Genomic DNA, 248,772 nt, shown 5'->3' on the forward strand with positions numbered 1-248,772 from the left:
GGCCTCAAGATTAAAATGTGAATTCTTTTAAACTATATGAACATGTTAAATGGACAGCAAAACTTTGCAAAGCAAACTCAACAAGTATGTGACAGTGAAGTTACCTGCATGTGATGAAAATAAATTCAGAAATCTTCGGTGTTATTACATAAGTCATTAAGCCTCATATGTTAAACAAATGCACATGCAAGACAGTAAACAAAGTGGCAAACATTTTTAAATAACATCTTTAATTAAAGTTTTTGCAAAGGCAAAATATTAAACTTAAAATAGGTCTTAGTACATCAAAATACTAAGTTCTCTAATCGTATTCCAAGCATGGCCTTTGAAACATAATATCCTGTATATCACAGAGGAGCAACCTTGATCTGCAATTGTACAGAATGAATTTTACAAACATAATAAATATATTTACCCCCTTACACATAACAGTATATGTACAACAGCAGTTGACAATAGTAGCTCAGAACAGCAAAAAAGGATATTCCCCCACTCCGTAATCTATTGGTACCCCACGCACTCTGGAACGTGTCTCACTGGATGACTGTACATATAGCTAACCCAAGGTAGTTCTTCCTGTTAAAAAAAGCTCCTTTTGTTCCACAATGTCTAATCCACTAAGTAATAATTAAAAGACACACTGCATGAACTGCCTGAAAAAAGCAGACAACACAGAAACCAGTGGACTGGTTTTTACACATTTCCCAACCAATCACAGCAATGGGAAAACTAGACTGTAAATGCCAGACACCGACACATCGCGATATGCACGTTTCTTCATCTTGTATAGTCACTAATCTCAAAGTCTGCAAAGAACTCCAGTTGCAGCTGGGGGTGTGGGTGGGGTGGGACAGGCCACCCCACACCGCTGTGTAAGGCAGCCCAGTATCAACCCAGTGTGCGTTACCCTAAACCCACTGCTCACTTTCTTCTTATTTCATTCTATTAGGAAGCTTTTGCTTTGGGGGAAGTTTGGGGGGAGGTTTATTGTTTTTAAAGGAGCTTTTACAACTTAAAGAGATTGAATCAAAATGAACTTTAGTTAACCAGGTCTCTAACTCCTTCACTGGAATTAAAAAAAATTTTACTCTGGTAGTGCTATGTGGTGACATAATTGCTGCTCTAACTGTCAAGCAGTGGAATTGTTTTCACAGACTCAATGACGTTTATTTTAACACTCCTAATTGTGCAGCAGAAATAGAGAAAACATTTATATAAAAAGAAACCTGTTACAAGACACAACATGTTCTTTGCTCTTTTCTAGAAACTGTGCTTCAGAATCACGTATCAATGCTTGGAAACAAACCTGGACCACAATTATCACTTTAAATTATGTTTAGGCAACTGAATGATGTTTCAAATGCAACTTGTGAGTACAATGCAGGAACAAGGAGTATGAAGCCTCAAAGAAATCTTGTCACTAACCAGCAAATGAGGGGGAATAAAAACATATTTTATTTAAATAGTCCAATATAAAGTTCCTTATGTGACTAAATTCTCTATTAATTCCTTAAAAGAAAACGTATTTCAATTTGTTTTCAACTTAGATGTTTTAAAATGATTGCACACACTAAAACCAAACAGAATTAGAGCAAAAAAAATGCTTTTCTGATTGAAGCACTGCAGGAAATTTACTCTCTCAGGAATCAAGAAAAAGTCTTGTCATACTGGCAAAACAGGTATTCAGCAAACTGAAAAGGCACGAGACTCCCAGTTTTGCCCAGTTGCTCTACAAGTTTCCATCAGCCATCATGGTTATAATTATGAAGTTATATTTCCCCATTTTTTCCATCATAAAAAGGTGCTCCATTATCTGTGCAAATTTTAATATAAGCCCTCTTGAAATTATTGTTTCCGTAATACTGAACTATTTAAATGGGAGGAAAAAAACAACAACGACAAACAAACCACAACTAAAAAAGGGGGGGGGGAGTGTGGAAAAATCATTTATGATCTATGAACATGGGAATCCTTTGCCCTCTGAAAGGAATGGTTTCTTTGGAAACTAATGAAATGGTCTGTTCAGTTACATTGTTAAAACCATGATTAAAAATTCAAGTACAATAATAAAATTAAGCAAACTACATTCTTACAGCAAGCTGCTACAATAAAATGAAATTAAACATGCTTTTTGATTTAAAAAAAGGAACACTTGATGTAGCAATAAGAGCACAGTTTGGTATGTTCACGTTTGACTGGCTTTCTGAAAACTTCACAGGTTATTTGTAGACAAAACTTCTTATCTGAAAAGCATATCATACAATAAGCTTGCAAGAGACCGTGCAAGTTCAGAAAGCTTTGAACATCCTTCAGAACAGTCTAAGCTTAAGTTACTTTTAAAGTTCTGCTATCCCTTAAAAATAAATAAAAGGCTATGCAGCTTCTAGTATATGTATGAGGGTGAAAAAAAAAAAAAATCGCTACGATGTATGAAAACAAAGTGTCGTACAAATAATCTGGATTCCAGTAGTATAAACAGGAATCTACAGCTAAAGGGATTTCTCTTCCTTTTATTGGTTTGGTTGTGCAGCATTATGGGAATTTTTCTGAAGTCCATTACTTAAGACCTACTGGTAACAGATCTGGAAAAGGTAAGGGAAGGAATTAGTTTGTACATTATTGATTTCACTGCAGTTGTACATAGAAGTGTCAACAGTGGTAAAAAATTAAAATATCTGCTTTGTTCAGAAGAAAGCAAACACCAATCACTTTGAGATACCTTGAAGCCAAAAATGCACTCTAAATGACGATTCCCTGGAGGCAAGGAAATTGAAGAGAATGAGTAGTCGTTCCACAATGCTAAAATACATTTGTGTCCTTGTTAAATCATGTTTAAAAATTTTCATTCTCAAGGAAAAAAGGTCAAAAAACCTTGTTCAAATGCCTCCTTCTGAAGGTCTTCCCCAATTTAGTTATCTGCGCTGTCCTTTTTCCACCATCTTTCAAAGCACTTGATGAAACAAAAAATGTTTTTGAAACGGCGAGCCATATGAACATTCCTTCCTCAACAGTTCTTAAGTATAATGCCCATTCCCTCTCCACATTCAAAAGCAACTGCAGTTCTGAAAGCAGGGTTTGCAAGAATAACATATGCATGAAGAAAAGGTCTTTGCTTCTCAGGAGAGGAAAGGAAGGAGCAGGAACCAACCTTGCTGCTTTTCACAAAAGAAAAAAAAAAAAAAAAGCCACAAAACCACCCCTCTGGAAAAGGCAAGTGAAGAAGTGACTACACAAGGTTTAGTGCATCCAACTGCTCGACCTCCTGTTACCAAGACAGTCTAAAGATACTCTGACAAAATCTGTGTTCTCAAAGCTGTGCAGTTCTCTTCAGGAAACTACATGCCACCTGGAAACTTTAGAGAGATTAACTGCTGCAGGTCATTTATGGCTATACTTTTTAGTAAAGCAGATCTTTGATTAACAGAGTTGTAGCCAGGATGTTAAAATTTTTATGTGATTTTCTATTTTTAAATTTAGTATTCTTGTGGCCTGTTGAATTATTTGTGAAAGTCTGGACTACATATGTAGTAAGCAGGTGAAGGAATGCATCTGTTATGCCATTACCCACACATTTGATTCAAAAGGTCTCTGAAGCCTTTAAAAAAAAAAAAAAATCAGTAGAAATTGATTCAGTGATGCTAAACCACCACCGAACGGCAAGAATATAATTAACAGGTTAAGCAATCTGATTTTCGTGGGGGGGAGCTACAGGTGCTTAGTATTGAAAAAATACAACCCTAAATAAAAGGTATCACTTACATGAAATTAAAATAATTTTGAAATATAAATGATCATTTTACCATTTTGTAACTGCTAGGAACAACAACCTGTTCATGGGGAACTGAACTGAAAACAACAAATAGATATAATAATTAATGAGCATATCAGAATTAAAAATATTTTCCTTATACAAGTTATTTAAAATTTAACACCTTAATTCTTACCCTTCTGTACAAAGCTTGCACGCAGTTTAAGTAACATTCTGACCATCCTCACTACCAAAAGGAAGTGTTCAAAGCAAAGATTTGTACACACAATAAGCATTTTCAGATTAATAATCTATCAAAGGGAACAGTTCCTTCAATCAGTGGAAGAAGTATTTTAAAATCTTAAGGGAAGAAGGGGGGAGAACAAAGCCTTACATGCTAAATACCAGCTGTAGGTACCTGTATGTAGAACTGATAATTAAGGTATTCCTAACACACAAAACCAGCTCCCAGACAATGCTATAGCTGCTACAGTCCATGGCTTGCTCGTTTGAAGTAGTGTCTTTGTTGCCACATTTTACCTTTGTTCCAATACTTTTGTTTATCGTTTATTTCTGATGTGCAGATACACTTTTTGATTGGAGTATATGTCCAAGTCTCAACCTTTCCTGCTTTTGATTTTTTTTCCTTTTATGGGGAGTTTTTTTGTTTTGTCTTTTAAAACTTCACCATTCTGCGTCCCCAATGGCTTTGGAAAATACATAATCTCTTCCGTTAAGATTCATGATGCCATCTTTGAGATGAAATTTCCATTTGTTTTTACTTCTATGAATCTGAAAACAGGGAAGAAAGTTGAACTATTACTCTGCATCAAAAACAGGTATTAATGTGCAAGTATATTATGGCAATAAAAATGAAAATAACTACTAGACATACATTACTGAATTGCTACCGATATCCTGAAAATCAATTCTGCATTCAGATATGAAAAATGAAAAATAATTATGCACATACCAGTATTTTGTGTTTTCATTTTTAAACCAAGGACAGTAACCGTCACAAAACCATGCAAGCACACAGGCACTCGAAAATCCAAAGCATATAGCACATTTTTAGAGATGGTTGGAAAGGGAGAAGAGAGATATATCCACCAGTGCTGCTTTAATTTGATTAAATTATCTCTGATTACAACAGCCACAAAACTCCACTTGAAAGTCAGAAATCTCAATTTCTACCGCCGTAACAGAAAAACTAATGTTTTAAACCAGCCATGACAGGGTCAAGCACTAAGCTTCATTATTTGTAGCTCACGTCTAAACTCCATTCTGCATGAAAACTAGTCTGATTATGTTACCCATAGATAGACAGCAGGTCTATCCAACTGGCTACTTCTGATATTAGAGTGTGACTTTGGGTTTCCGAAAGTTAAGTTTTGGTTAAAAGGCAAGGGGATTATTTGCAATCTTTTCAGTCTGAAAAGCTCTCTGGTACAAAATGCACAAACTGTATAGAATATATGTACCAGAATTACATCCCACAATTTCTCCTCAACAGTGAGTAACTGTATATTATTTATATTCCAATTCTCATCGTAAAATGCCAAGAGAGAAAAGTAGTATCTCCAGTATTGGGGATGACGGCATGAAGCTTCAACTTCAACCTATTGTCTTCCCAATTACATTACTGGTCCTTTTAAGGCTTTGTTAAAAGAAATCTGTAAGATTAAGCTGGGAGATCAGTCCAGCTATTTGCAATAACCCAAGACATGCTAGGACAGAAGAAAAGAAATTTTTAAATTAAGACATTCGTTCCATTCTTCCTCCCCAGGGAGTCCATATTACGGCTGCCTGTGACATAATGAATCTTCAGGTTATAATGGATATTCCTGTTGACACAGGATAATACAAAGAATAAAACAACAACTTTATTAATATGCTCTCAACAAAAATATTCCATACAGAAGTAACTCCTCATGCCTACTCCCAAACAAATACAACCCGACTACAGGAAGCAGGTTGATCGATGTGGTGAAGAATATCAGAGAAGATACAAGGGCAAGAAATAGTTGTAGTTTTAGAAGACTTTGATTATCTTATGTCTGCTGAAGAAACATCAATGTGCAGCATCGAGGTGGTTTTAGATACTATACAGTCAAGTCATGAAGACTTGATTCATGTCAATTCATGAAGAAGTAAAGTCAGGAACCACAAAACACACAATCCTTTTCTTCATTCAAGACAGTGTGCAGGACTTAAGCTAGACAACATCACCAGAACTAACAGCAACTACATTTCCCAGGAGTATTAAGTCAATAAATCCACTGGAAGAGTGTTTAACTAAATTTATGTTCTTATGTTTCATTTAAAATGAAAGGAAATTAGATAAAATTCAGTCTAAAGGTAGAAGAGTAAATTTGGAAAAGCAACAACAACAAAATAAAACAAACAAACAAACAAACAAAAACACACAAAAAGAACCACACACAAAAAACCCACACACAACCCCACATACTGTAAGCACAGAGCAAATACCTGCCACCTAGCAAAAAAGGGCATCAGAAAGAGTAAAACACCACCAATGCAATTAAGCAGCTGGACAAGAAGATATAATCATAAACATTTGCAGATAAAACATAAAAAAGTAATTCTGTGATCTCAAAAAGTTGAGAAAGTTTTTCAAAAGGCATACAAACAAGGAAACCCCATTGCAATTTTTCAATTTCCATCAAGGACTGGAAGTGTCATCACGTACAATTAGTGCTGCAGAAACAAACAGGAAAGTAGTACCAGAACGGATATGACCGTAGCACTCAATCACTTATTAGTACTATTGTTTGGTCTGTGCTCACTTTTAAGCTAAAAAGTCAGTGGCAACAGCAAATAAATGAAAAAGGAAAGGTCTGGATTATATACTCTACTTGCCCTTCTAAATGGCATTCAGCAAAAATCCCTCATCAGAAGCATGTGAGCTGCCATGAGGCATGAAGGAAGGCCCTCAGATGAATAAATAACTGAATAAAGATGGGAAAACAAGGGTAAGAACACAGTTTTCACAGAGAAATGAGATAATTCCAGATGAGATTTGTGCTGGCTAGAGTCTGCAAGGTTTAAGAATTCACTAATCATCTGGCAAAGGACAAAATATCACTGATGATACGAAAGAATAGTTATTGAAGAGCTGTAGAATGATCTTACTGCCCTAACTCATTGTGTAATAAAACAATGGTGGCATTCAATGTATATGAAGGCAGTAATGATGGAAAAAACCAATTCCAGTTTACATGGATAGAAAAAACTGAAGGCTTTGAGTTGACAATTACAAGTCAAGAACGAGATACCAATGTTCTAAGACTTTTCCACAAGAACATCAGCTCTGTGCTCAGTGGGGTCAAAAGCAGACGTGAACTGTCGCCAAACATTTCTACAACACTTAATAAACTGAAGGTTCACACCTGTGTTATGAACAGCTCTGAGCCTCCATCAACCTTATCTACCTGAATCAAATAAGAGAGAGAAAAATTCTCCAGATCTATTTTGTTTAAGTAAAAATTAACAAATGTTTGGAAAGCTGTACAAGTATCAACCAAGCAAAGTGTAGCTCTGATTTCAAAGAGATGACTGAGGACAGTTATTATGGTCTGCAATATCATAACAGGCCCCAAAAAAGCAGAGAGGAAACAATCTTCTAAATAAAGAACTAGGAGGTATCATATGAAACTAATGGGTTAAAAATTAGGTAATTCTCCACACTTAACATTATTAATTTATGAAATTTCTTGTCATAAGATAAAGTCTACAAAGATTCAAAAATAACTCAGTTAATTTCTCACAAATTAATGAAAAAACCCTCTGCTGGCCATTGATACAAAGTCACTCTCCCTCAAGAGGCGGTTCACGGAAGGATGGTAAAATGCTCTACATGAGCATCAATACCTGTTTGCCCTTGTCTCATTGTTCCAGAGGCACCCACCACCAGCTGGTGCAGGACACTGTGCAAGAGGGAACTTTGCTCACAACTGAGCTGATCCTGTGCATTTAGAGCCAACATGAACAATTGTTTAACAACTCAAGTCATCCTTTCAGGGCACATGGCACTAGAGGTTAAGGATGGACACTGTTCCCCTACTGAGTTCACATTCTTAATTTTTAAGAGGGTTAGGATTTCAGAGCAGTTCCTGTTGCTCAGCTTTAGCAGCTGCCAACAAGCTTTTCTGACTGCTGTTCTGAGGTCCCTCACTGTCCTCACAAACTGCCTAGAAAGGAACAGGTTTGGATTACAGTCTGAAGGAGACAGATGGCTGAGATGTAGATACACTTTTCTCTCTATTAAATTCTCTGTCAAATCTGATGACAAGTCTAAGCAAAGTCTGGGCATAACTGAAGATTTTCTAACCAAGCCATTCTTTGCAACATAGGAGCTTTTATTCAGCAAGCTTACAGCTTTCTTGTGTTTTAAAAAGGACCCTTATTCATCGCAATCCAATTAATCTAGCCTAGGAAAAGAAAGAAAATACGCACTGAATGATATTTCTGCATACTACCTCAGTAGAAAGGCCTCTGATATCCTCTGGACACATTTAAAACAATTCCAGACACGAATGAATCCTTGCATATTCCAGTGCAAACGTGCAAAAAGAAACCAGTCATTATAGCGGAGGCAAGACAGTCCAGCAGAATTTAAAGCAAAGTAAGCAAAAGCATTCCACGCTGCCATTTCAGTAAAAAATGCATAGCACAGAAAGAACCTTCTCTTCTGATAACTATTCTATCATCAAGAAGATATATTTTTAGTAATCAAGGAACCGTTTTCCAAAAGTCTAAATCATAATGACTACTTCTTCCATCCACGGCAAATGTACAAACTTACTTACAATAGCTCACTTCTTCTGAGCCCAGAGGACTGACCTTTTGTTAAAGGTCACAGGAAAACATGATGAAGAAAAAAACATGCAGCCAGTTTTCCTTAGCTTTACTCATTACCAAGTTTACTACAAACATGCCACACAAGCCTGTTTTAAAAACAAACAACAGCTAATTTTTATATTACCATTCACATTATAATCTTTACAGATCTACCTGTACTTAACAGTCACAAAGATATTACTGAAAAATTATTACGTGATAGGAAGAAGAACAGAGACAGCACAATTCTTGGATTCTGTTCTGTAGAGATTACCTTGTCATACTGGCACACAACAACATTTTCTGTATCAAATAGTTCTTGTCCTTCCTCATCACTCACATCATCTTCACTGTTAAGAGGTTCCTGAAAGAAACACATGCTAAAAGTTATACTGTTTAGTAAAATCAGAGCTGTTACTTTGATTAGTCACATGAGGCTTGTCTATGAACTACAACACCTAAAATCCATTTGTGGTGGGGAATACCAGGCTTTTCAGCAGATGGCTGATGTACATACGTTTCCATCCTGCCATCCATCCTGAGCAGACATCCGTACCAATTTTAGTCTGGAACTTCAGTGTCCAGGCCAGATTCTGGGCACTGCAGCCTTTTGTCACTACAAACATTCTTTTTCTTTTACTGTAGATGTTCTGGTGTTTACAATTTGTCTTTACAAAAAAAAAAAAAAATCATTACACAGACTTTCATTTTTCTAAAGCATCCAAGCAGTAGGAGAGATGGCATCACTCACACCACTCCCAATGTGTAAAAATAGAAACTCCATGACTTATTCACACTTGGTATAACACAAACAGAAACAGACCTCTACAAGCAGAAAGCAGTGGGGAAAAAAAAAGATGCTTTAGGATGTTCTTGCACAGATTCATATAAAATAACTTCTAAAATTAATTTTCATGTCACTTAAAACTTACTTTCAGTTCTTCCTCTTTCTGCTAACACTTTGTTCCAGCAAAAATTTGGGGGTTTTCAGGTCTTGTAAATAATAAACATTTCAAAAGCTCAAACAACTTCTAATAAATGCAAAACAACTTTTCTGAAGTCTGCTTTATAATCCTCATCTTCCAACCTACCTCCAAATATATAAGCTAAATTGAGGAGATGCTAGTGAGAGGAAAAAAAAGTGTACTAGAGGTCCTAATTCCCTCCAAAGTAATGCTATGTTTAAGTGACTTCAAAAGCTTTAAGGAACTCGTCCACTTGCTAAGTAACTGCTGATGAGCAAAGGTAGCAAAAAATTACAGACCTCTGGCATGCTGATAATGAAGTCTCAGCAAGAATGCTAGCATTAAGGCACTATTAAAGAATACTTAATACTGAAGCATGATGATCTATATTTAATAAGGCACCTTCAGTTTATTATATACTGCCAAGAATGCTGATTGATTTTGCAGATTACACTCCCCCTCCTTCCATGCCCACTTGCATTGGTTTCTGTCATTTGGTTTCAGTTTTGCTTCTGAATTCAAGTGGGTTTAAGCTTATTATTTGCTGGGAGTCATTTTGGGGTGCCTTCGTGACAGTTGCCAACCTTAAAGCTGAATGAGCCAGTGAGTACAAGAGCCTTGGTCAGGGCTGGGGTATTAGGCAGGCAAAGGGGTCCATGCTTATATCCAAAGGTACCTGTGAGTATGGGGTGCCTGCCAGACGAGTGTGAATACTACACGCTTGCTGGCAAGCACCAGCCTGGATGACCCAGTGAATAGGGGACACATTCAAGGAGGGTAAAAGGGGCAGAATCTGGGTAGGGGCACTGGAGGGACATACAAACTTGTGTGTGCTTGGGAACCAAGAGAGAATTGTGCATGTGCCTGTATTAACAACCCGTCTCTGCCAGATGAAGAGGAGGAAGCGGATACGGCTGCCCGTGCTTGTTTTACATGGGTCCTGTACATAAATGCAGTCGAAGGTATGGCTTGTCTGTGGCAGTCTGTGACCAGCCATGTCAGCACTATTAAAACACTCAAAGTGACAGCAGTGCTGATCAACATAAAAGTGATGAGAACCTAACCTCTAAGATGTAACGGAAAAATACTGTTAGACACTGCTGCAGATGTACGACAGAAAACATGATTTAATTCCTTGATAAAAATCAGAAGTTTCACCTACATGTACTGCATGGGTGACACAGAGTGAGATTTAGGGATTACCAAGTTTCCTACTAGAGACTGAAATAACAGTACTTTTAGTTTATTAGTATCCTCCTTTAAAAGAAAAATAATAATTATTCTTGTGGGGCTTTTTGGTACAACACACCAAAACTTAGTACGAACCATTGGTTCAAGTCCAAAACCAAGCAAATTCAAAGTCTAAATCAAGCACACATTGTTAAGAATGCAACAAGTTGCAAAGAATTTTACTCTTGATTTCACTAAATCAAGGTCAGATGTCAAAAGCATTGGAACAGTTAATGAGATACAGGTCAGACACATTGACTGATGCCCTCAGTGAACTAAATATATGCTCTCCTTGTCAGTCTTCCTAACACCTTGCTTTTGTGTGCACTTGGTCCCAAACAGAGTTAACAATTTCTGTTTACTTACTAGTGTTTCATAACTTCATGGCTGACCTCTCAACATCAGAAATATTACTGCTGAAGTTTTTAAAACAGCATTCATGACAATTAACAGTTTTTGATGTGCCCCTCCCCTTCCTCAGCTGCATTTCAAGGTACTTTGCTAATACACAGTTGCCACAACTTCAATATGGGAAATAAAAAACTTGAAATGCAAGGATAAAAGTTATATTCTCAAAATTACTGGAATATATTCTTTAAATAATATAGTTTTCTTTCAAATACTGAAAAAAAAAAAAATGAAACACAAGTACACTCTAGTCTCCTGAAACAGTTTACCTCTTCAACTTGGCCATCTTCACCCCCATCTTTTTCTTTGTCTTCCTCTTCATCATCATCATAGTCTTCTTCCTCATCTTCTTCTTCTTCAGATGACGTGTCCCCTGCTCCATCAACTTGGAGAACAAGTGGTGCTTGTGGTTGTGCCTGTTGTTGTTGTGGTTGCTGCTGACCAGCTGCAGGAATCTGTGCTTGAGCTGGTGTCGGTGCAGCCACTGTTGTAGGTATGACTTGTGTTTTATTTCCTGTAAACAGGATCTGCTGAGGCTGAATAATCACTCCTGTCTGCTGGGAAATCCCTCCAGGGATAGGAGCCAAAACCTGATGGAACATCATTGTAAGTACTGTGGCTGCTAACATAACAGACTACCATATCACTTATTCACATAAAAGAATTAAAGCATATAAATCTGATTTGCACTAATTAGAAAAACAATAATTACAGATACATAATTTCACCTTCAATAACATACCTTCTTTCACTACTTGGTATTCATTTTCTGCATTTTGTGTTGCTACATCTAAGAAAACCTACTGTCTTTCCATTCTAAAACACACCTGAGTCTCAACTATAGCAGAAGAATATTTAAATTCAACCAAAAGATTACTTTTAAATGTTCCCTATAAAACATTTAACTTTAAATTCCCTATAAATTGTTCCTCATGCTTAAATTGCAAAACTGTGACACAATGCTTATTCAATGCTTACACAGTCGGGACACACAGTTGACCTTGCGCCTGAACAAAAATCCTCATAAAATATACTGTATTCACTACTAAAATAACCAAGAGGGGTGTGTTTGTTTTAGGTATTTTATTCTATGTGTTATATGACACTGAATCATTTTAACTGATAAACACATTTTTTAAAAGTATGTAGAGTAGGATTACCCACATAATATAACTGTCATCAGGGGACACAAATTCTAAACTGCAGAGAGTCAGAATTTGGCAAGAATAAAAGTGACATTGAAAACAACATTTCAAAATTGTTTATTTTTAAAAAACACACTTAAGGCAATTACCTTTTTTTAAAATATACCATTTCTGACTTCGTGTTCTATTTCAATTTGCTCACAAAAAGCAAGCCTCTTTATTAATTACTGTAATTTTTTTTCTTTCAAGAGTACCTACTTAAATTCTTTCTTTACCTGCTGTATAACAGGTGCTTGTACTCCACCAGGCTGCATTTGTGGTATGACCTGCTGCTGTAAAACAACTTGCTGCTGTGGCTGAATGATATACTGAGCTCCATTTGCAGTTCTAACTACTTGGAGGATCTGGCCTGTAATAAAATAAGTATCAAATTAATCAAACATAGAAATTTACTTTTTAAATTAGTTCACAAGTTTACAAGCTTGTTTTGCAGAAGAACACTAATGGCAATTAAAGGAGAGCACTTAAGTTTCACTTTCACTGGTAAAAAGATACTATGCTACAGCAGCTGTGTCAGAACCAAAGAATGAATACCGTTGTTTACCATCTAAATACGATCATGAGGTATGCAATCAGAAAAAAAAAAAATTACATATGCAAGCCAGAGTTTAATCCTTTAATGCAGCACAGTGTTTTAAATATTAGCTCCCACTTACAAACATACCACATGTTTCAAAAGGTAGATTTCACTAAAGGAAAAACAAAAGAACATATACCAAAATAGGAATACAGGTATTCACACCACAAAAACTATATCCAATGCTAACACTGGTACTTTTCCAGGGTCTTGTCAGATGATACCCCTTCCTCAGGTTCTTTTCCCTAACACTACCACATTACAAGAAATTCTTCTATGCATAACTCTGCAATATTACTGTAAAGTTGCCTTCTTGAAAAAAAATCTATCCTTGCACTTATCCACCTCTCCTTTCTGTCTACCATGATGCCTGTACTTAATTTTGTTTTATTATCCTACAACTTTATCATTTTATACCTTTCCTCATTTCACAAAATACATCTAAAACTCATGCACCTTTGGAGATGGCCTCCAAATCTGACAAGCAAGAGCTAAAATATATTCCAACATTAGTTTTCCATATTTTTAAACAGAAAGATGGAGAAGAAATTAAATCAGATAATCCTGAACTTCATACATTTCCCTCAAACACTGATTTTTTTACTTCCTGATAGAACCATAGAATCATTTAGGTTGCAAAAAACCTTTAAGTTCATCAAGTTGAACCCTTACCTAGCACTGCCAAGTCCACCACTTAACAACGTCTCCAAGCACCATGTCTACACGTCTTTTAAACACCTCCAGGGGTGGTGACTCCACCACTTCCCTGGGCAGCATGTTCCAATGCTTCACAACCCTTTCCGTGAAGAAATTTTTCCCAATATCCAATCTAAATCTCCCTTGGTGCAAATTGAAGCCATTTCCTCTTATCACTTGTCACCTGGGAGAAGAGACCAACACTAATCTCAATACAAACTCCTTTCAGGTAGTTGTGGACAGCAATAAGGTCTCCCCTCAGCCTCCTTTCCTCCAGGCTAAACAACTTCCCTCAGCTGCTCCTCAGCCTTGTGCTCCAGACCCTTCATCAGTTTCATTACCCTTCTCTGAACTCTCTCCAGCACCTCAATGTCTTTCCTGTAGTGAGGGGCCCAAAACTGAACACAGTATTCAAGGTACAGGCTCACCAGTGCTGAGCACAGTGGGACAATCACTTCTCTAGTCCTGCTGACCACACTATTCCTGATACAACCCAGGATGCTGTTGGCCTTCTTGGCCACCTGGGCACACCGCTGGCTCATGTTCAGCTGCTGTTGACCAATACCCCCAGGTCCTCTTCCACCAGGCAGCTTTCCAGTCACTCTTCCCCAACCCTGTAGCACTGCCTGGGGTTGTTGTGATTCAAGTGCAGGACTTGGCCTTGTAAACTTCAGACAATTGGCATGAGCCCATTGATCCAGCTGGTCCAGATCCCTCTGTAGAGCCTTCCTACCCTCAAGCAGATCAACACTTCCACCCAACCTGCTGTCACCTGCAAACTTGCTGCAAATTCAATCCCCTTGTCCAGATCACCAACAAAGGACATTAAAAAGAAGTGGCCCGAATACTGAGCCCTGGGGAACACCACTTGTGAACGGTCACCAACTGGATTTGATTCCATTCACCACAACTCTTCATGCCCGGCCATCCAGCCAGTTCTTTACCCAGTGAAGACTACACCCATCCAACTCACAAGCTGTCAGTTTCTACAGGATGCTGTGGGAAACAGTGTCAGAGGCTTTACTGAAGTCCAGGTAGACAATATCCTCATCCACTAAGTAGGTCACCTTGTCACAGGAGATTGGGTTGGCCAAGCAGGAGCTGCCCATGCTGACTGGGCTTGATCACCTGGTTGTCCTGTATGTGCCATGTGATGGCAGGATGATCTATTCCATGACTTTCCCTGGCATCGAGGTCAGACTGACAGGTCTGTAGTTCCACCGGATCCTCCTTCCGGCCCTTCTTGTAGATGGGCATCGCATTTGTTAACCTCCACTGAACTGGGACCTTCCCAGTTAGCCAGAACTGCTGATAAATGATGGAAAGTGGTTTGGTAAGCACCTCCATCAGCTCCCTCAGTAGCCCTGGCTGGATCCCATCTGGCCCCATAGATTTGTGCACATCTAAGTGGTGTAGCAGGTCACTAACCAATTCCCCTTGGATTATGGGCACTGCATTCTCCCCATCACTGACTTCCATCTCAGGGGGCTAGATACCACAAGACAATTGGTCCTACTATTAAAGACTGAGGTAAAAAAGGCATTAAGTACCTCAGCCTTTTCCTCAACATTTGTTACTAAGTTTCTCCCTACATCCAATAAAGGATAGAGATTCTCCTAGCTCTCCTTTTGTTGCTGATGTATTTATCAAAACATTTTTATGGTCTTCTAATTTTCTACCTGCAAAACCTCATGACATCCTTGTAGTCCTCCTGAGTTGCCTGCCTCTTCTTCCAAAGGTCATAAACTAATTTTTTTTTTTTTTGCTGAGTTCCAGCCAAAGCTCTCTGTTCAGGCAGGCTGGTTTTCTTCCCTGCCAGCTTGTCTTTCAGCACATGGGAATGAGTTGCTCCTGTGCCTTTAAGACTTGCTTCTTGAAGAATGTCCAGCCTTCCTCCTTCCACAGCTGTTCTCCCTCCACAGCAAAATGCACAGCCTCATCTACTGAAATAACTAAGGATATCTGAAAGAAGGGACTAACCTCGCTCCTTGTTGAAGAAAACATACCATAAATATTTCTAACTGAACAAAAAAAATTATGACCACAACAAAAGTAACAAATATGAGCCACAAATTATTCTATGCTATGACAAACATAATGTGCTTCCTTAAAAACTGCAAATATTTTAATTTCTAGAACAACTACATATTTAAATTTTATTTCAACTAAATATCCATTAAACATTCAAATGATTAAAGTAGGAAGATTAAGTCCCAGGTGATTCTGAGCAGACTAGATGAATTACTCTGGTAAAACCAGCAACTGATTCTATAAAATAAGCTTTTTCAGATATTTCTTTACCCTCCATGCAGAACAGATCTAGAATCAAGCTTATAAAATCAGAACAATACAAAAGGACATGAAGCATCAGATACACTGTTCATAAAAGTAACATTTAATAATATTCTAAATGTACCACACAAGAGTATTTTAAAATGGTAAATCTAAAATAAAACTAGCATTGCCAGCAAAATTAGAAATTCCGCTCTGTATGCTTAGCAGGTATGAGAAACCTCAAGACATTCCTCACCTGAAGCCACAGATAAAGTGACCCTGCTCTTTTACAGCCAGTCTAGTATCTGTGTTCACATCACACATCACCAAGCTCAGAAATACGCAAAGGCGAAAGGCAGCAACACCTGCCTTCTCACTTCATGTGCTTCTCTAAAAAGCGGGGAATCTAACCCACACCACTGTTAGGTCAGAATCACAAGGTTCGTAAGACTAGCAAGTCAGTGAGGAAACAGTCCAGGAGTCTAGTCGAAGGACTGCACTTTTTTGTAACTGTGGATTCCCAGGTTCTGCTTCTTAACAGTACACAGCAGGGAATAAAACCCAGAATTTCTCCCTCCCGAGCACCCTCAAAATAATTGCTTGATCTCCATATTAAGACAGTTACCTGAATTTGTAAGTATCTGCTGAACAGGAGTAACACCAGCAGGGAGAGCCAACGTAGCTGCAGTGGCTGCAGCACTCTGAAATACAAGAAAAGCTTTTCAACCACAGACATTATCACCAGTGTTTCATCTCACAACACACTGCCTGAAAATATGTAACTTTTTATTGCTGTTTACAACGTTTGCACACTGTTTTCTGCAGGTATTTAAATGCAAACATTAATCAACTGTACATTATACTACATATAAAAATTATTTTCCTTCCTCCTTAATAGGAAGATGACTGGAGCAACAATCACTAAGCATCACACCTTAACGCAGCTCCATGTGGTTTCTTGGTTTATCTGCAAGCTCAGCAGACTTTTTTCTCTTCTGTCTTCTCTGTTGATCTACTAATAGAGTACAACACTGCATTGCTCATATGGCAACTTTACTTACACTTTTTCAAAGCGGCTAAAGACAGGGCCCTGTGAATCTGAAGAAACATAAGGTACTGAACCAACCAGGTTTGCACTTTTCTTCGTTCTGTAAATTATTTGCATTTCAAGTCCCACATAACACAGCTCTTTTGAGTGAATATATGCACACAGCGTACTGACTGTTCAGAGAATGACTATCTTTTTCTCTCAAGTCAGCTGGTTAGAAGAGAAAGCTGAAGACTGTCAATGGGTAATGATTTGAACTTGCAAGGAAATTGAATTCCAACACAATTATGGGAGCTCCAAACACAAAAATCTGCTTTAAGTCCTCAACTCTCCCTTAAGGGAAATGGATTTCTCCGGAGACCTCTCCATTTCAAAGGTTTGACTTAAGCTGCCTATGGGAAAGCCTCCCTTTCCTACTATAAAGGAACCATGGCTCTTTGCTACTGAAAGGAGTTAAACTTTATTACTGAGTAGAGCACATACTTCCTGTTTATAAGATAAATGATCTCCCCATATCAGCTGGTCAATCTATTAGTTACAACTGCCAAAATTAGAGATCACCACACAAAACTGGAAAGTGTTTGCATCCTCACATCCCAAAGGCAGATGAGTAACTCTCCTTACTCTCTGCCTTCCAAGGTATTCAAGGTCAGATACATTCTTTAGTACCAACTTAAATGCTTCTAATAAACACATACAGTAATTCCAAATCAATTCTGTAACTATTTGCTGAACAGCAGTCTTCTGCAGTATGCAATTCATCTACATTTTGACAGCAGCAGAGTTTTAAAAGCATGGCATACTCATTTTTGCAATACTCACTAACAAGATGTAAGTCAATAAGACAGAAAAAAATGTTTAACTGTTGGACTTACGAAGTCACAAATCACATTGAAATGTGATATAAGAAAGCATATAAGAAAAAGGTATTGTCAATGTGTTCTCAGCCTCTGGGTAAATCATGCTATTTGAGCAACCAAGTTCAGTGTGTTTTTCTATAATAAGGTCAGCAGGTAATGGAGAAGTGAAGGCTAAGCAAGCTGTTGCAGCTTTGACTAATCATTAAACTTTGTTTCATGTGCTTTTACCATAAAAGTGGTAAAAATGTAATAAATTCTGGTCTTAATAAATGTATTTAACTTGTATTAGCTGTTGTTATCATTGCTTTGCAAGCACTTTTTTAATTGAGTCAAGGCATTTAAAGCAAGATCAGATAACTAGAATTAACCTCTGGAGATAAAAAACTGCAACAAAAGGGTAAATGACCAGGCTCAGTTTTATATGCTATTACTAAAATAGTCAATCAAAATAATGTGACCAGTAAAGATCGATGTGAATTGCTAAATAATCTCTCATTTTATATAAGCTTAAGTTTCAGAGTAGTTAATGTTTCTTCCGGCAGCCAGCAAATACAATAGGCTTGCATCAGTTAATAGTGTTGTGCAGATTCATATCAACAGTACTCCAATTTCTGATTAGAAAAAAAAGTTTTGGTTAAATACATTTAAAGCAGAGAATTAAGGTAAATCCTAGATTAGTTATCAAAACTGAAGCCCTGGATAACTGTTCCTAGATTGTCAGTGCAACAGCAAAACTCAGAGAAATGGCTGACAGCTTTATCAGTGTCTCCTAAATTATTTTTAAGCATCTGGTGACTAATACAAGATTTGTGTTTACTATTTAATCAAATCAACCTACATAATGACAGTGTATGCATGTATAAACTGCTTTTCTTACCATGCCCGATGCATTCATGTGCGGTATCAGCTTGGAATCTGGCACAATAACCTGCTGCTGAGGTGCTAGAAACAAACAAACAAACAAAAGCATTTCATGGAAACTACATAGTCTGCCCAAAATAATATCCAAGCCAGAAAAACTTATAAAGAACACCACCCAAATATCAGATGAGCTTCACAACAAAGCCAGCTACTGAGCAGTCTCTGATCTTATTAAGTATTACCTTCAAGACAATCTACAACAGCAGCTCTGAGATGATAGGCTATTTTAGCTTTATTGCAAGGGCTCCAGTCACCTTTCCTGACCCAAGGTAAATCAAGAATTAAAATATATTTCTGAAATCAAAGGTATTAGTGTATTGTTGATAAACTTGCTGATGTCCAGTATCAAAGTTCTCCAAAAGCACCGACAGTGGTTAACTCCTAAAACAGACTTAAGCAAGGATTGTTGCAAGATGAAGAGTATGTTTACAGGATGCAGCAGTTAGCTTGAGTTAGGTCTAGTTAGCACAGCTGTCAGCATAAGCTCACTATCTTCACTGTCTTTCTAACACAGTAGCAGCAGACAAAATATCATCAACCACCTGTCCCAAACAATAAAATAGTTTTGGTGGGCTAAAGGAAATAGGTAGCTTAACTGTGAAAGCAACCTGTTGATCATATAGAAATACAAAAGTGTCCAACTCTATGGAACAAACAGGTTGCCAGTATTAATACCAGTGACAGCAAACTGGAAAACGACAGAGCAATTTGAACAAACTAATCACAGACAAGGTATCCTCCATGCAATCCTGTAACCAAGGACACTTAAGAATACTGCGGATAATTCAGTTTCTGGAAAAGATTCTGGGGAGGGAAGCACCACAACCTTGCACCATGATCTGAGGCTACCTCTCCAACCCTTAGGGAACCCGCAGAGGGCAAAAGAGCCCAAGAAAATCTTGTGACCCAGTGTGGCAGATGCACTTGACCCCCCTCCAGCCAAACCAGGAGCAGTTTGGTTCAGGTTCTAGAGGAGGCAAAAGCCTGAGCCGTAGCCAGGCCAAGAACTCCTTTTGGGAAACCTGCAAGGAAGCAGAACGGCACACTGAACACAGACACCAGGAATCACGGTGCTGACCATCTTGATCTCCTTCTGGGACCACACCAGGCCATGCAAGGAACTACTACATCATCTCTCCCATGGAGCAGGAAGCTAAGTAATTCATAAAACTGCATGTCTGTGATTAAAGTGGTTTGATATCCTAATTTCATTTAGCCTCCACACCATCATTTGGTCGTAAGCCACAACACTGGGCAACAATAAATCAGTTTTCATTGTATTACTATAGGTAGGAACTTAGTGCACCCTAAGACACAAGCAGGAGGGCAGGGACAACCTCCATTTAGTGGAGGGAAACCTGGTCAGTAGAGTCACAGCTATTCAGCTAAGGAGCCACTAGATGTCTTGATGAGCAGACTTCCCAGGCTCTGCTAACTGCCACTTAAACTGAGGCACTCAGATCATTTAAAGCCACGTGTATTTAGGGGTCTTAATCTCAAAATCAGTTCTACCCCAACAGTTCAAACCAATTTACATCCCACCAAAATACAAAGTACTCTAAGAAAACAAACAAACAAAACAACAAAGACACACACACAAAAGTCCCAACAACAGGTTTTTGTTACACTAGTTCTCTTCTGTTTTAAATATACAGCAGTTGGGTTTGGTGGCTTTTTTGGGTGGTGTGGAGGAAATCAAGTCATAGCTATCTTTTGTGTCTATGACAACATAGGTTATGATCTATGAAATCTGATAAAAAACGTGAAGTCTGTGACTGACTACCACAGATAAATATTTTATGCTATAATAGCACGCTGAAAACTCAACCATTTAACAGGTGGCAGATTTGTTTACACAGCATATACGCAGTAAAATCCAGTAGTATTTACCTCAGTTTTCAAACGATATTTTAATTGGCAAAAATATTTCCCCTAAATTATTAATGAAGAATACCCAAGAAAGTAATTACAAGACACAATACTGCTATGGCTAGCTAAAATATACCTCGAACATCCACACCTACACAGTGTGCCATCTTTCAAGACCACAAAAATACCTAGGCATTAGGTTATTCACTTGAAACATATTCTAACCTGAAAAACCATCTCCTACATAGACCGTTACGGAAGTATTTTTTCACATCCTAGCATCCACTTAAATTAAAAAAAAACATATTATTATTTAGCATATTTGCTCACTACCTCATGACTAAATTGTCAACTGTATATGTATATTGCCTTGGAATTAGAGCTGCTAATGAATTTTTGATAGAATCTGAAAGTCGTGTATTCTGAAAATATAAGTTACATAGTAGAAGACCAAGAGATGAATTCAGCTTTTCCAGAATCATCTGAATAATATGCTAACACAAATACCAAGATTTTTTTTGCCAAGACAATTCTCTTGACCCATTAAATAGAGGCAAATAGAGACAAAGTTTAACATGAAGACACAAAGTTATTTCTCAGGTAAACATCCTGCCCTAAATTTAGAATATGTTTAGTGGTTGGTCTAACTTGGGAGTCTTTTGCCAGAGAGGTAAGAGAGTAGGTCTGACCTTGCTGAGACGCTGGAATAAGGACCTGTTGTGGCTGAGACTGCTGCTGCACAGTCTGCTGCGGCTGAGCCTGTGTGTGATGGTGGTGGTGGTGATGCTGCTGTTGCTGCTGCTGCTGTTGCTGCTGTTGCACCTGCAATAAAAGCTGCTGCTCTTCTGAATGGAAGCCATCTACAGCCTTGGACTGCATCAGCTTGTTCTCCCACAGCTAGTTTGGAAAAGGAAAGAGAAAGTTCTGTGTATGATTTTTACTCATCAGGATTTGTAACAATACAGAGACGGTACTCCAAAATCAAATTTGTTTTCGTTGCTTATCTTGTATAGTCTACTCAGCCAAAAAGCCCTTAGGCAACTACAGACTGAAGAGAGAACTCCAGAGACGTCATGTTTTAAGGAGTTAAATATCCCCTAAGAATTGTCAGTCTGAATTTAAGCTTTAACTTTTTCTTTCTTCCAAGTGTGGAAGATTCATAACAACCCTAATAGAAGCATTAATAGAGATAAAATTGTAACTTTAAATTAGCCTTCAAGTTTTCACTTCTCTACCTTCTTGCTTTCTTACCTCTTTAATCAGAAAACAATCCTTTATTACAGCTTTCCTCAAGCCATTTCTTCTTAGAACTCCTCAGTTAAACTTGCTTGAAGACTACTGCTTCATAACACACAGAAACTACCTGTACACCTCGGAGAATGCCTCTGTACAAGCATTTACCCAGTTTCTACCACAATATCGAATTCAGCTTCTCCAGGCCTTCAGTTCTTGGTGTCAGCTGACATGCCTCCCAAAAAAAAGCCATAGATACAAAAAGAGCAGCTCTTGCAAAAAGACAACAATGCAAGCATTCTGTAATTTAGAGTCAAAAAGGCTACAGGCACCCAGGACTCCTGATTTCAAATCCTGCTTAGAGCTCCCTAAGCCTTCCTCTTCAATACTTTGTTTTCCTTCTTGCCTTTTTCTTCATTCAGTCTTTTCCGGCATCATTTGCAGAATAAGTCTGTGACACAAACACCAAGGTGCTTCTCTTATAGTGCTCACTCCATTTCCACCAAGACAGGTCATGGTTTCATGGAAAAAAGGCTTCACCTGTTTCTGTCTATCCAAACTCAAAATTCCTTTCCCCCTCCATCCATTTTTTAATACTTAAAAAATACTGAGAGCATGGGACATCCTGCATTCTGAAGAGTCCATATTCAACATCTAAGATAAGCAAGCACGTACTTTCCCAGTTTCCTTTTAGTTTATTTCTTCTTGGTTTCACCACCTGCCTTTTCTCTTCCCTTTTGAAGGGCTACTATACTCAGGAAGAATCTGAAGAAAGTCACAGCAGACCTATTAGAGCTCAGGTCAACACGCTGCCTTTCTTTTCGACCCTTGGTGACGGTTCAAACCCACTGTATGTAAAACAATTCTGAATCTAAGAGCTTCAGAAAAGTGCGATGCGCACATTGCTGCAAACCACAAACCATACATGCGAAAATTTGACAATGCATCCGACAATGCAACTCCTCTTCTTCAGAAAGACAAAAAAAAAAAAAATCAATCAGAGCAGGCATTTTATTTTTCCTGTAGAGAAATCTTAGGAACTGTCTTCCTCTAAAATAAACACATTCTCCCCCTTCTTTTTTAAATACATAAAGTTTTGGGGACTAAAATAACACTGTGAATTCAGATGCCTGCTGTTAGCTTATGTCAAGTTTGACATGCCAGGTTATGGAAAGTAAACAAGGTGAGTAGATCTCTATACAGCAGTGTAGTTCAAATGGTATCGGGCTACAGATATGCAAATTAATACAATGCTTAGCTAACTAAAAATTAGTATTTTTATTGTGTACAAAAGTAAGCAGATCCCAAAACAAATTGCTGTATTGGTCTATTCAAAAAACCTTTTCAGTTGCAACTTACTGTTTTGAGTTCCATAAGAACTTGTTCATCCACTCCTTCATCCAGAAAAACTTCTCTGACATCATTGATGACATCTTCAATTACAGACCTGTACAATTTAGGCTTAAAAAAAAAAAAAAAAAATAACCTAGTCAGCATTGTTTAGAAACAAACTTATAACTTTAATGTTAAAATAAGCTTTCTCCCCACAAAAAAAATCTGTGAAAACTGCATTACAGAATACAGTGCATGTTTCTGAGTGACTAAAATATCCAAGAAGTATAAGTCAGCAAGAACAGCTCAAATAAGATGAAAAGGGAAAGGGACTGTAGAGTGCCTCTTGTGACATAACTATGGCCCTGGAGTTTTCAAGCCATGAGGAATGTAATTCAAAACAGAGAAAAGGAGATTGTTTTCTATTCAGTAAATTTGTTTCCTGCTTGCCAGTGTACATACTGAATATGTAAAAGTATTCGCATGTGTACAAAACATTCATGTCAAACAATGTTAAAAGTTCAAAAGGATATTAGATAAATACAGAGAAAAGAAACTTGTTAGTACTTGTTAGTTCAACAGAAAACAAGCATAGCTGAAAATGACCTAGAGCTGAAAAATGTTGAAGGCTCAGAAAACTGGAAGCATTCATGTAAATGTCCTGTTCTTCCCTACACATCTGTTTACAGAAACTACTGAAGACAGGATATTAGGCTAGACAGACTTCTGTTTTCAATCAGTACTTATGTTTTTACACTGGAAATTCTTCATGGCGAAATACTACAAATACATTATTTATTATGCTGATTTCATGCCTAAATTGTCAATGATCAAGTGAATTGCCAATTCACTTTAGGTTGCCAAAACAAGCTGTGGAGTCTCCATCCTTGGAGATACTCAAAAGCTGCCTGGACATGGTGCTGGGCAACCAGCTGTAGGTGGCCCTGCTTGTGCAGGGGGGTTGCAAGGTGGCCTCCAGAGGTCCCTTCCAGCCTCAACCACCTTGTGAATTTCAAAATGCAGGTATAGTTTAAAAAAAAAAAAAAAAAAAAAACCTTAACCTTATCAATTAAAGCACAACATTTAATTCATAGGACCACAAGATAATTGTACTACGCACATACTGTATCTTTTAAACGGTACAGGTTACACCTCTCCACATACCTGTAAACCTCAATGGTATTTAGGTTGGGTTTAAATATCTGTGCTATCTAATTGTAAGGTAGTACCTACAAGCTCTAAATTAGGGTTAATCAATCTGGAACCTGTGAAACGTATCTACTTCACTGACCAAGACTGTTCATTGGGCTGGGGTAGACCATTTTTAAACCAACCTGAAAGCAGCTGTAACTTCTGTAAGCTGACATCTTTCTCTACCCATTCCGTAACTTGCTTAAGCAGTAAATCCCCAATGACGCCACACACATCAGATATGTTGTACATATGCAAAACAATCATTCTGTCCTGGTGCAGTGGGTTTGGCACCCCAGGAGGGCTGTACCTCCAACACACACACACAGAAAACCTGCACCAAGCACATGCTGTTAAGTCCAGCAGTGCAGGAGCTACACAAATTTACTACACACACTTGAAACATTTATTTTATGTCTACACCATTGTTTGATGCATCCCAGAAGTGCTGAATTTGTTACAGATATGCTAAAGATTATATTGCACACCTTATGGAATTGTTATGCCTATGTTATGGAATAACGGAGGGGAAATAGCAGCACATGATTTACTAGTCCAGGAAAATGCTGTGTCGCCAACAGACAAAAAGAAGTTGAATATCTTTGCTTTTAAATGTTTGGGGTTTTGAGGGTTTTTTTTTTTTTTTTTTTTTTTTTTTTCCCTTTAAAAAAAAAAAACAAACGGGGGGACAAACAAACAAACAAACACACACACTTAGAATTTCATTGATATTACAAGGGGAGAGAAGAACCTATTTGGAAGCCAGTAACTAAGGACCAAGCAGTCTGATGGCTGCTTAGTGCACTATGTCCTTAGCGTTTAAAACACGTTTCACATCAGTGCATACTCAAGTGATTTTTCTTCCAAAAAACAAACCACACCACAAGTGGGGAAAAAAGAAAAAAAAAAAAAACCAAACACAACAGGAAGGGGGGGGGGAAAAATAAAAACAAACAACCACAAAACATATCACTGTGTTACTGACCACACATCAATATTTCAGTAAATGGCACACTGTCAGCAACCTATTATTTCCTTCATTTTACATTTCATCAGTTTGCTACTTTTCGGCTCTAAAACATGTTGCTGCAAATGAAGTAGCTGAAACATTAGAATTCATCCGTTACTTGTTTCTCCAAAAAAATTTCTAGCCTCAAGTAACGGTAAGTTTGCCATCTTTGAAAGCTACATTTATAGCACCTATGTCTAAAACTTCTCCAGAAGAAACAAAACATACCAGACTACTTGCAGATTCTTGTCTTTCAAAACAATACCACATGCTCACCTACCCAGGTTTCAAGTTCAGCATTAATTGTGCTTATAGAGACATTTAAAACAGACTTTCAAAGCCAGATGACTCTTGAGCACTAATATTTTAAATCTGCATACTGCGTAACTTAGAAATACCAAGCATCATTTACAGGATTATTTTTCAATTTAGATTAATTCATAGCAGATGCAAAAAGGCATTCTACTTAATAACATTAAGTCCTATTATTTCTATAATTAAACAAATTGCATAAAGCTTGTACAATTCAACTAGCATAGAAATGCCACTTAACCTGCTCCATACATTGTTCCTCATTGTATTAAAAGCATCTGTTTCTTAATGCCAAAACCACATTCTGCAAATAAACAAGTTTAACCTCAGGCATGTGAATTGCTGTACTTAAATCAAGAGAACTACCCGGATGTCAGAAATTGCCATCAAAATTCCTGCAGGATGGCAATTGCATTTTCTCCTTAAATCCTCCTCTCCTTAAATCATCTATTAGGTCTACTTTTCTAATAAAACAGATTTTACACAAACAAGTCCTAGTAATTTCCACCAGCAGTTACCATCTCCTGTCTCCAGAGTCAGGCACATTTGTTAGGTTTATTTACGAAGCATCCTCAATCTATAAAGTCCTAGGAAAAGAATACCAACATTCAGACACCAAAAACTGACAGATACAACCTACAGACAAACAGTCTGCTTGGGAATGTTGCCTTTTTCCCCTGTGTAGTGAGGGAAAAAACAAATTCGAAGAGCAGGATGCTGGTTTCTAGTGTCCAGCATTAGTTCAGCAAGAGCAGAAAGGCGGGTTAAGAGCACAGATGTTCACTCTCATACAGCCTCCTTCTGCACACCTTCCAACAGCCCCAGCTGAGGGGCTGAGCCCCCCAAAACACAAGAGCACCACACAGGTGCAGTAAGCTAAGCGCAAGACAGGTTACAGAACCCCCAAGCACTCTGTGTGTGCATGTATGAGCCACACAGTGCACTGGACCTAAAGATGGGTCAGAATTTTTGGACACTATTCTAATCACACAGTATCACAATATATGAAATGCCCACAGCTGTACCATTACAAGAAAGGGAACAGTGAAGACAGTATCTGCACACTTATAATGAAACAGTGTCTGTCTGATTTCTCCTATACATGTTTACGTAACACTCAGAAAAATCCTGTCTGGATGAAACCTCTCTTGTGTACATTCCTACAGAGCATCCAGCCCAGGCTGATGTAACAACATCCACAGAGGGAGCAGCAATGCCTTCAAGAGCCACCCACAGTGGAATATTGAAGAATCACACAATGCTCTTCTACCTCAACAGACGCAAATCCAGTAAAATTACAAAACAGCCTAAAGCCCTGGTCTCTAAAAGGAAGCATACTGTATTGTTTCAGATACACGCCAAGTGTTGGCTTTAAGCATTATTTATATGATGCTCAAGCTGTTTATACAAGCCATCTAAGGCTCTGGAGTTGAATGACAAAATTATTTTCATTCACTGCTTACTCAAAAAATACATGTGGGAATACCTTCACTGAACAAGACTAAAGATGGGATGGCAGGTGAGTTAAGCATTCCAATAAATTTCTGCATTCAGTCAGAGAAAGCAATGAGAACATAATGGAAACTTTAAAAGACTGCTATTAAAATTATCATGCTTTCATCTGGTTTATATTAAAGTGTCTCCCTCATAAAGAGTACATTGCTGTAAACTTCAAGCTCTTTTAAGAGCAAAATACTCAAATCACTCTTCAATAAACACTACTCCAAACACTTACTATAGATTAAAGACAACAATTAAAATTCCTGATTTATTAGATACAACCGCAAACACATAGAGAAGACTTGAAATCTGGTACTTTCCCCTCTGGGAACATGAGGAAATGATTATATTTCACTTTCTCTGTGCATCTTGTAAAGAAAACTCTGAGTATGCTGAGACTGCTACACACGCACACACTCCAAATCCAAGGAGCAACCATTAAGCTATTTTAAGAAATGCCACATGCCTTTAGGGGCTTACACTTCCTACATTCCTTCAGTTTTAAGTCTACAAAAACTGTATCTCTCTGTAATGATTATCACAACACTTGGGATTTTAGCAGTTTGGGCTTCCAACAATCAACACATTATGGAGAGATACATCACAGCATGCTTTGTGCATTTGGCAGCAGTTGGTTCCTGGTTGCTTCTGCAGTTCTCCCTGAAACATCACTCATCTTCCTCCTGCCTGTGCAGTTACAGTTGGAAGCGAGTTGTAAGACAGCTGGAAGAACACACTGCAAAGGTAAGTAGTTTGGGTCACAATTACACCAACGGTGTGTGTAAAAGAGAAGTAATACACAAAATCTATATCGTAAGCATTAAAATCTGAGCTTTTTTATGTCGTCATGGACTTGTACAAATAAATTATCTTCGTCATTTACAAAATTCTATACTGCATGTAACTGCTAACATCTTGTATTTGTCCTTTATTAGGAAGAACAGATTTCTAGCCATTCAGATTTGACTGGATGCTGACATGATACTGTTGACATATTAGACCCAAAGGCCAGCTTCCTGAAGTATTTAGAAATGTTCCTATTAATCTTTGGTAACCCTATGGTAAGCATCATGATCCTTGCTATTGAATGACACCTGAATTTGACAAAGTTGACCACGCACTGTTGCAAAGTTTTACTACTTAACTGAAAATTAGCCTAAAGCATACCTATGTGAAGCAGGCTCATTTTAAGCTTGGCTTTTACCATTCCAAACACAATATTTAAACACAGACACTTTCCAAGAGAACTTTACAGAAGTTATGCCAGTACAGAAACACAGCAGCAAGAAAGCAAGTCTTAGTAAATTGCTGAATCAAAGATATTTACAAGTACTCTGGAGATTGCTCAATACATACATATTTTGGTGTTCAGCAAAAACTCAATCAGAAAAACCTCTAATTTACTGTACAGAAATCAATCCTTTTCTTGCAATTAAAAAACAAAGCCAGAAATTCATAAACAGAAGGATAACTAACAGATTCTGTTCATACACGTTTTGATACGCATCCTACTGAGTAAATGCCCTGCATGTAACAGCTTACTACCTTCCCTAAAATTTTGTGATACAAAACCTGACAAAATGTGAAAGCAACAATGCTATTTTGCAATTGCACAACCCTATCTCCCAGGCAGGTCTGTAAAATTTCTGATTTGGAAAGGAAAACTAGGATGTTTTTCTTTTGTATACTGGTGTGCAGTATACCAAATATTGTAGTTAAACCAAATATTACTGAAAATTCTAAAACCTTTGCTCTGTCTGGACTGTAATAAAATATTTCCACACTTTAGTCACCAGAAACACAGAGAAATCACTGACTAGCACCTGCAGTCCCATGAACCATGGACAAAACTTTAATATTACTTTTAGGGTGACAGCTGTAGCCAGACCGTGGCAAAGCACCATAAAATAAGCACCGCATTTCTCTCCTTGATGTACTAGGTAAGAACGCTTTAAACCCTACTTTCCCCACCCAGCAGAACTACTTCTAAGACCTTATGGGAGCACAGGAACATTCGCTAGCTGTATGCGAGGGGCACGAAAGAAATAATACAAAAGAAAAAAGGCAGAAAAAGGTAGAGTTTCAAACGCAGGAGAGGACGAAAACCGCCTTTGTGCAATGCGTAAAAGCAAGGGCAAGTCCATTTACACCGGCTGGTGGACACCCCCCGCCCCCGGCAGCAAGCACCACCGCTCCGCAAGCCGCCGGGGCGCGGAGGGAACGGACCCCGGCAAAAGCCCTGCCGGGCTCGGAGGACAAGCCGCCCGGCTTGCAGCCTCCGCCGCATGCACCTCCCAGCCCGCGCTCCGCGGCTCGCTCCCTATTTAAAGGCTGATGTGGTGTTTAAATGGAGAGGCGGTGACGTGGGGCTGGAAAGCACCTTCCCATCCTCGCAGAGTCTATATTAGAGAGCGGCAATAGCTCTATATAAACAGGGCAGCCACAGGGAGGAGGAACACAAGGAGCAGGGAAGCCATGATGGATCTGAGAGCCACAAACAAGGGGGCCGAGCCCGCCGCCGGGACGCCGGGTTTGTCTCCTCCAGCGCTTCGGGGCGGGGGTCGCGGCCGGGGGGCGCGCAAGGGGAACAGGAGCGGAGAGGAGAGCGGCAGCCGGTGGGGGCTCGGTGGCTGCGCAGGTCTGTGTGACTGCTTGTTGCAAACCTCTGTGAGTACAAGTGCAGCAGCCAGCCACCCGCCACGGTGCGGAAAGCACGAGAAAGGAATGGGGGTGGGGGGGACAGGGTATATTATTTTTTTTTAATCTCTTTTTAAAATAAATACTGCCTCGCTCGCCGGAGAGGAGTTGAGGGCTTTCGCCCGGCTTAGCCGATCCGGCCAGACTGGGATAAGTGCTTTTCAACCATCGTCTCCTTCTTAAAAAGCAACATAAAATGGCTCCAGCAGAGCCCGGGCGGACTTCGCCGCGACCGACACCACAAAACGAAACCTGGCTCGGGCGCCGCTTCCCCTCGCCCCGGGACGGCGGCGGGGCTGGCGGCAGCGTTTCCCCCGCCGCTGACTCCGGCTCTCGCCCCTTCCCCGGGCGGCTCCCTCCGGCGGCGCCCCCCGCCCGCCAGCCGGCCAGCCCTTCCCCTCCCCGCCGGACCCCCAGCCCGCGGGCGGCGGCGCGGCCTCGGCCTCCCCCGCGGGGCTCCACCGCCCGCCGGGCCGCCCCGCCGCCCCCGGGCCGCCGCCCCGCGCCCCCGCTCCCACCGCCCCACTCCCGCCACCACCGGCTCCGCTCTCTTCCCCGCCGCCAAGGCGGCCGGCGCCGGGCGCCACAAGTTGGCTGCCGGCCGCGGGGGGAGGCTGCGCCGAGCCCCCCACCGCCCCTTCCCGCCGGGGGCCGGGGGGAGGGGGCCGGGACCGCTCGAGGCGGGCGGCGGGAGGGAAGGCAGAACGGGGGAGGGGGCGGCGGGCCCCGCCGGCCCCCTCCGCCCGCGCTGCCCCCGGGGCCCCCCTCACCCCCCGACCCGGTCCTTACCACGGGGTTTGTGTTAGTCGAGCTCGCCATGTCCCGAGCCCCCCGGGACGCCCCCAACCGCGGTGGGGGGAGTCGCCCCTAAAACAATAAACCTGCCCGGCTGCGTCCCCCCAGAGCCCGCGCGTCCCGCCCCGGCTCACGGGCAGCCCCGCGGCCTGGCCCGGCCTCTTTCGCCGGCCCTGGGGCTGCAGCCGCCGCCGCCAGCCGCCCGCTCTGCCCGCTTCGTCCCTTTATATAGCGAGAGCCGAGCAGCTGCGCGAGCGGCCAGGGCGAGAGGGGGACGCGGGCGGGGGGGCGGCCCAGACACCGCGAGAGCTGCTGCGAGACCGCGCCGGGCTGGGTGCCGTCACGTGAGGGGCCCACCCCGCCGCCATGACACCTACCGAGGCGGAAGTGGTTGCGCGAAGTCGCACACTTAGCTGCCGCGCAGCCGGGCCTACCGAGGCGGAAGTCTCCGCGTAGCCTCGGCAGGCGGCGCCGTAGCCCCGCCTCTCTCCGCGCGTGGCATCATGGCGCCAGCGAGGCGGTGGCGCCGGGCGCAGCCGCGGCCCGATGGCGCCAGGCGGTCCCCGGGCTCTGGCGGGACGGGCCCGAGCAGAACGGGCCCGAGCAGAACGCGGGATCGCAAGGGCCCCAGCCTTTACGGGCGAGACGGCCGGGACTGAGGCGGCTCGTACTGCCGGTCACGGCCGGTGTCAGGCTGGGGAAGACACGAACGCGCCTCAGCTTGGCCCATGGCGTTGGAAAACCGCTGCACCGGGCTGTTCCCGGCCCACGAGAAGGGGCTGTGCAGCTCTGCGGGCCCGCCGGGCGCTGCTGCCTCCCTCGCGGGTGGGTAAAGCCCCAATCTGCCGAGGAGCCCCAGGGTGCTGCTGGGCTCTGAGGCATCACCTGGGCTGGGAGCTGAGCCCAGAGCTGGTCAGGGGGAGGGTGGCAGCAAAATTTAAGAAATTACCAATATCCTCCATCACTGTGGGCCATTTGCACTTCCCAGTGTGCAACACTGATACTTTCAGCAGTTCCTCATAGAATCTGCAATAGGATGTCCCAGCTGTGCAAGAAGTTGTTCAGGCCCTGCCAGCTGACTTGACTCCCATTTTCCCCTCTGTTGCCATCTCTTCCACTCTCTCTCTTTATACCCTTTCTCTATAGCAACTTGTGAGATGCACATAATTACAGGAAAATCTTCTCAACTGTGAGTATTCTTCCATCAAACGTAATTTCACCCCGCCACCTTGGCTCAGTCTTTAGCACAACTTCTGAGCTCCGCTCATCCCTTAGACCTCCACTAGTAAGTCGCCTGTGCAAGTCCCACTCAAGCATAACTGAAAAATAAGATTGAATCCAGATCCAGCATACACAAGGCATAGCAGGTTACATCCCTTCAACAAATACTGTGGTACAGATTACATTTGTTATATTACCTTCAGCCTATTAACTAGCCCAAGTAACAAGCTCAGGAACTCCTGTATGGTATCTCATAATGGGAAGGAGTTTGTTTATGGGTACAGGACACCTTCCCCTCCCATTCCTCTAAATCCTTCATTTCTATAGTCATGAACACTTTCCTCCCTTCTGGAGTGCAGAATTCCTATAGGGACATGAGTGATTTACAGTGGGCCAGCTAGTGAAGCTGCTGTTCACTGCTAGAGCCCTTGCCAAAAAAAAAAAAAAAAAAAAAAAAAAAAATAGTTTGCAAAACTTTACCATTCTCGGCTGTCGAACTCCACCTTTTTGCTGGAGTTTTCTACCTGCACAGCACAGCAACAGAACTGAAGAGGGTCTGCCCCCTCAGAAGCCATGATTCGTGGTCTGATGAATGAACTCTGGGGATTGATTGAGGTGCTAGTGTTACTTGACTTCTGATGCCTCTGATAAGAAGGTAGTGATCTCTCGCAGAGGGTTTGTACTTCACTATGAAGTGACTGGCATGCCACCAGGAAGGAATCAGATTGCTGTTCATACCTTCCCTCTTTTTGACAGGAGGTACTGGATAGCAAGAGTTCCCTTCCCTGGAACCCCCTCACTGTTTTTCAGAGTGATTTACCAAATAATTAAAAACAAATTAACATATGGGCATGGTAGCAGTAATGGCTCAGTCTGGTATCATGCTCCTTTCCATAGTTCAGACGACTGTCTTCCCAGAAAGCAAGATCTGTCTGCATAGTCCTGTCGCAGTTTCTTAGACACCAATATCAAGTTGCAGTGCAGCACTGCAAACCCCGAGTGACTCTGAAGAATATTACTGTGAACAAAATCAAGCACTCATGAGAAATGCCCCATTGAGTCAGACTAATGGTCCATCTAATCCATGGCAATTCAGCTGCTGCTTGGGGAGAGGAAGCAAGTTAGCTGCTTGCTGAAGTCTGTTCACGTTGGGTTTTCCCCAGCATCATAGCTGCCTGCTGTATCAATATTAGGAGATTCTGCTTCATTTAGCATTTTGTTAGACTGGAATAGTGTACGTGTTTATGTACAGTGCAGTAGCAACACTGTTTATTTGGGTAGCATCAGTAGGCAGAAGCTACGTAACATTACTTTTATAGTTAACTGTATTTATCTGCCAGCATTCTCTTTCATTTGTCCATCAGGCACCAATTATATTAAGTTTGTGTGTTATCGTGTCTGTCTGCTTTCTCCCTAAGGTTTCTACCACTGACAACTCAGGGTGGTTTCACCAGGTTTGGCAATAATGTCAACTTTATTGCTGGCTGGACACTTCTGTTTTAGCCATTGTACCGTCTAGACTTGAACTCCACAGTGATAATGGACATTACATCCAGAGCAAATACAATGACATTTTGGTAAACTTCCTCCTTCACTGCAAAAATCCTGCCAAGTATAGGATAGTGTACGGAAAAACACATTTGTGAGCAAGATAAAAAGCTGATCCTTGGTGTGCTAGAGGAGGAAATAAAAAAAAAGATGCCTCTCAGTCCTAGCCACTATCATATTTCTTTTTCTACCAAATGCTTAAGACAAAGATAAGTCATCTTTTATAGCCAACACTTTGCACTCAAAGGCACATGGTCCACATTGAGTGCCTGGGATGATTCTGACTTGTTACCAGAAGCATCCCTTGCTTCTCCTCAGCAGAGCAAGTGACTTACTACTGCAACAGGAGCTCGATAAGTTAATATAAAGCGTCTTGGATATGGAGATGTTTTTAGTTAATCTCCTTTGTGGTCCATCAGAGAACTACATATTTTAGAAGAGAGATTTTTGATTAGGAAGCAGCAGGGTCAGAGAAGAAATTTTCTTTAGTATGATTTGTGGGTTGATTGCACTTCTAAAGTTTTTGGCAAGTACTAATAGGCTGTTCTTCACAGCATATCTTTCAATAAGATATTTTGCAAAGGGATAACCGATGTATAAGTATTTGCTAATGAGGGGAGGGAGGTGGGACACTTGCATCTAGAAACTCAAAGGTGCTAAGTACCTGTGATTGCCACTGAAAGCCCCCAGCTAACAATTCAGCTGAAAACAAAAACCACAAGAAATCTTGATGCTAAATCAAAACATATTAAATTTGTGGTCTTCAGTTTGTTTGTGTGTTTTGTGTTTTAAATGAAGAGGTTTTTTGTTCGTCTGAAAAAGGCAAAAATAATCATTAATAATAATCTGAAGCTACTCTTCTGTCTTCCAAGAGCAGACCATGAGTACTTCTGATCTCCTACACCTGGAGAGATGATCAATATCAGTGTGTCCTCATTGCTCTTTGAAAACATGTCTGATCATACAGCAAAGCATGGAGTACTGAGTATGAGGTGTTGCTGACACAGTGGTTTATAATGTCTTAGTTCTTGAAAAAACAGAAAAGCTCGTTAAGTCCGATTAACACGGACTGGCTCCCCTCCCCACCCTGGGGGTGGTTAGGCAAGGAAAACAAAAATTGGTCTTAACTATATTACAGGAGTGCAAATCTTAACATAGAGAACAGAATGAGGCTTACCACCAACACGCCGTTCAGATTTGCCATTCTAAATTGTGTCCACATTGACAGTCTGCTGTTGTACTTGGGCTGGCAGACTCTCCCACTGTGGGCATGAAGACAACATACAATTTTCACTCAGCATATTACACTCTTTCCTTGTAAACAAGCTAAGCCACTGAACACTTTTCAGAAGGCTTTGGTGACATGGAATTATTATTAGTCATGGAAGTAAACATTCTGACCCAATCTCTAAAATGACAGTTTTCCAGATGAATGAGTAGATACATATTTAACTTTAAATTGCAACAGCATGTGTTAAAAACATAAAACAGGAGCACATACAGAACAAAGCCAGTCTAGCAAATGTTAACAGGTGGAAAAAGCTGCTTGAAATTACACTCACACACTGTGAGTTTAGAGCTTATGTTCACCTCTGTGTTGAACTCGCTCTTGCTGCTTCCACTTGCTGTACCAAAGAGACTATAACCTTAAATAAGATTTGAGAAAATGAAGTATGGGGTTTGTTTTGTTTTTAAGTGTACCTACAGAGCTCAAAAATAACCCAGTAAGCAGCCCAAACCACAATCCAAAACTTCGGGCACAGGCAGAAGTTAACAACAGACACATCATACCAAAGCTTTTCTGAATGCAACCAGCCCTCAAGAGTCATAAAAGATGCTGACACATAATAGAACTTATGTGATATTAGTTTCAGGCAGTGTTCAGGTGGTGTATAAACATTCTTTAATTAAAAGGTATAAAATACATATATAGAGAGTGATGTTCTCCTTCTAACAGCCTGCTCACCACAATCTAGTAGCTGGAAACAAAAAAGAGTAAACTTATCTCTCTTGTCTTGGGCACAAGATTCTCCCCTAAGGCAGAAATGGAATGAAATAGCTCCCCTCATCCTTATTCCAAGGCATCTCTATTTTTCTAGATGGATTTACATCTAGAGCTTGAAACACTGCAATATGCTTTACCAAAGCACATTAACATCAGTTTTAATGATCTAACATACAATTCACATGCTCTCCCCACAGAGAACCAAACCTTGTCATCTGTGTGGTTTGTCTCTAGTGACCTTTCAGAAGGCAAAAATTAACGTTTCAGCAAGTTCTCAGCTTGAAGTGCTAAAGCTGGCAAGGGCTTCAGAGAAGCTTAGTGCATATTAAGCTTTTATTTCATGATTAGACTTTTAGAGTCTCAGGCTTGCTGTGCTCTTACTAAGTGCTTAATCAAAGTAGGAAGCACAGATAATTTTTCTTTAATATGGACTAAGATCCTTTAGTGCTAGAATACCTATAGTTGTTTGAAGGCAACTTACGCAATACACCTTTCTCATCAGGGCATGTCTAAATAGGACAATAAAACTTAGTTATACAGTCAAAATCACATAGCTACCAACCTTAGAAAGCCATCTTCCCACCTCTGAACAAAACACATAAGTTGCATCTTCACAGAAGATTACGTTAGCAGGTGACCAGCTACTATTGTTGTTTCATTGCTGTAACTCCTTCTGTCCCCATGTGTCTCCAGTAGACCTCTCAGGCCTTTGAAGACTGAGGGACAACACCACAAAACTCAGAGGCCTGAACACCCATCAGAAGATTTTCTTCTAAATCTGCCACTAACTGCCAGACCTTTTCCTCTCAACACCATGACTTCTCCTGTAGCAGAATTACAATTCACTCTCTGTTTTATACACAAATTCCATAACACGTTTTGCAAAACTGTTCCTTTTCTAGGACCACTCGTACCTCCTCCGCTTAAAGAATTAACCTCCCTCAGCCAATCCCTCAAAAAATCACTTCCCACAGCTGCACCAGGGTCTTTGTAACAGCTGTTTCTAGTAAAGGATCGGTCACAGCTGGAGGAGGCAACAAGTGCTTTTCCAGGCTGTTGCTTTGTGCACCATTCATTTACACCTTAGCAGAGGTTTCTACTGCTGTAGATTTGTGGATCAGAGATTGTTTCTTTCATGTCTCTGGTTGACAAAACTACACATAGCTCATAAAGGCAAAACTTAATTGAGACACTGACCCTGTCGTTCCCACGCCCCCCAAGCATTCAGCGATAATGAGGATTTCAGGCATTCGGATTTCCTTCCCATACCACTGCGCGCTCCTTCCCTCCCTGTGCCACCGCGTTCTGCTTTTGCAGTTGTGCCAGTTCCTTGTCGTGCCTTTTTTTTTTTTCCTGTGCTGGCTGATTTTTAACCTGGATCAGTTTCCTGATGTGGTTCATAGGCCAGCCCTACAAAAGACGTGTTAGTGGGACTGAAAGAGCTGACAGGAGTAGAAATAAGTGACCAGAGGAGGAAATGCTTCAAAACAACATTGTTGCCAAATGCTTTGTTATGTAGAAAAGTCTCCAGGCTTCCCTTTATTGAAGAAGAATTGGCCATTACTAAAATGCAGACCCCACTTGCTGTAAGTAAGCTATAAGGCTTGTAGTAGGAAGATTACTGGTCTTTGGGCAGACACCACCCCTTTATTTTTCATGTGTGTATTCATGTTTGTCCCAATGCTTAGGTCTCTACAGACTGACTGAATCATAATTTGAATACAGTACTGATTCTCAAATAGCTAAAAAACAAAAAGCCCCTAAAATTCTGAAGGCTTGAGTTCTTCGCAAGGGCATGAGCAAAAGGAGTACCTTCAAGTTACACATTCTGTCAGGACTACCTTGCCTAAGTGCTTTTTAAGTAGTAACATTAATCACTTGGGCTGCAACTGTAATGAATCACAGCTGCTCAGCTGTGATGAGGTTCTGACAATAGCCAAAATATTGCTGGCTCTGATTCATGGGTAACAAAAAATCTGCATTTAAAATATCAGTTATATTTTCTCTGTATGCGATGTGCTACATTATGGATCTAATGCAAAGCTTAGTAAAGCTGGTAAATGCTTTTACTGATTACTGCCATATATTCTAGCCAGAAGCTATGATGTACAAACATCCACAGAAAAACTGAATTGACTTCAGGAAAGTTATTCCTGATTTATATGGGCATCAGAGACTGAAATACAGAGAAGAATTTGCACAGCGTGATCTATAGTGTGACTTTGCAAGCCTTACATACCTCAGGCTGAACATGGTGACTTCGGATAAAGTAATCACCCTTGAGTGTGCCAGAATACAAACAGGCAGCATATAGCTACAGCATGGTGCTTGTCTGTGTGCCTGAGAACCCTGTGATTCCTTTGGGAGCGCGTGGGTGGCTGTGTAGCCCCTGTGTCCCTCACAGAGCTGGCAGGGTTGGAGGCTGCACACCAGCAGCCACGGCCAGGCAGGGATGTGCTGTGCTGGATTTTACTCAGTAATTTGTCCCGTGGCCACACATTCACATGTCCACAAAGTAAAAATGCTTTTGTGCAAGGCAGGTTGGCTCCACTTCGAATGCTCACTGCCTCACACTTGGTATGTCTGTTTCTCAGGGCCCAAGAGAGTGGCCTTGCAAACCTTGCAAGCTTCTGCCTCGCTGAGGATCATGGAGAGCAGGCGTGTCAAACTCCTTTTCACCGGGGGCAAAGAGGCTACAGGTTTATGGAAAACCATGGGTGTGCCCTACACGTTACAACCTATTCAGAGGTGATCTTGTGTCCCCTCTGGGATCCAGCGCGAGAGGCATCAGGCAGTCAAGACCAGACTTTTTTTTTTTTTCCTTTTCCCCATAGATGAGTTGAAGGGTTGTTTTTCACAGGACTGGGTGGAATTTGCAGGAAACAGCTCCAGTTCAGTTTTGGCGGTGATCAGCCTTCTCAGCAAGGAGCAGTGAACATGAATTCAGTTGTAGCCAACCTATGGCTTATGAGCAGTTAACATGCAGTTCCCGTGCTGAGGTGAATTATCTAACTGACAGAGCTGTGCTATTCTGAGGACTGCTGGGCAATCAGTGTCCCTGGCTTTGAGAGAAAGGAAAACAGCAGGAATGAGCCAGCCCAACTCATCCTGTAGTACAGCTATCGGACCCCAGGTATTTATTGCCATTTCTAACCTGTGACCCATTTCCAGAGTTCCTCTCCGCTAGAGTCTTCATGCTAAATGATGTGTAACCTGTGAGTCTTGGGCATACCAAGATTTTGACAGCTGCAAATGTAAAAAAATGTGAAGCTGTGCTTACAGGCTGGAGCTCACACTTTCCCTCAGCTGCTTGTTCCTACTCCCTGACTTACTGCTTTAAATGAAACATCGTTTTTCCATCTAAGCATCATCTTCCACTAGAAGTATTCCTAGCTTTGCCATATGACCTACTGTGATCGTCTCATTTCTCCCACAGGCTGACTCCAGGCAGACTAGTAGTCGGCACATCTATGTCTCTGTTGCAAGAAGACATCAGTAGTGAGGCATCCTATTGCATCCGCTATACCTGCAATTTTCCTTGCACCCTGTTTTATAGTATGGGCAGAGCACGTGTAGAGCAGAAAACAGCACTTCCAGTTTATGGAGTTTTTAGACAGATGCATTTGTGCTGGAAGGACTGGTCCATCTTCTGACCCAGCTGGCCAGATGCAGATGTATCTGGGCAGGGGCCCAACGTTGCCTTTATTGCATATGGTCTGTAGGCACCAGGGGTGTTCTATTCCAAGAAGTCCTGGCTGTTGCTGCATCCAGCCCCTGGCAGAGTCTGCATGGGGCTGGGCTCAGCTCCCATGAACGTTTTCACTGGTCACCTGCCAAGGAGGTGCTGATGGCTATCAAATAACATGAAGCAGATGAAAGTACCTGCAAAGCTAAAGTGATAATTTCTCTGTCCTCATCACCTGGACAGTTACATAAATGTATGTTTACGGTTGACGCTGTCTCTCACAATATCCTCATAGGCAAGCTCAAGAAGTGCAGGCTGGATGAATGCATGGTGAGATAGAACATGAACTGTCTGGATGGCAGAGCTCAGAGGGTTGTGATCAATGGTGCAAAGTCTGGTTGAAGGCCTGTAGTTGGTGGAGTTCCCCAGGGGTCAGTACTGGGTCCAGTCTTGTTTAACCTGTTCATCAGTGGCATTGATGAAGAGACTGAGTACACCCTCAGCAAGTTTGCTGATGATACCAAACTAGGAGGGAGGGCTGACGCACCAGAAGGCTGTGCTGCCATTCAGCAAGACCTGGACAGACTGGAGGACTGCGCAGAGAAGAACCTAATGAAGTTCAACAAGGGCAAGTGTAGGGTCTTGCATCTGGGGAGGAATAATGCCAGGCACCAGTACAGGTTAGGGGTGGACCTACTGGAAAGCAGCACTGCAGAGAAGGACTTGGGAGTTGTGGTTGACAACAGGTTGACCATGAGTCAATGATGTGCCCTTGTGGCCAAGAAGGCCAATGGTATCCAGGGGTGCATTAGGAAAAGTGTGACCAGCGGGTCGAGGGAGGTTCTCCTCCCCCTCTACTCTGCCCTGGTGAGGCCACATCTGGAGTACTGTGTCCAGTTCTGGGCTCTCCAGTTTAAGAAGGACAAGGAACAACTGGAGGGAGTCCAACAGCAGGCTAGGAAGATGATTAGGAGCCTAGGGCAGCAAGAGACTGAGAGAGCTAGGTCTGTTCAACCTGGACAAGTCTGAGAGGGGATCTCATCAATGTTTATTAATATCTCAAGGGTGGGTGTGAAGAATATGGCACCAGACTCCTTTCATTGATGCCCAACAATAGGATGAGGGGCAACAGGAAGAGACAGAAGCATAGGAGGCTTCATCTGAATATGAGGAGAAACTTCTTTTCTCCTTTGAGGGTGACAGAACACTGGAACAGGCTGCCCAGAGAAGTTGTAGAGTCTTCTCTTTCCAGCCTGGAAACATTCCTGTGTAATCTACTCTGGGTGAAGCTCCTCTAGCAGATGGGTTGGACTAGATGATCTCCAGAGGTCCCTTCAAACCCAAACCATTCTGTGATTCTTTGCTTCTGTATGAGTGGTCAAAGCAAGTCCCTTGCTTGCTGAAATTGGAGATGAAGCTGGAGGATGTGACCAAGTAACGGTGCAGAACAAGAGTTAACTTTCTTTTGGACCTAACAAAGCCAGAAGACTGGCAGTAGTGTTTAAGCTGTTCAGCTTATTCTCTTTCCATTACTGTAGACCTCTGCTATAAATTTCCAGGTCCCTCTTGCCCAGTTTTCAGTTATGGCTTTCAAGACACAATTCATATGTCTGCTGAATGTTGTGGCAGGCAATGTGCTATATTGATATCGGTGTAAATTGCTAAGGAATGAACAGTACAAGGGCATAGTGCAGAAACATACAAGGTAAATCATGTTACAAATGCTGTAAGTCTGCTAAGGACCTTGAAGGGAGAAGACATTCTTCTGGGTTAGGGAGACAACAGAGGGACATTAGATCTGCATTCAGCTGGGGCTCTGTCATTCCAAGTCAGCAAATTAAAGCTATCTTAGCTTTCTTATCATCTCAGAGGTACAGTCTTCTATTTCACTTAGCTCTTCAGATAGCTTAATTTCTTAATGTTTGAAAAGGACTATGTGATTTTTAAATACAAGGTGATAAGAGAGGACAAAGTGATATCCTAAAATGTATAGGCCATGAGTTTTTTGAGGTTCATGGTATCAAAGCAGTTGACTCCAAAGTTAATTGCCTAGATTTTCCTGCACTGATTGAAAATATCACATCGTCTGGAATGTATCTTAAATACTCCTAGGTGGAGCTTGTACATTTGGCTGACTTGAATCTGAACATTCAGAGTCAATTACAAAAAGTAACCAGCATGAATTACCACTGATTTTATCAAACATGTTCTGTTGATCCCACAGGAGTGTGAGAAATAATCCCTTAGGCAGAGGAGTTTTATCTGTGAAATTCCCAACATAAGGGGGATTTTCTAGCAAACTTGAGGAGGAGGCTTATATCAGGAAGGTGGATGTCATGAACTCTGTGAGTGCACCATGAATCTTTCTTTTCCAAGTTGGAAATAAAAGATGTAGCCACAAGAGGGAGGCAGAACTCCTATACCAGTGTAGTAATCCCAGCAGAAAACAAAACAAATCAGATAAATACATTTTCAAAATTTCTCTTTGTGCTAAATTAATCCAGTAGCACTCTCATTGAGAGCAATGACTGTTACCTGTAACTTCTATAGAAGTCAGTTCAGAATGCATAGTAAACATGAAATAATTAACATAAGCTGGAAATTAGTAATTAGCACGTATTTTTCTTAAACCTAAAAATTAGGTAAGGAATTACTTCAGGACAGATTGAAACTGATTTCCATGTGCTTTTTGTGCTTGCTGGGAAGACTGTCCGTATGCTGTAAGGGATTAATTTCAAAGGCATATAGTTGGGTTATCGCCAGGCTCTAATACAGAAGGATCTTTTTGTTTTTGGAAGGAGACATTTTGTAACAAATTACTTCTTAGAAAATACAGCACCAGGATGTATTTAAACAGTTCTATTTCCGTAGCACCTCAGGAAGCAGATAAAGCACTCTCCTCAAATGGCGCTATTACCTCCCCTATAAAGTACTTTTCCCTGGGCAGCAGGCCTTCTAGGTTCAGTGAGCTCAGCAGAGGAAGAGATTCATCTGGAGGGAGATGACAGGTCTGGTGTCTAATTCCTACTCCAAGGACTATTTCCGTAATTTATTCAACAGCATTTCAGAAACTGCAGTCAAGGAATGACAAACCTGATCATTATTCCAAACCCTTGAAGTCTTCAGTCCCGCTTTTCAGTCTTGAACTGTCTCCACCTCTGTCCCAGCTCCCTAGGTAGCCTCAAACAAGGAGGAGAAAGGGAGACAAAGCTGTTCACTTGCCTGCAGTGCCGTGCTGCCTGCTGAGCTGGTTCACAGCACACAATGCTCATTCCGAGCACGGCAGCAGAGTAGAATCCTCGAGACAGGGAGGGCAGGAGAACACTTAGCTTGAAAGCCGCTTAGGACTGGGATAGTTTGATGCATGTACAGGAACAGTAGGTGTATGGAGACATATTCCATGCAAATTAATGAGACCTTCTGGGAATTTTGGTGCTTCCAAAATGAGGCAGCAGCTGTATGGGGGTTTATCAGGTGGGACTAGTGGGCTTGGCTTCTCAGACTTGGACTTAGCCCCACCAGTGTATCTCGGGGTGGTGCAGGGTATCCGTCTGCTAAAGAGTGGCCAGAAAATAAAAAGTCAAACTACTGTTCTTTCCATCATACAATGCTTAATTGTATAGGCCTATGCATGCCTATACAACACACATGTATGCTTTTATTTTTAAGTAGACAGTAGTTAAAAGTTATCCTCTTACTGCATTTTCTGTTAGAGGTATTTAAAGTGCTTTATGGATGTAAATTTAAACTGATTCTGTGCATGACTGTGCAGACAGGTAAGGACTGCTTCGGGTAAAAGAGCAGTCAACAGTACTGAAAAATTTTGTTTGTTCACCTGTTCTCAGCTAGACATTGAATCAGTTGAGGTAGTCAACTCTTATACCAGTTTTGAGATCTAACTGGTTTTCAGTGTGTCAACAACAGGTCAAATTCTGCATGGGGTTTACAGTCCAGAAACTAGGGAGACTTGTGTCTCCTTGGGTCTGCTGGATGGAACAGGTCCGTGGTCCAGGCAAAAAGCTGCAGTGACCGCTAGAGAGCAACAGTCCCTCAGCTCCTGCAGCCTCGGGGAGCCTGAGCAGCTCAGCACACCCACCGCCCTGAGTTCCTCTTTGCAGGTCACTTCTCTAGGTGGGACTCATAGCACAAACCACAACTTACCAGGCAGAAATGTCACTGTCAACTCACACTTTCATCATCCCGTGTCTTTTAGGTCCTGTGGCCCTGTACAAGTTGAGAGCTGATTTGCCAATGTCGTTCAGTTCCAAGTCCAATTCTATTTGTTTACATAATAGTCATGCTAAATTTTTACTATTTTTTTATTTGTACCCAGGATCAGTGTTCGCAGAGTGGGACTCCCCAGGTCACATTTTTTGCATAGCTCCTGACCTCTCATGGGACCTCATAAGGTATTAGCACACATTTTTCTCTATAGTGTATCCTGTTTTGCCACCTGCATTCCCCTGGTTGCTCCTCTCATGCCAACTGTCACTTGGTGCCTGCCAGGGACATTTCTTCCTCCTGGGCAAAGGGGACCTAATACAGCTTGGGAAAAACAAAACCAAAAAGCACCTGCTGACTGATGCAGTGCACTTTAGACAATATTTTGATCAAAAGGAAGTGGGGATGGAGGATACCATAGTGGGTGAGCTCTTAGTTTAAACCAGTTTGCGATTTTGCTTTTGTTTTCCTTGACCAGAAGCCAGAGCTCCACTATGGTTCTGCCTGCATCTGTGCGCTGATATGGGCTTTTCCCATTTTCTTCCCTTTGAATCTCCATAGTCTCTGTATTAATACAATTGCTGAGCTGACCATGCCCTAAATTTCTTTGCTTCCACACAGAGGAGTAGAGCTCTCAGTTTCTGTTCTGCGTAAGTGAAAGCTTTACAAAAGAGGCTCTCACACTAGGAAATTACTTCCAGCTGTATTCTTCCTACCCCTTCAGAAGCCACTCAGGCCAAGCTGATTGCTCCCAGTTTATCTACAGCCCCATAGGCAGTAACAACTAGGAGGTTGCAGAAGGCTCCTGACCCAGGAAGGACCAGTCTGCCCACATCCCTGAGCCCCAGCATGTGTTGCCACTTGTTGCACTCCGCTGCAGACAGTGGTATCATCATCCCTCTGCATCAGGCTTTGCTGTCCCATGGTTTGGGGTTGAGAAAGACACCTTCCATAGCTGGTGTTTAAAATACAGGCTGTTTCAAAAGACGCACCCCATTGTGTTCTTCAATTGCTTTGAAATTGGGTACGTCTTTTTGAAACACCCTGTTCTATTCCAACTACTTTTTTTATACATGGCAGTTGCTGTTAGGCTTCTGGGACTGGTGTGCTTCATGTTCCAGACACATCTGCTGTGACACAGACCTGCACCTAAGTTCTCTATTTTTTGCTTTGCCTCAGCTGACCTTCAGCAGCTTTTGTCCTATTCGTAAATTTACAACGTACGTCGATTAGATGGTAAGGGCAACCACAGCAGCTAAGAGCACTGAAAGAAAACTGTGGTGTTTTTTCTGTCCAAATTGTGCTATCTCACTCTAGTGATGTCTTTTGTTTGGGTACATGTTGCACTGGCATTATAACTTCTCCATCTCTTGCAGGGTGTTATTTTGGCTTGTCTCCAAGGACTGCACTGTTGCCGAGGAACTTTGAGCTCCCCGGTTTCAAACTTTCAGCTTTTTCTAACACTATATTTTTAAAACCATTTCACATATTATCAAGCTATCATGGTTAATATAATCCTACCTTCCCAATTTGGTACTATTATTTCCAAATGTCACTGAATATCTGAATTACAGTAAATAAACTGCTATTACTAACAGCCACTGAATCTATGTAACTTTCCTTCTTTCTTCTGGCTGACCTGATTTACTCTTGAATAATGAACATCAGGCATCGTTACCTGTGAACCTCCACTTTTTATACTGTAAAGTGATTGACTTACTGTCAGTTGTACAGAGGCATACCATGGACAATGTGCTGAGCTCAGAGCAATGATCTGAGCAGCCGTTATGATGGGTATCTGATTTTGTCAGTGAGACTGCACAGTTCTTCAGTTTGATTCTGGGAGTGCTTTTGAGAAAGCCAATAGACTGCAACTGGTCTCAGTGAATGTGAGAGAAGCGGAAAAATGTACAAAATGACACACGGCTTACTCAAGTTCGAAAGAACACAGAGAATCATAACAGAGGACTCTCTAAATAGTTCAGACCTTATCCTTACACTTGCTTTGCAAATGGATGTTCTGATCACAGAAGACTCTTCCACATTCTTCTGCCTTTAGCGGTAACAGAGCAGCAGAGGCCCACCAAGCAGAAGCTTCAGTTCTCAATTACTGTTTCAGGATGGTTTCTTCAAATGTTGGATCCTCTTCTATGAAGTTACCTTAGCACTGTTCTACAGGCTTGTTATGTGGCTCAAGCTCTAGGCCTGCTCCATTTCCTTTGCAGACTGTCACTCAGCCTGGATGATCAAATGAAATAATACATTTTCTGTATATAGTCCCATTACTTCTAATTTATGTCCTTTATGCCATTCAAAGCACTCCCTTTTCCTCTTCTGAATTCACAAATTCTAACTTACCAGAATCTACAGCACATATAGCTTCAATTTCACAGTGAAAATGTGGATATGCTGTTTCATCTTAACATTTATTGAAGTTTTCCCACAGTTCAAACAAAACATGACATCCCATTTCAACCGATAAAACAAAGAAAAAAAATAAACCACTTCTACAAAGTTAACCAGTGTATAGACTTTCTTATTTTACAAAACAAAAAGGTAGGAACATGTTACAAAATAATTATCAAAGCAATCAATGTCAATAGTGCAAAGAATGAACTGCAAGTATACAGTGGGAGAGGGAGGACGGATGGATGTGTGGGTGGGTGGGTGGGTGGCTGAACAGAACAGGAACGCTGCGAACAGCTGTGCCTGGTACCACACAAAATTTCCCATCTCAGACAACTCATGATGCAGATTTAACTTCAGTGGCAGGAGAGGCTAAGTACTTCACTGGTAAGCAACCTCTGTGTGCTGCAGATGTTGCACTGGCCAGTTCTGGAGGTCAATACAGCTATGAACAAGAGCTGCTAAGGTCACAGGGAGGAATTTTTCACCGTCTGGGACAGAGGTAAACTATCAAGGGCTTGATTAGTTTGTGTGCATTCAAAGGCCAAGGAAATTGTTGAGAATTTCATGCCAGCAACAGAGTAGGTACCTCCAGGCTGAACGTTGTGTACCTCTTCCTCAGGCTTTCCCCCTTGCTTTGATGCTCTTTTGCATGGAATTGCTCTCTGTCCTGAGAGGTGACTGATCAAGTGGGAGTTTTCGCAGCTACTAAGTGCTGTGGGCAGGTAGACCAACAGGTCTTGGATCTCCAGTCAAGCAAATATGTCAGCCAGCAACCCACCAGAAAAGGTAAATTATTTCTGCAATGTTTCTTATGATACTGCTACAATGAAGAACCTAAAATCTGTCTCCTTCATAGGATGACTAAATTTGAGTCTAAATAAAATAAAGGACAAAACGAACATGTCAGTTACTGTATTTCTCACCTGAATTTGCCTATTTTCCTTTTCTAGTAGAGTCTCCACAGTTAATAAACGTAAGAGGCATTCACTAAAATAAGCTCAGCTGCCTGGAGATGTTGTTAATCTTTACTCCTTGTGATCAAAGACTGCTTATTTTTCTAGGTAATACCTCAAGTCTTACCACAGTACAAAAACGAAACAAAACCATAATGAGAAATAGAAAGAAGGCTGAAAGTGAGAATAGCTTCAGGAAATAAATGTATACTCACCTTGAAGGCACACTTCCTGCATGGAGTGTTTTGGGTACTACAAAGCTTTCAAATAAACCAAAGGACAAGTGATTACATGTTTCTCAAACGGAGTATTCAACTGAAGCTATTCAAAGAGATTTTTCCCCAAGGTAAAAAAAAAAAATAATAATAATCCCCACTACAGGCATAGCTTGTACCTAAATCATTTCTGCTACTCTAAAACTGACAAAACTCTCAGCTCCTTTCCCCTCACCCCCATCAACAGTTTGGCCAAATTATGACTGTACCCCTATGGATGAAGAGTATATGATTCATGTACATAAAGGTCATACAGTGACAGTATCTAACACTGAGAAATTGGCACTGTTTAATCAAAGAAGAACAGTGGAAGCTTCAAAAAGGGCACTTAGGATCCCAGTGTTCAAATGCTCAGCACTCGTAATGGCGCTGGACTAAAAAATTAATTCAGTGGTACTGAATTAATGATACCAACACGAGATTTTCTCAAGATTTTAGTTGTTAATGCTCTTTTGAGAAATCAAACTGCTTACTTCAGTGCTTCAATAGAAAATAAGATCTTCTGAAACTTTGGCCAAGGTATTAATCCTAAACTCTTAAAAACTCAGTGGCGTGTAGATCAGAAAAATATTGTCCAGAGATCAGAAAGGATTAAAATAGCTTTTTTTATAAACCAGAACACTTTTCTAGTTTTGCCTGCACAACTCCATGAGGACTGGAAGATATACTTCTGTCACACAACTAACTACATAAGACTGATCAGAGTCAGGCCCGTGCTCTTTCTTTCTTTCAGTAACTTTGACTAAAAAAAAGAATCAGTGATGAAGAGGCAGAGAAATTAAATAAATACAGAAACCTCCAATATGTTCATCTTGCAATTCTGGGGGCATGAAATATTCTGTGTCTGGAGTATGACAGAGACTGAATAGTTTAAGAATTCAACAGAGATAGAAAATGATATTCCTCTAAATTTCTCCCCTCTTTAAGGAGTACAACATAATTTTGCTTATTTGCTATTACTTATTTGTGTTTTCAAGGGCTGGGGGGGCAACAGACAAAAAATTCAGACACTGGGCCTCCAGATCAGAGTAGGAAATCTCCCAACTTTCTTTCATTAAACATCCTCACATTTCCTCAGCAAAACTCAGCACTCCTTCAGAATGGCTTTGTTGGATTTCTTGCTGGTCCTTTTCAGAAACTGTACACTAGGAGCTGCAGTGAAAAACAGGAAAAACACTCATAAGTTCTTTGAATGCCTTTGAAAAAAGGAGTGAATTTTGTAGAGGAGTTGCCATGCAACTAATCACAGCCAGTCTGTAGCAGAGCTGGGAATCAGTCATGAATTCAGCTCCATGCTCTCACATATTTCATAATGTATACAAGTTATCATTTAATAAAGAATAATTCTTTGCACTTTACCAGTAATTTTAATCCACTAATCTCAGAGTGCTTTGTAAAAGTTAATAGCATTTTTGGATGTACAGAGATGTTGCAAATGCTTAGTACTAATTGGTGTGCTCCAAGGAGCTCCCTGGGCTTCAGCAGGACTACTTGCAACAGAATATTAAACGCTTATTAAGGAGTCCTAGAAGGACTGAGACTTTACATATTTTCAGAGGTGAACCTGTGTAAATATAAATCACTAGTCTGACCTAGGCTTGAAAATTAGGTGCATATAAAAAGGCATTCAGAAGTTCCCTATAATTTGTTTAAAATTCTACCACTACCAGTTTTAGACTCCGTGTAATTAATCTCAGGTTTTATTTGGGATTTTAACACTGTAGTGATTTTTATAGGAGTCACAGTGAAAGTAGTAAAATGAAAGTGTATTAATCTTCTGTTAGATGAAATGTAAAATAAAATAAATTTATAAATTTATAAAAAAGCTTTTGTTTTAATTATCATTTTAAATTACATTGCCAAGGCTTTCCAAATGTGTGACTTTAAAGTCAGCAGTAACCTTTCAAAAGATAAATGATTTAATAAATTACTTTTCTTACATTAAAAATTACCATGAGACAAAACATTATGCAAGTCATGGAAAGAACTACAAAAAATGGGTACTTTGAACACAGTTTTCTCTGAAAATATATATGAATAAGTTATTTTTGCTTTCTGAATTTTTAGAAAGAAGTTTTAAGAATTGCTGTTAAATTCAGCTAAGTGAAGATTAAAAAATCTCCATGATGGAAGCTTGTTTTTAACTTTTGAAAAGAGATTTTGCCTCCCAGTTAGTGGGGGATTTTATAAAGATACAAGTTACTTATATTGTAGGTTCAAGATAGAACATGAAAGTAATATTGTGCTGGATAGACTTCAAAGGAGTTTCAGGAAGGCAAACAACATTGTTAATCATGTCCTGACATTTTCAATAAGCACCCACCTTGCCCATCCAAGAAAACATAAAAAAAGAACCCAAACCACAGTGTTTTTCCCTTAAATATCTTTCTAGGCAGGAATGATCTAAGCAACATACCTCCTGTATCACCTCTATTATAACACACATTCCCTGTCACTAGCAGCTATAACCATGTTCTGTCAAGATAACAGAACAGTCCAGACTAACAAATACACATTTCAAGAAACTTTCTTGTAACTTGTACAGACACCATGAAAATGTGCACAATGACATGCTGTCATTCAGAAGATGAGGCAGAAGAGGATGAACAGAAGAACAGCTCCATGATTAACTGTCCCGTCTGTCGTTCATCTGCTTGACCATTTACTATGTTTAAGATGCAGAGTTTGCTGATTCTCCAGAATGATGCTCAGGGTTTTCACTCTGTTGACTGCTTCAGAAATGAGACTTTGTATTTCTCCTTCGATGCTCCCTTGCTGATGACCAGATCAACAGACATAAAAAAAAATGCTTAAAGTAGGAGGGCAAGATTGTGAGATAAAGGCTGCTTTCTGGTTTGGCTGCGACAGTGGCCAGGCCACACTTCGGTGCAGAACCTAAACAGTGAAGAGGCAGAAAAGGCAGGCTGGACTGTAATATGAGTCATTCTGTCTATACCTCAACTGTACTTAAATCATTCCAGCAAAAGCCCATCAGTCTGCTCCAAACAAACCACTGGCAAGCTTCTTCTCAGAGTATGGATCATCACAAGGAGAAATAATACTCTTCAGAGCATTATTTCAAAAGTAGTACTCCATACTTCCTAACGAAAAATACCAAAACCCTGCAAGTCCTTTCTTACAGGTCGTTAATTTGACCACCCCTCTTGGGACTTGCAGACCGAGCTTCATTCACTGTGTAGCACATTCATTGACATTTGCAGTATCTTCTCCCGTCAGATCCTCATTCAAGCTTTTTTTCTGCTCTATTTCAACCTAGCAGAGGAAAAAGAGGGAGAACATTTGTAATGAGAAAGCAAACCAAAAGATTCAAAAATCTTCCATAGTAGTGATTTGTGTCCTGCCCAGGTAAAGAAACTGTCAGTAAACTGAGAGAGTTGTGAAGAGAAATAGACTGATGAAGGAAAGCTGGATTTGATTTACTAGAAGTGTTTTCAGTCTAATCTGAACAGTTTTATGATTCAACGGTGTCACGACATCATTTCCAGAAGAGATAATGTCATTCAGAAAATGCATCTCACATGATTTTATATTATCATCCCCAGCTGTACTCTGAATCCAAACCCAGAACCAAATCTGCAGAGGACAGGTGGCTTCTGAAGTGACTGAAGTGGCTTCTGCAAAGACTGATGTATAAAACAAAGAGATTAATTTACAAAATGCACATCTACATTTGTGTTCTAAATTTCAACACCTCCGAAAACTCAGGAAAAATCCAATGTTTAATTCCTAAAAGGGATATTTAGGAAGATCAAATACTATCTCCAGGGAATTTAGGAGACTACTAAAATGTAATTACAATGACCATTAAAAATATTTACCATGACAATCTTTTCAGTTTGTCTCATCACTGCTCTTAAGGAAAGCAGGTAGGATGCCAATTTCTCTGCTGAGTGATCAGCTAAAGTGCAAATTTTGGGATACTGAGATTCTTGGCAGGTATATACAAAGTGTATTTTCCCATCTGCTCCTCTCCTTGGGGCAGGCAGGAGGAAGAAATATTTAAGCACAGAAATAATGTGATCCTTTTGTCTGCTGTAGCACTGCCACTGTACCTGCTGTGCAAAACTCCCTGTCCATACTCTTACCGCATCAGCCAATCCCCAGTAGCTGGCTGTGTGTATGCTCTTCCACAAAGCAACTGCAAGCAAGTTTATTCCGTCTTTGCTGAGGGATAATCCATGGCTTGATTGCCACGAATCAATGCACAGAGCCTGGCATGTGCCAAATTCCCACATCATCTGCCTATGTTTTTTTATCATCTGCCCACACTTTTCAAGACAATGAAGCATGCAAAGTAACCATGGTGATTGGCACATCCTAATTTTTACCTTGTAACTGTAGTGTGCTGAATAGTTGACCCACTTCCTCACATCGGTCTTGTCCTCAACAGAGATGGACCGAATGGTGGCTTTGGACGCAGAAGTGGTGGGCATGTCAAATTCCACATCTACATAGCGGACAAAACTGGAAGGCACTTCCCGGTCAGAGCCAAGCTCCAGGTGACAGAAGAAGCAGTGAGGATGCCCAGAAGCTGGGAAAAGAGAGCAAACAGACATGAAAGTTGTATTAGATAGATCAAAAAAGACATTGAGGATGAAGCAACATCACAAAACTGTGAGATACCCAGAATCTGCCTGGGTGAACTAGTTTGTAGCAAGTGACAGTATCTTACTTGTCTTAATATCACCAGAGTTTCCAGAGGAATTAAGCAAAATAAACTGCAAAAAGGAATGTCATTCACTTTGGTTTGCTTTTAGTGGGTGAAAATACAAGATGTAAATCAAGCACTATAGGGTAAAAAGTTATTTCCCCTCTTCTGATTCCCTCGGTGTATATAACACACTAAGTACATTGTGGCACATCCTTCTGAAACATCATGTATTGATAGTAAGAGTAAAGGTGGCATTTGGCAGATAGTTCACATTTATTTGAAATTTTAATCCCCATTTTTAGCAAAAGAAAATATATTGGATAATGGTAAATAATTTTTCTGGTTTCAAGAAGCAGATTTGTGCACAGCTTGGAAATAACTGTTTATTCCTTGCTCTAACCCATGACAAGGTGGCTAGTTATTATGGATGGCAAAGTGAGGAAGTAATCATGTTTAGCTCTGTCATCTGTAAGTGATAACCTTTGTTGTTATTTTTCCTCTTTGTTTTGCTGGACAGGAGTGATATTTAAAAATTAAAGTAGGGACTGTGAGGCAGGCTAGGCTGGTTTTATTTCTGACTGCTGCCAACTCCCTAAGCTCTTCAGCAAGTCATTTAAGGTCTGTGCCTCAGTTTCTCTATCTGCAAAATGAGGATGAGAGCCTTCAAAGCCACTGTGGGTTTCTGACTGAGGGGATCCTATTATGCAAGTATGTGTAAATGAAAAAAATGTATTAACCAATGAAAGGGATCCTTGTCTGCCACTGTTACAGGCTTTAGGATTTCTGACTACTTGTTCATTGGGCAAGTCCTTCTCCACACGGCTCAGCAAGGCATCCAGGACAGAGATGAGGAAGGAGGAAGGCAGGAGGAGTGAAGAGAACTGGGTGGGGAAAGCCCAGCAGCTCTCCCTGGGAGGAGGAGGGAAACACGGCCTGTGCAGGGCCTGCAAGCCTGGGCGTTGCAAAGAAAGTAATTCCTCATCCAGAGCTTAGCCCAAAAGCCAGCCTTGTTGAGCTGAAGCTTGAAAAGCAAGATGTGGGATTTTGAGGTATTACTTGTCCCAACAGGATGAAGCTGAGCACTGAGGGCTTAAGCATTGCAACATCCCACTGTACCTCTGCAACAGAGTTGGAAAAAAATATCAGCCTGGTGTTAGTCTGATTAAAAATTCAACTAGAGTCAGCCTCATAATTCCAAACAGCCTAATCAGAGTTTCCTCACAACTGGAAGGCTTATAAACTTATGTCTGTGCGAAAAATCCAACAAGAGGCTATCCAGTTCAGCAGAGACTGCAGAGATATGCAGCACCACAGCCAAATTGTGAATAAGTGGCTGCAGTATCAAGCAGATATAAAAGCTCAAGTTCTGCAAGCATTAAAACACATCACTTGCTTTTCATCAGCATGAATTATCCCAACCAGAGTGCTGACTTAGCTCCCCTGGTTCTAGAGTCAGCTGGGCCCTGTCTTGGCCAATGCTTCCTGGCTTTTCATACCTGGAGCACACTCTTCTTCTCCATAAAAAGCAATGGCATACAGTAGACCTTCAGGATGATCCCACTGACCATGGGCTAGCAGCAGCCCCACGTACTTGCAGGGAGATCGCTGTGCCCTGCAGCACCGCAGCGCTTTTACTTCTGCCCAGTCCTTGAGCTTGGCCATGGTGGGCACACCTGTGGCAGCAATGCGCCTCTGCCCTGGGTGCTGCTGCACCTGCCTGGGTATCACTGCACTCTGGTACTGCCTTATGTAGATGCCTAAAAATGAGTCACTCCTGGCTCATAAGTCCCATGTTCAGCACTCGATACTGGCAGCCAACTCCCAGTCTCAGGGTCCCCATCTGTTTGTATCTCTTTCCTCACTCTGTACCAGTCTCAGCAGACTCATTACTCTAATCCTTCCTGCTCATCGGCTTTGCTGTGCTTTTCCTCTCCCCTAGTTTTGCTCCCTCTTTCAGGCTGCCTGGGTTGCAGAGGAGGCCCCACAGCAGCCCTGGAGCAGGCAACCCTGTGCTCTGGCATAAGCCCCATCCACAGCTAGAAAACATCCAGCTCGTGCCGCTGCACTCGGGAGCCAGCGTGTGCTCGGTTGATTTTGGGACGGACACATGAGGGTGTTTAACTGGGCTTGAGCACACCTCATGACAGCAGGTTCTTTGAAGAGCTGAGCTACTAAACTTTTCATAATTTCAAGTGGACACATGTAACGAACAGTTGCTCTTCTAACACACTTGAATGTTGGTAGATATTCACACGCTCATAAAACAAAGAAAGAAACAAACCAAAACCAAACCAACCAAACAAAAAAGGAATTAAAAAACGCAATGCAAATAACAAACCATTTTTTCAATAATTTCATTTCTTCTAGTAGAAGAAAAGACTATGCACAACACTTGAAAAAATATGGAAGTTATTAATTTAAGCCAGCTCAGCATGGTAGGCAGCCAAGTGAAATGATTACGAAAGCAACTTCCCCACTGAAGCTATAGCAGAACTACTGAGCACGTCAGTATTCATTAGTGCCTCAAGTGCGAGGCACACAAGGCACAACTTCTATAGACTTTGTTTGTTCAAGAGGCTCATCCAGTGCTTTTTCTCTAGTGGCCAGGTACACTTTTCTAGTAAAATCTGGAAGAAATCAACACACTGCTTTTGTTTTGCATCTCTTGCTTCCCTGAGCTACTAATATTCCATTCTGAAAATCAAGGATCTGATCATTAACATACATGCATGGATTACTGTGATTAGAGGGAATCTGTTCCAAATTACTCTGATGTCTCAACATATTTTGATTAAATGATTTAATTTACTTCAGAAAGTATATCAGGCAGCATGCCTGGGATCCACAGCCAACCGAGACCAAAGTTCAAATATCCAGATCCAAGGCTCTGCTTAGAGGCTACATCCCTGCTTCACTGGAAGAGCGTTTTCCCACGATCTAAAACTGAGTGGATGTTTTCCTAACATTCTGCTGGTGGATTAAAAAACAAACATGTGGAGCCCAGCCAGCTGCAACCGAAGCTCTGCAGAGCATGTAAATAGGCTTTATCAACTGCTTTGATCATATTAATTGTGAATATGAGAAGGGCAATAAAGTCGAACCAGCTATTTTGGAAAGGATTTCAGCAATGTGCTCAGTAGAATCCAGTTCATAGTTTTTTCTTAGGTCAAATAATAGGGTACACACAGTCCTTCATTTGTCACATACTTTTCGATGTCCAGTCATCAGCAGATGCTTTGGCTACAAAATAATACAGACAGTGCTGATAACACGTTCTTATATTAAGGGTCTCATCCCGTTAGAAAGCATGAAGAGAAAACACTTGGATAAGACAGTGAAGCTGCTGAAATAATTCTTCACAATTCAGGTGCTAAGGCAGTACAACCTGGATGCAAGCAGTGAGCTCTGGGAGGGACAGGCTGTCCTCCTCCCCTACAGGCTGTGGCACTGGCTACAGAGCTGACCACGGACAGGACTGATGGTCTCACACCCCTCATGCCTACACAGAGCCTGCAGCAGTCTGCACTCAGGGAATGGAGCGAAGCACATCAGGTTCAAGTGACTACCTGGAGACCATGTAGCTCCTGGGATCGCATTTGCAAGGGACCGATGTGTCAGAGCACAAAGGGTCCCATAGTGTGTGCCTGCACATGTGCTCCTTTGATAGGCACACGGGTCTGGCAGATGGGGATGTGTGCTGGAGGGAGCCATGCAGTGCATATGCCCCAGGTCATGTGGACATCTTGTGTGGCCTTTGGAGGCACGGTGGAGCTGGAGACTGTGGCCACCCAAAGCATTTCCCCCCAGCTGCAGTGAAATGCACCCACCACCTCCCTCCTGCTCTGGAGTCCCAGGCACCAGAACAGTTCATTATCAGAGCAGACATTTACAGAGGACCCAGAGTGCTCTTAGGGGTGAGCTGCAGATGCCACAGTAAGAACGCACCAAGTAAGAGTCAAGGGAATATTTTTATACTTAGTGCTTGAGAACTGCATCATTTATAGGGACTTTGGCAAATAGGAGGAGGTGAGTTATTATATGGCCCGTGGGTAGGGCTGGATACAGCCAAGCATGCACAGGGTTGGGAGCAGACCACATATCAGTAGCATGTGGTCAGAAGTGCATGTGGTTCACCAGTCAAATCTAAGTCAATCTAAGAAGAAGTGGGAATCAACACTTTTGAGTACCATTTATATCCCTCTCTGTTTGCCATATACTTTGAGTAAGAAAAAACTTGGGATGAGTACTGTCAAGATAGGTATGTATCAATAAATAGTCCCTGAGAGGCAAGGGCAGATTTAAAATACACTTGGCCTGCTCTATCATCACTTTGGGATTCCCTCCCTCCCACATACCTCATGTGTCCCGGCCAAGACAGTGCTTGCAAGGCCCTTCCTTTCCCTGAAATTACATCTGACCTGACCGGAGGGGTGAGGACACTCTCTTCCTCTCAGGATGTAAACAAATCGTAACTGCCCTGTGTTCTGCACAGTGACACTGATAGATAGATGCTCTGTGGCAGGGCTCCAACAGCAGTGCCAAGTGTGTGATGCATTTCCCGTTGACACAGGGCATATATAATAAAGCCTCACACTAGCAGAGATAAGATCAAGGAAATAAGAGACATAGATCAACATGTCCCTCAAAGTAGGGATGGATAAGGGAGTATCACCTCTCAGGAGGCAGTAGAAGCACGAGTTTTGCCTCTTCTGGTCTGCTACCAGCATGTTCTGCGATTACTGTAAAGTCTGGAGGGCTTTTATTTCCCCAGCAGTAATGTCTATAAGATATACTGAGATCTTCAGAGAGAAGATGCCACAGAAGGCCCAGTTTCACAGCATCTCATTCCCAGAGCTCATGCAGATGGCATAGTGAGATTTTCCTAACAAGCATGTTATTGCTCATAAACAGCCTGAGGTTGATTTTTCACTGTGATATTTCTCTTGAGTTCGCAAGCTCTCTCTTCTTATGTCCCACATCACAGAAAATGTGGAGCCTTCACTTTTGTCAGTGATATCCCTCTGAATCCGTAACCTGTGGTGTAAGCTGGCATCCCTGGGCTGAAATGTGATCCAAAAGATTAAAAGACTGGGATCACTGTTTTACTGACACAACAGCTTAAACTCAGGAATAACATATGTCCTTAGAAAGTGCCCAATCTGGTACAACACTGAACTTTCCTTCAGGGAACACTGAACACAGAAACCCTCCCAGTCACTCAGCTGCATTACTACAGCATTAATACTGAAAAGTCCATCTCATTTGTAAAAAGCTAATCTAGATCAGAGAAATCAAGAAGTAGAATTCACTATCAATAAAAATAAACAGAAGTTGTCTAGATTTATTGCACACTATGGGTGAAAAGCAGGAAGTGGAAGGACTGGCAACAATGGCCAAAAGGAACAGTGGCTTGCCCATATTATTTGAATGTTTAATTATGAACATGTTACTAGAAACACAAAGACTTGTGGATTTTATTTTTTATGTCTCTCTTCAGGTTTAAGCTGTATTTACCTGTCTGCACTGATTAGGGAAACATAGCCACAAACTGGTGTTTGGATTTTTTTTTTTTTTTTTGTGGTTGACATCTTACAATCTCCATTCCAGATACTTTATAGGTGTTAGTTGTGGTATGCACACTGAAATTTGTAGCACTGGCCCAATCTGCTTAGCAATGTATGGAAAAGAAAGCATATGGGCTGGAGCTACAACAGTTTATCTGGTCCTGTCATTCAGCCCCATGGCATAGTATCTTGCCTTTGCAAGTTACCTGAAAAAGCCCTGCTTCCACTAACACTGCTGAGCACACAGAGATATGCGATGCCCAAGTCCCACAGTGTACTTATGGAAGCAGAGACAGAAGGCATATTTTTGCATCTGGAAAGCTTAAACCATTTTTTATCATTAACAATGTTTGTAAGATACAGAAAACTACTGCAATGAAGGGTCAGATAAATCCTTCATGCAACTAACTCATGTCTTTTGGTATACTAAAGAGGATAATCTATCCCTCATCATGTAAGCCCAGTATTCCCTATCTTTCAAAATACCTAACTCCTTTTAGTTTACTCCTGCAGAGATGCTATGCACCACTCACCTGAGTTTTTGTCAGGCAGTCGGTTTATCCTCCATACAATGGAATTAAAGGCATGCTCATATTTGGCAGTTCCCAAAGTTACTCTCATTACTGGCTCAGAACCAGACACACTGGTTGATCCAAAAGTGGCCCCCTTGTTCACCTTGGCTTTCAAAGATTTCTCCCCCAGGACGCTCTCCCTGCGGAAGTTCTTCACCCACTCGTTAGGCACTGGGTATCGGATCATCACATTTTCACAAGGGACCTGAGTTAAAGGGTCACGGTTGGACGAGAACCCAGTGGACATCATCAGCCAGCTCTGCACCTCCACCTCAGCACCATTGATGCTGGCAGCTGTCCTCAGAGTAAAAGGCAACGTTTTCTCAGCAAAGACGGTTCTGAATCGCATAAGTTCAAACCGGCAGGCATCCAAGGGGTTGAACAGGATAATACGGGAGTTATTAAACATATCCTCATCCACACACGAATGGAACCGACAGCTGTATAATTTAATCCACTTAGTGGTAGTAGTGGGCATAATATCCTGCCTTGCAACTATCTCATTCCCTTTGATCAGGATATCATTAAGGCCCAGTCTGCATTCCGCCAGGCCAGAAAGGAAGCTGAGAACATAGATATGGGTCAGCACACTGTGCTGGAGAATCACGCTGTCTCCTTTGGCCAAGATGCCATGAAACTCATCCCTGACATCAACCGTGATTTCTTCTTCTTGATAGTTTAGTCCCACTGTGCTCAGATCTGTCGATGAGGCTGGCAAGTTCATCAGTGTGTCTTGCACAGCACTGATGAAGCTGAGGAAGTCTTCATAGTCTGTAGTCCCAAGCTTGATAATTTGCTCTCTCTCTGCTGTGTGGGCAATGGCTGGCTTAGGCTGATACTTCTTTTTCTCCTTGTAGGTTGTGCGGTCCAACCGTACACTGTGTATCCTTCCATTCTCATCGTAGTTCTGGAGTTTACGCTCTGAAATCTCATGATTGATTTCAAGTTTGAATTCCCGGAAAGGTTTCTCCAGTCCTTTCTCATAAAAAAGCTGTATATATCCACCGTCAGTCAGCTTGACATATATTGGTCCCCAGTGCCTGGATGACATAATATTCTTCTTCTCTGGGATCCTGAGCATCATTGGCCATCCATCCTTTGGCTGAGCTGGTGCCAGGTTAAATAAGGCTGCATCCAGATCATACGGCATCATGGGGTCATCATCAGGCAAAGTAGGGCTGCTCACACGATCTGGGTCTCCAATCTGGAGTTGTTTGAGCTGCTCTACAGCATCTGTGTGGGTTACACTTTTGTTTGCCTCAAGAAAATTGATGGTATCAGGTTCTTGATGGAGAATAATGAGAGAGTCTCTTTGGCTTTTGCCTGGTGCACTGGAGACAGAACTTTTGGAACGCCTGTCTCGTTCCTCAAAGAATGAGCTGAATGGATTGATGGGTGAGGGCTGGACATCTCGCAGAGATTCATCCAGGAAGGGGTTAGTGGCACTCCACGGTGGCATTTCAACAGAAGGCAACCTGGTTAGGGAGGAGAGATCTAGCTTTTGAATTTTGGAGAGGTCCCCCAGTGTGCTTTTAGGACGTTCTCTTTTCTTGAAGGATGTAGTGAGGTTAAAATTAACATCTGGAGTCTGTGTTTCAGCAGGTGGGGTGTCTGTTTTCAAGGGAGAATGGTTCTGCGGTGAAAAGCTGATTTCATTGTCATCAAAAGTCACCCAGCTGGGAAAGCGAACTGTGGTTGGCATAGATGAATGCCCATTCATGGAGGTGTTGTTCAGCTGCCAGTTGACAGCCTCCATATCTATCTCTTCATCTTCCTGGAGAGATGATGAATTATCTTTAAAAAAAAGAAGGGAGGGAAGGAAATTTCAGCTAATTATTCTGAAGTTATCCAGTCCTCTCCATGAAAAGAAAAATAATCTGCACAATAGTTTGCATGCTCAAGAAAGACCTATTAATACGCTGGGCAGGAAAGACAGTCAAAATACATGGCTAAAGTGCTGAAGTCTGACAAGAATTAATGAAGAAATAGAAAGCTGAAGACAGAAAAGGAATGCAGGAAGAAATACAAAAGGAATGACAGCAATGATGGCATTGCTTTCATTCCAACATAATGACCTAAAAAAAATCTAGCCCATATGTTGTAGTGATCTTTCAAAACTTCCCACTCTAAATTTTCAGGGTGCATTTCTTCTCTCCCCTTATCTTCTGTCATTTACCTGTCTTGTTCCCTCTACTCTTGTTTTCATTTTTTCCCTTTCTGTCCCCATACCGTTTGGTCTAGAGAAGAATCCAGTAGGGAAAGGGAATGGACATCGAGGAAGAGCATTTCTCTGCTCTGTCCTCACATACTTGTCTGCGCATTCGCTATTATCACAAAAGCACATGGACGTCTGGCGAATGCAACATAAAAGGTGCCAAGGTGGCATTTTTGCCCGGCACGTGTTCAGCAAAGGGACTCTGGCTCACCCAGTAGGAAGGAGTCTGACAGACCCTGGTTGTCTCTAATGAAAAATATCTCAGAGAAGCTGTGATCTAGGGATGTACATTAGGACAAGGAAAAACATTTTTTGGACTTGTATTGTGGAAGCTGTCCTCATCCTCTGTGAGGACATGGCTCCTTTGATGGCTATTTTCCTAGTCTCAGGCTCTGCCAAGACACTTCCCCGAAGCCTGCACCATAAAGTGCTATTTCCATCCCAGCTCTTTCTGGAGGAGATAGCTGGCAGTGCTAATAAGGTGTTTTCCAAAACAAGCATAAATTCCCAGAGTTCAGAAATTAAAGGGTTTTCCTCCCATTTTCTTCCCACTGGGCTAATGAATCAGAGTGCCCCTAAAAATAAGCAGCCAGCAAGAAATTATACTCCGCGGCTGCACCACGGGTCTGCTCTATGTACAATACAGTAGTGCTGGCATTTGTGCCTTTTGCTTCTGATAGATACACAGATCACATGTTTTACAGAAGTCACTGTTCATCAGTATAAGCAGAAAAGTGAGTGTAAAATGGAGCACTTTGGTATGGTTGTACACCTGTGATTTGAGCATATTTTACAGTATTAATAACAGCAACAACAACAAACTATTTAAGCCATTATTTCAATTGCCGCCAGTTCCCAAAAGAAGATGATCTTCATTTCCATTCTGCTTCAACCATAATAGACAATTTGCATTTTTATTTCAGTTATCATTTAGAATATGAAATAGAAAATATTCATGTTAGCCAAAGCCCTGCCATTAGCTTATTATAATGTCTTGGGTGACTTGATTTTCTGGGCCTCTCATCCCAGCTGAATGGGAGTTCATCCACCCTTTTGATCTAAGGACAGAACACATCATGCAAATTCTAAGGGGTATTATAACTGAGAATTATCTATAAGCAGAATGATACCAATTTGTTTTTCAAGCCACAATAATAACAAAGCAATAAAAATAACAGATAGCTTTTAAAGACTATCCCTGCACTTTAAAGTGTATTTGGAAAGAAGTGGCACTACCTCAATTTCTCTGATTTTCCTCTCTATGCTGCCATTTCGCTCCCAGCTTTGCACAATGCCTCTCTGTAGCTTCCTGCTACTGGTTGCACCACTGGGCACAGTGGTGAGTCCTTTATCTATTAAGTTTTGCTACAAGACTATAAATAGGTTTGTGGGGATAAAAACCAACAAGCCAACTGATTATCATCCATAACCACATCTTAAGCGAGAAACCAATAAAAAAAACCCATCAAGAATAATCCGGCGTTGTTCTAATCCTCAGGTCCACACCAATACTTTCTATGTTCTTAAGAGTGGACAACCTCTTCCCTGCCTGCAATTATAATTTTCCGCTTTCCTGAATCTTAGCTCTTGAATTGCAGAAACCAAATGTGATTCGACAAATAAATATTAACACTTCTGACAAGTGTGAGAAGGGCAGATGAGAAGACCACCTTGAGAGTCCATGTGAAAAACACACAGAAATCACCTGAAGAAGTTTATTTCTAAACTGAACAAGTTTTATAAAATTAATAGCTTTTTTTAATCCAGATTCCCAGAAATACTGCAGAAGCACTAAGAGAAGATGGTTTCATATTTGTAATAATTTGTGTAATTTTATTTTCTAGGAAAAAAAACAATAAACTCTTACTTGATTTGTGGAAGTGTCAAATCTGAGAAGCTAAATAGTCTTTCTTTCACAAACTAGAATAAAAAGTACATTCTTCTGTCAACAAAGAATCCTATAGTTGGGTTTACAAATATTTGACGAATACAGAGATGGTTTTAGAAAAGACAGGTTTTTAGCTTTGTCTGTAAGAGAAATATGCTAATGCAGCTAAGCATTCAAAGAAAGTTCCTGAGATCTAGATGAAATAGTGTGCGTATCCCAAGAGAAATACTGGAACCTCTGCTGCAAAGACAAATACAACATGGTGAAAAATCTTGACACTGCTAGAGGATGGCTTGGGCAATTCAGATTTTTCCCTTCTTGACTTTTGATGAGTTCCTAAACATGGGTGATAAAGTTTAAAATGCGAATGTCCTTCAATTTGGCAGCACCCCAGTTGGGCTGGGAGCGGACACTTAAGAAATCGATTCCCCAACTAATGTTTTGGTTTTGTACCTGTTTTCAAAATTACTTCCTACAAAATAAGACGAGAGCTTGCTGATGGGATGCAGTCTTCAACCTAGAGGGACTCCTGACTGAGGAACACTAGATCTGCATAAGAAAGGGAATAAGTGATCAAACAAAACACTGGCTTTTTCCTTCTTGACCATCTGACTTTGCTTTCCTAAGCAAATTACTTTGATAGGTGCCTACTTTGCAAGTTTAAAATTTTTTATTGCCTGACTTTGCCAGATTCCAACCTGACAGGTTGCTCCAGCCAGCTACAAACACAGGAGCAGATTTACCAAGGAGGTGAAGGGGACAGCAGCTCTGTCTCAGTGACAGCAGCAACATGTAAGCACTGGGGCAAGCAGTCTCAGGATGCCCATGCAGCTGTGCATCTCTGCATTCATTTTGCCATGGATGTGGTGCCTGCAACCAGCACTGGCCATACCTTACTACATACTTGCCTGAACATCATTACCTAGCCATTAAATAACTTGGAATCTCAAGTCCCCAGAGAACAATAAAATGCCAACCTGCACTGTAAGATTTTTTTTCATCCGTAGGCCTCTTAATGTTTTGTTGGCTTTGGAAGTGTTCAGTATCTAAATGGTTAATCATTTCAGTATGATAAACTGAAAACAGCATTGTTATAATAGATGTAGAACATCTCACCGTGAGTGGCCTCTTGTGACCCTCTACAAGGAAAGGCACCTTTGGTTCTCTCTATTGTAACATCTTTTCGTTTTTCTATTTAAACTACTTTGGCCAAAACTCCTAGATAGTATCATGCTACTTATGCCTGGGGGAAGGCTGCCATCCGGCTGCTGAAGGACATTGATATTGCAAACAGATCATGACCAAAACTGTGCCAAGGAAGTAGTAAGAAGATCTGTGAGTGTTACACACCTTTCAAAAAGAAAAGCAAACAACGACTCTAAGAAATGGATCTGAGCAAAAGCCTGGATTTTCAGATTTCTGAGTACTTGTCTATTTTGCCTCTTCAGAGAAACTACCTCAGAGCTTCATGGCATGACCGTTTCTGTTACCTGAAGATATTAAATTTAATTCAGATAGCTGTACTTTACACTTCAGTTGGTAGTAGAGGTATATCCTTAACATGGGTCACACCTTCCCATGAGGTACTCTCTTCCTTGCTGCAGCCAACACCAGTTTCTCAGACAACGTAAGCACTGCTAAGCTTTCTGTTGACATAGCTGGATCTATTCTAGGGCTCTTGCTGGGAAAGTAATCTACATAAACTCCACCAGACACTGATATACAGGCAGGTAGTCCTTCAGACTTGGCTTTTAAAGATCAGCCAGGTTGAGAGGACGCCAGGTATAAAACCTGTAGTGTCTCTCTATAAGCAATGATGGAAAAGCTGACAGACAAAATCCGGAAGAAATCATGGACTAGGCTTTTGTGCAGTTATCTCTCCATGACAAAGGTTGTACTTTCACACACTTTCTGTGACATGCATATCTGATCATTTCCTTGCATTCCTTTTCCATCCAAGTCACAACTGTGTCTGTATACTTTTTTTTGGACTGTCATGTTTCTGATTCTCCCAAGACAGACAGTGTAATTTAAAATATATTTAACATGAGTGGGCTATTGCCCTGAAGTGATACAACTGGACTCCTATCTCCAGCCTTGCCACTGACCTGCTACATGGCTCTGGGAAAACGCTTCATTACTATCACAGCTTCTGGTTCTCTTTCCACTTCTTGTAATTGTTGACTATTAGAGTGTTAAATGTGGAATGGTTATTGTTCCTCTGCACTGCAGTACCCAGCACATTTCTAGGACTCTCACTGAACACAGACCATGTGTGTAAATGTCACAGAGTTGGATAGAAACCTATGAACTGCTGAAATGAATTTTTGTTGTATGTATCCACTTGCAAATAGTTTGAAGCTTGGTATAAGCTATGATGCCAGACCTGTTTTTGTAAGCTTTCCTGTTTACCGCAGCTCTGTTAATGGTGGAAGGTCAAATCTGTTACTGCTGCAGATATCAGCATAACTTTCTCTAGCTCAATAAAGCTACAGCAGAAAAGTGCCAAGGAATCTGCAGGTATCTTAAAGCACAGAAAATTTCTTGTCAATGGGAAGTTACTGCCTGCTTATTTTGCACAGAGGATATCCCTCTGATGATAACTGTTATTACCTCCATGGGTTTCCTGGGTATCTATGCTATGAATCAGCATATGGTAACATTATAGGAATAACTACAAATGTACTCTCCCAACCTGCAGGACACTTTCTTCCTGGAAAACTGGAAAACTCCAAGCCTCTTGACCACCAACACCAGACAGGCCGGAACACGGGTTTGTAAGCATTCCTGAAAATTGTGAGTGTCTCTGCAAGATGTGACGTGTGGAAAAGATGACTGGTCACAGAGTCCTTGCCTTCTAGCCCTGCTGCTGAACATACCACATGCAAACATTTAACAGCAATCTAGTGCTCCAGTGTGTAGAACTGTTAATACAAAAGTTATGTTTAACTTCATACTTTATGGCACAACTAAGAAACATTTCAAAATCACAACAGACCAAGTAACCAGCATGAGAATGTGCAAGACGAAAGACTGAAGTCACAGACCTGATCTCTATAGTTCCCTTTCTTACTCCTCCTCCCACTTGACAGGCTTCTCAGATCACGTTGAATGGATTAATCCTTAGCTAACTTTTCAGTTCATCATACTCTGTCACATTCTATCACTACATCTCTTTGAACTTGGGTGTCTAAATTTAGGCCATGTAAATCAGTGGCCTGATTAAACCTAGTGTAGTTTTATCCCACATCTGCAGTACTACATAGTCTGTTCCTAGCAGTGGGTTAATCACTACTTAAATGTGATGCCTGTTGCTTGGATAACCATTGCAAATTCATCACAAGTCCCAAAAGAAGTTTAATCATCATCAGAAGTTAAATCATCTGAAGTTACAAAGAAGTCGTATCACAGAGCTTCCAGCTCTATTTAAAACACGAGTTTCATCTATGTTCAACTAGTTTATCTATCCCCATGAGTGTCTATAAGAACTGCTATATTTCATTTTAAACGTAACCCGTCATGCAGATATTAAATTGAAGATGAAATGAAAACAAATTATGACTCAGCCTCTCACAGCTAGATTGCAGCTGCTCTCATACTGCAAGAAAACTGTTGAAAAGGACCGTCCTCCATGTACTATCTTAAAGGACCCTGTAAGTTTTTGTGGACTTCATTTGTTGATGTTTTGACATTTTCTTATTATTCCATACCTACGCAAATGTATGTATTTATGGGAAGGTAAGACTACTGCATTTTGTGCTTACGGTGCTTCACTACCCTGAATTATTTGCCCCATGTCTCCATTCTTCATGCTGCCTCTTGCTGCTTGGAAAAGGGAGAGAACATCTTCCCAACAACCGAGCTTGACCCAACCATTAAGAAATTGATCTCAGACTACCTGTAAGAACGGTGGTAACTGCAGCTGGAAGTCTCATTGCAACCAGCTATGTATGATAATATTTGAGTGCCTTTTTCTGTCTCCCATGTTCTCCTCTCCTCTGTTTATCTTCATTCAACTGGAGAAACTAATTAAACAAAGACTGAAATTCAATCAGAGCCCTGTCATTATTCCTTGAGTAAAGAAAACGTTGAAGATAACAAAATTAGTTTGCAGTTCAGAACTTTACTGCATGATTTAATTGAAAAATACTCAATATTTTTATTGTGTTATGTTTATTGAGTAGCTAAAACGCTGGCTCCTGTTGTCAGTAAAGAAGAAAAGAAGGCTAATTTAAAAACAAATTGAAGCAAATACATTTTGTTCTTGTAACACACTTACAAAAAGTGGAGTTATTCTCTTACGTGTTAAACAATGGTAGCGAATGGGTCTCAAAACTATTACAGAAAAGAAGGCTTTTTGATTTAAACCCATCTGAGAGTCTCAGATCTAGGAAGCACTTGTTTTTTCCTCAAGATCACCTCGTGTATTTCCACTAGCTGGCCAGAAGGGGGTACATTCAGACTGATATAATTAGAAAAAGTCTTCAAGATTTTTACAAGTTTTAGACAAGACTATGCCTGTTCAAAGAATTCACAATATATATGTGACATAATACTGTTGTTCTGTAATGTGGTGGTGTGCGCCTCCCTGCCCAAGCAACAGCTACAGGGGTGGTCGTGACAGTTGCAGCCTGCTTCAGCCGGACTTTGGGGAGACGGATGCCCACACAGTAGCCAAGGGCAGGGACCCAGACTTCTTGCTGGTATGCAAATATGACTATAAATCAATCACCTTATTCCTTAAGCAGTGGACAGCCCAGAGCTCGTTGAGCTCTCCCGCTCTGCAGCAGGCTGCACAACAGCATCTCCGCTTAGGGCGGGATGGCTCTCAAGGTTATGCCTGCTGCAGAGTTCCTTCACTCTGCAACACTCAGAGATTCTTTGCTGCAATACACCCTCAGTAAGTGGCTAAGGGCTTGTTAAACTTTGTGAGCTTTGCTAAGATCATAGCTTAGACTGACTGTGCTCATATAATCCTTTAGACATGAACCATTGACCAAGTGTGAGATGAGGACTGGATCCAGCTGCACCTCCACTCCGCTCAGTAAGAGTTCAGAAACCAAAGGAGTCCGCTCTGAATCTTGTGACTCCCTCGTGGAGGGCCTCCCCAGTGTGCCTGACTTACCCTGTCCTCTATGCAGTAAATAATCGAATGTACCTTGCCATAGAATCTTGCATTTACCATTGAACTTTGTTAAGTCACTGGTTTATTTCAAAATATATTGTTGCTTCTCTCTTGTGACTGAAGTGCATCGCTCCATCACATATAATTCACAAATTTTAGCCAAGTTGTGAACAGGTCTCGTATAAGTGGTGGTGCAAGCATTAAAATCTGCTTGTTTTTCCTTAGAACTCATTTCTATTAAACAAACATAATATACTCATGAAGTAAACATCTTAGCAACTAAGCACACCTACATGATTCATTACAAAGCAACTTCATTTCCATCCCTGAAGACACAGTATAGATAAAACTGACATATTTTTACCACTATGTCATCTAGCTTTGTTTTCAGCAAGGTGTGCTCAGTCCAGAGGTTACTGAGTCTACAAGCACACCCCAGCCTTAGCCATTATTACTACCACTGGAGCAGTTAAGGTCCAAGTTTGGCCAGGCTGGACAAAGCCTGTGCGTGAGGGGACAGAGCAGAACTAGGAAACACAAAGCTGAACCTGTTTCAGCAGAGGGATCAATAAGAGAATGACTGATTCCTTGGAGAAGAATGAATCCTACTGCTTCATCTTTCGTCCAAAAGGAGAACAAGGAGCAAAGGAGAACAATGGAACACACACACGTCATTTTTCAAAAGCAGTTCCTTTCAAAGTACGTTGTCGAAGATAAGCAAAATCAGTTTGCCCCTGAATGTACTTTGGACTTTACTTCTATCCACAGCGGTCTGCTTCCCTCTCTGATATTAATAATTAGTACATACAGCATATCCTTCAATAGTGGAACTGCCACTGAGACGAAACCATGTAGCTCATGAAGAAATAGTCTGAGAGTGAATAAGGTCTGCCAGCCCCGGACATTTCAGGAAGTTAATGATATTTGGCAAGCAGAATAAATCTGTAGCCAAGCCTACAAAGGCAAAGATGATGTCACTTCATCTTGGAGGACCTGATACTAACATCCACTGAGCAAACTCTGTTTTGCAAAAGGCAGTTACACAACTCTCTCATACACAGACAATACGCTACTTCATTATGCCATAATTTTACAAGTAATATATGATGGAATGGTAACAAAATACAGAGGTTTGCAGACCTCTTAAGTTTTGTCTTCAGTGCTTGAGACAGCACCATGTGGAATAAGTCTGACATTTGCAGTGCCAGACCACAGGTGGAAATGTGCCAGCTACTGGATCCTCTCAGAATTTGGGGTCCCATTAAGCAGCGTAACCTTTCACTGCAAAGCAACACACTGTGGTCTCATGCATCAAGTTATGGATCCAAAGGCAGCTGCAGTATTGCATAAGCATGGGGGTCTGACTCTGTTGAATGAATGCAAGAAATGTTCTCATAGTAACAGGAAAACTGAAGGCAGGAGACCATCATGTGCATGAGATCTCTGAAACACCCTGGTTTTGCTATCGCCAGCCCATCAGTTCAGAAACTGTACTGATAGTGACCAGAAATGGTAATACCAGCTGATGACAACTTGGTAGTTGGTGCAAAGTAACTGGCTGATCTCTAATTCCTAGCTGGGCAGGTCCTGCATGACTGGAGCCAACATCACTCCAATTATCTGCTCAGTCTTGTGCTGATTCTGTAGCAAAAAAGGACAAGTCAGTACACAGGGATGTTCAGTAAGACTGCACCAGTGTTCAGTTCACTGCTTACAAAAATAAACACTGATGTCCATCTCTGCACATCATTTAGAAAGAAGCAAAACAAGGTATAGGTATATCAGGGAAAGAAGGAATGTATTTTGCTTGACGACAGACAAAAAAAGGTACAAAATTAAAATGTACATTGATAGACAAAGATTTAAACCTATCTACTGTACAGAAAAAAGTGATGGAGGGTAGAGGAGAAAAAACAGGTGTTTGTCATTTTACATCTTCAAAATGCACTATTGCTAACACTTGTGGCTCCCCACAACATTTAAAAATAGTAGCACTAACTTCCTCATTCCTGCACCCAAGGCATTTCCCAGGATCAAGTTTTATATCATATCAAGTCAGCAGCTCACATCCTGTCTGCCAGACTTGTCTGCATATCTCCGGTTATCCAGGCAAGAGGTAATCTCATATTTATAGACCACCTTTATCCTGACCAATATCAAAATGATTTACAAGTTATGCCACTGCTGTTATTTCAAAAAACCTAAAGACTTATTTCCCAATTTCTAATGTAAGGCTCTGTGGAAATTTCAGCTACATATTTTAATAATTTAGTTACCCGATTAACTGTAAAGACAGATTTATTCCATAGACAACACAGCTGATACATACTTACATATATAATGGAACAGTTAACACTTTTGCCTGAAGTTTACGCTAATATTTTTTTCTTTCCTGTAACCTGTCATGCAAAAATTTTCTGTTTAAAGTGCAGAGAAGACCTTGTAACTATGCGAGGGCAGCCAGTTTGGCTAGTTCTTCTTGACTCAAAGCTTGTGGGAGATCCCGGCCTCAACCAAGTTTTATGAATTAACAGGGGAGGTGCTCAGTGCGAAGGTGAGAAGAGCTATAGCAAAGCCATGTGTAGGCAAAGTTCTTTTTTTTTTTCCCCAGTTCCTGAAGGGATTTTTGACACATAACACAAAGGGCTGAAGGAGACTAGCTGCAAATAGTGTGAGGAAACAGAAAGGACAGCCTGATCTCTGTGTAATGCCTGACCCATGTAGATGTGGCTGAGGATGCACCTGTCAAAGCAACACCCCCACCTTCAACAAATAATGATAATTACAGGTGCTTGACAAGCAGCATGATGCAAAGGATATGACATAGGAATGAGCTGCAAAAGGCTTAGGTGCTAATCTGAACTATGTGATTGTCTAAGTGACCTTCAGCCAGCAGTTAATGCCCTCTGCTCTGCAAGCTTTCTCTCTGTAGCAAAGCAAAAATACTGATGTAATGGGAAGTGTTAATGGCATTTGATGAGTAGGCTACCATAAGTCATGTGAAAGTTTGTGGGCTTTCTAGGGACCATGCAGGATAAATGGAATAAACAAGGGAGCTCCTAGGGAATAAAATAACTGAAGACAGTAGAAGCTGTGGCCTTTGGCTGAGCAAAATTTAACTCATGCATGCCAAGGAATTTCCTTGTGCACTGGCTGCTTGCAAGCCAGTATATCTGGATGAGAACAAATAGAAACATGGAGAAACTGCAGTGAACAGCCAAGACTGGATGCTTAAATACAGGACTGGTTGTGAACTGCAAGGATGAATGCTGAGCATTTGCTTCTTACCGTTTTGTTCCTCCCATACACTGAAAAACAGAGCACTGTCCACATAGTTTAGAAACAAGAAGGATTCCATCAAAAATACTGGAGGTAAATCAGAAAGGCCTCTAGTACCAGTCAGCAATACTCTTGCCTGAGATCTCAGTATGACAAATACTGATTTTTCCAAAGTGAACAAGTGCATGGCATGGTTCCCTCTGCTAAGACTGATCTAATATTAACTGGGGGCAAAACTGATGATAGATAGAATATATCTCCCCAGCTTTCAATAGAAACTATCATATGAATTAATGATTTAAAATGCAGTTATTTTTAATGCACTAGCCTTGCACAATGTTGGAATACTAAAAATTATCATCTGGGAGACATGTTCTTACACAAAATCAGAATACAGAAAAGATCCCTATTATTTTGTAAAAAAACCCCACAAAGTATTTCATGTCTGATTTTCCTTCAAATAAATTGCATGGACTGGGACAAATAAAACCCTGAGACATCAAGATAAAGCAGTAAGGTGGGCTGGAGAACATTTCTAAAATGGAAAGAGACTTGGGAGTTTTTCCAGGAGCCTAAGGTGAGCATGGGGCTGCTCCTCACCCTGGGACTCTAAGAGTGTGAAGACTACATATACTCACTCTTTTAAACTGTGCACCCAAAAGACCTAAATATTTGCTTAGCTAGAGACAGGGGTGATAAAAGTAGGTTGCTCAGAGATTCCAAAAAAAATTTTAACCAAGTGAAAATACCAAGAGAAACCCACTAGTTTCCAAACAGTTGCCAAGACCCTGGAAAGCAAAGTCTTGCTGCAATGGATACTGAAACATGCTTATTCCTAACTTCACCCTCCTTTATGGTGACACTTCAAGACTGTTCTCAGTTTTTGCCATCCAGGAAAACTACATTGATGTTACAAGGGCTGTCTTGGAGAGTGTTTCTAAAAGCCCAGCTGTATCTGCAGAGCTTGTGCCTGCCCTGCCAGTCTGACTAGCTCAACTACACTGTCAACAACTTCAGCCAACTTCACAAACTAATGGAGCTGACCCAGCTCACCCTCCATATGCACATAACGAAAGGCTTCCCAAGGGTAGTGGAAGATAGAAAACTTGTCAGCATGTTCATCCAAATATATTTGAGTTAACTGCTCTTGCTACACAGCCTTCTGACCCAGACTGAGTGTTGTTAACATCCCATGGTTCTATCAGCACCTCATCTCCAACCTCAAGGCAGCGGCTGACCAGCCCACGAGGCTGTTATGAGGGAATGGCTTGTCTTACAACGTATTGCTCTGATTAATGAGGCCATTCCCTGCTTTCCACACTCATCCGTTCCAGGTCTGGGACCTGCTTAGCACAGCCTTTTCCTTTGGCCCAGGCTCCCACCATAAAAGCCCAGCTGTTGTGCAGCTACCCACAATTACAGGAAATCAACAGAACCAAATACTGGGCTGTTATCTTCCTTATGTCATTTGGAGTTTTGTTCTTCTTTTTTGTATATGTGTGTGGAGCCACTATAGTACATGGGATTATTCAGGGTAAGCAGTCAAACAGAAATGATCCAAGAAGCTGTTTCTTCCTCTCTCCCTCGGGCCATGCTGGTATGATTACAGCGAGCAGAAAGGCTTGGGCCTCACTGTTAAATGTGAGAGTTTGACCAAAAGAGACCCACGTGTGAAGAATGGGAAGAAGTAGCCCATGATGTTACCACAGCACTCTGTGGCGAGAAGTGAAGAAGAAACCCCATGCTTCCTTCCTCTCTGCACAAATTGTAACTTCCCATCTTCCCATCTCTAGCAGGCACCTTCCCTCCCTGCTATGGCTCTGCTCGGGGGCAAAACACAGGGCCCAAATTACAGTATCACAGTATCACACAGTATGTTTGGGATTGGAAGGGACCTCAAAAGATCATCTAGTCCAATCCCCCTGCTGGAGCAGGAACGCCTAGGTGAGGTCGCACAGGAAGGTGTCCAGGCGGGCTTTGAATGTCTCCAGGGAAGGAGACTCCACAACCTCCCTGGGCAGCCTGTTCCAGTGCTCTGTTACCCTCACTGAGAAGAAGTTCTTTCTCAAATTTAAGTGGAACCTCTTGTGTTCCAGCTTGATCCCATTGCCCCTTGTCCTATCATTGTTTGCCACTGAGAAGAGCCTGGCTCCATCCTCGTGGCACTCACCCTTTATATATTTATAAACATTAATAAGGTCACCCCTCAGTCTCCTCTCCTCCAAACTAAAGAGCCCCAGCTCCCTCAGCCTTTCTTCATAAGGGAGATGCTCCACTCCCTTAATCATCTTTGTTGCCCTACGCTGGACCCTCTCCAGGAGTTCCCTGTCCTTCTTGAACTGAGGGGCCCAGAACTGGACACAATATTCCAGATGGGGTCTCACCAGGGCAGAGTAGAGGGGAAGGAGGACCTCTCTCGATCTACTGACCACCCCCCTTGTAATACACCCAAGGATGCCATTGGCCTTCCTGGCCACAAAGGCACAGTGCTGGCTCATGGTCATCCTGTTGTCCACCAGGACCCCCAGGTCCCTTTCCCCTACACTGCTCTCTAACAGGTCATTCCCCAACCTATACTGGAACTTGGGATTGTTCCTGCCCAGATGCAGGACTCTACACTTTCCCTTGTTAAATTCCATCAGGTTATCCCCCGCCCAACTCTCCAGCCTGTCCGGGTCCCGCTGGATGGCAGCACAGCCTTCTGGCGCGTCAGCCACTCCTCCCAGCTTAGTGTCATCAGCAAACTTGCTGATAGTACACTCAATTCCCTCGTCTAAATCATTAATCAATATATTGAATAATATTGGCCCCAGCAGTGACCCCTGAGGCACTCCACTAGATACTGGCCTCCAACTGGACTCCCTTATGCTTGTCCTGCAAAACTTCGCAGCGACGCTAACTCCTTTCTTCCTGTTAAGTCTCAGCTCTCCTGAACTGCCTAGTCTTAGCTGTGTGTCCTCTTTCTTTCCCAAATGATGCTCCCCATTTTTTTGATGCAGGTACAGATGGGGAGGAATTCAGCTAGTGGCTTTGCCATGTCATCTCTTTTTCTTTGTAAGAAGACAGAGAGCAGAAAATACTAAAATAATCCTGTGGAGAAGTAAACAAGAGACCCTAAATGTCAGCCATCTCAGTCACTGAGCCCCTTGCCATATATGTGTACATACACACATCATACATGAGAGAATAAGATATCAGCTTTGAAGGCGATGAACAAAGAATCCTGAAAATGTCTGTCCTGGGACAGCAGTTACTAGGAATCAGGCAGGGTACACAGGGTAGACGGGACTGGGCTCTGATATTGTCAGGGCAATGCCTGTATTAAACACAACACAGAATGCAAAGTAGAAATAAACTTCTGCATTCTTGAAATCTGGATGACACTTCGCAGGTCCTCAGGGCACAGGATAAGATTAGGGGAAAAAAAAAAAAAAAAAGATGGACGATACAATGAGAAAGCTTACAGCCTGTATCACCAAACTGTGTAGCTGGTTTGGTGGCAGCTCAGCGACAAGAGCTGAGCACTGAATGTGACTGATGCGAAGGAAAACAACAGGGGCCCCACAGCTGCTGTGCCCTGTAAACAAAGCACAGCTTTCTGAAGGGCCATGTGAGATTTTGAGAAGAGGCCTGAAAGAACCGAGGTCTATCCGAAGGTAACAAGAGGGATTACAGAAGCGAGGAACATGGGATAATAAGATGAGGACTTTATTGAGCTTGAAAAGAAAGGTACCCAAACTATACAATGAAAAATAATTACTAATATATTCCTATAAACGGATCAAATGGACATTGAAGAAATGAATGGGCAACAAACACTTAACAGTTTTTACACTTAACAGGTAACGGAAGTATCCTAAAGCAATATCTTCTTATGTTGTAGCACTGACTGTTGCATGAGATTTGAGAAGAGTTGCTGTGGCAGATGCATTCAACCCCTCCCCCCGCCAGCCAAACCAGCAGCAGTTCCCTACAGACTCCAAAGAAAAGCTTTGAATATAACATCTCATGTGAAATGGCATTTCTTGTAGGATTTGTTAAGGAACATGCATATGAGCGTTTGAAGTCATGAAGGAGAATTCTGCCCTTGCTTTGACTTAATGAAAGCATGTTTCTGCTTGGGACAAGGAAAGAGATTGCATTTGAAGGGAGTGTGTTTATCTGAACCAGAATTTTAATGCTCTAGAAACGCTGACAGCTTGGAAGATTAAATCCTGTATTTACTAACTCAGCAGTATTCTCCTCCATAAATTTCCCCATAATCTGTGCACCGCAAGGTAAGGGGGAAACCTTAGGAAACAAGGTATCTACTTGACACGTGGAGAAATCTGTGTGTGAGCTCTGAGCTGGTCATGAACAAAAGTGCTCCTTGGGGTCAATGCTGCTGTTGATTTTGGCTATGAAAATTGGTTCACCCATAGAGCCAATTGAAATCCAACTCTTTCATTATAGGATCTGAGCAGCTGTCAGAAGGGAGCAGCCTGACCATGCTGGGGTGAAAAACTGTGCCACAGAGTCCTGTGGGTGAGCCAGGCTCCTTATGAGGCATCAGGAAGCAATTGCTGAATCCCAGCAAAACCTAATTATGTCTCCTCTCCTCCTTCATGGGCTATCATTTAGGATAAGCCAGAATTCTTATTCTTATTCTTCTCTTCTCTCTCCTACAGTTAAAACAAAAACTAAGGGGCTTGTGCTCCGTCGTTAAACTTTCAGCCCTGTTTGGTCCCTTCTTTGTGTCGGGCCTTTTGTCTTCGGGGAAGAGGCTGCTTCGCTGGAAGCTGACGGACAGACAACCGTCAGTCCGGCAGACAATGAAGCTGTCTGCAAACCAGACATTGGGGAATGGCGGCAGGGATGGCGAGGCAGAGGCATTCCTGGCCTGTTGCCATGGCAGCGGGGTGAGCGCGCAGGACAGTCCCGGGGCTGCCCCCGCTATGGGGCTGCCCTACCGCCCAGCCAGGGGCTGTGGGGGGACAGCAACGAGTGGGAAGAACTGTTAACCCCTGCCTGGCCGCCCCCAGCAAGGGGAAGGAGGCAGCAGTGCTGTGCTGGGGGCAAGTGGTGTCTCCTCTCGACGGGGAAAGCGGCAGCAGCGGATGGGAGGTGTGCCGCTGGCGCAGGTTCGCTCTCGGGAAAGACGTTCCTCCGGAGGATTTGCTTGCCCAGACAAGCCTTGGCGCTAACTACAGAATTCGAAATAAATCAAAATAACAGGCACCAAACAGATTAAAAACACAGCATGCCTGGAACTGGCATCCTTCTGGGTCCACCAGAAAGAATAAAACATGAGCAGAGCAAGGCACAATGTCCTTGGTTGTGGTCACCTCCCAGGAAGCCCTGGCTGATCCGGGATGCCGAGTGGTGGTTTTACAACTTCAGCATCCAGCAAGCATTAATCCTGCATATTTTATCTCTTTCTCCTGGCAGCATGCTAGGCTGTGAACCATTAGTAAGTCATTTAATGGAAGTGGCAAACGCTTCCTGAGCACAAAGGATAAATAGAGATAGCTCTGGCAGCATTAGCCTCTGTAAAATCAGGGCAGAGTTTAATAGGAGGGCAGGTACTGGAATTCTGCATGCTTCAACTTATTTCTGGCTCTCGGCATCGAGGCTGTGTATGTGCACGCAGCTCTTGTGCATGAAGAATTATAAACTCCAGAGCAAAGACTCTCTGTCCAAATGGAAAACTTCTGGTTACTTTTGTGAAAAGCAAGACATTTTTTATATTTGATGAAAAAAAATGATAAAAAATCATAAATGTTATCCTCTAATTTCCCCTTTTCACTGTAACACCTGGGTACAGGAATGGAGGAAACAATGTCCAGCAAAGTCAAAGCAATTCCCTTTGCAGCCAAGAGCAGCCTTATTTTTGGTTTGGTTGGAGGAACAAGGATCTTGGCTGCAGCAGCTCTCTACTCCAACAGCCTGTAACTACATTCATGTAAGTACACTGAAGTTTGAGTGTTTCTTCATCATCCTTATGACCTACAAAGCAGACTGAAAATCTCTTGAGAACAGGAGCTCCCATGAGAGGATCTGAACTTCAGGTCAGGACAGAAAGTCTCCTGGATCAGCATTCCCAAAAACATTTCAGTGATTATATATTGGTCCCAGCTGGAACCTGTACATGCTGATGCAGCTGAAAAACAGACAATAAGCTAAGTTCAACTGAATGGCTTCCAGCTTTGGAAAATGTTTGGAGTTTGGCTTAAATTTGGGAAGGAGAAAGTTCAGGTTGATTCTTTTCATCTACATTATTTCATTCACTTCCTAGCAAGGGACCACCTAGAAAAGGGATTGCCTTCTCTGCCCGTGGATGGCCAGACACCAAGCAGATTTCACAACTCACTGAAGATGCTCCTTGGCTGGTTAGGCTGTCTGCAAGATGTAGCCAATAAAAGACATGTAAAGCAGAACTCCTGTATTCTACAAGCGCCAATTTTACTAAAGAGATAAAATGGAGCACCTCTTGCTACATTGAGCCACCAGTAGGACCCACTTTTAGATGGAAATAATTCTGTACATCTCATTTACTGACATCTGTAGAAGTGTTTTATTGCGAATGGTCTGTTCAGTAGTATGCACTTAGAGATAACGTGCATGGATTTCACTCAGATAAGGAAGGTCAGAGTGAAGTACGGTAACATGGGATAGAGGACACCTTTAGAAGCAGTGATTCTGGAAAAGATTTGGATTATTATCACTTCTGGTGCAAACCTGAGGCTAAAAGAACTCATGTAATATTAGGATTTAGGAAAAGAGAAAGGTGAAGCAGTATGTAGCACGGCCTGGTTCCTGGTGGACCACTATGACCCAATGATTCGTCCAGAATTCAGGGATGTAGAAAAACTGAGAAGGGCTCATAAAAGATCCACAACTATAAAGGAATAAAAGTCCTACCACACAACAAAAGACAAAAGCTCAATCTATTTAATTTGCTCCACAGGAGATTCAGGAACAATCAATCTGGAAGCACCTACACAGAAAATTCTAAAAGAAGAATTCCTGGGATCTAATAAGCGATATGTGATAGCTAGAAAGCAACATAGAGAAATTGAGATTAGAAATCATGCAAAATTTTAATAGCTAAAGCAACTAACCAATGAACTGATTTACCCAAAACTCTGTCCAGTGAAGTCACATATGGGAGTGCTTTAAACAGGTAAGATTTTTCTTTTCTCACAGGAACTAAGTCAGGGATGTGCTATGGTTTGTGATATGCAGAAGTTGCAGGCACATGATCACTTTAAAGCTTTTTGACCTTTTAATTTGCATGGGAAAAAATACAGCAACAGTTATTTAAGTAGCTCCATCTCACTTCCCTGTTGCATGATGCATTCAGAAAATTGATAAATTAATTTTAGTGCTGCTCTCTCAGAGAAAAACATTAATGTAACCAGACTAAGTATGGAGAGCTCATAGTGAACCAAGCACTTCGGAATTGGCTATAAGGAATGTAAAAGTTACAAAGAAAGTATTCAGGAGACCAAACCTATCTGCAAGGAAGTCCCCACACAACTCAATCTCAAAAGTGCTCAGACATACACGCTCCTACACATGATGACACTGCAGTACAAACCGCTGTTTAAAAATAACAGAGGAAGAAAAAAAATGAGTTGCATCAAATTCTCTTTTCTTATAGATCACAACATAGCTGGATTTTGTTTTTTGCACTTGAGAACTCGGTTCCAAATGTATGCTTATTTGTAAATGCAGCTGCTTTTTCCTGCATACACGAGGGCAACACATTTCTTGTGTTTTCAACAAATACCAAAACACTCAAGTCCCCTAACAATGCCGTGCTTGACAAATCTGAATTGCTCACTCACCCACTGAAATTCTATACAGACCAGCTCAGAGCTGTTAATCTCCCAGCAAAACCTGCTTCCAAACCTTCTCTTTCTTGAACACCTCAGTGGGCACAGACACAGATTTCCATTATCCTTTCAGCAATATTTGGAGAAAATTAATATAGCTCTTTTTGTATGTTTCAGTTTATCTTCTTATACCACAGAGAAGCTTTTATCAGCAAGGAAACAGTCTACTTTTCCTCTGGCTGATCATAAGAGAAATAACCTCCCATGAAGGTTCATGAACCAAACTGCCCTCCTCCCCCACATCCTCCTCGGCTCTAAAACACGGTGCGTTTCTGCCAGTGCAGCAGGCAGCACGAATAAGGCACAGGAATTTAGTTGTATACATATACGATGTACAATCCACTTTTTAAACACTTGTTCCCGGAGGACCAAAAGTCAGCCCTCTGCCTCATCCTACCGGAGTTCACAGCATCAACCTCGTCCAGCAAATAAAACTTTCCCAAGTCAGCGGTATCGTGTTAGAAGTTCCCTTAGACATCATGGGCTGAGACGTTTCCTTCAGTCTTCTCTCTCTGTAGTTCCTCCATCAGCCATCCTTCCTTCTACTCACTCGCCCACCCAGGCGCTTATCGGCCCCTTCTTCTAAATTAAGTTGATATGCTCCTCCTCCCACCGATATAAAAAAATAAATCCAGACCACTTGGATGAATGGATTCTCTCCTTGCTGCACTTACCCAGGGCTCAGATAACTCGTTTCGGGGTGCCATCCGCCAGCAGGTCGATCGGGCTGCCCGCGGTGCAGCACGGAGGCAGCGCCCGGCGTGCCGGAGCAGGGCCCGGGGCCCGCCCGCCAGCCCGCCCGCCCCGGCGCCGGGCGGGGGAAGGTGCAGGTTACTTGTGCGGGTCTGGCACACCCGGAGGAGCAGGAGTGGGAGGCGGACAGAAGCGCTGCGAAACTCCCTGTTAAACTCTGACAAACAAAGAAACTTAAGTCTTGGGTTTTTTCCTATAAAAGCTACCTTTTGCTGCGGGGGGGGGGGGGAACTAAACCCAAACAAACTCCATTTCAGCTGATCACTTTGCAAGAAATGCAGCAGACTGCTCCCTGGCTCAGCAGCTGAATCGCTGTCTCCAGTTAACTCTTCATACACCAGGTGGTTTTAGGACTGGGATCTTCTTCTGACCTCTCAGCTGAACTGTTTTGGATTTATTCCAGGTTGGGTAAATACAGAGATAACTTTTAAATGCAAAGCACTTACCATGTTTTAAAGAAGTCACTCAGTCATTTTTAATCTCTACTTTTGCACCTCCTTGGAGATGTTTTGCTATGTCTCAAAATAAAGGACAGAAATTGGAGGACAGTTTCTGATCACTGGAAGTATATCAGAATCTAGTGCAGTGTCACACAAGGAAAATGAAGGGCATAAAAATGCTATTTTTAAAAACCAAACAAGACAAATTTATGAGAGAGATAATAGGAAACATCCATTTGTGATAGCTGGGAATTAGACTTCACAGTCCAGAACTTCTTCCCGGTTCTTCTCATAAAAGCCAAATGAAAGAAGGAAACCTACCCTCTACACCAAACAGCCTGGTTCACTAACACAGATCATTCCACCTGCCAAATAAACAGTGGGGTCTTCCCAAATCTCCCAGTTTAGCCTACATCGTCTGTCCTCGCCCCCGCCCCCACCCCTACCCCATGCAGTTCGGATGTAAGACTGAAATCCATGGGGACAATCTGTCAGTGCCTCTGAGCAACAGCCAGCATCCTTGTGCTCTGTTGTGACATTTCTAGGGTTACCCAGGTTCTTTTCATTTCCCCTTAGTGGTTACTATGGAGAAACAAAATGTATTTGGGATTTTGACACACAAAAGAAAACAAACAGATTGTCTGAAGGCAGGGTTATCTGGATAATTTGGAAATCATGCCAGAAAGTATTCGGCTTACAAACAAATTACTGATTTTACGTTTAAGCATTAAAATAATTCAGTATAGAAATTATTTTAAGTACGCTGAATTAACCGCACAAGGTAAACGGCTCTATGGTTTGAATAATGAATGTAGCAACAAGGAGAGACTAACCTACAACTTTTGGGTTTTGGTCTAATGGTGTGAAAGAAATGATGAAGGGTGGACTAGATGACAGAATGAATGACTATGTGATCAGGTACTGTAGGGACAAGCATGTTGTACAGGAGTCCTTCAGGAGGGAAGGGTCCAGAACAGCACGCAGCAAAGCTGGTGCCTGCCAGCCTACAGAAGAGACACGACTACCTTACTAAGGGGACAGAATCAGTGGTTAGATGCCTCTTCTTAGTTATAAAAACAAATTAAGAGTGGCCACATACTGTCTCACCTTGTGCCAGCCTCTCCATTTAGGCTTTTGCAAATTTGAATCCATAATACTACTCATCTGAAATTATATAATTAATGGCAGAGCTGGAACATTTATTTTCTAATACCTCTAGGTCTGCCAACCATGAAGCTGTCCCTTATGCAACACTGTCACTGCTCACTTCCCTCCTGCCTCTCATTGCAACAGCTTTATGCAGCAGATAGGGCCTTCTTGATCAGTGTAAGAAAAGGCACGTTTTGTTTCACAGAGGCTAAAAATGCCCAGGCTTGTAGCAAGTTGAGGCTAAGGCAGAATGAGATGGAGAAATTAGCCCAAGGACAAACCGCTTGAACAGAAACTTCTAAAGGTGTGAGGCTTAAACTAACATGCTCATGCTGGCTGGAAAGATGAAAACTCAGACCTGCACTTGTGACTTTCCAGATAAACAATGATCCTTTTCTCATTTTATCCTTCTCCTCAGCCAAGGGAAACCTTTCTGTAGATAATTTTGTCTGCTGTTCTGTCTGTTGCCTCGATCTTTTTGTGTGAAATAGCAATGTAAGACGAGCAGGGAGATGAAGTCATCTTCCCCTAGACTCCCTCTTTTGTTTCTTGTTCCCAATTAAAGTCCATAATTAATCTGGCCACCACAACGGAGCACTACATGGGGTGCTGGGATGTTATGGACATACTGAAGCAGACTTGTTTCTCAGGAAACAGTTTTCTTCCTCACGTGGTATTAGTCCATTGACCCTTTGTCTGATGAAAACACTTTTTAAATGTGCACAGCAATTAGCTCAAATTAGAAGTAGAATCAGAACCAGATTTGTGGGAAAAAAAATCTGCTTTCCAAAAAATACATGCACTAAACTGCCATTGTTATCACTAAGCTGAATACCTCAAAGACTCACATCAGCCTTTGTGAAAAATCAGGATAAATTCACTCAAAAATCCCTGTTAGGCTGGTGACTCAGGCTTTATGCTTGGCTGTGGGAAACCTAGGTTCAACTCTATTCTCATTTACACAAGAGCTCAACTTGAGCTTTATGTCCTTCATTTGAGAGAAGGACCTTATCTGCCCTCCTATTGCCAGTCTGGGTCCAGAATATCAAAACTCTACCTTGGACCTTGGTGGAAGTTCTGTCAGAACCCGTTAGGTTGGGAAACTTTTCCAACAGCCCCTGCAGAAAAAGTAAAACCAGCTGATCAATATCAGGTGTCTAGTTCACCCCTTCCAAGATTGTTCTTTTGATGTCTGACGTTTCTTTGGCAGATATTGCTGTAGATAGCTAACCAGTGGAGTTTTACTCTTACTGCTGGGGCCTGTTTGACAGCAGAATGGATCTCATTGCAGAACAAATCGCCAGAGAGTCCGTAAGCTCCCCCAGCTACCCACGCTCAAATATACTTCTTCACACCTCACCAGGCTTTATTAATATTCATCCTTACAAAATGTGAAACCAGGATGAAAGTCTGTTTCAACTCTGTTTCCTGAGGCATTTGAAGTATAGATAACAGATAAGGACTTGCTGTTAAGCAGTGTTCTTGTCACTGCTGGCCTGTGTTCATCCTGCAGCAGCTGAGAAAGAAAGAACCAAGTCCAGCCTGTACAGTTCAGCTGAACAGCATCCCATGAGTCGTGTTTGGCTTGTGTTTATAATTTATCTTGCAACGACTGCCTTCTGAACAGGAGCCATCCCAAGATCCTTTTCTTGGGAGGAAAAGATGGCAAAATTAAAGCTCAGTGGCTCAGAATGGGTTTCTGGAGTACCATCCTGGCAGGACAAGATGGTTTAGGCCAGGATATACTCAGAGAAAAAAAAAACAAAAACATAAGGAAAGAAAAGCATCAAGGTACATTGGGACGAAAGATTAACTGAAAGCCAGATAATCCTCAGCTATATAAAACATGTCTCGATCCAGGCACTAGTCAGAGCTAAATATGACTTCTTATGACTGAAAATATGAATAGCCAAGCCCATTAATATCCAGGAGCTATATGAGACATAGTCTCAGATGGGTTTCTGCTTGTTACATGTCTTCACATGGTTGAAGCAGGGTTTTGTCAGTAAGCATTTATGGTATGTGAGAACAAGAGTGTGTAGAGAAGTTCACAGGCCACAGATCACTGCCCAGCTGGTCTAGTTCTCATGCTGAGACCTCTCCGAGATGCCTCCTTCACCCCCAACGGTGCCCTAACCATGCCTGCCATTCAAATCATAAAATCATTTCGGCTGGAAGAGACCCTCAAGATCATCGAGTCCAACCATGACCTAACTCTAGCACTAAACCATGTCCCTAAGAACGTCCTCTAAACACCTTTTAAACACCGACAGGGATGGTGACTCCACCACATCCCTGGGCAACCTGTTCCAATGCCTGACAACCCTTTCCATGAAGAATTTTTTCTTAATATCCAATCTAAACCTGCCCTGGTGCAACTTGAAGCCATTTCCGCTTGAACTATTGTTTGCTACTTGGGAGAAGAGACCAACACTCTCCATGTTACAACCTCCTTTCAGGTAGTTGTAGACAGCAATAAAGTCTACCCTCAGCCTCCTTTTCTCCAGGCTAAACAGCCTCAGATCCCTCAGCTGCTCCTCATCAGACTTGTGCTCCAGACCTCTCACCAGCTTTGTTGCCCTTCTCTGAACTCTCTCTAGTACCTCCATGTCCTTCTTATGTTGAGGGGCCCAAAACTGAACACAGTATTTAAGGTGGGGCCTCACCAGCACTGAGCACAGTGGCACAATCACTCCCCCTAGTCCTGCTGGTCACACTATTCCTGATACAAGCCAGGACGCTGTTGGCCTTTTTGGCCACCTGGGCACACTGCTGGCTCATATATAGCCAACCCTGCTGTGGCTAGAAATGGATCTCTCTGGATGCACCTCCTATCATATTTTACCAATCCTTTCTCCACCTACAAGCTGCAGGCAGGAGCCTGTCCCCCTCAAAGATGAGGCTGGTTCAGAAGGGTCAGAAAATGTTATTTTCCTCACAAACTGGGTGGATGCCACCTGACAGAAATTGGTCCTTCTGGTGCTGCAAAGCAATCTGTGCTGTGGGCTGACGAAACCTGGACCTGTGTGTGTGGAGACTGACGAAGGTGGGCCAGAAAGCCAGGGGTGGGACAGGGTATTATTGTTGCACTGTTGAGACCTGTCTGATTCAACATTCATTTGGTTGGGTTTGTCTGATGCTCACCCCTCCCTTCCAACAGAAAACGTGACTTAAATTTTGTTTGATGTCATGAAGAATTTACAAATAAGAGCATGTATACATGCACGCACACAAGCATACATAGAAATATATATAATTATACACACAGACACGAAGAAAGAGGGAGCGCCCTGGCTCACCTGCTGCATGCTTCCAGTGCCTTGTGACTTTAAGGCACAGAAAAGGGAAAGGCTTAAATGATGCATGAGCCAGCGCCTGGGGGAAGAAACCTGAAATCTTACCTCCTGCCCATAATGAATGGAAATCATACCACTCCCTCCAGTGCAGTAACATGGAACAGAACAGAGACCTCATTTGAAGAAGTACCAAAACCAGTGCCAAAGTAAATGCATCATCCTCAGGATTGATGACGATGAAATACAATTTAAAACCCTTTCATTTTTCTGGAGCAAAGCAAACTCCGACATGTTCAAGGGATTACATACTTGTGAAACAACTCCTAAGGCTTTAATGACTATTACAAAAAGCTGTCTGCTTTATTTGGTATTCTTTGTAATAACCTTACCTTCAAGTGGAAGGTGATTTTTAATCAGAGATTTGTGTGAAGTCTGCCATGATACACAGAAGTCACATGTATTGTAACTTACTCCTCGTTTGAAAAAGGAGGCGGTGAACATCTGGACCACAGTGTTTGGAAGTGGAGAAAAGCCTCAGTCACCCTAATGGCAGACATATTGCTTAACTGAGTTTCTTTACACCAGTTTAGAGGAAATTTCAGTTGATTATGCTTCCTAGCAGGTTGCCAGCACAGACAGTACGGAGTGACTATAACACATGGGTATAACCAGCTTTATCCTCATCTGCCACTCATTTCTATGGGACTGGGATTTACTGGCTAAAATCACGTGCTACTGAATCACTCAAGGGGTACTCCAAGTGAGTTACCTTGAGAGCAGCAATTACACCAAGAGACAGCATGACCCTACCTTGCCCAAGGATGCAAGCTGCAGGGCTACTAATTGTGTTAAGAATGGGAGAAGCCAAACAAAGCCTTTTCACATCCAAGGCATCACGGGTGATTTGTCCAGGTCATGCCCTGAACAGATGATGGGGCCAAATAAATTCTCCAGCCCCGCAACATAAAGTTTAATGAAGACTTGTTCAGTCAGCCTTATTAGCAAAGAACTCTGCATTGCCTAAGGAGGAGGGGCTGGTCTGCTTTCAATAGGACACAAAGGGAGCCAATTTCTAATCTCTGCTCCATTTGATGCTCTTTAAAATTCACAGCCAAATTATAAACTATGAGAAGCTGAGGAAAATAAACATGCAATTGATAAAGGCATCCTTTGTATTCAAACTTCTGCCAAAGAAACCACAGAGTAGAAAATTATGTTGGAGGATCTTCTTCGTTCCCACCACCTTACCTCTCATCACAGGAACTAAAAATTATTTTATCCTTATAGTGTTAGCAATAAAGAGAACTATCAACAGTCCTGTTATTTATCACAGAGGACAGTGAGATAGCAAGGAATTTACTGTGGCTGTTGGGAGTCAAGGTTCATTGCCTTAGTGATTCTAATTCCAACAGAATTTGTATTTTCACCATTTTATAAAGGCATTAACTTGCAATTTTCTTTAAAATAAGCTATACTGGCAGATTTGACATACAGTGGAGACTTTTTTAAACATTTCTGTATATTCACCATTATTATTTCCTTTTTTAAAAACATCTTGCTTTTTGCACATAGCTAATGTGGAAACTGACTTTGTTAAACACATCACAAAGCCGACTCCATTTATACGAAAAAGTACAGAATATGGCATTTTCCAAATAGAGCTGTGATTTTCTGAGCTGAAGGCTTTAAAAAACAGACCCAAACAACAAAAACCCCAATAAACAAACAAAAAAGGAAACCAAAACAAAAAACCCAAACAAAACCATTAAAGAAATACAAAGGGACCCTTAGGTTCTTAAAATTTCAAAGAAAATTAGTGAGGAATATTTACCTCTTGACAACTGCTCTTCAGTTAGATTAAAAGTGGCACAAGGGCTTACTTTACACTTTCATTTTGTTTATAGGACAGGTTTGATGTGACTCCAGCAAATTTGCCTGTATTATGTGGATCTCAAGTTACGTAACAAAATAAGTCCTTGACAACACTAGAAATCTGGATGAAGCCCACACAGGCATAAGTTTTACTTGACTGCGGTAAGATGGTGTTTCAGTACAGTTTGTAGAAGAGACAGGTTGTTGGGCTGTTCAGAAGATGCATTAGAGTGCTCTGTTAAAACCTAGTAAATGTGTGAGGCTGGCAATTCTGGAGAAAAAGAATGACCTCACGATCTTATCTACATACAGCATGGCAGTTTCCAACCAAAATTATCCCAGAGCACTGCACAGACTTCACAAATTGAAGTATAAATTTTGTATCCTGAAGTTAGAGTCACCTCTGAGAAAGAATATGAAGTATTTTTAGAAGTGTACAAAGATCAGCAAGCGAAAATAGCTTTTTCTCCTTAAAATTGCAAGAACATGTAAGGAGGCAGTATCATTTACAATTATCATATCTGAAACAGAGCTGCCTTTCACAAGCAAGCCTCTGTTGGCTCACGTTTCAGAAAGTACTGGCAGCCAGGAGGCTCAAGAACCACTTTGAAACTCTTCTGTAAAGCAAGGGATGGGCTGAAGCATGGGGATTAAAGCTGCTTGCTACTTAATGTAGTATGAAAGAATTCAAATACGTAAAAGGTATAGCCCAGCCATCTGTCCTCATATTTCCTTCCTCCTCAATTCTTCCATGGAAAAAAGAAATTCACAAGGCCTCTGAGCTGGATTTCCAGGTCCAGGAGGAGAAGCCTGCTGGGACCTGGTCCCATGCTGTTTGACTTGAGATCTCCTTGGAAGTGAGCTCCAGCAGGTAACAGGTTAATCTTGAGTGCCTTTGCTCTCTGAAGAGCAACTCCTCTCCCTGCCATCTGATGAGGGATGTGTTGATTCCTACTGACCTGATTTTCCCTTTATCCAGCAGACAAGGAGCTACTTGCTCAGGCAAAACCCTTCTCCCTTCACACCTGTTTGCTTCATTAGTTCAGGTTTGGGTTGGTCAGACATGCGAGACAAACTGGTTTTGTTCCATGGACACAGCTGGACTTTCAATCTTGGCAGAGCACAGTTAACCCTTTTGCCCCAGCAGCACCCCAGCCCCTGCCCAGCCAGGGGCAGCTTGCAGCAGCCAGCTGGGCACAGGTACAGGGAGCCTGGCAGGGGAGGGGCATGGCTGTGAGTGTGCCCACAGCTCTGTGATACAGCCCCTTGAAACCCTCTGCGCCCTGCATCTGTCACTGCAAAACGCACACAGCCTTAATACGAGCACACAGAAGGAACTGCATGGTTCTTCAGCATCGGAGTCTCTTGCTAACTAAACCGCCTGTTGTAAGCAGATCACACGCAAGACACCTCCTCTGTATTTCCTTAACCCCCTTGCCCTTCCAATAGTCCCCCATTACCACCAGCATCACTCTCACGGGAATGCTCACGTGCCTTGCCTCTGACTTGGCTCTGTTATCGAGATGCCATCTGGTGTTGAGGCCTTAATTACTGGTGCTCTGACCTCCCTTAGCTAACCTGTCTTGACCTTTATGAAAGATCAGTTCATCTGACACTGCCCATCTTTGGACACATACATGACTAATCAGGAAATCAAGTGCTTTTCACAGTGTTTTAACTATGCTGTGACAAATAGGCTGGTCCCTGCAAGTCCAGGACACAAAAGAGCCAAAGGAGCTGAAGCAGATTTCTGAGGAAAATCATTGAGTGCTGTAATTTCAAACTGAAAAGAGATGAAAAACGTAGCTACAGGGTTTGACCACATCGTGAGGAGGCTATCCTAACCCTAAAGAATTTGCAGAGGCACAGGTTTTAACAGAGATATATGATCTTAGAAGAGCCCTGAGTACATACCCATGTTGTTACTCTATGTCACTGCTTCTGTAGTCATGCTAAATCAAGCAGAAAGCTGCTAATGAATGACACAATCTGTATTTACCTTAAGGCTGGACATACCCAAAAAGCCTGAAGTCTACCATGAGCAAGGACAGAGATAACAAACACACAGCCCTGCTGAAGCCTTCTCAGCTAAGCATAGTAGACTGCCTGGTTTCAAATACAGCCTTTAAAGCAGGGCAGCTTGGTGGCTTTACAAATAAAAGTATATTCTACTGTCTGAGACAAAAAAGCCAGATGAAGACTGTGGAGTCCAGTTACAGCATTAGCTGAAGAGACACACCAGCATTCAAAGGGGAACAATGTACATGCAACTGCATCAACAGAGTGGAATGCTTTTGTGCCTCTCCCTCCCTGGAGATGAAGAACTCAAAAGATTTGCAGGGAATCCTGCAGGTCTCCCAGGATACACCATAGTTCCCGCTAATAATGTGTTGCTGGAGGCAACCAAGTCTGAACAAACAATCTAGGGTAGGAGGAGTGATGGGTTCATAAAGCAAAGCCTCTAGTAAAGCCCCCCTACTTCATTTGTGTAAGCTTTCCCACCCAGATCCCAATTCTATCTGGCTGGCAAAGGGTCTGCCACAGAGGAGACACAGCGAAGCACCCTGAGCCAACCTCATGTCCCGCTTCCAGAGCCAGCCCGCTGTGCTGGAAATGGGGCACTACTGCTCGACCGAGCATCAAAGGAACGAAGCTGGCGCGCTGGCTGGGTGTCAATACCCTGGCACAATCCAGCTCCCTGCTCTGCCAGATGGACCACGTGCCTTTTTGTACCCTGCGTGCTGGCATGTGCTCCCCTTCCATCCTGATCCCTCCCCAAAGACTCATGCCTACCACACAGCATATAAATGCACAATTAGGTGGAGGCAGAACATAAAAGGCACAAACATGCAGAATTGCAGAATCACAGAATCATAGAATATCAGATTGGAAGGGACCACAAGAATCACTTGGTCCAACCTTTCCTGGCAAAAGCACAGTCTAGACAAGATGGCTCAGAACCTTGTCCAGTTGAATCTTAAAAGTGTCTAATATTGGGGAATCCACCACTTCCCTGGGGAGATCATTCCAATAGGTGATTGTTCTCATAGTGAAAAAAATTTCCTTTTTGTGTCCAATAGGAATCTCCCCGGGAGTAATTCATACCCATTACCTCTCATCTTTTCCATGTAAAAATGGAGTCTCTATCTCCTTTGTTGCCACCCTTCAAATACTGGAGCATAGTGATGAGCTGTCCTCTAAGCCTTCTTTTCTCAAGGCTGAACAAGCCCTGTTCTCTCCGCCTTTCCTCATATGGTGGCTTCCCAGTCCTTTTATCATGTTTGTCGCCCTTCTCTGGACCCTCTCCAGCCTGTCCAACAGAAATCCTTCTGGTTTTTGTGCTGAATGAATGCTTCTGTTGGGCATCTCAGGAGAAGAACCAGGCTATATGTTTTGATTAAGAAAATCAGGAATCTTAGTGCTTACGCAAGAACATGAATTTATTTCACTGCATTCAAACCTGACACACTTCTTACCACACATTTCTTGTAAGAACATGTGTATCTCAGCACCATACTCACCATTATGCAACCACATTAAAAAAAAATCTGAAAGAGAGGATTCATTTCAAATTGGGGACATACTTAAAAAAGCATATGGAAAATGGCCTAAAGCTTGGCAGCTGCCTGTACTAGGTACCCATTCTTTGTGCAGAGTTGTACAGATTATTTTAACTACTATCAGTTGTCTGCAACTAATTACAGTATAGCATATACCCCATCTTTTCAAACACTTGCAGGTCTACCAGGTCAGTCCGAATACAGACTCAGAGTTACTCTGCTCCCTCCAGCCATACCAGTGCTGCTGTGGAGAGCCATCATCTTCATGTCACCAGGAAAGCACAATTTCTAAAGATCTGTTTCAACATAAACTGAAACCTGGGAAACTGGCAAGTCTAAGCTTACACATTATCTGCATTCCAGATAATAATCAAACCAGCTACTTGCTGAAACACCTACTTCAACATTCCCATTTTATAGTATAAGTTACCCTTTGTTACTAACCACTGATCTCTTATCCTACACTTCTCACTTTTGGTGTAGAGCACTGAAGACACCTAAGTGTTTATTTCATGTGTTTATGCTGCTCATACATTAAATTATTCCATTGCTGCAAAATCTACGTTAGGATGTTTCAGGAAGCAGTGCACTTTGTAATTACTATGTTTGCAAAAACGAGCTACAAGCCCTAGGGCTGGAACCAAAAGGTGTCTATTACAGGCACCTACCTTCTCAAATGCTTTGCACACCAAGATCTCAACCAGCGAGGAGATTCCTGCAGGCAGCTGCACCCACAGAGGTCACAAGCTCAGTCTACACTCAGCAAGTTCATGCCTCTTCCCAGAGCCAGTGCGCATATTCATGTCTGCACAGGCAAAGCCAGCTCAAAGCGAAAAGCACACTCTAAAATGTTAGTTATGCATGTACTAATCAGCATGTAAACCTGACAGAAAGGGAACCTGCCCTAATATTTTGGTTTTCCAGGCAGGTTTAGCTTAATCCCTGGTCTAATGTTTAAACCACCAAAATGAGGGATATTTTTATTTCTTGCAGAGGTGAGTTATTTTGTCAGTATCACTGTTTAATTCTCTCCTACAACTAAAACTCTTATTGAAGATAAAGCTCAATAAAGGTGACACAGGACTAGTCAACCTGTAAAGCTGGGTCTCCTGAGCCCCACCTTTCTCAGAAATAATCTTTGGTGGTCATGTTACATACTACAGCTAAAGCAAACCACATATATGCATATATAAAAAGCAAGGAAGTGGGGCTGTGGTGATAATTAAACCTAAACGTGTGTAGACATTGTGCCAAAGCTAATGAATACTTTGCCACTTCTCTTTAATAAGAGTGATGATGCAGAACATGGTGTAAAGGGCACAGGAGGCAGGCTAGACAACCAGAAGGAGGGAGTGGAAATGGAAATTAACCTTAGTGAGGTAAGAAAACATTCTGGAGATGTTATTGTGCTCTGCTCAGCACGTCTGATAAGCTCCATTCCTAAACTCTGACAGCACTGACATATATAAGTACAGCTTTCATCACAAGGATTTTAGAAGAATTTGTTCAAATGGGGATGGTACTATACAACTGAAGAATAGTAAATAGAGTAACTATAAGGGATAAAACTGACTTCGGAAAATACGAGCTGAAATTCTGACTGCAATAGTATGCAAGACTTTAGAAGCAAGAAGTGAAACACAGAAGATGAAAACGGGGATGGAAGCTAGCTTTAAAATATTTAGTTTGTTCCAGCCAAACCTAACAGATTTATTTGACAACTGATTTTCTAAAGAAAAAATAGATTTGTCTGTATTAGAAAAAACATTTAATGTGGTGTCACCTGAGAAGGAGTTAAAATGGATACTGATACCAGCGTTAAGACAGAACCAAAAACCAAGCTAAAAGGGAAGACAGCTGTTGAGTTTTGATAGAAATATTAGGTTAGAGCACTTACAAGTAGGGTTTATTGATTATGAGTACATGACTAAAACTGTGTTTATTCATATTTTAAAACAATGAGCATGGCACAGAAACTAACATGGTATTTCCTGAATGCACACAATTAGGAGGAACTGGGTATGTAAAGGAAGCGCTGAACATCATAATGAAACTTGTGGTTCATCGTGAGGACTGAGGTAACAGAAATGAGATGAAATGTAATAATATCAAGTTCACAATCAGGTATTTAAGGACAGATACATTTGTTATAATGAAGAAACTCATCAATTATGTATGAGAGACAGTGATCTAGGATGTAGACAGTCAATCTGAATATAGTGTAAGGCTACTTGCCTGATACACTACTACAAAAGGAAAAAAGATCCTGAAATGTATCAAGGAGAGAATTCCAGAAGACGTGGAAACAATAATATCTAGATATTAGGCTATGGTGAGACCTTAGTCTGTGCAAAGTTTTGGTCACCACATCCAAGGAAGATTAATTCAAACAGTAACACAAGCTGAGAAGGGCTTGCTAGGATGAGGAGGAGAATGAAGAACAAGAATACTAAAGACCCTGTCTCATTTAGTTTAGCAAATGAAAACAGAGAGGGTTATAATTACACCGTATAAATATATTTAAGGGCTTGCACTAGAGAGGGCAAAAAGCTATTTGAAAGACAATATTGGCACAGGAACATGTGGATAGGAAATGGTCATGAATACATTTACAGCAGTGTCCTGCGAAATAGCTTCCATTCCCATGGTCTCAAGTGGATCATGTTTAAAGCTGTCTGAAATGTCTACATGTGAAAATACATCGGTTTCAATAAACTGGTGACCAAAGTCTGCACTTAAATGGCATAATTTCTACAAAGCTTGCCATGTGCATGAGGGCACAGAGCTACAGGACGTAGGTTGAAAAGAACTTTGACTAAACTAAATTATTAGATTTGGAGAGGAACACACAGAGCTGCAGCTACTTGAAAATTCTGCTGCACCATAACAGGAATAGCTGGGACCTGAGTATTTTGGAAGCAGTTTGAGGTGCCAAACCCAGATCTGGACTACTTCACGATAGATGCTGAGCACTTGAAGTTTTTTTATAAAAAACAAATCCTAAATCATAGTTCAAATCAGTCTCTTTGAGATTTAGAGCAACATCATTAGGAAGTCTACAGGTAAACTGGACTGGCATCCACGTCACAAAATCCAGGACCACTCTTGGTAACCAAGACCAACCCAAAGGAAGTAGCATGAAGTCTCCTCTTCCTCTCGTGTAATGGACACGGTCATAATGCAAATACCAGTTATATCTGTCCTAAGATTAGGCAGAGGATTTTTGTCTCACCTGTCAAACATAAGGACAAATTCCTTCTGATAACTGATGAACAAGCTCATTATGCAAAATTCGTGTCATATCTGTGCTCCAGCATTATTTGTTTTGATCAAGGGTATATCAGCTAGAAAACGGAGATGTTGAAGTAAAGACATACATTGATCTCCCTACAGTACTCTCATCCAACTCTGCTCATTTCTGACTTGAAAGAGCAGAAAGTGTTACATTTTTTCTGTAACATTGGGCCCAAATAAAAGGATAAAGGAGGCACATGTTCCGATAAAAACGGACATTAAAAATAATCACAAAAAGTTTCTACGTGGGGACAAAAAAAAAAAATTGTCGACATAGAAGCTGGAGGTTTTGCTTAAATGATTCCTACATTCTTCTTGTTTTTAACAAACCTTCCTCCCATTTCATCCCACGCTGTTCTTTGAGCAGGTGACTCTATAACTGACCCCCTAAAGGTGTTCGTCAGCACTTTTCCAATTCCTGTGCTGTGTAGTCCAGTGATCCTCTGAGCCTTTCTTAGGTTTCAGATGATATCAGAGTGAGGGAGAAACAAGCAAATGCATGCATTTGGGCATCATGAAAGTTCTCATTCTTACTTGCTATCTGCTCCTGCTGGCTTTTCCACCTGCTGTTTCACACTGCCAGTTCTATTTAGCCCCTTCATATTCAGACAGGAAATTCCACACAGAACTGGGATCTCTAATTAAGAGCACATGAAATTACTTACAGTTCCTGTTAATTAGCACTACTGTGGAAACCTTGCTTGCTTCTCTGCCTCACAGAATTAACAGTGGAAAACATGAATTCTTAGGCAGGTAATTTCTCCAAGTGGCGAAGCTCGCTGCTGCATGAGAGTTGCAAAATGGGACTCCCCAGGGTGCAGCCAGCTCCCCAGGGCACCGGCTATGTCACCCCCACAGCACACAGCTGGGACAGTGCCACACCACTGCCACTCCATCACTACAGTGCCCTTGTCACCTCCTGCCAGTGGTACAGCAGCGTGCTGCCACGAACTGAATGCAAAAGGTGAGCTAACACTGCTGAAGATTGACACTCGTGTTTTCCACTTCCAAAGAGCTGGATGTCAGGAGGTGCCTTGGTGCTCTTCCCTCCCAGCAGCTTTCAGTTCACAAGTTATTTAGCATCCTGCAGAACTGCTCCAAACAAACTTAGACTTTCCTCTTTCAACACAGCAATCACAGATAGCCAGTACACATAAGTGTTCCATTTCCAATTAAGCTTCAAACTGAAATGTCCTGCCCAGCTGCAAAATCTCCTACTGAAGTCCTCTGGCTTATCATGTTGGCATGTGGCTTTCTGCACTGCATTAGAGAGCAAATGCAGCCAATGTAAACACTGTGGTTGAAGAATCACAGCCTGACAAACACAAATAAAGAAAGGGCTTCGTACCACCTAGTCTGCCTCACTGGCATGAGATAAACTACAAAGCATCTACCCACATCTATTCTCTTGGGACATTGCCTACACAAAGGGATATCGGCAGGTCAGTCCCATGACTGGGGCTAGAATTCTGGCCGCTTTGCTTTCAGCTGCTCTGACTATATAAAACCACCAGTGAGTAGGAGTGGAACGAGTGAAATTCAGTAAGAACACCATGTAGGTTCAGCACTTAGCTCTTTATAACAAAGTACAAGCCTGCTACAAATCTGTGTGCCTGCAGTTCAGAACAGCCATGAGGAGAAAACTCAGCACCTGAACTAAGAGATGCTCCTTTAGCCAGGGCCAATGACATGGATGAGATCAGAACTGATTCTACGCTGACATGCAGGCAAGAAAACACACGGAAAAAATCCTATATTTTTATACATACATATTTTTAATAAAAATGTTTTTAATTAAAATATTTTTTAAGCAATACTAAAAATCAGAGCCAGTTCTTTCATGTTGCCACTTCCTCCTCTCACACTTTGCCTCTTCCCTGTCTTAGACCTGGTGTTTTCACAGATGTGGAATAGCAAGGGAGGCCTGATTAATTCACAGGAGCAGAATAAGACTCAGCCTAGTAGGAATTAGGAAGAGCAGACCCTTTTGAGCTTTCTTCTAACACCTTTCTTGCTGTGACAGCAATACTATATCCTCTCATCCTTGCACCCTGGAATTCCTCATCGTTTCTGAAGAAAAAGCAAGTATCTGATAGTCCTAGCAGCTTCAACCACTCTTCTTTGGTTGGCAGGGTAATACTTTGAATACTTTGAAAATAACAACACTCTCGGAATTAATTCCTTGTGCTATTTATTAACTTTCTGGATTTTGAACAGCTGGGGTCACGCATGCAAATGTTTATCTCCAAACATGCAGATGTTCTCAGAAAACAACAACATAGCAATTCCCTCAGTATCCCACTAGTCCCAGAGCTTCAGGAAAATGCCAAACAGAACAACTGGTCAGCAAACTGAACCGCCAACATACCCAGCATAGCTGCAGCTCTCCTAAGATACAAATCAGAACAACAAAAGAACTAGCAATACAACCCACCCAAAATAACTATTAGAGAATTCATGTCTACAAGGCTAATCAGATAGATATATATATATGTATATATACACACACAGCATTATTATCTCACATAGATTTTATTATATATTCTATTAAATTTACAACAGAGTTTATGAATGATGCAAATATATATCTATTATATGTAATTATCACATATAATTTTTTGTATACAAGTCAATATTTATTTTTAATTTATATAAATAAAATTATTTTAGAGATGAATGGCAAAAATGCAGAAATCCAAATCAGCTATGAGGTATTTGTGCTTAACCTCAGAACAGACCCCAGTGCTTCCAGATCCGTAATCCTAACTACAAGATGGCCTCTTCCTCGCTCCTCTGACATGTAGATATTTGTCCTTTTTTGAAAGCTGAGACAGGCATCTGCTTCAGAATGAATCAATACTTGTATTGTATCAGTAACAGAGATGTCCTGTGTTACTTATCTTGCCGAGTACAGCACAAACGCCAAAAGTTTCTCTGTCTTTCCGTGCTCATTGATCCAAGCTGAGCGACACAGCGATGCATGGTAGAAAGCTCTGCAGCAATGGCCCACTTTACCAGCACCAAATACAGCTTCATACACCCTGTGAAACCCTAGCTGCTGTAAAGTGCTTGTTGTTATAATCATATAAACATGCCCACATTAAATGGGCAGTTTGCTATCACTTGACCCAAATTTATTGGCTAGCTGCTGCAGGCTAAAATAGCCTCCTCATACTGACAAAGATGAAAATAATATAAAAGGCCGGAGTTCTTGGTGCCAGAGTTCTAACTAGAAGAGACAATGAAGTGCGGCATATTCTAGCTGCACTTTGATTGAAGGCAAATCTTTTTCAGCTCTGCTTGTGCAGTATTTACCTTCACTGCTGTGCAGTCTACTGCCTTTACAGGATGTCACTGAGCTTATCCTGACACCATCAGGCTTTCTGCAGTGCTCCCATAGTGAGCGTGAACTCTCAGGCTGGGATCGTTCAGGTCTCTAGCATCTTTCTCACATATCTGCCTAGGTCACATCTTACATAAACAGAGGCACTAGATAAAGCTCAAGCCCATGGAATTGTGTTGCACTCAAATCTTGTGTCAGTTGTGAGAAAGTTGATTCCCAGCCAATTTTACCTGCTTGGAGCCTACCAGCCCTGGACACCAGGATGTGCATTCTCACTGCTGGTACTCAGCTCTGGGTACACCCCCAGTCAGACCTACCTCAGGCTTCCATCTGCTCCCACATGAAACCCCATGCCCCAATCTCCTTCAGGCAGCTGATGCTTAGGTATTTTTCAGGCAGCCTGAAGTCAAGACAGATAGTGGTATTATGGCACAGACTATCCTGGATGCTTTTCTGTGCTGTTCAGGCAATAAAAATTCACCATGGCTAAAATAGTTATTTTACCCAGTGTCTGACCATTGAGTAGAATTTTTCACACTTTCGTTATTAACAGGTTTTTCTTGCTTGAAACAATATTAAACCCGAGCTACTCTTATTGTCCTGATTCTCTATCATCACTAAGCAGATCAAAAATTTCTTTCTTATTTTTGTTGGGGTTTTAGCAGTGAAAGGAATCTGATTTTTTTTCGCTCCATCAAGCTTGACCTTGGAGTCAACATATTGGCTAACAGTCAACGTGACTTCACCACCACACAGAGCATGAGGATGTCTCGCTTTTCTTTCATCAAAATAAAAGAAGTTATTTCATTGCCTTGATGGAGCCTTCCACCTCCCCTGCAGACTCAGGCAGCCAGCTTTTTGAGAAGAGAAATGGAAATCAAATGCTTAGATCAAGTCAGGTTTGAATGACTGAATTTCTGGAGAGGGGCAGAGAGGAGGGAGAGGAAAAAAAGCCATAATGCATTTTTGTTCATTTATGCACTGTGAGGGTGAGATGAAGGTGGAGCGAACAACAGAAAAGCAGCCAGAACTGTACAACAGCTGCATGGCCACCAGGTCCTCAGCTACCTCACCTCCACAAACCGTGCTTGATGCCAGCAGACATCTTGGGGGGAGGGTTGTGAGCCATCCCACCAACAGAAACAAACAGATGCGCTTTGTTCATGCTGTCCTTTGCAAACTCCACGCCTGGTGGTACAAAGAGTCAATGTATTTCTTACTCCAGTTCCAGTACCACTAAGGTAGTGTATCTTACAAGTTTTAGTTAATGACACAGCCTTGCCTATGTTACCTACTTGTTTACTTTTAAAAATTTATAGGTGGTTGGAATGATTTTTTGTACCTGTTTTGATAATAAATATGCCAGTTTGTGACTGACTGGGAAAGCAGGAAGAGTAAGAAGGTTGCATACAAAGCTTTTACTGAAGTATCAACTTTTGGCAGTATATAGCAAATGACTCCATATGCATGCCAGTGTTATACACCACCACTTTTGCTTTTACTTTCTCTATATGATGCAAGGTATATATGAACCAGGCATCCTTTATTTCCCTTGATCACATGCAGACAGTCACAGTGACAAACGCTGCCCTTTGGCAACCTATACCAAATCAACAAACCAGCAATATCCAGCACATAGGTCAGATGAAAACCCTTACAATTCTCCTTAACAGACACGAGCTCATCAGAACAGAACTGATGACCACACCAGCATCCAAACAGCTGGCACATGATCCAGCTTGCCTGTTCTACCTTTCTACCAGTGGTTTCCAGACTTAGAAGCACACCAAGCAGAGGATTCTAAAATAAAAAGAGTTTGAGAGACTTGTGGTAGCTGTTATTTGAAGGAAGAAAGGCCTCTACTCATCCAAAGTAAATACTACTTCCCCACAAATCCTTTGTCTTAAGCGCTCAGCTAGCACCTACCGTGCTGCTGTTTATGAACCTTCCTTGATGTCCAAGCCAGTTTCACTGAACCATCAAACAACACCCTTTTCAGGTAATGCATGTATGTGCTCTTTATGAAAGGGACATATGACCTCAGTGGGGCTTAGGAAGTCTAAGGAAGTCCACTCTCCCCAAATAGATCTTATTTCACACACACTGTTACATTCACCACCTGACAGAAATACATTAAATACCTCACATGACTGAGCTATCATGACACTAGCAAAACAACCTTCATCACCAAACTGGATAGCCACTGACCTTCCTCAACCTGAGATTGAACAGCTTCCAACATACTGCAGAATGCTTCCTCCTGCAGCTGTGAACTTCTAACCTTTTTGTGTCCTGACATGCCAGCTCTTTCTATGCTCTGTGAAAGTCTGCTTTGTCACACAGGAGTTCTCATTAGCCCAACTCTGGGATGACACAGGTGGCACCACTCTGCTTCATTTCTCCAGCGTCTGAGATTATATAGAGTACAACTGAGCAGCAAGGACCTACAGTATCATACAGCACATCTTTCCAGAGTCAGGATACCACCTGAATTGATCCCTACAATGTCAGACAAAGGATCCTTAAATGATCAAAATCCGCTGCTGAACCATACTCTGTCGTCTCCTACATTCTCTCTGCATTACTGTACAGCAACAGTGCAAAGCACAGTGCAAGGAACATATCCAGCAGCCTGGATCTGTGTCTTGGCACTCACTGAAACAGAGCGCCATGCAGAGCTGGCCCTGCCTCAGCTGAACACACTGATGAGTTAAGAAAATATCTGGATAAAAGTTCTGGAAGGGCAGCCAGCTTCTCCCACAACAGACTGAGAGCGAGCTCCCAGATCAGCTTAAGCTGATGTGGTATGCAAAAACCAGAAATGCTCCAACATTTAACTCAGACAAATCTACCAAAAAGTACATAGTTGCATTTGGCTCTTGCTTTAGGAGCCTGCACATATCAGGTGTGTGTCAAATCCAGGTGTGATCTTTTGGGAACTGGACTAGAACAAAATGTTAGTCTGCCTAATCCTTGAGCTTGTTCTGCTCTAGATCCATTCCCTGTAGCTCACTTCTGAGCAGTGAGTTTGAGTAGCATCAAAAAGATCAAGATGGAAGCTTGGAGGCTTCCCTCTTACCAGGTGAGTCTGCGGCAGATGTTCCACCACTGGTCAGGTCCTCAGTGTTAACTGACTGCAGATCTGTGTAGGAGGGAGCAATGCTTGGGCTGCTGGTGTCTTCTGAGTTGGTTGTCCAGCTGCTCTCTGAGGCACGGGCTCGCCTCTCAGAAGAGTTGGAGGAGGGGGAGGTCCAGCTGGGTGCTTTTGATGAAGACACTGGAGGTAGATAACACACAGGTATCGGTTAGAAACTTACAGGGCCATCTTCCAGAAGATCACCACTACTCCAAAGACACATCACATCAGTTTACTAAGACTCTGTAAATATAAATTTCAACATCCACAGGAATGCAGTTGTTTTGTAACACACACACAGCAACTTCAGTAGTGCCTGGCACTGTTGCCCTCCAGCACTGCTCAGCTGTCTGCCTTATATCCCATACTGCTGGCACCTGAATGTTTCCACGCTGTTCAAGTTTTGTAGAAGCTGTGACTTTTCAGAGTAGGCAGATTTCATGTTTCTGCCACCGCAGACAAGATCTGAATATGTGTTGTGAAATGCAGAGAAGTTTTTATAGTACCACAGATTTTTACGAAGTGGTTTTCTGATATTTAATTAAGCATTCCCTATCTGTGACACCCACTCAAATGCAGTAATCATCTTAGGAATTCTCCACATGGGAGGAGGAATATAAAAATAAACTGAAAATGACCTACTGATGTGGATTAGAAATGGCTTTTGTTTCTGAACATGCAGGACAGAGTGCCCCAGTCTGAATATACTGCATAAGATTACTGCTCAGTTTAGGCCAAAAATCCTGTTCTACTCACTTGCTAGACTTGCATGTCAAACAGTAAGTCCTGCCCAACCATCATCCAAAGTTCAGAACACAATCTTATACATCTACTGCTATGAATGTGTAGTCTATACTCTGTGCATTGCATACTCTTTGCCCTAACGAATGTTAGGAACAATGAGCGACTCTAGTGAGGAAATAAAAAACCAAAGATGCAGTAAAGAAATCTTCCTGGACTAAGGAAAGGCATATTGGTAGAACCTAATTCTAATTTAACATGAGCATTGTAACTGTTTTTTTAAGTTAGTACATCTATGTTTATCTTTTAAACCAACAAAGATCTCAGTGCACCCCAAATCTTGCAGTTACAGAACAACCAGTGACAGAGGTTCTCTTCTCCCCATGTACTACATAAACAACCCTTATTAGATTGACAGACATTTGGAAAAAATGGTGAGTTAATGTTAAAGAGGATTTCTCTCTCTCTACTCTATCAAAGCGGTACAATGGGACACCATTTCACTAAGGTAACTTTGCTGTGTGCATAGAGGGACCATCCAAACAGTGCTCCCTACCTTGCCAGTTCAGAAGTGCAAATTTATTTTATATAGCTGCACTTCTACCTCAGGTAAGCAGGCAATAATATATTTATATTTGTACAGCTGTGAGCCTATGTACTGAGTTGCTTCTGAGTAGAGTCATCCCTAAGGACGAGGAGCAGAAAGTCAGGAGATGTGTCTCCTTCCTGCACATGTTGACAACTGCTGTGCTGAGAGTGTTGTGACCACAAAACCCCACTTCTCCCTCCAGTAATTGTGCACTGTGTTGTGCTTGACACCTGTAGAGAAAGGACAAGTGTGTGATTATAACGTCAGTCCCTCTCTCAGCCATTTTGCTAAACAAGGCATAAAGCACCTGAAAAGCCACCTTTAAAACTTCACCTGAAATCACTTGACAGACAGAATTATTTATTTGGACACAGAGGACAAGCTGAAAAGCTGAGCTCCATACATGAACCAGGAGCAAGAACAAAGGGCTTTTTTAAAGTGTTTTATATCTGGAATTCTTCTGGAATTATTTTATAAAAAATATCCTAGATTTGCAATGTTTCTTTTTTTGCTTAAAGCCAGTCACAGCAATATGAAAAACATAAGTTAATTTAGAAACACAGAAGATTTAATAATTCATATACTGTCAACTAGTTTTGTACTTTGCAAAACCAGCTTTTGTCAAAGAGGGAAACTGACTGGAATAGTGTTGCAGAATACTTCTATATAAGTGCAAATTAATTTTATTCCAAATAAGTTGTGCCACTTCAGAAGAATATAATTTTTTTTTTTTTCTAAAGAAAGAGACTTGTATTTTGGAAAACCGTAACCATACAGAGCTTTTTCTGAAACAGATATTCTTTAAAGTCTTACTATAATCGACTAACACCTACCACTGCTTCAGGTTCCCCAACACTAACCCCTAGAAGTAGTCAAAGTGCATTTTTCCCTATGTTGAGTCAAACAACAATCTAATCAATCACACACACACACACACAAAAAGAAAAAAACCAACACACACACACACACAAACACAAAAACACAACAAAACAAAACAAAACAGGAAAAAAAAAAAAAAAGAAGTACAAATCTACACATTTTAGGTCCCTCTTCAGATGCTCCTGCTGCTCTCCAGATTCCTGGAAGTCCTGAAACTAAGTTTGTAAATAAGCTAGTGTTTTTCTCCTGTAAATTTGGAATTTGGTGTCTGATGTCAGTAGATGCACAGTAACAGTCTTTCAGCTACAGGAATTCTCAGAAATCTGTTTATGTTGAAAGTCCAGTGCTAGAACTATCCCTAACATGCAAACTCTCTAGCATGCGTAGGACACTGAAAATCAACTCATTGTTTCCCAAACTGAAAAATGTTTCCTTCCACGTGGATTTTATGTTTCTTAACATGTTTGTTCCTAATATAATGGATTGCTTTTAATATGCAGATTTACCTTTAAGCATTCATTCCTCTTTGATGTTTTGAGGACACATCCTACACCGTATTACAATCAACTTTGTCAGCACCAACACTGTTTCCTTTCCTATCACACAGGACCTCAGATTTTTCTGATTTTAGGACAGCACCACAATTAGCCTGGCTTTCAGCTGCTGATCTCGTGTTGCATGTATTTCCTATTTTCAGACAGAACTGCACAAAATGGTTAAATTGAGATTTACCTTATTGTGGAAAACCTCTCAAGGGACATGGTAGGAGTCCAAGTTACTTGAGCCATTAAAAATTAGACAAAGCTCTTGGGAAGAAGCGGCAGGGGGGTGCGGGTGGTGTGCGAGGGGTGGGTGTTGTGTGGAACAGATGATGTAACAGATCTTGCTGTGCTCTAATTTTGGTGCTTTGCTGAATACCTCATTGAATTCAAGAGTGCACCTAACACCGATAGAATATGAGATTGCCCATTGTGTAACAAATGCAAATGTTATGTCACCAGCTGGCTGTGATCATTTAGAGATTATGTAATGTTTGTGATAGGAACATCTAAGTGAGCCCAAAAGTCTCATTTTTCACTTTTGCAGTACCAGTTTGACTAGCCTGATAGTAACTATGAGAATAATGTTTATAGTGCCACAGACTTTTATAGAGTGGTTTTATCATAATTAATTACGCATTCCCTGTCTGTGCATTCTCCAGCAAAAAGAAAATGAGGAAGAGGGTACCACCATGCATCATTTTTGCGACTAAGTATTTCTGTGCCCGTGCTCAAGAGTTACTGCTTCCAGGGAGAAATCCACATCCTTTGGCAGCTGTCAGTTAAGAATGCATAAACCTAAAAAGTGGAAATATTTTGAAAGGAAGATTTTTGCCTAGCATTTACTTTGTCTGTACCAGGTAGAATGAAGGGTTTACAAAAATGTCCTAAATAAATACCATTTCCGCTATGATGCTCACAATGCGTGCTTTTCTTTGCCTACTACTCAGGTCTTGACTTATCACATTCAAAATTTGTTGCCTGTGTTTTCAGCCCTGTTTCTTACTATCAGTCCCCCTAATTTCTGCTCTGTCTTCCCTTTTCCCAGGACAAGGGTTCAACATTAGGCTCATTTTTCTTTTAAACATGTTTCCTATAGGATAACCACTACATGATGGTTGTCTTTAAAGTATTCTTTTTTCTTGACTGTGAGTACTTTGAGACAAAGATCTCCTTCCAGGGGAACCTGTGCAAAAATACTGTAGGCACTATGGTTGGAGTAAGACAGCATCTCTCTCTCCTAGGACCCGTCTTCCCTGCTCTCACAGCACTCTGGAAATGCCAATTTACAAGCCATTTTCAAAACCTGTTTCCAGGCAGCCTGGCCATCAGCCTGGGGAATGATCTAGTGAGCTGTGCAGCTGCTTCAGCATGGACAGACAGACAGATGATTTCCAACAGTGCTGGAGCCCTGACAGGAATGTGGTCAGGGTGCTGAACCTTCAGGACATTGCTCTTCACAGCTGCCTGCACAGGAAACAGATTTCAAACATCTCCATCCCTCTCACACCAATCCATCTGTCTGTAGTTGCCCTTTATCCACTTCCCCCTGGCCCGTATCTGGCTATTTGTGCTATTGTTCTTATGCTGGCTGTTTGCTACTGGAAATGAATAATTGCTGTCACCACAGGCTTTCCCCTAAGCGTGTCAGTGTGTCGTGGTTATAACATAAAGCCCTCAGCTTTGCTGCCGCTCGTAGAAAAAAAGACATGACCTGCAAGTTAATTGAGAACAACAAGGCTGAAGTTTATCCTGCTTCATGCTGTCAATGTCCTCCTCAGAGTAGAGGGCCAGAAACAAAGAGTTGTCATCTCTATTGCCCCACGACCTTCCCTTTAGAGGCTGTCAGATGTACTGGTCTTGCCATTTTTAAGATGGAGTCCAGGAAGGAGTGAAGCTAGCTCATAAATGAGCATTTTAAAATATTCACATCACCTCCTTAGACTTCCCACATAGTTACAGAAAAACAGCCTCCCATACAAGAATTACATGGAGTGAGAAAGCAAGAGCCCTGATCTGACTGCCAGGGGAACCATCTTCCTCCATGAATTTCAGTCAGATGCTAAAAGTTAGTGTATGAATACTCCCCCAGTAGCATGGATCACTTGGGACAAGCCTCTACAGCAGCACAAATGGGTGCCTTCTTCAAAACAGCAATGCTTTGGAAAGTGTTCTCTGGGATATCCTAGAGCTCTGCCTACAACCTAGTGTCCCCTGTGACTGAAAACACAAACCAAGAGGCAGTGATTTTGCTAAGCACAGACCTTAAGATTGGGCTACATCCCTTTAAGGATGGGAAATCAAGTAATGTGCCATTAAATTAGCTTTATGGAAGTGTCGTCGTTATGGCTAGCTTTGTTTAGGCAAATAAGTTTTTCTAACAAGATTGTGCACTCAAAGAGTTTTGCAGTCAACAAGGGCATCACAACATTAGGAAGGAAATACGGTGTCAGAGCAACCAACAGCTCCATTTGAAAAAGTATGTGGCTGTATGAACTTGTATGGGCAAGAGTAAGGATCACTTAACCATGCAATTAAATAATAGAGGTAGAACATCTCAGTTTTACAGGTTTACAGTTATGGGTTTTCTTACTTTTCTGCTTATCGCCAGGATCAGGATCAGTAAGTATTTACAACTAAGAAGAATAACCAACACATAAATCTAAAGATAAGACGGGTCTTAGGCAGAGCTTCAGAGAAATTTATTTTTGCATGAAGACTCACCCACATCTGCACAAAGGTCTACCCACTGTCTCAGACTAGTCTATAGCACGCATAAAAAGAGCAGATGGAAAACTGTTGGATTTTATCCAAAGTTGCCAACCCAAGGTTTCTGACAGAAGTATTATTCATGTCACAGGGAGTATCTGATGGACTCGGTAAGCACAGGAAAGCTATAACTCTTTAAATGGCTTTCATAACTAGAAGTAACAAAGTGGAATTACAAAGACAGAATCTCAATTCAAACATTAAGAAGTAAACAAATGTTTTCTTGGGCTATTACTCCACAGTCTCCTGTGAGGAGGGACAGAAGTCTGTTTGCCCAGAAAAGCTAGAAGCTCATGTAGCCATATCAGTTAGCATAAGCTGAGGAGGAAAGACAGAGGCTTTGCATGCTTGTTTAAAGTATGTCAGAAAGAACTTCTACATTCAAAGTAAAGTGCATGCAGTCCTGGAATCAGAGTCAACTTTGGTTGCTTTTGTAATTCTCCAGCTGCTAATTCATAGCATCAAAAGACAGCACAAAGTACTGATGGTCATTGGTATACCAGTTGTTGGACTCACTAAGTTTCTGGCAAAAACCATATGGGGACTATGAGCAGATAAAGACAATAACCACAGAGGACAGTTATTGTCATTCTTTCAGTTCCAGATGACAGAGGTAAACACAGCTCAGACTTTTTAGATGGCTGTTCATACCTGTACAGAAGAAATGTCACTACTGAAAACACCAATATGCTGTTTCCCTATGAGGACACTTTGGTAGTCTCCAGGGTCAAGACATAGGTGGAATAAGGCACAGAAGTCTTTTATCTTTTTTAGAAAAAGAAAACATGTTTGGTTTATACTGCTAGTTCAACCCAAAATTAAATTATGAGCCCTTTTGAAAACTCCGCTAACATTAATTCTGTTAAAATACAGTAAAAGCTAGTCAAAGGTCAACCTCTGACAAATCAAAGAGCAAGGAAAAAATCCTGCAGGCTCTCACTGTATTCTGTCAGCTACTGGAATGGACCTTTTCAGGCACTTGCCTCACCTGCTTGTGGGTGGGTCAATGAAGCACTTGTCCATGGTGCATCTTCAAACTGCACCCAAGCACTGATGGATGCCGACAAATCAGCGCTGGGACACACATGGTTCTCAAGCACAGCAGAGTCCACCTTGGGTTTGTCAGCTACATCATCCAGCTGTGTGTGGGAGAGGTCCTGAAATTCTCTGTCCACATTGGGGTTCTCTTCTGAAGAGGTATCTGAGGAAGAAAAACGTTTCTCCAGAGGCTCCTCAGTGCTACCTAAAATAGAGAAAACAATAAAAAGATTGGTAGGACTCAGCATTACTTCATTTTTTAAATTGAAATCTCTAAAATTTGCCATTAAATGTAGGAAGAAAATTTTCCTTCACATAATGTAGTTTTTCATCTAAAACTGGGCATAGTTTTGCATTAGATTATAATAAGTGAGTCTTCCTCCACAGTCAGTTGGATACTCTCTTGAATTTCAAAGGACAGATCCAAACCCTGCATTAGATCTATGCTAAGAAAATGTCACATTAGGAGAGTATTTTTACATTTTTGGCCCAAATTCTTCTATTACATAGGTGCAGCAGGACATAATTCAACCTTTGCACATACTGCTTCCACTCAGAAGGTATGATCTGCCATCAGTGATAGGTGACAGTAGTTGGTCTAATGCAAACACAGAAAGTCTCAGAAGGTTCTAAGAACATCAGAGATAGCTTACCTCGTGGGTTAACAGGGAGGAGCAGATCATCAGTGAAGGACACCCACTCAGACTGGTGGGAGGCAATGACACTAGTCAGAGACGTCATGTTCGCAGCAGGCTACTCATCTTCACTTGGGGATTACAAGGAGGAAGCAGAATGGGAGAGAGGCGTAGTGAAGGTGAGCCAGAGGGAAGCACGTCCTATGCGCTTTCTTTTCAAATGATCTTAAGACAAGAAAGGAGTAAATAATGTCTTTTAGAAAATTAAATAGGAGAAGTGATTCTGTGATGCTGTGAAATGAGTGCTGCCATTTTAATAACACAGAATGTCAAACCAATCTATGTACCACACACACACAGCACTCCTAAAAGTGCTGCCACCTTTGAGACAGGAATGTCACCTGTGCCTAGAGGAGGGCTACACTGGAGCAACTCCTTGATTAAAGCATCTTCAAACATCCTCATGTTAAAACAGTCAATCACCAAACCCAATATTTTATTCCTTACTCACAGAGCCATGCCCCTCATAACCCCCGCAAGAGAGGTGATGAGGGGATTCTCCCAGGTTCAACAAATTCTGATTATGTTGTAAGTTAATCCCAGTTCCAAGATGTCATCAAGTCCTTGCTCATCTTGCTACTTAAAATGTCTGATCCCTCTCCACAGCAAGCAACAAGCTGCACGTTCATTATCAGTAACATTTACGTAACTGGTTCTGGGATTGGGATGGGTTGCCCATGATTCTCACCACAGTCTGGGTACCAAGGGATGCCCTCTTAGCTAGTGGCACTTTCAAGGCCTGACTGGAACTTCACATTTTAATTTTTAAAAAATAACATCTTAAATCTTCTCTGGAGTTAAGCATGATTTTGCTGTAGCCCAGTAAATGTTTTCACAGACACAATAACTTCAATTAGAATACACTCCAGTGGGATGTACCCCACACAGACCTGGGAATCTGCTCTGGTTGTTGGTTAGTAACCGAGAAGGTCAGCTCTTCAGAGAGAAATTCTCTTCAATGAGCTCCCACCACTGCCTCAGGCTGCAGACCTCTGACAACTCTCAGAGGACTACTGCCTCCTCCTAGGGAAGTTTGTGAATTCTGTCCACAATTATCTGAAGCACTGGAGCTCTTGTTGCCATGGTATTCAAGCACTTGAAAATACTAGAACTCAGACTTGGTTATTTTAAAGAGCTTTAAGTAGAATGTCTTGGCCTGCTGTCTCTCACCTAAGTAAAAGGGTTTTGGGGGTGAAACTTCAGGCTAGTGTACAAGAAGAGATACTTTACTGAGAGTTTTCTTTACCCAACATTAACAACATTTAGGTCCGAAGAGTAGACTGATATAGAAATGCTTTCATTCCTTAAGCATTTTCTGCAGGAAGTATATAATTAAATGGCTCTAACATGATTATTCTCTTCATAGCCACAAAGTTACCAGTCTGCTGAAGGCAGGTCAGCAAGTAGGGGCAGTGTGAAAGAGCTTAAAACTTAAAGTTTGGAAGTTGCAAACCAGCCTGACACTCAGAGAGAATTTGTAGGTCCGTGTTCATTGTCTGAAGATGAACCTTTTCAAACAGAATTGAACACAAAATGCATGGTTCCCGGCAAACACAATAAAGGATTCCTGGAGACAATCCTGATGGTTAAGTGCAATTTGCCAGGAGACAGATTCCCTCTTTGCAGTCTTTCCAGAGCCTATGGCCACCCCACAGGCAGTTGCACTACATATCTTTCCCTTGTCACACAACCAGTTCCCTAATGCTGGACAAACAGCTGCACTTGAGCCCCAAGCTCTTTTCTTCCACCCCCATGGCAGGACATCAGCCCTCACACAGTGTGGGGAGATACCTTTGCCTGCCTCGCACAGCATCCATTTTGAGTGCTATTAACAGAAAATACAAAGCTAAACATAGAGGCAAGCAAAGGGAAAACGAATAATCAAATGTTTAGGGTCACAGGGATGCCACATGAGGGAAGCAGGGGATGACCATGGTATCTTGCTTTCCTCATGTGACCAATTAAGCTGCTTGGTTTGGGCTTGTTTAAATATCTGTAACCAAGTCTTCTTTTCCTAAACAACTGAAGACTGACCTCTCTTTTCTTCCTGATGGAAGCATGAAATGACAGGAAATGAAAAAAGAAAACTGTTTATCTTGCTCTTAATGCATAGAGACTCCAGTAGAGCTCATTTTTTCCCCTTCTTTTTTAATGTCAAGGGAAAAAAAAGCCATGAAAGAAGGTTAGGAAAAGTACTGTTTCAGCTGTGAAGACATGTGGGAGAATTACATCATTATTTTAGGATGGACTTTCTCTTTTACCCTACTGCCCTGGGACAAGTATACTTTTCTAAAGTCACTAAGTACCAGACAGCAAAGCTTAAACACCTTAAAATAGCTAGGGAGCTCCATGAGCCCAGAAAAGCATCCAAGTACTGTGCAGTGCAGCATAAAACTCTAACTATGAAACTTCCCCACGGCTGACATTTTCTAGAGCCTTCCCAGTTTGGTAGATGAAAGAGACTGTGTTGACTTATCAAGGTTATTACAACTTTTAGATAAGCAGCCCAAAAGAGAGGAAAGTCAGCCTCTGTATATCATAGTGTTAAAGATTCTCATAACAGAAGCACTCTGAGGATGCACGTGTTAGAATGAAAAGAAAACCATTCAAAAGACAGAATTTTGCATTCTCTCAGCTTTCACAAGAAAGCATTAATCGTACCTTGACCCAAATGCCTGTGCAGAATTATGAATTATGTACAGCTAACTCCTGTGTGGTCTACGTGGAAAGGATACAACTTCATCACCAAATTATTTTTCACCTCTTTGCAGTTTCTTCCTTAGAAAAAACACCCAAGCCAGCCCTACTGTGGAAAAAACACCTGGCCAGCACACCACCAATACCACTGTGCATTCAACCTAACACAACAATTGCTGCTATTTGCAAAACTTCTACAGAGATACATGTTGCCAGGGGAACCATTTGACACTGTGGAAAAAACCGAATCCTCTCTGTAGCAAAGCAATTGGCACCCACTATTTAAAACATGCAGCAAAGTTTTTCTCTCTGTCTTCAGACTTCTCAAACATCTATAGCTATTTCTAGATAAATAGATTTTGGAGACTTGAAGGACTAAGGGAACAAATAGTCCCTCTACACTCCAAGTGAGCTACAGTTAAGCAAAAGTTTATGCTGTACGGGCCAAGCAAAAAGAGATGGAAACACATTTACTGGAACAAGGTAGAATCACAGAACAGTTTGGGTTGGAAGGGATCCTCAAAGGTCATGTAGTCCAACCCCCTGCAATGAGCAGGGACATCTTCGACTAAATCAGGTTGCTCAGAGCCCTGTCCAGCCTGGCCTTCAATGTTTCCAAGCATGAGGCATCTACCATCTCTCTGGGAAACCTGGGCCCATGTTTCACCACCCTCATCATAAAATATTTCTTCCTTACATCTAGTCTAAATCTCCCCTCTTTTAGTTTAAAACCATTACTCCCCTTTCTGTTGCAACAGGCCCTGATAAAAAGTCTGTCCTCATCTTTCTTATACTGAAAGGCTCCAATAAGGTCTCCCCAGAGCCTTCTCTTCTTCAGGCTGAACAACCCCAACTCTCAGCCTGTCCTCACAGCAGAACTGTTCTATCCTTCTGATCATTTTTGTGGACTCCTCCAGACCCTCTCCAACAGGTCCATGTCTTTTCTGTGCTCAGGGCTCCTAGGTATTCCCAGGCCAGGCCAGTATTACACCTCTCTACATGAATGGGATTTGTATCAGTTTAGATTTTGTTACATCCGGATTTGTGTTATTATGTGCATTAAGCTTTTGGTGTTAAATTAGGCAAAAAAAAAAAAAAAAAAAATGAACTAATTTATCAGATCTCTGGTAAAAAAATTGTGAATCAAAAGTTTGTTTGTTACTATTACACAGTAAATACAAGGTAAAGCAGATGTTATGCATGTTGACCCAAATGATCTTCACCATCAATTCCAGTGTAGTGATTCGACCATGAGGCAACAAAACCCTAAGAAGCTGAAATTTCTGCTTGAGGTGTCTCACGTTTACATTCATTTCACATGTAAATCTGAGTGAAAAATGGGTGACAGTTATTTCTAGTTCTCCAAAGGGCACAGATCACAGGGCCAGAACAAAAACTCCTCCTAATGTTTTGATAACCACATTACATAAACCTTTCCTAAAACTAGTGAAGGTTCATTCTAAAATGACAACACTACTTTAATAACCAGAAAACTTGTCTCATCTCAAATCTATGTAAATTCAGTTTACAGCCATTTCTTGTGACATGCTTACCTGCCTATCTCCCCTTTTGTACAACTCCACTCTAGCAAAATATCATCATCCCTCTCCCTTTATTTTGCTAAGCAAAAAACATATATTTGAGCAAGTGACATAATATTCTGCTGCCAGAAATCTCATACCCAGCACCCTGTACAATGACCCCTCACGTTAGGTTGGACTTCTACACGCCACGTGAGTACAAACACCAACAGTAGTAATGGTTCATAGCACTACTGACACTTTAGAAATAATGGTAATGGAATGGTGTTTTTGTAAACATATCATTCCAAGTATTTAATTACTCATATGTTTGGACAGCAAATTTGAACATTGTTTCTCAGGACATTTCAACTCTGCTCAAAAGAAACAGCTTAGCACAATTAATCATTTTAAGCACTATGGGGCATTTCTCCAATTGCTTCAAGTTACATACATATGATGCATGCTGCGGTATGCTTTATAACCACTAGCCACAGCTACCAGATTACAGTTACATGGAAAAAAAAAAGGAGAATAAAAACTTAGAGGATTAAATTCAGGTTTTGTTTTGCAAAGGTAACATCCATACCAAGTTTGTGCTAAATGAATAGACTCTCTAAGTATATTGCCTCACATGGCAGCATCACTGAAAAAAATCCCATAATCTATACAGTGATACTGTTTTTCTTGCTTATACATTCCCTTACAATCCCAGGGACCTAAACATTAATGTGTTACTGTACTTTGCATTTGGTTATTGTAGCAGATCATGGAAGGGAAAAGGATGAGACAAGCTGTTAAGTTCCATGTATCAGAAAAAGAAGCTAAGCCAAAGGGACATTAAAAATGGAAAGACTCTGACCGTGGCTTTTGTTGTAACAATCAAGTTTCACTAACACCAGGAAAGTCTCAAGGAAAAATATGTAATTTTATCTTGACCACGTGTTTGGCAAACCTGTACAGACGAAACAATTCTAGTAGCTCAAACTGAGGAACGATTGCTGCCTTGGGCAAATTTCCAAGTGAGAGAGAGCTCGCAGCTCTTTCTCTCAACTTGGCCTGTAACAAGCACTGACCATCAGCACATCATGACCTGAATAATAAACAAACTCCAAACTGGAAATCTGCTCTCAAGCATCAAAAGTCCCAAGTACTTCAGGATGCCACAGCAAAACCAAAACCCAGTCATAAACAACGGGGAAAAAAAAAAATCAAACCAAATGAAAACACAAAACAAAAAACCCCATGAAAAATGCAAAACACAGAAATAAAACCATAACAAAAACCCCACAAAAAATCCAAAACCAACAACAAAAACAAAACAAAACCAAGAAAAAACCACAAAACTTGAGAAAACCAAGGAAACAAAGGAATTTGATTTGTATTTTATTACTTGAAAAAAATCACTGCACCAGCCTCTGCCTATGTGCCTGAGGAAAGATTACCTTAGGAATGACCCAGATGATGACAGGAATAAAGTCATATTTGATTATTCAATTATTGCATTCCTAATATTGAAAATCCTATTTTCTCTATGTAAACAACTCCTCCGTCTTATAAACTGCCCTGAGAAAATCTCAGATTACAGCAGGTTTTAGAACTTACATCGGTTTTATTTACTCTGTTTCATATGTGCTATTACATGAGCTCCATGACTTCAGATTTAGCTTAAGAAGCTCAGTCACTCGCATGTATGAAAGCTCTCAACATGTATGGAAGAATCAGGGCTCAAAGGGAGCCAAAGTGAAACACCTTTGTGAAACTCCGGAAGCCTCTCTGGAAGGAGCAATGGCTTTGCCCATTACAAATTACACCCAAGTGAAGGATAACAACAGCCTTGGTAGCACATTGTCCTCAGAGCCTGGCCAAATCCACTCCATGGAGCTGTAAGGTAGGTTGTTACTACTGTCCCCTGGCAATTCTAGGCAGAGATGAAGTAAGGCAAAGTGTGGTTCTGAAGATCAATATAACCATCTGGCACACTGGACAACAGTAAAGTGGTGGGGGTCTCCTTGAGCACAGGACCCAGTGCAGCCACTCTAATTAACAGCCATACGCAATTACTGCAACAGATATGAAGCGATCTGTCTAAATCCACAGAAGTCAGTGATAGAACTGGTGTTAAAGCTGAGGTGACCCAAGATGCCCTTATTTTCTCTAGGCCACACAAACCTGACCACTACACACAAAACCATGTCTCACAATCAGCTCAGCTTTGCTGGAAGCTCACATTGTGTGACAGTCAGAAGAGAGGCTGTAGGGGACGTGTTGGTAAGAAAGTCATAGGCATCTCCCTCAGGAATACTTGCATCAAGGCTAATATCTGAAAGGTCAACAGCTGCTGTTTTCTCTACACTGCAACTCATCTGCCGCAGAAGCTTTTCCGTTTTCCAGAGAGATATAGAGAACACCTAAGCTGCTCTCCTGCAGGCAATACCAGGCTGCTCAGAAGGCAATGGTCCCTCTCCCTCTGCTGAGACCATGCCTTAGAAATACTTCATGGGTTCCAGATGCCCCATAATGACAGCTAATCAGACAAGAGACTATTCAGAGCAATTAAAAACCTGATACTGAAGGAAAATTGTACATCCTCTTTCTTCTCTTGCTTGTACTCCCAAGAGCTTGAGAAATCTAGAAAGGCACTGTAGAAGAGCAGCAATAAAGAAAAATAATGGGATTTTTTTTTTTTCCTTACAATTAGAAGTAATGTATAACAGGCAGAAACTAAGGGAGCATGCCAGACAAAATGTTTGGCAGTGATAGGTCACATCCCAGTCACACTGGGAAAGCAGAAGTGCTATATTTCTGGACTCCAAATATAGCTTGCTGTGGGTCCACGATGCATTCACAGTGTAACTGAAGCCTCCAGTCATGTAATTGCATTAAAACTTGAAGGATATTTTCCCAAACTGCCAGCCTTCCAGTGCAAACTAGAATCTGAAGTAAAGATCAGACAAATACTTCTCTTACCACACTGCTTTAAAACCAAACTGGGAAAAGATCACAGGAAATAGGCAACAGGCCAATTTATTTAGTAGATCATTTGCACCTCTAAAATATTTTTGTGTGTGTGTGTGTGTGGGGGGTTTTTTTGTTTGTTTGTTTGTTTGTTTTTCCTCCAGTCAGTATTGCACAAGTAGGAGAAAAATAAGCAAAATGCTAATAAAAGGGTTTGACTATCCAAGGGTTAGGTTAATTCAGAATCTCTTTATAGACCGTGTTTTCATTTGTTCAATGAAATTCTGTGGGTAACAGCAGTAGGCAATAAGAAATATAAGCACAGTAAGGGGCGATTGGTAGCATCCCCTTAGGAGAGCGTAGGTGCATGGCCCTTACTGCTCTGCCTTGTCTTCTGAAGGCCTCCAGCAGGCAAAACCCCAGAACAGCACCCTGATCCCAGAGCCTCCACACCCAATCATTACATGTCACAGACTTTCTCTGCTTCAGGATGGTGAATCTGCAATAGTTGCAACTATTGCACAGTGTAATGCTACAACAAGTGATGGTCCAAATCCATAGTACAGGGAGGGAACTGGGTTTAAAAACTGGTTTCTTCTTTTCAGTCTGAAAAAGTGAATCATACAAGAAACATGTTTTTCAGAAGAAAGTTCCCACTGAGCACCCTGGTTTACACATCTGATATCAATGCTTTCATATGTTCTTGCCTAAACCGTGCATAGACAAACTAGCCAGATGTATTCAATTCACCAAACCCTCCAAAAGCCATCGTACTTTATTTGCTCTTGTGAGGATTATCAAGGCATCGTCTTCAAGTTACCTCGCTGATGTAAAAAACATAATGTTCTATTATTAATCACCCTTGAACCAACTATGTCATTGCAGCCCAACATCACTGAAGGCAGCAGCATTCAAGAGGCAAACACAGATCACAAAGCCCTGCCTGTACCTATCCTTCTTCCAAACTGGGACTAGTGACAAGTAGAACAGGGAAGTGAGTAAGTAATTGTAAATTTACTGGAATATTGTGCTGGATAAGAAACATTCTTCTGGTAAATGCACATCCTGACTTGTATGAAACGCCATCCTGTTCTGCCAGGTACTAACATTCCAGCATTGCCTATATACCTTGCAACAAATTACTGCTTTACCAGTACTCACTGTTAAACTCAAAAACTGATCCATTAGTAAAAGGAGAGCCACCATAATTCTTCCTGCACCTCAGGGCTGGTTTCAATTTCACAAAGAAAGTCAGGACTTTATCTTCTGAATTACAACTGAATTCATGCTACGGTTTGTGCTAAGTTAGGTGAAAAAAAGTAATTGAAAACAGCGAGTATAATTACTTGCCACCAATCAGTATTGGTTTATCTCATTTTGGACTATGAAAGCTAGGGTGGGGGGGGAAGCAGTGAAGCCTCAAACACTAGCCACATTCAAGACCAGGCAGAAACTGGATTCTGCAGAGATGCTTCACTGTAGGCTGTACGCCTACAGAGAGGATGGGCATTCATCTAGCTGAGCTGTGAGTGTGCACAGAATGGGAGAACAGATACAGGCTGAGGGAAAAACATAGAATCCAACTGTGAAAGCATCAGGAGACAAGGACCATTGAAGAACTGATGCAGTCCTGAAAGAAAGCAAAGAAGTTTTCCTGTGCTGACTGTTGGCTTGAAAGGGAAATAGGAACACTGAGCAAGAAAGCCATCTTCTGTTCAAGCCTCCTCTGTATTTCCATATAGCTAAAAACTATATGCATAAATAACTTCTATATAACTATACTGCTATGTAACATCTTTTATAACTTCTAAGCTGTATCAGCATCACCTTTCCAAAGAACAGAGTTTAAAATAAGATTTTCACTATAAGGGAAATCCTGGTTGACAGTTATATATAAAAGCAGTCCTAAAACCTGAGGCTGTCTCCCGGTTTAAAGAATTCCTGCTTGATTCTTTAAAGCGAGACAAAAAACAATACTCTGGAAGAGGTATCCCAGGGTACAAGTCTGTCCTGTCAGAAAATTCCTTGGATGATCCAACTGGTCTTTCCTCATTTCTAGTATCTGGAGAGACAATTAAGATTATGCAACTTAGTGTGATGTCAGGACACTGTAGCCCTTCAGGGCAACCCACAAATATCACATTTGCTGTCACTCTCTTATTTTAGACACTCTAAATATAGGCCCATTAGACTCGATGGTGCTGTTTATCTAGTGTGACTACCCCTGTTTCAAGAGAATGAAAATCAATTCTGGAAAAAAAGTTGCTTGAGCAAAGGCTGAATTTAAAGGCACTCATTATTTTATATACTATTACAAAAAAATCCTATATATAAAGTAGAAACAAAGATTTTGACAGGTCAAATTCACACATAGTACAAAGTACTGTTTACATCACTACTGCCTAATAAAATTTATGTTTAATTGTATTTTTCTAATTGTCAAAACACGAAATAATACATGGTATACTAGAATGATGTAGAACAGAGGGTATGAGAAAATCCTGCAATTTTTTATGTTGCTTGGGTTTGGGTTTATTGGGTTTTTGGTTTGTTTTTACCAACACAAACTAATAAGCAGTGTTAGTAAAAATAAAACATGTTTCAGGGGAGAAAAAAAGCTGCCGTTTTGTAGTATCTCTGTCAGCAGGTCCATACTTAGACAGTAGGGTCCATTAGGTGACAGCACAGGTATCACTCATTCCTTGGTGTTGCTTACTCACCTCTGGAAGTTGGCAGGGAACAGAGCACAAGAGGTGGATTTCCTCTAGTGCAAAAGAGTAGAGCCTTTTGCTGAAAAGGAAGTTGAGAGTACTCTGTGCTCTGATTTCTAACTACTGATGCTTTGGCATCATCTGGTTTGGTGAGCAGCGGCTGCTCATCCTTAAGGCACTGCCCCTTTGATTGGCAGCTGTGCCCGTGTGACAGCAGGTGACCTGCTGCCTGCCAGAAGGGGAAGCCAAGACACAGTGCCATCTATCTGCATGAGATCATGTAAGTGCTGCAGGAGCACACGGTGAGAGGTGGATCCCTGTGGCACATGGAGGCAGCAAACCACTCATATTTTATTAGACTCGGTATTTTGCTGGGGAAACTACAAGCGGATCCACTGCGAGTCTGAATACCAACAGAGGGAAGAAGGACCAGCTGCACCTCCTGCTCAATAGCATCAAATGTTTAATACCAGCCTTCTTGTATGGCTTCCGTGAGATGCTCATCTTTTAATCTGACCATGAAGTCCAGTAACAAAGCATTCAGGGTGTTGACAAATACATGCTATTATACACTGAAATTCATAGGAATCAGCTCCCAAAGTGTGGCACAGTCCCTGGCTTCACGGTGCTTAGAACGGCTCAAACAGTCTTTGCACTGATGCATTTGTGAGGCTATCAGCCAGATCATAAACCAGGATGCCTGGCTTAAGCCAGTGGTACACAAATGCGGTAGGTGTATGTACTTCTACGTGGTATACACAGCAACTAAACAAACCGCTATTTATAGGCACATGAAAAAATCTCCATCTTTCACACAGAAATAGGAACGTGATTTGATCTTTCAAAATTCCATGTTTTGAGGATATAGAATAATTCACATGGCTACATCAAATCAGTACTTTAAAAAAGAAAACAAAACAAAACCAAACCAACCAACCAACCAAACAAAACCTACAGTGAGACATTTAACTATTCTTTCCTTCTCAGACAACTGACTCCTCAGTTTCAAATACCAGACATTTGTTTTATCATTAAACCACGTAAAGGTTAGCTGCATTAGGTGACCAGCTGTTCTATATATCTAGTATGTTCTACTTACCTACACTTCCAAATTCTGCATGCAGGAGCTAAAAGATGAAAGTCACATGGTAATACAAGTGAAGTCACCAACACACTCGGCTCTCTACTGGACTTCGGTAACACAGTATCTTGCTTTGCAAATATTTGGGCAAGAATTTCATTCATGTTACATTCCTGGGTGCTGTCTGACATTATGTAACCCAAAGGTAATTTTCTTTAAAGGAAGGCATAGGGTCTGATTTATGCATGACCTGGTTTGTGTTATTTGAGTGCTTTAGTAGAGCAACAGTGTGAAAAAAAAAAAAAAAAAAAAAGTACGTAAGAATATATAAAACCAACCCCCAAACTCTGTCTCCACCCAAATCCCTAGAAGTGACAGGATTACTGTTGCCTTGAAGACTCCGGGTTCTGGTCAGGAAAACAAAGCAGAATAATCTTAATGAAGACTTCACTCACTTCATCAAGAAATCACTATAAAGCACTCCAGACATGGAGGTGGATGCTGGGCACTCAGATAATACCAGCAAGGCCTTTATTCACTAAAAGGTTTGGAATCTGCATGTTCTCCTCTATGCAGTCCCTCTTAGGTGCCACCGCCGGCACTGCGGGGTGTCTGGCAGCCCGGCTGCTTGCTGACCTTGCTCTGTTGTGGCCATGGAGGTAATGCAGCCAGATCCCCCCCACCTCCCCTCCCAACCTCCCACAGCCACCAGCAACCGTGGGCATTCCGCTCCTCGGCCCACGACACGTCTCGGCTGCACAGCACTATGATATGTGGAAATACCAGTTCCAGGCAACATCAACACAGCGCTGCAGCTCTCTTGCCAGCTCTGAGGAAGCTGAGTCCAGCCAACTTTTGGCAAAGACTGCCCCACCCAGTGGACCAGTTTTGAAAGTGGGATGCAGGCATGTAGATTTTAGAATATTTGAGATATTTACCTTCCTCTTTTATTGAGACACAGACCCTCAAAGGGATGAGGAGACTCTGTTTCTGTCACCAGGATTGGCAGTGACTCACTGTGGCAGAACTGTAAATCTGACACCAGCATAAATCACAAAGACACAAACAAAAGCTTGTTACAAGCTACTGAAAATTAACAGAATTAGAAAAACTTCATTTTTTTAGGACAAAGTTCCTCGAAAAAAGGGATTAAAACTTGAAAGCTAGTGGCTGTTTCAGTGTCACAGAAGAGCCTCATGTGGCAGTTTGGAGCTGCAGTTCCCAAACGTCTGCAGCCACCCTCCATCAGTCTTAGCTCCAAGCATTTTCATATTGGTTTGAATATAGGGAGCACTCACAATCTTTTCTGGTAAAGGGCGAATGCTGGTGCCAAATTCCGAGTGTACATGAAGTGTGGTAAACTAATACAGCTGCCTCCATTCAGAGAGACCTGAACAATGAAACTGCAGAGGCTGGAGATGACTGACTGAGGAGGGGAAAGCCCAGATCTGCCCAATCTATTCTACCTCCATTTTACTCCCTTTCAGATTCTGGCAGTGAATATCCCCCCAAATTTCATACACCTATCAGCTGAGAACTTATTTCTTATGCTGAACTCATGTACCTTATAATTTGAGAACACACACTTCATGTTGCCACCATATATAATTTTTATATATGGGATGTAATTTTTAGCCAGGTAAGTATCTGAACTCTGGTGAACTGGAAACAACAGGAGCATTTCTGGTGGCAATTTTCTGTCCTCAGAAGCAGCTAGCAATTAAACAGCAACTAATCATTAAACTTCATATGCCAAATTCTTCCCCACAGCTGTTCCATTGAAACTACTTCATAAGAAAATAAGCTGGCCTTGTGCTGTGGAGCTTGACCAGCTCAAGTTTCAGTTATGCAGCTAGCAATACTTTTTATCTTCAAAAATGCTTAGTGGTGCTTTTTCCACGTGTTTCCATCACCCGAACAACCACAAAACCAGCACGCAGTTCTGCAAAATGGTACGTTCTGTTCACAAGAGGCCTCTGATTTTGAGGGAAAGAGGATTAAATTACTATATCTTATACCCACTGCCACACCATCCCCATTTTCAAAAGTAAATTAAAGATAATTCATTACATTTCACAGCTGGCAAATCCAAGACCCCACAGACAGAATTAGTTTCTATAAATATTCATATTTATAAACGCCAACTAAAACTTGGTCTAAAAGAGTGTAACAAAACAAGAAGCACAGCTCAGCAAGAAGTCACTGTTTCTCTCCAACTCACCAAGCAGGTCTGCTGCCCATGGACCAGGAGCTCCGCTTTCCATCTCAGCCCCAGAGCACACTGCCTGCTCCTTGAATATCAGGATAGTTTTGTACTACTAGAGCACTTTCATGGGAACCTGAAGCATTCAGAGTTTTGTCCTCTGTTTCCAGTCAAAGGAACTGCGCTGAGACAGTTAAGTTACCTTAAATGCAATCTGATTCATCTTGCTTTATTAACTCTGGTCGCCCAGAGTTAGGCATGTGAGATAGTCACCTGATGCTCTGTTTACAGCCAACAGAAGGAACACAACACCTCCAGAGGATCCTTCCTCTGATCTATTTTAAAACGAGGTGAATCCCCTTCTAGAAAGCCTGTGGCAACTAACTTAGGCCTGCATGTCTTTTTCACGCCTAAATTAGGGCAACTGAATCATGGCCAAAAATAATATTGTACCAATACTCAGTTTCCCCTTTCACTGATATACTGTCTTTGTGTAGATCAGTCCTGATCCCATGCGCACACACACACATTCACTTCCAAGACACTTTCCCAAGCTGCTTTTTGGCTCCCTCCTTCATCACTTCTAAGGCTGCTATTTGTTTCTTTCCAGGACTCCTTCCTAGGAGTTTCACCGAGTTTGTCTTTGGAGAGGGATATGTCTGCAACAAAGCTTAAAAGCCACATTTAATATCCAAGATAAATTACTTTCTACAATAAAGCACATAAGTAGGGCCACAGTTTGTCTATCTCACCTTCTCTGTCAGTATCAAACACAAAACTGCCTCACCCTGTAAAGAATTAATAAGAGGCACTTCAGCAGTGGTTTGATGCTCAGAGACTTATTTCTAATTTTGTATGAATGTGCTTGAGCGATATGAGATGAAACCACTAAGCACTGATTTTAAAGTAAGGGCACAACTCATCAAGATGTTCATGTAGCACGACCGCTTCAGTAAATACAAGTGTAAAATTCAAGAAAGTGTTGTACTTATTTCTAGACATGTCACTGCAGTGGACTGATAAACTTCAGTATATCACTGCTGAGAAAGTATTTTCAACATTTTAGGAAATAATTTACTATCAGAAAATTACCTATTGAAGGATTTTCAGGATGGGTGAGGGCAAAAGCTCTTTAATTTTAAGGCTCCCTTTCACCAACTGTATATCTACTGAATTGATGTTTGAGAAACCTACACATTTCAGTAACCATCTTCCAACAACACTATTTTCTACTAATAAAGCACTATTTGTTTCTATAGCTATCTAAGGGACACATGCATTGATGTCTTCTCTTAACTTTTTTAACATTAGGCTATCACGTTTGTATTTTCCCTCATATTTTTCTGTAAATACATACTTAGGATTATGTTATATTTAATTAACTGAAAACAAGTTGCTCCAGATGCTATATCCTAAGTTTAGACTATCAAGCACTGTAAAGCCTCATCAATAGGAGCAGAGCCATAGACTGAAATACTTGGCATTAAGGGCACAGCTTTCACACTACTTTTTTGTGGCTTTTTACTTCCAATTATCTCTAATCTGACCCTGTGGACTTAATTTGCATTAGCACTTGGAGCACATTCAATGAGTGCCTGGAGGTCTGGCTCAAAGAAACCAAACAAAACCAGTTTATGTGCTCTGCCATGCAAACTGAAGTGCAATAATTGCAGACGATCAGGACATTCATTTCAAAAGCGCATTCCTGTCCTAACTAATCCGCTAACATATTTGCAGACGTAGTTTTTCAGAAAAGAAGGGAACACCAATGCTTGCCCCTGGTGTCTCCACAGGACCGCACTTTCCCAGGTTTTTTCAGTCTCGATCTCTGAAATTTTATGCCCTTAAATTATGGAAGAAATAGGACCTTCCGCACTCGTCACCTTATTTGTACATTTAAAAGACAAACAGTGAAAACTGACCACAGAAGTCAATAGGGCATTTGTAACCCCTACCTGAGAAGCAATCTTACCCATACAGACACCTTCAGATGGATCTCTGGCCCTACTTGAGATCCTGTCAAAACTTTCACTCTCTACAAGAAGCAAATATTTAACCCCTAATGACTGCAGATGTATGAGCTGAGCTATAAGGCTTCTAGTTGTACTTCAAAGGACTCAAATTCATCTGATCACTAGTAGAGCCATAATCCTGAAGACAACACATGCTCATACCCAACGCATACAGAGATAGTCATTCCTTCCTTGAGGTTAACCACTTGGAAGTTATTACATTCACTAGCAGAACTTGCAACTCTTTAAGAAACCATTCAGCATGGTTAGACTCCTAAGAAAATGCATTAAGAAATCAGAGGACAAAAAAAGAAATCTGGTTTTGCCATTAAGCACTTTACAGATTTTCATTTTTATAATGCAACTAATAGTGCAGACAGAGATTGCCCAAGGATTGCCTTCTGAAGGCTCTCTTTCCTTGCTGACTGCAGAGGCAGCTTAAGCAATTAGATTAGATACACCCAACTTTTGGATAGCCAAGATCACATTAGAAGATTGCTTCTATCACATAAATCCTTATAGATCTATAGCTTATTTCCTGTTTTTTTTTTTTTCCTTCTACTATCAAAGAGAAAGCTAACATGCTGTTGAAAAGCTTCTGACTGAGGCCAAAACCATTACTTTCTGCCTGCCCTTAGGAACAGGGCTTTTCAACAATTTAAAATTCTCTTATTTTGTTAGCTGATTGGCAAAAAAGCATTGACAGGTGCTCTGCACAAAGCCTAAGTGCAATACTTGGGTTAAAAGCTGCAGGAGGACACGTTACTAACAGAAGCAGTGTATCAGAGCAGGAGATCTACAAGCTGTGATCTTGTAGCTGCTGCCACCTCGGCAACTGCCTCACTGACTGGAAAAGCCATCTCTTCTACAAGGGCAACAGAAGCCTTGCAGAGCACAACATCTTGAGAGACTTGTAACATGCATAAATACCATTTCTCATCTTCATTTGCTGATGCCAGACTTGAGACAGCTGAAAATCAAGAACTCTATAAACATAATGTATTTAGCCCACTCACAATATGGTTTTAACCCCCACACAGTCTGGGTTTCTCAACCAGGCAACTGTACCAGCTGCCAGTTCTCAACAAGAAAGCTGGGAAGGCAGCAAACCAAGGGCTCAAGATGGGGAGCTGGCCACTGCTGAGATGTAGCTGTTGCTTTTTAACCTTGTGTCCCTTGGGCTGTTGCCTAAACCAACCTCAGAGCAGGGTACTAATTATGCAACTGACGTAATGGGGTATCAAAGCAGCTCATGTAAAGGAGAGACCTGCAGTTAAAGACCAAACTATGTTGCTAACTCATGAATCATAAGAGAGGATAACTAGTCAAAACTGTAATATAGTGCAACTTGTGAGAGAAAACAAAAATCTGAGCTTTTCTCTTATTGAGAAGTTTAATGGTCATGCTCTTGACAGTATTAATATTTTAAAAATAATTTAAAAGCTACAATTACAAAAGAACAGCCATCACTAAAGTTGCCAGCTGTATTCCTATATCTGTGGAAAAAGGTAGGTTAGGTCTGCTTGGGAGTTATTGCTACTTGCTTTGTGCTTGAGATCTCCATAGGAATATAATGAAAAGCCTTTAATGTTATACAGAAATGTATACCTGAAAAAAGCATGATATAATAGATTAAATGTAATTCATAGCAAATACCACTTTATGTTATAATCAATCAAAAACTTATTGGAGAAGAGGGAACCTAGCCATTTGGAAACTACAGGCTTAGGAAAGTCCTATGCATTGCATAAACCCATATAATACATCTCACTGGAGACCAGGAAACTGCTCTTCAGGCTTATTTGTGATAACAGAAACTTCATTAGATAATATAAACCTGTTCATCTGGAAAATCGCAAGGCAAAGTCCAGATCTCACTCGTCTGTGTAACACAAGGTATGTTTCAGTCATCTTGGCAGAGAAAACAAAAAAAAGAAATCAGTCACATGCCACAATGAGTGAACATAAGCATTTTGCAATCAACTGGTTGTTTGAAATTTACTTGCCCAAACGAGTAAGTTTATAAAACACACGTTTCACAGAAGACAAGAATGGTTCATAGCTGATTCACAAGTAAGAAAGAAAATGTTTGCCAAATTTCTGCCTTGACAATACTAAAAATACCCTCAAGCCAATAACGTGAGGTTGTTCTAAGGCTAATTCTCAGCGAAAGGCCCAACTAAGTACAGGAAGATGTGAGCTGTAAAGCATCACCTGCTTTAGTCAAGCAATCGTGCATTTTTTTAAACTTGTTTCTCTCTGAAAAACTGAAGTCTCAAAAAGGATTAAAACATGGGACAAGAATCAGAAAAAATTATTATGGCCAATTAGTCAACACAACATCTAACGAGAAGTGGAGGTACAGTACAGAAAGGATATTAAACACATGAGCTACACAAATGTGCAGGGAAGGGGCTGTGTGGTCATACATCAACACAGAAAATCCGCACTGCATGGAAATAGATAATTTGAGTTTTTTTAACCTATAATTTATGTAGTGTATTCAAGTGAGACGACAGAAAGATGAGTGGTGATTTCTCTTTGCCTTTCAGTATCTTAACCACAGAAAAACATTTCAAAACCAGCACAATTCGGCAGACTCAAGAAAGGAAAAATCCAAAACATGAGTAATTGCACAGAGCAGCTGAGGGGTAGGTGGATACAAGCAGCTTCCACATGCTGTTAATGACTCATTAACCCTTCCGCAGCCGCTGGTGCTCGCACGGGAACACAGCGTGCATTATCCCAGCTAACAGAGGAGCGCACTCATTTGGGAGGAGATGGCTGGGGGGTTGCTAGGATGCCTGTCACAACCAACCGTCATGATAAACAGCCAGCAAGAAGGGTGTAAGGACCAAGGAGGGCCAGTTTGAAACACGGTCCCGGTGGTTCCGGCTGGGAGTGGTGCCAAGAGCCCCGGCCAGGGACTGGGGCTGGAGGACGGAGGGGAAACTTCAGCCCCGCCGGGGCTGCACCTGGGGACGACCCCTCGGGCCGAGCCGCAGAGAAGGAAAAGCTGCAGCGAACGTACCGAGGGGAAGGCAGCAGCTCCAGCTCCGCCAGCAGGACCACCTGCCTTGGGCTCCAGTTTCCCCGGCTCCTGTTTCTGGGTATCCTCAGCCCGCCGCTGCGGTAGCGCTGCCCGCAGACGCGCTGCCCTTCCCCAGCCGCCAGCGAGAGTGCGGGGACACGCACCCTCCTCCCCGCGGCGGCCGGCCGGCTCCGGGCACGCAGCTGGCCCCGGCCCGCGCTCGCTGCCGGCTCCGCGGCCGCCCCCCGGCCCCCGTCAGCTCTCGGACATACCTGCCGCCGGCGGCCCGAGCGCTCCGCGGGGCAACGGTGCCGCCGCCCGCGCTGGCGGACAGCGCGCTGAGGGGAGGGGAGGCGGCGGGGCGGCCCGGGCCCGCCCCCCCGGGGCAGCGGCAGCGCGGGGCCGCCGCCATTGGGCGCTCCCCGGCGGCGCGAGGGATCGCGGCGCCGCATTGGCCGGGGGCGCCCGGGCCGGGCCCGCCCCGCGGGGCCGCGCTGCTCCCGGTGCGAGCGGAGCCGGCGGGGGCAGCTGCCGGTGCGGCCGCAGAGGGAACGCGGGCGAAGAGCTGAAACACGCGGTTGTTTCTCCTTTCCCGGAATTAACGCATTTAAATATTTTCATGGCCTGTTTTTAAATACGATTCAAAATCAACGCTCAACGCGGTTACCTACTTGAGGGGTAACCTCCTCTTACAGAAACGCAAAAATAAATGTAAACGTGTAGATAAAAAATGTAATACAATAAATCATTCTGATCAGGGTCAGTCAGCTGGCATTCTTAAATGCGTAGATGTGATGAGTTATTTGTAACTGATGATTCTGATACAAATTAATAAGTGTCCCAATGTTTTTGTTAGACAGTGATGAATTTCAAAGATCAGCAAATAACCCCCTTCCCCCGTTATGTATTAATCAGGACTGATAAAGCTAAATGCAATACCAATGAACAGACTTTCTTTTAAGCTGTTAAGTTGTAGTCGTATTACAGACCTAATAATATAAACATTAATCTTACTTCTGCCTTTAAAGATTTCAGATCGCAATTTGCATATTCAAATGTATTTATGAAGGCTTTAATTTCTAGCTCTATACCACAACTCCAAGGCTGCTAATGAAAGGCAAGTTATGGAAAAGGAGGAGGCGCCCAACACCCAGCAAGGTGAGTGCCCTGGGTACCTGTGCACCCAGCAGCAGAGTCAGGGCTCTGCAGAGCTGAGGAACTGACAAGACACCAAAATGCTTCCCAGAAAATGGAACCTTGCAAACCGAGAAATGTTAATAACCTTAACATTTGCAATAAACGTTATCATAATGGCCGTAACTACCATTTGGGACTGGCTAAATATATATATATATAAATATATATATTGTATAAATATAAATATAAGTATAAATATAAATAAAAACCACAAGTTTAACTCTTTTCCAGGTGAACTAACAGTTTTTAAAGTGCTCTTGTGAAACACAGGGCAAATCTCAACTAAAAAGTGCAAGATAACCAGGCAATCATGAGAACTTAGGTTACACTTGGTAGTTTGGTATATCTGGGTCACCTGATTTTGCCTTGAAGGAGCTTTCAAAGCAGTTTGGAGGTTTACCATGGGCACACACTAGTCTGCGGACATGCATTAAAACGTATATCGCCTCTCAAAAAAAACAAAGCCCCTGAGCTGCAGGGCTGGGGGCGGGGAACGTCTTCGGGCACAAAGCGTTGACACGAGTGCCGGCTAGAGGTGGTGGGGAGAAAATAACACGGAAAACAACACACAACGCGAACATTTCCAAACAGCATTTGCCGATCATGCCTGGTCTTCTCCAGCAGTATAAAATACCGATTTCCCAAACAAAACTAGCCATGAAAAATATGTTTAGTTGCACATACTGCCCGTGGACCGAGGCGGATTTAGGCTGGTAGCCACACTCATGTACATGTGTGAAGGTTAATCACAACAAGGACACTGGCTAGTTCTGCTCAGGTACAACTGGTGTCTTTGTTTCTTCTCATAATTAATTTTTGAGCCTGAAGAACTACAGATTAGTTTTCTAATTATTTCCCTATGTTCAATAAATACAGGATCCAGACATCATTGACCTCTGATGTACTGACCTGGGAGAGGCCCTGATTAGAAAAAGACTCCAAGGCCATCAATCCTTTCCTGGTTTTGGTCAAGTCCTGAGCACCCTTTTTTTTTTCTCTTTTTCTTTTCCTCCTTTGTTTTCTGAACAACAGCATCAGGCTCAGCCATTAGTGAGCAAGTTTTCACAGCTGTACTATGAGCCCGTAGTCAAAAAGGCAGCTACAAATGCAAACAAGAAGAGTCCAACAGTGGCTAGTGATTGCCATGTCTTGCATTGCTCAAGTCCACAGCATGAATTCCTTCAATCAGGTTGTAATGAAGACTCAGCACCAGAAATATGTTTCCCTCTTTGCTGTCCTTTACTGATAGCCTTTAGAAGGTTTAAAGGTTGATGAAAAGGATGTTTCTTCATTTAAAACTTAGTTAAAGGAAAAAGGCTTGTATATAAAGTATTGCTTTTTTTAGCACCTTTCCCTCTTAAATGTAGATGGATTAACAGGCCTAAACTGACTCTAGTACCAATTACTTTTTCAGATATTAAGTCAATTGAAGTTCCTGTATTCAATATCCTTTTAAAATAAAGGGGGGAGGGGAAAAGATTATTTAGAACATTTGATCCTCTTAAACTACTTATTCCATCAAAGTTACTACAGCATCACAACAGCAATAGACAGCTCTGTTTATTACTGCTATTCTATTTGGGTTTGTAAGAGATTTTACTGTTTTGTTTCCAATCTACTTTTACTAATAAGGTCTCAAACGGAAGGACTGGCAGGTAACATACCTGTTACAGGTTCTTATGTTTTCCTAAGTGGGGGGACACTTTTGGTCGGTCCTGAAGTGGTCGCACAGCTGCACTAGATGGCCCCTTGCAACTGGATCTATTACATCAGAAAATAAATGACTCCATTTGAATAATTATACATTACATTTTTGTTTGAAAACTGCTATTCATACAATAGAAACAGAACTTCTCTCTAAATCAGGAGGAAAAAAAAATAAAGTCAAACATACTCCAGAGAGTCTGTTTTTTCTATTTCAAATAGTTTGGGTTTGAGGAACAAAGATCATGTCCTTCCATTTTCTAGAATATGACATAGTGTTGCACACTAACCATGAAAATACAGCATTCTATTGCTGATATTACGACGTCTGTTGCAAATGTATTTATGATGAGATTCTACAGGGTTAGAACATGTGACATCATAACTATAAACACATGTAGTGAATAACTAAAGCTAGAATGATCCCAATTCTAATTTATTTTGAATATACATATCACCTGATTTTTTGTTCTTTCAACTTGGGAAATAATTAGTTTTTAATGCCAGAAAATATTAAATATTAATATATTAATGATTATTCATAATATTAATATTATGAAAAAAATCTACATGGAAAGGGTTGTTGGGCATTGGAACAGGCTGCCCAGGGAAGTGGTGGAGTCACCATTCCTGCAGGTGTTTAAAAGGTGTTTAGATGAGGCTCTTAGGGACATGGTTTAGTGCTAGAGTTAGGTTATGGTTGGACTTGATGATCCCGAGAGTCTCTTCTAACTTAAATTATTCTATTATTCTAATATTTCATTATAAAGATTATAATAATACACTACATCTTGGAAAACTCTTAATTATGCTATTTTATTCCAATATAAACCAACAATGAGTCTCACGCAAGCTTTACTGCAGATTTAACTGAATTACACCAGGTAACAGAGCGAAATATATTTCATTGTATTGATGAAGTGAGGAAGTGCCAGTGCAGCCTCTGGAGAGTGATTTTTAATCCTTAGTGGTATCTCAACAGAGGCCCAAATCAGAAGTGTACTGACACACTTTCAGGATTTTTTACCTATCCGGACTTGCTTCCATAACTAAGTCTGTATTTCACATTTCTTTGTACTGTATGACAGAGAGTGTGGCCTCAGAGGAGTGTTTGTTCATACGTACTGCTCAGCCCACGGGCTGATATTGTCACTACACAAAGAGCTGTAAGAGAAAATAAATGGGTTGTGCCAAAGCTTGTTTGCTTCCCTACCTTGTGTACACGTGGATGCACAGGAGCAGTTTCTGCTCCAGCTGATACAGGCAGGCTGGGAAGATTGTAGTGCAGGAAAAGTTTGGGTATTTGTACCTCTCAGCTATGGCAAGATTAGTTTAAAGCCAACTGCTCTGGCTCAGAGGTGCTGTTTCCAGCATGGCAGGCCATCACCTTCCTTTCCCATCCACAAACAGGGCATTTACTCCAAGGAAAGAAATTGCTCAGCTGTCCAGGAACCTTTGTTTTGGCGCGTAACAGAGAACCCAAGTAATCGGTAGCTGCAAAGCACGTTCTGCCTGCCATTCGAGCAAGTGAAGAGTTTGCAGAATAGCAGTGTAAAGAGTGTTATGGCTACTGGAGGAACTTGGAAGCATCAAATGCTTAATGTGAGAAGCAAAGGGAGAGTTACAGACTTAGCATTCATGTTCATTCACATAATGTGAAAAATTTCTTTCCTGTAGATGGAAGAAAGGCTTTCTGATTTGGCATCTAAAAATCCTGAGGAAACAGTGGAAATGAGTATTTTATTTTTTGTGTTTAGATAAGGAATAGTAGATTAAATTGACATAGTCTATCTTGTGTTCTAGCACATCCCACAGTACCAAAGAGAGAACTAACGAGGCACTAGAGTTGAAATGTTAAAAATGGGGATTTGTTTATACTTTATTTTTTCCTGCCAATTTTCAGTATTTACCATAGAGCTTTTCAGTTTTCAGCCAACGGATTATTTGCCAACTGTTTACTCTGAAAGCTATGTTTTATGATACTGAAGTGGTATCACCAGAAACATTTAAAAGTATTTCCTATCAGTGTATCTTTTGGAACTGAACTAAGAATGACAGATGTAGCAAAGAGCAAACTTTTTGAGGCCTGTAAACTGAAAAATAATAATTAGGTCTCAAAACAGTAACAGAAAGAAATTTTACACATGCAAAAAATTTAAATATTTTTTTGTATCTCTATGGAGCTTTTCAGTGAGTATTCAAGATACCAGAGTAGGCAAACATGGTTAATATACAGCATTTACTAAAACGTTTATCTGTTGAGAGATAATACATTAATGAAGAAACCCTTCTCTCTTGCTCTATTTAGGGAAGTTCCTACCTACTTGCACCCTGTGCCTTCTGTGGAGTAGAAGATCAGATTCCTGGTAGGAAACTCAGTAAGGTTGTTTGTTTAGCAAAGGGGCAGGAAAAGCCAACACAGCTGCGTGCAGTGAGATCACCACATTTATCTCACTGGGTCTGAATTCTCTTACTCCAGTCACCTCCCTTCTGTGCAATGTTTCCCAGATTTCAACAGTCATGTCAGACTCAAAAGTATTTGCAAAATATATTAAAACCTTGAGTTATCCAATTATAGATGAACATTTGACTTTACACTTCAGATTCCACAATAAAATGTATACATATTTTGGTGTGGCTGTTTATCCTAATGGACTGTCCATCCCTATAATCAATTTGATGGATGGATGGTTGTCCAAGAAGTATCCTTTTTAAAATCCAAAGTTACAAGCTGTAAACTGGAACATGCCAGTTTTGCTTTAGCTGATGTTAAAACTACCATAATAATGACTTTGAAGTATATGAAGTGTCTTTGATTTTTTCCATATATCAATTTTTAATACTAATAATGCAAGCAAGCTTCTCCTTTAAAATCGTTGTTTAGGTCTGGGGAAACTTTACAAAAAAAATCCTAGGTAAAAGCATCTAAAATGACATTAACAGAATTTCAGTATATAGCAGAACCCAGAACCTGTTAAACTTTAGAGGGAGATTGGACAGAAATACTGTAAAATACAGATTTCAAATTATTTGCATAACTCAAATATTTAATCAGATGGTGTCACTACTGAAAAAGTGATTTTAGGAGAGATCTTTATCACCTGTTGCTGAACATTTGTATTTGCTTTAGTGGGAAAGAATTTGTACTTTAAAGAAAACTTGGATTTACCTTCGCTAAAGTAGCCACTCTCCTGGAAGCTCTGCCTGACTCGTCCACATTTTATCTGTACACAATATTTCAAAAGAAATTGCAAGACAGAGCAGCATGATTAGCAATTAAAAACTTGCTTTACAGGAAGCAGTTCAACTGTTTAAGGTTTTCTGTTCTGTGAACGAGTTTATGCATGGACCAGTTCCTTCAGCCTCTGTCTGGCTTTTGGTCTTCCCGATTTTTCTGAAATCAGCAGAAGCATTACAAAGAAACTATCTGTCTGGCACAGTGTGATGCAAATACATACTGCCCAGAATATTTAGTAAAACACTACCTTTCACACCAGCGTTCCTGTACAGTGCTTACATGAAAATGCAATGACAAGCACAAGTTCTGACAGAAAGCAAAGAGAGTGAAGATTAGAGGAAGTATTTATTGAAAAAGAGGAAACAATTAGAGAAGCTGAAGCAGTACACAAACTAAGTTAAAATGCAAAAATCGAGCCTTAGATATACTTCATTTAGATTAAATTTGATTAGAGGAACATCAGTCTCAAAGTTTGTTAGTTATAAATGTGCATAAAGATTTCTATAGGGATACCTGTTCTAGGGCATTCTGCTCTTTGTGAGTTTACTTTTTTTTTTTTTTTTGGTGATAGGAACGTGGAAACATGCTATATGAAAGAACTGCATTAAAAATAATTAGAGGACACAGTATGGTTACAGATTATTCATTGTTTTGTGCTTTCTCCTCCACCACTAGGACTATCAAGTGCAGTTTTAACACTAAGAAAAGAGCTGAAATAACTCTTAATATCAGACAGAACAAGTGCCTCATCTGTGAGGAGAATCAACTCCTGACATTGTTAGCATCTGACCTTCGTGTGGGTAGGTAAAGGCAGCTGAGTATTTGGATTTTTAGTGGAGTTGCTAGCAGAGAGTCAAGCTACACTCCAGTCACAAAAATCAGAGGCACAACAGGCAAATAAGAAGAGGGCAATGGTGGGAGAACCAACTGAAGTAAGATTTTTGTACAAAAATCTAAGGAAGAAAAAATTAGATCAAGATGAGACAGATAAGAGCAGTAAGAGACAATTTTTGGCTTATCTCTGGATGAGAAGCAAATAGGAATAAAATATTTTCTAGAGTTAGAACAGTTCCACGGTTAACAGACCTAAGAAGCAACAAAGGTTTGATTGGATTATAAATCTATCCAGACAAGCCCCTGGGTGTTTTTGAAAAGCTTCTGCACTTCTTTTTTAATAGGTGCCTTTTCATTAGGACAGACAAGACAACTGCAAAAATATTTTGAGTTTTTTCTCCCCTCCCCCTTCAAGCACAACATGGAAAACACGTTATTTTGATTTAATCCTGTAGGAGAGTGACACGGCAGAGCTGGATGTGAGGGGCAAACAGCTGGATGCAAATAGTCCAGATGCACCACTTTTACCAGCAGGTTGATGGATATATTATACATATTACAAAAGCTTTAACAGTTCAGGGAAGGTAATTCTTTACCAGGTCTTTTCAAAAGCTACAGTGATACTTAATTTTGGACTTTTGCTCTACAAATATGAGAGAAATTAGAGTACTGAATTACTGCATTTTGATAAGTATTTCTGAAGCTCCTGCAACCAAACACTTAACTCCTTTCCCTTTCAATATTCTTATGTGTATGGAAGTATACTGATATACACACATACACAGGTATGTGTAGGTATGCACACACATGCACAAACAAACCCTCCCATAATGTGACAATGACTGCAAGTGTAGAAGTTACTTCTTTCCTTATCTTTGACACCTGAAACATTTTTGCACAAGTTTAAGTCAGTATCTGATTCCCCCTTGTGTCTGAAAACACGCACCCCAGGTACAAAGGCGCTTTTTTTGCAGCAAAAGCAATTAATCAGAAGCAATAAAAAAATTTAGTATGAATCTTGTACAGAAATTGAGGCACATTCATAAATAACAGATGCAAACTGGAACATCTCATTTTACAGCACAGTTTATGCCTGTAATGAGGAAGGTTATGAATATGAAAACAAACAAACAAACAAAAATGCATAGAAAAAATAAGGAAGGAAATATGGAAAATGACTGACAGTAGAATTGGAGAAATAAAATTTAACTGTTTTGCGAAACAAAAAATTAATATTTTTCCAAGTTATTTTCAAGAACCTAGAATTGCAACCAGTGTTATGTGGAAAGCCCCAAAAGCTGGGTGACAAAGAAGTAAAAATGTGAGCAACCTATCCCTTAAGTGGAGACCTGCCTGAAATGCTGCTGCGCTCAGAAAAGCTTATTACCAGAATACCTGACAGTGGAAGTGATACCTTTTGAGGTAAAAACATTCTCTCTGAGACTCACTACAGAATTCAGTTACTGGGCTGTGGAAGTTAAATCACCTTTACCTCTTGCCACCCGAAATGTAACTACAGCGGTGCTCCATCTCCACTTATTTTTCCTTTCTGAAAATGAAAATTAAGACTAGATGTTAAAGTATTCGTTATCTGGATAGATGGTACACTGCCCTCTGTCAACTTCTGTGTATAACTTAGCTTTGAAAGGAGTAATTTGCAGTCTTCTGATTTTTTTTTTTTTTTTTTGCATGAGGTAGACTAGAGTGACTTTTTTCCTGAATAATTCTCTATAAAAATATAGGAATTAAAGTCAGGCTTCAGAAATGCCATTAAGCTCATGATCCTTTAAATATGAGGAAGAACATTTTGGCTTTATACCAAGTAACTCTCTCTGATGAAACAGGTATTGCGAGTTTGCAAACAATATTTTCTATTAACATTTGAATTTTAAATGAAGTGTTTTAGTCTAAGATTGAGGAGAATAAGGCAATATAAACACCAAAGAAAACCAAACAAGTTAGGAAACCAAAACAAATATACTAGTTTTCAAGGAACATTATAAGAAAGAGCCACTGAATGAACAAAAACCACCCGCAAAACCACCCCCTAAACCCCACAATCAGTTATTTACGTGGTACTCTATTCCCACCACAGAAAACAACTCTCTGTTGAATATAGGCTAGAAGTAGAGTGAGGTATCTACACCTCTGACCCCACCTCCCTTGAGCAGATCAGCAATCGCTTCTCAAGTCCCAGGCTCCAGTGGAAGGTAAGGGATGACCTCACTAAGCTCAGACTATGTCAGTCAGACCCAAACTGGTTTTAGTACCAGCAGTTAGTTCTGTTTCCTACCTGCAACAAGGGCTATTGGCAGCAGCAGACAACGTGGGAAGCCTCTAAATACTTCAGAAAACTACGTAACTTGGGCTGATGCCTGAGACAGTTCACCTTTCATAGCTGTTATCATTGCTCCCTCGCTCCTTACTTTCCTTCCCCCTAATTGCTTCCTTCCAAATAAACAAGCACATTGTAAAGCAAACCAACATAATACAAGGTGTTTCAAAAAGACAGACCTAATTTGAAGTCACTAGAGCTTTGAAATGGGGCCCATCTTCTACAAACATGCTGTAAATTTCTGAGGGAGGACTTGGAGTCCCAACAGGCAGAGTCTGAAGGTATGAGTGGGTAGAAAAAGGCCTGAAAAGCGAGCAAACCTCTTAGCATGGAGTAGTCCCTCCCCCAGCATCTGTTTCTAGTCATTGTATTATTCATGTGTTAGAATTGAAAATGCAATAGTAATCCCAAAGTTACTGGTCACTGTTCTCAAATCACACAGCAGATGCTGTATACACTGAAGAAATACACATACACACACACTCTCAGGGCAAGTCTCTAGCACAGCTGAAGATACAACGCATAATTTTCTATTCCCCTTTCTATGCCCCTCCAAAATTAAGAGATTTATTTTTTGAGAAGCAATAAAAGTGAAAGAAGTGTGAGTATCATTATAGGAAGGAACACATTTAGCAGTGGCACATATCAGTGCATACAACTAACAGCTGACATCCTCTGTTGTCATAACCACTGTGAACACTGAGCGTAACCACATACGTGGTATCTTTATTTCACAAGATTAAAGATACAGTACAAAATGAATCTGTACATCTTTCTATTAACAGAATTTGTTTACACAGTTATATTACATTTGACCAGCCTTTATACTGATTTTAAATACAAAATAAATTTACAAACTCCTACAAGACCCTTTAAAGAACTGCAGCTGATAAAAACAAAGGGTTTCCCCCAATAGCTCCTATTTGCCATATGCATTTGCAGTAGTTCAAATCAAACTAAATCTTTTTAGTTTAATATTATCTGAAACAAAAATAGAATTTCAGTTCATTGTTGCCTTTCTAAAAAGGAAGCAACTTGCAAAGGTGAGTGTGATCCCCCTTTACAGGCCAAAACTAGCATATAATAGTGGAAACTAGATAATGCATAGTCTTAAAAGTCCTTTCACAACCCATGTTTTAACAAGTAACATTTGATAAGTTTTTTCTTTTTTCTTTGATAAGAGCAGCTGACTTATTATGGAAGGTGACTAAAAGGTAAAACTGTCTCATAAGAGTCTCCTTGGGATGTTTATATCAAAGGTCTTATCTCTATTACGTTGTCCCATCATGGACAATATAAGGCAAGGAAAATTATTTTAACAGACAGCTCTGGGACAAGTTTCACCAGCGTGATGAACAAGAATCCTGTTTTCTCAACAGCTTGGTGTTTCTTTCAACCAGCAAGAACAGCTAACGGGTTTGATTAATAATTTGAGATGCAGAACAATGTTTTCCCCCATATCTTTCCACAGTTTTCTTACAGATAAAACTCCCACTGACACCACTTGCTGCTGTGTAGTCCCACTCCCCGTGCAGGGAGAGAAAAGCATGTGTCTGGGAAGGTTAAACAGGCAGGCTCTGGCCTATGGCAAACAAAGAATACAATTTTTCCATTCAAAGCAGGCTGAACACACCCAGAAAGGCTTCTCTTAAATCAAGTTTCCCTTCTAAAACACTCCTGTGTATAAGCTGTAAGACAACCTGTGTGCTACCAAAAGGGAACAGTACTTCACTGCAGTAAACTGAGCAATCCAGCTCCTTTAGGAAATAAGCTGCTTGATAAGCTGAGTGTACAAGAAGAAACATATTGCTAGTAAGAGTTAAATATACTTCCCTTAAAATAAGTGTTCCAGAACAGAGTAGCAAGGGATTGTCACAAAAAACTTAAGTCATGTTGTAGACAACTGATTTATAAAACATATTTGTTTCTTTAATCCCTGAGTTAACTCGCCATTACTAATGGTAAGTACCTTTTTACTACTACCACTTCATTCAAATGAATGTCATCTGAAAAAGTTAGTGGTAGTAATTTGGTGGAAGGGAAGAAAGCAGGAGAAAGACTTCCTCTTATTGCTTCTTCAAAAAGCAGTTCTTTAAAGTGAAATTACTTGCTGATCTTCAATCATTTTCTTCTGATTTCTTGGATGTAAAAATGCATCAGGTTCAGTGAAAGTCAGCTATAAGACTGTCACATAGCAGCAATGATGAGAGATTCTCATGCAAATAGGATAGAGCTTTTAGAATTTAGTTCTAGTAGATCAAAAAACCCAAAACACTTTAATAATACAATAACAAAATTGTCAAACATCCTAAGAGACCAATACCAAGGAACCAATGGTATTTAACTGAAAAACATTTTCCATATAATCTTTAATTTATTCATGCCAAGCTAAAAAGAGCTATTAACTGACAGAGGCAAAAATACTTGAGAGGGAGCGTTCCGAAGTCACAGATATCTTAGAAATGCAGCTGGGGAGTGCCGTACATTTTAGACACTACATTTAGGTTCAATACTGTTCCATCCGCTAATGATGATTAAGACTGAACAAGACATTCCTCTATCACATGCTGCAACCCTCCAAACTAAGACTTGTCTTCACATAACTGCCATAAGCATTTTGATGTACTGAGAAGTTCTACCTATATTTTAATACTAGTCATCCATGGTATTTCAGTTTACAAAAGAGTGGATTGCTTACCTTCTTTTCTAACCTACATATATATGTACCAAGTATGAAACCACACCAGAATCTCAATTCTAAATAAAGTGTATTGATACATTGCTGCCAATCCACTGGAAAAAAAATGCATGAAAGGAAGCCATTAACCCTTTAAACACAACAGCTTTTGTCAGAAAGCAGCTAAAGCCTCCTTATTTGTATTTCATTCACCTTAAAGACAGTATAATCAGAGGGTTTAATGCTAGTACAGAAACAAATATATAACTGCCATTGGTAAATAAGAACAAAAACTTCTGCATTTCTCGCCTCTCAGCTACTCCCCTGCTGCTTCCCACCCTCAGCCCCTGAAATTATAGTTCAACGAAAATTGTGACTAAGCGAAGATTCCTCTAGCAGTCTAAAAATATCAGTTCACAGGTTGTATTCCTTAAACTCATTAAAAGGCATTTGCACTGGCCTGGTGGTATCGAGAAGCCATAAAACACTAGTCTACTTTCTCTTTGGATTTTCTTGTTACAAGGTATCCTCAAGATGGCACAGCCAGAGATGCTATTTTGACTTTCTCATGTGTGCCAGGTAAGGAGAAGCTGGCGGTAGCCACAGCACTTCTGTAATCTAACATAGCATTTTTATCAGTCAACCAAACCTTGGAGCAGCATCCCTGGCATAAGCCCGTGCCCTTCTGTAAAGAGTGTGCATCTTTGGAGCCCTTTGCTGTGGATGTATTAAACGGATACATGCATGAGATGCCACATTTTAGCTGTATGAAGAGCTTCTTGCAGTTCAGATCACTTACAGGATTGCTGAAAGTTAAATATAGAACTTCCACCTCTAAAAACAAACAAACAAAAAAGTAAGCTAACTCATGGAGATTTCTGGCTCTGTCCTTTCTTTAGTGTCCACAATAATACTGGTGCTTTCTGCAACACAGACTCAGCCTATTTATAAGAGCAAGTTTAAATAATTTAGGAACACTATCAATTTGTTTTTATGTCACAAAGTATTGTGAAGTACATAGGCTTCAAAAAAAGTTTTAAAAGGATGTGAGATGTGGGCACTGTGTGGATAGTTTTCAACTGGTGAGCTTTATAGACCCAATCTGTCCCAATCTGTCTCCTGGCCTACATACTGTCTGCTGAGAACTGTCTAGTCGAAGCAGAATGGAGGAAAATACTTGAAACAAAAAAGCACAAATGGAGAGTGGCATGTTTGCTGGCTTAGTTTTACAGAGTTTATAAATAATCCATGTTAAACCATCCAAGACAGCATAAAAGACCGAAGTGTAAGAAGTACTAAGAAATAATGAAATAAAGATTGTAGAAATACTTGAGATGCAGATCAGAATATAAGTTTATACAGCTCTAGTCTTTTTAAACTTTAAATATAGTTCAGCTTCTTGGACTTAAATTGGCTGTAAAATCATTATTGATACTACTTTCATATAGGGCAGCTGCTATCAGGCAGGCAAAAACCAATGCCAGCCTTCCGCTCTCTCTAGGAGATGAAAAGGACTCTGAATAAAGAGGATCGAGATACAGCAGGCAACATTTTTGTAGTAGCACACTTGTGTTTCCATGAAAAAGCCATAGTGTTATTCCATTGGCACTGAAATAACATTCAAATCAGTTTCAAAATAATTTTCTTATCCCTGAAAAAGGCATCATTCTAAGCAGCTTTCAGACTTTTTTTTTTTCCAAACTTCTTTGCGCCTCTTTTGGGGGAGGGACTGTTGATCCAAAGTCCTAAATCACAATGAAAATTGTTCCACTCGGAAAAATCCAGTTCTTTCACTGAGGCTCTTGTTGCTATTGCGGCGGTTGATGCTCTGGTGGTGGTTCTTGTTGAGGCACAGCCGGCCGCAGCCCCGCTGCTCTGGGAATGGCCTGATGCTGCCTTTGTCTGTAAGCTATAATTGTTCCCAGAAGCAAGGCGATGATGGTCATAAGGTAAAGGTCCCACTCAGGCCCCAGCAGCTGGTCCATATCAATATGTGAGAATACCTCCCTTATCTAAGAAATAAAAATCCATATCAGCATGTCAAAGAGTGAGAATGGGAAGTTACTTTGATTTTAGATTTGACTTTAACATTTTTCATGTACTAGTTTTAAAACTTCAGTAGCTCTTTTCCTCTCCGAGAAAACAGTATCACATCAGTGACATTCTTAATTACCAGGAACTAAACGGCAATAAGACTAAGAGCCATGCTGTGTATGATCTGCTATTCTATTTTCTGTTCTAGAGATTAAAGTTCTTGATACATAGCTTTGTAGCTTTCACATACAGAGCATGACTTTACTGTTACTTTTGACGGAACTACTTTTTTATCAGACTTCTATTTGCATACACATTAGCCAACACACACTTTATGCTTTACTACTGTATCTGGTGGTACTACAGAGTCATTGTCAATTTAAAACTTGGAATATCCATGTTCTGCATGCCATCTTCTGTGAGTGCTGTGTGGGTATCTGCTCAATTGATTTAGAATAGTTTGACTGTCCACTCCTAAAAGTCCCCAGTCTCAAGACTATTAAATTTTGCCAAACTTAGTTGGATTGCCTGAGCTTGTGGTTTTGTGTTGTTTTTTTGTTTGTTTGTTTGTTTTTTCACTTTCCTGAGCAGCAATTATGTCATTGGAATCATCTGCTTCACTTTGATAGCAGATGGCCATGGATAAGAACAGTCAAACAGGTCATGGAAATTCTCATCAAGGGAAGAACAGCACAGAAGAGCACTGGTTGTGCACATTTCAGTTTCACAAAACTGCACAAATAAGAAATAGGATTCATGGCTTCAGTAACTTTCTCAATACGCACCAATACAAAACACAACTACCCTAAATTCTGAGAAGGCTCAAGTAAGATTTCTACTTAAGATTATAACTCAAGGTTCTTTTGAAAATGGGAAGTACATTTGATGTTTTTTCTTTTAATTCTGTATTACTTACATTGATTTCTCGTACATACTGCAAGGAATAAATCACTCCAAGCTTGCAAAGTGCTAGGAAGACTGGAACCTGAGCATCTGGGCTTGCTTCGGCTGCCATGTCATAGAATCGTTTTGCAAGATGAATATCCTAATATTAAAAAAATACAAAGCTCAGTTTTGAAGAACTTGAAAAACTAACCATAAAACGTAGAGCTTTTTCTATAAGCATTGTATACTGTAATTTAAATACAAGGTTTTGGGCCAAGTTAACAAAAACTTTTCACTAAAGCTTCTGCTTTTTTTTTGTGATGTTCACCCTTGAATAGACAAGTAAAGTGAAGCTTTGATCTGAGGATGAAGTTATCATAACTGGTTCTAGAATTAATGTATTCAACCCACGCACTATAAACTAAGGAACTCTAGTACATGCTATCATTTCCAACACCACACCAAATATGAAAGCCTAAAAAAAAAAATCCCAAAAAACCTGCAAGAAGAATAGAGGATACATTTAGCTAAACAGTTTACCTTCCCTTGTTTGTCTGGGCTTTTTTTGGCTCAGCCTCAGAAATAAACAGTGCAATGTTAGGACACTTGGATACAAACTGCCTGTGTTCACTCAGTGATGTGAAGAACAGGCCTGTGTAAGACTGACCTCTGGAATTGTTTCAAGTTGGACACTTTAAAGAAGAGAAACCTCCAGGACCTCACAACACACATGGATCATTATATAATTTTATCCTGACCGTGAAATATTGTAAAGATTTTCTACTCATTGATACAGCAAAGCTTAGTTCCATAACACATGTGGAAATAACAGTATGAAAACCAACACATTATGTGAATGAGATGTACTAGCTCACGTTTTAGTATTTAAATTCAAACAACTCTGAATACTCTTTGAGCCTGGAAAGCCCGCCTTTTGTATAACTATTTAAAAGAGCTTCCTTACTCCCTTTGTACTGTGCTAGGAGCAGTGTAGAAGCAGATCCTAAATAACGGCTTATTTTCATTTCTAATTAGCAAGCACTTCATTCTGCTTATACTTTCTTCACTCTCAAATGACAGACAAGTCAGAACTGTAGGAGTCTGAGCTTTAACACACAAATTACACTGAAATACCATACTAAGTCTGAAGATAAGACCATGAGAAAATTAATTTGTTATTTTGAGCAGTATATGGAAACAGTCTTCACTCTGACATGTGCGCTGAGGAACTGGACAACACAAAATCTATGAAAAATGTATAACAGTGTAGATGTGTGAGATTTCTAAAGGGGCTTAATATTTGGCATTAGTCTCAAAACCATCTATGTGATTTATTTAATAACTAAAGAGCAAAACCTGTTTAGGAAAACAAATGAACAAACAAAAACCAAAACAAACAAAACCCAAAGAACAAACAAAGAAACCAACAAAAACAAAGAACAACCCCCCCAAAAAAAATAAACAACCCAATCCAAACCAAAACTAGTATAAATACCACACTGTTTTGGGATTATTCAGAACGAGCAGTGATTCGAAGGGAAGTTGTGCAGGCCGCCTTATTGGATCATTCTCCCTAACTTTGCAGTGCTTGCAATCTTAATAGCATGGGCACAGGTGGAGAGACAGTAAAAGTACATATGCCTTTTTTCAACAGACTAAATCTCCAATTCATTAGATATTATAGCGCTAAAATCTTTATACGTCCCTTCCACAGGCCTCTAGTTGAAGAGCATCACCTGCTCCATCAGGAAGCACGATTTTAACTGGCACTTATTTTCAGAGGTGCTCAAAATTTGGCAGTTTCCATTCTAGGAAAGGAAAACCAAATATTCTTTTGCTTCCTTCAAAACTCATTTTTTTTGGAATATCCCAGCCCAGTCTCACTTTAGTCTTAGCTACTCAGTCCTAAATCTCCATCCTCTTCATCTTACAGTTGTAAAGTTTAAGAATACAGCCAGCAAAGACATGACATATCCAGCATTTCTAAGACTGGTTTTATACGCAGAATTTCCTTGCTTAGACATTCTCAGAGTTTCTTTCCCCATCTCTATATTAATTGTCTTCATTTCCCTTGCAGTTCAACTCTTCCTTCCACAGTTGATCCGTACGAAGGAAAGTGTTATTCATCTGCATAAAGCAAGGCTGCATATGATCACTGTATCCCCTGTGTACACATTTCAGCTATTTATGTGTAGCCATCTCTGGTTCAGGCTGGAGAATACTCTGTGCACGTGATAGCATTAGGACTCCTTTTCCTCAAATTCCTATCAGTTACACTGAACATGATGTGATAACATTTGCAAAGTTTCTATTACCTACCTAAATTGGGCTGTTTTCAAGGCAGAAACAAAAGAAACAAAAAAGTCCACGTCTGAAGGGATATTTTTTTTTAAAACAAAACCTCCCAACTTTAGCATTGTGCTTTTAGCTGCAGGCTTGTTTTCACAAGATGACTAGTTTTGAGAACTCAGTTAAAAAGAAAAAACAACCCTAAAATAAAATTTGAAGATAATATTTAGAAATAATACTGTTCGTGTACTGTATTGTCACTTCTACAGCTATGTCAGTAAGCCATTTTCAGATGTTGATTTCTTGCTGCTGCAAAACTAACTATTTTGACCCAAGACTTTTCTTTTGCTGTTCTGACATTTTGCAAAGAATTCCGAGGAAAAGAAGCAAAAATTGATGTTTTAATAGACCAACAGAAAAAATAAAAGGTGCATACCTAGACAAAACCCAATGTTGAAGCTCACTGAAAATAAGGAAAATGAAACTATTTCTTACAGTTTCATGTAACTGAGAAGATATTAGTAAATTCATATATTAATTGCATGAATTAATCATACATCAAGGTAAGGTAGGCTGCTCAAACGTAGTATGCAATTACTAATTAGATTGTTTTGACATATACAAGAACATGTTGCTCTGGATTCTGTAAATTTTAGTTAACTCATGGACAGCAATACACCAGAGGTTTCCTAAGGGAATCAGATATATCGGCTTCTTTTAGGCAATATAGTTTGTAAATCAAGTTGTGGCCTAGCCTTATTTGAAAAGCCACAGCTAATAATCACATTGTTGGTGGTGCTTATAGTTTGTTACTTGAAGATGCACAGAACTTGCTTTCAAAATGTCATGATATAGAAAACAAATTAACCAGTGTTTCAGAGGACGAGAACAATCTTGTGCTAAAATACTCTGAACCTGGAACTGATTTGAATTCATTTCACTACCCCTCAGTCTTGAAAGCATTACTCAAGCATATGGAACTCTTTTTGCAGTCCTCACAATTTTGGGCAAATAGCTCTCCCTGTCTGCGCCTCATATCTTCACATAGCGAAGTGTGAAGTGGATGTATTTACCCATTTGCTATTAGAGAACATGGGAGATGTGTTAACTCCTGCTAAGTGGTTATATAGTGCTCAAAGCCCAGTAGTGGTTATGGACTTAATCTAATATTAGTAAGTGCACTGTAATGAAGCAGATTATTAGTCTACATCTTACTCACCTGCTTGATGCCCAATCCCTTCTCATGCATGTAGCCCAGATTAAACATTGCTTGGGCACTGTGCTGTTGCTCTGATGCCAGTCGATAGTGAATAAATGCAGTTTCATAATCAACATCAGTACCAAAACCATAAAAATGGTAATCTCCAAGTTTAATTCTTGCAACAGTATATCCTATAAATGACGAAATAACAAAAAAAGGTCAAATAGCTAGGCAAAGAAAGCCGTTTGAGTTTCATATGAAGATGCACTAAGGGCTTTAGTATGACTTTGCACAGTTTGCACAAACTGTTTCCTTTTTGCCCTCTCTCACATAAACAGCTTTTTTTCTTTTTGTAATTGGGTTTAACTGACCAAAACACAACCTATTTCTATTTTCAGGAAAGTCCTTTTCCCAGTAACCCTATCAACATTTTTATTGTTATTGAGTGGCATTAGTGGAAAAGCTAGCAAGTTTTTCATAGTGACTTATTACAGAAAAACTTCTCAATTGTTATTCAGTCATTAAGGGCTTCAGCTTTGTTTCTAAAACAAAGACACTGAAAACCTGAAAAACAAAGTATCTTCTTTTCATTTGGTAACTGAATACTTAACCACTCCATCCTCCCAATTTCTGACTTTCTAGTAAAAGCCAAGTAGGTCTGAAGATTTTAGGCTCCATTTGCATGATACACTTGCTCTTAGGTAAAAAGCTAGTAGACAGACGTTAAGGTAGATGCACCCATATGAAAGTTAGAGACCTCACACTGAGACACTATAGTTTTGCTTATTTTAGGAGAGGATCACAAGCACCAGATTTTAAGCTTGGGTTGCCTGGACATCAAGACTGCATTCTTCATCACTCAGCTTTGCTTACTTTGAATAGGAAATCACATTTCTTATAAATTATGACAAGTATCAAAATCCTAAATGGCCCTTTGTATCTATTTTCCAAGTTGATTTATTTTTTACTGAAGTCAGTGTAAACATTCCTAATGCTGTTTAACACTGCTCTATAATTCCATATGGAATGGCAAAAAAACCCACACAGTACATTTGTGTTTTAGTCCTTTTAATCTTCAGGATCACAGAATGGCTCAGAACTGCAAGTGTATTGCAATGACATTATAGCTAACAGTGGAACAAAGAACAACAACTACCCTATGTGGACTATAACTCATGAGATAACCTTTCCCTCCTTCTCCATTTCATTAAAAAAACATGAAATCAAACATTAAGGTTCTACTGAAAATAAACTACTTGGAATTGTGAGGTATGTACATACCTTGAGAAGCTGCTCTATTCCAGTGAAGCAAAGCTCGAGGATACGTTTCATTTTCTCCTACTATGCTAGCTTCTTCTAGAGAAGAAAGTATTCAGTTAAACAGGAGCACAGTATGCACACACAAAACCACACACACACAAACACACACAAAAATCTCATGCTTATATTCAGTCTGCTAAAACGAATTAAAAACTTGAAGTGATCTGTGGTATAGCACAAACGAGATTCAACCTGTCTGAAACTTACAAAAACCCCTTTGATTTATATGGTCTTTCCATGTATCTGCCCACCTAAGAGCTAAGAACAAACAGTATTGTTTCGCCCTGAAATACCACTTACCAAGTGCCCCTCATTCCTGCTCTAGGAGACACTGAAGCACACTTGAGGAATGCCAGAAGATACAAGTCTTAAGAGCACACAATTTGAGCTCTGACAAAGGTGCACTCAAATACAAGGTTACAGTATCAGCTATTTTAGTTTGACCCTCTAAAACACAAGACTAGTCAAGTAAACTGAAACCTTAAACTCCTTAATGAGCCAGAGACTGCATATGTTCCACAGCAGTGCCACAGCCACTTGAGAACAGAAGTTATTTTACTTGTCCATGTCATAAATTGAGGGTTGCTGAATTAGAGTTCAGACAGTTTCAAAGATTTGTAATTTTTTTCCACTTGCAGTATAAGTATGGTTTCAGCCATACTATCTCACAGTTGATATACAGATTTTCTGTACAGTGTGTAAAAGAATTTTAAATTCATCTCCAGTAAAGATGCTGATATATCCGAGGAAAGAAAATCAGAATTTTAACCCAGGAAAAGATGCTATTTCTTTGCAAAAACACACTTCCAACCAAACCTGTCATTGCTGTAGCTCATCTAAATGTTAGTCACTAAAGCACCTTTGAAAAACATTAACTGGAAATTTAGATGTTAGATTAACCTATCAGCCACCAAAACCTGATTTTCTTATTTAGGTATAATAGCCCTAAAGCTGGTAATGAGACACCCAGATATCTGGATTTGAGATTCAGAAAGTTTAAAATACTGGGTTTTGTAGTTTCTAGAAAGATTTGTCACTTGTACATCCATTGTTTCCCTATGTCCTCAAACTCTAAGAAATTCAAGCTCATAGAATCATAGGTGCCTTCCAATCCAAACTAATTCTCTTTATAGGTCATCTAAGCCAATCCCCTCTGCAATGAGGAGGAACATAAAGTTCTAGCCACTTAGTTGGAATAAGAGACCTAGGACAAATTTTTTGAAATCTAACAGAATCAACTGCTTGGCTCTTTATCTGTCTTCAACAGTAGTACCAGTAAAATTACAAAAAAAAAAAAGTGCTGAGAAAAGACATTACAAGATAAAGAACAAAGGAAACTAAAGTTTGTATGCATAGCGAAGGTTAAAGATAAAAACTAATGCAATTCCTACTTCATAGATTTAAAAATAAAATGTTAAGGCTGTGTTTAGAAAGTCCAGGGAAAAGAATTTTCAGCACTGTGCAAGTTTCTATAGCATTTTCTCGCTATCCCATTTTTAAATCCTGTAAGTCAGAATTTAAGAGTATTCTAACTTTCAGGCCAGAAAGCTATCCTTAGAGGTGAAAATTAAAACTGACTGCTTTCCAGTGTGAAGGACAAGAAAGGAGACAAGAGTATCACTGAAGTTTTAACTGAACAAGAGCTACATAATTATACCTTCAAGCAATCTAGCATTCTACTAAACGTGCTACTACGGGCCAACTCCGGAAAAAACTTACTCTGATCAAGTATGAAAGCAGCATTGCTTTGTGCAACTTCATAGCCTTGCTCTGCCAAAAGAAGATATTGGACCACAGCAGAATTTGAATCACCATCTTTATAGCTGTTGTAGGCAGTCATGAGTCTTTCAGACCAACGTCCTCGTTCACAGACATTCTTAAATAACTACAGAGGAAAAGAATGGGAAGAAGACTGGTTGTCAGGAATTTAGGTTGAGAAATTGTCAGAAATGTAGGTTTTGCAGGAGGTAAAGGTTTAACATTCAAATGCCTGTTCAAAATATTTACATTTCACAGGAAACAAACAGAACTCATTGCTTAAGACAGACTTACTTTGAGATACAGGTTACTATACAGATACATGCCAAGATTCAGATGCTCACTCAGAATTGTTCTTAATATCAACTTTTTTGTTACGCTTAAACCTACATCTAAATGAAGAATACAGTACTTATACTGATGTTTACTTTGCATTACCTTCTTTTGATTTTTGTCAAGGTTAATAAAGCAGTTACAAACTTGCCATATTAACATTAAAAATTAATATTTTTCTCGTGAGCTGCAAAGGAGTTTGATAATGTATCACTTTTCCTTTTGATAGCTTTGGTGCTGTAGTCACCAGTGGATTTCAGTCAAGACAATTTCCTACATAAGCTGACATGGTTCTATCCAACATTTTGCAAGTCAGTATTATTTGACCTTGATAAATAGACATCCTTACCTCAACAGCAGTGTGACAGGACCGCATCACTCCAGTGCCAGTAGCGTGCATCTGAGCCAGATTATAAAAAGCCAGAATGTGGCCACCCTGGGAGGCCAAGTTAAAGTACTTCAAAGCTTGTTTATAGTCTCTCTTCACTCCAATGCCATCTAAAAGAAAGAACAAGTCATTGCTACTCATTCCTCCTGAAAAGCAGAGTTGTATGAAATACAGTGTGTACATAATCTTTAAAAAATATTAAAGAAATTGTGAAAGTGTTAGGAAAAAAGAAAACAGCATAAAATATAAATTCAATGCAGTAAGACCATGCTACATGAGGTATTTATACATGTACTTCTAATGCCATCTAGTGCACAGTTACTAAAAGTGCAGATGCTTAGGCCCAGCAAATCATCATTTTGATGCCACTTACTGTAATACATGGAACCAAGTTGAAGTTGTCCATCAACCCAGCCCTGTTCTGCAGCCTTCTGGAAATACTTCAGCGCTAGCTCATAGTTCTGCAGGAAGATTTGGTCCAGTCATTACAGCCTTGCAATACACCACAATTTAAGTAAAGAAGCAGAATATGTGTGCACACATGTAGGTGCATGGACAGATCTGTCTACAGAAAAATTACAGTGAGATGTTCTAGTGCAAAAAATATTCACCTGGTCAAAATTTGGAAACAAAAAATGACACAGCCTACAATGACACTAGGATGCCTTAAGTCTATAGCTATCTCAAGGCTGGAATCCACATGTAGCATTGCCATAAATAGTTATGCTTAACAGAATAGATGCCTTGTTCTGTTTCTAGAACAATGATTTAACTTATTTTCTCAACTTTGGGCTAATTCAACTTTTTAATATCTCTTTGCATAGCTAAATATAAAACATTTGACAAAATAAGTTCTTGTGGGAAAAGCAACAAGGCAAATGAACTAATTAAAAGTTTCAAAGTGTTTTTGCACTCTTACAAGAGACACAAAATGGGGACGGTTAGGATTTGTTTTATTTCACAAGAAGAGTGGAGCCAAGTTCAAAACTCCTGCTAAAAATTCACACTGCTATGCATCTCTAATAGCTTCAGCAACATTTTCAAACTGATTAGAGGAAACTCAGTGTGTTTCATAGCTGCTAACTCCATATTATATTACAAATTTCCTCCTGGAATTTTCAGTGTAACAAAAAACTTCACAATTAAGTCTTCTACAGTACTTCCCTCCAGAGAAAAACTTTGTTGACAACAAGAAGTTACACAATCACCTATGACTAGAAAGATGACTGTCAAAAGCTTACCACTGGAACACCTCTTCCATAGAGGTAAGCCATTCCTAATCCACTCTGTCCAACTGGATTACCCTGAAAACACAGGAAAACACTTCTGCAAAGAAAGGCAAAACATATGGCTATGTCTTTCAAACTCAGTATGTCTACCACCAGTAAAACAGTGCTTAAGATAATTCTGTTTTCTAACTTTGTTCCTAGCAAGTAACAGTTATCTGGGGAGAAAACAGCATCTTTGGTAACTTGTATTCAGTAGCTACACAGGTGATCAGCAGGAAAAAGAAAAGCTTTCAACACTAGTTATGGAGGTCCACTGTGCACTTTCAAAATGCCATAGGAGATGCAGAACCCACACCCAGAGAAGGGTGGGGCTTTAAGAGCTTATTCATCTTTAGTTTTCTCAATTTTTAGATGTTCTGGATGCCACAGAAGTTCCCAAAACAACTAAAGGAACTTTGAGAATCTGTCTTAATTTAAGGGCAGATTGGTGGCTGTTCTGTGGGCTGCATTACTGACCCCTGCAAAAGTAGGGACTGTGGAATTCCTGCAATGCCAGGACAGGCACTGGGCATATCAGAAGCCTCAGTGAGTACAGAAAGTGTGCAAATGGAGAGATCCTTTCTCTAGGATAGGGGTGTAGAACAGCAATCTAATTGTGGAATGCAAGAATCAAACACTCCAACGAGATGAGATGTATAAAACCAAAAACATTATTTGTTCACTGACCACAAAACAGAACCAAAATACCATAGTATCAGTACACTGTAGATTTCTCTGACAAAACAACTCCAGATTAATGAAAATTAACGCTTAATAGAATTGCATGCTATTTAGGTGGACAGTGTTTCATACTAATGCCAGCATCCATGAGAGTTAGACTCCTTGTGCTGAACACAGCTTCGTGAAGCACCACAACCAGAACTGGAGGCAGTTTCAGACATCTCAGACAAGCAGGGTTTAACTATGGACTAATCTGGGACAGACGTTGGGAGCAGATATATGCACATGGAATCGCACGCACAGTGGCATTTGCAGCATTTCTGAGCAAATCATGTTTTCGGTGCAGTATTTCTAGCTTATTGATAGTCATACCATATCAGCAGCTTTCTTGAAATACTGAAGAGCTGTTTCGTTGCTCTGAGGTACAACATCGCTTCCTTCTGAGTACATCTAAAGGAGAAAGGCATTATTGAAAAAGAGCTGAAGAAGTCAGTTTAGCATGGAAACCACCAAGCATCTTCACTTTGCGTATGAGAGGGAGTCTATCGTACTATTAGACTATTCTGACTACTGCATTACTGAATAATCATTAAAGAAATTGCCCAGAAAGAGGAAACACATTTGTATGCTGTAAAAATCACACTCAAATGGTTTAACTTTCTAATGGAGAATGAACTGCCTGTAAACTTAAAAGGTTTCCATCAAATACCCTTCATTTTTTAGTTCTGCCAGTGTGCAGTGAAGAACAGGTAATTGCACAAAAGTTTTGTGAGACTAGTGGAAGTCAGGCAATATTGGCAGTTAGAATACTTATTGAAAGCAAAGCAAAAATTGGTTACTAAACTCTTTTCACTTCAGCTTTTATTAGATACAAAACACTCAAGCAGTAGAGAAAGCAGGAACCTGCAACTTCTCCTGTCAAGTGCCTTGACCAGCACATTATGCTACTTTTTCATGCCCTATGAACATGAATTTTGCATCCTCTACTGCAGTGACAGCCTGAAAAAGATGAGTTAAAGCTGTTGCTTATCGCAGCCTAACCTTAGAGGGTGCTCAAACGGAGTAATAAGGATTTAGCTCCTCAGAGGGTGAGGGTAGCCTGCAACCCAGATCTCAGGCAAGTGACCTAAATACCTTTCTAAGTATTAACACATTAACATCACCAATAGCTGCTTGTCAGTCATGTTTTAGATTCAAAAAAGGACTTAAATCTGAGAAAACTGATACAATGGCCCACCTCGCAGATAGACTCGGGCTTTGGTTCAAAGTAGATGCAGACATATGAGCAACCCCGGCTCAGATGCCTCTATACATAATAAGAATACAGATGTCTTTCCCCTTTCCCTCCTGAACTTACCATTTCCCACTAGGCAAAATTTTGACAAGTCTAGCTTTTCCTCACCACTTTATGGAAGAGGACAGTGGCTTACTCTGAGTCTTGAACTCCATCACAGAAAAATGACATTTAGGAATTTAACTTTTTAACTTTAAAAAATATCTAGTTCAAGCACTATTTAGAAAAAACGAAGAGTTCCTAAAGTGAGGGAGCAAGATTAGACATAATAGACTATGACACTCAAGTCTTGCAGGACAATTCAAAACAGTAGCAAAACAGAAGTATTTAGATTCCATCATTGATGTTTTAGACTTCCTGATGTTAGAAAGGTGGAAATACTTGCTATTTTCCCTTGCAAGGCAGTAAATTTGCTTACTTTTGTGAGTGTTCATATCTTACCTTTCCTAAAAAGGCCATGGCATGTGAATTGCCAGCATTAGCTGCTTGATTGAAGTACTCAAATGCTCGCTGTAGGGAAGAAAACAAGTATTTAGTCACCATCACTGTGATTTGAGTACCTTTTCTTGCAAATGGTGCAGACTTGAGTAGGTGGTTTGCCAAGTTACCAGGTTCTTCTGGACATAAGAGTTATCAATCCCACCTAATTTAATATATGTGACAGGGTTCCCCACTTGTAACTGGAATAGAGCAGCAATGCCCTTCAACAGTGTAGTCCAACAAACAGAGAAAAAAAAAAACCAAAACTACAACTGCTACTATGCACAAGCTACACAAGTAAATCTTGCACTTCCTTGTTGTACCTTCAGACTCTGTTCAGCAGACGCGAGATGTGCTAGTTCCTGTTTCAGTTTCACACAGAGCTTTGGTATACTCATCTGATCACTCTATATAATCTCTGAACCCTTATAGAGCAGTCACTTTAAGGTATTTCAAATATGATGACCATTAGGTAATTTCTGGTTGGCAGCTGAGTCTGAAATAATCCTCAGGACAGCACATCCTCAGCTCTCCATTTTTTCAACACATACTTCAAGAAGAGGTTAGCTATTCTAACTATATAAGCAGTAGCTAGGTTGGCTAACATAATCAGAATTTGTATTTTCTATACACATTTAATACCCTTAGTATTCAAAGTTTCACTGTTTTGTCTACAGAAGTAACATATTCTTGCACACCACATAAACCAGACTATCGCCCCTAAGGCACACACAGCACATCATGAAGATTCTGCTACGTGTACCAAAGTTCAGACAGTTTCAAGTACTACTTGATGAAAACCTGGTCTTTGGGTTTGACTTCCTCATTTCTAAGATAATTAGTCTTAAACTAACTGTGTAAGAAAATCAGCTCCATGTACTGGTCACATAAAGATTAAGTTTTATTGAACGCAACTGTTGAAGTCACTAAATACCTTACAGTACTACTTAAACACTTTTGCTTCACTGTGGTCTCAGCTTTAGTTTCTCCCCCTCTGTCAAGTGTAATATGCATCAGAGATATACCCAAAAGCTACCTGATGATTTTGCTCTACTCCTCTTCCACCATGCAAATGCAGTTGTCCAAGGCCAACCTAAAAATAAATTTAACATTGCAAATAAGTCACTTTTCTCTAGGGACTTTCTTTTCCTAGTAATACAGTATTGGTGAGCTAATTACATGCACAAAGACAGACCATATCAAAGATGCCACAAAATCTCAAGGCAGAGATTTGCTTCAATAACTACAGTACAGTCCTATTTTTTCACATTAGTCTAAGTAGAAATTTATCCTAGATAAGTGACGTGACCGTTCTAGATACAAAATAGTAACTGTTCATTTGAATTCTGCCTACTTAAGTCATGTACGACCAAGCTGACTTGTGATACTTTGCCTATATTAGTACTCTCCCCTCCTGCATTCTGTGTAGAAGTAGTTCAGCCTGCAGCACGCAGAAGTCATAGAAGAGCAGAAGCAGTGAGAAACTGAGGTTGCCTGTCAGGGCCAGTTCTTTTGATCAAGGCTTCCTACACAACATCTAAAGCTTTCCTTAAACTAGTCTGTCTGGTTTCTAGTGAAAACCAAGATCTTCTTGCATAAGATACTAAAATGGTAACGTTTTGGACTTATTGTCCCACAAAAAATTGCATTTTCGATCTAAGTTCTACCATAAACACACTAAAATACAAGCCTCTTCTCATAAAACTTGACCAGGAAATAGCAACCAGGTTCATTTAGGAGGAAGAGAAAACTAAAGCTCCAACGTCTTTCAATATCAGAGATATACCCAAAGCCGTTCCTTTAATTCTTGAAAATGTCTGCATGCCATCAGGTGAACTTAATCTTACCTGTGCTTGTACATCTCCTTTCTCTGCTAAAAACTGATAATACTGAATCAAATCTTCTTCTAGCATCCCACTTGCCATTCCTGGATTTTCTACTTCATCTGCTAAGCGAATTCGCTGAACCACTGTGCCACCAGTCAAAGAAATGTCACTAGCAACTGGAAAACAGATAAATTTTCAGACAGTTTAGTTCAATACAAATATTACACTGCAGCTGAGTAAACACAGATCTCTACAGAGCTTCAAACTGCTACTCAGATGAATTAAAGACATCTCAGAGGACAGATAAAAATAGCATATCGTGATTCAGAGCCAAACAGATAAATAAAGAATTCTTGCTATTAAACAAGTTTTATACTACTAGTGTTGATAGTACTTCTAGTATCTTCTAGTTGAATGATATAGAAATACACAAAAAGTCAAGAACGTTAGACTAGTAAAAAGTTTTTACCATGATTAGCTACTAGACGGTAGTGAGTGAGAGCAGATTCACAACTTTGAAGGACTCCTATCCCAGCCCAGTACCGGTAACCCTAAAAAGGAAAATGTAAACATATGGGACTATTGGTTATTTGACAATATATGTTTACCAGGTTACGAACTTCTTTTACACCATGTGAGAAAGACTTCATGAGACAATAGGCAAAACAAAGGCCACAAGTCCATTGCGTCTGCATTAAAAGCAACTGACTGATACCACTAAAGGTTAAGTGTAGAAAATACACTTCAAGAAAGCAAATAAGCAGAATGATACTTATGGGGGAAAACCTAAAACCTTTTACTTACACATGTTGCACTTTGTCTTAAATCTCACAATACAGCATTTTCTGTAAAGATCTCTGGCTTTCACAGTTCTCATTAGGCTATAAAAATTAAAAGCCTGACACTTCTCCTTTAAGGGAAGAAATGTAAACGTGGTCCATCTAAATTCACCATTGTATACAGCTTAAAATGAGCAGACTTTTCCTTAAGTTAACAGTGAATAATGGGGAAGATACTATTGCTCAGCCAATGCATGCATGCTGATCTAATATTTGGACAGTGTATTCACATGAATGCAAATCTTACATTAAAATTTAAGAGTACAAGACAATTCTTCAGTGTGTAGAGTTATTAATTATCTTACTTACCAAGATCATATGGGCAATCAGATTTCCTCCTAAAGCTCCAAAGGTGTAATACACCAGGGCCTTAAAACAAAATCATTGGTTATTTAACATCTACCTCCAAGATAAAATACAGGGGCACACACTGAAGATTTCTAAGTTACCTTAGCTTGACTAGAATTGACTCCTAGACCAGATGCATATAGAAATCCAAGAGCCTAGAGAAAAAAAAGTTTGTTAGCACATGCTTTGAAAGATCCAGGATTAGTTTTCCTGGAATGCATAAGTATAAAGAAGTCAAACAGCAATTCAAAGCTGAAAAGAATACGGCAACCTTCACCTCTACCTTCACTTTGGTACATCCTACACTAGGCCCTTCCCTGTCCCTTTTAAAGTATGAAGTTTCTAAATTATTCACTTGCCTAGGACACTGACAGAAATACATCTCACCAGAATTCAGTCTAGTCGATCAAATGCAAGGAAGAAACTACTACTTCCCTGAATGTCAGAAGTAGATCTAAATGTCCTGAACAGTAAAAGTAACCCAGTTTATTGAACCTCAAGTGAAGATCAGCAATACCTGTCAGGTTATTCATGTATCCTATTTGTCTAATACACCAGTGCAAACATACAGGAACCATGACCTTCTCTACAAGAGTCTTACTATTTGATTTACTGTCTAACAGATCCTATGAATTTACAATTTTGTATCAGTTCTGCCATGAGTTAGTTGCATTTATGACTATAAATATAAGCAGTTAGAATGCACAGAGCTGTTTGGGTGACTTATTTTCAGAAGTTATTTTTATTCTTAAAAATTACACAATTACTGCTCTATCTATAATACCTGTTACAGCTGTGTGGCTCAGAGGACAAACTAGCACAAAAGACATATAAAGGTATCTGCGTTTCACAGTGTTCTAAGACTATTCTATGCAATTCTGAGTGCACACACATGCAAAACAAAAAAAAGTCACCTCATACAGATAGTATTGAATACTAGACCAATAAAAGCCCTGGTCTTCATTGAGATAAAAGTTTCAAGAAAAGATGTTTCTGCTGTTCCTGCTGTCTATGGTGAATCAGCACTCCAACATTAAACAGGGAACAGCAGGAGACTTGGTAGCCAAAGAGCTAAAAGAAACTTGGTAATTCCTAAAGAAGCTGACACTTGCAAAACAAAAGAGAGAATGAAACAATAAGTATATGCAGATATTGAGACATTAAAATTGATAAAACCTATATTTTATGAACATGTGAACAATTCTGAGCAATTCTATAATGTTCAAAGGCACATGGAGAAAGTGAGTCCCATCCCACTAAACAGTTTTTGAGATTCCTAAGAGTTATAATCTTCCTAGATTATAAACTTGTGTGTGTATATACATCTACCTATCTCAAAGATAAAACTGCAGAGGAAAAGCCACAGCATCCCACACAAACTAAAAGAAAAACCACAGAGTTTCAGAAAAGATTTGTTGGTTGTAGTCACCTTTATCTAGCCATTTTATGACTTATACATCCAATCTGGTCAGTCATACAACAGATTAGAAATTCAATGAAAAGACCACCATGCATTTGGGGAACAATCTTCAAATTTAAAAAGGTAAAGGCAATGAGTAGTCAGGATTATGAAATGTTTGGGCAAGCATTAGTAAAACACATTTCCTGAATCAGAGCCTGAACCAAAAGTTTTACATTAAGTTTAAAAACAATTTAAAAAAACAGCACTCTGCTGTCTTTAACCAGGCAACAGATACCACTTACTGGTTTGATTCTTTTCTGGATGCAAGAACAATCTATGAAGTCACCTTAGAATAAGTATAATCTATAAAACAATTTATAAACTTACAGAAACCTCTGCAGAAGCTAAGGACATACATACCATTTGTCCTTTAGGAGAACCTTCTTCTGTTAGTTTTTCAAATAGCTCTTTCGATGACTGGATGTTCTGCTTCAGGTAATCCCCAAACAACAAAGCATAAGACACTTTCTCCATTGCCTTGGTATGATTCATGTCAGCTGCTTTCAGAAGATATTGATATGCTCTTAAAAGAAAACAATTTCTTAGTCACCTTGAGGCAAAGAAGGAGATTCATAAACCTGAAGATTTTGGGGAGGTATTTTGTTCCTTTGTTTTAGCCTCCGTTTTCTACAAATGCATCTACCTAGAGTTCCAGCTCTGAACTGTCAACCTATGCTACAGCTGATATGATTTAGCTAATAGACAAACTGGATTTTAATGTTCACTCTACTCCATATGCAAAACAGTATGCGTTTCCTCCCCTGTAAGGTGTAGGAAAAATTTAAGGTCAAATGATCACATTTTTGTAGCAACAATTTTAAGTCCTATACTAGGTATCCAATAGGAGCACTAAGACAGCTGCATAGATCAAAACAGAAAAAAAAAAGAAGCCTGAAAAAGACTATGGGGTTTCTTTGATTTGTTGAGTACAAAATTATTCTAATGAAAACACTAAGTGTTGGGCCCAAGACAACTGCACACATGATTAATTTTGTGATGAAACAGTCATGCTAACTATGAGAAAGTTCTCTTGAAACTCCCCTTTACTTCAGCCTCAGAACTTAAAGAAGTCCTCCAAAGTAATTTGATTTCACAGCAAATCTTAAAACTGTAACCTTAAACATCACAACACAGTACTGTCAAGCATGCTTCAGCTTGATTTCCCATGGACCTTTGATAGCATTTCAAGATTTTTCTTTGCTTCTCCTGCTTTCTATTCTCAGACTTGTTTTCTTTCTTTAGGACAGCTGAGGCACATCTGGTTCCTCACATAATTTCATTGTCTAAGAAAGTACAAAATGTTCAAGAGAACTAAGTTCTGGGTCTGGAGTGTCTTTCTTATGAGTAAAGACTGGGAGAGCTTGGTCTGTTCAGCCTGGAGAACACAAAGCTGAGAGGGTCCTTATTTAAGCTTATAAACACCTCCAGGGTGCGTGTCAAGAGGATGGGACCAGACTCTTTTCAATGGTGCCCAATGATAGGATGAGAAGCAACAGGCACAGACTGAAGCACAGGAGGTTCTATCTAAACATGAGGAGAAACTTGTTTACTTTGAGGGTGGCAAAGCACTGGAACAGGTTGCCCAGAAAGGCTGTGGAGTCTCCTTCTCTGGAGACATTCAAGACCTGCCTGGACATGTTCCTGTGTGATCTGCTCTGGGTGAACCTGCTTTAGCAGGTGGGTTGGACCAGACGATCTCCAGAGGTCCCTTCCAACCCCAATCTTTCTGTGATTCTGTGATTGTTTTATAATACCTACACTATTTTATACGAAAGAATACTAGCCAGAGTCCAACAGATACTGCCTGCCACTGTCTTTGCTAAGGTGTGATGGACAACCTCTGTGTATCAGGGAAGCTGAAGCACAGACAAAGTAGAAATATGCTCCCTTATCTCCACCACCAAGTTTAACACAGTAACGTGTTCACATAACGATCAGCAGTCTGAAGTCACCACTTACTGATGAAATTGCCATCATAAGTATCAAGAAGTTCTAAATTAACATAGCTATTCTTAATTATAGTAGTAACCTGACAACTATTTCATCAGTAACTGGATGTATATAGAGCAGAAAGTAAACAGACCAGAATGAACACAACAGTAATTTCATTCTTTCTCTTTTTTAGTTTTTGTCTACAAGCGTTACCCTTTCTTCTCATGCCATGTTAATTATTAGAATTTTCACAATTTTTTGAGCTTAAGTTTAATACTATTTTTATAGTGACCAAAAACATCAGAAAGCAGGAACAAAAACAAAGGACAGGAAATACTGATATTTCCCAGTTAATCTTTGAAGCAGAGTGAGAGCCAGACCCCTAGAAACATTTGAAAAAGGATAGTTACCTTGTATCACATCCTTATTTTTTTCTGGGCAGTTGCCACATATAAATCATAGCCAGTGAACTGCAGCACCACCTTGCCTCAAGTCAAGGTTTTGACAACATCCACTCTTTAGAAATTAATCATAGACAATTTTTAGTGGATTCAGAGGAAAGCAGACATAAATGCCTTTTTCTAAATACCCTGAAATTACTATTTGTTTTCAGTACTATCACTGCATGCAAAGTCTCAGGACAACTAACTTAAGTTGTTTTTCAGTTAAGCCAGAGTGACCAGCCATGTCAACATTCTCTTGTGGGGGTGTAGGAGGTAGACTTACTCTTTCTTCTGAGCCTTTTTACTGCTTTCATTAAGGATTTTCATTCCAGTCTGATAAACATCCTCAGCTTCTTGCATTTGCCTTCTCTTATTAGACTGCTCTTCAGCTACAGAAAAAACAAAAGTACTTTAAGAGCTCCAACTCAATTACACAACTCAAGACTATTTTCTCAAAATTCCCATTGATTCTAAAGGGAAAATTCAGCAAGAAATATGTTTCTGAAGACCAATAAACAGCCCAAGTGATTACAAAAAGCTGTCTAAAGGAGGTGTTGGATATCTGGTAGACTGTTTCTTCTCATGTGATGTTTCTCATGCAGGAGTTTGCTGTCAAAATATTCTTTTCATTGCTTCAAAGCAAGCTGTGCAAGGAAGAAAGGTTCCTCCCCCAGAAGGACCTTTCCTTGAGAGGGGTTGCCTTTGTGCAATAAATCAGTGAGCTTAATGGAAAAACACTGTCAAATCTCCTTACTGCTACAGCCTTAGAAAGAGAGAGCTTTACAGATGCCTCCACTTTAAGATTTCCCAGATATCTTTGGAAGTGAAATTTGCATTATAATATTGAGAATTTTGCTTTTATAATTACTTGTATCACCATATAAAGTGGCCATTAATATATAACAGGAAATTCTAGACCCTGGAATAAAGGGCATTAAGAGGACTGAAAACACTAGCTTAAGAAAGTCTGCCTTGGACAAGAACAAGCCATCAGGCTACTTACTTTCACAGAAGCCCCACTTCTGATCTTTCTTGTAATCATAGGTTGTTGCGCACCACAGCCTGCCATCCTCCCTCCCATCTGCAGTGCACTCCGCGTATTCCTTCTCCAGGAACAGGAAGGGGAAGTGACAAGGTTCCCCATCTGCAGTGCCGCCAATGGCTGTCAGAACTGAAAATACATACCCAGGAATTAGACTGCCTTCCTTTATTCCACAAATTACAGGCATCTACTACATACAGGAAAGCACTCCTATGTTGGTTTTAGCTTCTATGTACCACATTTAATCAATTTTTCCATTAAATTTCTAATTTACAAAAGTCTGAAACAGCAATTACTTTTCTAAATAGCACTTGAAAAAATATTACTCCTATTTTTAATTACGAAATGAAAGAGAAGGTATGCAATTTCTTATGTTCCTTAGTTCTAAGCAAAGAAAATATTTTTGTCTAGATTGGAGAAGGCAAATCTCAGCTACATTTTTATAGCCTACAAACAGCCCTTCCTTTCACTTTATCTTCTCTACACTCCCATCCTCATGCTAAAGACTACACTCAAAGTACATTCCAGTGCATATATTCATTTTAGGCCCAGAATTACACGTAATCATGAAAGAACCACTCACATCACCAAATGTGATACCAAAAGTCCTTGAATATCAGCAGAGTACACTTAGAACATACAATTGTAAGAAAGACTTAAATGAAATCACTGAGTCCAGTCATTTTCTATTGTTGCATATGTTTCTATTGAAAACTTTCACTTTGCCAATATATTTCAGTTGCATTCAAAATTACTTTGAACAGCATGATTTATAATTTCTCATGCATTACAACTTCAAAGGTTACCAATTCCAATATTGGAATATCTTTAAATAAAGTCAATCTTCTATGAAGACTAAGAATTATCTTTGTTTTTGAAAATGAATTATTTCAATTAGCCTTCTATAAAAGTTTTTCTAATTCATTAGGCTAAATCCAACAGTTAGTTTTAGCTTCATTTCAAGACATTTGCAAAGTCATGCAATTGAGAATGTCGATTATACCATGTTTTTTCAAGTTCAGTTTGTAATTCTTGTCATTATAGAGAAAGCTAGTTCTTTTTTCTAGGTTATATAATTGTAAGGCCTAATTTAAAAATTTCATGTTGATTTTCTGATGCATAAGGAAATCTCCAAGATTAGTTAGATTGTTCAAATTGTTCTTCATAATTTGATTCCTTGGCAGTTCTATCAGCCCACCCCACCCCCCACGTTAATTATCCCATAACACACAAGGAAAAACATTATTTTCAGAAATTGCATTTAAAAATAATGTGTCCAGTTGTAATAAGCCCAGAATAATTTTAGACATCTGTTAACCATGGAGTAATGCACAAACTCAGGCTAAGGGTACATATCACTACAAGTGATGGGACCTCCTATCACTGTCATTTGAACAAACTCCAGGACCAGACTATTAACAATACCTGAGAACCTGAAATTTTACTTGTATTGTTCCGTACTTTGTCACTGTATTGAAAGCAATTGTACACAAACCATTTACACAGTGCTCTGCATGACTTAGCTGTACACTAAAGTTAGGAAACCACTCTGCCCTAGTCCTCATCCTTGCCTTTTTTAATTCTGAATTCAGCTACAATGCTGTTTGTTCCCTGCAAATAGTAAAAAATACTAACCCCTAAAGCAACACAACAGCAATGTGATCACAGGATAAAATTCTCACAGTTATTTTTCATGTACTTACAGAATGATAAATGCAAACTACGGCAAATAATTTACTCTGAGGATAAATTACTTTTTGTCAAACTGAGTGTGCAAGCAGCAATTTACCTCTTTTACCATGTCCAAATAAAGTATATGGTATTTTATAATTATATTTTTTCCTTATTTACTTATATGTCATTTCACACTTTATGCAGCAGGAAACCCACATATACATTACTTATAAGTATAGGTTACATTACTGTAAGATTCCTCCGAATAGGAAAACAAATGCAGCAGGAATTGCCAGCTCTGTATAAACTCATGGGCAGTTTTCAGCAATAACTGTTAGTATGGACCTTGACAGTTAGCACTGCTTTGACAGGTGCAGCTAAAAACATCAGTTGTAAGGGAGCAAGCCCTGTGGTGACACCTTTCTGATGTGAGACTAAAAGCATCTTAAAGTTTACCTTTGAAACAGCCTGCACTGGCCAAATATGGTGCTTAGCTCACTGTTTTCTGGCAGCAAGCCATCTAGTGGATTTTATCTACCTTCTTTCCATGCAGCACCACACTTATGACAGTAATTCTTAATCCTATTACTGAGTTTTTACACCCTACAGTAGTTCTGCATTAATAAGGAAGGCTTACTAGAAAACACTGAAACTGCTTTCATTTAAGATTCAAACCTGAGCTGAGAAGATAGACAAATATTATTATCATGTAAGTATTTTTTCAGTAAAGTTGAAGATTTACTTTTTATGGACAAGTGAAAAAGAAAAATCTTTGCTGCACAGGCTGGAGTACTCAACTGTACCATCTAATTACCATCTAGTTGCAAGTCGAAAAAAATTATATTTATATTTTTATTAGTAGAAAAAATAAACACTAGCATTTCCTGGGAATTTAGACACAAGGACAGAAGGTTTTACCTATATTAAAAATCTTACTGAAATTTACACACAATTTAGATATTGCCTTAAGGCTCCCAATGCCACCCTAGAAAGCTTATCTTTGCATCACAATTTTTTCCTTCTCTGTCAACTGACTCCCCAGCCATCAGGCTGAACCACTGATGCAATTTCTCCTTCTAGGGCAGGTATACAGACACACAGCATGGTCTGTGTACTTGAGTCCTATTGGAAGGAATCACAGCTTTCTCCATTGGATAGCTGAAGTCTTCCAAGATGACGGAAACAACAAGAATGATGGACTATCCCTTCAAATGCATTTAAAAGTAACCAATCACAATGTATTTGAAAACTTTTTGATGCTACTTTCTAACGGAAAAAGCAGCAATTACCATTCAATTCCAGAAAGGTTAAAACACTAGTTATTTCATATGTTCAAAATTAATGTTTGTGTTCATCTAGATGCCAAAGTTACTCAGATGCATCTTTCTTGCCACTTGTTCAAAAGTGTGAGCAGTTACCTGGACTCTGTATTTCTGCTTCTTCCAAGTCCTTATTTAATAGATTTGACATTTCTAGAGAGTTCAACTCATCCAGTGAAATCTCTTTTTCCTCCTCTTGACTATGCAAGCTCTCTTCATCCTCCGACTGAGAGTCTGTTTTCCCTGATTCAAGGAAGATCTGACCTGCTACCACTCGAGTTCCTGTGGAATGGTCCTTTACCTGGTCCTCTGCAGATAAAGTCTGAAGGAAAGCAGCCAGATAATTTAGAAAGTTAGAAACTGAACAGTGGTACCTGGCAAAAGAAACATTACTTTTTAAAGATATGATTAATCAACATACAAAGTTTAAAGAACAGAATCAAAAGTAAGTTGAGCTACCTATATCAGCCCTCATTGACTCTATCCCTTTCAGTACTTTGAAAAATAATACTTTTCAAATACCTAACAGAATATTAACTCTTTTGATACACAGAAGAAATTGAGACAGCACTACAGAACAGTTTAAAACAGGAATCAATTCATAGTTCTGAATTTCAGACCTTTGCTCCCATTCCACAAGAAAAAAGAATGACTAGAAAATAATTTTCTCACCTTTGACTCCAGTGATTCATCTTGATTTCCATCTTCATCTACAAGAGATGTTGTAAGTCAGTAAAAAGCTTTTTCATAAGTAATTTTCTCAAAAATAAAAATAGGTTTAGCTATAATATTGTACCATGGTTCTGTAATATTCTAGTGTACTAAATTGACTCATGCACTTCAGAAAGATCTTGTTAGTGTTGTCAGGAAGAATCAAATGTTTCACAGATGATCCTGTTCTTCCTTAAATTATGCCATCACAACTGTGTGTCTAATACTGGAAAGAACTGTACATTTTTTTTTTTTTCTAAACCTAAATCAACCTTCTAGATTAGAATACAGTCTGAACTGTTCCAGTCAAACTAAACTACTTTAAAAGGTATGCATCAAGTCAAAAGGGTCCAGACACAAGGAAGAAATATTTTATGACGAGGATGGTGAAACACTGGCCCAGGTTGCCCAGAGAGGTGGTAGATGGCCGATCCCTGGAGACATTCAAGGCCAGGTTGGACAGGGCCCTGAGCAACCTGATCTAGTTGAAGATGTCCCTGCTCACTGTAGGAGGTTGGACAAGATGAGCTTTGAAGATCCCTTCCAACTCAAAATATGCTATGATTCTATGGAACCCAAGGTTTTTAGTCACCAAATCAGCTTTCTTATTATAAACAGCTTCAGTAGCAACCAGAAGGTTACATTAATATCACCTCACTTAAATATTGTTATTTAGAGAACACCAATTCATTTTGCCTAACCAGCACATTAGAACCTTTGTATAGAGGCCTATCTTCAGAATGGTGAAAAATTAGTCAAGACACTGTTCAAGAGAGCTGCAAGCTTTAACTGTTGCCTTTCTTATCTGAATGGAACATGATATAATATTTGATCAGAAAGACTGGAAAGAGAAGAAACGGTAAAGATGAAAGGCTATTAGACAGAGACCTAACGGAACAGAGATGAAAATGATGGACATGATAATCAGAAAAGTTTATTTATGACAGTTCTACCACTGTTTTACAGAACTGTGTCTCTTTTTTTTTATTTTCTTCATCCCTGTAACTTAAATGGGCTACTCACTGTGCTTCAAACAACTTGGTTTGCACAATAATCTCAACTGAAAGCCTCTAGAATTATCACAGCTGAAGTGTGACTGTTGCCAGCCATTAGTACCTGATACCACCTCATTTAGTAAACAAAAACCCCTAACATTTGAAGGAAGATGCCCCAGACCTCCCTCTCTCTGGTACGAAACTCCCTTAAACTGAAATAAAAGCTCAAAATATAACCAGGTGATTCAGCAAAGCTGCCACTAACTTGTACTACATTTAGAAATCCTCCCCTTCCAAGACGGGGGTGTGTGATGCCCTATAGCAGCGGAGAGATGTTGACAGGTTGGAGACCTGCACTATGACTACAAAAGGTACCTAAACTGACAGAAGTTACTGCCCTGTACATGAGATACACCCATGTAGTATGTTATGGTTAGCTACTTAAAGCTACTTGCACAAATACTAAATGCCAAGAGAACTCACCAAAAGTTTACAGAACTCTGCTGACATCCTGTAAGCATTTGGCAGCTAAACTTGCATACTTCTGTGCTCATGCAAGTGAAGTGTCTTACCAGAGATAAATAATCGCTGAAGTGACAAACTACAAGCATGACACTTCATCAGCTTCATGTTTTGAAGACTATTACTATAACAGAGCAACTGTTGAAAAGGGCTAAACTTGGAAACCAGATTCTAGAAAGTGATTTCCATGTCATTATTTGAAGTATAACCTTTGATTAGAATGAGTAAAGGATAAGGATCAACTTTAAGTATAATAAAAAAAAAAATCAAGAAAAAAATGCTAAGACTTACAAGTGAAGCTGCAAAACAAAGGTGACAAGAAGTTAGACAGTGAAACTGAGAGAAACAGATAATAATCTGTTGATCATACAGAGGACGTAAAACTCAAAAAGTTTAACTGCCAGAAGACACAGGATTAAAAGCGATCTAGGACAGTCCGTGTCGGTAAGCAGCTGTACCCTACAGGTCTGAAAATGAAAGCACATAAAGCCCTTCTGAAACACTAGGGGAGACAGCAAAGAGCACTCCAGATGAAACAGACCCTGCAAGAAGCAACCAAGACACCACAGGAAGAAACACCAATTTGGAAAAAACACCAAAAGAGGCATGAGAACAAAACAAGGCTACCTGAATTTTTGGCAGAGATCACAGTGGTTATCAGCTTGAGGAATCTAACAGATACAGCTGATTGTCATAATCTGTAAGAAGTTCTACCACTGAACTTCAGCACTTCAGAACACCATACAACAGTTGGATTTTAAATATAGTAAAAGTACATATGTGTATAGGATACTTGCTCGTCCTTTCTGTTCAGAAACTACGAGACAAATTTGAAGTTACCACGTTTCCTACAAATTACATTCTACTGTCCTAAATAATTTTGGCCTAAAACCAAATTCCAGCTCTACAACTTCAAACTCCAGAGCTTATCAAGAGATTCAGACATGCTTCTGGGGCTGCAGAAAATGAAGGCAGGGTTAACCTACTCAGGAGCTTGTACGCTGCTATTTACACAAAGCACTTACACAGTGGCTGTTACTGCAGTAACGAACTTCATGTTATTTTTAACAGATACACCAGCTAGGATGTTTTTGTCTGCTCAAAATCAGCATATATGCCTGACAGCACCAGACCATTCTAGCTTTTTACTACAGGCCTTACTGATTTCAATTTGTGGAAGGCTGACTTTACAACAAAAGACCACACAAGCTCAAATATAAATAGGGTATGCTATCTGTGCACACATATGAAAGAACAATCTTATTGTAACTTCATATGCAAAGCAAAAGGTTTAGTAAATTGAAAGGCAGAAGACATCTGAGCAACATAAGGGATAGCTCATTAAATGTTTGTTTTTCTTCCTTGAAAATAAATAAACATACTTCATTTCTATTGCATCATTTACATTCTCTCTTAAGGAACTGGCTTTGTTATTAAGAAGTTGTACTGGAACAATTGTTTTCAAAACAGTGGTTCCAAAACAACACTAAAGCAACAACAAAATATTAGTTTAACTGTTCTTAGCTCTGGGACGTTCTTCTAAAGCAGATGAGGTTGCAGTGACGACTGATAATGTGACTATAAAAGGGATCACTTACAGCCTTGTTATTCCACAGAACTGCTGACTAATATGCACCTGCTACTCATAGAAGCATATCTACTTCTAAGAAACAGTTAAGAAAAACTATACTTAAAGTGTTAATGAAAGATCTATGGAAGCTCACAGTCTGACCTACAAGCAGTTTATTAGTCAAGGCTCAACTACTGAACAGTCACAGATGTTATGTTTGTGCACCTGCTACAGAGATTAAAGCTGAAAGTTTACTTTGTTTTTCCAAAGTTAAATTTTAAAAAGTAACATTTTTGTTTTGTTTTACATTTGTATCTCTTACCAAGGTTGCTCAATTCTATAAACCCCTTCTGAAAAGGCCAATTGGAAATTAATACTATTATTTGTTAAGCAAATTAGGGAGATGCAATAATATATTAGAAGGAAAAAAGGCAAAAATACTTGTGGCTGAAATTGGCACCTGACGATATCGTACAGAATGCTTCGCTTCAAAACAGTGCTGAGCTGTAGACATGGCCAGGTGCTCTCATGACCAGCTCAGAGTCTAGAGTACTTCATCCAGCTAAATGCTTGTTTTACCATCCACAACTTCCTATATAATTAAAATCAACTTTAAAATGTATTCCTTTTTGACCAGTGTTCAGTCTATTTAAATATAGCAAAAGTACTCTAGCAGCGCGAGAGATAAAAAGATCCTACCATATGCTGGATAAAGATCCTACCTTTTTGTGAGAATTACCGTTTTCAAGAGAGAGGGGTTGAAACAAGAAGAGCTAGGCAGTGTGATTCAGCAAGAAAAATGTCATTAGCCTGAGGGACCTCAACAGTTCCAAAGCTTTCCTATATTAGAAGAACAAATCAACTGATGGCCTATAAAGCTAAAGGACTACTACCAGACAAGAAATACTATTAGTTTCACCATAAGAATGGTCACTAACCTTTGGGAAACTGCCAAAATTTCAGTAAACACAAGCAGTTGGCAATCTCCCAAAGCTAGGACAAAAGCCCTGTCTGATCCCTGAAGTCAGTTTCCTTCCAGTTTTTACCAAGCTCTTCAAACTTCAAACACTAATGCACGCTCTAGAGCTGTGATCCGAAAGCGGGGTGTGCACCTCCCAGGGGCTGCCAGCCAACACACTGGGAGGGCAGGAAGAAAATACTTTTTATACCATTAACAAATAAGACTTTTCTTAATACAGTGTTTATTTTACCTTTATCTTGCTCTTTTTTTCATTTCTGCTTTTGAGCATGTTTTATGACACACATGTTAGTACAGTAGCACATACTGTATTTTTTAATAAGGTAAACATTGAAGATGCATGCTTAATTTTTTTATTGAGAAGGGTGCATGAACAATAAAGGATTGGCAATGACCGCTTTAGAGCATCCATCAGAGATTTTCTGTGGTATTTTTAGTTATTTCTCTCAACGTTGTTCTACGCAAGTGGCTAGTTAGACTTCGAAAAAGAATGCAAAACCTGTTTATCCTGTTCTTGCAGGAAAAAAAGAAATCTTCAGTAAAAAATTACCTCGGATTGCTTCTCATCAATTTTTCAATTGTTAAATTCAGCACGGGAACAGACTCCATAGCACAGATGCTATTCCTATTACATGAACTTCTAAAACATGCAGTGAGTTAAGCAAAATCCTTAAGTGGCACCTATTCAGCAAGACTAGTTTCAAAGTATCTTTGGCAGCAAATAAACTGTTCCCAGCTACAATCTGTGCAGTGTATTCATTTTAGCACAACTACAAGATTAAGATATAGGTCAACCCTCACCCTGAATACAAATATTTTTTCCAGTCTCATTGCAATTGCTGGCTATTTTCAAAAATTACTCTCCAGCAGTTCCTCTGTAGGAACAGAGATCTCCTACCAGGCAACAAGTTTACGGAATGTTTTTCAGTTAGGTAAGTAAGATCAGATGGGTCAGAGAAAGCCATTGAACTCCGTCTTTTGAGCTAATAGGTACAGAAGTTTCCTACAATATGAGTGGATGAGGGGAAAGCTGTAGACGTGGTCTATCTAGACTTCAGCAAAGCCTTTGACACTGTCTCCCATAATATACTCCTTCAAAAGCTGATAGCCCGTGGCTTGGACAAGTGCACTCTCTGCTGGGTTAAGAACTGGCTGGAGGGCCGGGCCCAGAGAGTACTGGTGAATGGGGCTGCATCTAGCTGGCGGCCAGTCACTAGTGGTGTCCCCCAGGGGTCAGTGTTGGGTCCAGTCCTGTTTAACATCTTTATTGATGATTTAGATGAGGGGATTGAGACCATCATCAGCAAATTTGCTGATGACACCAAGTTGGGGGGCAGCGTTGACCTGCTGGAAGGCAGGAGGGCTCTGCAAAGAGATCTGGATAGACTGGAAAAAATGGGCTGATTCCAATGGGATGAAGTTCAACAAGGCCAAGTGCCGGGTCCTGCACTTTGGCCACAACAACCCCCTGCAGCGCTACAGGCTGGGCACAGAGTGGCTGGAGAGCAGCCAGGCAGAAAAGGACCTGGGGGTACTGACTGACAGGAAGCTTAACATGAGCCAACAGTGTGCCCAGGTGGCCAAGAAGGCCAATGGTATCCTGGCCTGTATCAAAAATAGTGTGGTCAGCAGGACAAGGGAAGTGATCCTTCCCCTGTACTCTGCATTGGTGAGGCCACACCTGGAGTATTGTGTTCAGTTCTGGGCCCCTCAGTCCAGGAAAGATATTGAGGTGCTGGAGCGGGTCCAGAGAAGAGCAACAAGACTGGTGAAGGGACTTGAGCACATGACCTATGGGGAGAGGCTGAGGGAGCTGGGGTTGTTCAGTCTGGAGAAGAGGAGGCTTAGAGGTGACCTCATCGCTCTCTATAACTACCTGAAGGGAAGTTATAGCCAAGTGGGAACTGGTCTCTTCTCCCAGGCAGTTAGCAATAGGACAAGGGGACATGGGCTTAAACTCTGCCAGGGGAAGTTTAGGCTGGATATTAGGAAGAAGTTCTTTACGGAGAGAGTGATCAGGCATTGGAATGGTCTGCCCAGGGAGGTGGTGGACTCACCGTCCCTGGAGGTTTTTAAACTGAGATTGGACATGGCTCTTAGTGCCATGATCTAGTAAATGGGCTGAAGTTGGACCAAGGGTTGGACTTGATGATCTCTGAGGTCTTTTCCAACCTAGCCAATTCTGTGATTCTGTGACTATGCTAATTTGTCCTACCAGTTACTGAGACAGCAGGAAAACCTCTGCCTATCACTGAAGTTTGACATGGAAGGTGCAGGACAGTCAGCGAAAGAATCACTTCGTTTCTTCAGGCACAATGAGATAATTTCTACCTCTTGGTCTGTGAACAAGGGGAAAAAATTCCCAAGAATCAAATAATATCAGTAATTGGAAAAAAATAAGACTTTTTTCAATATTCTTATTGAATGATCAACAGAAAAAGCAGAAGGCCATCACTGATGTGATAAGCAGAAGATAGCCAGCTTCGGCTGGAACACACTTATCTTTTTTTACCTGCTTTTGCCAATTCTCCATGGACTCCTCAATACTCTTTCCCCAGCCCCCAATGTTCAACTTCTTCATGATCAGTATTAATGATATATCTTTTGAAAAATAGTGCCCGTTTCTTTAGGCCTGAGTTTGCTTGCATCCACCTCAAGTTTTCAATAAATTGATTTAAGCAGAGTTTATGACCATAGAGTTAGGGTTTAAAGCTATAGATAAAAGACTCACTACCAAAAAGAAAAAAACCCAACTCATTAAAATAATCTTCTGAAGTCATGAAATGTAATACTTGAACCGTTTTTACTCATCCTTTTTAAAACCCCTCCCTTCGATGTACTCACATTCCAGATGACTGTTTCCAGACCAGACATTAGGAATGAACAAGTATTCAAGGAACCATTTAATAAATAATCTCCAGGCTTCTACCAGATTCTACCAGAGAAAGTGTTAGTGTTACTGCAGGAAATGCAAACATCAATGAAGTGAAGACAATTTTCTTTCAGAATGATAACTGACAAAAAACTGGAGCAAGAAAGGTCTTCCTCTTATAGTCCGCTGCCAAAAGCTGGACTCCAAACACTCTGTCCTAATTAATTCTGGATATTCATGAACAGTTTTACCTCACAGTAGTGATTTAAGTTTGGCAACAGCTCTTAATCCTTCATATACTTTACCATGTGCTTTCTTGGGCCTGCTAAATGTATTAGCTCAATTGACTCTAAACATATAGTTTTTAAAGGCTGAATTAAGATTTTAGAACTTCATATTCACAAACACAACTTTGTGATAGTGGGAAAGCAGTCAAGACGGAAGAGCTGACAGCTAGCACAACCATAGATGCACACTTGAACAGCCTTTAATTTTGTCACCTAACTTCCATGTGCACAACAGATGGTTCATCTAGCACTGATAGTCTCATCTCACCTTTGCTTTTTTCTTTATATATATACTATCAGCGAAAACACATCATTCAAAGTCTGGGTACATCACTCTGGCTTCACAGAACTTGTATGTGTCTTTTTTACACTTTGGGAAGTGCACTGCTGGCTTATAACATTACATACAAAGCTCATATAACTGTGCTTGATATCTAATCTGAACTCCGGTAACATAACTTTAAATTTAAATTTCCTACTGCATACAAGAAAACAAGCCCCAAACCACAGCACTTACCTCTAGCCAAAATGTTAAGTTACTTCCCTGAAATACCATTGACAGCCTAAAAGCACATCCCCAATATCACTAGAAAAGGCTGTCCATCAAAGATACGCTTTCCGGCTTTAGAAATACTATATAAATAAATGCATTGCACATTCCCCCCACCCACCCACAGTGGAAAGAAGGGTGTGGGAGGTAGAAACCCCAGGAAAGGAAGCAGATGACATGTGAGAAGCACACATAACCCAGGCCACATAACAACAAAGACACAGGAAAAAAAAGTATTATAGCAACATAGTGTAGGAACCAAAAATGCTCTACATATGTTTGTGTGACAAAACTGTCCTGATAACACTAACATCGGCGTTATTAGCTCATCAGCAAGAAAACGCGTAGTAGGGCGGAAAAAAAAAAAAGTCTCATTTCACATTTGAGCAGAGCAAGAATTACAAAGTAGGCTCCTGATGAGTTATTCAAAGGCAGGAGCTAAACTAAACTGTGTCTTCACCCTCTTCAGGCCTACCGAACAGCCCCAGTGGGGCGAAGCCAGCAGGTACAGAGTGAGGTCGCCGCCCCCGCTGTACCGGCCACACAGCTGACAGGAGCCCGGCTCCCCCCGTCCTCCCCTCCGCCGCCTCAGCCCCCGGCCGGGACGGAGCTACCCCCAAGCACCCCAAAGCCCCAGACAGGACATAGGGTCCCCTCCTCCATTGCCGCCGCCTCCGCGACCCGCTGCGGGCGCCAGGACCCTCTCAGACACCGCGGCGGCTGCAACACATCCCCACCCCGCAGCAAGCCATGGGGGGTGCGGCCGCCGCAGAGCTCAGGCCCAGCGGGGCGCGGAGAGGTGGAGTCCCGCTGCTCACCGGCCGCGACCAGTCCTCCGGCCCAGAGTGCCGCCAGGCACAGCGCCAGCCCGAGGTGCAGCGCCAGCCCGAGGCGCGCTCGCCGTCCCATCCCGCCGGGCTCCTGAAGGGCCGCCACAGCCGAGGGGCTCCGGGTCCGGCTTCCGCGCCCCGCCCACCGCCGCGCCGCCACCAATCCGGGGGCCGCACTGACGACCAGCCACCTAGCGCTGGGCGCAGCACACGCAATCCCCAGAGGAATAGCTCGCTCTACATGTCCCACTCCCATTGGCTGGAGGGAGATACGGATGGTCGGTCACGCCCTCTCTTTGGCCAATAGTATCGCAAAAGGAAAGAACGTGCCTTAGCGAGCGCCGGCCACGCGACACGGCTTTCCGAAATAACAGCGCCGATTGGCTCACGCCCCAGTGCCTACAACACCCATAATGCCTTGCGAGGGATACGGCTGGCCCCCACAGGCTCGTCAAAGACTACGTCACCCACAATCCCCCGCACCAAAGTGCGCAGGAGCGGGCGGAGTGTGGTGCTTGGGTCAGGAGTAGCCCCGCGCTGGGACAGAGCTGGGCAGCTGGTCGGGCTTAGCTGCAGCGCTGCCCTTCCGAGGCGGACTGGGTAGCGAGGCGGCGGCTCCCTGCCACGGGGCCCATATTGTGGGCTAGGGGCCTTTGGGTGGCCGTTGGTAGCGGTCGGAAACGTGGGGGCGAGGCAGCCGCGGGCGGTGAGGGCGGGTAGTGTCATTTCCAAAAATGCCGCTTCACGGGTCCGTGGGGCTGTCGTGAGGAGCCGGGCGGGACAGCCATTGGCGGTCTGTACCTGACTCGCCCTCGGCCTTGGATGGGTCTGTCGGCCGCGGGACCGGCTGCAGATTTCGTGACACAGGGCAGGGCGAAAGGCAGCGCCGTAGCTCCGGTCTCTCTCATGGAGCACCTGGAAAGGGCAGTTAAAAGGTTTACCTTAATTTACTGTATCTTATTTGTCTTATGATGTTTTTATTCTCCGTCAATAGGTTTCCCTATCAACCTTTTTTTTTTTTTTCCTTCCCAGTAGAGAAATGGAGTTTATGAGTTTAATTTGCTTCTAAAAGCGATATGGAGCCCTGTTTCAGACAACAAACTTACAGGCAGCTGGGCACAGCTGAGTAGGTGCATGGGAAGCAGCAGTGAACTGCAGACCTGCCTAAACCAACACAGCTAAAGCATATGGAACTCATAAAGGATGTATTTCCTTCGAAAAGGTGTAATCTCTCAGAAGGGACTGAGGACTGCGGGACACCACTCTTTGGTTCTTGTAAGAATCACAGCTGTTGGCCAACTAAAAGCAACCAGAAATGAGGAAGGGCAACCCGTGTCCTGGCCTGTAGTGGACTGAACCATGGCTGGATAATGAACGTCACTGTGTCACAGGACCACGCTGTTACATGGCTCTGTGCTGAATTATAAAAGGGATTTGTCACACACTGTCTAAATAGTGTTAAGCTGTCTTGTACTTAGAGCTCTACAGTTGTGGTCTCTGCAGAGAGTGAGTAGCCACCAGAGGCCATGTTTGTTCTGTGGGAGAGCACAACAGGATCTGTGGGATGTGCAGTCCCCCCTGGGGCTGTGGTGGGGGGCTTCTGCTTGCTGGGACCAGGTCTGTGGGCAGGGCAATGCTTGTGCTGCTTCAGCTGGGAGGCTTCTGGGTAGCATGAGCTTGCACCGATCTAGTTAGTAGTTCTAAGTCTAATTAGGAGAATACTAAGTACCAGTTAATTATTTTGTAGGTACGGTGCAGCTGTAACTGCATCCCTCAACTTAGGCTAAACCAAGCCTCGCTATAGCATAGGAGCACTATTGTTTCAGTACAGGCCTGAAGACGTTTCTCTGGAGCACATCCCCGCACTTAGATGAGGACTAAGTTTAACTTCTGTCCTAAGTAGAGCAGCATTACAGCCCCATTACATGGGAGCTTTGCCGTAGCCCCGAGTCTGCATGTCTGGGTGCTGTGGTACCACAGTGCTGCAGCATTGCCCGTATTCCTCTGACTGCAGGGTGTGAGGTGCTGGGGCAGGTTGCACAGGGCCCTGGTGGTATTTCCAGTCCTGGAGGTGTTCGAGACTTGAGTGAACAAATCTGCCTGCAGCCTGATCTAACTAGCCCTTCTGTGAGCTGGGGTTGGACCAGGTGACTTCGGGAGGTTGCTTCTAGCCAAATTTATTCTACATCTAAAGCTGTGTGTTAGGGGAGTTGAGTGAAACAGAGGAACAAGAGGAAAAATGTAGTGGGGGAAGGAGATTTTCTTTTCTTCTGAAATAATCACGTTCCAAAGAAAAAAATCAGATCATGTTGCAGGCTGAGTTAGTTCCAATTAATTTAGTATATGCTGTACTCATAAGAATGTGGTGAATTTGTTGTTGCCTTTCCATTTATGAGTGCAGCAGCCATAAAATTCCCATTACTTTTCCTAATCACTTTTGTGTTTTTTTCTATGAAGCTTTGAGTGGAAGCTTAAGTATTTTTGCTGTGTTCCTCGTCTGTTCTATGCCAAAATGTGGTGGTCTTTCATGTACCACTCCGAGTGATCAGACAAATAGTAACCGCCCAAATTGCATCCTTTGTGTCTTAGGTATGGTTAGGTTTATTTTGTCAAAGTGTGATCTAATCTAAATTTTCAAGAGGTATTTGAATTGGGCTTATTTAAGTACTGCCTCATACTTCCATGGCATGGTGTAATGTTACTCATTCTCCAGGTAGGAGAATAGAAATGTGTGTGAGTTAAGTTTTGATTAGTTTAGTGATATGCACTCTACTTTGTGAGTGTTTCTCATACTCTCTTACTTCTGTCTTTATAGTTTGATCATACGAATTTCTCCTTTGTAGCAAAACTGCATTTTAATTTGATTGTGGAAACTTCGTGGGTGTTTTTTTTTTTTTTTTTTTTAGCAAACCTAACACTACAGAAGTGCAATAAGTATGAAGCTTGGTACACTTTGAAGAGCAATTTCCCAAAAATCATCCCTGCAGAATATTCTCATAAATTTTTTCAGCTCTTTAATATCAGCATGGGCTCCAATATCCATGCCTAGACCCAGGCCCTTACACAATATGCAGGGCCTTCCCTGCTTACCAGGTAATCTGGCTTGGTGTTCTGTAGCAAAACAGATGCACACACTCATGCACTGTTCTCACCAGCACCCATTGCTCTTGAATCCCTCAAATATCAGATCAACAGCTGGTGATCTAATGCCCATGTGTGGGCCCTGTGTCCCTCCCCTGTTACCGACTTGGACATGGAATCTTTCAGATATGGGTCTTCTACTTCCTGACTAGTCCATCTTCAGGTTTGCTAGCCAAGTATGTGTATACACAATTAAATTCCCTAGGGAAATATAAACAGTCAGGTCTCCCCAGCTGCTGTCACTTAAACTTATGGGCCCTGTCAGCTGCAGTCCTTGCTCCAGTTGCTGACACTTAAACCCCAGCAGCACACATGCTTCTCCCAGTGGTGCAGGATCCCTTCCCCAGCTGCTGGCACCCAGCTCTCTTCTGTCTTCTTGACTCTCTATTGTTGGCACCTGGGTCTACAGGCCTGGTGACCCATGGTCTGTTCTCCAGCTGCTGGCAATTGGACACTGTAGCACTTGCATAGGATAGAGTGAGATTATGAAGGCAACATCAGTAACAGAGTTTAATGAGCAGATAGGATACACTATGTTGATCAGGTGTAGGGCTCAAACAACTCTCCCATGTTTGTTCCTCTGCTATCCATCCTTATCGCTCAGTTCCCTTGCCTTTGTCACTTTCCATAAAGATCCTGTAAGTTTTACTTAACCTCACAAGTTCTTTCTATCATTCCATGTTTTTGGTACACTCTGGCAAACCCTCTCAAATATCCCATCATACTCACAAAAATCTTGATTTCCCCCCCTACTCCCACCCTTCACCCCAAAATGTGCCTGAGTAGTTCCTTTTAACAGCCCATCAATTGGTGACTGAAGAGTTCTGGTCTTTGCCTACCTTATTATTTGCTCATTAACATTTATGTGTCTGTTTGCTCTATTGCTTTCTCGCTTTCCTTGTTGCTTATAATTTCTGTTACACTGAATAGCCCATAACCAGATAACTTAATGAAGCAGATGCTCTCACATTCTATGTACTCTTACAGTGCCATAGAGAAAAATACTCTTGTTTGTTTAAGGTTCTGGAATCATGATGTTTTTTTTATTGGTTCTGATTTTACCTCTGCCATTGAGTTACAGTTATCGCTTGCTTTTTTTACTTCTCATTTCCTCAAGGGAAGAGCTCCAGTTATCTTCAGTGACATTTCCTGTAGGATTTAATGAAACCCGAGTATTACATGCTTACCAGAGTTGTAATGTTGCAGTCCCAGGGGCATGAGTTGCTTGTATAGATTTCATATGTCTCTGAATTCTGGTAAGAGCTTCAGCTCTTTGCCTGGTGTGGAAACCTTCCGGCAAGAATGGTTGGTGTGTTTGCACTAAAAATAATATTGTCCACTTGGTGGTGTGCTCAAGGTCCTGTCTTCAGATGACAATGAGCAGCACACACAAATGAGTTTGCAGTGTTACAGCATAACAAATGCCAGCCTACTCTAAAGTGTAGTGACATCAGTGTACAAATCTGAAAACATAGTATTTATCATTAAAAAATATTTTTATTATTGAAGTAATGCAGTGTAAAATCAGTAGAATTCTAGCCCCTAAATTTCAGAGAATGGACAAAATATTTAGAAGAAACGTAGTCTAACAGTTAGGGGTCTATAATTAGAAATTGCAAGAGATAGTCTGCTCCCTTTCTGCACTGGTGCACATATGTGTGAATTTAGGTATATTAGAGTGTCTTTGATGTGATTTCCTGAGAGGTGTCTCGTAAGTTGCAGTGTAGGTGCAGAATTAAAACTAATGCTGTCTGCAACTTTAAAGATTCATATACATTGCACTTTACTTGCACTTTCTGTGCTGACTGAAGGCCCAGGACTGAAGCAAGAGCTCTGGTCACATGGTGATCAGACGAAGATGCACACAGGATATTCCCTATGGCAACAGAGTTGGGTCTTAGTTGAGAAACATCTGCAGAGCTATAATTCTAGGGAGAATGCGAAGCCAGACAAAGAAGAGTGCATCTCTGAGAATGCCGTATTTTCCTATATTGACTGTCCCGTATCCTTCTGTGAACTCTTGGTTATCTAATTTGTGTTTACAGAAGTATTGTGGCAACACTGTTATTTCTGGGTCTTTTTCAGAGTTAGCTCATAAGTGTGGTTATTTATTATTCATAATGCTTTGCATAGAAAATTTGACTCATTCAGCTAGAAAACCAGAAAACAATCACAAGGTTTAAACTATCAATCATAAATAAATAATCTTAACACTCTTGCAGGGTGCAATTTGTTCAGAAAAATGACTCAACAAACACTTGCAAATAATGAACATGCTTTGGAAAGTAGTTTTTTTCTGAAGTTATTTAGGAACAGGAAATGGTAAAAACTGATCAGCTGTATATATTTAGAAACTTGTATGTAGAAATAACTTACATCTAAAAGAACCTAAGACTTGATAGAGTAAGAGGTCAATATTCAGGGTAGATGTCAGCCCACCCAGGGTTGTTTGAATTGCATCGTCAGAGAACTAACTCGGGGTATAAAAAGTGGGACTAGTAGGAGTTTGGAACTGAGGTGTATGAGTTGGGCTCTGCTCCTCAGGAATGGGATAGCAGCACAAGTTTTGTAAAGAGATGTTCATAGGAGTTTTGAGGAGAACTTCCCCATTGCAGGATCAGGTAGTTGTCATGCCTTCATTTTGTAGGTACCATGAGTGAGGTAGTATAACTAGATGTGTGCCCATGGGGCAGATTGGACTGCTGGACTTTGAAGAAGGCAAGATGAAAGTCATTGGTTACTGCCTAGATGTGCAGCCATATTGTATTGCTTCCAGCAAAGCCTGCAACTTTCTTACCTTGCCACCAAATGGTATAATCACATTGATTCCCACCAAGTTTCTCCTGCCAGCAATTTAATCGTCTTTTTCATGTCCATCCCCTGATGGCCTGCTTACAGTATTCAGGTGTGATTCTGGTGGTAAAAGCACATGGTAGGGATCAGGGGAGTAAAATCAGGTGGAATGTTGTGCTTTTTAATCTCTGTTTTGGCTGTGAAAATCTGTGTTCAGCCATTAAAAAGAGATTTCTCTGATCAAGTATCTGAGACTTGAAGGAAAGCTGGACTATTGTCCTGGGGGAAATGGTTTAGTGATCAGATGTCTAGTGAGGAAATAATAGAAGAGTATCAAACCTATTTTATTTTAAATATATTTTCTTTGGTGAAAAGGCTGCTTTCTCTAACGGTTTAGCTGCTTCTGTTTATGGTTTAACTGTAGATACAAATGTAAGCTGCAAAGTGAGAGGGTCTTGCATTCAGTGTGTGAGTGAACTGTGGTTGAGTTTATATGGACTTTGACATTCATGAATTCATATGATCTAATACAGGGATATGGGACTTCATTTTCACTGCATGCTGCTCATAAGCTTGCGAGACAATTTTACGTACTTTCAAACCAAAAAAGCCTCATGGGAGAGAAATAGCAGGCTCAAGGACAAAAGTCAGTAACTGAACAGGGAGATGAATAAAGGAAACAGGAAAATGAAAGCTATAATAAAAGTGTTTGGGAAGAGAATATGGTTGAGGAATTATTGCAGGAGCTGGAACCTAATGTGGGGGGAGATGTCTGTAAAAAGCTCTTACAGGAGGGACTGCTCAGCTGTTCCCATGTGCAGATTTGTGGCGTTGGTGGAAGAGATACTCACACCAAGCAGTGGAAAGGTAAAGCTTGTGTACATCTTCTGTAAGTGTGCAACAGACTCCTGTGTTGCGTGGCTTGGCTGTAGCCATGCAAAAAATCTTGAATCATCTTTGATATGAATACATCAGTAGTTTTGTGTTCAGCAACACTAAGGTAGATTGAACATTCAGAATTTCTAGGGAAAGACTAGAATATAAAAGGGAATATATTCCAAATCTTTACATGGCTGTGTTCACTGTATCTTAAGAAGGCTATAATAGGACTTAATTGAAGGTACATAGGCACTGAGGATGCTCAGAAAGATGGACCAGATTAATTGTGAGAGGAAACTGTAATAAATGGACTGGAACTTTTTGTCTTGGGAAAGAGGCAGTTAAAAAAAATTGTTAGAGGTTTATGAAATCACAAGTAGTATGGGGGAGATACCAAGAGAATGATTACTAGCATAGGAGTTTGGCAGGTATCCAAAGGAACGATGAGCAGGTTTAGAACTAGAGGAGAGTCCTTTTTTACCCTTTTGTTACCCAGTGTGGAGTAAAGGTTAATGGAAACTTTTTTTCCCTTGAGCTTTTGTGACAAAGTATGAAGAAGGTTGTAAAGAGTAGGTGTGTTGTTGGTGATTAAACCTGATGACCTGGATCTTGTCTTCACCATAAATAGCACACGCTTCTCTGACCATAGAAAGGTGGAAATGAGCAAGAGCAGTTCTGTTTCTGATACTTTGCTCCTTAGGCATTTTGTGCAAGCCATTGCTGAGGACTAGGTATTGACCTCAGTGAACAGCTGACCTCGCACAGTACAGTTCTCAGTATATTCATATATTCCCAGTGTGTTAGTCTATTCCAGACAGTTCTTGACAGGTAAGAATTCTAATGCTGTAGAGGCATATGCACACAAAGTTGGACAAGAGGCCAAAATAAATCATGGTGTATGAGATCCTAGGTGTGAGTGTTGAATCTGAAAGTAGAGCCTGCTGATGATTTCTGTTCTTAACTTAAAGTTTTTTAATTGCCATTGATTTTTTTCAAGGGATCCAAGAGGTAGCAGTTCAGCAGAGGCTGAAAACAGGTTAGGTAGTTCAACTGACAACATGCAGCAAAGATGCACAGTCTTTCGGTATGTCTGCTATAAAAAGACAAGGAAAGAGAGGCCTGCCATAATTTCAGCTGGCTATGAAGTGAGCTTTCTGTAGTTGATTGAGTAGAACTTCTGCAACTCATAAGCCTTTAGGATGATATGGAAATTAATCATAACAGTGGAAGCAGGGAAATAGGTATATTAAATGAAATAAATTCGGGTTCTGACAACTGGTTTATCTATTTATTCCTATCATACAGTTTCCTTGGATACTGTGTGATTTAAGTAAAATGGAGTTTGTCGTTGGCTGTAGGGATGATTTCCCCACTAAACTGCATCAATATTTTGGGCTGTTTTCACACAGCACTATTTGTATGCTGTCCTTAAAAGCAAGACATAATAAATGTTTTAGCGAAACACTAGGTGAAGCTGGGCCTTGGAGGTTAGGGGGGCTGAAAGTAGTCACAAGTAAGGTATACACTGTTTGAAAGAGAATTAAAGTACCACAAACTTGAGGATAATGGAAGCCTCTAGTAATCCTTGCCTGTTGATAGTCAGTGCTGTAATGGCTGTATTTCTGGGTAAATATTGGTCTTAATGGCTTGGAATTGGGAAATTTATTGAGGTTGATAGTGGTGTGCTCATGCAGAACTTCAATGACTCTGCAAATGGTAACTGCGCTTTGCATTATAACTATCTCCTGAACAATAAAAATGGAAAGAGTAACTTGGTAGTGGGATATAGTAGTGTCTGCTGATCCACGCTGTGGGCCATACCACAGGGGCAAAGTTTCTATTTCAGATTATTGCAATTGATAATGTTTTCATAACATATGGATCCCAAACATAAACAAAGCTGGGTATGTATGCTTTTGTTTTTTTCCCTTGAGACACACTTAAGAGTTCTATTTTTTTCTTGGCAGGGGAGGAGTTCAGATCCTGTGTGGAATGCTCAAAGTGGCTTTTGGTGAGATAAGCTGCAAAAAATGCATGACCATACTTTAAAAGTTACGATACTTTAAAAACATACTTGTTGTATCATCTTTACTTGCTTTTTGGCCCTATGGAATGATTCATAATGTTTTCAAGCTTTGCTCTACAGCTGCTGTGGTTAGAAACTGAAAAAAAAAAATTCAAAATGCTAATATCAAAGACCTCCAGCAGCTGAAGATTCACCATACACAATTAATTGCTACAGATTGTTATAGTTAGGAACGAGTTGGTATCCTGAATCTCAACTTCTAGTGAAAAAAGGAAAGTTTGATTTAAATTCTCCATCTCAAGTTTCTGATATTATTCATAATTTTTTGCTAGTGAAGGCAATAAAATTTGCCAGATTACTAATGCTGGGGAATAATGATGTCCTGCATATTCTTACAGAAGGTGTGTATGACCTTAATGTGTGAAGCATATTTACTTGGAGGAAGTGGAATTAATCGTCTGTTACCAGTAACGCTTCTTACAACTGCCGATTGCATCACTAGGTTTAGAAGATTCTCCTGTGCTAGTGATTTCCCCTGCATTCTGCAGAGATTTTTTTTCTTATTCTGATATACTGAAACATACGTCTTCCTACATCTTGGTGTCAAAAAAGTCTTATTAGGCATAGAGCAGATCCTTCTAAGGTATGTGTTAACTCATTAATGCCAAGTGCCCTGTCTACACCCCACAATCTGGAGAATTTATGAATTCATGCCTTAACAAAAAAAATCTGGTATCGCTGGATAAAGTTTGTTTTCTTTTAATGGACTTCCATTGGTGTCTGAGTAAGGTAAATAACACACAGAGGCTTTTACCTACCGGAGAATCACAACTGTATCTCCTACAGAGCAAATGGGCGACAACATGAAAGTGTACATGTTGCTGGTCCATTTTAAGGGGCCGTAATTTCTGTAACAATCATGTTACTTTTGACCAAGTGAGAGAATTGTGCCAGTGAATCAGGCTCGTTTTATATATTCAACAAATTCAGACAAAGCCAACTGAGATCTGGAAGACACATAACTGTACCAATATAACACTTGTTCGGCTTCGTAAGTGCGGCCTTCAGAGAGGTTGTTCTAATATGGTTACACAACTTCAGCTTATAAGTGACTCGTATTTCTGTTTTTCAAAAACAGTATGAGATATGATGTAAGAGACAGTGGAGAAATAAATTTGAATTAATTTTGCTTATTGCTGTGTGCCATCTCATAAATTTTTGAGACTTATTAAAGGATACAGAGGTGTCACAAATAACTTCAGAGTTATGGTGCTCAGGTTAAGGTATCACCAGTCAGTAATTATTTAAGATGAGTTATTAATCCCTTGCTCCAGGAGTTTGCACTTGCGTACAGATTCAGCAGGACAAGCACCTGTCAGTTCATGCCGTGGATAGACAGGTGATTTTCACAGTGGGAAGGAGTACAGGCTGCACTTCAGATTAGTGTTTGGTGTTTTTTGTTTTGTTTTGTTTTGTGTTTTTTTTTTTTTTCCCCTCTAGTGTGATTGTGAGGTTTAAATGTTTGGTGTATCAGTCTTTTCTGACGCAGTAACGTTTCGTGAGGACAGTTGGATTGGTCATGAGATGACTTCTGTCATGGTCTTGGTTTTTGTCTGCTGAGGTGCACTGTAACCCACAGCACATAAACAGTTGTGATGGAACTCAGTGTTCGTGTTACAAACTTCAGTATGCTCAACTACAAACTGTCTGGATGAGAAATCCAAACACCCCTTTGTTGTGCAGGAGGAGTGTTACAGTTTAGGTTTAAGAGCAATTTTCACTTCAGCAGAAAGCTTCTTTACTGCTGCTTCTGCCATATATGTCACTTTAAGATTAGTAATTGGGCATCTTTCCTCAGCAGTGCCTGTTCTAAACATTGAAGTAAAATCTTCACGATTTAGAGAAACTCACTTGGAGTGTAAATTGTATTTGTTCTGAGTTATAGGGCTGTCCTTTCTACTGAAGTTCTCAAATTTCCGGTTAGGTATTAACCTAAAATATCCAGTTCCAGATACCTCAAAGCTAATGAAAGCTGTGAAAGCTGGACACAGAAAATAACGATTTGAAGATGCTTTCTATTATATTATTATGTGGTATATGCTTTGCACACCACCTTCTCGCGCGGCTCCGCGTTCCTGCCCGTGGCGGACTAAGCCGCCAACCCCTCTCAGGGCAGGCAGCAGCGGCGCTCAGCCGCTAGATGGCGCTGCCGCCTTGGCGCGCTGTGCCCGCCGCGGCCCGGGGGCGGGTGCCCGGCTGGCGGTTGCGCGGCCGTTCGGGGCGTTCCCGCCGTTCGGGGCGCCGGGAAAGCGCTGCACGGAGAGGGCGGCTCCGCAGGTCGCCTCGCCTGGAACTCTGAAACTCCAGCGTTTTTGCGAGGTTTCCGTTGTCGATTATACTCGTTTTGGGTGAACACCGCTACTGTTAAGAGACTGCGGAGTGCTGTGAGCTGCAGCACGGGTGCTGCTACTGAGTGACCCCAAAAATAACAGGCAAAGCTTTTCTGGTTGAGAGTCCACTTTTTGAGACTTTCACTGCTCAACTGTGAAATGGCATGAGTAATGCATCCTTCTTTAATGAACAACAACTTGCTCATGGAGCAATATTCAGATATTTCAATAATAAGGCTATTAAAATCTTTAGCTAATAAAGTAAATGCAGGGCAAAACTAGCTTAAGTACAGTAAAGATATGTGTAGCATCATTGTGCATAATCTCACAAAGTGGTGGATTAGCTGTTTTCTTCATAATGATTCAGAGACCTAGACATTTCAAACTCAAAACATGTTTGGAGTGTCTTCATCTTGCTTCTGTGACTGGGAAGTATTTGTATCAAAGACATGGGGAATAGTTTATGCTTTCAGGGCTCTACAATTTTTCTTAACTTTTTTTTTTTTTTTTTTTTTTTTTTTTTTACATCCAGATGGGACTGACTTCATTTGGTAACTCCATTTTCACTTTTGAATTCTGAGAAACTTATGTCTCAAAAGAATTTGATTTTGAAAAAGCATACTTTTCTGACTTGGGACTGAAAACCAGATGAATGTGTAATTTTTATATAACATATTCTAGACTAACTGCTGCTAAGGCTTGCTGTCTAATTCAAAACTGGTTTTTCAGGATTGCTGGAGATGTAGCTGAAGCTTGATGTTATGTGTTCATCCAGCTTCAGTTTTGTAATGATTAGTGTTTGTTTTTATCTCAAGTTTTATCTCTTCCTAGTTGTTTATTGACTGCTGAAGTGAACCAGCATATTGTGAAGGCAGAAATGGATCAGCATCTAACCTACACTGTACCTGCTGAAGAAAACTTGCTAGATTTTTTTCTTGAAGAGAAGAGATCTATCTACCTTGAAAGACCTGTTTGTGCTGGTTTTTTGCACATGGAAAATGTAGTATGGAGCTTCAAATTAAGAGAACTGTATGAACACCTTTTGGCTATTTTTTTTTCAATATGGCTCTAGTACGTGTCCAGTTTAGATGCTGCAAAGAACTGATTTGACACCTAACATTGCCTGTTGCAGCTGTGTCTAATATCAGCTTGTGTGTTACATTTGGAGTAGAATTTTGAATTACTGAGATTTGGCTGATGGATGTTTTAGAGGAAAGATGGAGGAGGACAAGAATGATCTACATAATTTAGGTGGTCAATTCTCCCTTTCATGGGGAGGAATTCCTTCAGAGTTTCTTGTGCCAGTAAGTGGGTAGATGAGCAATGAAACATAGAATTGATTAGCATGTGCACCTATATAATTCTTCACTACTTAAGCATGCAAAAGTGTTGAATTCTAAATTGAACAAACAGCAAGGAAGTGAATAAGACAACACAATGTTACAGTTTTACAGAGACTTTATTTGTAAATGATGTACATCATGTGTATATTTGTGCACAGTTGCATATGCAGGTGTTTTACATTATTTTTTTTTCTCTAAGGAGAAAGAGAAGGTTAGAAAAAGACACTTTGACTTTAAAGAGAATAAATAAAATCTAATCTCAAGATAGCACTGCTATTTTATGTGTATTTTCTAGGGTATTTTATTCTGTGGAACAATAAGGTAGAGATACTGATTGATATATTCGCTTTATATTGAATTTCTCAAGAAGAGGAGCGGTTCAAAGATTACAGTGTCTTAGGGCATAAGTATTACAATAATACATTTTAAAAACAGAGAAATGGGACTGGAAACAGCCCTAAATATTTAGGGCTGTATAATTAAATGGCTGCAACTGCTGTTTTGCAAACATGTCCTATCCTTTTGTGCATCTAGTGGACTAGAGCCACTGGAGTTTGTTTCCTCTACCATGCTGAGAGTTTGTGCCTGAAAAATAGTGTGGTCTGATTCCTTGCTTAAAACTAAAATTTTCCCAAAGTTTGTGGAGGAACAACTCAGCTGGAGGATTTGGTTTTTTTAGTTAGTATGGAGTTAATGAGCTGAGCCTTGACTTCATGCTTGAAATGAGAGTGGCTTTTGTTCTATGTCCTGACTAGCTAACCTGTATGCCTAACATCTACATTCTGAGGCCCAGTATTATGAGTTAATGGGTAACCTCATTAGATCAAGAACCTCTATCCTTCCTTTCAGTCTGACTTGTAGACCAGGAAGCTCTTAGCTTCATAATCAGACACTGGTCAGCCTACTGAACAGATAGCCATTTCTTCCTAATGTCTTCCTGATAAGTAGAATGCCATTGCTATTATACTTAAAAGTAGCTTAAAGCAAGGGCAGAACTGCAAGTGAAGCAGGAGCATTGTGCTAAGTGGTACATACACAATTAGGGTGTCATAAACCTAGTACTCTTGCCTAGTTTATATAATTCACGGGAAATGTCAAAATTACCTGTTTGTTCCAGTCTTCCATTGTGGATGGAGACATATGTGTATATATATAAACCCAACAGATACTGAGTCCAAGATTACCAATGATGGTAGTTAGAACAAGGTACTTGGACACACAGGTTCCTGTGGTATCCATGGACACATCATATAGACCAGAATTTCCAAAAGTAGGCTGTTATAATTCTTAGCCCCGCCAATGCATAGATTCATAAAAATAATTGTCTTGACATTCCAAGATCCTGAGTACCTTCAGTTCTCAATGTGAATATAGTCATCTGGTTATAGGACACCTAATTTGAAAATGTCGGTTATATTCACCTCCCCATCTGTAAAATATGAATTAGGTTAAGATTAATACATTTGAAAGAGACTTGTGATCCTTGGGTAATCTCATGGAAATATAATTATTATAAAACCTCTCTTGCATTAAAAATCACTTTTTAGCTTTAGAAAAGTAGGTGTTGCTGTCAATTTTTTTTTTTTTTCCCATCATGCTGGTGTGTTTATTTGTACTTTTGGCCAAGAAAAAAAGGAATAACAGACATCTAGCTATGTAAAATAGAATATTGTTTATGTGAATTACAAGTAACAGGCTGCTCATTTCTGTTAGGACTGCTAAAAATCTTAGTTTGAGATTAAATTAGTGAGACAGATTTTTCAGGACAGAAAGCATCAAGTTAGAAATCACTGTGACAGTTTGCATTGTGCCAATGAAAGCTTGTGCCTTGGAGGTTTAGTAATGGGATATAGTACCTTTTAATTAGAGATCACTAGGCTGAATCCAGCTCAGGATAATTTAGTCATTTGGTGTATTTGGTTTAGAGGCCTATGCAAAAAGAGTCTTAGGTCAGTGTAACTATATTTTTTATTACCTACAACCCCAGTTTTGTTGTTTTCCTTAGTTGTGTATATATTACCAACAAGAATTTTTCTTAACTTCTCTAAAGAGGTGATAAAATGTTTATATGAAAAACATCTTTCTAGCTGATAGAAGGGTAGAGAAGGACTGAAGATATAATGGAACTTGATGACCTTCTCATTCAGATAGCTGGTATCATTAATACAGGATTAAGGCTGGGGGTTTAATCCTGCAAGAATTTATTTTGATCTTCTGAAGCAAACTTTGGACTCTGTGAACTCTTATGCCACATGAATAGTCTTCTGGAAGTGCATGGCTTCACTTGTATGTAAAACCAAAATGTGATGAGTGCTTTACTGGGCCAGATTTTATGAAAAGAAGTCCATTATGAGGAAGATCTTTGTTAGATCAGCAGCAACTACAGAGTACAGTGTGCTCTGATTTCTCCCCCCCCCCACCTCGGGGATCCATGGTGTTTGATGACTGGTAACCTAATTCTGAGATACCACTATCCTTCTTGTACTCGTCCACATGTCTTTTTTTTTAAATCTTTTACGACTGGGTAGACCTTTTATCTTGTCTGTTCTCCAATGTCAAATTACAGCAAACTTATTTCCTGTTACAGCATCTAGGATTTGAACAGCGTTTAGACCTTGTTTCTGCTTTGTATCTTTAGTTTTGTCTCACAGAAAACAGAGAAATACATCATTATGAAGCAGTCTGGTTTGCACAGAATACCCAGTTTTCTTAAGGAGCATTGTATCTAACACTGGTTTTTAGTATATGAAGAATTGTATTATCCCAGGGAATCACAATCTTGATGGGAAAAGTATGTATTTCCATTGGGAGTTGTTGTAGGAGAAAAAAACAAACAAATTTTAGTTCACTCAGTGATTTACATGACGTTTTGAATCAGGTGGGAAATGTAGCTTGTGTGTTACTGGTTTTGGATATATACATCTATCACTCTAGTAGTTTATGTGCTGTGCCCTGTACTGTGTCTGAATTTAAGGATGCTTACTGGAATCATGGCTTAGTGTTACTTAACTTCGGGGTTCAGATAGCTCTGATCTAGAAATATAGCTAAACAGAATCTGGTTTTCGTGCTGCTTCTCTGGTGCAGATGAGAACTTTCAGAAGCTTCTCATTAGCATTTTCAGGTCAGCTTTGTGTGGTTGTTTGAGTCAGTCTCTATTAGCAATTTTTCCATCAGATCATATCATGTGATTGATATGTGGTGTGTTTTTTTTTTTTAAATATAAAACACAATAGTACATAATCAATTCTTTTAATATGAACTGAAAGATAAGGCGGATACATTAGCTGTCAACATGTTGGCACATATGAGTACTTTGTGACATGATTGCAAAATGTAATTACACAAACCTATTTCCTCTCCCTTTCTGGTTTTTTTTTTTTTTTTTCCTGCACCTACAAAATGAGACACTGGTCCCCTCCTCCCTGCCAAAATAAGCAATCATCTCCATTTTACCACAGAAGAGGATGCAGAAAGCGATTTCTTTTTCTAGTTGTCAGATGAGAAAATTACAAGCACAAAAATGTCAGTGGAGCAGTTTTTGAGAATTTGTTTGTGTTTTTTTCAATATTCTGTGGAATTGCAGCATTCATCTTATTAAACAGAATGTCCAAAGCCCTTTGTATCACCTATGCATTGCTTCTCCTTTTACTTCTCAAAGTGACAGAATGGTACCTTAAGCCATGCCAGCAGCAGCAGTATGAACTCACTTATTTGAATTAATGAAAGCTGAGGTATGTGCGCTGTCTAGCCCAGGGCTACCAAACTAGTTAGCCCTGGCACTGTGGTTATTGTAGCGCAGCGGCATGGAGCCTCGCAGGGGTAAATTTCTGCTGTTTCCTGACAGATTAAGCTGCTCTTTGCTGAGCTCCAAGTGTATCTGGTAATTCACCACAAATAACAGTGTTAAAGCCAACATGGATTATTTTGTTCAATGCTTTGAAAACATACAAGTGCCTACTCTTTTCAGTAATCACTGTAGTGAAAATTGCTAGGTTCTAGCTGATCTGTTGGCTTGGAACAAGACTCTTAGCAAATTGATTTTCATTTTCTCTCAGTTTTCTCTTGTTTCACGTGATTCTCCTCTCTCTACTTAGGCAAGTGTGTCTTTGGGTAACAAGTCTACATTGTAAACTTCTAGAAATGTAGTAGCCTGCTTCTGGAAATGGCAATTGTGTTGATTCAGTGTGAGTCTTTGAGGTTGCAGAGAAAAATGCCAACCTTGTTTATGACCATCAGCTTCATTAAGAATTGATGAACCTGAGCTCACATGATTTCTTTTTCATTGGTTTCCTAAAAACCCAGGGCATAACCCCCGATGGCTTTACTTTTTTGAAACAACATAGGTACTTCAACAGCTGTAGCTTAATATGAATAAACAGGGTATGCATATGAACTACAGTGAATGTACCTTGGATTACCTGCCTTGTACATGATCTCACCCTGCCATAATCCTCGGAGCTGTATGAGAAGCCTTAAATCAAATTACATTTAGAAAAGTAGCTATATAATTCTTTTGCACTTGAACCCACCTTCTGAAAAGATGAATATCAGATTTAGGGAAGAAATGTTTTATTTGTATTCTGGTTAAGCTTTTGTGAGGTGTTATTTCAGTAAATAAGAAACTGAATTTTAAAGGGTAAAGGGACAAAGCAGATATGACTAATTCTACCTGTCTTGTCTCAGACTGTCTACTAAATTAAATTTTTCCTGCGAGCTTTAAAAGGAAGCTGGATAAGTGAGTAAAGAATTGTTGACTAACCTTACAGTAAAAGCCTCTGGTGATGTGTTCTTCACATCAGTTGTGAAGTGTATAGAAAGAACAGTTTTTTTTTTTTCTTTTATAGTAAGGTCTGGGTAGAAATAACCCCAGGCCTGTAGCTGCCAAGACAGAACTTTCAGAAGTTTATAGTTCTTCATAAAGGAGTTTAGGTTATGCAGCTAAGCAGTAGGAATCCCACCAGCAGACTTGCTCGAGCAGTTACAGTGCTGTCATTGTGAACTCTGAATACTTAAGCCAGCACTTGAATTGATGTAGACTGGAAGGAAATACTTGCCTGGATAATTACAAATAGCAAACATCTATAAAAATGGCGTGGTCTTTGTGGACAGTTTGAATAGTGAAAGAGCTACATTTGGAGACTAAGTTGTTTATTGTGAATTGCTCTCCCAGCTCCTCTAGTAAGTGATCTCATATATCAGTGTTCAGGGCTTTCTCAAATAAAACAAAGCAGTCTGGCGCTGTGCCACTGCCTCACTTCCATTCACATGCTAGTAAGCTTACCATCAGCATGTATCTTTCTCTCCTTGGAAAATATATGGCTGGGCAGTAGTTGACATTCTTTGTTTTTCCCTTTTCTCCTCTTAGTTTGAGTCAAGCTACCCACATACCACAGTGATAAGACATTTTTTATAAGTACAGGGTGTTTCAAAAAGCTGGGTCCTGTGACCCATCAGTTTCTGTCAGTTAATGACTAGCTGGGTTAAAGGCCCGAGGCTCTGCCTTAAGAGCCCCTCTCTTTAGCTGCTGGTTATGAACTCAAACAATGCCCCTCTGTCAGTTATTATTTATTAATCAGTTTTGAAACAATTATACACCCAATTTGGTCCATCCTTTTGAAACACCCTGTATAATTAAAAGATGTCAATTGCAGCCTTTCTTTGAATAATCGCACCAAGATATTTACTTTTTCAACCCTGTTTCTCTTTTTCTTTACGAACCCCAGTCATGACAGGAGCTTATTTTGTTCTTGTTTTCTGTCCGAGGAGTAAATTTCACAGGCTAATCATGAGACTGTAGGTAGGAATGTTTAAAGTAGCTTCTAATTTATGAAAAGACAAGTTTGAGATTGCTAAGTTGTCCTGAAGCAATCGCTCTGCACTACTATTGTAATGCTGTGGAGTTATTGTGGTTTTGCAAAGTTGAACAGTCAGAAGACAAGGGCTGTTCGAAGGTTGTACTCACAGACCTGAGAGACCCATAAAGTGCTTATGGACTGGAGGGGAGTAAGGATATATGTAGATAATGATGACTAGATGTACACTTACACTCCTGAATTTGAACAGGTGATTACAAGTATGTAAAACCTGCGTCAACTATACAAGTAATCTGCTACAGTTTAGTCATTAAGCAGATGTTGAAGAGTTGTTTGAGCAGATGTGGCTGATCCTAGGTTGAAGTAGGTCAGTGTGTCCAATGTGTAATAATCTTGTCTATGTATTGCCTTGAATGGAAAACATAAAGTGGGTTTTATTTCAGTCGGACTTTGGCATATAGTTGGGAAAGAATGTACTTGTAAGTGCTTTGCTGAATTTGGGCCAATGGAAAATATTTCTAACGATTAAGCAGCAACTGAAGACAATAAAATAGTTCTGTTAGTTTGAATCTTCATATATGCTTATTAGATTTTTATATTTTGTGTTGTATCTGAACTATAACAGTAGTGAAAGTCTGTGATGAATTAAGTGGTTAACTTCTCAGAGGAGGATACAGGAAAATTCATTAAGGTTACTATGGAGTGTAATTTGTCTGGAGAATTGTACAGTTTTCTCTTGATCTGTTCAGAATTTGTGATCTGTGGAGTGCTGAATCCCAAATGAATTGTAAAATATATTAAACTTGGGAGTAACCTCCCCAAGAGGGAGCAGAATCTTTGTCCACTGAAGAAAAAGTGAAGGAGAATCTTTGTCCACAATTATGTTGTGAAAGCACTGGAGAACTAAGCTTATTATTGTTCTTAAGCAGGGATTATGCCATAACGCAGACACAAGAAAGTAACGCTTAACCTGGTACAAGGGGTTCACAGAAGTGAGTGGGGAGAACTAATCCAGATTTTCTTTAATTTGATTGAAAATATACTGTTTATTTTGTTGAGATGATTAAAAAAACCTTCTTGTTCTTCTTTCAAGGCAGCAGCCCCTCCTCACTGAAAACTGGACTTTGTTGAGGCAATCTAATTCCCTTTTTAGTCAGGGTGTTTGACCACATTGAGTAAGAAATCAATAAATGAGATTTCTTGTGTGAAGTGTTTGCGTGATTATCAGAAACACTACCTGGGGGAAGCCTGTCGTGTTCATATCACCAACTAAGGAATGGGAATGCTATTCTGCTGGTTGGGGGCAAGAAAACGCTCAGAGTGAAATATTAGTTTCTAAATTTGAGGCATTTCAAGGGCAATTCTTCTGGCTACTCTTGGGTCTTATTCCATAACATATTTTCATGAGTTTTTCAAAAAGTGTGTTAGTCTTTCCCTTTTAATTTGTGAGGATGTAGTAGTTTTAGGGTGATACAGATATTGAGCTCAAGGTAGGAGTAAACTGGATTGTGATACTTGGTGTAAGTGTTCAGCATTCCTAACAAGAAATAAACAAACTAAAAAAAAATAGAAATTAAGTCATTTTGGTGTTTTCTTCTGCCTTTGAGCTCATTGACTAGATGTTAATCACCTTGGATGCTTTGACTTTTCAGTGTTTGTCACGTGGTTTGGTATAGAGCACTGATATTGTGCAACAGCATTTTCTTATCCCATCCAACCGTTACTCCACTGTCTGATCTGTCCTCTACAAAGGCACAAAATAATTTCTAGTGCAATTATTTTGTCATTTATCTTGATGGATGTGCCCAAGCAGTGGAAGCCCGGTGGGGAAGAAATTGTCTAATCCTCAAATACAAGTAGGAATTAACTGGGCAGAAAACAATTCAGGTAAAGGACTTTGTAAACAGTCTACAGGATTAAATATTGTTTACCATTTAAATAACTTGATGAGTCCTTGCAATGCCAAGATGGAAGGTTAATTTGCAGTGGATTTTCAGATAGCTCTTAAGATTATTATCTACTGTTTGTACTGTACTTGCTCTTTTGCTTTTCTGTAAGCTGTGTGGGCCTTTCTCTGTCCCTGCTGGCACAACAGGCCTGCACACGTGTGATACCTGGTGTGTTCACCCCTGGCTGCTTGGAGTAATGCTGCACAGCGGGGAGGGCTTGCCTTCTAAGATTGACTGTATTTCCGTTCTCTGACTCCTTGGTCCAAAAAAGACAAATCAGCATAGTTACTTTAGGAAGATTTATGACTTCTTATGGCATCTAGTAGTCAATCTGCGGTCAGTCTATCTGCTAGGTGCAGACTTGATTTGAGAGAGTAGTAAAGTCTTATTTTCTAGTTCCTGGACATGAAAAGCTGCACAAGTTCTATAAAGGTGCTTAGTGGGATTTCAATTAAGGTGAATAACTCTCTATCAACCAGATACAAAGAATTTTCTGATAAAAAGCAGTTAACCAAGAAGACTTTTTATGGCAGAATGTATTGGAGACATCTGCTGAGTGGGACAGTGCCAGCCCCCGGGCCATATGCTTTGTGTCCCTGGCATATGCACAACTAAGCGTGACAGCACCGAACATATTGGGAGAGGTATGGATGGCTCTCCTCCATCTCCTCCCACTCCTCAGAGAAACAGAATGGAACAAACTTTTGCTGCCTAAAAAGCTGTAGTAGAAATTCACTGACCCTTAGGCAAGGATCTAATCAAGAGAGGGAGTCAGGACACCTCTGTGTCTGTCCAGTGCTGCTGAGCACTGATGTCCTTAATGAGCTACAGCTCAACATCTACCTTTGTTTCTGTTTGTGTTGGAAAGGGTTGAGGTTGCAGGGTTTTCTGTGTCTTAACTCCCTGTATAGCACTTCAAAACCAGGAAATGGAGAGTGGATGTCAGAGTTGGTGTTATCTAACACAAAGTGTTTTCTGATTCTCTTGAAATGGTTTCTTTTGGCTGTGTTTCTCACAGGCAACAGAGTTCTATTTTTACATTGTAAAACAATTGAGCAACTTCTATGTTTATGTATTTGCCTGCATCTTCTAGAAATAATAAAAAATAATTCTCAACATTCAAAGTGTGAGTCAAGTGAAAAACATTGAAGTAGCAGTTCTCTAAATTTTGCTGCAGTATAATTTTATTTTTTTCACTGAAGCATGATTTCTTCCATACACATTGTTGCTTAGACAATTTATTGTGTGTTTTTTTTTTTTCTTTGCTTTCAGTATAAAGCTGACACGAGCACCTTTTTGTCTAAATTTATATTTTGTTCCTGTGTTAAATCCATGGTGGGGAGGGGGGGAGGTGAATGCCAAAAGCTTTTAGGATTGAAAGTAGTAAGATGACATTTTTAGGTATATTAGGAATAATACCCCTCCAGCTGATTGATATAGATTGGGTCAATTGAGTTATCTGTTGCTAAACTGAAAAAATTATAAATAGTGATGCAGAACAGACAGAAATATTCAGCAGCTGTTTCTGCTCTGTTTCTTAATCCTCCTATGATATTATGGATAGTATAAATTTATTCATTATAGTCAAAGTGGAATGTGGGGAGTGCCAGCTAAAAGTATTTTATGACCAGCAGTTCTGGAATCCTAATAAATAAATAAATACAGCATTTGAATTCTCTGAGCCATTAATTCAATATTAAAAAGAGTTGGAGAACAGGGAAGCTCTGTAAGAGAGCAGGAGTGCTATCATAATACCAATATTTAAGAGTATTTTAAGGGACTATCCAACACCCAAGGGAATAGCTACTCTCACATAAGTCTTGGCAACAGAGCAGAACAGTTTGGACGCCTTCAACAAAAGGTTAGAGACGAAGAGCATATTATTGTCAGTCAAGGCGGTTTTATGGAAATGTGTCCTGTCAAACAAAACTGTCATCACTTGACAAGAGCACAGATCTGGCTGATAAAGAGAGCAGAATGAATACAGTGTACTTGAATTTCTGAAAGGCATTTTTCTTATCACTCTAACATCTTGTTTCGGCGAGGAACCAATGAAACTTGGCTCTAAGAGGTTATATATTAGATGGATTAAAATCTGGCTTCTTGGCAGATCTAAAAAAGTTGCTGTTGGGAAGAAAGCAGGGAGTCTGTTTCTGACAAGGTCTCTTAGGAAGGTTTGCTTCTGTGTTATTCAGCATATTAGCAGTGTTCTGAAATGTTATTTAAATTATTTACTCACAAATAATGTGATTAGTGGTGTATTTAATACTGAAGAAGACAGAGTACTATTGCATTATTAGAGTAATACGAATTAACTAGATCATCGCAGCTGAGCATTTTATACAGATAAATGCAACATAGTATGCATAGAAGTAGAGAATGCTGGCTATACCTAAACAAACTTTTCATGAAACTCCTGAAAAGGAATAACTTAGAGCAAGAATCATTAAAATGAGTATCTATCTTCATACTATTTCCTACTGAAATGATCTGCAAAAAGGTTCTGCTATGAACACTGGAACTCTGAAAAGAGGAACAGCAGGTAAAATACAGATGTAGTCTTGTCTCTGTATGCAACACTGGTAGGATTGCTACATTCCCATAGCCAGCTTTTGAGTTTCTACTCCAAAACAGACATGACAACATTGGGCAAATTTCAGAGAAAGGCATAAAAATGATCCTTAGCTGAAAATGAGCTTCAACATATTGATTTATCCCACTTTTCTCAAGTCTGAAAGTTGACTTAATATATACAAGTTAATTGAATTGAAGACAAATGCCCCAGTACGTAGTTTTCAGTCTGGTTTGCAATAATATAGTGAAACAGGCAAGTCTAGTCTGAAAAATATATGATTTTAAATGAAGATACTTTCAGACAGTTCACTAGAGAATGTGATGGACCTGCCCTCATTTCTGAAGTTTTAACATTTTAACATTATCTTCCTAAAGAGCATGCTTCAATATAATTCCTAGAAAGCTGTGCTAAAATGGAAAGAAATCATGCTAAATTAACCATGCAGGTGTTGAAAACCTGTGAAGACTTGGGGAAGGAGGTACCCTGGTTTGGTTCCATTTGGGCTCCTCTCTTAGCATGTATGTATTTCATGCCTGCAAATTTCACCTTACTTACTAGTCACACATTACACAAGCACTTTTCATTGTGCAGAAGAATAAAATGCTTCATGTGGGAGCAGGACTTCACTTTGATTGCCACATATGAGCTACTGGTCATTTCAAGAACTTGCCTCTTAATTTGGTGCTGGTGGGCCAAAGAGATTGGTTTTTTTTGTTGTTGTTTTTTTTTTTTTTTTTCCCAGATCATAAGAATTCAGGGCTCACTGTTTTAATGCTTTTCATTCCTGAACTACAGAGCATATCTTTTGGAGATTTATGAATTTCTGAGCAGTGTTTTTACAGTAGGATGCTGTATCTGAGAGCTAGCTTGATGCAAAGACTTCCCACTGTAGTCACAGCAATGGCTGTTTATATTTCTATTCAATTCCTTCTTCTACTACTGAAATGAGAAGAGTGTAAGATGTAAAAGACTGAGCAAAAGTTTTGCAATCCAGGGCAACTCCCTGGATGCCAGATATCACACGTAGCTTTTTTTTTTTTTTTTGTGAAGATTCTCTGTAAGCCCTGGTGGCTGCAACTCTCTCTCTCAAAGAAAAAAAGAAGTAAAAATAAAAATTTGTGTCTTGGGAACTTCACCAGCTAATTAAACCTATGCATAGCCACCAGAGAAATCACACCAGTAATTACAAGAAACCTTGAGATAGAAGTGTGTTTACTGGTGTATGCACACTTGTGAGTATGTGCACACAATAGTAAAATATGTGGCAGGTGTTCTGTATCAGTGGGGAAGAAGGGTGCCACCATGCACTTCTTGAAGAAGGTTTGTCAGTTTGCATATTTCATTTACCCTTGAGTAGCTATTCCTTCCAACTTTTTTCTAAGAAGTCTTTGTAACAGTGTAGTCAAAAGACAAGCTAAAAATCGCATTCATATGCATGAAAGGCTTTTGAAGCAGAGATTTTTTTTTTCAAAGTTAAACCATGAAGACCATAATAGAAACAGAAGAAAGCACTTTTTTTTCTACTGAGCTGCTCTTGTCTACCAAGATTCTCTGTGCATTTGTAACTAACTACATGCTGATTCCAGCTGTTCTGGAGGGAATTGAAGTGTGCCAGGCTTTCCTTCTAATTTGCACATGTGGAACATCTTCATGTTTCAGCAAAGCCACGTCTAATAGGCAAAACAGTGCTTCTTGGGGAAAAGACTAAAGGAGGAGATGGCTGGTATGCCTGAATCCTTCACCTAAAATATTTTCTGATAGGTGAAAGGCAATGCCATAATCATCCTCTGGACAAAACAGCTGCTGCTGAAAGCATCTGCACAAGGTCTTTCGGGGGTTTACCTGAGAACTGTCCAGGCACATGGCCTTATTGACATATGTTGTAACTATTTCCCACTGCAGTCAGTTTTTGGCTTGGTATGTGTCTGCACAGAGCATGACAGAATCTCAGAAAAGTTGATGGGAAGGGGCCTTTGAGCATAATCTCACCCAGCATCCCACTGGGAGTAGGATTGTTGCTACTGATAGACCAGGTCAGCTGTGGCTTTGTCTAGATGCAACTTGGAGGTTGCACCATGCTTCTGTTACTTCTTCCAATGCTACACTGCCTTCCTGGTGAAGAAGCATTTCCTCACATTCATTGTGAACTTCCCAAACTACTAAAAGTTGTGGCTTTCATTCCTTGCTAAATTTCGGAGCTTATTAAAATGTGCTACTTGCTTTCTTTTCTGCAGCAGGGGAGCAAAAATTTCCTTCCAGCGCACTGGCAGGGCTTCACCTTCTCAGATGAAGCTTTATGAGCATTAATAGGCAGTATAATTCTCTGTGGTCTACTCCTTTTGCTGGCAAGTCTTCTGGGAACGACAACACTGTGACCAATCTTCAGTGTTAAACAATTCTATAATATCTATGGGCATCAATTTGACAGGACATTACTATTAAGCAAAATGGCTGTAATACTCTTGCCATAATCAGAGCTGTTGTACCTTCACCGTTAATTTAGCTCACCTTGCATTAGGCATGCATTGAACTGGTTAAGATAAATTCAGACACCTAATTACAGTAGTGTTATTAAATAGTTGTGTAGTAATGTGTTCAGATGACTTGTAAGCCTCATGTAATCAGAGGCCAGTTGAGTCATCAGAACAGGTTAGTACTAGATCATCAGCTCTCTGGGACTGATGTTCTTTGTTCTGGCCACAATATAAAATGAGTTCAAGTAGGTTTCTGATTTTTTTTTTTTTTTTTTTGAGTGGTTGTGTTGCTTAGCCTGAAAATCAAATTACATCCAAGATAACAGTAAAGAGATAGCTTATGTAGTATTTACACGCCTAAATGTTCAAGACTCATATTTCTCTTCTGTGGAGAACAAAAGGCTGCTTTAATAAGAAACATGGGGATTTTGAAATTTCTCTTTTAATTTTGTTTACTTCCAGTTGCAATTTTTTATTTACTTTATGATACTTCCTAAGTGTGAGTACTTGATTTCCATTTGGGCAATATTCCATGCTTGGTGGAGTTCAGTGGCAAGAGTGAATGGTGGGTGATGGAAAAGCTGAACAGGAGGAGTAAAAGTGTTATGTGTGTGACACATCACAGGAGGTCCATGTGTTAGGCTGGGGTAGGGTTAACTGTATTGCAGCTTGTCTTGTGCAATGGAAGTCTTAATTTGCTTATTAATGAAAAGGGAAGAATGTGAAATGCTCAGCCTCCTTCTTCACTGTTGCTAAGTAATAAGCAGAATTGCGCTAAGACAGATATAAGCCGAGCTAGCCGTTATGTTTTGGTTGCACACAGGACTAATGGTCTGCACCATCCTCCTCCTGATAAATCCATTTCCAGTGCAAGTAGTGCCTGTGCATTTTGCAGACCTTCTAAACAGCTGCTATTCCCATATAGCACTTGAGCTTTTTCCTTTCAGTCACTGCTCAGCTGCTTCCCCAGTTTATTTCAGTGTGATGGTGGTGTGGGGAAGGGGATGAAGTGCTGCCTTCTTTTTCCACTCGACATACAGGAAACCTTGACCATTTCAGTTTTCTTAAATATTCCATGGCACTTTTCCAGGAATTGAATATTTTGTAGTCCAGGTGTTTTCTCCAAATGTCTTGTGAAACTTCCCTTGTGATTTCAAATTAATAAAACATTTTTTGTCATGCTGAAATGTAATTTAATGCTGTCTTTTGCAGTTGTGCTCGAGATGACTGAATTTCAATATTAAGTGAACTGCACACTGGTGCTTATATAACTTTTATAACATGCTGAGATCTCTAGGGAAAGAGAATCATTAAAATAGGGACTATTGCTGCTATTACTGTTGCTACTAAAAGTAATAATTACCTTTTTCTTTCTGGAAATTCTATATAGCATTTTTCCTGTAGGAGCTCTCCCTGTCTTGAGGCTTTTCTAGTGGTCTTTAAACTTTAATCTGCAGCCTTAGAGAACCTTTTAGGTACAGTTTGAGACAGATTTTGTTACTAAAGTGAGCCCTCCTGCTGACGGAGCTGTGCGTTTCGTTCTTGGCAGAGCCGGGGAAGCACTTGGCTTGGTTTGCTTGCTGTTCATCTTTTTCATGTAGCCTTATGGGAGGTCTTGATAATTCTCAATTGCAACTTGAAGGAAGGAGGACCATAGTGTATTTCAAGAATAGGGCAAAAAATATTAAAAAAACTTGGTTTGGTATGCTTTTTTAGACATGTAAACATGATGCAATTCCTTTTACCAGAGGGACTAAAAAGATGATAGTATAGTCAGGCATTCAGTGGGGTCAGTGAGGTGCATGTCTACACCATTTTAAATGCATTTTATAAGAAATGGCTTTGTTTTGTTAGCATTTAGCTTGTAAAGGGACGCTGTCAAAATGAAAGAAACATTATACCAAAAACTGTAGCACCAACTTATCTTTGTTTTGTTGCATTTGTGTGTTAGGATTTTTAATTACTTTTTGAATATACCCTTACTGGGAGACTGGCTGCCTGTTTGTGACAGGGAGTGAATGAGGTGGCAAATGAGAACGAGTTTCGCTGTGGTTCTTTGACAGGTTGACACTAGGAAAGCTCCACTGATGTAAGTGGATTTATGTTCACTTATATCCACCAAGGATTTGCTTGCTACTTCAGTTTCTTTCAGTTCAGTGTGTCCTCCTGTGCCCTATGCGTTACAGTCTCTAAAACATTTATTTAAATCATTATGGTCTGTGTCAAACACTGAACATCTGAATGTGGCCATTTATCTTAGGCTGGTTTTCCCAGGTTGCCTAGTGGTAGAAATGAGTTCTTTCAGGAGGTTTAAGCTGTAGCCGTAAATTGTCTTATGAATGCTTGTATTGCTGTGAGGTGATTAACCTTCTAATTAAGGCATCTAAAATCAGATAATATGAAACCTGCTTGCTTTTGGCATCTCTCACCATACCATGCAGCATCTGAATACATCTTGGATGTTAATGATCCCATGTGCTGCAGCCCGGTGTTACGATATGTCATTACACTAGAAACGTGCTGTTATCAAGGAGTGGTGATTCAGGAGGGTCCCTATAAGATGCCAGAGTCTTGCCTGAGAACATCGGTTGTGGTGGTGCCATGATACAGCCTCTCTATCAGATGCTCTTTTGCAAACCTCATGAGAACTGAGCTCTGCAACAGAAAGTTTGACACCAACTGATGAGGCTTTTTATATTGTGAAGCTTGCTCATAATGTTCCAGCCAGTTGTTGAAGCTGTAGTTAATCATCTTGTGTGCCTTGCATCACAAGACTGTGATCCCAAAGGAAGTCTGTGTAACAAGGAGTAAGAATGAAATAAGTATTTGTTATTTATATCCTCCTTTCATTTGAAGCACCTTCATTTCTGTAGAGGAACATTTAATAGACTGCTAAAATAGCCCTGAATTTGTGAGACAACACAAGAATAAAATCCAACTACAGCAAGCTCCCTGGAAATTAGTTTGGTTCCAATTTAAAAGCACTGTGAGTGCCCAGGTAGGTGGAAGAGGAAACTGATATGTAGGAACATGGTAGACTCATGACAGGGGACAGGTTATAATGGGAAGTCCAAAAGGCTGCATGCATGTATCAAGTAGTGGGAAGGCAAGTACTTTCTACCTCTGTATACATTATTAAGAATAATAACAATCTGGTAGGTGGAGAACTGGAAGAAACTTTTCTTAGTGACTTTCTGCCTTCAGCACTATATAACAAATCTTAAAGTTGAAATATTTGAAGTTAAATGAGTAGGATGAAGTAGCTGGAAATAATTTCATCTTCATGATAAGTGCCCAGTTAATTTCACAGTGGAATTACGGGTGGTTTGTCAGTTCTTTTATATCAGTAGCATGCATTCTTGTATTAAAAGGAGGATCAGAAGACTTTACCTTGCTGTTACCTTTGATCTGTGGCTGAAGTGGGGTACCCTGCTCAAATAATCACAGACATCAGAGACTACAAATAGAGGGCAGGGGGAACTTAAAGCCAGATAACCTGAAGATTCATCCACCCATTCATTCATTCATTGTGCTGCAGGGACAGAAGCGGCTTTCACTGCAGGAATTCATTGGTAAGTAAACAAATTTTTACTCAGTTGGAAATTCTTGGAAGAACAGGTGACGTTTCCAGGAGTATTTGTCCATACTTTAGATCCAGATCTGGATTTTAGACTGTTTACTCCCTAAACATGAAGTTTAAGATTACTTGGATTTAAGCTGTTAAGTAGAGGAGCTTGCTGAGAAATTCAAAAGCAGGCTGATCTGGTACAAGTCTGGATAGTTATACAAGATCAGGATCTTGTTTCATACCTGTCATCTTTTCTCAGGCCAGTTTCTGTTTCCTAGGCTATGAAGGTCCTGAGCAGTGAACCGTCACTGAAGGCTTTAGAGGGTAGAATCTGTAGGAAGTATTTGTTGCACTTTCATTGTTTCATTCCCATTTAGTAAAGGAATTCTCACTTCCCAAATTTCCTGTGCCTTACCAGTTAAGAGGCAAGACTCTTCCTCACTTTTTAATGTCAGTGTGACCAAGAGCACTTAATCATCCATCACACTCCATACAGTGGAATGTCAGGGTGAAGTTATCCATTCATCCATCTGCCTACCCTTCTGTCTGTGGCCTTTGGGGCATTTTTGTATAAGCCATTATGGAGAAAATAACATTACCAAGAAAGTAGATTTACTGTTTTGTTTTTTTTTTTTTTTTTAAATGATTTTTTTGGACCAGCAGTCTCACACAGTTGGAGATATGACATGTTTGAATTGAGTAAACTCTGTCTGTCTCCCTCTAAATTATGAAGTACAGCCTCATCATATTTTGGTCTCTTCTGTCCCAGTGGTGCATCTGCTTCCATTTTTGCTTCAGCTGCATTTATGATTCTTCCTGACATGTCTGTTGATGAGACATTTGGCTTTTACTGGTTACATTTTTCACTGTCCTAAATGTAGGCATTTTAGCTGTTTTTAGTTAAAGTTACCAGCAAAGAGCAAAAGATGCTGACAGTCTCAGCATTGTGATCTCCTCATCGCTGCCCTGTCCCTACACCTCCCTCTTACTCAGGCAGTTCTTATTGGCCTTTTCCTCAGCTTATGCACTTTTATCCAGGTCAAGCAGATAGCCTGAATGGTTTTCCTGAAGAAGTAATTGCAATTTTCTGAAAATTCCCTATTTCCCTCACCTACTGTAGTGTGAATTTTTGCCTGTCAGCCACCTCTCTTGTTAAATGAAAAGATACTCTTCTGGGAGAGTTTGTGGATTTCAGCTGCTGCAGAATCTCTCTCTGCTTTTTTTTAAAGAAGAAGAAAAGAAGAAAAAGAAAGTTGATCTCCGAAGTACCTAGGACCAAACTCATAACTGGATTACAAATTGATACAATTTATGAGACAAATAATGATACGGAAAAATCCTGACTATGCACAGCAGTTCTCTGACCGATTTAACAGAGAATTAATCAAGTTAGGTGAGCCAGACTGTTTGAAGTGCTTGACGATCTGTCAAAGGAAGAACTTATTCAAAATTTGTGGCATATCCTTGGTTTTCTCTATATCTTTCTCTGTATCGTGTTAAGTACTTTGACAGAGTAGGTCTTCACTTTGTCCTCCAAATAGCAAAGGAGATGTACACCCTCTGATCTGGCACTTGTTAATTCCCTAGAATCATAGAAAAATGGTTTAGGAGAAGACCTCACAGTAATCCAGTGTGTTCTTGTACCCAAAACACGATCATGGAGAGAGAATCAGTCCTTTCCTCTTTGAAGGCTGAGATCAAGCGTTGCCAACAATCTACTTGGAGAACCACATATGTGTTATGATTACCATGGTGGTAGATCCAGAGATATCTGGATCTCAACTTTGATATGGCCCAGAGAGGAAGAATGTCTTGATTCAGATTGGCAGCTCCATATGTAGAAACTGAATCATGTCCATTTTACAGTTACAAATTTGTCATTCTGAAAGCATTGACTTTTTAAAAAGGATGAACCTTGGCCCTCAACATGGACTGTAAGAGGCAGAACTTTGCTATCCAGCCAGCTAGTGCCTGTTGCTGAGAATGGTACCCCTCAGCTGCATTTCTCCCACTTTCTGGTTTCCCACACTGCCTGCAACCTGCTGCTGAATGAGAACGTGTTCCTTTGTGCCTGAGAGTTAATGGAAGCACACTCAGCAACATACAAAGCACATTTAGACTCATAAAACATAGATAACACCATTTTGTGGTAACATGCTTTTTAATGGATAGATCAGTCATATTTTCATACCATTTATCTGAAGTCCCTGCTTGAAATTCATTGGCTAAAAGCAACCAAGGGAATATGTTTTATATTTAAAAAACCCCTCAAAACCTCTGAAAACTTTGTTGTCACCTTTGGAAGCTGGCTCTTACTGAAGTGAGAGCACCTCTTTGCTTTTGCGGGAAGATCCCTTCTGCTGACTCTTCAGAGCCAGCCGTGCAGAGCTGTTTGCACCATCTCTCTTGAAGCAGGAGGACACTGCAGAGAAAAGAAGTGAGTAACACTTCTACGTGTGATACTTGTGTACATCTTAAAAAAGGGACAGACATTAATCTCTGGACCCTATTGGCTTTGGGCTTCACAAAGGGATAAATTAAAAAGTTAAAACCCTTTTAAAGGTTGTGGATTTCAGCTGCTGCTGAAAAAAAAATATCTTGGAAGTCCCTAGGACAAAACTCACAACTGGATTACAACTGGTGAAATGAAACTCAAATTAAAAAAAAAAAATTCAGAACAGGTTCTAAGTTGAACTGGGCTCTGCATTCTCAAGTTTAAGCTGTAGCACAAGGTGAGGCACTAATTTGTTTAGTTCACTAAAACTGGCCTATGTCTTGCCCTTCAGTTAAGTGCATTTGACTGTAAAACTGGACCAACCCAAAGAAGAGAAGGAGGGATGCACCCATAGAGTTACATGTGTCTTTTGAGCACTGTGCACTTCTGAGAAATTTTTTAGAATAATTCCCAGCTAGTGACTCAGTTGCTGAACTTAAACTCCTGTTTCGCATATCAGGGGCGTCAAACTAATTTTCACTGGGGGCCGCGTAGGAGTAGTTACATTTATACAGTCCTAAAATTACATCTGACCCTTTGAAGGCAACTGTGAGGCTGATGTGGCCCCCAGTGAAAATGAGTTTGACCCCCTGCCCTAGAAAATGTTTTTGTGCATATGGGCCTTTAGATAATTCAGATTACTGTGTCAGTATCTATTCACATGGATAAATTTGTGGTCTGGTCACAAGCCTTTTGTACTTCTCACTGATTCTCACTCTGAGTCTCCTTATCTTGTTTCTTTATTGTGTAGAAATACAGCAGTTATCCAGATATCACCACGTTACTTTGGACCTGGATACTAAAATGTGGCTATTAGAATTGAGAATTCAGAATTCCATTAGTCCTGCTCATTGTAGTGCTTTTGTTTGTCATCTTCCTGATGATCTTTATCCTCCTTTCTTTACATGTTCCCCACTTGATGGCAGTAGAACAACACTTATGGAAATGGAAAAAGCTTGGTTTTTAGGCTTGCACCTCAGCAGCAGTGAAAATACATCCTTCATGGTAACTGCTTACTTAAACTACTATGTGCCTTGTTTAAGCTGGCTATGTCTGTATAGGTTCTATCTGCAAAGCCCCAGCTGTGAGATTTCAGTAATGTGTATGTTCTATTTAACTTGGGCTTCCAGAAACTAACATTTTAGCTGTTTGCCCGTGTTCATGGTAATACTACCTTTATTCAACAAGAAAGAATCTTTAACAATTAAGATGATGTCCCAATGTCCTCTGATTTGTGAAAGCAATGCATGAAAAACAGCCCTTAAATTTCAGAAGAAGCTAGAACCTTTTCTCCAAGATCAAAGTCAGAGTAAATGTAATAATTAGGAGACTAGAGCCATATCAGTGACCGTGGTGGATCACTTCTGGCTCTGTTTAGCAAACCTCAGTGGTGCATACCCACTTGTCAACTCAGTGTAGTGGGGTCTGGGACACCTTGAAAACAATCTTGTTCTGTTTTTTCAGATGCTTCGATATTTTATACTTAATTGATCCTGACAAATGCTGGAGAATATCTGAGAGTATACTGACCTCTTTTTCCCCTTTAATTTTCTCATTTTAGTTTGAAACTTGTCCTGTACAGGACATAAATAGGGAAGCTATTTACATACTGTGTTGTGTTCCAGAGGATCACTAGGCGATTTTCAACTTCATACACTTGGCATTACTAAAATAAAGCTGCTTCTGGCATAGATGTCAGGGCTGCTTTGGCTGAGGTTATAAACACAAATCTGGACTCTATGAAGAAGTTCCAGGGGAATCTTTTATGTCTCGAGAAAGAAGACAAAACCTTTCTTCTAAAGCTTTCTTTTGGAAATGGATCTTATTGCAAAGCACATTGTATAGGACTCCCTATAGCTGCCTTAGAAGTCTGAAAGGTTGAGGCAGCCCTGTGAGCATTTGACACTGAGTCCAGAAGTCTAATTATGTCAAGCGTGATGACAAGACTCTTAAATCATCCCTTCTGGCCTTTTAATTAAAGCAATCAGGCGGAAGACTGGTAGCAAAACCGCTGATGGAGAGTATTTCCAGCTGAGGCTGAAAATTAGAGGAAAAAAGATGGTGCAGACTGTTGGAGAAACAGCCTTAACTTGGTTGGGCTTTTGTGATTGTCAGGAGGTAGACTGGCTGAGAAGTGACATTAGAGTGAAGATTTTCAAGAAATTGAAGTGTTGAAATCTAAGAATAATCTGCAAGAATGAAATTTGTCCTGCTTTTACTTCTTCCTTTTCATTTAATGAGATCATGCATTTTTGTTAGATGTCCTACAACCATGGAAGGGTGCGGTTAAATGCATGAGGTGCAGTCCTAGAAGGAAAGAAAAATAATTCTCTCTAGAGTGGAATATCCTCAACTGAGTTTAAACACTTCCATTATATGTCTAGTTGTACTGGTTCTGACTGGGATGGAGTTATGAAGTTAGTTTCTTCATAGCAGCTCATATGGTGCCATGCTTTGTGTTTGTGGCTAAAACAGTGTTGGCAACGCCAATGTTATGGCTGCTGCTGAGTGCTGCTTGTGCAGTGTCAAGGCTTCCCCGTGTAAGTAGGCTAGAGGTGGGCAAGATGTTGGAAGGGGACACAGTTGAGACAGCAACTCAAATTGACCAAAGAGATGTTTCATGCCATATGATGTGCTCAGCAGTAAAAGCTCAGGGAAAAGAGGAGCAAAGGGGAACATTTGTGGTTACGGCATTTTTCTTCTCAAGCAACTGTTATGTGTGGGGGGACACACTGACCTTCACTCTCCAATAGGCCTGCCTTCTAAACAGGGTCAGATGGAGTTGATGAAGCCATAAACAATAACTGAATTAAAAAAAACAGAGAAGTTCCCTATGGACAGGATGGTACAAAAGTGAATATTCAACTGTTTGAAGGGAGAATATGTGATGACACTCACTAATATCTCCTGAGGATTTGTGACTATGTTGTATGTATTCCTAAGCAGATAGGTTTTGAAAAGCACCTGGCTAAAAACCATCAGGATCTAGAGTTGTTTTGTGGGCAGCTCTTATTTCTGTAGTGGGCTGCACTGGAAATTTGGGCCTGAGTGATAGAGGAAAAACTGCACGTAAATGCAGACTTTATAGCTGATACCATTACCACTTCCAAGATTTGAATTTGAGTTAAAAGATGCAAGTGAAATGAGAGTAGGTTATGGAAGTTTATTTATTGTTTCTTTTACGAACGACCTGATGGAATTTGCTTTACAATTTTGGATCAAGCAAAACTCAAAGCCATTACTAGCAGCTCCAAGAATTTAAGATGAAGATGCAATTTCTTCTAAATTGAATGTATACCAAGATCAAAAAATGACAAAAAATCTGAGGTTTTCATTTGTCTTCTCGTTTCCAGCCCTCTACTGTAACCTCTCTGAAGTCTTCTCCTTCACTACCAGGTCAAGAAACCTGTCTTTAGAAATTCAACACCTGAAATGTCCATCTGTCACCAGGAGTCTATAACTTGTAGGTTTTTACTAAAAAAAAAAAAAAAAAGGAAATTAATAAAAGGAAAGCAGGTAAAACAGTAAAGCCAAAGGACAAAAGTTGATGAGAAAGCACTGAACTGTTCTTAGACCTGTACACACTGGAGTAGCTGACCTTTGCTCAGCTGCATACTTGAATATTTCAAGGTTAATAGGGGCATTGGCACTGGCATATTTGTTCTGGGGAATCTGTGCTTGTTTCTGTTGCTCAGATTCTGTCCCAAACTAAGTACAACGGTGTTTGAATTTCTGTTATTACTAATTTCACGTGGTGTTTCATCTCAGTAGAATGAAGAAAGTGTCAAATCACAAATAATTAATAAATTTGTTCTTTATGATTATTTTTCTTCTCACTGTAGTGAGATTAATAAGACACTTGCTTCTGGCTCATGCATCATTATGGCTACTAAAAAATGAAACATCATGCACTGCAATTTTTCTTCCCCCTGCCTTTACCTTTATTCTTTAAGAAGGACTATTTTCAATGTCTTCTGTTCTTGAAGAGCCGAATATCTTAGGATCACACAGAAGATAGATTTCTGAAATTCATATGGATCTCTTAAAAGGTGGCACAGGTGAGATGAAGTAAACAACAAACCATAGTGGACTGGGATATGGTTTATTTTTCAAGAACTAATGAGACTAAAGCTTTTTCCCAACTTGATTATCCCATACAATCACTCACTTTCCTCCTCAGTCCCAATATGGAGATCACTGCTGGTATGGAAAGGTCAGAAATTGCTCTCAAGGCTCAGAAAAGCAAGCAGCACGAAGTTTTGGCATAGGGTAATGTAAGTATGCATAATTATGGAAGTATCTGTGTGATTTATAGACAAAGTGGTTGAAAAAAGCATAACCTGCTCTCTGGAAATATTCTTCAGCCTTCCTCATGAGGCTTGCAAGTCTTTTTGTAAACCTGAAGAGTTTGAAACATCAATGCCCTCTTTGTGGTATCTTGTTCCTCTCTTCAAATCTCTTCCCCTTCTCTTTATTTTGTCTTTCTTTATCCAGTACAATAACTTGAAAAAACAACCCAGTATGTTTATTACTAAATCTTATGTTCATTTGGCTGTGGTTATCTCCATCACTATTAGGGAACAGATTTCTGGATTAATCAGTCATAATTTTACTAACACTGTTGCTGGAAGCAAACTTTAAATTTTCTGAACCCCAAAACAGTTTAGTAATTTTAATGAATTCAATATCCTTGTTAATGACTGGGCATTTTATTTGTTCTATTTTGAAAGGTACATGAGTGTTCTTCAAGGTCACTGATGAATTATTGCCAGACCTGAGAATAAAACCTAGTTTTGGGGGCTTCAGTCTTGGGCTTAACCCAAATAATATCTATGTCCTTTTCTGTGTGTTTGCATTCTCCTGCCTGCTCAAAATATTACTGACCTCTAGCAGAACAGAGCAGGGTTTGTATAAGAACATTGTATTTCTCAGTCCTTATAACTACATCCTATACAGACTCTCTGCCTCAGTAGTAGGATTTGTGAAGCTTAGTTTCTCTTCAAATTTCGGGCAAGTAGCTGTTAGTTCATGTGAATTTTGATAGTTTCAGGATTGAACAGTCTCAAATTGCCAAACCAAAGCACGTTCCAAATCCAAATTGTTTTATTCTTTCAGCAAAGCAGAGTGAAAGTACTGCCTTTGCATCATAAAACAGCTGCAGCTCTTTGGAAACTGGTTCCAGGCCTGTGATCCTCTGCATGAATGTGATCAGAGTCTTGAGCCTGAATAAAAACTTCAGAAATCAGTAAGTTCTGTGCAATTTAGGATTTTTGAATATATTACATATGGCATCCACGAAGCACAACAGATGATTATTTCTAAGAAACTATCTGAAACAGATCTGCCAGTGACCATAAATTATAACAGGTATTTCCCAGTCAACTGTGAATAGAGCTTTAGGTAAAATATGTCTTGAGTGTTAGGCCTGCAACCTGGTTGATCCACAAAGCTAATCAAGATATGGTAATGTTAAAACTTTGGGATTAGGGAAAGTGGCAGCTCATCTGGTAGAAGTTCATTGGCTGTAGAACATCATGAAAATCATCCACCACAGGTAATACTGCATTCTTAAAATGTAGTATGAGTAGTGTGGGATGCCAGGATAATGAGAGGTTTGTACAGGTGTTTTCCCACTTGCCAGGTTAGATTTAATTGCCATATGTAGAAGCCAGTCTGTGTTAAAGGGAAAAAGGAAAAAGCAGCATGAGCCAAATTCAGAGCTGACATAAATAGCATGTAATTTACACACAGCTACAGCGGCGTACGTGCACCACAGCCTTATGCGAACCACGTGCTGTGGGGCACAGCAGCCTGGCTGGGGGTTGTGGGTTGTGCTGACACCTGCTGCATCCCCATCCTGCCTTGTTCTGTTTGCAATCATCCAGTCCATGGCGATGCACCCGAATGCAATTTGGCTTTAGCTCTGAATTCTCTCCTTCTACCTCATCCTTTCAACTGTACAGTGCAGTCCAAGGTTTGGAGGGCAGTACTGGAATGCCTTCATGACTGCTGTGACCTACCTGCTTGTACAGGCCAGCTGTTCTATGGAAGGGACCTCTTCCTTTCCTCTCTGCTGAGTAGCCTGTGTGATGGAGTGAGCAGAGTATCTTTTCTCCCTTTAAAAAACAAACCTCCAATTTTTTAGGTTGTATTCCAGCTCTCACTTCAAAGCTTAATTTTCCAGAGTAGTGGAAATGCTGCAAATGAAAGGGAAATTTCCCCTGGTGGGAAAACTGGCAAGAATTTCTGCTGTGCTGTTTAACAGGTGGTCCTACATTCCCAGCTGGGTGGGAGTTCAAACCTTCTCCATTTTTTTTAGATGGATCTTTCTCTTCTTTACAAGGTGATCAACAAATAGTTTTACTCCTGAATAATTTTAAGGAGGCACAGTGTTCACAGAAACCTTTAGCAAATGTATGGCATTTGCCAAAATAGAAACAACCTTCTGCGTACTTGAAAGCCATGAGGAGAAGGCCACACTTTTTTTTATTGTCACTTTCCTAAAATGTTTAAAAACAAGCAAACCTGCAGTCGGTGATATAATATCAAGTAATTGCTCTACTATATTTGTGAGTAATTGATCATCTGTATTAGCTAATAACCATGTTAAAATATCCTGCATGGAAACATACAGCATGCCAAATATGTGTTGCCAAATATCAAAGCTATAATAGATGACCTCCCATCTTAAATGGGCTACTGTTGAAAAGGCATCATAAAAGTTATGCAATTTTATTCAACAGGCAGTGAGATTAATTGTACCCTAGTGTCCAGTTTTGTATCATCAGTAATAAATGTTGAAAATCATGGTAGCGCATCATTGGAACAGAATGCTTCGCTCATACTTTTAGTAGCTTTTGATGTTTATTTTTCCCAGTTTAAATCTTGACATGAGTAGTTAGATCTCAAGAGCAGCTGTCTAAAATGTTAGGATATCATCTCTTTCTTGCAATAAAACAATGAAATATTAGTTTGCTGATTCCCCTGTTAGTCCTGTAGACCTAATACAACCACAGGACAGTGAGATAGATGTTTTTATGCCATGTATACAAAAAGCTGAAATTAGCTGACCATTTTGCTGAAAAAGCCTTTTTTACTAGTGAGAAAAGATGAGAACAGCAGCTTGAGTGGTCTGAGATAGCAGAAGTTGTGTGACTTTTAATAGCAACATATTTGAATTGGTCTTGGAGTATTTAGAAGCCCCAAAGTATCTTGATTGTTGCTTTCCTGAGAGGGGCCAGATTGAGTGCTGGCCTTGAGAATGTTCTAGGTGCTGGCAGCAGGCGAAGAGTAGAAGGAGGCTCCATTGAGGATCCATTTCCTAAATGTATTAATGATGGTGCATTATTTTAACCATGGGGTGGGAAAAGGGGAATGACTCCGTGTGTGTGTAATATCTTCTAAAATTTAAGGCTGGGAATCTGTTGTAACGAACACTGGCATCTATTGGTGAACCCTTTGCTTTATATTTCCTCACCCAAAGCCATCTAATCAGAAAAGTGCCTGTAAAGCGGCAGCTTGGTCCTTGCTCCAGGCACTAGAGGGAGGAGAGCGGGAAACAAGATGATACTGGGTCAGAACTGGGAGCTGGCAAACCACTGCAAAAGTCATGTTTCCCATGTCCGCCCTCTGTGACTGTATTAAATAATTGGCTGTTGGGTTCTCCTCGTGTCTGTTAACATCTGGTTATAAGCAATGCCAAAGAAGAATTAGCAAATGTGTTGCTGAGGGAAAATTGAATGAAGAGTTCATTGTGTATCAGCAAGAGAAGTGGTATCACAGCTAGTTTTTGTGAGAGCTACTGAGATTTGAGGGTGGGCAAGAGAAAGAGGATGAAATTTAAGGAATAGAACACATTCCACAACCTCTAAGCATGCATTGGTGCCAGAGATAAGATCAAAATGCCAAGAAGCTCAACAAATATGTGCTGTCAGCTTGTGCCAAAAATTAAAAAATTCATCAAAAAGGAAATTTTCCCACTTCCTTAACAACAAAAGGAAATTGTATCATCCTTCCTCTACTATTTGCAGAATGGGGGAAAGCTGTTTCACAGTACAAAGAACAGAAAAGCAAAAGCTTTTTTATGCTCATGTCATTTGAAAAACTTATTTTTAATAGGAAAACCTTATTTGGGTGGATCCCAACAGGTACTGATGCATGGGCTTGTTCCTTCCCTTTGTGCAGGACACCGTTCTTCCCTTTGTTGAACTTCATGACTTTCTTGTTAGCCCATCCTTGATCAACCCCCGGCCCATCAGGCTGCATCCCAGCTCAGCTGGTGGTGCAGCTGTTCACACACTCCCAGTGCTGGGGAGTGGCGCTCACATCTCGCTTTACAAAATCTTGTTGCTAAGCTTACCTAGTTTCCTCCAGCCTGTATTAAAATAGGACTATAGTAACTTCTATACACAGTGGATTAAAAAAAAAAAAAAAGTTTGTGATCGGGATGATGATTAAACAGTAGAAAATGTTAAAGTTCTTTTGGCTGGGGAAGGGAATGGGATAGGGAATTCTGGGAAATGGATATTACCAGAGGTATTTCTTAACTGCTGGAGCAATAAACAAGTCCAATCATATCCTCATTATGCAGACAAGCACTTAGAAGGTAGTCTCTTGACTTCGCATTTAATTTCAAGGATTGGCTGCCTGGATTCAAACGAGCGCCTGAGCAGGCACCAGGGATCCACCAGATACCTGTGGACGTCCCAGTGTGGGAGCGCTGCCAGAGCTGCTGTCCCTGCTGCCAGCGAGGCTTCACACCAGCACAGGGCGCTGCTGCTTCTCTTGCTCTCAGAGCTGTATTGCCTGTTTAAATTTCTTTGCATTTCAGCAGGAATTTTGATGAGCATTTCCTTCTTCCTTCCATTTAGCCTGACTCCTACTCTGGTCACATGAACGAGCTTATTTTTTCTCATCTGTCGGGAAGGAATGTGATTTAAAACTGGTGCATTTTAATCTGTGGGTATGTGTATATGGTACAAGCAGTTCTACACTTACCTAATAGGAGACAGTAAATGAAATAAGGCCAAGGGAATAAAATTTTGTTACAAAAGAGGAATATGATGGGAATATGTACTTCATAACTTGTTGCATAACAGCAATTCCAGAATTCTTGCTGAAATCTGAGTAGAAATAAAGTGTGTCTTCTCTGTATGCAGAATTGTCTGAGCTTCTTACGCAGTAATGCCCACTCAGTCCTGAATGATTACTTTGGATTTAGGGATTCGTTCCTGTTCTTCATGATGATATGTGCATCATAGCCTTGTGAATGTCTTGGGAAGTGAAAAAGCATAAAGCTTTAAAAAATGTACAGTTTGGTCCCACATTAAATAAACGTCTTTCTGCAGCATTTGCAATATCAGGACAATAAACTTGTTTTAGTGCTTGTGAAAGTGCTCAGGAGAGGTGAATGTGAACCTATTTGTATTGTTAAATATCTACTGAATGAGAAATAGAATACATATTTGAGTGGTACAGGTTTTTTTGGCTCTCACTTAAAATAATTAGAGCTTTACAAAAGCAAGTAGAGAACATTTAATTTTCATCTTCAGACTAATAACTACTTCTTCAAGGAAATGGACGTATTTTTCTGAATAGAAATACTTTTCTCTTTCCATCACCATCTGTTTCCAAGGAGCAGATGCATTAAATATGGGGTGGCTTTGCCTGAATTTCACAATGCTTTCTTGTTACCAGACATGTCCTTCTCTAGATACTGTCAGCTTCATTACTAGGTTTTTGAAGACCTTGTAACCTTGAGGCAAAGCCATTCTATGCCTAACAAGTAGAGCTGTCTTGCCTTGAAAAATGTGACTACAGAGGAAGCAAACAACACCTAGAAAATGCTGGAGACTTTTTTTCCCTCCCCCTTTTCTCTCATGAGTCTACAAGGACTGCAGGTAGTTCTGGTTACAATTCACACAGTCATTTATCATAAAATATGATGTAGGGATCTAGTTTTAATAGGAACATTAAATAATTACTCATTAATGCATGGGCTTTTCTATGATAAAGTCTACCTACAGCAGGTTTTTCTTCTGATAATTTCCTTTGTGTGTTTGCATCATGTTCTTTTCTTTGGTTCTACATGTCAGTACAAGTTGAAAGGACAAAGTAAAATTAATGGTTGCTGGGATTATAGTTTCTTCATTGTCAGTACTGGTGTCCTGTGGAGACCAGCACCTCATCTTTTATCCTTAGTTCGGTGTTTCTCACTTGTCAGTGATCTTCAGATGTCTCCTTGAAAGATTTGACTTGTGGCCCTTCCCTAGTGCTGAGATGAGATCAGATAATGTATATGTTTGACAATTAGGAGAAAGAGATGCTCTCGTGGTGTTTCTTTCCCACTTTGCCTTGAGAGGTTTCTGGCTTCTGCTGTTGCAAAGATATAAGGAAGGATTAAAACAAATGAAATAAAAGAAATTACTCCTGATGAACTATAAGATAGAACTGTCTCTGACTTGACTTTCTGTGCTGGAGGTGCCATGTCAGATGTATTATGGGATCTATACCTAAGAGATACTACTATTGCTGCTGCTTCCATGTTGGAGCCATGTTACCTGCTTTGGTTATATTTACGACTAAATATCCTTAGCTCTCTGCTGTGCCTTCCTTATCTTCTAAGTGAAAAGTTTATGCTTCCAACAATATCCAGAAAAATAAGGATGCATCAGAGATCATGCCAAAGCCCGTTTTTTACAGGAGACCCATTTGTCTGATTCTTGTTTCTTTGACTTGAAGTGAATGGATGGAGGGACAGCAGCTGCATTTACAGTCAAGCAGGGGAGGGGAGTAAGGTGTTGAACTCCTCAGGCCCAGTACTGGTGGAATGAAGTAGGGATCTGCACAAAAGTTCCATGAGAGCTGTAAACTACTTAGGCTACTTCCCTGCCCTAATCCATCTTTTCCGTGGTAGTTCTTGGTTCCCAAGTGGTTGTTCCAGCACCTGCTCAGCTTCATGATTTTGTTCCAAACCTTACCCTGGTTTTGCCTGTATCCAGTCTGGTTTACGGATTGGTCTGTGTGTCCTTCCTTCATCCTTTTGGACTGTTCCATGCAGATCAGCTGCAATTCAGACTGGGACCAAATGCTGGTGTTTTTCTAGTGTTTGGAAATGGCACTTTCCTGGCTTTTCCATTTCCCGTCTGTTGCTCCATAGTCCTGTCCCCCTGGCAACTTGATTTTGCCAAATCCTGGTGACAGACCTCAAGTTTTCAAAAAATAATTAGCCAACCAGGCCTAAAACTTGTCAGGCCTTGTCTGGGCTTATATAGTCTTTAAATGTATTGTAGCTTAACTTAATGTGCAAAATTACTTAAACTTTTCTGCCTGTACCTAGTTCTAGAATTAGATAATCACTGTCTGTCCTGTCCCAAACTTAAGTGGAGAATTTTCCAGTGGTAAGGTATATTTTGCCTATTCTGTTTTGAGTTTATATTTAGCTAAGTTTAGCTATTACCTAAATTGCTTAAAGTTCACTTTCTACAGTTGTGAGATTCTTTCCCAAAGTGTACCATGATACATTTTACTATATTGTACCTTATACAGAGAAGGAATTGTGGCTCTACTAACCCTGAAAACCATTATGAACAAGAAAACTGTAACATATTGAGAAAGGTGGTGTATAAACACATAGAAGTAACCATGAATGGATACAAGACCCAGCCAGAAAAAAGTCACAATCAACATTGTTCTTCCAGCTGACAACTCACTGCCCTGACAGGATCAGAACTGGACATTGGATGAAAGGGACAGACACTTATTTCTAGGCATTTACTGCATTACAGATGATCCATGACAGCAATTGGCTGGGTATTTGAATGGTAAGAAATGCTTTTTTAAAGAATATTTTTTTATTAGATTGTTAGAGCATTAGTTAAACTAACAATAAAATATTTTTCTTGGATTTTCATATAAATTCTGTATTTTTAGTTGTCTGTTGGGTTCTTACTCTGTTTTACCTGTAATCCAACTTGGTTGTAGCAGTCTAGGTGGAATATAAACATCCCTGAGCAGAGTCAGTGTGAGTAAACTGGCAGTTGCTTGGGGCAACAGTGAGTGGTGTAAAAGCATGGTGGTAAACAAGCAAGGACACTCAGTCTCCTAGTGCGGGTCACATCTGTGTTTGGTCTTCAGTAGCTCAGGGGTGGTGACTAAGCAGCTGGAGGCTCTGTCCTCTGTACATTGAACTAAGTGACAAGAATGACTACGCACTGCTTAGTCCCTGAAATAAATGACAACAGCAATACTGCCTGCATCTCGGTTTGTGCAAGCACCTGACCCTGTCACTGTTTGGAAGACAGACCATGCAAATATTGGGTCCAGCAGGATGAATGGTGATGGGGTGAGAGGGGGGACCTGAGGACTTTCTGTGCTCCCTGACTGCTACTTCCTGCTTGGCAGCTCTGCATTTTCTGTGTGTCACAAAGCAGGTGTTTTGAGGGTTAGCAGAAACATGCTGGGGGCAGAAGCATCTGTCATCCTGCTGGGGGTGGGGAACTTGACATTTGTCTTTAGGAGAGAAGTGGTGATTTTGCTATGTAGCATCCTTATTGCTGTTCATATAGGATATAGAAATGTGTTGCATTGGAATGGAGTATAGACCTTGAAGCAGAATGTAGCTGACACTATCCTATCCCACATATTTCCCTGGAGAATAGGAGAACCTCATTAGAAATGAAAGATGTAAGTAACTCCTAGTTATCCCTTATTCTGTCTCAGTTTTTAGACGGAATTGGAACACAACTAAAACATCTGAAAGGTTGTTACTACCCACTTCAGTGGCCTTAGTAATGTTGCATGTGAGAACAAGAATACAGAGCTCCTAGAGACAAACTTACTGGAATCCTTACCAGAGATTAGAGGATTCCCTAATTCAAACACTTTAAGAGCCTAAAGCTGGTACATTGAATCTTCTGACTTATGTTGCCTTCTGTCTCTTAAACTGAAAAAGCTCCTTTATGCTCAAAGAGATGGAGAAGTCTCTTTCATTGCCTGCTTTGACCAGCTATGTCCTGTTGCTGTATGCTGCTCAGGAGCTAATGTGTTATTTTAAAGAAGTGGCTGCACTCACGTGCTCAGTGAAGGAAATTTCTGTTGTGGAACAAGATTGTAAGATTTATAAAAGAGTACCAGAAAAACTTTAGCAGAATCCTGACATTTACTGAAAGTGTAGTTGTTTCAGCTCGTTAGGTTCAGGGTCAAAAATGCATTTCTTGGTGTGTGGATTTTTTTTTTCTTTTTTCAGTGCTGTTCTATTTACCACGTGGCTGCAAGAAGGCTCCATTAAAGGGAGGACATAATAGCACAGCCCTTGAGCTTGTATACCAAGATGTCTCATCTCCATGTACACTCTCTTAAAGTCACATAAAGGAACTTGAGCTGTATTTGGTTGGATCATGTTTCTGATGAGATATTTTTAGCAAACCTTTTTCATCATCCACATCACGAAACAGCTGGGAGCCTAAGATGCAGTTCAGTGTCTTTTCATTAATGCTTCTTTCATCTGCAAGATCTTGGAACTGATAACTGTGACCAAAGCGAATTTGCCCTCGGGTGAGGAATGCTGGACATACAGCCATTTATTCTCACTCGACTCCTTGTGGGATTGTTGAAACTTAACTAACTTGCAGCTAGAAAAGTATAAATTTGCTGAGGCTGTGGAACAGTAAACGGCAGACCCTGGGCTGTGCCGAGTGGCTGAGTTGTGGGCTGGATTCCAGATGCAGCTCAGCCTCATGCTGCTGTGGCTGAACTAGCAGTAACGAAATGGCTATAGAGAAGCAAAATTCTGCTGTGGTTGTCATGGTGGAATTTAGGGTGATGAAAGCACAAAAATGAAACCACAGCACTCGGTGACATCAGAGCTGAAATATATTTACTAAGGGGTTGGGTAGCATTTTCTCTTCAAACATGTGAAGGTGCTTGCTCATTCACTCTGTATGGGATACATAATAGTCAAGGTTCATCTGTGGCTGGTATCATGGAGGTAGGAGAATGAGATGCTCGTTCCAGCTGGTCAAGAGTCTGAATCCTCACTGAAGTCCTTACCCAGCTGAAGGACGGGGTCTGGTAGGCACCTCAGCTGCAGAAGTTTGGCCTACCTTATGCCAGAGAGATGCTGGAGGAAGGTCAGAGGAGACAAACACAACCAGAAAGTTGGAAGGAAAAATGTAGAAAGCTGTCCTTCTAAAGATTCTCGGAAAAGGTGATAGTGAGATACTTAAGATCTGTCTTTTGTATAGTTGAAACATGAGATATTTTCTGGTTTATGGAACTTGTGATCTTCTAGATTGAATTTCACACCTTTACTTTTGAAGTTTAGGGTGACTAGCTTTGAATTCTGAGGACCTAAGAAGCTAAAGAGCACAATGTATCTTTATGGTTGCATGTGAACAGCACAAAATGAAGAGATAACTGAGCAGAATACTTAAAAGAAACAGGCATATTGGAAGTGTTTGCAAAGAATTAAAGATCTTGTATGCAGTCCTTGAATTGAAAGGCTGAGCGTCCGAGAAGATTCATGATACAAGAGAGTTCAAAGGCAAGGCAAGTGGATGTGGAACAAGAAGTGATTGTTCTGCTTAGTGTGGTCCTAAGCAAGTCATCTCTCTGTTCTGGACTTTGGTTTTCCACATTTGTCCATTGCCTGTCTGATTCATTGCAGTTGCAAGGGTCTGAATGTTTTTATTTCCTTTGATATCCTGTAGGGTATTAGCGGGGTTTCCAGTTCCAGTGTTCATTTACACTTTTGATAGAGCGGTAACAACTGAAAGAATAATTTTGCATCATGTCATCTGGAAATTTGGTCAGTATTCTTCTATGTCTCTGACATCACGTCTCAAAGTGTTCCACAATATTAAAAAATACTGTCCTATTTTGCAGAGGGACAATCTCAGCCATTAAGCAAGCAGTAATTGGCGAGGTGCATGCAACTGTGGTATGGCAGAACTTGGAGTAGAGTTCCTGCACAACCACTTTTAATTAACACTTTTTGAATTACATTATATACTAATGGTCAGGAGCAAATTTCTGAATTGGACACTGCTTATTTTGGCCAAAGTTTGGGTTTGGATATGAGTTCTGGTCTTATCAGATAGGAAATGTTTTCAAAACATCCAAAACATCTTCTGCTAAGCCTGTCTCATCCAGTTGTTATCTTGTCAGACCTTGTGTCATGAATGGTAGTAGAGCCAGAATCTAATCTTGTAATCGAGTACCCTCTTTAAAACATTGCTGCCCAGATATGTTGATTCCTTCCTGGATGCAATTTGCAATATAGTTGAGGATTTGGTAGGGAAAGAAGGATGCAACTCCCATAAGACATAACGTATTTTCCAGGTTTCTGATGTACTGGGGAAAGCCTAATTTAGACAGCTGTTCCTGCAGCTAAACAAATCTATCACTTCAGTACACAAATCACATACTACTTCTCATCTCTCTGCTTTCTAAGCAGGATCTACATATTAAAATAGGAGATTAAGTGACTTTTATAATGGATTTTATGAGCTTTGAAATAGGACCTACTGTGTCTCTACTCAAAGTCAGTGGGAGCTGAACTCACTTATGAATTTAGCCCATTAATCAACTGACTGCTATAGCAGTAGTCTCTGAGGTGAACAATAATGGTGTGCATTTAACAGGTTAGACCTTGGAAGCTGCAGATGTAATGTCGCTTCTCTTATACTTTTACATAATTTTAAAGCTTTAATTACTCTGTGTACCATAAAGTTGGGCTATCCAAGAAAACAGAGAAACCTAAATAGCATATGTCTAATAGTTGGCAGTGTGGAGTTTGTTATTTCCTGTCATAAATAGGGCTTGGGACCCACTGCTCTAATGACTGCTGTTTATGGACCAGGTTTGCTGGATCCGGAGTTAGGGGGTTTCTTCATTGTGTTCCCCAGTACTCTGGTTTCCAGGATGACTTGTCAGCCTCAACACAGAGCGATGCTGGTACATGACAACTTGGGCTCAAATACACAATTCCTGGAACCCAGAAGTGGAGAGTGTGGAGTCACGTCAGGTTAAAGCAAAGAAGGGCAGCTGTCCTTGGGCTGATGACACAGGGAAGCATCAGGACATCTGTGTGTTGTGAATCCTAGAGTGAACATGGTGCCAGGTTAGGCCTAGTAGGGTTTATTAGTTCTGGCTCTGGGCTGTGCCATTACCAGAGCAATGAAGATGCTAAAAACAGTCTGGGCACATCTGTGGTGCTATGCCTTAATTTATTATCCAGCTGGACCTGAACAGTCTCTGCATCTACGCAGTTGGTAACCTGGGTAATCCATACAGAGTAAGAAGAATGTCAGTAAGTCAGGTGGAAGACTCTGCTCTGGCATCTAGTCTACTTTCTTTAACCACAAGGCATCTTTGCCTACCAGAGGGCAGTTAGAGGCTTTACAATTCTGATGCCATTGCCACAAGAATGTTCAGAATGGCTCAGTTTGGGTCTGTTCCAGTGAGTGCTCTGCATTCCTGAAAGGCAAGGCTGTGGCAGATGTTCTTTGACTTAGAAAAGCATGTCACTTGTTTCTGCTGTTGGGTTCTGTTGAGGCATGTGAATTGCAAATCAGATCAGGGTCTAGGTCCCTTTCTTCCTCTCTTCTGTCTCAGAGTCCCCAGGTGGCTCAGGGGATATTATTGTACCCTGTTGCAAGAAGATATGAGGTAATCTGTTCTTCCTATCCCTTCACTTCATATTGACTCTGATCTCTAGCTGCTAGCTTTGCAGTCATCCTTATCAAAGACTGAAACTGTTCCTGCAGTGTACACCAGAACCCGCTGAAATGATTTCAAAGTCCGTTAGGTGCCAGGCCTCTGATATGCTTAGCACAGTGTCCCCTGCCTGCCACACGCAGGAAGCAAAATTGATTGAGTGAGGTGTGGAGTAAACTGGGAAGGAAAAAAAAAGAAGAAGAAAGAGGAGAAAAAAAAAAGCAATCCGCAGCTTAGAAAAATCTAATTCTCTCAAGGTGTATTGAAGTCTGCAGAGCAGTTATCTTTCTGTGTGACTCATAGCAAGCAGTGGTGTATCCTCTAATAGCCTTGGTGAGACTGAAGTTTTGGTGATTGTGGTCACGTTGACAGCTCTCATCTTCTTTCCCCAGAGCCTTTCAGCACTACTCCACATCAGAGCTTTTCTTCCCTAGGTGGGGAAATGAGTGGCCTGACAGTTTTGAAGGAAATGTTTAATAAAAATTGGTGAATACAGCCCAAGAAGCTCCCCTTCCATTTTTCTTGCTGGGAGTAATGTTATTAAGCTTTGATGGAGTCATATTCTCTGCTGAAGTATTTTGTGGCTGAGATGCTTGTGTTTACCAGGTTTCTAAGGTGGTGAGGGGAGGAGGCAGAGGGAGGTAGTTTGTCAGGGGAATTTGGAGGCAAAACTTACTTGAGCTGTAATTGATGGGAGGTTAGGAAATACTAGCAAAGAGAAATGCCAGCAGACTTCAAGGTCATGGTCTCTCCTTTCCCTGTAGGTATAGCAGATAAATATCTGCCCTATCAATTAAGTGCCACCTTTGAGGTGGCTATCTTTCTTGCTTTGTTTTTTCTATGTAGGAAAGCAGAAAATGTTTCTCTTAATTAGAATAAAATTGTTCAGGCAAGGTATTATTTTTATCATTCAATTCTGGAATCCTCTCTCATGTTCCAGATTACCCCTGTCTGCAAGGTGCAGTGCAGGCACAAGGGATTTGTTCCTTGTGGGCATGTGTAGCCTAGAGAAACAGACCTGGGGCAGATCTGAAGTGGATGGTAAACACGGCTGGGGCAGCCTGCCTCTGCAACAAGTTTTCCTCCCCTTGCACCTTGTCAAGTGTCCTCTTTCAAGGCCACACCTGCCCACCACAACCCTCGAACAAAAGAGTAGAATATCATTTGTTAGTGCTTCCTACATGCCTTTTCCACCTTTTTCCTGTGTTTGTTTGGTTTTTGTGTTTTTTTTTTTTTTTTAAATCCTTCTTTTCCCAGTTTAACATTGAAATGAAAAATACATTTGGACAATTTATGCTTTGATCAAGAGGTATGTCAGTGTCCAGCAGCAGCTCTCATTGGTAAAACTCAGTTTAACCTCCCAGTTGGTCACTCACATCTACCCGCACAATTCTTCTGCCACAGTGAATGCTGGATTTAATAATACAATTCATCAGCAAGCACCCTTCTCAGAAACACTTCTGTTGTTCCCCAAATGGGAAAGGAGCCTGGTTTGTATTAGCAGTACTTCATGAGACCTAACTAAACTTCAAAGTGAATGGCCACAGTGTGTGTTTTAATGTGTGAAAAAGCTTCATCCTCAGCTTTGAACATTGCTTGGTTAGGCATAAAAGTACACATTTACCTTGCAGTAAGTGGATCATTTGTTAGTAGCTGCTCATAGTGCTAAGGTGGTCAGTAACTTCAGTAAAAAGAACAAGATCTTTCCAAAGGAAAACCCTCAGCCACACTGGTAAACAGCAGTTCACGCTGGTGTGCCAGCTGGGCAGCATAGGATGAAAAAACCCTTTAGAGGTTGTACAGGAGTGGGTAGATAAGGGCCTTGATAAGGTCCTCTAACTCTCTTACACTTTCCACTGTAACTCTTGTCTTTTTAAAATCTGTATTTGCATTTTGCAAGTAAATTTGTTTTATTTTTACTTTGGCTTTGGTTAAGTTTGGTTTCAGGGCTGTCTTCTGGTTATTGTGATTGCCTAAACTGGGGTACTAGCTTGCCCTTGCAGTGTCAAGCTCTCAAATAAAATAACACCCAAGGATAGCATGATGTTTCACTCTTCAGACAAGACAGGCTTAGGGGTTGATAACATGAATATTGATGAGAAAGAAATATTTTTACAAGCACATGTGTCTCAATGGTTTCAGAATATAGGATTGTGCTCTGTAGACACCCAGTTCCTTTCAAAGTTGTGTTAAAGTCTTGGCATCCTCAGCCGCCATTGGAAATAAATGCTGCCATCTATCTACGTGTTGTATGAAAAATGATTTCCTGTTGCTAATTTTCAATTTCCACCTTTCACAGTTTCATTGTACATGTCCCTGTTATGATATTATAAAACAGAGAACAGAAACTCCTCATCTCCCTTTACTAGTACGGTTCCTTTTTGATGTACGTTTATCATGTTTCCTTCTTTGTAGTAACTTTCTAAGGCAAAGTTGAAGCCATTTCAGTGTCCCTTTGTGTGATCTTTTCAAAGCTCTTGACCATTCTTATCACCCTTCTGTGAAACTTTACTTCTGAGAAATCATTCTTTGAGGTGGGAATAGCAGAGGGCATGCACAGCAACTGCATCACACTGCAGATCATAGTGACATTTGTACTTACCTATTTGTTGTCGATATTTACCTGAAACTTCCCAGAATCATATTCAGATCTGCAGTGCTCATGCTACATCAGTAACTTATAGTTATTTTGAGATTAAATAGACATAGGTACTTCTTTTTTTGCACCTGAATTACTAATGATATTAAATAAGTTGAGACCTGAGGCTGATCTTTGTGTAAATTTACTTTTAACTTCCATGGGACTTCCACTACCCTTTAAGAAAGATGTATTTCCCATTAGACATCTACTTGCTATTCTGAACCTAATTTTTGCTTTCTTCAGCTCATCTTCTATTTTCCCATCTCCCTACATGTGGTCCAGAAAACAGAATGAGTATTCCATTTGGGGAATTTGAGCAGCACTGACTCTCCAAATACCATTACAAGCTTTCTGCCTGCTTCTTTTTTTAATGCAGTGGAATTCATAAAGTACAACAGAAATCTCTTGCTAAAGTGATGGAAGTTGCCATGTTGTTAACAAACAGCCTGAATGTTAGAAAGCTCTGGCAATATCACTGTGTTTAAGGAAACCTTAGAGCATGACAGCCCCTTACCGAATATTTCAGATTAATAAAGACATATGCTTAAGTTCTGGGCAGGGACAAACTTTATCAATAAAATAAGAACTGCTTACTGAATCTCATGGGTGTTGCAGTGGTAATAGTTTGAGGAAATTTCTCTTAGGCTCAGATTGGTAACCAATGCATTTGGAAGCAGGCAGAATTGGACTTCTGCCCCTTTTGTCATAAGATACATTGGAATGTCTATAATAACTTGCATACTGGCAACCGGGAACCTCTGGCTTTGCTCTTTTTCTAAGTGTCTGAGAAAGGTAAGCAATAAACTTGTGTTTTCTCACTTTTTGTTACTTTTTCCTTTTGTTTTTAGTTAAGGCAAAAGAAACTCTTTCCAAAATTTCACCTTATTCTTCATGTGCAGAAGAGGATATGTCAGGATTGCAATATATGTTAAATGTCCTGCAGTGAGACTTCTGCTTGTAACAAATAAAAGCAAATGGCTTTGTGTTTTTTTTCCCCCCCCTGCAGTTTTCATGAGCTACTAAAGAGGAATTTGGCTGTAAAATACTCCCCATCTCTTAAAGAAACAAATCCTGAGGAGTTTCTGGAACTGTTTTTGAATGTTGATTTCTGAAAGAAACAAACCCACCACTTATCTTTAGTTCTTTGGTATAAACTTACTGGCTCAGTTTACTGTATTTGTTTCCTGTGAAAAATTACCTAGGTATATTTGTGCTCCCAAGGCCTGATTTGGGAATGCTTTAAACGCAGTTTTGATGTGCACAGAGGGGCAGGCATTCAAGTAAAGCTTCGGTTGTTAAAGAAGTGAGAGGAGAACAAGTGATCATAACCTTCAGTGCTTAGTAAGAACATTTACTGGTAGGTAGCACTGCACTTGTTTAAACAAATGAAGATGAAATGTGTCTATCTGATATTGCAGTACATGTAAATTACTAATGGGAGCTGTCTCACAGGAGCTGCCTCTCATGCAGATTTGAGTTAGGGTTTATTTGTCTGTATGTCATGTTAAATGCCCCTGATGTTGATGGATCAGGTACTTTCTACATTGCAGCAGAGTTGTCTGCTTGATTGGAGTACAGTTGATTAGCCTGAAGTTGAAGTGTGACCATGGCTGAATTTGGATATTCCCAATATGAATTGTATATGTGATTACTCTTTGGGAAGAGGGGAGGGTTGGTATGTGAGTGACTGAATCCAAAAGCTGACTTCCAACACTCCCTATCTTCTTTCTGATTCAGGTGATGAGATTCCAGCCTGCAGGTTTACTAATCCAACAGAAAGCAGCTAATCTTCTTGAGCCTTTACTTCCAGTCCTCTAAAACATTCACACTCCCAACAGCAAAATAGTAGAAACCAGGAGCTATAACTTGACCAAAAAAAAATTTTTTTTTTTTTTTTAATCAAGTGATTACACTTCTATCAAGAGATTAAACTTGCATTAAAGAGCTTTCTTTAGAACTTATATTTTCCAATATACCTTCTATTTATTCAGATAGATACTCTCTGCTGAGGGGATAGCTTGTGCCTCATTAAAGTCTGGATTAGCTGAATTCACGTTAGAGCAGATTCCCAACTGGTAATATCTTTTTCATTGCTGCCAATGTGGCTAACTACAAATCTATGATCTCTTGCTGAAATTGGGTGTTGCTTAGTACCTTCATTTAGCAATATTTCTGACTTCAGTGTCTTCCTCATCTATCCATATGTAACCCTGCAAGGATGGAGGAAGATGTGATTATCAGTTTATGTAAGACGGTTGAGAAACGAGGGAAGGAGTTGTGGAGTGTGGAAAAAATATGGACAGGCACTTGCACTAAAACCAGGAGGAGGCTTGCCAAGCCCAAGAGCTTGCTAGGTCTTATCCATATCCCTGCAATACTTGCAAGCCTGAGACATCATTTTTCACAGGGAGTTCTGGAGCATAATCCGTCATCATTCAAAACAGACCAGCCATTCACCGAAAGCTATTTAAGTCATGAGATGTCACCACACCTGACCATAAAATCCATCATGCTCAGGAAACCAATGGCCAGGGCCCGGCATTACGAAACTCTGTGAGGCAGAATCTGTATTTATCTTTGTTAGAACTGACAGATCGCCCCTGTAGTGTCAGATTAGCCCACGCTGACATACTAGCTCCATATATTACAATCCATCAGGGTGATCTCCTTTGGAACAGACCAGCTGGTACTGTAGCTTGAAGATTTCTGCATTTGTTGACGGATTTGGAACACTGTGAACATATATAAGAAAAAAGGGCCCTTTTGAAATGCTAAACAGCTCTTTTTCTTCATCCCTAGCAATTATCTTCAGTGCTGGATTGTTTCCTTCTTCCACCCTTCATATTTATTTATCTTCTTGTGTCTGCAAGGGTATGTTGCACTGGTGTATGTTTTCAGCCTGACAGCCTCACTTCTCTTTATACAGCGGAAAAATCAGCATCTCCAGGGTCCCCAGAGACTGAATGGCAAGTTCAGTCTCTGTACCTCATTGAGTCATTGGAGAGTCTTTTGAGCTCACCAGTCTTCACACTAAAACTGTTCCTTCTGTGCAGAGGACAGTTGTCCCTCAGCCTTGCAGTAACTTTACATCTGCTGCAGTGCTTGTCAGACCAGAGCTGATTTAATGGAGCACGCTGATAAAGAGATATTTCTTTGCTACACAAAGGAACTAAAGAAATAAATGTTTATTTCTTACATTGAGATTTGTCTCTCACTGATGGGTATTTCCAAGTGTCTGACATTTTATCAGGCAAAAGATGGAACTTTCCCTCTCATTGACCTGGCTTTATTCTTCTCATTCTATTACATAATTACAGAAGAATGGCCAGTAGTTGTCAATGGTGAATACCAAAGCACTGTGTGAGCAGGTAAAACCCATAATGATACTTCCCTGGAGGATAGTCCCAGATATTCCTGGTCCTGAAGGGAAGTTTCACCTTTAATAGCCTTTGACAGATATTTTTTTTTTCATTGATCAGTTCAATTGTTTTTTGAATCTAAGCAAGCTTTTATTAAATAATAGCACCTATGGCAAGAGTTCCATAGATAAACTACTTTTCACTTAATGTTAAGTGGAATTCCACTGCTGGAGTGACATCGGAGCAGATTTAAGGGGAGATCATCTATATGCTAAATTACATAACTGTTAATAAATATACAGAATATTGTAAATATAAGTTTTATTAAACATACTAATAAAAATGTCCAGGCCTGGATGATATTCAGCCAAGAGTTCTGAAGGCACTCAGGGATGAAATAGATGAATATTATCATCAGTAGGTAATCTCTTGCTTAAAACCACCTTATGGTCTGGAACACTGTGGAGAGACTGCTGAGCCTTGTCCAGCCCTTGGCTCATTCCCCTGCTGCTCTTCTATGTGGGGACCAGCGATATTGCCGGGGAAGACCTGGAGCATAAGAAGGGTGATTATCTGGTTCTGGGAGTGAGGGGCAAGGGCATGAGGGCACAGATGGATTTCTCTTAAACTTATTCTTAGAAACAGCTGAATTATCCTAGGTGAAACTATAAAGAGTCAACATGAGGCAGGCACATGTTATGGAAAACTTTATTTGGGACAGTTTGAAGTTTGACACAGCTTTTATACTGAAAATGAATTTCAGAGGAATGATTAGGCAACCTCACTCTTGTTGGTACTTACAAACTCTACTTAAAGTTGCCATCTTATTCAAAAAAACACATCTAGAATTTTTGCAGTCTGACATATTGTATTATTTTAGATCATATTATTCAGAAAAGAAGCTGTTACGATGATGGTAGCAGAACCTTAAGAGACCTTAAAAGGTGCTCAATAAATAATTAAAAATGAGTCACTGACAGTATTTGCTAATGAGAAGTGCTCCATCAAACTGAAATAACTTGGTGTGCTTCAAACTGCATATAATGATGGCTTATAACCAGCTACTTGCCATGCATATAAGTGCTAGCTCAAATGTTGCTGCTGCTCAAGTGTATGGAATCGTTGATAGCAGCAAAAAGCTGTGGAAGACCTCAAGGAAACTTCTGAAAACTGTGTTCAGGAGATTTGGTGTGTGTGCTTAAGGAAAACCCCTCTGAGAAGTGAATGAGTGCCGCTTTTCATCCTGGTGCTGTTTGTCATGTCTCCTTATCTAAGACATGAGAGGCATAAAATAAGCACAGTGATAAAGTAATGCAACTCTAGTGCTTTCCCCAGTGTTGTGCTTGAATATGTCCTCATGGTCCAACATCAGACCAGGTTTCCACATCTCAGGGTCTGTGTAAGTGTGGGTCAAATTGTTCTACATCTTTTGGCTTTAGTTTAGTTTTCTAACTTGTAAACAGTGACTGACATAAGTGAGATGTTGTGAAATAGTGCTTATTGATATTTATGCTTTTAAATTGTTAAATAAAAGGCCTGCCAAAATTAACTCCTCATTTTTTGGTAGATGGCTTCAGGTGTGACTGAGCTGAAGTTTCAAGTAGAACGTGAAAGCTTTCATCAGAGCTGAGGTTCTTTAAATTTTGATTAACTTGACCTCTTGGTAAATAACTACAAAGGAATACTTTTCTTTTGCTCTTGCACTGAACTGAACACATAGTGAAAGTTTAATGGGGATAGAATCATCAAAAGGATGATGGAGAGAGTTATTTTCTCAGCAGCATTTATATATTTTTAATTCTGTCCCTGTTGTTACTTATCTCACAATGTTGAAAAACAATCAGCTAATTCCTACTATGCTTACTGAATTTTCTTTCATTTTTCTTTCATAAAGACAGAGCTATGATGTATATAGTTTTTTCTTCTTGTGAATAGAGGAAGAACAGAAATACTCATCAGAAGTTTCAAAAACATTTCTGAATTGGTGATAGTAGATGGCAGTTTCTTAATACCTGGCAACTGGTCTCAGTCCCAATCAGTTAGGTAATGGCTACAAATGAAAGCATCCAACATGTTTCTAATGGTCTATGTGAAAGAAGTAATTGGATTTTGGGTTTTACAATATTTTGTAATATGAGAAATACTTACCTGTATTACTGTAAGTGAGCAATGTAGTTTGTCTTTTATGTTTCAATAGGATCGAAAGCACTAGTATAGTTAGTGATACAAAAAGGCTTTTACTCGAGGTGCAAGAATAAGTGATACCAGCAAGTACATGATTTTCCCGGTAGCCTTTGATAGTTTCCCCAAGATGACTACTGTCTTGTGTCAATGTAGCCTTAGTGGAATGTGCACTCCTGTAGTAGGAAATGTTCTGATTTGCAGACAGACTGATGTTCTTAGCTGGCAAACTGGGACTGAGTGGCCCATGTGAACCAAACTTTTCCCACAGAGCTGGACTTTCTGAAAACTGGGAAGAAGAACAGAGAGAATTCTGGCTCCTCATTCTTGGAGGCAGCTCTCATTTTGCCAGACTCGGCATGCTAAACTATATCCATACCGAATGTTAGCTCATTTAGCTTTTTATATATTTCATTTATTTGCTGCATAAACCCTTTCTTTATTTGTACAGCTTTTACTTGAATTCCTTTCTTGGAGAGTCTGTACATCCCATTCAGGCCTAAGGCAGTCTATAGAAAGGCTCCCAGTGAATTTAATGGGATCAAAATGGAAGAAGACAAATAATAATTTATGAAGACTATTAGATGTGCTAGTAAATCCCTGATACTAAACACTGCTTTATGATCAGTAATGAATGTTACTGGTGTATTTCATTAATGCTGTGACTTACACATTGTTTTGAAGCCTCAAGCTTGAAGAAAACAAAGGCCAAAAAATCGAAAGTGTTCTTGTACCAGTTTGGGGTTGGTTTCTATCTCTACTTTCCATGTCATAGCTTTCATAGTACTCATATTAATCTAGATGCTATTCAATGACTGGATAAGCTGATGGATGTAATTATAGGGTTTTTATCTATACTTCAGCCAACCATGGCAAAAATATTGATTTCTTTATGATTTCTTATTCTTTGGAGGAAAGTTACTTTTAAGAATGACTAATGAAATAATTTACTGCAGCCATAACTTGTGTATCCAGTGAGTATGGTGTAGCTAACTGGAAATGTGTTAAATAATTTATTACAACTAATAGTCATAAATACTGAGGAATCACTAGTATCTCATCTTCAGTCACATAAAAAGCCCTTGTCACTGTGGGACCACAGCAGTTGCAGCTGTTCATTACTTTCACACATACATTCTCACCCACATCAGATCTCTCTAATGTAGATATTTAGGCATTTTATGAGTAATTTATTACCTTCTTCCTTCTTTTTTCCAGTTACAGGTCAGTCAGTATGTTTTTGTTGCACCAATGCTTGATTACATGTACATATTTGTAAAATACTTTCCTAATAAAGGTAACTTAAACAATGTTTCAGTATAACATAAGGTATCTTTTAAAATACCCTAAGAATATGATATCCAGTAGTTAATGACATGCAGCTCTACAATGAGGTGAAGGTCTGTCTCCCTGTGACTTATTAACACTGTCTGATCATTTTGTCTCAGCTCATTACCACACGCGATTTAGCCCTTTCAGCTACTACTCCTCATTATGACATTTTTAAGCTTATTTATCCCAGCTTGGCTTTGCTTATTTTGCAAGTTACAGTGAGCGGTTTAATAAATTGCATCAGTGTTGTAACAACCTGATACCTTGAATCTTTATTCTTGGTGGTTGTTGTTGATTTATATACCTAAAATATCACATTAGGAGAGAAGCTTAGAGTCCTTGAAATGTTTACTGCTTTAAATATTTCAAAATAGAAAGGAATATTGTAAGAGCAAAAACATATATGACAGAAAGACTGCTAATAATGGGGGATATTATAGTTGTCCAAAGTGCCAGAAAAGTGATCAATTAAGTATTGGTGTTCCCTCTTTTTCCTAAAAAAGGAAATAGAAATCAGTGAAATTTGAAAGGAAATAAGAGTGGAATGCAACAACTCTGCTAATAATCCATAATGGGGATTTCTGCATCTTCCTTCAAAACACCTGGAAATAAATGTTCATGGGTGTTCTCAGCATGAGCAGATTTTAATACTACGTACATTTTCAAGGAATGTGTGTAACTTGAAATTCTACAAAGGACATAGGAAGCGTGCTGAAATCTCCAACAATCTCATCAGGACTGGTCTGGACAGAGAACTGAAAATTGAGAATGCCTTTCTGAAGGTTTGACTGAAGACTTAAACTGTAGCCTATAAAGGAAAAATTAAACTTTATCTATATTTAAAAAAAAAATACTTAAAAGAGTCTTTTTTTTTTTTTATTCTACTGTGCACTTAGTCAATATCATCAACATTCTTTTCTATCATCAATTAATACGCTGAAGGAGGTCAGAAATCCTTTATTTAAACATTATTATTGTAATCTTAAAGTGCTTCAGAATATCACTCCAAGTATTAATGCGATCTGTTATAATTGTAACTAACATTCAATATGACCCAATGCGGTGATGTCGGAGGCTTATGAAATATTACTTAGTTTTTAAGGTATGTCAGATATCAACAAAATTATTCTGCAAGAAGCTTAATCTTCACTTCTGTAAAGAAACATAAAAGAGCTAACAGAGGATGGAGGTTTTGTACAAACAGTACATAAGAACAACCCTGTTGGCTCAGATCAAAGGATCACCCGTCTCAACAGTCTGTTTTAACAAGATCCGTCAGCAGTTGTTGAGAAAAAAGCCTAAAGACAAAATAAACTTCCCCAAAATACTCTCCCAGGTACTGAAAGTTTCAGTGGATTTGTATTCTATAAATCTGTCAAATTTGCTTTTCTGAAGATAAATAAATTTATTTTTGTGTTTTAGTGTGGTACTTTTTTTTTTTTTTCAGACTTACAGTGGAGAACTGAGGACTTGATTTGCATTTTTGCATTTAGGTATCTGGCAAACAAAATGGTGGACAGAAAATAAGGTGAAATTTAGATGCTGATCAAATGAGAAACAGGAAATTATTCAAACTGAATTTTGAAGTAGGAGGTGACTTAGAAGCGTGCAGCCAGGGGTCAGGGGCAATGAGGGGCTGAGGCAGGCGGCCTGGTGGGAAGCAAGCAGGATGTTTTCAAAGTTTGAAATTACAGGAAAAAAGCCTAAGCTATCTCTTCGTATCATGTCTTCAAAGGACTGGCAGAAGAATGCAGGTGCCAATGTAAGACAAAACAAAATAAGGGTATTTTTTTTTCTTCTGGATCTGCATCTTCTTTATGATCTTTGTTAAATGCCCCAAAACTGTGCTTGTAAAATCAAGTGCTTTTGTCTCAGCTGAGCCAGTGCTTTAAAGTTGGCAGCTCTGGAACCTGCCTTTCCAAACTCATCCTTACCTGTTTTTTGCAATCAGTAAATCCTGGATCCCGTCTCCTTGGGTCAGAGACTTTGCTTTCTGGATCACAGTGAATTTTGTTTCATTCTTGATGTCTTGACTTATGCCGTATGTAATAAATGGCAGCAGAAAAAGGCAAGAAGGGGGCACGTTGGGTTTGGTGAAGCAGAGCAAATTCCAGAAATGAAGATCATGTTTTTGTATAAATACTCTCAATTTAGAAAGGGGAAGAAAGAAAATGAAATGGAGAAATGATAGGCCATGGATTTTTTTTTCTTTTTTTAGGATAAACGTATTTTATGGGACTCTGAGACGCTTATAGCTCTTCAAATTGTTATTAATTAACCAGCAAGACCTTTTACTTTTGTATTTGGAGGAAAAGGGCTGTGCATTTCCCCCTCCTATTATATATTTATTTTTAAACAAAGCAACCTGGAGACATGAAGATTTACTTCCTGAAACTGATGGTTGTTTTCTGCTCATGCCACACAAGAGATTGAGGGTAAAAAAAAAAAAAAAAAGGAATTTTTAATAGTGCTGAATTGACTATTTGTGTTCATTTTGCAGTATCTTGCTTTCCTGACATGTTTACTTTACAAATGCTTCAGCTCATGGCCATGACTTATTTTGAATGGTAAAGTATATAATTAACGTCAAGGTGAAAGGCGATTATGCTTGTGAACACTGCTCTGTGCCCTCCAGAAACCACTTATGAAAGCAATTTAGGTCACACATGGTTCAGTCTCTCAGAAATCTTTCTTAATAAAGCCCCGAGGCACTCTCTTTTACTGAGCAATTAACAGAAAGCTGGTTCCTTGTGTTATTGTGAGGAAATTATAATCTGTGGAGAAGGAGGAGGGACCATATGAGACAGAAATGTTTCTTCACACAGCTCTGCTGAAAGCTGAAAATGCAGTTTAAACGGGCATTTCAGTTAGGGAACAGCAAAGGTCCAAAATGCTGCAATGAAACTGGTTATTTGTTAAGTACAGTGTTTTAAGTTTGAGACTTTCCATTGCCTTCTACCAGTTTTCTCCTGACTGTTTGAACAAATGTTTCCCAAGAACCCTCCTTATGAAGCCGTGTTGAAGAGGAATGGTTCCCAGCTTTTGGCAAATCCGCCATGAAATCCCATGGAGGTTCTTGCTGATGTGGGCAGGTGCTGATGATCTGGGAACCGCAGAATGGCACTAAGCATTAGACTCTGATTTGCAGTCATCATTTTCAGAAACCCAGCCCTACAAAACCTGCGTTTATTCTTCTTAGAAATCTGGTAGTCACAACAATTGGGTTCTGGCCAGTGTAGACAGAAACAATGTAGACAGTACATATGATAACACTGCATGATAATGATATGTAATAACCATGCATTATCATGTGGTACTAGAGCAGTTGTTATTAACTTGATATGTTTCGATTTTAGCTTGGATTTCTCATGCTGGCTAGACTGTGGACTTTTATGTAAAACATCTGTATGGTGCTTCTGCCAAAATCCGGCTTTGAGTTATTAGTCACTGAATTCTCTGGACCAAGAAAATTCCCACCAGTATGCTTGTTAGTCAGAGAATCAGTTGTATTAGTCTTATAATCAGAAACAATTGAATAAATACTCCATTTTTAAATTCATGATGCAGAGAAGTGCTGTTACTGAACCAAGACATGGTACAGTGACAATTCATATTCAATAGTTACTGTTGTAGTCAGCACTTAAGAGGAGAGAAACAAAGATTTATTGTAGTTGTATGATCACTTGTATTTCTGCTGCTTATTTTGACATCTATTCTTATGACAGTTTGATTTGCATATATATGTAAACTTGGTAAAAATCCACAGAAGGCGATAGAAGCTTAGAGGTGAGTGGGGTTCGAAAGTCTGTAGTAACTCTTGTGCGATATAAAGAGTTTAATTCAATGAAGTTGATGGCGTTTCCCCCTGTGTTTTGTATGAGGCAAAGCCATTGCAATGCTGCTTAATGCCAGAAGTGATTGCAATTAATTGTACAGCTTTCATGGGGTTGTAAGGACTGCAGAATAATTTTTAAGTCATTTTTTCATGATTAAAAATATATGAATCCACTGCCCATGTAGAATGAAGGTCAGAGTTAAATGCCTTTCTGCTAGAAGGCAGAGAACAGGAGTTAGTATGAGTGGATCCTGTTTGGTTTTCCATCCATTCTGTCACTCCCCAGCTGTCCTCTGGGAACACAGCGGCAGCAGAGGTCAGACTGGGCTTCAGTGGAGGTTGGATTTGGGTTCAGCAGGAGCCTTCATCCCATAGTCAAGCTAAGAATGAGAAACAAAATGTTGAATTCCAACATCCTCTTGCCCTGACACCTCTAGCTGGCTCCCTGGTGCTGACAACACTGGGCCCCCTCCCAGCAGGGTGGGAGGACTCTGGGGGATTACTGTAATGAGTAGGTACAGGCAGGCAGGTGATACAGCTTTAGGCTGTCTTAACTACTTTTACTATGCAGAAGCTGCTCTGAAATTCAGTTGATCAGTCAATTTCACAGCGAGTAGCATACCAAAGGCAGGAAAATAAGGGGTGACTCATTAGTTGCCAAGTGGGTAGTTTTCAGTGCTGTTTTCAATGAAAAATACTGCCTGTGAGGCTTTCTTCTGCTACTGACACAGAGGAGATCTCTCGATGTGATAATACTGGGTTGAAGGATATCCATTAGTATAGTCTCCTTCCATTGTTGAGAACTGACTTGTTAGGAGCCTGTTTTACACTCAGAGGACACAGGGAACATGAAATTCCTTGTTCCTTGGTACATAATGTCCCCTTTAATAGCTACTTTCACTTTAACACTTTCCATACCTTGTTGCCCCAGGTGTGGTTTACTCTTCTGGTGTTTGATCCCATACCCCAATACTGACTGGCCCACTGATCTGCTTCCCCTGCAATCATCTCTGTGCTGCCTATTGCACTCTCCACTCTCCCTTTTCAATACAACTCCTTCCTTTTTTCCCTTCTGAGCTCTCTTGCTATGCAAAACCTTTCCCCAAACTATTTTTTTGTGGTGCTGCTGCCAGGAAACAAATGAGCAGTAATGAGGCAGTTAGATGGAGATGACAGTTCATTATGCGTTTTTAAAAATGCATATATTAAATAAGAACAACTGGATGGGTCAGATCCTTATCGGCTACTGCTCTTTTATGTTAAGAGTGTCTCTCTGAATTGTGCCAGAGGAATCTTGCTCTGAATGTGTCCTTTTTGCCTTTTTTTTTCTTTTTACTGGTAGCTGATATTTCTGGGTCTTCTTTCTGAGGGTAAAATATGCTAGGGGTGCTGTTGCAACACATGTGAGTGATAATAAAGAAATCCTGTTGACAGGGGATCCCAACTCTTGCCACCCAGGCGGTTGTCATTGGGGTACCTGGAGCGCCTGGCAGCCCAGCGGGTGCTGCCTCCGGGGAAGCCGGCGGGACGTCCAGCAGCGCGGTGCTGCCTGGGGTGCTGGGGCACCTGGCAGCACAGCAAGTGGATTAAACAGCTCTCTCTGCAGTGGAAATCACAGCAGTAACCCATCATTCAAAAGTTTTTAAAACAACAGAATGCTATTATTGAAGAGACATATTGGTCACTGTTCAAAATAACACACGTATTACTTAGCCAGGCCCAGAACAAATTGTCCACAAGAGCACATATTTTATTAAGTATTCTCTCTTGTTTCAACAGCATCCTAATCAACCGCAACATGAAATTGCAAAAGTGTCTTTGTCCTGTTTTTGTACTGAAATGCTGTGTTCTCTGGATAAAGCTTAAGTTATGCCTGTTCTGACCGTGGACCAACTTTCAAAATCGGAGCTATTCCTCAGTTCTCTCTTTGACTTTCTTTGTCATTTTGTTTTCAATCATTTCCTGTAAACTATAGGATGGTGAATGAAGAAATGGCAGAACTTTTTATGAGGACGGTGAGACTGGTCAGCACCTTTCTGAATTGCGATCCTCTCACACATCTGATTTGAAGGCAGCTGAGGAGCTAAAGCAATTTCTTTTATAAAGCCACTTGACAACAGGAGATCTCAGTGATTTAATCTGCCTGTGCTTGTTTATTTTCCTTTTTCTTTACAAGGGACAGAGTATTTGTTAGTGGGAGGGGACTTCCATTGACGGTTAATGTTGTAATGCTGTACTTCTACCCATATGGTATGCTTTGAATCTGTGTTTCTGTACCTTTTCAAGTTGCCATTCATCTGTCTTTATAGTGGACATACGAGAAAAAATCAGGACAATATACAGTGCAGATAAACTTTCAAGTTTGTGTATAGGAAATATTGCTTTTTAGTTGTAAGTAGGGCAAGGAACTGCTTGCAGGGAACGTAGGACTCTCGTCTAAATATGGTCCAGGTCGCTAGTGCTTATTATTCAGTTCATTTTGAGCTACTAGAGGGCGGGATAAGATACCATTGCTGGCGCCCTGGCTGACACTGTCACCTGAGAGACAAGACAGAATAAACCAAAGGGTATGAACTCCTCTGTCATCTACAGAGTTGGTCCCACCTTACTGGAGAGAGAATTGGTTGGTCCCATCTCACTGGAGAGACAGCATTGCAACTGTTTATGTTTTACTTAACCAGTGGACAGAAGTTTTAGTCCCCAGCTAGAACTGTCATCCAAGCATGAAAGTGACTTTTAAAAATTTAAGCCAATTTATAGCAGACTGAGGCTTTAATTTTATTCAAAGACAATTATCAGTAGAAAGGTCATCTGCCTGCTTGGCTGACACCAGTTCCAGGCTGCATACACAGTATAGCCAAGTATTAGCCATTCTAGGAAACTGAATGTACTCCATGTCAAGGATTTATTCCTGGAACATAAAACTCAGAGCCATTTCAAGACACTAGGCAAAGCAGGTGCTGACCAAAGGCCATGGGCCTGTCTGGAATAGCTGATGATGTGTTTTGCCTACGTTGGATATGGCATCAACTGTACTAGCTTGAGCACTGAAGACTCTTCCATTTGCTAAGCTCTCTAACTGCTGCTGCTTCCCGTGGTATCAGGGGTGCCCTGGAGAGAGATGTTATGAGAGGGAATGATAGGCAGAACTATTAATTTTTCCAGTCTAGAAGGTTTATGTGTATTCTGCTTTTGAATGAGTTGCTGCCAGGCTGCACTTACAGCTTGAATCTCTGGTACATTAGTAAGGACTTATGTTTTGTCAGGGAGAGCAGAGAACTGGGACTAGAGCTGTGCTGGTGGGACACTATACAACTGATGATACAACCTTAGCCTTACTCATAAATGGTGTCAGACAAGGCCATGTGAGAAGCAGGAGAACACTTCGCAATTAGGCTGAATGTTACTGCCACAGGTCTGTGGAGTAAAATCTCCATGTGCTGTCATTTGGATAGGCTGTTAGTCACTTCTCTCTGAAGGTATTGCACTCGTTGCTGTGTGCTATTATACACCACTGCAGCAGCTGGATAAAGACAACCTTTGTTTGGTTCATCGATCAGTTTGTATAGTGCTTTTAAGACCATTACCATGTGTAAGTGAAGTAAATAATATAAGGGTCGTTGAACCTGATATCCACACAAGGATTTACAGGCTGCCAACTTGACTAGTTTTCTGTTCTACCCCCACTTTAAGTACAACCACCAATAATCAGCATTGAAAGAGGCTATAAAAAGTCTGACACAGAGTTTATCTGTGAAAATTACCTAGCTATAAAAATTTAGACTATATACTATAGTCTCCCACACTCCTCAGTCTGCAGGGCAGGTGTTATGTCCTACAGTTCTGCCATGGGAAACTGTGACAGAGACTATGTCTGCCATCTTTCTACTAATGCAGTCAAGTGTGATGAGCTTCTCAGAGGACATCAGCACGTGAACCTCTTCTGTGAGGCAAGACAGCCCTAGTGAACTGGAGCTTCAGATTGTTCTGTTTGGCATGGTTGTGTTAGAGCAAGAAGGGAGATCTGAGAAGCATCTTCTTCAGGCCAGTATGGGATGCTGGGATTACCTGGGCTTCCTGCATTCAGCTTGCCTTTATTTCCTCACCATGCATCTTTACAATAAAAATCTATAAGAGATCTTGAGATTCACAATTATTTTTCATATATTCAATATAGAAGCCATGTATTAAAGAACATGTAGAAGAAAATAGCTCTTGCTGTTCTCTGGAACTGAAGGTAAACTGAGATTATCAGAAAATCCTGTTCCAAGGTAGTGCCCTGAGTAAGAAAATATCAAAAGGTTTTATGCAAGTTAATATCAGGATAAATACCCAAAGTTCAAGTTGTTTGCTTTTTGGTTCAACAGTGTTTCCTGTGAATTCTTTATATTATGAGAGATCTATTTTCTTGCAGTTTCAGTTGAAGTCTGTGAGACAGGATGCAGGCAGGTATGATGTCACAGGAAATACAACACAATGCCCTGGAAAACACAATGCTACAACACAAGAGAAGATTGTCAAAAAGGTACTGCTGTATATTCTGCATCCTTCTGTGTAGATTTTTTCAATTTAAAATAAGGTTGGTTAAGACTGAGGATTGTTCTGCAATTCATGAAGCCACCATTAATGATGTGGAGATCATTTAATATTACAGACAAGTATCTGGCATCTCAGGGAGTTTATAGTTCAGACAAAGAGAAGAAGTTAGGTTGGAGAGTAAGACTCTACAGAAGATGGAGGCATCTAAAAGTTTTTGTCAGAGCAGGTGGTATATCAGAAGTATGTAGGCAGTGGCTTTTACAAGTTTGCCTTTTTTCTTCATTATTTATTTTCTACCAATAGGAAGCTGATGTTACTGCTTTTGCTTCATTTTTTCAGGATCTCTCATATGCTCTTATGATTCTATTTTTCATATTATCATAAGCTGTGAACTTATGAAAAGAACATGTGCTAATGCTATTTCTGAGAGTCACAAGTGAGAACTATTCAGATACGTTTCAAGAAACCATGTCATTTTTCGGGACGTCTTTAGACTGATTTAGTAGGCAGAAGCAGCAAAATGAAGTGGAGAGAGAGCTTGAAGTTCAGTTGCTGTTGGCTTTAGCGTCACATACCCTTGCATGCAGAATAATAATAATTTCATTTACGTTACTAATTTGATGATTATTCTGATTGAAGCAACAGCACCATGGGATGTTAACATGATACATAGTAAGAAATCTAGCAATACACACAAACTTATCTTCAGGCTGAAATTCTGTGGTTTTGAAACAGTTGGAGAGAACCAATTAAGACTGTGCATTGTTGCTAAATATTTATTACTTATATGTATTTCAGGTACAGTCCCATGAAGAATAAAAGGCCTTTAGGCAATTTATTATATGTTTAGTAAGTACAAATCCCTTGTGTCAGATGAGCTTTAATAGAGCTTTCAGTGGTGAACATGGAGAGTGACATTCAGGCCTCATGATAGGTGGCATCTTGCTCTATGTTTTTGGGCTTCTGCAGAAGGACGTGCTGCAGCTCCTGCCCGCTGCTGCCTCTACACGGTGTTGATTTGTTTCTGAGGTGAGATCTGATTCATGGCAGGAAACAGCAAATTGTCAGTTATTTTAAAAGAGTAAACATTTCATGTTTCGTTTCTGTGTTGTAAAGGCTGCTTGAGGGTACCACTGTCCAAAATAAGCCTCTGAGGGTCTTTTTGCTATCACACTCACAGTCCTTCCCTCAAATCCAGGCTGTCAGAAGCTGAGAGAGCTGGGGATGAATCTGGGTCATGAAAGGTCTTGAAAGTGACTTTTGACAGCTCAGTGCTGCTGCAGCTGCATGAAGGATACTTGATTCCTTCTCCTTGATCTCTGCACTTGTGAGCCTTTTGGTCTCAGTGCCATTTATGGGTATTTCAGGAGCACAGAAGAAGCCAGAACTGAAGTGGGAAAAAAATAAAAACAAGTGAGTTGAGTTTCAGGTCACCAGTTTTACTATGTCAGAACAGAAGAAAGAACAGGAAACATTGTTTTCAATATTAGCATGGAAAATTCAAAATCCACTTGGCTGTATGGGGTTTTCTGTGTTGTCATGAAATATTTACTATTCAGAATGACCTAAGTTCACGTTTTTCAACCTGAAAAAAGATGGTACCTGTGTGACAGAGTGTGCTGGCTCCCTGCTGGGCATGCAAACTTAACATAGAATCACCTCGAGAGTTAAAAGCGGGATCGAACAAAACAATTTTTCAGCTAATCTCTGTTGATACATTTTTTTTTCCTTGTCTATTTGAAATATGTATGGGAGGTTTAGAAAATAAAAGAATGGGAGGCCTCAGTGGGCACAAGGAGGCCTGCAGAACGTCACCCTATTGCCCAGCTCAGCAGCGCTGGGCTGTGGCTGGAGCTCCCTTGGGATTTGCTCTGCCTAATGATTTGCTTCAAGCTTTCAGCCTTATGGGGCAGCATGGCAATACAGGGCATTTCCTGGAGTTTTTGCACCTTTGGGTAGGTGGTAATAAATAAATAAATAAATGGGGATCATGTGTGTATATGTAAGGAAAAAATTAGGATGCAGTAGTGCTTGCATTTTGCTAAAAGTTTCCAAAAAAAGTTTTACCTTCCCTCCACAATTATCTAGTAATTCAACTAACTCATGAAGTTTAATATACCTGGTAAGCCAGTTTAGCCTGCCCTGGACTGTTTAGCAACACTAAAAGCCATTCACATAGAAATAAAATGAGAAAATAGTATGTCACCTTGCTTCTACAGCAGCAGGTTATTTTATGTGCAGCTGAGGACTCCTGAGTAACTAGATGTTAAAAAAACAGTGTATGGCATCCAGTATATGGGAGTAAACACACAGTACCAAGCCAGTCTTCTCAGGCCAGGTGTCAGTGATGTCCCTACTAACGGTGCAAATGTTAAAACAGCTAAGGGTAACAGCATCCAGCATCTCCATTTCAGGTATCATAAAAATAATCAAACCAAGGAATAAAAAGTTTGGAGGAAGAAAAAAGATAATCACTGCAAGGACTATGCAAAGTAAATACTTTTTTTTCCTCTTTCCTCACCACTGTTATTACCAAAAGTACATTAATCCTAAACAAAATGTCTTTCATATCAAGTAACAAAATTAATCCAGTAACTGGTGAGCTCATGAGGTCTGTCATGTTTGGGAGACCCAGATATAATAGGCTGCAGTGTTACAGCCATGGGAAGGCTAGATCAGTGAAACTGGGTGCAGGTTAAACATCTCATGTATTTTTCATTATTGATGGATTTTTTTTTGTTTCTTTTGTGACTCCATTTGCCTCTGAAACAGTAAAATGAGAATAGTCAACTTACTGGCTGGTACCTGATTTGCCGAAGATTTCTCGGTCTTGTACATGATACTGGGTTTCTAAGGCTGTAGAGAAAAGTTTCGATGCAGATAAATTGGTGCCCTTCAGGGAAATTTTTGTGGTCTTTGACAGTGAGCTATTGCTAGTGCTTGCTAATCACAGGTGCACTTTAAGGTGCACAGAACCTCATTTTGGTTTTGTAAAGCTTATACTTTTTACTCACATCCCTTTTTTATTTCTGATTTAAGGAAACTAAGCATTTGCTACTACACTGTCTACCCTCTATTGTGCTACAAAAAGCTTTGCAGCATAAACGCCGCCTTCACTTTGCCTCTCAGTCTGGCTGGATGAATTTGCTGTTCCTCCAGTGCCTTGGAAACTTTCCCCATGGGCACAGTGTCTTTGTTATTCTACCCAGGACAGAACCCTCTCTTCCTTCGTCCAGATGCCCCTCCAGGGCACTACAGGGGTTTCATTTTTTTTTCCACTCAGGTGTGTTTTGATCGCTTCAGTCCCCAAATCCCTCTCCTCAAAACTGCGAAGTCACCATAAATATCACTGAGATAAGGAAAGCCCATAATGCTGGAGGCTCAGAAGACCAGGCTCTCCGCACCAACGATCAGTGTTAACAGGCAGTAGCGATACAGACTTGCTTTGACTATGATTCAGTTCACGTCAATCTTTTCTTTGCAAAAGCCATTTTTGTTACAAAAGTCCTCATATTTGTAGCTCTACCCCAGAAAATTTCTACTGGTTGGCCTGACACTATTCTCTCAGCTTGGGCTACAAGGCCTTGGCTTTTGGCTCCAGGCTCTTTGTAGATATGTTTTTTGGATCCAGCTATGCCTGTGGAAGAAGTTAGTGACCTCAGCTATGCTCTCTTGTTCCTAGTATTTCTGCTGAATTTTTTAAGGTAAAGTAATACTGTGAAGAATACACTCTAGGGCTTTCTTAACCTTAGTAAAAAAAGAGCTTAATGTAAGATGGGGACAGGACACAGCGCTGGTACACCCAACTGATTCCCCTCAGCCACATCAGGTGGAACCCAAGACTCCCCCTCTCCAAATGCTCTCAGCTCAAGGAGACAGGATACATTTTTGAGCTTATTCTCACTCCATCAGCTTCCTCTAGAACAGGTGTTGAAAGTGCTCTCTAGTTCGCTAATTCGGGTAAAATCACATAGGTCAGCTCAAACTTAAGTAACATAAGTGATTGTCTAAATGAATTAAGAAGTGTTGAAGGGCTCAGCTGGCAGATCTGTAGATGTTTTTGCCTCCAGCAAAGGGTGGAGTTCCAGAGAAGAAATTTATTTTCTTCCTAACTGGGTGACTTGGAACCAAATAGCATTGTTCTAGAGTTGAATCAAGTTCTTGATTTACAACAACTTCACGTTCTTGAACAATGCTGTGCAAAGACATTCTTCGCCGTGTTCCTTTCAGCTGGAGTGGGGCAAATAGGAGGCCATTGTGACTCAGGCCTCTTCACGGTAATCCTGAGGCTTGACAGAGAGATCCTGCTTTTTAATTCTGCTTTGAAGCACAAACAGGTAGGTTGCAATGTCAGATCTCATTTTACCCTTAGAGTTTGTCACTGAGCAACTCAGCATTCCTGAATTACTCACAACACGGAGTACTAGCAAGTGTCAATATCAGTAATCATCAGCCAAACAAGAGAGAAATCTGAGCTGCTGGTGGTGATTTTGCACTGACAGGAGAGCCTGACTTTGAGAAATTTGATATTATTGCTATTTAATGTTCAGAACAATTCAACAAAACCACAAAACATCAGGCTGGCCATCGAGGTGTTTGCAGATTCCTTCATTTATCTTTTTTTTTTTTTTTCTTTTTTTAAAGGAAGGCTTCTTAGCTTTGTTAATTTTTTAATTTCAATTTTACCATTGTAAATGCAAAATAATTTCTTTGATAGTATTAGAGTCATTCCAGCTTTATGAAGATTCAACAGAAGTTCTGGTCCCAGTGTCCTCCTGTACTATGGATAATTCTTGCAGAAAACAAAGCAAAAGGAGTGAGTGGTCTTGAGTGGTCTTCCACATTCAGTGCACTGCTGTTAGAGGAGGCCCCATCAGACACTCTAAGGTAATTTAGCTGTCTATTTTATTTCCTTGGCTTGTCAGAAAACTATAAAGAGGTGGATAATTTAGATGAGTGACTTTCTTGAAAAAGCATTTGCCCTTTGATTGAAGAAAAATAACTTGTTAAAAATAGTTTGAAATGAGGGTATATTAGTTGAACTGGGAAAGTGGAAAAGACAAATCCTATGAAAAGGAATTCTGATTGTGCACAGCAACCAGCCTTTCTGTGGGTTTATGATCTGTGAACAACATTTCCACTAAGGAGAGATGATGAATCAGTATTTGTCAATGCTGTGTCCCTAGATGAGCCATGAGAAGGCCACATAGTGTTTTCTATGGGACCAGGGGTTCTCATCAATAATTAGAGAGTACATAAGAGCTGTTGTGAGGTTAGTAGCACAGGGTGATCTCATTTGTTTGTTGTGATACAGAGGTCTGGGTTTATTTCATTCCCAAATGATCCTTGTTTCCTGATAATGTGACTTCTGCTGTCCAAGTAAATTTTGTCTGATGTGGCTGTGGGGATTCGGTTGTGTGCACAGTCTCTGCAAAAAGCACGTGAGCTTTGCTTGTGCCCTTTTTCCAGTAGAGTAAGGAAACCACAGAGGCTGTTTTTTACTACAGCAGTTGACCTTAGAAAGACCAGGGCTGTTGATGTCTCAGAAATCAATAGCTGTAATTTTAAAAAGTTTGAGTGATTCATTGACTTCGTCAGGATCATAAAAGTAGATGGACAGCAATGGAGAAAAATAGATTGGGAGCTTTCATATCCCTTCAATGTGCTGGTGAGGGGAACTGAATGTCCCAGTCAAGAGCTCTCTCCTGCTGCCTGTCAGCCGGTTGCTGTTTCCCCCCCTACCTCCTCACTACCTCCCTTTTCTCTAATGTTTATTCAATAATTTAAATGAATATAATAATAAGGAAAATTTTCTTTTCTCAACTAATCAAGCTTTGTTGTTTGTAACCTGTGGTGTTATGCTCTTTCTGATATTTTTCAGACATACATGCACAACTTCTGGAAGAACAGTCCATCCAATAGAGACTTGAATTGCTCTACCCTCAACCCTAATTAAATGCTCCTCTTTTTCCTTTTCCTTCCCTGCACTTCTTTCCAATCCTTCAAGACTTTTTTATCTGTCAGGGCGGACTAAAATATTAGAAGCCTATATTTTCTAATTTCAGGTCATGCTTTGCTAGAAAATGAAAGCTTTGACAAATACAATATATTCTTGATGATACCCATACACATCACATTTTCAGCCCCTGTCATTAGAGCATACCTGCACAATGAATATGATTTGTAGAAAAGCAAGAGGTAGTTTAGAAAAAGGAAAACTGGCTGGATTGATGGAAAAGGAACAAAGCAGATAAGTACTGAGGCAGAAAAATGTCAGAAGCAGTTAATGAGGAAGTTGCTTTGAATGAAGAGAGCAGAATTCAAGTTACATAGCATGGCAGTGATGCGGAGCTCCATAGCTTATGACTTACTGTGCCTGAACTCAAAGGGGTTGTTCGATTTTATGAGTTAATGAGTAAGGAAGTCTTAAACTTGCTGGGCAGCTGAAAATATAGTAGTTATTGCTACTGATAATGAAATAGACTTTTATTAGGGCATTAAATTTCAGTATTCTGTTTTACTGAAGCTTTTTTATGCTATGTGAACAAACACTGAAGAGCATGTAGAAATGGCCTACAGAAGGTGCCTCAGGTGTTAAGGTGGTATGTATGGTGATACAAGGGTAAAGGAGGAGCATTTTCTGCAAGGGACACAAAGTTAGGAAAAAGAGTGGCTGCATTGCATTGAGTCTATGGGGTTACAGTCACAACCATGACAGTCTCAATAAGAGTGTGTGTGTCTGTGTGTGAGAGCAGTGACCTAAACCTTTAACCCATCCCTATCCCTGTAATGGAGCGGGAGAGGGGAAGAGATGCTCTTTGCAGCCTCTGGGTTAGGAAAGGTGCCTGAGCACAGCTGCAGTCAGGATGCAGGTTTGTCATCTAGATCACTTTAACTTGCACTGAGAACTGAGTATTTATGCTTCTGTTTTTGTCTTTGTGCTTCTCAGAGTTTTAAGAAAAAAGGAAAAAAGAAAAAAGAGTAAAAAAAACAAAGAGAAACATTTGCCCAGATAACTTCTTACTCCCCTTACAGATCTTGGCAAGATACAGGCTGGGTTTTGTCACTTGTAATCAAGCTACTGATCACTGCAAATAATTTCTCTGACTTTGATTGAAAATAATCACAAAGTAAAGTGCTTCACAATGCAAACAGAGGGTACAGGAATCAGCTCTTCAGGACATTGTCAAAAAATAGAGTTAGAACACAATTAGAAAATGAAACAAGTGGTGTGCACTCATGTTAAAGCATAATGTTCTGTAGGGGAGAAAAGGCATTTTCATGCTGCTTATCTGCCAGTTCTTTTCTTCTTGCCAACAAGTGCAGTAAAATGTATTAAAGTCCAAGTTTGTTCAATTTTTGCTTTCATTTTTCTTTCAGTGCTTATAGTTTTCTCAAACTGTCTCCAGTGTTGGGATAGCAACCCAGTGGTGCAAGGAAGCATCAATTTGTGTTTGATCTTCTGTCTCTGAATGTAGCCTGGTGTAAGGAAAGCACAACCCTCCAAAAGTTGTATTTGTCATTTCCTTTAGAGGTACTAATATATTTTCTTGAAAATTTTCGGTTTGGGATAGAAGAACGTCTTTCATTCAAAAAACAAAAGCTTCATTTGAAGACTGCAGATTCTCTAAGTCTGCTTGAACAAGAATGGGACAGATGAATGGGTAGCAAGGAGGAGGGGAGGCAGAACATTCTTATCCCCCTGCAGATTGATGCGTCTTCTGCCATGACAGGTTATAACCGTGAAAATGTCTAATGCAGCATCATTGCCATAAGCAAAAGTGAGGATTAATTCAATGTGAGTGTCTACAACAGCAACACAAGGTGCTGAATGTTTTGTAAGTGGCTCTTAAGTTTAGTGATGGGATACAACTCTGTTCAGAGTAATGGGAAGTTAAGGGCTTTTTGTCTTGAGGCTGTTAGTGAAGGATGTCATCCTCTTTCTACAATGGATATAATACTCTGTACAGAGTATTAAAATAATGTTCTACGATGCTAAGAAGGTTTCTGCTGCTAGAAATAATTTCCACTAGGATCCAGGCAGTCATGGCTCCTGCAGACTGTCAGCACCTCATATCAGTTCTCCTGAGCTGCACATATTATAGGTTCGATGTATTGTGTGTTACCTGTTGGTTTCTGTTGTATGGATGAAAGTATCACTCTCCTAATACAGGAACATTTTGGAGAAGACAGAAAAGGTTTGGACTAAGTTCAAATAAAGGTTAAAACTAAATGAAATACACTGTCTTGCATTGAAGGAAATGTCATGGACTCAGCTATGTCTTCAAAGAAATGGAAAGCGTGAGGCTTGTTGCCTTAATCCCTTAGAACTCACATTTTTTCTCAATATCTGTTCTGGACTGTGCAGAAGGGTCAGGTTATATATGTGATTGCTCAGAAAAGATGTAAATTGTACTTGATGTTTTAAACAGAGCTGAGAGATGAAGAATATTCAAGACAACAGTATTTCTGACATGCTTTAATGTGGGTGAAGTAATTTGTTATGCTGCTCAGAAGCTCTTTGTTCCAGAATCAAAATAACGGATCAAAGAAATTAGTTGTTTACTAACGGTCTTAGAAGGGCTTTATTCTTTAACAGAATGGGAACTGTTGGCTGTGGGTGAGCTGGAGAATGTATTCACATGTATTCCTGGGGTGCTACATTTTTTCTTTAATGAGTGATCATAAACACTTCTTTCATATGTCATGTCTGAAAATCTTCTCTTACCACAAAGAATCTAATGTGTGGCTTGGTGATTTTAGCCCTATTCTGTTGATTTTAAAAACACAGTCTCTCCTCTGTCCCTGGAGAAAACTGTGGTTCTTGTGGTAGTGATGCCTGTCAGAAATAGGAGTCTCCACTAAGTTAGCCCCTTTATGGACTGTAACACGGTCTGCAGGCCCCTGATAATATATGCTGTAGCTCTCTGGGCTATTTGCAGCTCAGATTTGACTGAGTGGGAGTTTTGGACAGATGCAGCTATACCGTGCAATGAAGGAGGAGCTCACTGCACTAGCTGTCTTTATCCAGTACATTTGTGGATCTCCCATTTTCCTCCCCTGCTCCATGCATCAGAGCTCCAAGGGCAGCACAGTATTGTTGAAACACATCTAAAATATGTTGGGTGAATTAAAGAGCAGTTTATCTCTGCTGATTGTAGAGAGAGTTGAAACAATTGGCTTGGATATAGATGTTTGCAGTGTAAAGTCTATAAAGACCAGATAAATTGAATATTGCCATAACTGCAGGGGACCTTCTATCCATTTATGCCTCATTTGATATTTATACCACACTCGGCACCAAAACCATAATCTGCATCTTAAGACCTGCAAGGTTTGTATGAGGATGTACCATTTGCTTGACTACACACTGCTAGGCACATGGGTTGCATTGCATCAGCCTGGTGTAAAATTAAATTTTGGGTCAATCATAGAAATCATAGTGTAGCCGAGCTGGAAGAAAGCTTCAGATGACATGTGGTGAATCCCCCTACCCCTGTGGAGAGCTGACACTCTTGTGGTTATGGCTGGTGGGTTTTTGTCACTGTTAGTGTGTAGGCTGGAGATCAGTTCTGCTGGAATTTCCTCAGATAGATTGCCACCTAATAAGCAGCTGCACATAAATGAAATAATAAATACTAGATTCATATGAAGTATGAATATTTAACCAATAATGGAGAAAATACTTTTAGCTTTGTGCTATTCATGTAGGTTTTATATTTTGCAAGCAGGATGGTAGAGGAGCAACTTTAGGAGTAGGAGTACTTAATAACTAAATAGTTTTTTGAAAGGAAAGGGTTCCTCTAATCTTACAGTGAGGTAATGAGCTCAATAATTTTACTATCTGTCCTGTGTGGAAAGGGGATAGAGAAAGATGGGTGATCAGAGCACATTCTATTTTTTCCTTTACTTGCACATGGATTTTGAAAGGTTTTTGAACCTGTGAATCTCTTTCATGAACTGTGGAGAGTAGAAGGAGCCCAAAACCCACAACAGGCAGAAAAATGTGATTGAAAATGTTTGTTTTCCTCCAGTTCTGAATCCTGGTTTAGAACTAATGAATTTGGCAGCACAACTAGAAGGTCAATTAATTTTATGTATATTTATAACAATAAATCAATGAGTTTGAATAGAAGAATTTGGTGTATGGGAGCATTTTGATTTGTAGTGCCTGATATCTGGAATTCATTTTGTCACATGCAGGTTTGCATTCTGCCCAATATCCAGCTTTCACATTTCCAGTGCTCTTGAGACATGGCTGAAATAAGACTAAATTCTTCCTGTTCTTATACTGACAATTGTTTTCTTCTCCTGTGTTACATACAGCAAAACCCAAGGAGGATTCCTGTCCTTCCAGCAGGGTCCTGTGTTCTGATGGGTTGTATTGTTTTTCAGTGCTTCATTGTCTACTACTGTAAAATTGGTCTAACAGTGTGTAGCAGCCTGACATACTGGTATGAGCTTGGCTCATAAAAGTGGTACATGAAGGTTAAATGTAGCTGATTAGTAGAACTTGTGCTGTTCAACAGCAAGGAAATAGCGAAGAACATACTAGATGGAATGGGATGGTGATGTTAATGCGACAGTTTCTTAAGATTATAGTAATTTACATTACTATATTATACCTGAAAGAAGTCTATCCATTTGAAAACTGATTTTTTTAAAGGAAAAGCAGAAAAAAACACAAGCTGCTGTGGAACTCAGCATGCAGCACCCTGTTGTGCGGCCAGATCCTGGGGCAGGTGGTGTGAGTAGCCCTGGGCAGGCTGAGCGGTGGAGAAATGCGGCTCAGGGCAGCCCTAGTGCTTGCCCGAGTGGTGACCTGGAATTTGTTTCTATCCATGGTTTGCTGTTGCAATTTAATAGAAGCACCTTTCAGGGACTTTGGATGTGAGTAGTTTTCTAAGAGCCATCTCAAAGGGCAATAACAATAAGAATCGCTGAAGAGAACCGATTAAAATGATCTGGCAGGCAGGCCCTCCATAGAAATGCATCTTTTTTTTGGAAGAGCTCAACACATTAAGACTATTGAGAGTAAAATATTGCAGGAGTGAGAGTGCAAAACAGAAGGAATACACAGGAGCATTTATTTTAAGCATAATTGTGCAGGCAAAAAATGCTTAGGGTACAGGTGACTGGGCTCAAATGACTATTTGTGGCATTACTTTTAATTGCCTTTGTAGGAAGCATTTTTTAACCTGCTGGCAAACATTTGAAAAGCTCAGTCAGTCTAGAGGGAAAAGAGATTTCTGTGTGTGGCTATTTATATTGCCTAATGTACAAACCATTTGTTCCCTGAATAGAAGTTTATAATTAAAACAAATTAGAAAGTGGCTGGGAGATTTTTATGAGGAAAGAAGTATATATGGATGGGTTGGTTTTCTGAACATGAGGTTTTTTGTGGTTTCTTTGTAATAGCTGAATTTCCCCTTCTGGTTTACAGTGCCATGTATGCAATTATTTATAAGATAGTGGAGTATAATAAGTAGAGCATCCCAGCATTAAGAAACCACTCAAAACCCACACAAAGAAACCTCAGGATTTATATTACATGCCTGCTTTGTATTAACCCCGACCTTGATTATGAAACTCAGAATGATCAGAAATGCAAAAGAAGTTATGCTGATGATATATGGGTAAATTAGCAGAAGCATGTTTAATCTGATAGCCAGAGATGACAAATTTTGTTCTACCTTTTTCAAAATTATCCTTTACGCAATAATTGTAAATGTTCAATTTGTTCTTCATAAACTCTGCATGAGGAAAAAGATGCATAGAATAGGAATGTATCACTGGGGTCAGCGAATCCAGTCCTATACAGCTCCATAGGAGACATTTAATCTATAAGGGTCTAGGGAGCAATCCTGCCTCAAGCCCACACACTTCACAACAGACTACATAAGCTGTACATCTGGAGGGAACAAAAGCTGTAACCCCAATGTGCTCTCCATTATGCAGTATCAGGGAAGTATGAGCGATACACCCCACAGTCACAGTTCCTTCCTCATGACTTAAAAGAAGGCTGAACACTTGATTTTTTTTTAACAAGAACTATTAAAAA

At 40.4% G+C, this 248,772-nt stretch overlaps 3 protein-coding genes and 2 long non-coding RNA genes across 7 annotated transcripts; 2 read left to right on the top strand and 3 right to left on the bottom strand.

The window, feature by feature from the left end:
- Positions 1-211: 211 nt before the first annotated feature.
- On the bottom strand, positions 212-31,004 carry GTF2A1 (general transcription factor IIA subunit 1). Its single transcript, XM_065838039.2, has 9 exons — positions 30,725-31,004; positions 23,254-23,355; positions 21,351-21,558; positions 18,749-18,813; positions 16,589-16,664; positions 12,632-12,765; positions 11,481-11,801; positions 8,883-8,972; positions 212-4,540 (listed from the first exon to the last, which is right to left on the bottom strand). Exons 1-9 carry the CDS (start codon positions 30,752-30,754, stop codon positions 4,433-4,435), a joined length of 1,134 nt encoding a protein of 377 aa, XP_065694111.1. The 5' UTR covers positions 30,755-31,004; the 3' UTR covers positions 212-4,432.
- On the top strand, positions 29,530-45,909 carry LOC139828124 (uncharacterized). The gene is made up of 3 exons (XR_011739412.1): positions 29,530-29,768; positions 43,523-43,598; positions 44,787-45,909. It is a non-coding gene; the product is annotated as an uncharacterized lncRNA (long non-coding RNA).
- On the bottom strand, positions 45,818-124,899 carry STON2 (stonin 2). Of its 2 annotated transcripts, none has more exons than XM_065838037.2 (7): positions 124,818-124,899; positions 106,291-106,497; positions 105,588-105,842; positions 99,026-99,223; positions 57,817-59,649; positions 51,397-51,599; positions 45,818-50,320 (listed from the first exon to the last, which is right to left on the bottom strand). In XM_065838037.2, exons 2-7 carry the CDS (start codon positions 106,376-106,378, stop codon positions 50,237-50,239), a joined length of 2,661 nt encoding a protein of 886 aa, XP_065694109.1. In that variant the 5' UTR covers positions 106,379-106,497; positions 124,818-124,899; the 3' UTR covers positions 45,818-50,236. The 2 variants fall into 2 exon arrangements, with proteins under 2 accessions (XP_065694109.1, XP_065694110.1); XM_065838038.2 differs by lacking the exon at positions 124,818-124,899 and adding an exon at positions 124,546-124,723.
- An 11,705-nt stretch (positions 124,900-136,604) lies between these two features.
- On the bottom strand, positions 136,605-170,807 carry SEL1L (SEL1L adaptor subunit of SYVN1 ubiquitin ligase). Of its 2 annotated transcripts, none has more exons than XM_065838653.2 (21): positions 170,651-170,807; positions 162,019-162,056; positions 161,446-161,668; positions 158,315-158,482; positions 157,595-157,700; positions 155,297-155,459; positions 153,576-153,629; positions 153,436-153,495; positions 152,757-152,838; positions 152,309-152,463; positions 151,498-151,554; positions 150,423-150,491; positions 149,060-149,137; positions 147,980-148,042; positions 147,112-147,199; positions 146,700-146,848; positions 145,979-146,144; positions 144,221-144,292; positions 142,958-143,130; positions 139,481-139,609; positions 136,605-138,542 (listed from the first exon to the last, which is right to left on the bottom strand). In XM_065838653.2, exons 1-21 carry the CDS (start codon positions 170,739-170,741, stop codon positions 138,339-138,341), a joined length of 2,388 nt encoding a protein of 795 aa, XP_065694725.1. In that variant the 5' UTR covers positions 170,742-170,807; the 3' UTR covers positions 136,605-138,338. The 2 variants fall into 2 exon arrangements, with proteins under 2 accessions (XP_065694725.1, XP_065694724.1); XM_065838652.2 differs by having other exon boundaries at positions 144,221-144,295.
- Positions 170,808-171,160: 353 nt separating this feature from the next.
- On the top strand, positions 171,161-173,538 carry LOC139828125 (uncharacterized). Its single transcript, XR_011739413.1, has 2 exons — positions 171,161-171,597; positions 171,695-173,538. It is a non-coding gene; the product is annotated as an uncharacterized lncRNA (long non-coding RNA).
- The last annotated feature ends 75,234 nt before the right edge of the window (positions 173,539-248,772 follow it).

This window comes from Patagioenas fasciata, chromosome 5 (genome assembly GCF_037038585.1).
Source record: "Patagioenas fasciata isolate bPatFas1 chromosome 5, bPatFas1.hap1, whole genome shotgun sequence".
Lineage (NCBI taxonomy): Eukaryota > Metazoa > Chordata > Aves > Columbiformes > Columbidae > Patagioenas > Patagioenas fasciata.

Bases quoted from the DNA above. Each gene is read 5' to 3' on its own strand.
- GTF2A1 (XM_065838039.2), bottom strand. From the start codon at position 30,754: ATGGCGAGCTCGACTAACACAAACCCCGTG. The intron at 16,665-18,748 runs GTAAGAAAAGCA...CTTGTATTTCAG, and splicing joins ACATGAATGCATCGGGCATG to AGTGCTGCAGCCACTGCAGC. The intron at 8,973-11,480 runs GTAAACTGTTTC...TGTTTCTTTCAG, and splicing joins AAGATGGCCAAGTTGAAGAG to GAACCTCTTAACAGTGAAGA.
- STON2 (XM_065838037.2), bottom strand. From the start codon at position 106,378: ATGACGTCTCTGACTAGTGTCATTGCCTCCCACCAGTCTGAGTGGGTG. The intron at 59,650-99,025 runs GTAAGAGGGAAG...TTTTTTTTAAAG, and splicing joins ATCTGCCGCAGACTCACCTG to ATAATTCATCATCTCTCCAG. The intron at 50,321-51,396 runs GTAAAAATTAGG...TTCCTCTGCTAG, and splicing joins CAGCACACTACAGTTACAAG to GTTGAAATAGAGCAGAAAAA.
- SEL1L (XM_065838652.2), bottom strand. From the start codon at position 170,741: ATGGGACGGCGAGCGCGCCTCGGGCTGGCGCTGCACCTCGGGCTGGCG. The intron at 157,701-158,314 runs GTAAGTAGCCTG...TTTTTTCTGTAG, and splicing joins GAAGTGGGGCTTCTGTGAAA to CTGAAGAGCAGTCTAATAAG. The intron at 151,555-152,308 runs GTAAGATTAAGT...ATTTATTTTTAG, and splicing joins AAGGAGATGTACAAGCACAG to GTTGGCCTTGGACAACTGCA.